The sequence below is a fragment of the Schistocerca gregaria genome, chromosome X, assembly GCF_023897955.1.
Source record: "Schistocerca gregaria isolate iqSchGreg1 chromosome X, iqSchGreg1.2, whole genome shotgun sequence".
Lineage (NCBI taxonomy): Eukaryota > Metazoa > Arthropoda > Insecta > Orthoptera > Acrididae > Schistocerca > Schistocerca gregaria.
The window spans coordinates 185,913,444-186,201,801 of record NC_064931.1 but is presented as its reverse complement, the minus strand read 5'-3'; the positions used below and the strand labels follow the sequence as shown (position 1 = coordinate 186,201,801).

General features: G+C 42.8%; 1 protein-coding gene and 1 pseudogene across 1 annotated transcript; both read left to right on the top strand.

Moving 5' to 3' along the window:
- Positions 1–49,527: 49,527 nt before the first annotated feature.
- On the top strand, positions 49,528–225,345 carry LOC126299070 (homeobox protein B-H1-like). The gene is made up of 3 exons (XM_049990739.1): positions 49,528–49,972; positions 151,826–152,042; positions 220,718–225,345. Exons 1-3 carry the CDS (start codon positions 49,606–49,608, stop codon positions 221,232–221,234), a joined length of 1,101 nt encoding a protein of 366 aa, XP_049846696.1. The 5' UTR covers positions 49,528–49,605; the 3' UTR covers positions 221,235–225,345.
- Positions 152,339–152,456, top strand: LOC126299975 (5S ribosomal RNA; annotated as a pseudogene).
- Positions 225,346–288,358: the final 63,013 nt, after the last annotated feature.

Sequence of the window (288,358 nt, the reverse complement as noted above, 5' to 3'; positions counted from 1 at the left end):
AATGAAGATACTGATTAGTAACTGGAATCCACCTCCTCAACTTCCCTGCCAGCCATGTACTAATGCAAATTCTTTTCTCCAGCGGTATTCCAGTTTGCTTTCCTCTACGCAAGCAGCGTCGCAGTTCAGCCACATCCCTCATTAAAATAGTCGTACGATATACTATAGATCACATACTCGAACAATGTAATGTTTCTGGAAGGAATTATCGTCTTGTATGATGAAGTAATACATGCGTTAAAGATTCATATTCACGCGTCACAGTACTAAATTCACTTTCGACCACACGATTCACAAAAATTAGGGTACCATGTCACTCTTCCCTCTTTTAACCAACAATACAGAATCGGCATCGATAGTAAAGTATGTGGAACATCAGAATGTTTAGCGCAACTTAACACAGGAAGGCAGCAAGTTCTGAAAACTTTTAAGGCACGCTTCCTGTATAAGCGTTTAAAGGTCTTCCGCGTTTGTAGAGGGCAGATGTAATAAGAAACCTCCATAAATCACAGTTGCTCTTACGTACTGGTAACCTGTTACTAATGGTGGCTCTTCGTATATTCTGACGCAGCCCTAGACCATGAAATACCCTCGAGTTATTAGAAACTTATTTTTCGGTTGCGACCTGTCTAGCCATTGAAGTTTTCACAAGAATATTTGACTACTGTCAATCTTTGTTGTTAAAAGAAAAGTGTTAGCTTCTGCTCGTCACCAGTAACACGGCAACATGAACACTTTTTTTTTTAAAGTTCTGGAACAATACTTCTATGTCAACATTGTTAAATATGAGATTGGAGGTCGGCAGTCAGTTATATTTTGCACCACTCGTGAAGGCGACTTGCACTATAGAACCTCCCCTGTTGAGGAAGCCACTGGCTTTCTTCTTATCTCTTCTAATCCACCGCGTCGCAACTGCTCCAATACCTTGCGCCCTTTGGCGCAGACCACAGCCTTACTTTCCCAGTGCATGAGCCTAAAGCACTGCTGCTTCTTCTGATCATTTCCTTAGGAACGTCATTCTACTCAGCAGAAGTAACAGTCGAGCACCAGAAAAAGCATATTTACAGTTGTTAGTGAATCAGAACAGTTTTATTTGTTCACCAGAGCTCCCGGAATTGAGAAGTTTAATCGCATTGTGGAGGAGTAAGTGCTATTGGGACTGTTTCCGATGCCTCCTTCAGTTGTAAACCCACTGAAATCACGCGAATGTTGTTGAAACAAACAGGTACACAATGTTCTGCCTTGCTGTACCCCGCCGGCCGCGGTGGTCTGCCGGTTCTAGGCGCGCACTCCAGAACCGCGTGACTGCTACGGTCGCAGGTTCGAATCCTGCCTCGGGCATGGATGTATGTGATGTCCTTAGGTTAGTTACGTTTAAGTAGTTCTAAGTCCTAGGGGACTGATGACCACAGATGTTAAGTGCCATAGTGCTCAGAGCCACTTGCTGTACCCCAGCACCAGATTTGGAACTCTTACAGTACTTGTATAACATTCGCATGATGTACGTGATGGTTTAGACTAAATAGAAATGCAGTTCTCCGATTCCTTTTTTCAACTCTATCAGGTCGGATCTACGCCACACTATTGGGTCAAGCTATAATATCAAATATTTTGATGTGCCCTCATTACTTTATGTCCAAACAATTCATACGATTTTGTAGTTTTTTCTATGTCTTCCTGTTATCGGAGTGAATCATAGTACTAAATGCGTTATTTGAATCGGGATGCAACTGGCACTTTTTCCAATTTTTACGTAGTATCTGCAGGCCCAACTAGAGTCCGACTTGGATTACTTCTCCCGGCAAATCGTTACTATTTTCATGTTTTCGTATATTAAAAATTGATAATTTAATTGTTCACACAATTTTCATCGAATATTTAAAACAGAGCATATACTGTATTCGAACATTATGCATCACCTTGAAGAAAATGACTTATTGATATTTAACCAACACGGATTCAGAAAATATCGTTCATATGCAACACAGCTAGATCTTTACTTCCAAGAAGTGCTGTCGAAAAGGGCTCTTAGATCGATTCCATATTCCTAGATTTCCAGAAGACTTTTGATACCGCTCCTAACAAGCGACTATTAATCAAATTGCGTGCATATCGAGTATCGTCTCAGTTGTGTGACTGGATTCGTGATTTCCTCCCTGAGAGGTGACAGTTCGTGGTGATATACGGTAAATCATAGAGTAGAACAGAAGTGATATCTGGCCCTCTACAAGGTAGTGTTAGGCCCTCTGCTGTTCCTGATGTATATAAATGATCTAGGTGATAATCTGAGCAGCCCCCTTAGATTGTTTGCAGAAGACGCTGTAATTTACCGTCTAGTAAAATCATCAGACGATCAATCCAATTACAAAATGATCTAGAGAGAATTTATATATGGTGCGAAAAGTGGCAATTAGCACTAAACAAATAAAAGTGTGACGTTATCCATATGGGTACTACAAAAATCCGATAAATTTTGGGTATACGATAAATCGCATAAATCTAAGGGCTGTCAGTTCGACTAAATACCTAGGAATTACAATTACGAGGAACTTAAATTGGAAAGACCACGTAGATAATATTGTGGCGAAGGCGAAACAAAAACTGCGCTTTTTTGGCAGAACACTTAGAAGATGCGACAAACCCACTAAATAGACAGACTACATTACACTTGTCCGTGCTCTGCTGGAATATTGCTGCTCGGTGTGGGATCCTTACCAGGTAGGATTGACGGGAGACATCGAAAAAGTGCAAAGAAAGTCAGCTTGTTTCGTGTTATCGCGCCATAAGGGTGAGTGTGTCACTGATGTGACACGCGAGTTGGGGTGGCAGTCACTGAAACAAAGGCGGTTTTCTTTGCCGCGAGATCTATTTACGAAATTCCAATCAACTTTCTCTACCTAGTGCGTAAATATATTGTTGACACCCACCTACGTAGGGAGAAATGATCATCATAATAAAATAAGAGAAATCACAGCTCGAACGGGAAGACTTAGGTGTTCCTTTTTCCCACGCACCATTCTAGAATGGAATGGTAAAGATTTAATATGAAAATGGTTCGATGAACCCTCTGCCAGGCACTTAAGTGTGAATTGCAGAGTAACTGTGTAGATTTAGGTGTAGATGTAGCTCATTTTCTGCATAAATGTGAGTGGTAAACATTGCTAAACATGAATAACTTAGGGAACCAGTTTACAACAGCAAGCATCGATTCTGAGCTCACTTGACATCTATACCACGCTAACGCGCTGCACTACAGACGCTAAACTAAGAACTAAAATATTATTATTGGGAAAAGTAAGGATCCTCCACGAAGACAGTGGCACGACCTCTGTAGTAGGTACTAAAACCCAGTTCCCACGACAGTTGTTGAGGAATGCAATTGTCTGGGAGAAGCGCAGAACAGAAAATCGCGTGACGGACTCTGGCGTACCCGCAGAGATGCTACCACCGGACGTAATTGGCATGCAGCGGCAGGGCAAAACTCCCACGCCCGAACGGGAACTCCAGTGACGGCGGTGTCACAGCGCGTTTGACGCGGTCGCCTCATGGAGCTCGTTTAGCGCTCACACGACTGCGTATCTGCGATGGAGCGTAGCGAGCACGCAACGCTCGCGGGGAACGAGCTAAAAGAATTAGCACACGCCGAGCGCCGGCACTTAATTGGCCGGAGATGATCCCCGGAGCAGCGGCTAACAAGCTCCGGGCTGCATATTGAGCAGCGCCAGCCACGCCGGCAACAGCCTGTGGCCAAGCGACCAAATCATTACGGCGGTTGATCCGGACCCATTTGCGTGCCGCCTTCCTGCAACATGAATGCATTACACCCACTTTGAGCTGCGGCGCTGAAACCGATAATTTATTCAGCCACCGTTCTCAACGGCCTCCACGCAGAAATCGCGCACGCAGGCCAACAGCGGTACGCGCAGCGGTCACGCCTCGAGCCGGCGTCCCTCCCGTGTCTGCGTTGCTATCTTCGTGCGTATCGCTTTGTCGACTCTCTGTCCTTTCTGCAGAAAAGAGTAATTTCCACAAGTGAGAACGTTGCACGTAACCAGTTCGTGGGAATTTCTGTGCCCCGAAGGAGAAGGGTAAGATGTTGCGGAAGTGAACAGGTAGAGGCTAATTTTGTTTTGTTCTTTTGTCGAAAACTGACATGACGAAACCGTCACTGTGGGACAGACACATTCTTTGGGACTGTTTTATCTTTGCAAGCCAGTATCATTGTACGTAAAGATCCGTGTGAACGAAAACATTAAGTGTGAACATGAAAATTATAATCATTTTAAATAAAACGAACTTTCCTAACATTCTACATCTTTATTTCTAATGTCTATAAAGTGTGCTCGTAAATTCCCATTAAAAACAAAAAATGGTTCAAATGGCTCTGAGCACTATGCGACTTAACTCCTGAGGTCATCAGTCGCCTAGTACTTAGAACTAATTAAACCTAACTAACCTAAGGACATCACACACATCCATGCCCGAGGCAGGATTCGAACCTGCGACCGTAGCGGTCGCTGGGTTCCAGACTGTAGCGCCTAGAACCGAACGGCCACTTCGGCCGGCCCATCAAAAACCTCTAGAACTTTCAGAGGGGAGTGAGTACATAATATTTTGAACAGGAACCAACGTCCGGTAACGTACCGTTTCCGTTCTACTACGGTATCAATTCAGATGTTTAACTCTTACACTTCTGCTTGAGGAACTGAATTAGGCGTGACGCAGTAGAATCATTCAATAACAGCTGCAGCGCGGGATTAGCCGAGCGGTCTCAGGCGCTGCAGTCATGGACTGTGCGGCTGGTCCCGGCGGAGGCTCGAGTCCTCCCTCGTGCATGGGTGTGTTCGTTTGTCCTTAGGATAATTTAGGTTAAGTAGGGCGTAAACTTAGGGCCTGATAACATTAGCAGTTAAGTCCAATAAAATTTCACACACATTTGAACATAACAGCTCTAGAGGAAACATGACGAAACATCCATTTATCACCTAAGCATATTTGTTTATAATAACACTTAAACATGACGTTCTTTACATACAGTATGCTGGCTACGATCTGCACATAAAGTATCCTGGATTCTTTTTGCCTTAGGATAAAGTAAACACGTAATGTTTAAGTGTTAATGCAAACAAATGTGCTCAAGTGATGTTTCGTTATTTTTGCTTTCGAACTGATATCTAAGAACTGTACCGTGTCACGACTAATTCAGTTCCTCAAGCAGAAGAGAATGAGTGAAACATTTGAACTGAAACCCTTGTAGAACGGAAACCTTCGAAACTATCGATCCATGCGCCTCGGCTGGGTCATAGAGAAACGAATAGATAGGCTTGCTTATATTAACAGCCGTTAGATGTCAGTTGTCTTCTGTTTTGCTTAGAAACCGTCATATGCTTAAAATAGCTACTTCGCACCAGAAATCATTTTGTGTTCTCGAGTTTGCGAAGTGCAATTCCGTAATTACAGTGCAAATACGTTTCAGGCTGAGCTAGCGAACTGATCCTCCGAATTTAGATACAGGATGCGTATGTAAAGGAAAGAGTCCTGGCCGCCCTCGTGTTCCTGAAGAAAATGTCGCACGAATTCCAAATCAACTCATCGTGTCAGTCGGGAGTTCCAACTGCCTATACCAACAATTTGGCGTGTTTTGAGACGGCAGTTGGTTATGAAGCCGTACAAGTTACAGCTGTTACAAGCTCTGCGTCCCGTTGACAAACGCAAACTTGTGGCATTTTGTAACGAGATTCTTATGCTATTGACAATGACAGTGACAATGACACTTTCGCACATCGCATCGTGTTCAGTGATGAAGCGACTTTCCATGTTAGTGGTCAGGTAAACAAACACAATGTTCGAATTTGGGGCGTACGGAACCTACATGCAGCCATTGAACATGCACTATATTCGCCCAAAGTCAATGTGTTTTGTGCGAAATCCGGATCATTTGCTTACGGCCCATTCTTCTTTGATGGAAACACGGTTAACGAGCAATAGTATTTCGCTATGTTACAAAACTGATTGTTTCCGAGGCTGCACGAATACAACTTCATTTTTTAACAAGCTGGGCACCCGCTCTCTGGAGTCGCCAAGTGAGTGAATATCTGAATGAAACAGTAGCGAACCGTTGGATTGGTCACCAAGAAGCTAGCGACTTAGCATGTCTCAGCTGGGCTCCACGGTCACCGGATTTGATACCCTCTGACTTCTTCCTGTGGGTTTTCAATAAAGACAACGTTTATGTACCACCACTCCTACAGAACCTGGATAAGTTGAAGAACCGGAGGTCACTTTGGAGTGCTGGGGAACGAAGCTGTCGATGCTGCTGCCAAGGCTGCAGGCCAACTACGTAAGCCTTTTACCTGTTCTGTCCCTTCAGATGATCTCTGTGTTACTGCACGTAGGAAAACTGTGCCCCTGCCGGCCGAAGTGGCCGAGCGGTTCTAGGCGCTTCAGTCTGGAACCGCGCGACCGCTACAGTCGAAAGTTCGAACCCTGCTTCGGGCATGGATGTGTGTGATATCCTTAGGTTAGTTAGGTTTAAGTAGTTCTAAGTTCTAGGGGACTCATGACCTCAGATGTTAAGTCGCATAGTGCTCAGAGCCATTTGAACCATTTGAACTATGTCCCTCTTACATGAACACTGGCTTTCTCTATATGGGAAAGAACTCCGTGAAATTAAACATCTCCCAAAGGCTTGGATGACTTCCTCTCGCCCTTCTCGTCGTGAGGAGATACTTTTAGTCCGGCTGCGTATTCCTCACTGTCGTTTCAGTCACCGTCATTTGTTAAGTGGAGACCCTGCACCTCTCTGTGCTTACGGCAACCAAGCATTGGCAGTGCGCCATTTTTTTGACTCAATGCCGATTGTACAACTGTTTACGTTTTAATATATGTTTGCCATCTGAATTATCGCATATTTTATCAGACACAGATCGCGGCGTTTTACTTTTTATTCGTCGTAGTAATGTGGCTAAGGAAATTTAATTTTCAACCTTTTGAGCGTCTTCCTCAAAGGGGAAGTGATCGTTTTTAGCTATCACTCTACTACAGTCGATTGTGGTCTGAGTATTCTCAGCTTCAACATCATCCGGTAATTGACCATTTAAAGTTATGACGGGGGCTCTTATGATCTCAGCGGTTTTGCACCTTAAAGCAACAGTAACAACACACACATATACACTTACACACATTATGAGTACTCATTATTCTGAGTATTAGGTAGTGGGCACTTCGATTTGTAGTTCGAGTAATGATGAACTGTTGTTTGAGTGGTTTTAGTGTGTGTTACTGTGCAGTAAATAACTCGCAAATCTAAAAAAAAAAAAAAAAAAAAAATTGTTCAAATGGCTCTGAGCACTATGGGACTTAACTTCTGAGGTCATCTGTCCCCTAGAACTTAGAACTACTTAAACCTAACTAACCTAAGGACATCACACACATCCATGCCCGAGACAGGATTCGAACCCGCGACCGTAGCGGTCGCGCAGTTCCTGACTGTAGCGCCTAGAACCACTCGGCCACTCCAGCCGTCTCGCAAATCTAAGTATTTATCGTGATCTCTTATCTACACATAAAAATTTCTTCACTTTTGTGTTTACTCTTATTGTGCTATTTGTAAGTCCGAATGGTTCAATACTTTTCTTACCAATATGTCGGATATGATGGTTTAGCCAATGGAAATAATACCAGCCCGTGACGTCTAAGGTAAAACTACCCACGTTGGCAGGGACACGGGTCCTGTAGCATCCCAAAAGCCAAATCGTAAAATACCTCGTTCAGTTTATACGCCTGAGATGGAAGAGAGTATTATAAGATCAGTGGACCTTAAAAATCGGTGCGTCGATTAACGACAGCGGAAAGTGCGAGTCACTATGCTGCCTGCGCTGTATTACACGAACATTCTCGTACCATATTCAACTTGTCCAGGCCCTAACACCACGAGACCACAGTGGCTGATTCCAGTTATGTCAGTAGCTCTTGCAAAAGTTTGGGCTAATGAAAAGCTCTAATCAGTTCAAGAAAAACGGTATCATTACCCTTTCTGAATCAATGAATGGACAGATTAAGTGGGCCATACGTGTTACCAAAGAGATTAAATGGGCCTTTTTCAGGACTTTCTCGTATAAGTAATGCCACCCTTGCTGGACAATCAGCCATGTCAACAAAAAATAAAGTCGTGGTTCACGTACACGATTGTTATCATTATACACTACTGGGCTTTAAAATTGCTACACCACTAAGATGACGTGCTACAGACGCGAAATTTAACCGACAGGAAGAAGATGCTGTGATATGCAAACGATTAGCTTTTCAGAGCATCCACTCAAGATGGGCGCCGGTGGCGACACCTACAACGTGCAGACATGAGGAAAGTTTCCAACCGATTTCTCATACACAAAGAGCAGTTAACCGGCGTTCCCTGGTGAAACGTTGTTGTGATGCCTCGTGTAAGGAGTAGAAATGCGTACCACCACGTTTTAGACTTTCATAAAGGTAGGATTGTAGCCTATCGCGATTGCGGTTTATCGTATTGCGATATTGCTGCTCGCGTTGGTCGAGATCCAATGAATGTTAGCAGAATATGGAATCGGTGGGTTCAGGAGGGTAATACGGAACCCCGTGCTGGATCCCAACGGCCTCGTATCACTAGCAGTCGAGATGACAGGCATCTTTTCCGCATGGCTGTAACGGATCGTGCAGCCACGTCTCGATCCCTGAGTCCTCAGATGGGGACGTTTGCAAGACAACAACCATCTGCACGAACAGTTCGACGACGTTTGCAGCAGCGTGGACTATCAGCTCGGAGACCATGGCTGCGTATACCCTTGACACTGCATCACAGACAGGAACGCCTGCGATGGTGTACTCAACGACGAACCTAGGTGCACGAATGGCAAAAAAATCATTTTTTTTATGAATCCAGGTTCTGTTTACAGCATCGTGATGGTCGCATCCGTGTTTGGTGACATCGCGGTGAACGGACATTGGAAGTGTGTATACGTCTTCGCCATACTGGCGTATCACCCGGCGTGTCGGTATGGGGTGCCATTGGTTACACGCAATGACGGCACTATGAATATTGGACGTTACATTTCAGATGTGTACGACCTGTGGCTCTACCCTTCATTCGATCCCTGTGAAACCCTACATTACAGTAGGATAATGCACGACCGCATGTTGCAGGTCCTGTGCGGGCCTTTCTGGATAAAGAAAATGTTCGACTGCTGCCGTGGCCAGCACATTCTCCATATCTCTCACCAATTGAAAACGTCTGGTCAATGGTGGCCGAGCAACTGGCTCGTCACAATACGCCAGTCACTACTCTTGATGGACTGTGGTATCGTGTTGAAGCTGCATGGGCAGCTGTACCTGTACACGCCATCCAAGCCTTGTTCGACTCATTGCCCGGGCGTATCAAGGCAGTTATTACGGTTAGAAGTGGTTGTTCTGGGTACTGATTTCTCAGTATCTATGCACCCAAACTGCGTGAAAATGTAATCACATGTCAGTTCTAGTATAATATATTTGTCCATGGAATACCTGTTTATCATCTGCATTTCTTCTTGGTGTAGCAATTTTAATGGCCAGAAGTGTACTTTTCCTACTTGAGCCAGTGCAGTTGAAACACTATTTAACTTACAGGTAAAAAGCTTTGTAGGAATGAAGGTCAGACTTTTCGCTGCTCGATCTGCGTTGATACTAGTGTTCGTGTCATGACTTCCCAGTAGGCTCCGGTACTGGTACGGCGACGTAGGAATGAAACACAAGCATCATTGTGCATTACAGCTGCAGACAGTCAACATGCGTCTGGACGCGGTAATCAGGGCTTTACTCGTAAAGCTGTTTTATAAAACAGCAGGAATAGTGCTGCTACTCTTCTCGAGAATCTACGCATTAATGGAACACGGAAGGTTCTCTTTTCGCACCGGGGTTGAAGGACATGATTCGTAAGTTCGAATTAAGTAACAAATCGAAAATTGCACTGGGAGAGCACGCCGGACAATTGCGCCACAAACTGTTGAAGAAGTTTCTGTTGCCCTGTCTGAGAATGCTGGACGCAACGTGCTATCTTCAAGGAGCGCACGGTTTATGTCACGATAGCTGAATATTCCATGGCCCACCATTCGAACAGTGCTGCAAAGAACTGCGAAATAGTATCTCCAATGCGGCTCCAGGCTGTCGCGGATGCAGATGCTCGTCACATGGGACAACGTTTGTAACCTGGAACGTAAACATGGTAAGCAGTTACAAATGTTATCCTCCCGTGTGGAAGCTGAAATGTGTTTCGTTCAATGGTTTATCCTCACAAATGTGTCGACAAAGTTTCGTTGTCCTACGCTGACTCGTTTTTCCTGCTGGCCCTCTCAAGTAGCGAAAGTTTAATATACCATCCAATGGCACTGCGGCACAATCTAGAAGCAATGTGCCTGATCCTCTGACGCTGACATTTCATAACCACTGGATTGATTGAGGAGGCTCCACATTTCGACCATATTGTTCTCTAGACACCGGTTTGTATTAGAAAGTTGTTACGATTTGCAATCAAAGTCGCTGATGATCAGTGATCCGTACCAGGATTGACAGCTGAGCTATAATTCCCTTAGAACAACCGTCATTCGAGCAATCTTCAGTGCTTTTCGTCGATCTGCCACTCATAGCAAATTGCATTCACCAAAGCGGGGAGAGAGAGAGGGGGAGAGAGAGAGAGAGGGAGGGAGAAGGAGAGAAAGAGACATAAAGGGAAAGAATATTTAATGAAGAGCTGTGCGATTCGTCACAGGTTTGTTTAGTCAACGAGGGAACATCTCAGGGATGCTTAACAAAGTCTAATGGGGCGTTACAAGATGGGGTTGTATATTGCGAAATGCTTTACTCTCAAAAATTAGAGAACCATTCGAGGAGGGGTGGGGGGGGGGGGGGTAGTCGGGGCTAGGAGAGCGAGGAATATCGTGGCTCACCGTAACATGCCGTACTGTGACTTACGGGTAAAATCAGTAAAAACAAAAGTACTTCGAACACGGATAAAAGAAACTCCTCTTTAGTCTGATATCATTACTAGTGTTCGAGAGAAGTTAGCGTATGGGTCTTACACTTTCATCATTTACTTATTCCGCTCTAAGCCTTCTGTACTATCAGTTTCAGTCTGATACTACCATTTCTTCATCTTATTGCCCACTTTTACCGAACAGTAAATCCCCAGAAATTCTCATGCCGTGTATCTCAAACGCAACGCTTGAGTCGCTGCAAATTCCCTTTACCGTCTATCATGCACAAGAACAGCTAACATGATGTAAGCAGAGGTTCCAGTGGCCTCAGTGTTGAGTGTATCAGCGTTAATTACTTGGGCAATGGTGAGTCTAGAGGTGGTATAACAGGCGGGCATGTGACTAGCGTGTCGCCACCGCCAGCCAGTAACCAGAGCCGGTAGGCTGTTGGCGCGAAACGGCGGGAAACCGCAGCCACATTCCTCTCGGTTCCCACAGCCCTGCCTCCTGCGGCTAACGGCCGCTCGCCTCACATACTTCCAAACTGCCGGAAACCGTCTGCCACTTCACGTTGAACTGTGCCCAAACGTAAATGACTGGAGGTGACCATATTTTTTCCCGAGAAATCCATTTCTGTAACTTCGACTGACTGCAGCTGTAGTGAGTTTATTGAAGATGGTCTGCCAAGACTTCCGGCTGAGGTAGTACTGGTATATGCCTGGTCGATGTGTGTCCTACTGAAGTGTAAACGATGAGCCGTCAATAAGTAATGCAACACATTTTTTTCTGAAAGTAGGTCTTTTTTCCAGAGTTTCAGTACACCATATTATTTCCGATTCCTTTGGCTACAATTCCGCAGCTCGTGGTCTGGCGGTAGCGGTCTCGCTTCCCGAGCAGTGGGTCCCGGATTCGATTCCCGGCGGGGTCAGGGATTTTCACCTGCCTCGAGAGGACTGGATGTTGTTGTGTGGTCTTCATGATCATTATTCATGTGCATTACGGTCGGAGGAAGGCAATAGCAAACCACCTCAGCTAGGACCTTGCCTAGTATACCGGTGCGGCTCTCCCGCATCGTCCCCTACGCTCTGTCGAGGAATATGGGACTTCATCGTCATCATCATCATTGGCTACAAAATCCAGTTTTTCAACATAATCTCCGTTCAATGCGACGCCTTAGGTCAACGTAATGGGAGGGCCTGTATGCCCACCTGATACCACTCTACTGGTCGACGTCGGAGCCAGTATCGTGTTGAATCCATAGCCTCCCCATAATCCGCATACTGCTTCTCGTGGAGTGTATCCTTCATTGGGCCAAACCGATGGAACTTGGTAGGTGTGGGATCCCGGCTGTAGGGAGAAACCCAGGGGGCACACGGCTTAGACAACTCCAACTGGTGGAAGCCAGCCGTTGTGGCCGAGCGGTTCTAGGCGCTTCAGTCCGGAACTGCTCTGCTGTTACGGTAGCAGGTTCGAATCCTGCCTCGGGCATGGATGTGTGATGTCCTTAGGTTAGTTAGGTTTAAGTAGTTCTAAGTCTAGGGGACTGATGACGTCAGATGTTAAGTCCCATCTGGCCACTAGTTGAGAGCGGCTCTAGGCGCTTCAGACTGGAACCGCGTGACCGCTACGGTCGCAAGTTCGAATCCTGCCTCGGGCATGGATGTGTGTGATGTCCTTAGGTTAGTTATGTTTAAGTAGTTCTGAGTTCTGGGGGCTGATGGCCTCAGATGATAAGTCCCATAGTGCTCAGAGCCATTTGATTTGAACCAATAACCTCGCAAGTTCTGTTCGGCTCATTTAAGTTTCCAGAGCAGTTTTCTCTAGCGCATTATACACAGATAACTTTTGTGACGGTTATCAACATGGCTCTAGGCCTGAATACTGGACTAGGGTGTTTATCTCCTCATAACACTCCAGTACCACCCTTGTTGAAAACTACCAGCCTGCTAAGAAACGTGGAGCTGTTCTGTCCAGACCATTCAGTTTATCACTGGGGGTCGCTCTGGGTTTGATGACGACCTGACAATGGGACGATCGCTTAGACAGTAGATGATTTGAGTAACTGACATGTGAATCGTCAAATAACCTCTCAGAATGGTAGAACGGTCAGATTTTTTGCTCGTCTGAATTCCAGACTCACTCGTTCATTCGTCATGCAATAGTGACTTTAGACCTCCAGCAGTCAACCGATTTTTTAACGTATTTGAAGAGAACGCTATTTAATAATACGATAAATTTATGTTCACGATCGCTGAACTTTGCCTTGCTGAACCCGAGTTCACGAATACAGCGGATTTCAGAGACGTAAGGCACTTCGATTCAATTCACTGTAGAATGGATTTCGCTTTGCAACTCGCTTTACTACCGGTATCCGGACTTCCTCGCTAGGAACTTTTACCACCCACGAAGGAGTATCGAATGTAAACAAATCTGCCGCAAGAAGAATCGCGTTTCCTGCTGTAATAACCCGCGTCGTGAGCGAATCGCAACGAACTGAGAAATTACGGAGAAACATCAGTGAAACTGTTGCACGCATTGTGAGCACGGTAAGAGATGGCCGCAGAAAAAGCGACCACCTCCGAGGTCATACGCGCAGCAAACTCTCGCTGGCAATTTCACGCTACGCGGGGCGGCCCTCGCTATTCTAGCGGGCGCGCTGCCGGCCGCTGGCGCGCCATTACTAGACCTGTCGCTAACTCGCTTCTCTCTTTTGTCTTGAGGTACACAATGAAGCTGATCATTTAAACAGGAAAAGTATGTGAATCTTCGTCGTTTTCTTTCTTTGTCTGCTCCTATTACCTAGCGAGGGTCGCAGGTACGACAGTGCCCTCTCATGCTGCCTAGTCGAAAGCAGTCTCTGGTGCAAATTTCGAAACTGTGTAAGTATTCACGTATTCGTCGAGTCTCCTCTTACGCGTCGTTCATGATCTTCCGGAGGACTTCGGATAGCAGTGTGTGTCTACTCGTCGGATATTTCGGTAGGACATTGTCGTTCGGCATCTGTATGTGCTCTGAATACATATGCTTCTCTTTGACATGGTTTCTTATCCTGTGACGTATTCATTTTTTCCCTATTGAAAAAAGAATTGCCATCAAACTCCTCTAGGGTGTTAGCTGCACTTCTCATAATTTTTATTTGCTGCCTAACATCCTGAGCTACATATCATAAACGATGTAGCCACATTTTTGTAAATGTTTTACATTACTTGTTTAGTCATTTTCCTGCCCACTACCACGGCAGACATTTTCCTGAACATTGCTGCGACTAATCAGCTGAAGTTTCATATATTTTTCATAGATACTGCATCCTCCCAGAATATCACAGAAATACTTGAACTTTTCCACCGAGGCAATTATTTTCAAACCAGTCGAAATATTATCCCCATCTTGGTTGCTACAAGCAAACTTTTGTGTTTTACGTCTCTTAACCACATGTGCTTCCGCTTCCAGGACCTCAAAAATACTCAGTTACCATATTATACGTGCCTTCTCCAGAATTCCCCACCTGCTCGGTGTACGACATAAACAAAGAACTTGATGTAATCCAGCACTTACACTGTCTGCTGGTGGTGCTATCATTTTCAGTCTCGTAAAGTCATCAGAAGATCAAAACCAATTGCCATATAATTGAGATGAAGTATATGTATGATGGAAAGAGTAGCAATTGACCCTAAATAATGAAAAGTCTTATGTCTTTCACATGAGTCGTAACAGGAATCTGTTCAATTTCGGTTACATATAAACCACAAAAATCTAAAGGCTATTAGTTCAATTACATACCAAGGGATTACAATTACGAACAACGTAAACGGGAAAGATCGCATTGATACGGTTGTAAGGAATGCTAACCAAAGACTGTGTTACATTGGTAGAACGCTTATAAGAGGCAACAGGTGTACTAAACAGACTCCCTACACCACGCTTTCCCGGCTGCGGTGGTCTAGCGGTTCAGGCGCTCAGTCCGGAACCGCGCGACTGCTGCGGTCGCAGGTTCAAATCCTGCCTCGGGCGTGGATGTGTGTGATGTCCTTAGGTTAGTTAGGTTTAAGTAGTTCTAAGTTCTAGGGGACTGATGACCTTAGATGCTAAGTCCCATAGTGCTCAGAGCCCTTTTAACCAACCACGCTTGCCCGTCGTCTTTTAAAGTACTGTGGGATCCGTACCAGATAGCATTGACGGCGGACACTGAAAAAGTTCCAAGAAGGGCAGCTCGTTTTGTATTATCGCCAAACAAATGGAGAGTATCACGGAATGTTACGCGAGTTGTCGGGGAAATCAGTAAAACAAAGGCGTTTTTCGTTGTGGCGTATCCCTGATAAGTCTCAGAAATTTCCTCAGTGGAGTACGGGTTCACCCTGTAGACACTTATCTCTATTTTAGCGTTCCATATAAGCTTTGTAAGTATTCTGTTAGATTTTTATGGTGAACGAAAACACAATGTGCTCGGTTTTGGATCTTTGCCTCTCTAGTAAAGAACGGACAACGAAACCATGTCTCTGGGGCCTTTCCTTTTGATGAACGCGTGACTTCTATAATTCTTCCTGTCTGTTAAATTTCGCGTCTGTAACACATCTTCGTGATGTAGCAATTTTAATGGCCAGTAGTGTAGTTACGTTACACACGGCTATGTTACGCGCTACCATTTGGAGCCTGTAGCGGCAAAGGACTGAAAATATATAGCCACGAAGAATAAAAATGTAGAACGTTAATAAAATTTGTTTTGTTTAAAAAGTTTCAGGAGTTTTCACAAAAAAATCGGAGTCATTATTTTTAAACACGCCCTCGTAATAGCATCCCAGGCGAAAAAATGACGATGAAGTAACAGAAGTCGTGACAGAGTTATACGCAAATAATTATAACGACGTAAAATAATCATAAATGGGTAGGGATGTATACTTTATAACAGCGGGACTTCATGTGTTGTGAAAAGTTTCAATCTTCGTTAAGGCTACACAGCAAGAACTGTCGAAGATAGAACGCAGAGTAATACACTGAAGGCAGCTTAAAATATTACACCATGAACACCTTGTTCGAACGCAGCCAAACTGGTACTACCGAATTCCCATAACTGTGGACTGTGTTGATTAAACTTTAAACCTTATGTGAACTAATTTTCAGTATCGAAAAGAATACATTTCTAAAAATGTTGTGAGAATATGATAGCCGTAATATTCATCTAACGTTACTGGAACATTTCAAATGGAGATCGCTACACAGCATGCCCACTTGCATTTTGTTCTCTATTTAGCAACCTGAGAAAGGTCGAATCATTGGCGTTAGGGACATTCGAGCACCTCACCGACAGACTGCATAGACAGTTGTTTGTTAAGTAGTGACTAACAGGAGGGAAAAGGGACAACAGTTTGGTCAGAAGAGTAGCCATGGGCCCTTCCAGAAGGACTACACCAAGAAAAGATTGTAGGATTGTCCGAAAATCTCTAAAGAATATGCGGATGACCACAGCTGCAATGCAGGCCGATGTTACAGTGTGTCACCATAGTAATAATAACTTCGCGTGGTTCAACGGCCTGGTCAAAGTCTTTTAACTGGTCACCACTTCGGTGAATTGTGTGTCCCTATCCTACACCAGCGTTCCTAACGGGGAAAGGGCACCTACAGTTTAACGTGAAATCCGACCCTGCAGTTTACAAGAAACTTGATTGAGATCTCGAGTTTTAATTCATTGTTTACTGCTAACACTATACACAGCAGGGAATTTCGTGGTGTAGAACCAAAGTCGTATGGGGCATTGAGTGACATTCTGCGGCGTTTAGCGACGAGTCTCGTTTCTATTAGTAGCGGTCCACTCGATTAGAACTTGTCCATACACGTCCTGGAGAAATACGAAATAGCGGTGCCTGTGTTATTAAGAAGTAAGTTCCTTCGAACATGCATGGATGTACTTCTTGATAACACAGGCACAGCTGTTTAGTATTCTGTCCGTCCTGGAAGGTAATATGCGTAACGTCCACGTTGTAACACATGGACGACGACATATGGAAGTGTGGGTCTGATCGCGATTCGTTCACAGATGGCCGAAGTGGCTAAGGCGACCGCTCGCGTAAAGCGGGAAATCCGGTTTCGTGCCCCAATACGGCACAAATTTGCGTTGTCGTCATTCCAATACACAGCCGATGGCGGTTCATATTCGCAATTGCGAATACATTTACTGTAGTCCTGGAGAAACGTCACAAGAAGCAGCAATTCTTGGCAACCATAGCTCTCCGACCCTTGAACCATAGGGGGGGGGGGGAGCTTTTTGATGTGACAACATGCCTGATTTGTTAATTATTGAAGGGTTGTTGAATGTTCACCAATGTGCGGCATGAATGATAAATCGCATTGTCATGCTGTTTATGATAAATGGAATATTCCAGAAGATTAATACGAGACCCCACACTGAAATTTACATCACAAACGCACAGAAGAATTTAAGGATCCATTACTAGCCTGTCCGGTTCACTGATATGTCAGTTATATAACATACGTGAGGTGTAATGGGCAGACGTACTGCATAATTTAATACCAGTCTCCAGCCAGCAATCTTCATGAACTAGTCCATCATGTTTTTTAGTCATGCAAGATATCCCTGAAGATGACAATCGAGGGACGTTTCCGCGTATGCCACAACGAATATAAGAGTGTATTCGTGCCCGCGGTTGCCACCCTGATACTGATTAGTCTGTGCAGCTCGTTCCGGCGGAGGTTCGACTCCTCCCTCGGGCATGGGTGTGTGTGTTTGTCATTAGGATAATTTAGGTTAAGTATTGTGTAAGCTTAGGGACTGATGACCTTAACAGTTAAGTTCCATAAGATTTCACACACATTTGAACTTTTTTTTTTTTTGACGTTAGTGATGAGGATGAGTTACGATTGGAATGTAAGTTTAACCATTTAATAACCATTAATTGAGGGACATCTTCATAAAGATTGGAAAAATAATGTACTGTTGGTTCATGGTGTAACAATTTACATTTGCTTCAGTATAGCTAGAGCATGGCTTGTGAAGTATTCCTCTTTTGAAGTTCGCGGATTACCTACACTCCAGGGTACACTGTGTGTCACACTACACTGAGAGTAATTGTTATCAAGTCCGCCCGGTTAGCCGAGCGATCTAACGAACGGCTTTCAGGACCGGGAAAGAGCACCTGGTCCCCGGCACGAATCCGCCCGGCAAACATGTGTCGAGGTCCGGTGAGCCGGCCAGGAGCTGGCCGCGGTGGTCTCGCGGTTCTAGGCGCGCAGTCTGGAACCGTGCGACTGCTACGGTCGCAGGTTCGAATCCTGCCTCGGGCATGGATGTGAGTGATGTCCTTAGGTTAGTTAGGTTTAAGTAGTTCTAAGTTCTAGGTGACTAATGACCACAGCAGTTGAGTCCCACAGTGCTCAGAGCCATTTAACCATTTTTTTTTTGAGCCGGCCAGTTTGTGGATGGTTTTTAGGTGATTTCCCATCTGCCTTGGCAAATGCGGCCTGATTCCCCTTATTCCACCTCAGTCACACTATTTCGGCGATTGCTGCGCAGACTTCTCCACGTACGCGTACACCACCATTACTCTACCACGCAAGCATAGGGGTTACACTCGTCTGGTGAGACGTTCCCTGGGGGGAAGGTGGGAGAGGGGGCAGGGTCCACCGGGGCCCGAACCGCACAATAACCCTGGGTTCGGTGTGGGGGGAGGGGGGGGGGGCGGAGGGATGAAGTAGTCGTCGCGGGGTTGTGGACCACTGCGGCTGCGGCTGCGGCGGGGACGGAGCCTCTCCGTCGTTTCTAGGTCCCCGGTTAACATACAACATACATACAATTGTTATCAACATGAACAACATAGCGGTTGAGCGCACATAGTTAAAATGTAATAATACTGCACCAACAGGCGTTATTTTGATATTGTTTTATTAGGTGACCAATTTCGACGTTTCAGTAACGTCACCTTCAGCCCTTTCACATTAATGACACCAAGTACCACCCGCGCACGTGTAAGACAAGGCACCAATTTTCGTGACTGGTTTCATAGATATCCGAACTTCATGAGCTTGTGTGCTCTTCACACATAAGACAGCGACTGTTGGAGTATAATGTGTAATCACACAGCACAATTACACAGGATAAAATTGGATTTTGTAAACGTAATATTGAATGGAAAATAGAAGTCACTCTTAGTGATAGGTGATGTAGAAAAGGATTTCTACTTCTGATAAGAAGATCACTGTCACGAAATTTATTAGTAAATTAATTTATCGTACTCGGAATGACGAACTTATCCAGGAAACTTTGTTTCATGGAGCTGTCTGAGAGAAGTATTCATTCAGCTGGGTGCATTCACAAATGTGCAGCCGGCCACGGTGGTCTCGCGGTTCTAGGCGCGCAGTCCGGAACCGTGCGATTGCTACGGTCGCAGGTTGGAATCCTGCCTCGGGCGTGGATGTGTGTGATGTCCTTAGGTTAGTTAGGTGTAAGTAGTTCTAAGTTCTAGGGGACTAATGACCACAGCAGTTGAGTCCCATAGTGCTCAGAGCCATTTGAACCATTTGAACAAATGTGCACAAGAACAACCACCTCTGCAGTTACATAGTTACCCTCTAACTTCGGACACGTTGACTCTGAATGATCTCCTGTATCGTAATGAGGATGTAATCCAAGTCATAAAATAACTGTCTTAGTTGGTTACACAGGGCTTGCAAAAAAGAAAGCTGACCTGCGAAACACAGGGTGTTTCAGAAAGAATTTACCCGAATGTGTGTATTTATTAAACTGTGAGACATACAACTATGAAACTTCGGACACATATTTAAGAATCTCTGAAGTTTATACTACAGATGTTCAATACGTCCTCCGCCAGTGATTTGAACAACAATACATAAATACTCGAATTCCTCCCGTACTTGGGTAAGCATGTCCATCGACACTGATACTATGGCAGTTCGGACGCGGTTTTTCAACTCTTCTATGTTCTGTTGTAGTTTGGTGCATAAACGTTGTCCTTAATGAAACCCAACAGGAAGAAGTCGCAAGCCCCACATGAAGAAGTCGCAGGGCGTCAAATCCGGTGGCTGTGGAGGTCAGCTGAGAGGTACTAACCTGCTGGCTTTCGCGACCAATCCTGTGGCTCGGTAGACTTTCACTGAGATACTTATGCACTTGGCGACTACAGTGTGGGGATGCCGCATCTTGTTGGAAAACGAGGCTCTTCTTGTTCAGGCTCAGAAACAACCAGTTTCCTAACATAGCAAGACAGCTGACTGTTAACCGTGTTTCCATCAAAGAAGATTGGGCTGTAAACAGATGAGTGGTATATCGCTCAAAACACATTGACTTTGGGTGAATTTAGTACATGTTTACTGTGTGCATAAGGTTCCTGTAGGCCCCAAAAACATTGTGTTTGTTTCCTTTCCCATTCTTGTAGCAGGAAAGTTGCTTCATCACTAAACACGATGCGTTGTACGAAAGTATTATAACTGTCAGTAGCATTCTGAACCTCGGCAGCAACAGCCACACGTTTGTGTTCGTCATGACGTAGAGCCTGCAGCAGCTGTAACTTGTACGGTTTCATAACAAACCGACCTCTCAAAAGACGACAAAATGTTGACATAGGTAATTGTAACTCCCGAATGGCACATCGAGTAGTTTTTGTAGGACTACGTTGGAAAGCGGTTTGAATTCGCGCTACATTTTCGACACAAGCACGAGGCCGGACGGGACTTTTTTCCTTACATACACACCCTGCGTCTACAAACTGTCGATACCACCTGCGAATGTTCCGTCTATTTGGAGGATTCGTTTGGTACGTCAACCTGAAACGTCTTTGCACTGTAATCACAGAATTACCATTCGCAAACAAGAGAACGCAAACTGAGGAATCATTTGCTGCTGCAGAGTACCCATTTTGCAAGATGTGACGGTAACCAAGCAAACGGAAGGCAACCGACATTTAGCGGCAATGAAAATAAAATAGACAGCGTATTCGTTCCTTCAGTAACCAAGCCGTGCTGCGTCGATCGATAGTTTTGACAACATAATACTTTGTAACACGTATATTCTTTTTGAAACACCCTGTATTTCGTACATCTTAAAATAGGCAAGCCAACTTACAGCGTGTGCCCTAGGTGTGGATGATGTAAGTAGGGTTGCCCATATTAAGGTGCATGAAATATTTTCCAGGCCAGTTATGTTTTCCGATCCTACATTTCTACTTCAGTTATTTTCCTCTTTTATTTATTTTTTATTCAAATGGTTCAAATGGCTCTAAGCACTATGGGACTTAACATCTGAGGTCATCAGTCCCCTAAGTCTAACTAACAAAAGGACATCACACACATCCATGCCCGAGGCAGGATTCGAACCTGCGACCGTAGCAGCAGTGCGTTTCCGGACTGAAGCACCTAGAACCGCTCGGTCACAGCGGCCGGCCTATTTTTTTATTCAGATACAAACATTATTAATTGAATTATCCTTGATACCCCTTTAAGTTGCTATATAAGTCCATTAGGAAAAGTATTAGTCATACTCTCAAAAAAAAGAGAAACGCTTTGGAGTGCTGTATAATGTGTATAACTGGTATCAGGCAGTCATGTAACCGTCTGTGACGTAAGTCATAATAGTGAAGTGATGAGTACGCGCCAGTCGGTATGATGGAAGCAGCACGGTGTTGTGATACCACGTAACAGAATGGCAAAAAGGAACTACTGTGACTGGATGTGCTGATGATTTCCATATGAATAAATTTGCTCGATTTGTTAGTGGTCCAGCACGAGCTGTCCAACGAGACTACAACGGGTGGTGTAGCACTTGGAGCCATCTAAAACGGTGTAAGAGTAGTATGATACTAACCTTCAAAGACCGAAAGACGGGTACCACTCTTGGTCAATGAAAATCCGTTTCAAACCCTGCATGAATTACTGCTGTCATTGACCGCAGGTTCGTCTCAACCAGTTTCCGAGCGAATATTGCGAACGGAACTGCATGTAATGGACATCTTGAGTCGGGTAAGTAACAGAAGGCCTTTATTCACAGTGGCACAAGAGGTTCCACGTCTTCGGCGGCACAAAAAACACAGAGACTGGACTGTAGTTGACTAGAGACGTGTCGCATGGTCCGACTTGTGTGCATAACGATACAAGGCTTCGAGATACCGACGAGCCAATGTGGCGTTTCACCCATAGTGTCTGGAGGACCCCTCCCGCCGGAGGTTCGAGTCTTCCTTCGGACATGGGTGTGTGTGTTGTTCTTAGCATAAATTACTTTAAGTTAGTTTAAGTAGTGTGGAAGTACAGGGACCGATGACCTCAGCAGTTTGGTCCCTTAGAAATTCATACAAAAAATGGTTCAAATGGCTCTGAGCACTATGGGACTCAACTGCTGTGGTCATTAGTCCCCTAGAACTTAGAACTACTTACACCTAACTAACCTAAGGACATCACACACATCCATGCCGGAGGCAGGATTCGAACCTGCGACCGTAGCAGTCGCACGGTTCCGGACAGCGTGCCTAGAACCGCGAGACCACCGCGGCCGGCGAAATTCACACACATTTGAATATTTTTGTCTAGAGGATGTAGAGCAGGTTCCCGTGAACATGATACGAGATGCCTATTTCAACACTCGCTGTTATAACAAATTAAATTTTGAAGTTTAACTAAGTAGAATTCTGAGAATTATGTGCATCTTTGCACTGTATTTGTTACACTTCATGGAATTATTACGTTGTTATTTTCTATAAATCAAAGGAGGCCCTCTTAGAGTTTATTACCTTGTTATTTTGTATTAATCAAAGGAGGCTCTCTTAGAGTCCTTGCATCCACTTCTCCTACTGACTCTAGAAACGTAAGAAGGCCATTTTGTACATGAAAGTTAATTGTGAATAATAATGTTAATATTGGATTAAAATGAGTTTCTAAGTTTTGAGCATGAGTGTTAATTATCGCTAATTATCTGTACAGATTTATTTTATGGATCAACACCTTAATTCTTATGGGAAGCGGACGCTTGGTGATGCAAGAATTACGCAACATCAGCGTGCTATCACATGCATATTTGCGTCCTTTCTGTTTGAAACTGAAATCTAAATTATTTTGTACAGGAAGTATGATCATTCTTGCTGTACTCTATAACGCACGTTGAAGAGGCAAAGAAACTGGTACACCTGCCTAATATCGTGTAGGGCCCTCGGGAGCCGCAACACGGCGTGGCATGGACTCGACTAATGTCTGAAGTAGTGCTGGAGGGAACTGACACCATGAATCCTGCAGGGATGTCCATAAATCCGTAAGAGTACGAGGCGTCTTCTGAACAGCACGTTGCAAGACATCCCAGATACGCTCAATAATGCAATAATGTTCCTTTCTGGGGAGTTTTGTGGCCAGCGGAAGTGTTTAAACTCAGAAGAGCCTTCCTGGAGCCACTCTGTAGCAATTCTGGGCGTGTGGGGTGTCGCATTGTCCTGCTTGAATTGCCCAAGTCCGTCGGAATACACAATGGATACGAATGGATGCAGGTGACTAGACATGATGGTTACATTACATACGTGTCACGTATCGTAGTCGTACCTAGACACATCAGAGGTCCCATATCACTCGAACTGCACACGCCCCACTCCATTACAGCGCCTCCGCCAGCTTGAACAGTCCCCTGCTAATATGCAGGGTCCATGGGTTCATGAGGTTGTCTCCATATCCGTACACGTTCATCCGCTTGATACAATTTGAAACGAGACTCGTCCGAGCAGGGGATATGTTTCCAGTCATCAACAGTCCAATGTCGGTGTTGACGGGCCTAGGCGAGGCGTAAAGCTTTGTGTCGTGCAGTCACCAAGGGTACATGAGTGAGACTACGGCTCCGACAGCCCATATCGATGATGTTTCGTTGAATGGTTCACACGTTGACACTTGCTGATGGCCCAACATTGAAATTTGCAGCAATTTGCGGAAGGGTTGCACTTCTGTCACACTGAACGATTCTATGCAGGATCTTTTTCCGGCTGCAGCGATCTCAGAGACTTGATGTTCTACCGGATTCCTGATACTCACGGTACACTCGTGAAATGATCGTATGGGAAAATTCCCACTTCATCGCTACCTCGGAGACGCTGTGCCCCATCGCTAGTGCGCCAACTATAACACCATGTTCAAACCCACTTAAATCTTGATAACGTGCCATTGTAGCAACAGTAACCGATCTAATAACTGCGCCAGATACTTATATAGGCTTTGCTGACAGCAACGCCGTACTCTACCTGTTTACATTTTTCTGTATTTGAGTTAGCGTGTCTATACCAGTTTTCTTGGCGCTTCAGTGTATTCTGTCGCATTGTAGTGCATATTAACGCCGTCCGCCATCTCCTGCAGCGAGATTTGCACCTGATTTCATCTTGACAGTAAATTTGAAAGGCAACAAAGCGCAGATTCAGGTTCAGTGCGGAGTTTTGTTGAACCCCATTCCTAACTGCAAACTAAACGTGAGAAGTTTTATTCCCGCTGTTCCCTTTGTGAATCATCCCACCTCCCAACAATTAGTGTTCTAAGATAAAAGGCAATCTAATATTCCATGTTTATTCGGATCTCTTTCACGGTATGAAATCACACTCTGACCGAGTGTTGCCCTTTCTTCACCTTCTTCTCGTTGAGTATGCTGTGGACACCCCTCCCCCCCTTTCTAAGATAACGACAACCGTGTTAACAGGGTTGTATCAAATGGTTCAAATGGCTTTGAGTACTATAGGACTTAACATCGGAGGTCATCAGTCCCCTAGAACTTAGAATCACTTAAACCTACTAACCTAAGGACATCACACACATCCATGCCCGAGGCAGGATTCGTACCTGCGACCGTAGCGGTCGCGCGGTTCCAGACTGAATAATCGCCTAGAACGGCTCGGCCACAACGGCCGGCCACTCAAGTATCCTTCCGAATTATGTTACAGGAGCTACTCTAAATTTTGTTGTTAATTTTCCGTCGCAACATAATGTGCGAAACCACAATTTTCTGTTCAAGGTATGGTTACATTAGTGTTTGGTCATTCCTGTATTAATTTGAAAGAATAATTTGGCATCAACATAACTGTAAAAGTACTAAATTACCTTCCTGTTCACAAGGAATAATATTCTACTGTTAATTTCACTTTTTCTCTCACATGTCATACGTCTCTAAATAACTTTTGCCGTCGTAATAAGACTCTGTGCAGATAAGGCAGCTGAGTAGAGCAGAACCATTCCAGAACTTACATTAGGTGAATTAAAAGCGGATTATTGTAGTACGACAAAGATTTGAAATGGGAGAAAATCTTTCATATTCATCTCTCCTACGAAAATATTTAGAAAAAACTGTATATTTAAATTCTGTGACGAAGTTCGTCTAATTTTTCTGCTTTGTGTGAGACAAAATCAGCGCATAGTGGCAAAACACTTGCAGATAGCTAATTCTGGTTCGAGGGTCTCGAATTCTTATGGAGAAGAAGATCCATGTATGGTGTTCGTTTTCACAACGCAGACGACAGACGCAGGATCTCCAACAACGATAGCTACCACTCTGGGCGAGACACTTGTAAGTAGGCTGTTTAGGTTTTTTTATTGGTAACGCCACGTAGCGCTCTGTATGAAAAATCACTGGCTGTGCTGTGTGCAGTCTGTGGCTGGTTGGCATTGTTGTAATACTCGCCATTGTAGCGTTGGGCAGATGGATGTGAACGGCGCGTAGCGTTGCGCTAAAAATATTGTGTGTCAGTTTAAGCACAGTCTTGTATAATTGTTCTAAGGGGACGTTTCACACTTACCAGTCCCTTGCACGAACAAAATCCACGAAGACTGATATTCAGCTCACTTCGAGTGCACTTTTAAAGTAAAACTTCGTCTTCTGGATGGTTCCACGCTAAGGCGGCAGCACAGCGACAGTTAGTGAGCCGTGCTCCGGCTCGCGTTTGTGTCGTTGACAAGGTGGCGTCGTGTATTCGAATTGTGACCTCTCGTTTTCTTAGTGCGTTCACTGGCGCCACTACATTTGCTCGCTTTGTCTGTCCGTGAGTGGCAGCAGCGGCGTTCATCGATAGCGAGTACTCTGGTACTATCTCTGGAGCGACCTCAAGTATTTCCGGGTAGTCGTGGGTCGGAGTTCGGTTGGGACGGAGGACGAGTGAGATCCTCACAGCCCCAGGACTCGCCGGAACAGCCGGCAATACATGCACCACCCAATGGAAGGATGTTGTCGCGATAGTGGACGACCACGCCAAGTACCTGATTCAGCTAGTTTAAGTCGAATGGATCGTTAAATACGAGTGGTGAAACTGCCACCATTGTGTGTGTGTGTCCGTCTGCCGAAATGACCTCATGGTAACATGCTGTTAGTTCGCGATTCATACTGCGATGTTTGCCTTGCCTAACTTGATCGAGAGCGACAGTCGGTCGTCTCAACGGACGACGTGTATTTGGTCTTCCGACGGCTTCTGGGTTCTCTATATTAGTGTCGACTTGTAATTCGTCCTTGTTGCTCCACAGTGACTGGTTTTAGTATTGTTTGAGTTGTTTGTGTAATTGTTTTCGCGGATACGTGTGTATCTAGTGTGGTTTTGAATGAGCAGTCATTTTAACGCTGTCTGCGTACTGGATTCGTGGACAACTTGTTGTGATTATCTGGGATTATACTTGTGGTGTCACCGCCGGACACCACACTTGCTAGGTGGTAGCCTTTAAATCGGCCGCGGTCCGTTAGTATACGTCGGACCCGCGTGTCGCCACTATCAGTGATTGCAGACCGAGCGCCGCCACACGGCAGGTCTAGAGAGACTTCCTAGCACTCGCCCCAGTTGTACAGCCGACTTTGCTAGCGATGGTTCACTGTCTACATACGCTCTCATTTGCAGAGACGACAGTTTAGCATAGCCTTCAGCTACGTCATTTGCTACGACCTAGCAAGGCGCCATATTCAGTTACTATGTCTTCTGAACAGATAACACAGTGAATCATGTACCGTCAAGAACGACGTTCATCGTTAATGGATTAAAGTTAAGTATCAAACTAACTACGTCCGCTTTCTGAATTCTCATTCCTTGTCATGTTCCAGACCTCACGTCAGTATAGTTCTTCCCTCTTCACACCAGCCTGCGTGAGCTAAAACGAGTGCATTTCGGCCTCTCTTCTGCCAACACAAAAATACTTGCGTTTCAACATGTTCTCTTGTATAATGTTTGTCGTTTTACGATGTCAAGAGTGTAGGACTACACCCCGTCTGCCTGGCATGAGTCATCCTATCGAGTATTGGGCATCGGACTTTAGGTAGATTTTGCGAGAGTGTTGGTCCAGCGTTTAACTGTGACTTGTTTGAGTTGCTATCCTGTTAAGTGAGTATAACACTGGGCTACCTGTCTCACCTTACTGGCGTTTGAGGGAATTTCCCAGGTCGATCCTTGGAGCACTGTCTGTGGATCACTCCCTTCTTTATTTCGTTTGATTGTGTCAATTATTTAAAAATAATATTTTCTGTAAATTACTCCTATTGCGGCCTTCAGCTGACAAGTGATTCGAATCTCTTCCTAATAAGGCCTTCAGACCTCAGCGTAGCTTGTGTTACAGTCAGTAATTTTATAATAGTTTTAAAATTTGTTTTAATATTTTCAACGTATAATTGTCTTCCTGATTTGTAATTCAGGCCTTCAGCCGTTAATTGTTCTGAAATATTGCTTGTGGCCTTCAGCCGATAAATAATTGGATCCTTTCTTAATAAGGCCTTCAGCCGTGAGTATAGCTTGTGTTACAGTAAAAAACATTAATGATTCTTTAAAATTTATTTTAATATTTTTAACGTGAGTTCTCTTCCTGACTTGTAATTCAGGCGCCAGCCGGAGTGGCCGAACGGTTCTAGGCGCTAGAGTCTGGAACCGCGCGACTGCTACGGCCGCAGGTTAGACTCCTGCTTCGGGTATGAATGTGTGTGATGTCCTTGGGTTCGCTAGGTTTAAGTAGTTCTAATTTCTAGGGGACTGATGACCACAGAAGTTAAGTCCCATAGTGCTCAGAGCCATTTTTGTAATTCAGGCCTTCAGCCGTTAATCGTTCTGTGGTATTGCTTGTGGCCTTCAGCCGACGAATAATTTGAACTCTTTCTTGGTTCAAATGGCTCTGAGCACTATGGGACTTAACATCTATGGTCATCAGTCCCCTAGAACGTAGAACTACTTAAACCTAACTAACCTAAGGACATCACACAACACCCAGTCATCACGAGGCAGAGAAAATCCCTGACCCCGCCGGGAATCGGACCCGGGAACCCGCGCGCGGGAGGCGAGAACGCTACCGCACGACCACGAGCTGCGGACGAACTCTTTCTTAATAAGGCTTTCAACCATCAGAGTAGTTTGTGTTACAGTCAATTCCTTTAGAATGATTGTTGAAAATTATTACCTTAAATAAAGTGTATATGTTTACTGTGCAACCAAAGGTGTCTGAGCAAGCCCCTGTCTTCACCTTTTCCTGCTTTCCCCAAGTCCGTTTCTGTTAGTTTGGCCCCGCATAACGCTGATACGTGAACGAGACCCGCAAAAAAGGCAACCTGCTGCGTGTAAGTCACAGCACGCTACACTCCAGGGCTTACGAATGCCAGAAGCCGTCTATTTCAGACGAGGTTAATAATTCTTAACTGCGAGTTTAAACGCTTGTAAGATATCGATAACACACTACAAATTTAAGATATTTTGTGTGTACCTTTTCATTGACATACTGGCTTCTCGTGGGCCCTGCTCGGAGTAGAGCGTTCGCGAATTATGGCAGAGAAGGCGACTAGTGTGACGTCATAAGTTGGTTACGGAGCCCGTGTTTCTCGTGGGCCTCATACCTGAAGGACTGACGCACCCTCACTGTCCAGACAGCGGCCGGTGCCACGTGTAACCGCAACAGAATTTACTCCGGCGAAGGGCGGAGCGCGTCCATTGAAACGCGAAGGCAGTGAAATGCGTCCAGCGGCGATACTCTAAAGCTGAAGCACGTGAGGAGGCGGTGGCGTAATTACAGAGCTGTGGGCGGACTCTGCGCCTTGCCTCCCGTGGCCTTTCCCCGAATTACGGACGCGATGCTCCAGTCGGCGCCCGACGACAATTTTCTATTGAGAATTAATGAAGGCGGCTGTTAATATAATGATGCGGAGTGCAGATCGACATTCTAAATGAAATTCTGCTGTCCTCTTGTGTCAGCATCAAATTCTGCTTCTCATCTGTCGCTTCGGAGCTTCCGTTGCCTCTGACGAAGATCCGCTCTCGGCCGCGCCATAATCCACGCACCCTTAAACCCCTTTTACAAGAGCAACATTGTTGTCGTCGTTGACCACTCGTTGTAAGTAACTCTATTGCAGCACCCCTGGCGTTTTATTCCGTACTGAGTCTCATCTGTCATGAGTGGTCGTTTACGATTACACAGCTGCGCGAAAACTGAGTTTGTTCAAATGGTTCAAATGGCTCTGAGCACTATAGGACTTAACATCTGAGGTCATCAGTCCCCTAGAACTTAGAACTATTTAAACCTAACTAACCTAAGGACAGCACACACATCCGTGCCCGAGGCAGGATTCGAACCTGCGACCGTAGCGGTCGCGCGGGTCTATACTGAAGCGCCTAGAACCGCTCGGCCACACCGGCCGGCAATTGAGTTTGTCGTCAGAGTTGTCTGCTGTACAGTTTGGCACCTGAACGGTAACAGTGAAGTTAGGAAGGGCCATCTTTTTTACAAAATCAATCGAAATGTAGTACTGGTTACAGACTGCAAGAGATAGTCTCCTAATGACAAAAGCAAAATCCATAGTGGTTGTTCTTTAGAAAGGTCGTATGGTAAATTCTCCTGAGAAATGAAAGAATAGGAAAAGTATCGCCCAAACGTTTCAAATTACCTAAATATCAAGAAGATATACCGGGCGATCAAAAAGTCAGTATAAATTTGAAAACTGAATAAATTACTGGATAATGTAGATAGAGAGGCACAAATTGACACACATGCTTGGAATGACATGGGGTTTTATTAGAACCAAAAAAATACAAAAGTTCAAAAATGTCCGACAGATGGCGCATCATCTGATCAGAATAGCAATAATTTGCATATCAAAGTAAGACCAAGCAAAGATGATATTCTTTACAGGAAATACTCAATATGTCCATCATCATTCCACAACAATAGCTGTAGTCGAGGAATAATGTTGTGAACAGCACTGTAAAGCATGTCCGTAGTTATGGTAAGGCAATGGCGTCGGATGTTGTCTTTCAGCATCCCTAGAGATGTCTGTCGATCACGATACACTTGCGACTTCAGGTAACCCCTAAGCCAATAATCGCATGGACTGAGGTCTGAGGATCTGGGAGGCCAAGCATGACGAAAGTGGCGGCTGAGCACACGATCATCACCAAACGACGCGCGCAAGAGATCTTTGACGCGTCTAGCAATATGGAGTGGAGCGCCATCCTACATAAACATCGTACGTTCCAGCAGGTGTTTATCAGCCAGACTGGGGATGATGCGATTCTGTAACATATTGGCGTACCTCTCACCCGTCACGGTAGCAGTTACTGACGTTTTGCTGTCCAGCGCCATCTGTCGGACACTTTGTGAACTTCGTTTTTTCTTTTTTTGGTTCTAATAAAACCCCATGTCATTCCAAGCATGTGTGTCAATTTTTACCTCTCTATCTACATTATTCCGTGGTTTATTAAGTTTTCAAATTTTTACTGACTTTTTGATCACCCTGTATATTTACAGACACATCAAGCAACTTCTAGATGGCGTAAAATAGCGCCTTTTTAATTTATCCTTTCTATTTTCTTGTCTTTCTAAGTGTCAAAATCTAAAATTACTTTCCCCGCTAAATAGGTTAAAAAAATGGTTCAAATGGCTCTGAGCACTATGGGACTTAACATCTGAGGTCATCAGTCCCCTAGACTTAGAACTACTTAAACCTAACTAACCTAAGGACATCACACACATCCATACCCGTGGCAGGATTCGAACCTGAGACCGTAACAGCCGCGTGGTTCCGGACTGAAGCGCCTAGAACCGCTCGGCCACAGCGCCCGGCGCTAAATAGCTCTTACTTTTTCACTGTTGAAACAATTTTCATTAAATTTTTTATCCATTTACATTTTTATTTATGCATGGTGTAGCCTTTTTGTTTATCTAGGTACTGTAAAACGTGAAAACATATTTTATTTTCAGATTTTCTCTCTCGAAAAAAGAACGTTAACAAGAGAAACATTGAGCCACCTTAGCAGTGAGCAGCGTTTGCTTCGTATCACGAAAACGAAACAGACAACAAAATAGAAATTAAGAAGAGAGAAAGATATGACACAAATGAGTTCAACGAGAAAGTTTGGCTACCTGTGCTAGCAGACGATGCCACAGTCCCTTGTTTCTGTACATGCGCAGTCTCCAGCATACGTACTCAGGGTTTTAGAACTCCATATTCGGCACATATAACAGATTATTATGTCACTGATCACTCGCGACATGTTTGGCGGCTGATTTACACGCAAGCACCTGACGCACGCCCAAACCGAGTCAACGAGTAGTGTATTTTGGCCAGACAGTCGTTCGTGTAGAAAAGGCTTTAGTGCTCTGAATTGAACAAGATAAATTACACGAAATATTGCTCTTCAGACTGCCTAGCAAACGTTTCTTGGCGGGAGCTGGTTACACAGGTCTGCAAAAAAAAATTTTTTTTGTCAGCTGCATGAGATATTTTTACTGAATTATATGTTTTAGAATGCGCTGATTTCAAAAATATTGTCCATTTTTTCTAACTTGTGAGTGTTTTTTTGCAAATTCAGACACAAAAAATTGGTAAAAGCACTTGTTTATTCAAAATTATCAAACATATTTTTTTTTACAACCAACGAAACATTATTTTGAGGCATATAGTAACAATATTATACTTTTTCATGTTTTTTATGAAACTTTTTTCTTTTCCTTCATACTTCGCCGAGTCCTATTCCGATTTCCATCTTTAGTTTCCCGCTTAAGTATACAACAGTAGTCAGCAAGCATAGTGACATCCCATCTTCCTTGGTACCGTTTCTCGATATCACGGACGTCCTGGTGAAACCGCTCCCCCTGTTCTTCACTGTAGGCTCCCAGGTTTCCAGGTTCAAATGGCTCTGAGCGCTATGGGACTTAACTTCTGAGGTCATCACTCCCCCAGAACTACTTAAACCTAACTAACCTAAGGACAGCACACACATCCATGCCCGAGGCAGGATTCGAACCTGCGACCGTAGCCTTCGCGCGGTTGCAGACTGAAGCGCCTAGAACCGCTCGGACACTCCGGCCGGCCAGGATTCCAGGAAAACTGTCTCTGTGGGAATGTAAAAAATTGACCTTCAAGCTCATCTTGCAGCCTTGAGCTTCGTATGCTGCTAGGATCCGTTGAACAATGGTTTTCTAGTCAAGATCCTTAGTATTTCCCAAAAATTTCGCACTACACCCTTAAACGATACCCAAGTTTCTTTTTCCTTCTCATTCATACTTTCTGCAAAAGGGCGCCGGTTAAGAGTTTTCTTACGTCGGTGTCAGTGAAAACTCCCTCTTTCAACTTTGCTTCTGACAGCGTCGAGAACTTTGTACATAGATATTTAAAACAGTCCCCATCCTTTTGCAGCGATTTTACAGATTTTTTCATCTGCCCAGTGTGATATGGAGAGGGGGCAACAAAACCTTTCCTGGTGGTACCATAGTATTACTGATAACATTTTTCTCTCCAGGTTTTAAAGTTTCTCGGGGTGGCCAATCATTTTTAATCCAGTGCTGTTCTCTGGCTCTGTACTATCCCACAAGCATAAGAAGCATGGGTGTTTAGTATAGCCTGCCTCCTGACCCAAAAGCATCGTAAGTATTTTTAAGTCCCCACAAACCATCGATTGATGGTCCTGATATTTGATTTTTTTCCAGGACAATGGCCAAATCGTTATAGTTTTCGCCCATATGCACAGAATGTCCCATCGGAAGCGATGCAAATTTATTTCCTTTGTGCAATACTACTACTTTAACACTAGTTTTGGATGAGTCAATGAATAGGCACCACTCAGATGAGTCCTTCCACATCATTGCAAAAACTAAATTTCCTTCTTTTGAGAAAAACTGGGTAAATTCTTTTTCTCGGTGTCTGTACCATGAAAATGAGGTACCATATGGTAAAAGGTTTTTATTTTTTAATCTGGAACCTAACAGTTCGGCTGCATCTTTTGAAAGACCTAAATCTCTTATTAGATCGTTAAGCTCACTTTGAGAAAATAGTTGAGGCCTTTCATCTTCGTCTGAAGAAAAATCTGAGCTTGATTCATCCTGAGGAGGTAATGTAACTTCGTCCTCCAGTTCACTCGGGTTTTCATCCAAACTGGAAGGTGGCTGTGGGATAGGTATTTCGTAGGTATGGGGCACTGGACGTGTAGCTGAGTCAACGTTAGGCTTACTTATGCTTCTTTTCTTTTTTGAACTGAATCCTTTTACATCAACCGAACAGAAGTAGCAATCAGTGGTATGGTTTTTCTACTCACGCCATATCGTAGGAATTCGAAATCGAAATGCATTTTTCTTATCCTTAAACCACAAACGAAGATCTTCTTCACATCTTCTACACACCTTAAGCGAGGTCCATGGTTTTTCTTGATCACGAAGTTTTAATTTAAAGTAAACAAATTAAACTTTCCTCACAAAATCACTTATGTTTCTCTGTTGACTTTTAATAGTGTATTCACCACAGATATAACAAAAACTGATTGGAGAAATAACACAACCTCTTGTAGCTATGACTAGACAGAAACAACAGCACTGTTCACTTGAATAGCAATGTGCCTACTAAGAGTTTCCCTTCATTTCATAAGAGATACAAACCTTCATTTGACTTGTCTCAACACGATAAAACTGAACAATAAGACTGTTTGCATTTGCTTCTGGCGTCCAGGAGTTCACGGTGAAACCTGCAAGTGGTAACAAAGAATAGTTAACATTGTAAATTTTTTAAAATTTAAGTTTATTTTATCAATTATAATTGATATAATTTTTAATAATTATTAAATTAAAAACACATTGGTTTATTACTAATGAACATAAATACTGAAATATACATAAAAACCTATGTGATAGAATTTTTTGAATATTTTTCCTGTTTCTGGGAAGCCAAAATGTATAAGAAAATGTTAAAAAATCCTATGTAGATTTTTAGTCGCAGACCTGCGCTACGCCGGCCGCGGTGGTCTCGCGGTTCTAGGCGCTTCAGTTTGGAACCGCGTGACCGCTACGGTCACAGGTTCGAATCCTGCCTCGGGCATGGATGTGTGTGATGTCCTTAGGTTAGTTAGGTTTAAGTAGTTCTAAGTTCTAGGGGACTAATGACCACAGCAGTTGAGTCCCATAGTGCTCATAGCCATTTGAACCATTTGAACCTGCGCTATTTATGTGCACTGCTACACACAAATACTATCCTGCTAAACAAGGGTCGTCATCATCGTTAAAAGAGTTACTTCCGTACCTCTTGTTAATGCCCTGTAACAATCCAGTTACGTTGGAAAGACTTCCAAATTCGTCTACTGGATTTCAAAACAAATATCACAGACAGTCACAACACCGTCTCCAGCCGGATTATAATATCTCCAGCGTACACAAAACAAGATAGCAATCTTAAGTTTACCGAGCGAGGTGGCGCAGTGGCTAGCACACTGGACTCGCATTCGGGAGGACGACGGTTCAATCCCACGGCCGGCCATCCTGATTTAGGTTTTCCGTGATTTCCCTAAATCGCTCTAGGCAAATGCCGGGATGGTTCCTTTGAAAGGACACGGCCGACTTCCTTCCCCGTCCTTCCCCAATCCGATGAGATCGATGACCTCACTGTCTGGTCTCTTCCCCCAAAAAACAACCAACAACAACAACAACAACAACAATCTTAAGTTAAAAGGTAGGGGGTAAACGCCAATACACAATACGTTTTCCCTCGAACAAATGGAATTCGTCTTTTACACGGTACAGACACATTAATTTCACCACTGTCTGTGTTCGATGTCAGTGTGCAATAATCTCTCAAAGACGGTAGGTGCCAGCACTAGCAGTGGAGGAAATAAAAAGCGTATCGGAGGGACACGGAAAACAGTGCGGTTGTTGTCATAATGCGGAAAAGGAGCGAGTCATCTAACTTCCAAAAGGGCGTCATCATTGGTCTTCAGACCCAGGGTGGAAGCATTTCCGCCACGGCCCAGTCTGTAAACTTTTCGCATGCAGCCCTGAATAAAGAATATTTTGCATGGAACGTTGCAGCGTATGGGCCTCTGTAGCAGATGTCTTGTTCATGCACCCATGCAGAATGCTGTTCATTGGCGACGCAGGATGAGTTTACCGTATTGGTTCAAATGGCTGTGAGCACTGTCCGACTTAACTTCTGAGGTCATCAGTCGCCTATAATTTAGAACTAATTAAACCTATCTAACCTAAGGACATCACGCACATCCATGCCCGAGGCAGGATTCGAACCTGCGACCGTAGTGGTCGCTCGGTTCAAGACTGTAGTGTCTAGAACCGCTCGGCCACTTTGGCCGGCAAACAACAAAAGATTTTATATCGGATTACTTCCTACGAAACTCTTGAGTTGCCACTCATCATAACCCCGTTTCTTCAGCGTCCGGTAGAGTTACTTTCGTTCCTGTATCCGGTCGGCTGTTTACCGTATTCCCCTGCCCACCACACTCCCCGGATTTCCACCCGATCGAGAATCTGTTGGACCATCTCTAGCGTGCTATTCGTGACTTGGATCCTCAGCCGAGAGACCCTGCGCAGATGGCCATGACACTGGTGTCTGCGTGGTTCCATATTCCAGTCGGTACCTTCCAGAACCTCACTGATTCACTTCCTGCATGGACCACAGCGTTCCGCGCTGCGGAAGATTGTTATTCAGGCTTTTGATAGATGGTCACATTACTGCGACTGCACAGTGTATAAGACGTTGCCAAGTCCGCCTCGTCGTTATCAAACACTACCTCCAGCTAGCTGCTGCCTCCAAGTTCTGATATACATGGAGAGTATAATTAAACTCAAACTTTCAAAACGCTGTACAAATAACACCACTGGTCAGAATGACGTCAAATTGCAACGGAATATTATAGGAGAAGGGGGAAAACGTGTGGCAGAAGAATAAAAATAGTGAGAAAATTGATCAATAGGTGGTGCTGTATGTGTCAGAATACGTAAATGAAAACACCTGCCGGCCGCTGTGACCGAGCGGATCTTGGCGCTTCAGTCCGGAACCGCGCTGCTGAATGCCGGCACTTCAGTTAGATATTTCCTGCTAACGCACATAGTACTTGCTTCAAGATGATGCTTCCTGAAAACCCTCTGAGAAGCTTCTTTATTAGGGAACACCGAGAATCCTATGGAAATCACTCGCAAATAATCTTGATCATCTTGTGCTCCACAGCTGATCCATATTAATATTAATAAGAACCACCACGGCTGTGTTAAGGTACATTTATTATGTCGCGATTGGTTTCGTTCAATGAACATCAGGTGAACATCAACAGTCTTCGTAAAAAATTCTCACAGAGTTGTGCAGATAGTATTACGAGACCCATTTAGACATCTTGAGTAATGATATCGGCACAATACAGTGAATTTGCTACGAATACTGTTGAAATTGTCACCCGATGATGTTCTTCGCTTTGTGGTTCTTATGAAAAATAAAAATAAATCACTTTTTCTTAAGAATAGGAGGTACTTGGTAGACTGTGACTATTTAACAGGTTTAATGAAGGGGCAGCCCATTATCTGCGGTCTGGAGTATTGTCCACATCGTACAGAAGCCAGGAAACAGTTGGCGTTCCCAATAGCGACCACCACAGATAGGGCAGAGAATCGGAACTAACATGATACGAGCAATCCATGATTGCACTAGCACCAAACAAAGCAAAGTGTGAGGTCATCCACATGGGTACTAAAAGAATGACGATAAATTTTGGGCACATGACAAATCGCACAAATCTAAGGGCTGTCAATTCGACTAAATACCTAGGAATTACAATTAAGAACAACTTCAATTGGAAAGACCACATAGATAATATTGTGGGGAAGGCGAAACAAAGACTGCGCTTAGTTGGCAGAACACTTAGAAAATGCGACAAACCCGCTAAAGAGACAGACTACATTACACTTGTCCGTCCTGTGCTGGAATATTGCTGCACGGTATGGGATCTTTACCAGGTAGGAATCACGGAGGACATCGAAAAAGTGCAAAGAAGTGCAGCTCGTTTCGTGTTATCGCGCAATAGGGGTGAGAGTGTCACTGATATGATACGCGAGTTGCGGTGGCAGTCACTGAAACAAAGGCGCTTTTCTTTGCGGCGAGATCTGTTTACGAAATTTCAACCACCAACTTTCTCTTCCAATATTTTGTTGACACCCACCTACGTAGGGAAAAATGATCATCATAATAAAATAAGAGAAATCAGAGCTCGAACGGAAAGATTTAGGTGTTCCTTTTTCCCACAAGCCATTCGAGAGTGGAATGGTAGAGAAGTGTATGAAAATGGTTCGATGAACCCTCTACCAGACACTTAAGTGTGAATTGCAGAGTAACCATGTAGATGTAGATGTAGATGATAGCATCGTTCTACTCCTGATCCTTTAACGCTGCCAATCCCCAGACAGCAACAGTAAAAATTTCCTGCCATACTGCTAAGTGTTTTGCCGATGGTGACCTACTGAAGTTTTATATTCTGCTTTATATACTTAATCTTCTTTTCGTGAATGATTTCTAATTTAAGTTACTTACGTTGTCCGACCGTGGTTGACGGCGCGTCTAACAAAACAGGAACCTGTCGCAATTATCACTTCTCGATATGTTTATTTTTGGGTAGTTTGGTTTCGAGCCTCAGGACGTTCATTACCAGGTGGAAGCATTTACTGTGGACTGTACTGCAATCGTTGCACAGATAATCATGACAGGCGTGCTAGTTGTGGGATAACAAATTCATCTTGGTAGGGTACATGATTGAAAGAAGCACGATAATTAAGATTCGGAATCGCTATCGCTGCTTAGGCGTCATAGAAACGAAAAGGTAGTGCGACATTTTTGGGTAATTGAAGACATTAATCACTTGTAGTGTCTAGAAAGGCACTAGGAAAAAATTCGTGCGCAAGAAATTCAGTGTGCGAGATACACTTGATGACTTCGTCATCTGAGAAGTTAACATTTTTTGTTTTCGAAAGTACGGCACTTAAAGCTTCGATAAAGCAATTATACAGGGTAATTAGAAACGGTTTGAACAGCTTGTAAGTTTATTGCAGGGAAGGTTGTGGTGGTAAATAACTGTTAAGACAAAAAAAATTCGAAACGTTGCGCCGTTACCGAGTTAATTATCATTGAAGTTCGCCAATCAGGACGCTGCGCGAGCAAATTCAAACGGCCTGTCAGAGACGGTGTCACCAAACGAATTATTTGTTCGGTTTCCTAAAACCGAACAAAAGTGAGATAGAAAACTTGCCGATGGGACGGTATTAAGGACCGGACCCGAGCTAAAGGCTGGGCATTCTTGTGCGCTATCATTTACGCTATGAGAACAACGGATTTTAATTGTATTTGGTCGGCCGCTTGAGTTTCCGAAAGCAACAGCATGCTTAGCTACCTTCACTGCTAATGAAGTAGAAAATGGCGCAACGTATCGAATTTTTTCCTTGACAGTTATTTCTCAGCACAATTTATCCTACTAAACCCCTACAATCTTTCCAGACTGCTTCTCACCACCCCGTCTAACATGAAATTTGCAGAATAATATGTTCTTGGGGACTTCTCGCAACAAGGCAAAGACGGATAAATGAAGAGGAACCGGAAACGTGCAGTCGTTCATCTATATCTTATCCTTCAACTTCTCAAATTTACGCTGTAGTAATAACACCGATGTTGATGGTAGTTCATTACTGCAGGTGTAATTGGTTATACGAGGGTCGGGACTTACATTGAGGCAAGTATGTATCCACCACCGCTACAAAAAAGTTACATGTTTGCACCTGTTACTGTCCGTCAAAGTAATCACCAACGTTGTGTAGAACCCGTTGCCAGCGACGTGGAAGCGTAGTATACTGTTAGCAGAGCCTGTTCTGTTGATGGTGGGAATGGAGCGGTCTATTGCCTGTCGAATCTCTGGAACAATTCTGAAGTGAATGCCACGAAGCCAAAAACTGAAACGCCAATCCAACGAATGGCGTCATTAAGGGTAGCTGCGAAAGTCGAAATTGCGTCAGAGCTACAGTAATTCTCGTGTACGACTATGACGGTGTTATCCCAACGCCTTACGTTCCTCCACGGCAGACCGTCAATGTACAGTATTACTGTTCGTTTTTGGAGCATCACCTGCGACCAGCTTTGCGAAAGAAGCGGCGACACTTTCTGCGCCACCCACCCATTATTTTGCACGACAATGCGCGGGCGCATACAGCGCAAGCTGTGGCTGCTCTGGTCGGTGGATGGGACTAGGAAGTACTGTACCATCCACCATACTTAAGTCCTTGTGACTTTGATTTTATTTCGAAAATTAAGGTACCACTTGGTGGCATTCGCTTCAGAATTGTTCCACCATTTTACCTACCGTCAGTTACTACGAACTGTGAGTTTTCTGACAGGAAACCGCGAATTCAGCTGAGGCAGTACTTCATAGGAACGTAGTTTGGTTAGACGGAACTTGTGTGGAACGGTGACAAACGCCTTTAGAAATCTAGCAATATTAATCAGCTTGAGATTTCTGTAGCTATCTCGTGATTATTGGCAGACACGAACTTCACAATTCAGAAAGAAGTGGAGAATTAATGTGGTGACGTAAGTTTCTTTTTTTGTATGAAAATGTGTGATTCCAGGAGACAGTGAAGGGAAAAAGGCATGAAAATCAGTGCCTATCATTAAAAAAATTCAGTGATATAACAATAACACAACAGAAAAGGTGACATCCTGATAAGTATAAAAACGCTTAAAAGCATGTCACTATCACTCTATACGATTCTATCTTTACAATTAATATCGTTACAGAAATAAGACGAGAGCCACTGAAGGTGAAACGTAAGTGTCGAAACAATGTATTTTGCAGAAAGCAGAGTTTAAAAACTCATAACTATTTCCCAAACTTGGAGAAAAAGAAACCTCAACAGGCGTTTCCAACCCCAACAAGCTGGTTAGAGTTTCATTCCGTTAAACGCTTTTCGGTTATCGTTATGTCATGTGTGGTATTTAAGTCATTAAATTCCCACTCCGTAATAGTACTGTAATAATACTCTTGATACACTCTTATAATATGACTTTCTGATGTGTTGCGGAGAATGGCGAAGACACAAATCAGAGGTGTGCCCCTAGTTTCGGGATACGGGTACAGAGGGTAACGGCAGTTTTGAGCAAGTAGCGGAGTTAGGGCGATGAGCAGCTAAAAGGCGCAGAGATGGTGGGAGCAGTATTGGGGTCTCTGGCTGCAGTCTTTACAGTCTCTTGTATCAACACCATCCGGCCTTAAAGACCTGGCGTATAAGTGACATCATCCCAGTAACTACGATGTCATCTTAATTAACGCCTGCAAACAACGGACGTGAACTGGTTCAAATGGTTCAAATGGCTCTGAGCACTATGGGACTCAACATCTGAGGTCATCAGTCCCCTAGAACTTAGAATTACTTAAACCTAGCTAACCTAAGGACATCACACACATCCATGCCCGAAGTAGGATTCGAACCTGCGACCGTAGCAGTCACGCGGTTCCGGACTGACGTGCCTAGAACCGCACGGCCACCGCGGCCAGGACGTGAACTGACCAGTCAGCTGTGAGCAGACTTGTAGTGAGTCACAAATCGCAATGGAGCAACGAACTGAACATATCTAAATCAAGTGTGCAAGATATTCTCCAGAATGTTTTGAAGAACAAAATAATGTATGTAAAGTTTCTTCCCGCAACCTTGACTCCCGAACAAAAATATCGACACGTGTACGCCTGCCGGGACTTGATTCGGACAGTTCTTTTCTCGAAAAAATCGTCACTGGTGACGAGACTTGTTGCTCTCAATACAAGCCTATCACAAAATGAAGTTCAGGAAGGACTGTGATATTTCGCCAAGAGCGAAGAAGGTGCAAATGTGACGCGTGGGTCGAAAATCTTAAAGTACTTTTCTGACAGTAAATTTATTCGCAGTTTCCAACTCAACTATATTCGGCTGTATATTATAATGACGGCAGTGAAAAGTTCTGCTCGAACCCTGATTTCCTGCTTTACTCGAGCGGTCGCCTTAACCGCTTCGGCTACCCCTGTAGGACTCACGGCCAGACACAAACTTCCACATGACGTCGTCCACGTGTCAAGAGTTGTACTCGTGCGATACTTATATTCTCGTCCAGGAAGGAAAAATTTACTGAGAGTCTAGGGCTTGGTATTGGCGAATAAATACGGAATAGCAGTGCCTGTGTTAACATTGTATCGTATTTCTTAATAACACAGGCACTGCTATTTCGTACAGTTTCACATGGTTGTTCGGATGTTCTGTGCGCTGTACTCAACTGGACGGAGACTATTTAGAACATATGCAGCATTAAAACCACCATCTTAACTTTGCTCTATTTTTATTAAACCAGTCTCGAAACATTTTGGACAGATAAGGTATAACTAGTGGGAGAATGTGTCTAATTTTTTAGCTTCTATCTAGAGTAAGTGTCTAGCCGTTAATGAGTGATTTACGTCACCTACAATAGTCGATCGTCTACTATCGCGTGACGGACTGCTTCTCTGCATTTCACTGTAGGTTTCCGTAGTCGCACCGACCTCTTCTCGGAGACATGTTGACTGAACGCACTCAGCACTCAACAACATGAGATTCGATGTTTTACGAAACACTGATCTTGTAACCCAGCGCCGACCGTTGTGGCCGAGCAGTTCTAGGCGCTTCAGTCTGGAACCGCGCGACCAATACGGTCGCTGGTTCGAATCCTGCCTCGGGCAAGGGTGTGTGTGATGTCCTTAGGTTAGTTAGGTTTAAAAGTTCTAAGCTCTAGGGGACTGATGACTTCAGATGTTAAGTCCCATAGCGCTAAGAGCCATTTGTAAACCAGCAAATGCCCTTCATACTGCTTACAGTTTGTATTACTGATCTAGTTGATAATGTTGTAAGCTCCGTGAGGCTATTCCGCGACATTGTTATCTAGTGGAAGACTTCAAGTAGAATGACCACATAAAACAAAGAGTAGGAAAAGCAGATGCCAGACTTACAGAAACGGCGGCTGGTAGCGGAAGGTTGCTATCGATGGGCCACCTAAGGGAAATGTGTAACTTTATTTTCAGTGTAGCTCGAACCTTATCTTTTGTCTTTTACTATAACAGACACAGACGTTATGGGACTAGTTTCCTTCACTGGGCTAGGCATTTTCCAAAAATGGGGTACAATGTAATGGCTTCTAAATACTACATTCATCTAAATAAGTGTCAGTACATCTCTTTTTTAGGAGTTTTTTTATTGGCATATGAAACTGAATAACATATATTGGAAACCAAGCAAACAAAAAGAGAAATGTTGTTTTCGAAGAAAAAGATGAAATAAGACAAAAAATAAAAAAATTGTCTCCTTATGAAAACACTTAAGAATTATTAGGCAACATATGATGGGAACAGTTAATTAAATTTTCTTCAAAGTAACCCTCTTAGGCCTAGGACTAGGCGAAATTCGAGGTGGCTCATTCAAGGCAACTCGCACTGCATCGCGGAACGGCATCTGGTCTCCGTCCACAGCATCTGACTTTCTATTGCGAATATGACAAAATGACGTGAACTGCTCATACTTTCCATTGGTGGTAGCAGCAGACATTTAACCACTATTGCCGTACCACTACGACGTTTCAGTCATTAATACTAGTTAATTACAACAAAACGGTGCAAATATTACATTTTTCTCACAGTTTATACGTGTCTTCGACGAAAAATTCACCACTAATACGGCGAATCTGTGTCAACACTGGATACGCTTAATGACTGCTAGATTGCAGTTATTGTCAATATCCATCCATGGAGCCATCCCGTCGATAGCAAACTTCCCCTACGAAACGGCCGGTGGAATGGACCACGTAGTGTTCCTCGAGTTTTCCGCAAAGCAGAAGACGCACGAAGTGCTTGGAATAATGCACAGACATCACTTCCACATTTATTAGAACTTGAGTTTGTGGCACAAGCAAATTTCATTAATTTCTCAGTGTCTGGTGAACAGCATATAAGCATTTTTTTTTTTTAATGAAGCGAGCGATTCCAAGTGTCTGAAGGCGAAATGACCAAAACGGCGGATGCCGATCGTTCTGATTTTCCTAGAATTACACTACGAAAGAAATTAACATCAGTTGCAGGCAATCACCAGACACCTATGACACCTCATACGAGACTTTTCAATCCAACATTTAAAGAAAATTACGAAGAATGCTTGTAGCACACATGAGAGATTTAGATTCCAGGTTAAGAGTAAGCTGGCTTACGATTTGGTAGAAAATTTAAAAGGAAGAAACACCCAGAAATATCTTAGGCAGGAGGCAGGATTCGAACCTGGGACCGTAGCGGTCGCGCGGTTCCAGACTGTAGCGCCTGGAACCGCATGGCCACAACGGCCGGCGAGTTTTAAGGTGATGGACCCGAAGTACCCTACGCCGCACACCGTAACGTGGCTTGCGGAGTATAGATGTAGATGTAGATACGTGCATGAGAGAGGGTAACAATTTGTTCGATAATCTTTTTGTCGATTTTCGTCAACCTTGGGTTCAGTACCATATGACAAATGCGTTCGTTCGTGTCTAAGTATGCTTACGACTCAATTGAGCGGAGGTATAATGCATAACATTACTCTGCCTGGAGAGTCATTGTCTATTAAATAGACACTGCATGTAGTTGAATACGATTGATTTGATAACTGAAATCGGTAATTCAATTTAATAAAGGTGACTTTACCAGTTAAATTAACATTTCTGAAAAATAACCAAGTCACTATAGATGTCTCCAACGTTGTAGAACGTCCTGCTTTGTAGACCCATCCAGTGACAAAAAAGTGATTTCTTGTATGCCTCGGGAAAGCGGGACTGGGCCACTACAGTTCATGTTATTTATTTCTTGGACATAACCTAGTGGGTCTGTCAGACTTTCTAGAAATGAGGTGGTTAAAAATAAGAAAATGTTGTGCAGAGAAAAGTTGTAGCAGTATCGAGTCAAATACAAAACAAAATACCAGCCTAGTGCACAGAATGGTAGCTAGTTCCGAATTTCGAGCAACTTAGCTTTGTGCTCCTCCCGAGATGTGAGAATGTAGTAGCTTTTGTGAGCACGATTAATTACTCAAAAATGGAATCAGTCAGTCCATACAAATACCTGGGAATAACCATGCATGGGGAAAGTGAAAATAATCTAGTGACAGAAATAGAAATGGTGTATCAACTCTAATTTCACCTACACTTCCTCCATGAATGAGAACATAATATATGAAAGCTCCCGCGGCGTGCACTGGTGCGATTTGTAGAGAACGCTGTGCGTTCGCAGTTATCTTGATTTTGGTACGATCCGTATCCTTTTCCGCTACTATGAACGAGGTTAGCAGTAGGCAGTGTTATAAATTTGCTAATTGGTGAGACCAGTTATAGCAGTCAAAATATTTTTGTTTTATTTCTTCGTTGCCATTCACGTGTGACCTTCCACCTAATGGTTAAGACAGGTGGTATTCTTGAAAATTAGTGTCGTCCTTTCATATGGCAAACGCAGCAGGAGGAGCGCAAAATTTAGCTTTCTCGCTTCTTCAAATCGTAAACACTATGTCTCCGGATAATATGAATTCTCATTAAAATCACTATCTATCAAATACTCTTAGAAGTTTCGTGGAAACTCCCCATCTCTCGGTACATCTTGATCTATATCTGCGAGTCACTATTAAATGTGTGGCAGAGGGTACATTTTATTACACCACACATAGAATTTCTCCACGTCCCACTCAAGCTTATACAATAGGTTGAAATGGTTCAAATAGCCCTGAGCACTATGGAACTTAACTTCTGAGGTCGTCAGTCCCCTAGAACTTAGAACTACTTAAACCTGACTAACCAAAAGGACATCACACACATCCATGCCCGAGGCAGGATTCGAACCTGAGACAGTAGCGGTCGCGCGGTTCCAGACTGTAGCGCCTAGAACCGCTCGGCCACACCGGCTGGTTCTACAATAGCAACAGTACGCATCTGTGAGAGCTACTATTAGTCTATCTTCACGATGTCTGTGGGTTCTGTTAAGTGTTGGCGGGGAGTGGGGTTACATAAAATTCTCTAATCAGATTGCCTTTTCTTTTTCCTGTCTTTGTGAGATGTGCAGGATCTTCAGTCAAGTGTCTGCCAATTTACACTTTTTGTCCTCTCTCCCGCCAAACAAGCACGCCTATAACCGTCTGCGCCAACCTTCTTTGCATACGCTCTATATATCCACCTCTTGCCCCTACTCATTCCTGAACACTACATCAGTGTTCCAGTATGAACCCAACTATTGTCTTCTAAGTGTTCAACATTGTAGAGAACTCATGTTTTCCCACTAGCGTAGTAATGCATCGCAAAATGTTACAAGGTGCGCCAGAAAAGTTATTTGAATAATTCCAGAAAATAAAGGAAACAGGAGCTACAAACAGAATACCTTTATAGACCTTCAAAGAAATCACAATTTCTTGCAACACACTTCTGACATGGTTTGTAAAACTGTTGGAAACTATCAGCAACCACTTCGTTTGAAGCACCGTGGTCACGCGTTGTTGAATATCCGCATCGTTGTAGGAGACGAGACCTGACGTAATCAGCACCACCCGGAGACGAAGCGACAGTCAATAGCGTGGCGTTCATCGTCTTCCCCGCCCCCCTCTGGTAGAAATTCATAAAATATCAAAGCCTTACTGTAGAAACAGGCGACCAACGTTGTCTTATCTTGGATTTTGCCAGTCGACATTTTTAGCGGGTCGCCGGATCTTATAGGAATCTCCGGGTCTTGTCACTTGTAATGATGCGGATATCCTACAACGCCTGGCCACGGTGGCTTCAACAGTTCCAGAAGAAACGCTTCCAACTGCTTTACAAGCGATGTCGCAGTGTGTTGTTGCTAATCGTGATTTCTCTAAAGGTCAGCAAAGGTGCTTTGTCTGTAAAGCTTATTTGCTTTCTTTATGAGCCCATTCACCGAACTTTTCAGACTCTCCTGGTATTAAATTTACCTACCAGTGAATCTATGTGATCATTCCACTTCGTAGCTATAGACTCATTAAGACAGCAATCAAAGAGCGAGAATTTGACCTACATTTGCGGAAAAATGCAACGCGTCCGTAAACGTGATCGCAAAAAAGACGCAAGTGAGACCAATTCCAGGTTAGTGTGTGCAGTTTTTGGAGTCCTTACCAAACAGTCACGAGAACAGACATCGAACTTAAGAGACGCGGTGCTAGGGTGGTAATAGGTCAGTATTTTCCTTACGGAAGTATAACAGAAATGCGGTCGAACAAGGCTGAGCGGCCATTATGCTGCCGCCGACGTATGTACCGTGAGAATAAGATACGAGAGTTGAGGGCATTTACAGAGGCTTATTGACTGTCATTCCCTCGCTGAGTACGCGAGTGGAATAGGAAAGAAAATCGATATAGTACTAGCGCAACATACCCTCCGCCATGCACTATGTTGTGGCTTCCGGACTACAGACGTATATGTAGAAAGAGAAACGCTGACCGATCTCACTGATTTCAGTTTTTCGGTTCGGTTCAGTACCATAAATTTCTGTACCTGTTATGTGGAAATTCCAACACGAATCGTACAAATTCAGTAATCATGATAAAACACGAAGATTTAAATTACGAATAGTAATATAGTATATCATAGCAACTGTTGTAAATATGTGAGGAGGATACAAAAGAGGATGTTGAAAATATAATAAAACAACATGTACTAAAAGTAACTTTCAATTTTATTCACTACAACTGTTACTGGCAGCCGGCCGGGGTGGCCGAGCGGTTCTAGTCGCTACAGTCTGGAACCGCGCGACCGCTACGGTCGCAGGTTCGAATCCTGCCTCGGGCATGGATGTGTGTGATGTCTATAGGTTAGTTAGGTTTAAGTAGTTCTAAGGGGAGTAATGACCTCAGAAGTTAAGTCCCATAGTGCTCAGAGCCATTTGAACCTTTTTTTGTTACTGGCAGTCTCATGGTTCAGCTCATGGTTCACGATTAACTAGCTATAACTAACTCCACATCTAGACCTACTATTTCTAAATTATTCTACATTGCACCCACTGGTATGTGCGTCTGTCGGCAATCCCCGATTCTAGATATACCCATGTAAGTGGCCACTGCATTTTTCACTTACATTTTAGTCGTACCTGTAATTTGCTACAATACATATAATCATTATTGCTACTATTCTATCTTAATCTTACAGTTTATTGACTTTAATTTGATACTCAAAGCGTACACTCGATCTTCAGGATTTGCTTTTTTTTAAAGTGCTATGAGCAACGAAATTAACAGTGGTCCATAGATTGTTATATTTTACAACTGTTTGCAAATCGCAATGTAAATGTCTGCATTCCCTCTCTGAAGTACCTGAAGACGACATGATCAGCTGAACCTTCTTCACAGAGTGGTGTGTTACTACATCCCACTCGATGTAATGCCTCTGATAATGACCACGAAGCGTGAATAGATGAGCCATTTCTTGTGCCTATCAATGTGTTCTGGGCCTGTTTAAATGCTTGGGAATATGCTGTCTGCTCGTCTTGCGGTGCTTCTAATGTCCTAGTCTGACTCGCATTTGTCTAATCTGCTGGTCTTCTATTACATATACAGGCTCCTGTGATTTGGTGTATACGATCAAATTGTTCACATCACACAAAATAGTAAGCTGCCTACTAACATGTAACGATATCCAACGGACATATACCGAGAATCACTGGTAAACTCTCGACAGCAGAGTTGCCAAGTATCCCAATTTGGGCGGGATTCTCCCGATTTTTTCTGTAGAAAACGCGAGTTCCAATTACAACTTTAAAAAAAACATAAAAATTCCCTTTGCACCGGAACGAATAATATTTCATACAATACCGTCTGTTTCTTATGCGAGGTAAGAGGCACTCTAAAATATGTAACTGAACAGCTTCTTCAGTCCTAAAAGACTTGCATTCAAAAGCCGTTCAGAGTCTGAACTTTAAGTTGGCCGATCAGCTCCCTAAACCTGAATGGCTGTAAACTATATGCAAGTTTATGACAAAAAAGTCCTCCATCGGAAGAAATCGACAAGTTTCGGTTGACAGACATTTGTTTTTGCTGCAGCCAACGTTACCCACATAGCGGACAATTCTGCGTGATGTAGCCACCGAGTGCTTTGTTACTATGTGCTGTTTTTCACTCTATTTCGAGTGTCTCCTCGTGTAAGTATACGTAAGTGTTGCAGTTACGGTCTTTATTAAAACTATCAATACCTATGACGGTTTCAGTTTCAATTGCGAACATCATTTAATTGATTTTCACCTCTGACTTCTGCTTGCAGAAGCAGCTGTGGCTTGTTCACCCCGCGTGGTGGCGGCATGTGAGGGCAGGGGTTGAGGTCGGAGAGCTTTCGTCAAACTCAGCAGCGAGTCAGAAATCCATCGAAACACCTGGTTATTGTTACTGCTGGCGAAACATTTTTACAACTGGATTCGCCGTCAGCAAAACTAATGAAGTACCATTTGCCTAAAAAGAAGGAAAGTTAAAGTGAAAACCGATTTTAATGACATATGATGTAAGGTTTACTCAAGGCTTCACAAAGGTAAAGATGATTAGCTATAATGTTAACTGTGTTTTATGCGTCTCATAGTTTAGTGTTTCTCACTGAGTCGAAAATGATGTTAATGGCACACTTTAAAATTTTCAATTTTGTTCACTTTAAAGGAGTGCTCGAGAGGTGTGCGAAAGGCACCGGTCACCCTCAGGAATACGCTCCACTATATTCGTCGCAGAATTGTTCTGTTCCACTCCAGTCGAAAGTGATGCGCCCAGACGCTGGTGGCGAATCGCACAATAGCGGTGAACACAGCTTCGTGATATGATCGGACAAGGTTTCCAGAAACAGAGAAGATAGATGGAGGGCGTTCATCGTAGCACCGGCGAAACGTTTGGAAAACGTTTAAGCGACCACCGGCAGTAGAATCCGCGATCCTCAGACACGGGGGCCGTGAAGTGTCCGCGTTGTCACACGCGTCGCGGAGGGAGGACAGGCGGCACGTGGCAGTCGTTTAGCGGCTAGGGGAGAGGCTTATTAGCCGTGTGTCTAGGCGGCCTGTAAATCTGTTGTAGGCTTCCTTCCCTTCCTTCCGTCCGTCGACCTCGACGGAGACGCTATCGATCCCGCGGAGGAGATCGCGGGTGAAAGTCAGTGGCGGGGTCGGGCCGGCGGGCGGGAGGCGTGGCAGAGCGCGCTCCGCGATTGGCCGGAGGGCGGCCGGCGCTGAGTGGAGGGGGGTGGGGGCGGAGCAAGATGGCCGCTGGGCCGGGCCGCGGCGCGCGCCGGGCGGCGCGGCCCGCAGTCGCGCGCGGCCGCCCCTAGCCAGCGGACGTCACCGTCGTGGACGCCGTCGTGAGGCTGGCGACGCAGCGGGGCATGACCGTGGACGAGATGACGGTGAGCGACAAGCTGGCGCCCGCAGCCATGGTGAGCCAGCAGCAGCAGCAGGCGACGCGCTCCCGCTTCATGATCACCGACATCCTGTCGAGCCCGGGGTCCGGCGCCAGCGGCGGCGGAGGCGGGGTCGCGGGTTCGGGCCCCGTGCACGGCGCGAGCTCGGCGTCACCCTGCTCGTCGCCCGGCTCGGGATCTGAGGGCCCGCGCGACCTGTCGCTGCGCTGTCGCGCCGCCCACGCCGCCCACGGCGCGCCCCCCGCGCCGCCCGACGCCGACCTCAGCGACGGCCACGAGAGCGGCACCGACTCCGGCCTCGCCGCCGACTCGCACTCCGTTTGCTCCAATGGTTAGTACACGTGTGCACCGCATGCCCGCGCTGTGTCGACCGAAACACCCTTCTGAGGACACATACTGCACCGTTACACAGTCGTCTGTAGTGGAACATTACAGTTCTAGCAGAAATGGTAGCAAAATGACCATTGCTGTAATGTCTGGACTATATGACAGCCGAAATTTCATAACCTCTACTTCGTCAGCTGTTGTACAAATTACCCTGAGAATCCATCGCATTGTTTGCCAGTTTTACAACTGATCTTCGTACTGTCACTATCTTCCAGAAACTATCGCTAATCTTAGGGTATGCCTCCATTGTTAGAGTCCTTCCACGTAAGTTAGTTTTGTACACATTTTTAACGAGTTTGACTCTTGGTAAAAATAAATTGATGGGTAACCTGTCATCGACATTTGTTGTAACGCACTTTGAATTGTGTCTCACTAATTCCATGTGAAGTGCCGCACCAAAAATATATTATCCTTTGACAGCATCATTAGGAAGGCTGAAAGTGCGTTTAATAACAGTCAGGTCTAGAATGACTGCTTAGCGCAGGTGCTAATTGCTTCGGTGCTAATTACGATGTTCATATTTGTTCTAATCTCGGTACCAAAGTGCCACAATATACGTTTGTCTACAGCAGCTGTTTTTGTTGGCTAGTTTAGACACTGCCTTTCACTATGCAGTTACGTTAGACGATAGCTGAGAGTAATTTAAGTTTTACTGGCAGTGTAGCACTAGTTTCCGTTAACCGGGAGCAAAAATATCGTGCACGGTATTGTCTCGTCCGTCGGCGATACAAGTCATGAAGCCGGTAGATAAGCTTGTACAGTATCTAATCTGCTTAGCAGTAGCGGCATTCATCTCGAATGTGTTCTCACCTATGGCATCGAACGCCGTGGAAGTTACTGGGACAGTGCCCGCAGCGATAGAAATGATATGAGATACACAGTTGGCAGCGTCCTGTTGCCGCTCCTGCCGAGTTGTCAGGAAGACTAAGTCGCGCCCTGTTGGCTGCAACTGACGTTTTTACACGCAGCGATTACCGGGGAAACCAGTCGCGACGGCTGGTTGTTTGTCGCCGAGTAATAGCTCGTTAGAGTCCTCTGGCTTCGACAGCAAACTAAGCACCGCCGTCCTTTATTTCTTTATTAGTAAAGCCGAAGCCCGCGGTCCATTAAGACTGGCGCTCCGTACTGTGTTAGAGCGCGCCTCGACTTCTCACACCTCCGTGTGCCGCCCGCGACAAGGGAGAAGCTCAGATAAAAAGCTGACGGTCGCCTATAAAAATCAGCGCCGCTACGGCTAGCCCATTCCAGGGAGCTGACTGAACGGCTTGTTTAATCTGTGCGCTACGCTATCGCACCATTTTTCTAAGTAATTGTTCCGAATAGGAACAGCGTAATGCTTTTTCCTTCTCGCGTCCTTTGATCAGCATGTGTCCTTGGCAATCATCGCCATGGGAGCATTTCAATCGTTCCCTTCCCACATGAGGACTCTTGCCTTCCCAGTTTTTGTTCGTCCTTTCGCCACTATTGTATCAGTTGGCATAACGCAACTATAGCCGCTTCATTTAAGCATTAAATCGTATTCTAATAGTATATGTTTGTTGTTTTTACGATTACCGGCGTGTTTCGGAATTAAAATTCCATTCAGTCCAGTTCTAGCATAGTATCTACTTCAGTTTTTCATCCTCTTTCAGCTATTAAATAATTTTGTTTGCGTCAGTGATGAGCCTCCTGATTCACACTTCCACTTTTGTATTTTGAACTTTTTCACAACTGTGGTAGCAATCTTTTCAATATCAGTATTTGATATCGAGGAATCCATTTCTCACTCGCTTTTAGTTTTATTTTTCAGTATTTTTTGTCGTCATGGGACATGTTTTGAATATTTTTATTTTCCTTTCAGCGAGTGTGAATTTTGTTTCGTGGTTTATTACTGTTATGAATCCGTGCGAAACCGTAGTATGGCTGATTTACTATAAAATCCTTGTGAAAAATAAGCACCAAATTATGACACAATTGTAATTGAGGACGAAAACTAAAATTTTGTTCTAAAGCATGATTGGATGTGTTGTGTGGGTGGTGCACACGGGACCTGACGTGGTATATTAATTTCTCATGGTACCACGCGGTCATGCACATGTACGAGTCTATGCTGTCTGGAATGTTTCACAAATTTGGCGCATGTCTGTACCATGCTGTATCCTGTCATTCATTGCTACGTCATTTTATTATTGTTGTTGTGAATGTAATTACAAACTGTAATTGAAGTGTGAGCAACTGCAGAATGACAGTGTTGAATGACGTCATCTTATCAAATAGAACGTTACAAAACCATGTGTACAACTGTGCTAGAAGATTTCATTTAGACGCCAGTGTTTGAGAAGATGCAGTGTGATACGTTGGTACATCTGTCTCAAAATGGGGTCGCAACACTAACAAAACTGCCATTAGTTCAAGTGTTTATAGTAATCCTTTGCCTCGGAAGTTTCTCCTCGTCGGCTACTGAAAACGTTCGTAGTGTCACACACAGCGGGGGACGCCCAAAAATAATAAAAAACTTTCTGTACTGTATGTCTCAAAATTGGTAGCAAAACTGTTGATAATACGTTGCTCTAAATAGGTTATTATTATCCGTAAAGTAGACATCAGAGTGATTATTTCTGTGAACACCTTCTTAGTCCTTCATGTATAACAAAGCTCTTTCCAGATTATAGAAAGAGTTTATTTGTGTACGTGCAGCATTTTGTATACAGGCAGTAACATTTGCATGTCTTTACAAGGCAGGCGTTAGACGTTGACTCCTGTTTTAGGTAGCTGGAAGGATGAATTTAGTTGCTTGACCAAAAGTTAAAAAGCACTATGCTCGCAGCGCACGATTCAGTCAGACAGCTATTGTCATAACGATTTTACACTGAATTTGAGATAGCGCGTACTCTCCACGTAAAACAATTCAAACAACGCTTGTTGTGTGTATTTTAGCTAGATGTTATTGTTGACGAAAGTTGGCTCGCTGAATTTTTTCCCCCAGGCAAAAATCGCTTGGTCTGCAACATTAATTGTAGAATATTCGTAAAATGACAGTTTCAAATGAGTTTTCCGATATCTGCAGGTACATATCTGTAGCGCTAGTTTCTGGCGAGCAGTAAGGGATGTAAATAATGTTGTTCTGTAGCGTGGTGACTGACGCGCACTTAGCGTGCGTATGTCGTCAGTTTGTTCTCGTACTGCATTGTTTAATTTAAATAATGCTTATGTGCTTCACGTGTGCTTTCTGCACGCTTCACTTGTGCTTTAGTACACTAGTCTGGTTTTAATTGGCCATAAAGAAAATCCCTTCTTCCCGAGTATTAAATTTTATGCTCTATATGTCAAGGCATATGTGGTGAACTCCTGTTTTTGACAAATCACGATTCTCAGAGATATATACTACCGCCAGAATGTTGACCTTGAGCGTTTAATATTTGTACCGGTGGGCTGAAAGAGGCAATAACTACACGGTGATACATGTCGAGTCTTTTGGGGCAACATTATATTTTTAAGACCGTTTATGCATTCCCGATCAGTACCGTTATTCGTAAATGCCACACGTAAAGTACTGAAACTGTTTCTATCCACAACGAAAATTAAATCTGGATATTCTATTAGATTTGATATACTGTATAGTAATATCTCGGCCGCGCTTACAAGAAAAGGTAAAACTGTGATAAATTAGACATTTGTAGTACCTAAGATGTTATGCAAGACTGAAGTTATCCATCTCGGTAGCTGAGTGATTAGAGCAACGTATTGCTAACAGAAGGAGATCGTGTAAGATCCCCGCCGGGTCGGAGATTTCTTCCGCTCCGGAAGTGGGTGTTGTGTTGTCCTTACGTTCGTATCGTCATAATTGACAATACACTATTAAGTGGACTGTGTGGGCACGTCCCGAAAGCCAATAAATTCGCCGGCCGAAGTGACCGAGAAGTTCTAGGCACTACGGTTTCGAACCGCGCTACCCCCACGGTCGCAGGTTCGAATCCTGCCTCGGGCATGGATGTGTGTGATGTCCTTAGGTTAGTTAGGTTTAAGTAGTTCTAAATTCTAGGCGACTGATGACCTCAGCAGTTAAGTCCCATAGTGCTCAGTCATTTGAACCAATAAATTCAAATTAAAAAAAAAAAAAATACACACAGTTACATAGATTCATGGCCTGATCTCTGGCTAATCCTACAGCTTTTTTGTGGCAGTGGATGTGAGTTTTTCTTCTAGAAAATCAATATGTCTGTGTGAATTTGCAGAATCGTTCGGATTTCTGGTTGAACAGCAGAGCCTCTTCTACATGAACGGATGGATCAGTTCACAAAGTACGACAAGGCTAATAGAGCCTTCCGGTGTTCAAATCAGTGTTCGTGTAGATGAGTGATTAGCTTTTTAAGTTCTAAGAATACGACGTATTCATCTTCACACGACACTGAGTTACCAGTATTATGCTGACTGCCTTCTTCAGGGTACTATATATGTATATATAACACTTCGCCTGTGTACTCCGAACACTTCTGATTTGCTATTTCTGTTAGTCCAGAGCAAGATCTCCAAGTGCGTCGCTTTCAGGATAAGTTATATTGTAGTACTGTAGCAGCAGTTCTCCGGGAAAGGTCAAGAGATCGTGACCCGAAGACTACAATTTGACGCTAATGTAATGTGCATGTTTTATGCGCTATAAAAGTGCTCAGATTGCACGGCCGTGTGTGTGTGTGTGCCCGCGACGGCGTTTATCTCTCCGATCGGCCCTGACCCATTACCCGAAACCAACACAACACTTAAAACACTTTCGGCGTCCATCCGGTTAACCTGAACAGCTTTCAGTTTAACACGCAAGTCGTTAAGAAAATTCTGTTTCGGCCGCACGCGTGTTTCCTGACTATAAAGATCGTTTATATCAAAAACAAGCCCGGGTGCGACGAGGTAATCGTCGCAGCGATGGCGAAATTCCCTATCGATGAACAAAGAAAGTACACGGTGGCCAATCTGACAAGTTACCTTTCTATTAAACAGGTGCGGCGTAGCCTAGCGTGTCGTGCGAACGACGCAGGATTATCGTCGAGTGCGTTGGGCTGGGTGTGCGACCCGTTACCTTATAAGCAGCGTAACACACCTTCGCTTACAGGCCCTCAAGCAGCAGCCGTATGTTAGCCGCTTCCATTTAATTAAGACACAGAATTTGTAATTAACGGTTCTAGGAAGTTATATCCAGATGCGAATCGGATAACTCCAGCCACGGATCTCGTCAGGCAGTTTCGGAATAATATATTAATTACCGAGCTGCGCCCCTGCCTCGCACACTAGTTGAGGAGCGAGTGGTTGTTAATAAATTTTGCTTTACAGTTGAGTTAGCCTGCAGCGTGCTGGAGGAGGAGGAGCGAATTATACAAGGGAGAAGGTCGAGTAATTACCGCGGTCAGCGGCCACTAGCGCTCCTTAGTACAAAATGTCAGATCTGATTACGCCGTCGCCTAAACGCCGCCCGGAAACCATGGCGCTCAGTTTACCCATGAGGGGCGGTCGCTGCCGTAGCTCCTTACCATCGAATATTGTTCTGTAGGTTACTGAAAATTTCACTCGCGCATAGATTTATATAGAATGTTTAAGACCTTTAATGGGGGTTAGGTTGTTTGGGGAAGGAGACCAGACAGTGAGGTCATCGGTCTCATCGGATTAGGGAAGGAAGGCCGTGCCCTTTCAGGGGAACCATCCCGGCATTCGCCTGGAGGGATTGAAGGGAATCACTGAAAACCTAAATCAGGATGGCAGGACGCGGGATTGAACCGTCGTCCTCCCGAATGCGAGTCCAGTGTCCAACCACTGCGCCACCTCGCTCGGTAAGATCTTTAATGCTAGAAGAGTCATAGCGATGTTTTCAACGATCTTGCGCGATGGACGTATAATCAGAAGTATATAGAGCACTTCTAGCGTACTTTTCGTTGTTTCTCATTTATCGCATCTGGCGAATGCTGGGATGTTTTCATTAAAAATTACCAGTTACCTATGCTATCCTTAATTAGTTCGAGGTTACGCTCCGTCCCGATGACCTTATAGTCAACCGGGTATTAAATTTTAATCTGCCTTTCCTTTTTTAACATTACCTGTTCGTGTTTTCATTTCCATATTTTGTCTCTTAACGTTTTCCGCTTACGAATCTAGACGAAACCGTGGTGTGTGCGACAAATTGTGAACCTCTCGTCAGACAAGTATTTCGTTTCCAGTCCTCAAATAGCACTGAAATGTCAAACCGCTCAATTCACCCGGCTTTCATCGATAGACCTTTTTTAATCACTTCGTCATCGGCAGGACCTCGAATGCTTATCTGTCCTACATCTTTCTCAACAGATGTCTGAAATTTCCTTTCGCACCATGATTTCTTGTAATAACTCACACTTTCAACTCTGGAGACGGCAGAGGAAGTTTTCAACGGGTTCACGCACACAAATAGATAGTAAGAAAAAAAATTAGTAAATGTGGAACGTTGAAATTCATTCCGTATTTATGCGTTTGCATTCTGGTTCCGTTGAAAAGCACGCTGCAGATTTCCTCTCCTGTCCTTGTCCAAACCGAACTTGCGCTCCGTTCCTAGCGGTCTTGTAGCTGATGGTCGTTAAATCTTACCTTTCCTCCGCCTCTTCTTCATGTGTGCTGGTCATTTTTTACTCCAATAATTGTGGATATTTTTTATGTATCTTACAAACCGATCCGAAATCCGAGTACATCTACCAAAATGGTACACATGTGTTAGAATTGACTATCAGTTTCATAATACGATAGTAATAAATATTTCTTACAAATCATCATAAAGAACTGAATTATCAAATACCGTACATTTTGCAGCACCTGCACTTGCTTGAAGAAAATTTTTTACGGCATGCTGCTTCTTCGACACCATTTTTTGAACTTCTAAACGTTAGCAAGACGTTATCGGAAGGTTCAGGCACGGAAATACAATGCTAGAAAAACAGGAATCTTCCTAGTAGACCTAGAATATTCCTCGCCGTATAGTGGTAATGCTCAAGGAGAAATAAAAGCCTCATGGTATTTTCTTACGCTCAAGATATTTGTCGTTTCCTTTTTGCTACCGTATACTGATAGCATACCATTTTCTTTATCGTCGGGAAAACTAGTAATAATAACTAAAACAAGTTTACAGAAACTTTATCCTTTACTCTACATTTCGTTTGCGGTATATAGTGTGAAATGACAAAAAATATTTAGTGGAAGTATGTTAGCACTTTTTGATGATTGCGCGGTGTTAACCTACTCCCTATTTGGATAATTCATCTTTCTGGTTCAATTGATGTTTTAACGTTGCAAATGAAGTCTGTTTTGAAACTGACTCTATCAGTGCAGGTTAGAGGTATTTGACATTTTAACTAGCGTCCGATGGTTGTAGTTTTATATTGTCAGCCCTGCAGCGCCTCCAGTAACTCATATCATTTTCCCGATGGCTGCCTGCGGTTCTTCGTTTCCTCTATTAAAGTTTTTTTATGCTCCAATCTGCAAAATTATTTTTTTCCTGTCTGTAATCTTCTAACAATACACTCTCTCTGTATTTTCTGAATGAGTACTGTCGCCTCAAAATAACCATTCGAGAGGTTTTTTCAGATAGTATGTTTGCTAATTTCTGGTTTTGTTTTTGTTCATCAGTACATGTGATGTAATGAACAGTTTGATTTTTGTTTATTATGCTGCCAGATTTTTCTAATATAAGGTAATCAGTCTCTCCATTTGCTGTAATTTACCAAACGTGGATTCCGTTATCAGTGACCTTCGATGTTGCATGGCATTGGATGGAATGACAATGCTAATCTAAATTCCTCCTTGGAAAAATGTCCTCCAACTTACCAAGAAGTTATATACGAACCTCTGTTCAGCTTGCCACCTAACACCCTCCTCTTTGAGTGTTTATCATGCACAGCATTATCAACATCTAAGTGAAGTATCCTCGTCTCTGTTTTAACCTATAGTCCGATGATCCGCTTGGTACTACGCTAGTTAACCCCAAAAGTCACGGCACTTGATTCAATATGTTATCTCTTTTTCCAGTGACATTCTTCATTCTGCCTGACGTCTCTTTATTGTCTGTTTCTTTCAACTGACATTTTTAAAATTTCCTGGGATTCTAAGTTTTTTAACGTTCGCAGGTTCCTTCCTTGTGTTATATGTCTCTAACTCTAAATGTAACACATTCATTCAGTCTCAGTTTCAGTAAATTTAAAGTTTTCTGGCATTACATTAGATCAATATTTGGTACAGATACCACTGGACAAGAAAGTGCAGAGAATGTACTCGTATTTTCGATGAGCGTCATTTAAATCCCCATCCTATTTTGATTTTCCGTCATTCCCTTAAATCACTTTAGGTGAATTTCGGGATACTTCCTAAAACAAAACGACTGTCAAAACTCCCTGTTATTCTATTACAACTAAGTTATTTCTCCTTGTTTAATGCCTTTAATGTGGAACTGATCGTTAAAAGGTACCTTTAGCGAAGATATATCCTTTGACTGAGATTGTATGTGGTTTATGGATACCTTGCTTCGGCAATATAGCGTGATTTTTTTTTTTTACTTTGCTATCTTCTATGGAGATCACATTATTAGAAACCTACCGCCGTTCAGGTAAGGGGACGGTATATTCGTACTTTGCCGTAACATTTTTATATCATATGCGGCAGCCTATCCAACGGCTTTTAGTGTTATTTACTTGGTTTAAACACTGGTTTTTTCCCTTCGTATAAAGGTAATTCGAATCGATAAGAGGCGCAATTCGAGGTATTTGCGTTCCTCCATTGCTGTGTGAGGACGTAATTGAGTCGACATGAATTACGAGTAGTTCGCCTTCCATTCTTTCCGTTATTAGAAAGCGTAATTACGCGACGCAGTACGGGAGGCGTTCTGAACGCGGTGTCGCAGTGGAAGCTTCGATCCTCGTGAGAAGCGGGCCGGCCGTAATAGTGAGTGCCATGATTGGGAATATTGACACAGGAATCATGGCCGGCCTCCAGTCAATACACGCATTTATTATTCAAAAGCCAAACAGAGCGATGTGTCGGCTCTATAAACGTATTGCGCTTATATCGTACCTCGGGCAAAACTGTGTGAATAACGTGTTTGCTAGCAACGTTACAAAGAGCAGTAATTGAATCAAACGTGCGCGATGAAATATTTAAACGGCAGGCTCGCACTATGTGACGTTTGCTAAATAGCTTCCAAAATGCTCTCGGAGCGACAAATGACGCTTAATCGAGCTGATAAATTTCATATTACATGAAACGAGCGATAAATTAAACAATATCCGTGCTAAAGGCGGCACACAAAAGGTGTCGTCGTGCGTACTACAGAAATATTGTATCAAATTTGGGCTAATTATTTTTTAAATTATTACTCGCACGAATACCGAATAATTTTTGCGGTCGGATGGACAGCTAAACGTTACCGTCCGGTTCCAAACGTTTATCACCCTTTCCGTGTCACACCTACGACCATATCACGATGTGTTAAATTTCCATTCGCTGTTAAATTGGACCAAACGATTAAAGTTGACACCGCTGCATGTGAAACGCCTGAGAGGATACAAAGCAAAATATTGTATCTCGTGGGGGTTCGGACTGAAAAACGGAGAGTTAATTCAGAATGTGTTTTATGTAACAAGAGGCCGCATGAAAGTGAGGAAGACGTTGCAGATAGTGAAATCGCTATTTGTTTAAAACATTCGCAACCAACGACTAATGTTTACAACAATTAACTCCTCACGCTTCCCTGTATCTTTATATTGTAGACAGAGTACCTAAAAACTCTGTTCAGAAAGTGAGCAGTTTGAATTTAGCTATGTCTGAAAAAAGTGAAGTACAAGCTGTTTGATTCACAGATTTTGTTATTAGTATTACGTTTTTCAATGGTGAATATTTCGGGCATTGTGCTCATTGTCAGTGTTCTAGTTTAAAAAAAAATAGTTGTCACATTTTGGTGTGTCACCTAAGGTAAATTATAATAATGCTTGAAAGGCATAGTACACACTGAGTCAATACAAGAAATTTTTTTGTTATTTTTCCGTTATCTGCCCGTGGTGATGGCGTGTGAATTCTTTTTTCATTCATTTCGTCAATGGAAATTACGGCAGTTACAGCTGAAGAATTTTTATGTTTCCGAATGCGGAAACAACATTCCTGAAACAAAACGAAAACCAATAAAGGACATGTAATCGGAAACGCTAATTTCTTTGAGCTACGCCTTATTGTTATGAAAGCTGTAAAGCGGAACGTGACTGGTTTAAAGTATTGGGACCATTCAGTACCATACATCTAAAATTTGGTGCTGACAGTTTCTCGCTTTCACCGTTGTCATGGATAAGAAATAAACGGTGGAACTGAGATAAAATATATTCTCCACACCGAGTACAGGCCACAAACAATACTAATGTCAGACCTTTAGCCTCCAATGAGCTATATTTGTCTTATACGTAATTTTCGATATGCAATCAGGAAAAAAGGTTACGCAGCCAACTGCGGGGCTGTGTGGAGGGTATGGTTTTCCATGCTGAGAATTTCTCGTACACACTGACTACAGATTTCTCATCCAGCTCGCAGTTTTACAAGACGTGTCGTGCTTTGACCCCAAAGCCGGAATATTGGCAGGTGACGTGCTGTCAAAGAGACGGATCACCGGCTCGCGAAGCGGGGCTGACAGACTTGCCTCCACCTACCATCAGCCTGTTACGTCACGGCCATCTTCTGACCGACATTTCCCCATCTTCCCTGAGAAGCGCCATTGTCTTCTGAAAAACCAGACACACGTGTTTGGCAGCAGTAGATGTCTAGTCATTTCTTTTTTGGGTACAGATTTATCTCTGATACATGTTACTATACAGATAGCACAGGACGTCTGAGCGTTTTATGCAATTAATTACCATTGATTGTCGTAGCCATTCTTAAAGAACCGAACAAAATATTTAGAAGCAAAATAGCTGTTTGATACAAAATACGCTTTCGAAAAGCCGTTACTGTGCCTTCGCAATCATGATGGCCTTAGATAAAAACTGAATGCTGTTTCAAGAAAAAATAAATTACGGTGAGCGCTTTTAAAAGGTGTTAAAATGAGCCCAAGGCAACAAAAGCACTCGAAGATTACCGCTGTATTATGTCCATCGATCATTTGTAACTTACTTATCTCAATATATTTACAAACATACACCGTGTTTACCCACGTTTTCTGTACGTCAGATTATTATTCTAACAGTTTTATGTCGTTGCGTAATGGGATATCCGTCTACTTCCTTTTCGTTTCGTTACCCACTCCATGGAATAGTAAAACTTGTTCCGCAATCGTTCTCGAATTCATTTTTCGAATTTAATACATACCCATTTTACTTCACTGCATTATACTATACACTTCTGCACTCTAGGGAACAACGGTCAGAATGGATTCTAGCTTTCATGACTCATTACCTTATTAAAGTTTTTGTTCCCCCGTTTGCGGTTTCGTGACAAGAACGATTTCATAACCTTTTTGGAACTTATTGTGTGTGAAAGGTTGAAAAGTGCCTGCTTTTATGTACACTTCCTACAGTGTACACAAAAATATAATCATATTGGCCTATTTGCTTTGAACATTGTCTTCCGGAATGACAGAGTAGAGCACGCGACGGAACACAGGAAGCGGACACGGCCGTTTATTGCGTAATTACTGCGACGTCGACCCGACTTAATCACCGTAAAGGACTTTCAACAACTGCGCCAGGTGAGCGCCACATCAGCCAAGTAATGCCCAGTAATATTTAAACTACTTTTACATTCATCCGATTTTTGGCAGCGAAATTCTGAGGTTTTTGGAAGCAAGCATTTTAACCAGTATATGGCTGATGGAGTCAATAAGGACTCGAGCAGAGTGGAGAACGAATGTCTTCTGAGGCAGCATTATGATCTGTCAGTCTCTTGCCTCTTACGTGGTCGGTGTGGATTACAAATTTGTATATCGTCTACTTTTTTTATCGTCGTCACTAACCAGTAGCCTGTGATTTTCTGGTCTTAGAAATCATATTTGTGTTGAAACGGAGAAACATTGCATCTACTTTAGCATTCGCAACTTGTACCGATTTTTCTTAACTAAACGGTTAAGGGATCGTGATTTGGAGTTCTTCTACATGAATAAAACGTTGTTGTATAAATTAGATTCAGATTTTCAACTATCTCCTCATCTTGAAAACAGTGGAAGTAGAGACAGTCTTTCACGTCGAGGAGAGGTTAACGTCAACAAACATCGATAGAATGGAGACTAATTAACTCGAGGGATTTGTCTCAGGAATTATTTAAATTTAGTTTTTCGAGTTTTAGCGCACTTTGTTCATTATAGGCAGTCCACCATGTACTGGCTCATCGTAGCACGTCCTTCTGCGTTAATCTGCAAGAGGGAATTATCTACCGATAGCTAATGGTAAAACCATTTTAGTGATTGTAAAAGTTCTCGTTATTCCGTAGGGATACGGAAAGAATCGTACCTTACGATTACATAAACATGATATCTCCCAGTTTAAAAACGTTTTAGTTACTGAGAATTGTTTCACAAAGTTTCATTCCATCAAAGAAGGGAGGTAGACGAAGTTACGCATCCACACAACCACGAGTCGTGCAAGATGCTTCAAAGAGGATGCCTACCAAAACTTCAGAAAGTCTTTTGCTGGTCACAGAATTCCTGGCACCGTCTTGAACTTACGAGTCAGATACCATACGGGGCTCAGAATTCAAGTTTTTACTGATATTCTGTAGAGAAAACCATCTTATGGTTGTCCTTAACGCAACAGTGCAAAGCCAGCTAGTTGTTACGAGCACATTTGCTTTTGGATTACCTGTAAATCTTGGCCTAAGAATGAGGAACATGTTCCTGGACTGGCCTGAGGTGTTGCCGAGTCTATAGGAAAGAAGCAGACCCTAATCTCGACTAGAAACTGAAAGTTAATTCATCAGTAATTCGATAAATGTGCAAACAGTTTTTCTCAACTGCTTGAAACTAGCTTTAAAACTAGGCATACCGCTGCAACCCTTATCGGCGCATGTACGTATGTATATAAGCACTTTACGCGCTCCTTATCGCAGCGGCTATTCGACCGCTATCGTGCCGATATCAAAACCCTCATTAGGCCACTGCGAGCGACAAATGGGGTTTTTCACCCGGCGAGCCCCCCGGCGGCAGCGACAAGCACAGAGCTCTAAGCCCTCCACTACAGCAGCGCCGGCGCTTGTTAAGCGCGTCTCGTTTGCTGAAATGAATCGGGACTCAACAGTAGTTGAGTAGGCGCAAGAAAACGGAGCGGCGCAGCGTATGTCACTCGCGTCTCTGTTTCCATATTTCTTCACCTACGTAATACAACAGGCCACTATGAATTTCTTACTAGACGGTATTTCATAGTAATACTTGGGACATTTTTAAATTTCTCGTCCTGACAAAGATACGCTGGATTTAAAAGATTAATTTGTTTTTTACTAGCAAAATAATCAGATATTAAATCAATAAATGTAGTCGAAAACTTTCCAGCCTTTTAAAAATTGCAGTAAATGAAGGTTTCCCTAAGTAAAATAAGTGTCCGAGTCTACATTTAAATCTACATGACTACTCTGCACACTTTAGTGTTTGGCAGCGGATTTGTGGAACCATTTTTAGACTTCTTCGTAATCTTTCCACTCTCGAACAGCACTTGGGGAAAAAATGACGGCGAACTCTGGTTTATATTATTTTATTACGATAGTCATTTCTCGCTAAGTAGTTAGGAGTCAACAAAATGTTTTGGCATTCATTGGATAAAGCTGATGATTGAAATTTCGTGAAAAGTTCTCCCCGCAAGGAAAAACAAGTTTGTTTTAATGATTATCGCCTCAATTCGATTATTGTTTTCGTGACAACTTTTCCTCCATCCCGCAATAATACAAAACGGGCTTCCCTTTTTTAAACTTTTGCGATTTCTTCCGGAAGTCCCATCTGGTAAGGCTCCCATGCTGCGCAGCAATACTCTACAATCAAATGGAGTATTTGGTTCGCCTTTCCCACAGAATTTTCCATGTGCTGATTCCAATTTAAGTTGTTCGTAACTTTACGCCTAGGTAAATAGTTCAATCGACAACCTCTAAATCTGTACGCTTCATCAGAAATCGAAATATAAAGGATTTTCCACTCTTTTGATTTGAACCTACGTCCACCCAGCCATTTATTCAAATCTCAGAACAGAAAGCAGCAGGAAGACGTTCGGAACGTTATACAGTTTTGCAATAACGACCAATGCGTGTGTGAAGGTGCATTATTGTGGAGGAAGGAAACATTTTTCTTTTGTGAGACGAATTTCAGAATAAATTGCATCTTTCAGTTTCTTCAGTCCAGAAGCGAAATACTCCAAATACTCCCCGCCCACGAAGGGGGAGGGGGGCTTGTTCCCCACATCACTAGAATCTCAGAAAACGATATCCATTACTTTTCATGTAGACGGAACTGTTTCTGATTTATTTGGTGATCTCCCCTCTTGTCATTCGCTCTTATCACTACATCGTGTCTTCAGTGTATAATGATGAATCCGTGTTTCATCTGTCGTTATGAAACGTTACACGAACTCAGCGCTATTGTGTTTAAACAAGTCCGAACACTCTTGAGCAAAGCGTACGTTAATATAGCAAAAAATTCTGTAAAAATGTGGTACGGCATCACACCTTTGCAATGTTGTCCAGCTCTCGTACCATGAGTCACCAGTCATTAGGTACGACTCTGTGAAATTATACGAACACAATCTTGTTAATCGCACGGAATAAGTAATTCTTACTACTTATCATCACTGGATGCACAACCCTCCTCAATTCAGAAGGATATTTTAATAATAAATGCAACTCTCCTTTTATATTCCTTGTGCTTTAACTTATTAACACAATGTACTTCATCATAGTTCATAATTCAGTTTGACTCTATCTTCATTGATGTCTTGACACTCAGTTGTTATGACTGTCACAAGCAAGTAACAAAAAATCATTGAAACATCACTGTGTGCCACTGAAAGAGTTGTATTTTGCAAAGATCCTTATATGTTAGTCACCTGCGTAGCATCTCTATTCTCGGACGAGAATTTTCACAGCATCCTTCGTATTACTAAGTTCACGTGCTGCTCCATTCACAAGTATAAAAGTGACTGAGTATCGGTGCAGTTACTTTCTTGTGGTCTCTACGCGAATTGCGAGGAGTCTCAAGAAACGTGCTCACTCCTATGTTTCATAAGATATTAAGGAACTGAAACGAAGAATTCTGCAGTTTTTGATGTATGAATGTAACATTTTTATTGACTCAGATACTGAAATAATTTTTTGAACAAATGCTTTATTGTCTTCACGTCATTCCATATTCCAAGAAATGAGGGACGAAAATCTTTTCGAAGTGAAGTCCTCAAAAAAATATAAACAGGAAATATACTAATCGTGAGAGCATGTACACTGCAGATTGATGCTCATCATGTGATGTTTTCATGGGCATGTAAATGTAACTGTGTTATTTCAGGCGATTTCTAGCTCAAATTCAACACAATTTTCAGGCATTTTGCATTGAGATTCCATGCGATTTTTACCGTGTATTACATCACTGTATGCTTTTTCACGTTCTATCGAATGCGATTTAACAAAATACATCGTCTCATTAAAAAAATCATTTCCTCGATATCTTGGTTGGTAAAAACGTTAAGAGAATTATAAACACCTTAACGTAACCTTCCAGTACTGTTAGTTCCTGGAAACGTTATTTCTATATTTTGAATCATTTACGAAGCAACTGAAGTTTGTTCTTTACATCGAACACACAGTGTAAACACGTCCTGCCGAATGTAATAATTATTCAGTTTACTATTTCTCTATTTTCCACATTCCTTTTGCGAGAACAACTTTGACATTTCTTACAATTGCTCCCATTTATGCTCACAATTCAGCTCTTTATTATTTCTATACTAACTAATTGCATTGCTTACAACCCTTTCAAAGAATACGCTGAATACTTTCCCGACTCTCCGTTCATACTACCTTTTTGAGGAAACCATAACTCAAAAATTGTTCGTACGAGAATCCTGTAGTTGTTTCCTCTTCTAGATGCAATAAACCTTCTGCAGAATTGTCTAAGTAAATCGATTTCTTCAAGTCGCTTTCATATAACAGATTGACGTGTTTCCTCCACTTGGTATTGCTTTGTGATGTTGGTTCTACATCTTTAATCAGTGTCAACGTCGAGAGGCTTACCACCTAAACTAAAATTGAGTGCTAGTTGATTATTTTCCTCCTTAAGTGAATTATTTTACGCATATCCACGTTTAGTGAGATTGGTCATTCTGTACGCCAAGTGTAAATATTACATCGATGTTATTCTGAATTATCCTACAGTAAATTAGATATGTCGCTCTCCTATAAACAATAATATAGTAAGCGAATAATCTCAAGGTTACCCCTGCGTGTTGTCAATGGTTTTTACGTACTGGGAACATTCCTATTACGCTTCCCGGCTGTGTTCTTGACGTACCCTAGCCTCCGATGCAGTCTCAATGCTTTAAGACTGTTATTTAAGAGCTTCCTAGCGCTATTAAGGGATAAAAAACAGGTGTAAATAATTGTCTACATGGTTTTAAGTACGCTTTGCTTCGTCTTATTACTTCTAATTCGAAAACGCGGCGGGATGGAAGGATGCTCTGCGATAATATCATTTTTTCGTAATATTTCTCTGTGGTATAAGGGCAAAAACTGTGAATACAAATGTGTATTATATGTGCGTTGTGTTCCAGCAAAATATTTTCTTTGCTTTCATAAGTAGCTGTGAGATGTACAGTGACTCGTGTCAGCCACAACAAATAAAAGAAAACGAAGAATTAGAAATGTGTGATCTGACATCTTCAGTAGTTACTTTTCTTTATACTTCATCTCCTAACTAGCTGCCAGCAGTTTTCAGCATGCTCAGTAGCGCTAAAATTCTCGCCTTCTAGAGATCATCCGTTTACAATAACCAAATTCTGAATCTGTGATTCGTGATGAATTTTTCGTGTAGATAACTCTGAGATCGCTGTCGTTAATCACTATATCTCCGATGACGTTGTTACTAACGGTATGTAAAATCCTGAGAAGCATATATTACTCGCTACTGAGCGTTTAATGTGATTCTCCAGTGTCGTCGCCTTTACTAATGCAGTCCGCCGAATACCTCAAAAATCTTTCTACACGGTTGAGTCGGAATTTTGTGAACCACTGGCTCTCCAGAGCATAATTACATACCTGCATTCAAAGTGACACCGCAGCGTATAGCTTCTGAGATGCTTGCATACACCGACACAATGATTTGATTTCACCGTTACTGGGCGTTAAAAATTGTTTGGTAAGGCAGGAGTGTCTTTCTTAGTTAGAACAGTCGTAGACACAAAAGATGTAATCAAATTAACAACGCATACTCTTTCCAAACACATCTTCCTGCTAAAAGCAAAAAAAAAAAAATTTGTTTCTTGGTAGATATGCAAATAACAAATACAGAAATGTATCCACATTATTTGTTACTTTTGTCAGCCCCAATAAAAGTGCTCCTTGCCTGGTGTGATGCACTAACTGTTATAAACTTCTTTGTTTCAGAAGCGCTACTACATAAGCTGGTCAGTAACGAAGGCAGAGGTTTTCGTGTAGCTTTAACGGACATCAGTAGAGTGGCATAAACCCTGACTTAAATTCTTCTGTACCTTGTCCTGTGATCTACCTTTTCAAGAGAAGTTTCCTCAATCATCTTGTCTTACACACCAATAAGAATTTTCATTACAAATGAGTCTCTGTGTTGACTCAAACGAATGACGATATCTCTTATCAGAAATAGGACATGCCGCTTCCAGTGATTAAATAACACAAAGGCAAAGAAATTCTTGATTTTTCAACTACTTACCGTTGAATAAATTTTAAAGAAAGGTAGCTAGAGGTAAAACACAAGGTAAATGTCTGAGTTTGAAAGCATCCCGTCACAGAACGCAGATTTCTGTTTCACAATAAGGTTACGAAAACGAATCGTAGTACTATTATCGGTGAAGATATAACTTACTAAACTAACCGTCACTTAGAGAGTTCACGAAATATTTTGCTCAGAACAGAGGGCTTAAAAGTTGTCTACCTCTGGTAGTCTGGCTGAAAAATTTTGTATGGCTGTTTAAGTAAAATTAATGCGTTGATCCTCATTACCTGAATAAAACGTTTACAGCCAATTAATGCTACGAGCATTCCAATAAACTGTGCTGCATAAGTGAGAAAACGCAATTTCTTTCATAGTTGCTATAAAATTAACAGTAACATAACTGCAAATTGCAGAAGCGTTTCAACTGTGTCGAAAAAATTTGATTAGGTGGACTATATTTTATTGCCTGGTTAGATTTCGTAAAAAATATTTCAGCATAGCTTTCTGTTCCGAAAACTTTAACTTGTGCAAAAATGTCATTCTTGGAGGCACATGGAAGATAAGTGTCAACATTGTTAAAATATAGCGATGAGGAGATAATGTGGCAGGCGAAAACGTGTCGGAAAAGTGGTGTGCTCTTACATTGATTTATCAACGGGAAATTCAGTTGTTAGGTTGTAATGAGAAAATGTAGACGCGCGTGGCTCTGGTAGTAGCTCGCATGGCAGTCACGCGACATAGTTTATTTCCACTTTTTTCTTTTTTTTTTATTCTCTCGACAGTCCGTAGTGTTGGGACATTAAAGACAATGCTAATAGCAGCACTCACTCTGAAATGTGATCGTACGCTTTTGAATGACGTGACGCGGTACGCGAGGGTGTCCCCGATAACTCAGACTCGTGCAATTTCTGGACAATAAAACAAAAAGCAGCTCGCCGGAAACAGCGGTGGCGATTGTCACGTAACGCCGACTGTTTAGACCGGGTGGCAGCGCGTCGCACGCTCAAATCAGGCGCCACTGTTTGCGTTGTTCGCGTCGATAGCGGTGCATTATTAACGGCTCTTCTAGATTTAGTAGCTCAAGGCTCTGCGTTACGCCGCGTATCAACGCCACGAATTACATATCACGACCGCGCCTGCGACGCCGCCGTGTCCAATGGGTGACCGCCGCGTCCCGTTTCTTCACTTCATTTCTGCTTCCCTCGGAGACAGAAATAAGAACATTATCAATCACGAGACACGTGAAGGGTAAGCAGTATGAGTCCTAAAGTCCGTTTTTTTTTAATGTTTTGGAAACGAAACATTTCTTATTTATTCGCTGTTTACATGAACTATTTTAAAAATGTTGCCACAAAGGTCAACAGGACGTTAGCGCCACTGCCGTATGCAGGGTAAAATCTTCACACAATCTGATCTGTATCAAACAAGTTCGGAGCTCGAGTTTTCGATTATTTGATTATTTTCTACACTGTCATCATTAGGAGACAAAAAATGGTTCAAATGGCTCTGAGCACTATGGGACTTAAAATCTCAGGTCATCAGTCCCCTAGAACTTAGAACTACTTAAACCTAACTAACCTAAGAACATCACACACATCCATGCCCGAGGCAGGATTCGAACCTGCGACCGTAGCGGTCGTGAGGTTCCAGACTGGGAGACCAATGTTGACTGCCATGAACGAGGTGGTCCCAACCGCCCTTGCGAACATGGTGTAGGGAATAACTCGCGTTCTGAATCCGATTTACCTCAGATTACCCACCGGGAGATTCTACGTTCTCTGGGGAAAAAATTGTATTACTATGGCAACCTGTTATCAAATACGATCGGACTTTATACTGTCTTCATGTTCCTCAGAATGTTCTTTTGATTGTCTCTTCTCCTCTAATAATCCCATCCTCGAATCTTTTGGTCAACACATTGCAGAGTATAGTACACTATGACTGATTAATATATATTTTACACTTCAGTGTAGCAGTTTTCATCTGCAGTATTGTATGAATTTTTGGAGGCAGATAAGGTCTGGATTTTCTGTGGCTGACTAATATAGCATTTCACAAGGTCACTGCTTGGTTAGTGCAATGCACGAGGCTTTGTATTTCACTTCTTGGTTTAGTCTGCTTATTTAGTAACATGTGTAACAGTATAGCTGCAGCTGTGTTATATAGTAATGGTGATATTGCAATACCATCTTCTCCTCGCTGTGTCTTCCTTTAATATTTAGGATTCAACGCAGCGCATCTAACTGACGGTCCAGCAATAAGTTAAAGATATTAAATTATTTATCTTTGTCTATTTATACCCTACGTGGAGTTTGAATTGGTGACCTATCACTTTCAGTTGCAACGTAGCAATCTCCATGTGCGATTAATCGCTTGAAAACAGACTGTAAGCAATAAAGCAGCTAGAAATTATGATTTTTCTTTTCACTTGTCGCTGAATCTAAAAGTCCGCCATATTTCTAATTTTTGGTGGTACTGGACGTGTCGTAGATGTTTCACTTTAGATCAAAGAGCCAGAACTCGCTCATATCGTTTGAGAATTATCAAATTTTCAATCTTCTCAAACAGAAGTATTTGTTTACTCTCGCTGTTGTTTCTATTTATTTTTTCTGTATCTATCCTGGTCAGAGTGTGTCCTTCAAGACATTGTGCTGGACCACACATTGTACATTTTACAACGTAAACATGTATACTTTGACACAACAATAGACGAAGTATGTTATCAATTCGTAGTACAATAACTGTAATGGAAAACTGAAACTGTCGAGAGGGAATGGTAATTTTGGAAAAAAAAGGAAATTGAGAAAAAGCTGTAGGAGGCAGTGAGTTAAAACGTGTGCATTTGGCAACAGTTATAAAATACTAAAGCTATACCGTACTGAGATAAGCCGTTAGCTTATTTCAACAGACGGGAAAATGTAGAATTTCTTCTTTGTCGCAACGCAGGCTACTCCATAGCCGAGTGTTTGCACCACAGTCTTGCCGTAAACACTAGCATGTAAGATGGAGATGAAGGTAGTTTAGAATATAACGAACAATATATTACATGCTGATGGCATTTATGAACGCATGGAATACGTAAATCGGAGTTGACGGGAATCTGGCAGGGATCCGCAAGTGTGCATCGTAAACTAGAAGCCATGTCTAGAATAAATACGCCGGGCCTCATTGACAATGTTCGAACGCTCCCAAGAGTGTGAATAGCACGAATTTCATATTGGCTGCTGAAATTTGAGCCCTGTTTAAGCTTTGAGAATTTCGTGGCTGAAAAATGGAGGGAGCTTCAGAAAATGGTTAGGGTGACGTTATTTAACATTTTTGGGCAGCAAGGAGGATATTTTGTATAGGACTTTAGGTATACGAACGGGGCCTACAAAAAGTAGAGTGCCTCAAAATGTGCTTGGAATCGGCGGCCGAGTCAAAAGAAACTGTCATGTATATTTGAATATCTGTGATAACAGAAATTACACAGTCTACTAATGTTTATGTATGATAATATGACAAGGTGGTGAACGAAGTGAATTATGAACTGTATGTTGACTAGAAAGCTTACTTCATTTCTTTCTTAAAATTTGTGCAACCTAGCTGAGCTTAGTCATGACGAGTACAAGTTTTGTTCTGCGAAATATAAAGGAGAAACATTCGTTATTGTTGTATTCAGGTTATTAGACATTTCAGTTACGATATCATTAATAAAGCTATCCCATTTCATAACAACGAGGAAATAATCTGTTCGATTTAACTTTAAGAAAGCCTCTGGATATCGATTGGAAGCAATGACTAAAATTACTTTTTGTTATGCTTATCCAGGAAGTGGAGTAGTTTTTTCATAAAGCAGAATTTAAATAAGTGAGAAAGCTTATTGAATGAGTTCCAACCTCACTGATCAATACTGTCGGACTCGCGAAACGTTGGAGCATGTCTGCCTCAAACGTCTATCAGTCACCCCCTCTTTACGGTGTTGCAGTCCCAGACTTTAGTCTGGCACGAGCGCTAATTTCTCAACTGACTTCGCTCGTGTTCCAAATGCACTTACCGGCCGTAGTATTTTACCTCCTTTCTGGCCGGCCGCGGTGGTCTCGCGGTTCTAGGCGCTCACTCCGGAACCGCGCGACTGCTACGGTCGCAGGTTCGAATCCTGCCTCGGGCATGGATGTGTGTGATGTCCTTAGGTTAGTTAGGTTTAATTAGTTCTAAGTTCTAGGCGACTGATGACCACAGATGTTAAGTCGCATAGTGCTCAGAGTCATTTGAACCATTTGAACCTCCTTTCTGTTACCCATAGTTCCAATGAAAATAGAATTGATTTTCAACAATATCAAGGCAGCTTATCGAGTATTCGGTTTTATCTGTTCTTTGACACACCGATGGCGTTGTTGCAATGGTGAGATAATGGTCTATCTCTAATGTTCACATCCCAGTTCTCCCATCCAGATTATATTTTCTATGGTTGTCCTAATCGCTTATGGCAAATGCTGTGCTGAGTCACCTGAAATGGAACACGGATAAATTCATTCCTCATCCTTCTACAATTCGAGCTTGCACTCCGTCGTTAGTAACGTAGTCACACACAAGACGTTAACCCCTAATCTTCCTTCTTTCCTTTTGTAAACTCAGAATACACGTTCTGTGTTTCTGACTTTAGGGAGCTAATGGTAAAACGATAAACGGAGAGTCTATGTTAGACGCCTTATTGAAACTAACGATACATTGTTGATGTTGAAAATTTGAGTCTCGTCCGTCCATTGGCTTGTATGTGTTTGAACATTGTTCAACACTGGACTGCCTTAAAATGAAGCAGCTTTTAAAATTATGTACACGTACCTTGAACAAACATCTACGTAATAAGTTGCTTCTTTATGATCCCATCTGATACAGAACCACAACATCCAATTTCAGTTGTGGCTAGAATTTTATTTTACAAAAGCGCTTTTATACGGAATTCCCTTTGTAAAGCTCTGAGGGTTTATGACATACTTTGTTCTAACGAACGGAACTCTTGCTTGGTGTCCACATACATCGTTGGCCACAACATTCCTTAAGCCTTTGATCCTCAGAACATTCGAACTTCTATAGTAAGCCGATGAAAACTAGACACATCGAATGCCTTATTATGGTTATTAACATTGCAGACTACATACGCTCTCGAGTAAAAGGGGAGTCCCTTTTCTCACGTATTTCACGGAAACGAGTAGCCGATTGCTTTGGCTGGAGAATTAGAGGGGATTAACTTTCTGGCAAATCATATTTTTAAATATTCACGTGACCGTTGTTAGAGTCTAAAGAAAGGAATTTACCGATATTTTGAGCTTATGTGTATCTGCTGTATGCGGAAATACTGTGCGTAATTTACATATGTAATGGTTCAAGCCTACATAGAAAATATCGCGGTTAACATGATGCAGTTATTTCTATTAGTAATAATATGACGAAATGCATGTAGCGCAACGAAACTGCATTGAGAATTTCAAACTAAAACATTAAAATTCCTACACGCGGAATCAAATGCAAAAACAGCCCTGTCTGTGGATAACGCTGATGCAATATAGCTCTTATCAATAAAGCGAGATAGTATTCGAGAAAGAATATGACGGTCGCAGTACGCAGTATAGGAGAGTATCAACCAAAATATCATTCTTCGTAATAATTATCTGCTAACAGAATAATCGCATTGTTTTCTTCCATATCAATGTTTTTTCAGGTTTTGATAGAGCACGTCTAACTTCTCAATTCTATGAAACCAGCTCTTTAACGCCCGGAAAAAGCGACCAGATTACAAACTAAATTAATCTGTGAGTTCCCCCTCGCGAATGTTAACGCCGAAAGTTGTTCGATAACTTACTGAAGGATTGTGGTGAATCATAAAATCGAGATATTATCAGTTACAAAATCTATGGTTGCTGCCGGTAGATAAATAAGGTACCATTGAACGTAAAAAGACGACATTGGCTGCCACTGATTCCTTTTCGTTAAGGTCAAGAAATATTTCATCTCACAAATTTTTAGCGCGAATCCACATGAGTGATTCTCACTCCTGAGCCAAATCTGAAACTGGCGCATGGTATCAGATAAAGCTATTAGCTATACGTTAGATTCGAACTGTGTAATAATTCAATGGTAGAAGCCGACCTTGAGGAAGTACAGTTTGAATTCTGGATAAATGTACGACCACCCTATGCAATGCAGATACAACAACTTACCTTAGAAGATCAGTTAAACAGAGGGAAACCTAAGTTTAGAGTTTTTGTTAGCTTAGAGAAAGTTTTGATAATTTTGACTGGAATATAATCTTCAAAATTCTGAAGTATCATAGTTAAATTATAGGGAGCGGAAGGTTATACAAGGTGGTCAAAAGAGTCTGAAAAGCTTGTAAGAGCGTTGCAAAGTGGGTTGCTCTAAGAAATAGCTATTAATAAAAAATTAGATAAGTTGCACCGTATCCGAGTTAATTAGCATTGACGTTAGCCAATCAGGCCGTTGCGCGGGCAGATTCAAGCTGGCCGCCAGAGACGGTGTCGCTAAACGTGTACTTCTATTGGTCTCCTAGAATCGAATAAGAGAGCGATACAAATATTGGACAAGGGACGGTAGTAAGGATCTAACCCGAGCCAAAGGCTGAACAGTCTCGTGCGCTATCTTCTACTTTATGACAACAACTTACGCTACTTGTGTCTCGAGGGCTGCCTGAATTTGCCCACTCAGCGGCCTCATTTGCTAGCTTCGATGCTAACTAAGTCGGAAAGGGCACAACGTTTCGGATTTACCTCGTACTTATTTACCATCACAACCTAACCTGCGACACCTTCACAATCTATCAAACTTTCACTGGTCACTCTATATAAAATCTTGTACAGAAACGGGATGCAGTTACAATAGTCAAAGGTCATGAAAGGGAAGCATTAATTGAAAAGGGAGTAAAACTGGATTGTAATCTATTCCCGATGTTATTCGATCTGTACATCGAGCAAGCAGTAAAGGGAACCCAAGAATAGTGTGGAGAAGGAATTACAGTTCGGAGAGAAGAGATAAAAACCTTCATGTTTGCTCATGATATTGTTATTCTGTAGACGGCAAAGGACTTGGAAGATCAGTTGAACGGAATGGAAAGTGTCTAGAAAAGATGGTAGAAGATGACCATGAGTAAAAGTAAAATAGGGGTAACAGAATGTAAGAGGAATTAAATTAGGCAGTGATGAGAGAATTCGATTCGGAAATGAGAAACTTAAAGTAGAAGACGAGTTTTGCTATTTGGGCAGCAAAATACGAGTAAGTGTTGAAAACCGACGTACAGAGAGTGTATTTAATGCAGACTAGCTGTAGAAAGGAAGAAGTTTCTGAAAAAGAGGAACTTGGTAACATCGAATATAAATTAGTGTTAGGAAGTCTTTTCTAAAAGCAGTTGTCTGGAGTGTGTCGTACGGACGTGAAACGTGACGATAAGTAGTGCAGATAATAAAGGAATACAAGATTTTGATATGCGGTGCCTCAGAAAAGTGACGAAGATTAGGTGGGTACGTCACATAACTAACAAGGAGGTACTGAATCGAATTGGGAAGAAAATAAATTTATTGGATAGGGTGACTAAATGAAGGGATCTGTTGACAGGACGTATTCTGAGACATGTACGAATTGAGAGTTTGGTGAGGGAGATAAGTGTGTGGGTAAAAATTTTAGAGTGCGACTAAGGTTTGAATACAGCAGGCAGGTTCTAATAGGTTTAAGTTCAGTAATTATGTAGAGATGAAGTAGTTTGCATAGAATAGATTGGCGTGGAGAGCAGTATTTCGAATAATGAACTTCAACTAGCTACCGGATCGGCAGTTTTTTTTTTCTTTTCAGCAACAAATATGTATCGGTATGTATTCTTCGTCTATGCTATTTCAGTATTTGTTAATGCATATATTACTTAAATCTAAGAAAAAAATTTAGAAAATACACGGATGTGTAGAAGTTTAATCTTAACACCAACCTCCCTGCTTGTCACAAGAAGCCGTACAAGCAAAAACGAGACTATTCTTTAGTCAGTTAATTTCCGTATTCTTTGCCCTTACTGGCTGACTAATTTGGTAGCATAAGCTTGTAGTTAATATATTTTTGACGAGAAAGATCTAATTTATTTTGTTATTTTTACGGAAATCCGGAATCTGCACCTTTATTCTTATTGTTTCTTCCTATACTATAGTTATGGAATGGTAGCAAAAACAGTTTCAGGATGTATTTTGATGAACTGATTTCAAAATCTTAACCATAAATTCTTTTTATGAGAGAAATATCTTCCGACTGTTGGTGTTTCCCACGTAATGCGGCAGACCATATGCGTGATGTCTACGAACTAATAAACATAGATACAGTACGGGTGTATGAATTCGATGGCTCTCTTCTTTTAGACAGTCTTGTAAAGTGCGAAATTGATGAAACAAAGTTTTATGAACTTCGAATATAATACATACTATACAAGACGTATTTTCTACATTTGCTTTAGATGATCAATACGCCCGAATTTACATGGCATTGTCATAGCTAAATACTTAGACGATATGGCCATGCTTGTAGGCGTTTCACTGATAAGGTATCCTGAAATTTTTTTTACTCTTATTTCCCTGCATTGCCATGTATAGGGTATCAAAAAGTCAGTATAAATTTGACAACTTAATAAACTACGGAATAATTTTGTGAACTTTTTTTTTTTTGTTGTTCTAATAAAACCCCATGTCATTCCAAGCATGTGTGTCAATTTGTACCTCTCTATCTACATTATTCCGTGATTTATTCAGTTTTCAAATTTATACTAACTTTTTGATCACTCTGTATTTCTAAACATAAGCAGAATTCTTTATAACCTCTCATTTAGTCTTTGCAATCATTGAACTCTTTCTATAATGAAAATTAAGAAATCAAAAAACGAAAAAAGGAACATTAGAGTGGATTTCCTGTCAAATGCGATGTCACGAGAGACAAAGCACGCAATTGGATGGGACAACGATCGAGATGAGAACCAATCAGTTCCTCCTCAAAGAAACTGTCCCGCCGTTCGCCTTATGCGATTAAGGGCAGCTACATAAATCCGAAATGTGATGGATGGACGGGGTTTCAAATTTGCATCTTCGCAATGCTGATTCACCACCTAAACCACTGAGTAACCTCTCTCGGTTCGCGAAGTCATTTTATCCCATTACATTTTGACTGAGAAATGATCTCAGCTTTCTTGTTGCCGCAATACCGAGTGGCGCGTAAGACGGATATGAAGGCGTCTGACCATTCGCAGTAGGAAGGCGATAGAAGTAATGTTCTCAAAGACTTAATTAAATCCTGTGTAGGTGTAATGGAGTAAAGTGCTGCGTGGCACTCCTACATAATTTCAGCGGTGGCGTGAATCTAACCACGCCACATGTTGCGAAAATCAAGATGACCTTACAGGATGAACTGAATTTATTGGGTGAACCAAATGTGGAATACGGAGCAGTTAATTATTTGGCGCTGATGAAAGCAAATTGAGAGGAGAAGAGCGCTGACATTTGTCTCTCATCAAAGAAAGATGGCGGCCGCAGGTGGCCACTCATAAGGAGGCTTCACTTATTAAATGCTTGGCCACGCAACCATTTCCACAGCCGGTCTCCTTCAATTATGGAAGCCACGCGGCTGCGCTGCTCACAAAATCGCCGGCCAACAGCACTTTACAAATAAAACATGGTTGCGTCACAAATACGTCGCAGTCACGTCAAGCGAAAAACTACAAGCCAGTTCGTTGCTTTCCGGAGAACCTGACGTTCCGTCTCTGAATATACCATTCTTTAGTAAGGCCATGAGTAGGGTGGCAGAGCAAGAAGAGGGGGGGGGGGGCAGGAGAAAAAGGTAGAAAGATGAGCGAAGCAAGTGGTGGAAATAATTGGAGAAGTAATTGGCATTTGCTGGGCAGCAACAGAGGCGCGGATGGAACAAGGGAAGCGGCCCATTCTGTATGAGTTACATTTCTCGTCAGGCCTCTTTAATTGCAGCTCGACGAACTTTAGATAGTATCCAGGATGTCACAGATGTTCCAAGTTCTCCTTTAATTGCACAGATACAGAAAGTTTCTAGAAAAAAAACAGGTTTCGATGGCAGAGCAAGATGTATATTCCAGTTTTGTTAATGAAGTTCATGACAAAAGGGACACCACATGCTGATAAGGGAAATGTAGGAAACGTTCACTGTGACTACCGCGAATATACTGTAAAGTGTTTGCGTTCGTTTCATTGTCTCAGTGCGTTTCATAAGGAAGAGATCTGTCACTCCTCGCTCTGTCGTAACAGATAATCTCTGAAAAGATCGACTATTTGCTCTATATGTACTTCTTAATCTCATTGAACTGGTAATCCAACTGACAGAGGTGTGTCAGTGTTTAAGACACTCAGTTCTCGTTCGGGAAGATTATGGTCCAGTTCCGTTCCGTCCTTCGAGGTATAGATTTTCCGTGGTTTTCGTGAATCTTTTAAGGCAGATACGAGGATGTTTCCGTTACAAAAGACACAGCTGGTTCTTTTTCCGTCCTTATCTACTGCGAGCTTCAGTTCCGTCTCTAATGATCTTGCTGTCAACAAGGTGCTAAATCTTCCTTTGTATGCTATCTACAGTAACATGGCGAGACATTTAACTTAACAAGAATAATGCTAATAAGCGTTAAAAAATATATAACACGCAGAAGACGATAGTAGTTTGTCAGATCCATTAGATTCCTCGAACGCACGATTAAAAGCCACACCTCCTGGTTTTCAGTGTGAGTAAATTTTGGTGTGTAAAATTTGGCAAGTAAGAGAATATATAGAGGTTGTCTCATGTTACACTGGAAGAGTTTGAAGAGGGAAAAGGCAAGTGAAGAAGAGTTGAAACCAGAACAAACCAGACTATAAGAATATGTGAGATTATTCTTGTGGAAAACAATTTCACTGTTAATTTATTTCTGGTCTAAGGTACAGGAGTTGGAGCTACCAGCCGTGTGAAGCGGTCTGGTGAAACTCATGGCAATTCACACCTGCCATATAAATGTCTCGTGAGCTCTCTGGTTTATTACATAAAGCTGTGCCCCACAATCTGAAAAAAGGTAGCGGAAGACAATGGCAAACAGGAAGTCCGAAATATACAATGCCACAAGAGCACAGCTTTGAAGAGCGCTTTCACATGCTGCTTTCCCCCCACTTAGTTTACGACCATTTTCAAGAGAATGCCTCCACATAAACGACGATGATCATTGCCGCTACTGCCAACTCAGAGGTGAAGTCGAGAGCACAATGAAATTTCTCGCGCATTATATAAACAGCAGCAGGAAAATGTTTTCGGTAGATTTGGCTATGTATCCAAAAAGCAGGAAGAGTTCTTTTGACCATCGATTAGCCCCCACAATTATGACTATATAGTTTTCAACTGTATTTATACTCTCATTTGGCGTGCATCAGAGTGGCAGCTCGAAACTACACAATTGATAAAAGTTAGCTATTAAAATAGTTAGTCCTGAGAAAACATTGCCTGTTTGTGCTTCTGTCATTTCAGAATTTGCAGTATTCCATTTATGGCTCAACTGAGTGTTGTTATTAACATTGACTGCACAGAATCAACAACAAATGGCTCAGAGCACTATGGGACTTCTGCCGCCGGCGTGGCCGAGCGTTTTGTAGGCGCTACAGTCTGGAGCCGCTCGATCGCTACGATCGCAGGTTGGAATCCTGCCTCGGGCATCGACGTGTGTGGTGTCCTTAGGTTAGTTAGGTTTAAGTAGTTCTAAGTTCTAGGGGACTGATGACCTCAGAAGTTAAGTCCCATAGTGCTCAGAGCCATTTGAACTCAACTTCTGAGGTCATCAGTCCCTAGAACTTAGAACTACTTAAAGCTAACTAACCTAAGGACATCACACACATCCATGCCCGAGGCAGGATTCGACCCTGCGACCGTAGCGGTCACGCGGTTCCGGACTGTAGCACCTAGAACCGCTCGGCCACTTCGGCTGGCAAACAACAAAAGATTTTATATCGGATTACTTCCTACGAAACTCTTGAGTTGCCAATCATCATAACCCCGTTTCTTCAGCGTCCGGTAGAGTAACTTTCGTTCGTGTATCTTAGCACAACTCCTAGTTCCGTTCCCCTCAAACCGTCTCCAGCCACCGATTTACTGTTGATTGCACACTTACTGCATTACTTCCAAATTCGTTATTTTCTGTATACTTTGACACATTTTTCTCAGTCTTGTATACTGCAAACCTGTCTTTTGCAAAGTTCCTGAACTTCACAGAAAACGAGTCACAATTTCGTTCTCAGTTTAAAATAAGATGTTCAGTGACCAAACAATGCTTCAGACGTAAAAGTAATTTATTAACAAATAACAACTTTAATGTAGGAGCAAGGAAGAATTTCATAAAGTGTACCTCCAGCTTCTATTGTGAATCATGGACTCCGGGGAGACAAAAAAGGACAACGTTAGAGGCAGCAGGTATGTGCATATGGTCGGCAGCCATGAAAACAATCTGAATTCAAAGAACATTCAGTACCAAGAACTAAGAAAGATTAACAATAGAGACGTTGATTTAAGTCACATGGAAAAGAAAAGAAAATCTGAGCTCTTAATTCGGCATAATAACTTTGTAAAAAAAAAAAAAAAAAATTCTCGAAAGCAAAATCCTTGTGAGTGAATCAAGACAGTGCCACAACTGAAAGCGGATCAGGGAATCGAAATGCGACACCTAGAATCGAATGGAAAAATAAAAGTAGCAGCGAAGGCGGGCGCTAGTATACCAAGCGATGTTGCTCTGTGGTCAACACAATGGACTCGTTTTCAAAGAAACGGGGTTCAAATCAGTTTTCCTAAACCTATTACGCAGGATGCATGGAGATTCTGACTTTGTGCACCGAGTTAATAAAGCTTATAATATTCTTCCTTTATGGAATAATAATAATAATAATAATAATAATAATAATAATAATAATATAATTGTTATTATTTAGATCTCCCATGATACATATTTCATGTAATGATCAACTTATACTCAGACATCTAGTTTATATTGCTGTTGGTGACATGCTGTAACAGAGTATTAAACAAAAATTGTCGTACCTCCATTTCAAGCCTCTTATGGTACTTCATTACTGGGCGAATGTGTTTCATCTGCATCGTGAAGAGCCGCTTTTTGTTCCACTCGAATATCACCTGGTGCACGGTTATAAGTCTCCTTCGAGCAATAATGGAACAGGTGGCTACTGTAGCGTTTGACATGCCGGCCTTACTGCCTGTCACAAGAAATAAACGTTTCTCTTGACAGAATATTCACAACTGTTATTGATCATCAGTGATAAAATCCGCTACAGTTCTAAAAATTATTTATTTCGAAAACGGAAAGCACAGCCCGGTTCCAGTACAAGTTCCATCTTCAAGGGCATATAGAAATGTGAGTCCAAAAAGGGTGCATAACTGAGGTTAAAATAGGTGAACACTTATGTTATATATATAACATATTTTAATTAATTTTAACCTCAGTTATGCATGCTTTGTGGACTCATATTTTGATATGCTCCTAAAGATGGGACATACGTCCTGAATCCGGATTACGATTTCCTTAACAGAAACAAATAAATTTTACAGTGGAGCGGATTTTCTGAGTGATTATAAAAATAAAATTTTTGGCGCGCACAAGAGCTGAATGAATGTGGTGAATCATCATGTTTAGTTCCATACTAAATATTGTTGCAGGTGTTAACCTGGTTCTCTCCTGTTTGTTGGTATTCAAATTAGCAGACGGTTGCGTTCTCAAGTTTTAAGGAGCACGTCTTAGTGTCTTTATAAAAATTACTTTAGACACGAAAGTAAACAAAACTTAAAATAGCTTTCATACGACCATAGGACAGAGCTATTGGCATTTTATCTGCAGATGTATTGGAGGTACCTACCAACATGAGAGTTACAGAGAGAATATAATTTGGATCCTTAAAAGAAGATAATTTTGTATTTGTGTATGGCTATTGGCCTCTCAACGTATACCTCTTCTGGGTCACAGTATGTAAGTAAAATGAAAGTCAATTTATCCATGTCGTGTTGGTGAAATTGTACCACAGCGTTTCTAAAATGTTAGCATACCTGCAGCAGTCCTTCATGACTATTGGATCTCGACACTCCAAACTGCACCTCAAGGATGGAAAACTGCGCTCTTCTCGTGTCGTTAGGATCAACTTGGCTTCAGCTTCACGCTCAAGTTCTAAAAAAGAAAATGGTGTAATTAGAATATCACCGGTGTATTTAAAAAACAATTAGATTCTTCCCGTTATGTAATGTGGGGATGAATTAGAAATCCTTTGACAGTAAGAGTGGAACGTGATAAGCTGCAAAAGTTACCTATTTCACGCTTCCTGATAGGTGTGTAGCACTCCACCAGATGACATTCGAAACACACAACCATTGCAGGTCGAGGTTTGAAGCATCAGTGTAATAATAAAACGGCAAGTCACGTTTCAGATGAAGCTTGTTTGCTCAGTAATGAATTAATATAAGTGGATTGAAACCGAGATACGGCAGTGTTACCAACGCTACTATACCGTGTGAGAGTACTGGTTCTTCCTGACATATCACAGACACAATCCGTAGTCTCTTGGAATATACCCAGAAAAGATCAAAGATAAATTATACTGAACAGAGAGAACGTTACTCCGTGCATTGTTCCTTTGGTGTGGTACATGAATTCGAGGCAACCTCTCACTCGAATCGAGTGTCAAGTCGAGAAATGGAAAAGCTAACATGGTTAGTGTCTTACATGACTGTTCTGTACGGCGCTACTGCTGATCTTAGTATCAGCATTGTGTTTTCATAATAGCCTGGCAAGTTTTCGTTTTAGTTTTATGTAAATAACTGCGTATATTAAGCTATCAGAGTGAGATACTTGTACATCGAGCAGGACAGATTCTGACGCTGTAAGACGAACTGGATTATAGTTTAAAACAAGCTAAATCCTACGAAACACAAATAATTTTGAAACACAGGTTTAGCTGCCAGAGTAAAACTGGAGGAAAGGTTTTAGTGATGTAACCTTCATCGGTGCTTCAGAACAGAGCCATGTTTCATTTTACATTATCGGTCTACAGATAACCACAAATTAATAATCCAACCTAATTTTTCTGGCCTGAGTAAAGTGGCTTCACGGCTCACATTGTTTATCTACATCACAACAGTCGAAAAACAAGATGATTTCAGCGACAGGATACGTTCGTACTCCAAACACTGAAGAAGAATTTCAAACCTTTCGGCTTTCGGGACACTTCCGAAACGCCTCCGGAGGCCAATGCACAAAATAATGCGGTGAAGCTTCGAACTCTGGCACTATTACGCCACTAATAACATGAAGTATATTTATTATAAAGTGAAATAAACAAATTTTCTTAAATTACACTCAGAATGGACAGCGGGAAGTTGGACTGCCTCGTTCAACAATGGAGAGACGGTAGCACGGTTAGCTAGATGCCACGACCTTGCCTTGATCTTTCTAAATGAATTAAGCGTCTAAATTCATTCCGACAGTGTGGCTAATCGATCCGTGAACTAACTTGAGTGAAACTACACCCGGGAAAAATGCTCTCCACACTCGAGACTGAACTCAGATCCAACATTCAGAAGGTGGCCACATGCTACTCTGAGATCATGCGGTTGCAGTGCTCTGTCATCTTTTGTAACAAGCCTCTCAAGTCTTCGCATTATTTACTGCCATTTACTCACCCGCTGTTAGCTGACTTTTTTTCTTCTTGCCGTTAATTTGTCCATGTCGTTGAGTGTAGCTGACCCACAGTTTCTTCGGCTGAGAAGGACGATCGTGAATAAGAAAGCGGAAAATGTTAAAACGATTCATATTTAAATATTTTCTGCCGGTAGAAACGTTTCCTCCGCTTTCTTTTGCCTCGTGGAGTTTGTTTTAATAGGACTTGTGACATTACGTGCACTGATAATGTATATGTACTTTATGGCAGCAAGAACGTAAATTTTTTCATCATTATACCTCCACATAATTTTTTTTTTCTATGGAAAGATTCCAAATGGTGCAAATGGCTCTAAGCACTATCGGACTTAACATCTGAGGTCATCAGTCCCCTAGACTTGGAACTACCTAAACCTAACTAACCTGAGGACCTCACACACATCCATGCCCGAGGCAGGATTCGAACCTGAGACCGTAGCAGCAGCACGGTTCCGGACTTAAGCGCCTAGACCCGCTCGGCCACAGCGGCCGGCTAAGGAAAGACTAAAGTAAATTTTAATCGCATGTAACTACGCGCTTTAAGTTTAAATCTGCGTAAAATTTTTGTCGATACCTTCGTACAATCTACTGCTTTAATTCTGAGAGGCAAGCAAAAGAAACAAAGTAAAAACTGTGTCAGGGAGGCGCTGAGGAGAACGTCAACCATATCGTCATCGGCTGCCCTTCGTGATCGCGAAACACAATTAATTTGCCACACTGCCTGGTGATATGTGAACAGCAGTTACCTTCTAGTGTCAAACTTTTGCTAGAAAATGACCTGGAGTTATATATTGCCTGAAACATGAAGTGAAGTACCCAGAAGGGCAGCAGGAAACAAAATGAAACTTCACGGATTGGAAGGATATGTGACAATATTTTGTGTTTAAAAACCCGAGTCTAATTTATAAAGTACTTGGCAGTATGAGTCGACTTATTAGTGGGATGTTGCACCCCTTCTGGCCTGGTTCTGCACAGATTGCGTTGTGAAGGGTGACACAAAGGCCGTTGTATCCTCCTCTGAGGCACGCTGGCCCAAGCTGTTGTAACTGGCTCTTAATATGGATACTGGCCTGGGATGGAGTTGAAGACAGAGCTGCTCCTACACTTGTTCTGTCTGAGAATCTTTCTGGCCGTGGGAGTACCTCAGCCTTTTGCAGACTGTTCATAAAAAAAACGTGCCATCTGCGGACGAACATTTATCCGTCGAAAAATGGCGTCAAGGTATTAACATGAGATGTAAAATATGAGGATGCTGAATGCGCGTGGCCGGCCGCGGTGGTCTAGCGGTTCTGGGCGCTCAGTCCGGAACCGCGCGACTGCTGCGGTCGCAGGTTCGAATCCTGCCTCGGGCATGGATGTGTGTGATGTCCTTAGGTTAGTTAGGTTTAAGTAGTTCTAAGTTCTAGGGGACTGATGACAACAGATGTTAAGTCCCATAGTGCTCAGAGCCCTTTTTTTGAATGTGCGTGACGTACCATTGTGCCGTCAGATTTCGCTCAATCAGTACCAGCCATGAAGTGACGCTATACCCGATGGTTCTCCACACCATGACGCCAGAGATAGTATCGCTGTGCCTCTCCGAACATTGCAGGAAAGAGACCTCTACCAAGGTCGCTGACGTATTCGTCGACGATGGTCATCCGGGGGTAGTGCAGAACAGCGATTCATATCTGAACACAATCCGACGGTATTCATCAGCAGTCATTCTTAATGGTCACGGCAACGCACCAAACACAACTTTGTGTTGTGATGTTAATGCCAGCCTTTGCATGTGATGTTAATTCCTGCCAAACTTGAGCCAATGGTTCGTGACAGAGAATGTCGCAGCGAGTCTGTTACATGTTCTATCACGCCAGGCGCAGATGTGAAGGAGGTAGATGTACTTAGTACACAATACGGTGATCCTCAATTGCGTAGTCAGACGTGCTCGATCAGAACCTTAACGAGTATGCAAGCCCGGCCGTTTCCATACCGTCATAAATCGGGCCACTGTCTCATACGAATGCCTCAAAAATCTGGGTATTGCACGATTGAGTCAGCCGGCCAAATGGAGATCCACAGTTAGGCCACTTTCAAGTTCTATCATGTTCTGATAACGCTGTCTCACACGAGTACGTGGCATTTCCGTGTCCCCTTACAGTGACCACTCAACACCTGATCTGTTCACGCCTGTGATATACCCTACCGGGCGTGGTAACAATGCTAAACACGAACAACAGTGATCGCCTCTGGGGGCAGTTCTATGTGTACGAAAGAAGTGAAACTCTATAATCATTTACACTGGCGTGCAGAACTTAAGGACGAAAGTAACTTTTCCGAGATATGTCACTGCCAAATAACATAGTTCAAAGATACTTGGACCATACAGAGAAAGAGTTGCTACAGTATAGTGCAGAAACTAACTGAAACCAACACGCAATGACACTAACAGATAGCACACTGTGCTCGCATTCGAGAGGACGACGGTTCAATCCCGCGTCCGGCCATCCTGATTTAGGATTTCCGTGATTTCCCTAAATCGCTCCAGGCAAATGCCGGGATGGTTACTTTGAAAGGACGCGGCCGTTTTCCTTTCCCATCCTTCCCTTATCCGATGAGACCGATGACCTCGCTGTTTGGTCTCTTCGCCCCAAACAACCCAACCCAACACTAACAGAAATGATCATTTTATCCAAAGACAATAATTACACTGAAAACACCGCGATTCATTGGACATTAAAAACGGCGGGACAAGTTTCTCAACAGGGGGCGTGATCACCATGGACGGCGATGCATGCTCTACAACGTGCTCACATGCTGACCAGAAGGTTGGTATATATATATATATATATGTGTGTGTGTGTGTGTGTGTGTGTGTGTGTGTGTGTGTGTGTGTGTGTGTGTGTGTGTGTGTGTGTGTGAAGTTTGTATAATACATTGCTTCTGATTTCCAGGTATACAGTGATAGGCTAGCTCAGCGGGTGTTATACGAATGGCATAAAAACATTATTACAACATGAAGTGTTGTCAAAAGGAGAAAAGAAACTCAGCGGGTGTTATACGAATGGCATAAAAACATTATTACAACATGAAGTGTTGTCAAAAGGAGAAAAGAAACTTTGTGTTAGAAATGACATAGTCCCTGACGCTGGGCGGATACAACAATGGGTCTTCTACACAACTTTCGCACAAACGCTTGTGGTATAGGCGACATCAGACATAATTCTTTTCTAGTACTTTACACGTCTCACTCTAGAATAAGAACTGTGAAAGAAACTTTGGGAGATGTATAAAAAACCTAGATGCTGAAAAGTCAGCCTAACGTGGAGGACTCTGGTAGTAAGGAAATCGCGGACAGTTATGGGCTCTTGAAGGGCCAGCGAAGGAATGAAGGAACAGAGTATATTATAAGCTTGACCAGTAAAACGATAATTATAAATTTAAAATGTGCTATGAACACATTACAGCGATGCCACAGAAGAGGTTGACGCGTTTGTGTTCTGAAAATAACTGGATGAGCATTAAAATAAATAAAGAGAAGAGTAAAGAAACAGCTTTGAGCTCTTTTGGTGAACTAAATAGGGTTTCCAAAACAAAGGATCCGGTGTTTCTAAAATTAGAAGTTTACGATTAGAGAATATTAGATTAGATTTATAGTGACTATAATGGGACATCGACATTTACTACGGATACTATTAAAAATCTTAAAGTTCGTCAAAGATTAATGGAGAAATTCATCCTTCATTTGTGTGACCATATTGTCCGTAGTTGCGCGGGCCCTCCCGCAGGAGGTTCGAGTCGTCCTTCGGGCATGGGGGTGTCTGTGTTGTTCTTAGTTTACGTTTGTTTAAGTAGTGTGTAAGCCTAGAGACCGATGAGCTCAGCCGGCCGGTGTGACCGAGCGGTTCTAGGCGCTTCAGTCTGGAACCGCGTGACCGTTACGGTCGCAGGTTCGAATCCTGCCTCGGGCATGGATGTGTGTGATGTCCTTAGGTTATTTAGGTTTAAGTACTTCTAAGTTCTAGGGTACTGATGACCACAGATGTTAAGTCCCATAGTGCTCAGAGCCATTTGAACCTTTTTTTTTCTTTCGATGAACTCAGCAGTTTGGTCCCTTAGGAATTCACACAAATTTTAATTTTGTCCGTAGTTGCTTTACAGTTCTTGAGGATGTTTCCGTTATATCTTTGCAGCGACAGAACGAAAATACCCTCAAGGAGAGATTTATGTTTGGAATTACTAGGCGAGACTGAAAAAAGAATTATGTCTGTAATTAAAATAAAATGCAAAGGAGCGGGGCATGGAATCTGACGAATGGACGGTCGCTCGGTGGACCAATAATATTCTTTGGTAGATTCAGAGACGTAGGAAAGGTGCGAGAAGATGACGTAAGGGAAGTCGAGTGGATGGCATTATAAAACATTGAGGAGCAACATTAATGCACACACACTTGAAAACCGTATGGGGTGCATATATCTAGAGGAGGACTTTATCAATCAGTGCTGATGATATATTCTTGGTAGACAACCCGTGTTGCTTTCTGATACTGTTCGCAGGCAGTGCAGTTGCACACAAAGCAGACGAGTGCAGAGAAATACAGGACGACTTGCAACCAGTCACAATGGTGACGTGTCAAGGAGCATCTGTCTTTGTTGTGTTCACCACGTAAGCTTGGCATCCAACATAAAGGTGGGGGGAATGGAACCTCCTACCACAAAAAGTAATTGCTTTTATTGGGGCGGCTTGATGAGAACGTAGCAACTAATGAGCTCCGTCACAGGGCAAACTAGGTATGAACAGAAATACAAGGCAACACGAATTAGGATATAATAAACAATAATTATTACGAGAACTTTGCAAATTCTTAATTTCGGTATGATGATGAGGATGATGCACTGAATTTTTTTAAACAGTTCTATCACATACATAACTGCGAACATTGGTCTAGCTTTTGATTCCAGTGTTCGACGACTTAACGCAACTAATATGTCCAGTCTGCCATTGCTGGCACTGACAGCATGCAGGGTGATCACAAACATTCTGAGAAGCTTGAAATGGTGTTGTAGGGTAGGTTGTGCTGAGAAATAAGTGCTAACAAAAAATGTAGATACGTTGGAGTTAGCCGTTGCGCGGACAAATTCAAGCGGCCCGCCATACAAGGTGTCGCAAAACGTATTCTTCGTTTGGTTTCCTAAAACCGAACAAGATAGCAATACAAAAATTTGACATTGGACGATAGTAGGGATCGAATACGAACCAAAGGATGAGCAGTTTCATGCGCTGTCTTCTACGCTACGAGAAAAACTGACATTAGTTGTACCTGTCGGGTCGCTTGAATAGCCCTGACTGGCTAACTTCAACAACTCGGAAGCGGTACAACGCATCGAATTTTTTCTTAAAAATTATTATTTCTCAGCACAAGCGATCCTGCAACACCTTTACAAGCTTTTCGGACTGTTTCGGACAACCACGTACAAGTCATAGGACTGCCTGTTGATGCACGGACACTGCGACATTCAGCGGGTCTGGAGTCACTGAGCTAAGCTGTGCGTCGATTTTAAACCGCGACTGGCGGACGATCGTTCATTTGCGAACTATTTGCTTGACTTCAGGTGGAAGTATGATACAGCCCGTGTTTTAGCACCCTCTGTGGCCACGTTGTAGACTAGCCTCGCTGTGGGGTGCCTTCTGTGTGTATGACTCTGCACCGCATCTACCGGCGGACGTGGCAGTTCACAGCTATTCAAGGATGGCCAAAGGCAAGGCAGATGTCTGGTACGGATTTATCGCAATGATCCTAAGGAAGCAAAGTTCGCTCATGACAGAGACCGCTTGCGCACTTCTTGTTGAACTAGTTCTTGAGCATTGTTCCTGTATTATGTACATCTACCAAGTTGGATGAACAGGAAAGAGAGAATGCATTTGTAGAAGAGCTACGTGATTCAATACTAGTAGATTTAAACAGCACGAGGGTGTCATAAAATCGACGAACAAACACCGGTGAGGAATACTGAAAAAGGTTAGGCATCGCCGGGATCTTCAACCATAAGTGTCCAGTAACGATCAAAAAACATGTTATCTCTCCTACACACATTGTACTTAATAGCCCATCGATTGAATTTGCATAAATTCGGGATTATTAAGTCAGATGCTCAAAAATCAGTCTTCTTTCTTACTGGCGAAAATGGAAAAAGGAAGGGGGCAAAATGAATCTGGCACATTATGTATCTCATCCAAAGTTAACTTGTAGAGTACAAGTTGCTCACTCTTCAAAATCAACGTTTATTATAATTGTTACTGTGCTAATTAGTACGGCAGTCCATGTAGGAAGCACACTAATATCCTGATCGTTAATGACAGCAAACGAATCTGTCGCCGATACTAATCCATCAAGTTTCGTTTGAGCTACTCTCGCCAATATCCGCCGTTTCAGCCACTGAGATGTTGGAAAACACATCGGATTCTCCTTGTGGCTTCAAAGCCGATCAGCTGTCTGTAGTGGAAGGGAAAGTTAAACATTAATATCATTTGCTTATTCTACTGAGCAACTAAGGCCCGTATACGCTCACTAAAAATTTTCGGCACAGTGAGTGCTGAGGACAACTTCACCACCTCCGCTTTTGTTCCACTCTCTGACAGAGCCTGGGAAGCATTGTTTCCGTGCATTTCAATTTCTCTTTCTGCTCGCTGTCAAGATGAGAACAATACTGCGTGGCAGTCCGTTTCTGACGTCACTTGATTCAAAATGTGGGTAAAATTTCTGGAAAATAACTGATATTGTTATAATATTGACCTTTATCACAGTGAACGTATTAGTTCCGTGTTCTAGTTTTTGGGATCACCACCAGACCGGATTAAAGGAAGCCACCTAAGCAATTCAGCGGCGTCCTGCTAGACTTATTACTGATGGATTCGATCATCACAGAAGTATTACGGAAATGCTTCGTGAAGTAAACTGGGCATCCCTGGAGGGAAGACGATGCTCTTTTCGCGAGGCACTATAAGGAAATTTAGAGAACCGCCATCTGAGGCCGAATGCTGATCGATTCTACTGCCGCTGATGTACAAGCACTACGAAGACAAGATGAAAGAAATTGGGGCTCGTTTTTCAAATGGTTCAGATGGCTCTGAGCACTATGGGACTTAATATCGGAGGTCATCAGTCCACTAGAACTTAGAACTACTTAAACCTAACTAACCTAAGGACATCACACAAATCCATGCCCGAGGCAGGATTCGAGCCTGCGACCGTAGCAGTCACGCGGTTCCGGACTGAAGCGCCTAGAACCGCTCGGCCACCGTGGCCAGCAGTCGTTTTTCTCTCGCTCTTTTTGCGAGCGGAACTGGAAACGAAATGACTAGTAGTCGTCCGTGGTACCCTCCGCCATGCACCGTACGGTGGCTTGCGGAGTATGTATGTAGATGATGATTGTTACTGGTCAGCTGAAAAAACTAGTTACAAAGCATGCCATGTTCCCTCTGAACTTTCGAGGACGATATAGTGCCCTTTCTTCCAGTTTGTGCTTCATACAAGAAGTCACATTTATGTTTAATATCATGTTCGGTGATCCTGTCTGCGCTTCAGTCTAGACTGGAGGCTGCAGTCCTAACCTGGAATGTCCATCGTGATGGCGCTGGGGATAAAGAACTGGACTCGTCTTTAGGAGAAGCAGGGTTCGATTCCTGTCCACATATTTCGTCTTTCCTAAACTGAATTTCTGGATGCTTCCTTTGAACAGTTCACGCCTATGACCTCAATGACATCTTCGTCGACAGGAACTTAACTCCCTATTTTTCTTTCTCTCAATGGGACACCCTGCTAGCCACTCTGTGATTAGGATCAGCCTATACCACCATTTTGAACTGCATGCGTCTCCTCCCAAGAACAAGTTGTAGTAAGACAAATGAAGGCACCAGTCAGTTCTCGAAAACTGCACTAAAAGCACTCTGAAAAACTCATTAGTGAAAGCTGTTTCTTTCGTGAAGTCATAGTATCTTCTTACGACTTTATACGATAAGCTGTTGACTGCTGCATCATACATCAAACTGATTTCTACGTGCGCAGATGTATCATAATCTGAGGCGACGATGATAAGCAAGTGATGCAGCATTTTTCATTAACATCGCGAAAAACTCCAGGTTAACCTGACATCCTTCAAACTTCTTCATAGGAAGAAACTAAACAATTAACGTCTCGGAAACGAAAGCGTTGGAAAAGTTTCCGATTTCTTTCCAGTGGTTCTGCTGTTCGGAAAATTCCATCGTTCTTTGCAGTGTGCATGCCTTAGCTACAATGCTGACACTAGTTGTTCTTCACACATTCAGAGGGTCTTGGGTGAAAGATCTGTGGCAATGCTCTCAATTGGCGGGCTGCCTTAAGTTCTTTACTTGTGGATCCCTTCTTCTGCAGAACTGCTAGCCCTATCTCCCGTGGCCTACTCCACCAACCAAATCCATAACCACATTACTTATATTTGTGGAATTTGTATTTCTTGTATAACATTAAAGAAAATTTTCCAACCCTCCTTCCCTTCTACTACTCCAACGTGAGAATTAGGAAAGGATGGCTCCAGAGATACTAGAAGGAAAACTCGTTGAAGTGTAGTATAAACTTCATTTCGAATGAAAAATAGATTGATTCTTAACGGCTTAACTCTTCATCTGTGTGTCACTACCTCATATTCGGCAAGAATCTGTCAAGGATAAAAGGACGCAATTTCATTCCGAATTGAAAATTTCGTGGACGGTGTCGTCGTTAGAGACGAGAAAGGGTTCACTTTTTTTTTAAGTGGTGGTGAAGGGGTATCTAAATTTACGCCATACACGTTAAGGGGTTTAGTTGAGGGCGAGTAAGTATAATTATAAATAGCAATTCAGGTTCTGAGGTGTAGCAATTTCATACTACAGGAACAAACATGTAAGAAAACTATTCCTTTTTTACTGTGGTGCTGAATGAACGATCGACAGTTGTTTACCGTCCAATAACGGTGGTTACAATGCCCGGTACTGAGTAGAACTGGTTAAAAATGCAACCGTTGCCACAATCGAAGTGAACTAGGATTGCTCAAAAGCGGTGTAGTGGAATACGTTCTGTTACATGTTTGTTTTTGTAGCACAGAAACAGTACATAGCCCGGTATGAGTTGTTGTTTAAATTGGTACTTAATGGTCTGTCTCTACAATACCTCGAAGACTGTGCTGGAGGTTTAGTAATACTCCATACGTCATTACTATAGAACAAGGCATCATATCTTAGATCCTGAAATTCTTAGTACTGAAGCTTAGGCCACGCTGTCATTGAAATATGTACTTTGCTTATGTACAATGGTGCGTTGTGGATACTTCTATTGTCTTTTCAATCGCTTCAAATAATCTTATATAATTAGGGATCTTTTTTTCATTTGCTTCACGTATCGACGACATATAAGTAATAATAATGAACTTCGTAGTTCATCAATTTCGCATTTATCAGCAGAACATATTTAAACAAATTAGCTTTCACCAGCAATACAACATTGTACATAATTTATTTATTTTTTACCGACAGTTAGTATCACCGTTTGACGGTCAGCCTGTTGATGATTGAGATCTTTTACTGGAAAAAAACAAACTGTAATTTTCTTCGTAATGGAAGTTAACTTGTTTGCGTGACTAGTTATAGTCACGTCTAGTTTAAACTAGTGCAAATTGTTAGATCGGAGTGTTGGAGAGGAAATTTCTCTGTGGACATGTGCGACAGCTTACTACTAACATCGCTATATTTACTGACGTTGATAAAGAGAAAGCACTCCAGTGGCAACGAAGACAGCCACAGAGAATGTTTATAAAATACTAGAGTTTATTCGACGATTATCAGAGGACTGGTACGATGCCCAGGAGAGTGAAGGAGCCAGATACTTGATGATATGCGTAAATGTGAAACTGGACAGTGTTTTTGCGATACTACGCAGACGAAAGGAGACACGAATACTGAAAAGCTTCACAGCTTTTATTGCACAGATCTAGACTTCTGGATCAGCAAGAAAGCTCCAAAAAATTGTCCTGTCTATACGATTCTGTCTCAACAGCTACCACACAAGAAAAGTGAAGGAGAAAAGATAGCTGCAGAGAGGCTTAGTATATCAGATTATACGAGTAGGTGAGGCACAGTAATTCAAACGACGAGCGGTTTATTTAGACGAGACATTGATTCGCACACATAGCTCGGCGAATTTACAGGGTGAAAAGTATTTAAACCGACAAACTCTGGGAGGCTGTAGGGGACATCAAAACAAATATTTTTCCCTAATGTCATTTTTTCCTACGAGGATTATTTCAACCGTTGGAGGCCGTATTACGCTCCTCAGTTGACAGAGGCTGTACTACGATCTTCAGTAGTTAGAGGGCGTATTACGCCGTTCAGTTGTAGGCAACTGCTGTCCACCAGTGTATTAGTACCTTATCTCTGTTTACTAATGGAGCGATACACCTGGAGTGAGAACACTGATATGGTTGGTGCGTACTACATAGCGCACCACAACGGACGAGCTTCACAGCGGGTTTAACAACAACAATATCCTAATCGCCGTATCCCGACCTTTGATGCTGTGTACCAAAGTCTGCGTGAGACAAGGCCATTTAGCAGACAACCTGGACAGGGGTGCCGTCGCACGGTAAGAACGTTGCAATTTGAGGAAGCTCTCTTGCAGCATCCTTCAATCAGCACTCGTGCAATTGCACCTCACATGGGGGCGAATCAGACGAATGTAAGAACAGCCCTTCGAGAGCAATTGTTACGTCCATTTCACTTACAGCGTGTCCACAACCTAGAACCAGTTCATTATCCACCCAGAGCACAGTTTTCCTAGTGGTACCTGGAACAGTGTGAAATGCATCCCACATTTCCATCATCTGTGTTGTTTACCGATGAAGCAACGTTCGGGCGTGATGGAGAATTCAACAGGCACAATTGGCATGTTTGGAGTGAGGATAACCCACATGCCACAGTTACTAGCGCTCATCAAGTGCGGTTCTTCGTTAATGTGTGGGTCGGTGTTGCTGGAGACTGTTTAATTGGGCCGTATCTGCTACCTAGTTGGAAAAGTGTTTGTTGGTTCAAATGGCTCTGAGCACTATGGGACTCAACTTCTGAGGTCATTACTCCCCTAGAACTTAGAACTAATTGAACCTAACTAACCTAAGGACAGCACACACATCCATGCCCGAGGCAGGATTCGAACCTGCGATCGCAGCGGTCTCGCGCTTCTAGACTGCAGCGCCTAGAACCGCACGGCCACATCGGCCGGCAGTGTTTGTTGGTTTAATTAATTTGCCGCCAGAGAAATCTTCCTCTACCGATTTAAGTACTCCTCATAGGAAAAAATGACATTAGGGAAAAATATTTGTTTTGATGTACCCTACAACCTCCTAGAGGCTGTCGGTTTAAATTCTTTTCACCCTGTATGGCGTGTCAGTTTCAGTGTATCGACGAAGAAAAGTGACAATCAACCTTCAGTTGCAGATCTACGGTACAGATCAGTCTACGGGAATACCTGAGTACACTATTCTGGGCTTTGGCGCTCTCTTCCTCGGACGTAAACGACGGTACAGGGATTCTTGCTCGACAAGGTACTTTGTCGGGTAAAACCTAATGGACAAACAAGTATACCTAGCTTTTCTGCTAGAACTACGGTAGTTGTTACGTGTGAACGCAGGACTAAACAGAACATTTTGAATCGATCGGCGATGTAAGCAGTTTCATTCTCTTGACTGTTAGAAACTTGAAGATTTAGATTGACGCGTGCTGCTTAGGGCAGCGTGTAAGCGAAAGTTGGGCTGTGGTCTGTGGGCTGCCACGTGGCGCTTGCAAGCGGCGGCAGCCCCATTCAACCCTAAGTGGCAGCACTCAGCACTGATCGCCGCGGGGCGCCGGGTTACCTCGGCTGTTTCCGGATCGACTCGCGGCCCGAGGGTTGAGCACTGAGGGCTGTCCGCTTATTCCGTTAAATGATTACCGCCACACGGCGCGCCGCGCTTTGAGCGAATCCCCCGGCTGTCCTGATGGCCAGCACCCGCTGTTAACACTGCTCGCAATTACAGACACGGCGACGCGCCTCTGATGCTGTTGGTCATGAATTCACTCTCTTACGGGCCGTGAACTCGCAGACCCTCTAGAGACTAGCCGTTTCTGTCGGTCGCTGCCCGTCTCCGTGATAATGGTGACTGCTGTTGCTCGTGAGGGAACTGTCATTATTGAAACGCCATGTCTCTTTCTGAGTTAGGTATTTATATTCACAAAAGGAATAGCAATAGTTTTATAACTCCATGTAGGATGAAACCACGGCCTTCGTGTATTTATTAAATACTTCCCACTAACAGACATCAAAAAATATTATTTTTATATAATGGAATAATGGAATGTAGACGAATTAAAGCAGGTGATGCTGAGGGAATTAGATTAGGAAATGAGACAAAGTAGTAAAGGAGTTTTGCTATTTGGGGAGCAAAGTAACTGATGATGACCGAAGTAGAGAGGATATAAAATGTAGACTGGCAGTGGTAAGGAAAGCGTTTCTGATGAAGATATATTTGTTAACATCGAGTATTGATTTAAGTGTCAGGAAGTCGTTTCTGAAAGTATTTGTATGGAGTGTAGCCATGTATGGAAGTGAAACATGGACGATAAATAGTTTAGACAAGAAGAGGATAGAAGCTTTCGAAATGTGGTGCTATAGAAGAATGCTGAAAATTAGATGGATAGATCACATAACTAATGAGGTATTGAATAGAATTGGGGAGAAGAGGAGTTTGTGGCACAACTTGACTAGAAGAAGGGATCGGTTTGTAGGACATGTTCTGAGGCATCAAGGGATCACCAGTTTAGTATTGGAGGGCAGCGTGGAGGGTAAAAATCGTAGAGGCAGACCAAGAGAGGAACACACTAAACAGTTTCAGAACTATCTAAAGTTGAGTAATACTCGAAAATATTAGGTAGGTGCATAATTTCGTAGCATTTTTCCATAAATTTAATAAACACGACAGATACGCAGAACAGAGAATTTTGTCATCAATATATTCTCCTTCACTTTTTACAACAGTCTGCCAAACTTGGGGTAACTTTTCGATTCCGCGGCTGCAGAAATCACGTGGTTTTGAGGCGAAGAACTCGCCGAGCCGTGTTCGGAGGGCATTTTTATCCTAAAAGGAAGGTCCTTGAAGACTGTCCGGTAGACAGCGGAAAAGGGAAAAATCTGGGGGCACAAGATCAGGTGAATAAGGTGTTTGCGAAATGACTTCCCCAACCAAACTCCTCCATAGTACTTTTTGTCAGTCTAGCAGACGGGCGGGCGTTATCGTGAAGTAGCACCAGCTTCCTGGTTGGTGCGTCTGCAAGACGTTTCAGTTGTTGACAACAAGTGTCAGCAGTGATGGTTAAACATCGGTGAAGCAATTCGTAGTGCACCACACCGTCGCCGTTCCACCAGATGCATAACATTATCTATTGTGGATTCGAGCAGGTCTTTTTACAGGGAGTTGCTGCTTGGTTTGGGCTCAACCATTCCTTTCGTTTCCTTACGTTAGTATAAAGAAACCATTTACCGTCACCAGTATCGATACATGACAGGAATTGTCCGTGCTGTGCACGAGCCAATTGATAACGAGCAAGCACAGACACACAATCGCCCACCCTTTGAGTTTTGTGATTTTGGCTTAGAGCATGCTGTACCCACATAAAAGATTTCTGAATCTTCCCCATTGCATGCAAGCGTCGCACAATGGTAGAATGATCACAGTTCATTACGTTACCAGTTCTCTAGTACAATGACATCGATCATTGTGGATTAATGAGTTTAAACGAAATTTATCGAACCCCGAAGGTCTTCCTGAGCGTGAAGATTCACTTGCGGCAAAATGAGCCTCCTTAAAAGAAGAAAACCATTTTCTTGCCATGTTCTGCCCTGTACCATTATCCCGATACATGGCGCAAATATGTCTGGCTGCCTCAGGTGCTGTCACGCCTCTATTCAGCTCAAACAGAAGAATATGTCGGAAATGTTCCGATTTCTCCACTTGGCATTAAAGTTTCTAGCGTCCACAGCTCCAATCAGTATTTCTAAATGACAAAATGGCAATACGAAAATTGAAATAACAACAGTGAACTACAAATAAAGAACTACAGTCAATAAATAAATCCATAGCAACCGGAATACCAACATGCAAAACAAACATGCTACGAACTTATGCCCCAATCTACACACAAAAAAACTGTTAGTAGAAATGATAATGTTAAGTTAGGAAACGTGCAAGGCCCCAGACTCGATGTAGAACGCTATCGATATATCTAACACTGTGCTCGGTAAGTCGTTATAAATTGTATGGCAAACGATAATCGTTACTCTACACTACGTTATTGTTTCTTTCTGCGATATTTGCAGTTGGATCGTTGGAAGAATGGGTTCTTATGTGTCGCTGTGCTAGGTATTATTAATCTAATTTTATCATTTCCCTTTCTGGACAGATTATATGTAAGGGGCTGAAGAAAATTCTTACGGATCAGCCAGAAAACCTGGTTTCATATCCCTGCTAGTAATATAACTTCGGAGACTTCAGTTATGAGACATTACTCTAGTTATCAAAGGTTAGGTTAGTGTTTTTAACGTGCCGTCGACAACGAGGTTATTAGAGACGGAGTGCAAGCTCGGGTTAGGGAAGGGTAGGGAAGGAAATCGGATGTGCCCTTTTGAAAGGAACCATCCCGGCATTTGCCTGAAACGATTTAGGAAAATCGCGGAAAACCTAAATCAGGATTGCTGGAGACGGGATTGAACTCCCAAATGCGAGTACAGTCTAGTTATCGAAGTAATATACCTCTACATTTCGTGAGTGACGCATCTCCAAAGTTGCTTACATGAAATGCTAACAGCGAATATTTGCGCCTGGCTAATATTGTTTCGTGAAGATCAAATCCCCATATTTTTTTAGCTAACACATTTTCACTTACAAGCACATCATTCTTCGAAAAGCCTTAACTTATAAGTATCACTGTTCAATTAGTCCGTGCCAGACAACACAAATATTGCTTCACCACGGTTCCCTGTGACCGACCGAAAGTTACATTTGCGTCGTTGAATAATCTTAACGTGCTGTTTTCTGCGTTTTAAGAACTCTTGAGTACATTTGTACGCGTGGCTAGCTATATCCTATTAACGCACTTATTGTAACAGACGTTGATTCGGTATTTAATCGTAACTCTATAAGCAACTCTATAAGCATCGAATCCGCCCTTTTACCTCTGTTGTTGTGAACAATAAGTGTAGATCACAATGGGCAAAATGTGCATAAGTCTCTTTGCAGCAATTAACATTTACATTCTATAAGTCTGCAGTCAGACCCACATACATACCAGCAAGCAGTGGACCAAGTACTTAATAACGGTGATTCAGAATATGAGGAGGGACAAAGTTAAATTAAACGACGAGATACACCATCATTTTCAAGAGGAACAATCCCTTAGTGAGACCTGTGTTGTAACTAGACTGAACGAGTTTCCTTACGTCAAGAGTCTAGAACCACAAATAACAGCTGGCCTTAGATTTGAGAAAGAATTTGAACATATGAAACCAAGATGGCGTTCAAAGAGAGATCAGTCAGTTTACGAATTATCTAACAAGCAAGATCTGTATTTATAGCACAGAATAAAAAGAAGACATAATTGGAGCCAGCCTATGTTTGAGAAATAATCTGTTATAATCCAACTTCAGTGTGATGCTAAACAGAAACAAAAATTGCAAAAGAAAAGACTTACATCAACTTGATGGCCGAAGGATATCCTACAAGAAACTCGTTTGCTTTCTAATACAGCAAAAGCTGACTGCACTGTTGTATTTCTCGCACTCCCTTGTGTTCAATTACTCACTCAGTGATGGACTTAAACACTTTCACATTATACTTCGTCTGAAAATATCAACATTTTACATTTTTTATGATTTTATTCCTAGCCTTTGCTGTGACCTACTAACGGCACTCGACAAGATGACAAATTATGATGAAGCAGTTGGTAATGTGTGGTAGTGTTAATCGACATGATGACATTTACATGCAGCGGTAGCCATTACCCACAGATGAAATCGTACAAGATTATAACGGGTATGACATTTCTCATTCAACCAATTGTCCCCTTAAGAGATCTTTCGCGCCAGAAGAGAAAGGTAAGCAATCAAAGCTCCCCACGTCATGTTTCGTGCCTCACATAAGAGATTTTCTTCTGCTATGCCACATTTGGCACTGCATAGAGCCATCGTTTCCATAAATAATTCGATGTTAAACCAGATTCACGGCCGATTCCCTACGTCATCATTGCCTGTCAGAGTCATAGCCCCCCCCCCCCCCCCTCGCCCCCCTTTAACTTTCCTTCCTTCAAACAAAGAACTCTCCTTCAAACAGATTACTCTTTAGTTAACAGCTGGTCGGTCACCTCAGTGTGAGCTCAGTTTGCCATGGTAACTAATGTCCAAATGGGAAAAATTGTTCGCTCGTTCGCCCCCATAAACAATTCGTCGCGCGCGCGCACACACACACACACACACACACACACACACACACACACACACACACACACATATATATATATATATATATATATATATATATATATATATATATATATATATATATATATATTGACATTCATGCTTGGAATGACATGGGGTTTTATTAGAACCAAAAAAATACAAACATTCAAAAAATGTCCGACAGATGGCGCTTCATCTGATCAGAGTAGCAGTAATTAGCAGAACAAAGTAAGACAAAGCAAAGATGATGTTCTTTACAGGAAATGCTCAATATGTCCACCATCATTCCTCAACAACAGCTGTAGTCGAGGAATAATGTTGTGAACAGCACAGTAAAGCATGTCTGGAGTTTTTGTGAGGCATTGGCGTCGGATGTTGTCTTTCAGCATCCTTAGAGATGTCGGTCGATCACGATGCACTTGCGACTTCAGGTAACCCCAAAGCGAATTATGGCACGGACTGAGGTCTGGAGACCTGAGAGGCCAAGAAAGACGGAAGTGGCGGCTGAGCACACGATCATCACCAAACGACGCGCGCAAGAGATCTTTCACGCACCCTCTGTCGGACATTTTGCGAACTTTTTCCTTTTTTCTTTTTTTTTTTTTTGGTTCTAATAAAACTCCATGTCATTCCAAGCATGTGTGTAAATTTTAACCTCTCTATCTACATTATTCCGTGGTTTATTAAGTTTTCCAATTTATACTGACTTTTTGATCACCCTATATATATATATATATATATATATATATATATATATAGCTCGAACTTGTGACCTTCAATTTAAGAATAAATGACACTTTCTCAAGAACACGGATGTCGGCGTCGTAAATATATTTATCTGTTTCATTCATTTCCTTTTTGGAAACGGTTTCTTGCTTTCAAAGAGTGCTTGTGGAACAATTTGAGGTGATCTGAGATCTGGAATTCATTTTCGTCAGTATACATTGGCCTTGAGGAAACTGTCTGCAAGTACAAAGCAAGTCAACATCGACAGCTAGAGGGGATTCTGCGGACAATGCATGAAATCTGTGTATTTGTAACAATCAGTCAAGGCGCCAAAGGGAACAAATAGCAGGGGTATCAGTGACGGCATCTCGAAGCTCGGATACATTTTCGTGCTACTGTTGTGTGTGTGGCAGAGCTGAAGAGGCGGAGGAAGTGGAGTTGGGGAGGGGAAGTCTGGAGGTGTCTGCTGACCTTGCAACGGCGAAGCCCGCCTGCCACAGCGCCTCTCCATAATCCCGTCAAATGTCAACAGTAATGTTGACAACAATGCCGAGCCGCACGCTTAATCCCTTCACAATCAAACTAATCTCTGCCTACAATGAGACATTTAAGTGTCCGTTAAAACCGTGTGACGCGGGGTCCGACGGACTTTTGTGCTCAATAAACCTCTCAACAAAGTCACCCTCCGGTCATTTTAAATGCGCCGGTTTGATCTCGGCTTAGTCTCTGTCACTGTTATATCATCCGGCTCCTGAGCGGAAGAGCTGTTGTGATCCAGTTTCCGAAACCAGATTTCCATCTCGCTGTTTTATTTACAAACGTTTGCCGTCCCGCTCGTGGCGGATGCGTACTTCTCTTCCGATGCTTTTCTGCCAGATCTCGTATGCGGGAGATATTTTTCGACCGTTAAACCCATCTGTTATTACCGAGCAAGTATGGCGCTTGTCTGTAAGCTATCTTCGTTTCTTGCTAGTTGTCACACATAATGTAGCCATTCATAATAGTTTCAAAATGGTTAAAATATCATAATTAGATTTTCGAAAGCTACTGGAAAACAAAGGGACAAACCTTATTTTTTCGCCGGCCGCGGTGGTCTCGCGGTTCTAGGCGCGCAGTCCGGAACCGTGCGACTGCTACGGTCGCAGGTTCGAATCCTGTCTGGGGCTTGGATGTGTGTGATGTCCTTAGGTTAGTTAGGTTTAAGTAGTTCTAAGTTCTAGGGGACTGATGACCACAGACGTTAAGTCCCATAGTGCTCAGAGCCATTTGAACCGTCTTTTTTCAGTGTTCGTATCTTCCCTTCCTCCGAGATACTGTGACGTACACAATACTATAGAATGAGCTTACTTTGGCACTATAGACTTGTTTTGTTCCAAAATGGAAGAAGTGCCATGTTCTGTATTGTAAAGGAAATGAATCAAATTCTATTGCTTCTTATTCTTCTTAGTAGGTAGATACATCTGCCAAATGAAGACTTTCTCGAACTAGTTCAATCTTTATCTACACACGTGTAGTGATATCAGTTTTTGTTCCTGTCACATTTTTCACACTTCTCAAATGTATAAAACTAAAACTGCTATTATAAACTTGTTACATTTGGTTGTCACAATTTTGGAAGCGCGCATTATGCAAAAATACGTAGTGTGTATATCGTATCAATAAGTGTATACATTTTATCGCGTCGAATAATTTGACGAAGTACTGTTGAAGATCAAACCTTGTAGGTTGTAAATCGTGCCGTATTTCTTTTCAACTTCTACACGATCGACGTTTAAACACCTCTCCTAGGATCTTCTCCAGAATCTTCTGGTGTAGGCTTACACAGCTGATCACTGTCAGAGATCAATGTAAGTAACTAACTTATAAAACGACAGTTTCCCACTCTTATGATGAAGTGGGTTTCGTGCTTAAAATTCATCCAGCTAGTATTGACAGGCTATCGAGACTGGATAGAAAGCGAAACAGGCAGAGGAATAGAGACGCAATCTTTTTCAAACTATTATTGTCGCGCAGCAAAGGTAACTTCGCAATCGTCGTTTGCATTCCTCGCGCGCCGTGGCTGGATATTTGCTTCCTTGACGGGAAGAAGCCACCACGCACCCTATAGCCGCCTCTCTATTAAAGTTACACTTCTTCTTGGAAATCTCAATTGCTTCTCAGACTTCCCTTCTATAAATATTGGTTTCCATGATCAGCACGTGTACGTTGTTGAAATCAGTGCCTTAGGTGCAGCTCCCCTGCAGTTTCACTACTGTGGATTTCACGCTTTAATTTAGCCGGTGTGACGTTCGTCCTTGTTAATATACTCTTGTACAGTCGTCCCCGTTTCGCATATATACACTCTGACACACCCGCGCGTCACTTCGTGGACTCCAGGAGAACGGAGGTAATCGGTGTCGTCCGTTGCGTGTCGCAAATTTTTTTTTTTTTTACTCTGACTCAAAAATGTGAACTGCATACCATTCCTTCGTAGAATTCTACTGATGTGGTCAATACCCCTGCAAACGAACAGTAATCTAACAGCCATAAGGTGACCCATCGCCCTATTTAAAACACAGTTAACAAAATTTCCTTCGGAAAAACCCTGTTGATGAACAAATCGTCGTAACCGTTGGCTTTGATTGACTTGTTGCAGGACTCCAGCTCTGATTACAAGTTTTTATTGTCACTAATATTGAAGAGAAGTGAAGACAGTGTTAAGCGTTGCTTGCTTCTGGGCTGGACGGTGGTGCAGAGTGGAATCTAAAAACCTATTTATGTTTGTAGGCTTTCTGCACGTCGCTGTCCCTAGAGTGCTGTCAGATATTCTGAAGACTAACACATCTAGGATCGGTTTAAATGAAGTGTGAAACATGCGGTAGCGGAACATCAGAAAGACTACAACCAAGACATTTTCAACAACGAGTGTGTTCTGGCCAAGGAAACCAATATTTGTAGAGGGGAAGTTCGAGAAGCCATTGAAATTTCCAAGAAGGAATGTAAGTTAAAGAGAAAAGACGGCGATAGGCCTCCAATAAGTGCCTTCTCGCCATCAAAGAAGTAAATACGCAGCCGCAGTGCGCGAGGAATACAAACAACGATAGGGAACCATCTCTAAGCCAGGACAACAAGATTTTAATAAACACCCTCCCTCTCTTGCTCTGCCTGTTTCGTTTTCTATCGAATGATGATGGCTTACCAGTAGAAGCCGGAAGAATTGTACCCAGTAGCAGCACTTCTTCAGCGTAAGAGCGGGAAAACTGCCTTTTATAAGAATATTCGCCATTGGTCTCCTATAGTGATCAGCTAATGGCACACACAAAAAAAATTCTGGAGAAGCTCCCAGTAGGTGGGTCGAAATGTCGATCGTCTAGAAGAAATTGAAGAGGAACGTGACGCGGCATAATGACCTAGAAGTTATACCTTCAATGACAGCAGTCGCGAAATCATGCAGACTCCTATAAAATAGTGTTGATTTATTTGGCCTCCTTGCGGTATGAGTCAAAGTAGCTCCTGTTGTCAAATAGATTGATTTACATAACAAAATTATTGTGTGTCCGTTTAAGTCAGCTTCAAAATAGTTGTCAGTTTGCTGCTTCATCCATGGGCTGGTAAATCAGCCGAAAATTGGTAGAAATAGCTCGGGCGCGGGTTTAAGATTAATTAAAAATTGGCTGAACTGCATTTGACTGAAGTACTGGATACCTAAGCGTGCTCGGTGCAGCAGAAGAGCTCTCATTGTAATCTGCCAGAATATGAATTTCTCTCTGATGCCCATGCTTGACATACAGTATAAAATCATATCTTTATGTAACCTGACAAGGAAAGCAGCTACATCATTTCAAAACCACTTTCCAGAGCCTGAACTGTAAAGTCATTTTCGAGCGATAGGACAATGAGTATGGAGATCATACCGCATTTTATTGACAGTTTAGAACAAACGGTAAAAGATGTCATCTAAAACATATACTACTACTAAGAAACAGATGTCATATGATCAAGATCGAACGATCATATGCACAAGAATATACAAATTTCAACGATAAGCAGCTCACCAAAAAACAAATTAGCTTAATCGGGATGTGTGATGGTAATAATATCTTAAGGAAAAAGATTGTACACTACGTTACACATTAGATAGAGCACTCGCTGTCTACATGGACTGAAAATATCTTTTCAGAATTCCGAGAAAATCTATCAGGAATGTGTAATATTTATTAATTAAAATTCAAGTGCTGTTATCTCCCAAACATAATTCCTTATGTTTCCTTTACAATATTATCCGTTTTGGTCAAAGTTCAATTCAAGTAAATAATTGCGCGAAGTTCTGTTTTCCCTGAATCCTAGAAATTCAAGCAGTCAGGTGGCTTGCGGAGTATGAATGTAGACGTAGATGTAGATATATTAACGGCTGCCAGCCTTTCGATTCCCATTTAATAATTTTACAGAGCATGGAAGTTACTTAAAATATTTTAAAACCAAATACAAGTATCGGTGTTTTCCGGTACTCCACACAGGTACTAACCATTAACCCATACATCCCGTTTGTCTAGTATTAATTGTGGAAAACCTCGCGCTGTCTATGGAATGTTAAGAGTGGGGCGAAATATACTGCTGCTGTTGCTATTTCACTAGACCCGATCATATTTTATGCTATTTATGATAACTGATCCAAGCAAACTGCAGGTGCAGTAGGTAATTTTGCGGTTGCGGGTTTCCCTGACCTTTGCAACACATGTTACACCTATTAACCTTAAAACAGAGTGAATATTAATCAGCGATATCACAGTATTTAGCCGCTGACGATACTAGTTGAATAAAGATGAGAACAGGCATTTCGGCGTGAAACGTTGTGGATCACTGGTAAAATGCGGAACGAAGCCCAAATCGTGCTCTACGTACCCTCATACAGGCAACTTTGTGTCACGTTTAATTTTTAAAATTTTTTTGGTATTGTGTACGCGCTATGAAACAACGAATAATGATGTCCATGCGTGACAAAGTCAGTAAAATTTGTACAATATCTGAGACAGACTTTGTGTTTCACATTTATAGATATTATTGCGGTATGTAACTTTTACAAGACGGGGAAGGTGCCGAAGGCCGCTATCAGTGAAACTTCTTGTTTTCAGGCCCACATACTGGCTTCAGTTCACAAAGCACTGCTTACTGGCAATATGTTGGAGGAAGAATGCACTATTTCCAGTAGATGATGTGGATAACAAGTACACCGACGAGCGACTGCCTGGATCATTTAGGTGTGCCCTGATGCTCTTTTCAGTGGTAGGATGAACTGGACCAAAGTGGAAATGCGGTTATAGTACAGAAGACTGGTTTTCCCTCTCAAGAGTATAAATGGGATTCTTTAGCCCAAAGCAGACACACTATCTTCTTGCCTAGCAGTCAAAAATGTGAAGATATTAAAATACGATACATACCGGGTGATCAAAAAGTCAGTATAAATTTGATAACTAAATAAATCATGGAATAATGTAGATAGAGAGGTACAAGTTGACACACATGCTTGGAATGACATGGGGTTTTATTAGAATCAAAAAGATATACACGTTCAAGAAATGTCCAACAGATGGCGATTCATCTGATCAGAATAGCAATAATTAGCATAACAAAGTAAGACAAAGTAAAAATGATGTTCTTTACAGAAAATGCTTAATATGTCTTAATTTTAGTTTAGATATTAATGATTCATTTGGTCATGGAAACGGATGGTTTACTGTAGCCATTGTACGTGGAGGTACAGGAGTACCAAATGTTCCTGGACTTGAAAGTTTCGTTGACAGGGACATTATTGCATTTCGTTCTTACCATATGGCTGAACTAGCTAATAAAGACTTTGGTAAATCAGCATATTTGTCGACTTCTGCTTTGACTGTGTATACTCGTAATAGGAGGAAAATATCTTTAAATGAGTCTGTATTCATATGGGTGAAAGGTAAAGGTGTATGTGAATATGTAAAGTTTGTTGGTGACTGTACTCTATATTTTCATAAATAAAATATTTATATACAAACTAATCTGTAGTGTAGCTGAGAACCGGACAATGGTACATCTAGAACCGGGGGCTCAATATGTCCGCCATCATTCCTCAACAATAGCTGTAGTCGAGGAATAATGTTGTGAACAGCACTGTAAAGCATGTCTGGAGTTATGGTGAGGCATTGGCGTCGGATGTTGTCTTTCAGCATCCCTAGAGATGTCGGTCGACCACGATTCACTTGCGACTTCAGGTAACCCAAAAAGCCAATAATCGCACGGGCTGAGGTCTGGGGACCTGGGAGGCGAAGCGTGACCAAAGTGGCGGCTGAGCACACAATCACCACCAAACGACTCGCGCTAGAGACCTTTCATACTCCAGGAAGTAATTCATCTGCTTCTTTCACTACGATTTTCATCCCTTATCACATTTCTGTGTTCAATTTACTCTGCAAAATAACTCCAATTTGCAGTCCCTTCCTTACTTACAATTAATGAATATGTTTGTATTTACGTTGCTTCCCGCTCATTTTTACCTCAAACTTTCCTTTTTTATCTTTTCTATTTTGCTTGAGGCTTACACTAACGATTGTTATCTTACTGTCTACGGTTTCTATGGTCGCTGCTTGCACCAGTATTTTCAACTTTTCTAGTGTACCATGGACGTTTGTAAATCTGAGATGGAGTATATCCATGAGCCTCAGAACGATCGAGTTTAAGTATCCCACTGTTTAATAACGTCTCCGTACATAGAACATAATACTTCAGTAATGGAACTATGCTGTAGTTATTACGCGAGAACAAAAACATACAATTTTCGTAATTCTAGTGAAACTTTTTCCTTTATAAATGTCACTTGCTTCCAGATAGACACGAGTAAGGCAATTGAGTCGAGCCCTGGTAAAAATGTGCCACGTATTTTGTTTACGTTCGCGTTCCTTGGTTGTATCTAAGAATTGCTGTTAGGTTTCTGTGGCCGGAATGAGGTCTTCATACACATAATTTACTCGAGACATTTAAGCTGAGCGTTATTATTGATTATTTCAATGAAGCTAAAAGCAGTCTGTCGACATGCGATTCAAGATTCTGGCAAAGTAATTGTAGTTTCACGCTGTTTGTTTAACCTGTTTTAGATGAACAGAGAAAAAAAGCAAAACAGCAAACAAGTAAAGAAAGAGCGTGCAGGAACTTCAAGGAAGTAAGAGCTCCTATAAGGAATTTTTTGTCATAAGAAATGCATTAGTAGAAGTCTGAAAATTCAGCAATCAGACTTGTTAGCTCCCAGTCATTTTTCTTTCTTCCATTAGCAGTTGTCGTTCAACACACTTCGTATCTGCCATTATGAAGGCATCTAAGGAAAACGGAAGTTTCTGTTCACAATGGAAGCTTTAATAAATAGTGTAGTGTCACGGTAGTATGAGTTATGTTTCAGGCCACTTAGAGCGGGTCATTCCCGAATATTGCGAGAGTAATCACACTGTTCCGAAAAGAAAATGACGCTCTTCAGTTGACATCTGGCTAGGAAATTGGCTGTAATCGCTTTTACAATGCTGAATATCTAGAGAAGTATCAGCTGCCGTTTTTAACTGGTAAGAGGCAACAAAAACACTGAACGTACTACTGCCATGAGTTTTGCTACATAAGTATCTGCGGGAACAAAGTTGGGAAACACTCAAATTTTCCTAATGTAAGGAATGAATCTTTGATAATTCTGTTGCAGATATCTCTTCCTTCTAGCATTCAAAGATCTGCAGCACAAAAAAAGAATGTAATTTAGACGAGTACACCTATTTTAAAGCGGTGTTGAGCGTACAGGAGAATATGACACGCCCTAAACATATTTGTGTTACCTGCTCATCGCCAGTAAGCGTAGTCACCTGTGGTTAAAATTGGCAACGATGCGAACCAATGCGTTTAAAGTATGCCCAACCACGTGAATACAGCTATTAAACAGTTCTGCCAAATCATGCTTCTCTTTTGTGGTCTGTTTACTGGGGTGATGCTATTAATTAGGGCGAGGAACGATCAGACGTTTGTGGGTGTGTTCCGATAGTGCCTAATTCTATCGGACATGCTTCGTTTAATCTCGCTGCCCTCCAGGATAACAAAGAAAGTAATTCTCCGTCCTTCGAAAGCTGTTTGGCAGTAAATGGGGGGGGGGGGGGGGGAGGGGGAGAACGAAACGTATATTTGGATTAACTTCGTCATTATGGAACGCGATTTCATGAATATTTGTCGGGCAGCCAATTACATGTGTCCGTCGCCAACTTCAAAACGGGCATGTCTGTCGATTTCGTTTAGACCAACGTGCCTGAGAACTTCAAACGCACACAAAACGTAAACATTTTCAAGAAAAGCTTTTAGTAAAGAAGTACTGTGTTCAATGTAGTAGTCAGGGGAGGGTCTTCAGTCCTCCTGACGGAGCACATGAATTGGAACTATCCACCGTTTGCTTCCACAAGTTTTTAATATCGTTTAGTGATTACGGTGTAACGGCGCCGAATTTCGACTTTACTTACTATTTTATTCATGTGGTGGTGTAGTTTGTTACCTGGATACTTGTAATAGGCCGTGTATTCCAGTTATTTAATTTTTTTCTTTATTAGGAAACCACCTCTAGGTTACATCTGTACTTTCTAATTAAAAACAACTGCTACAAGCGAATTACTGTAGTTTTGAATTATATATCATCTGCTCCTCGCATAAATGCTCGTCGGAAAATATTTAAAGTATCAAGATGATGATCAGTCGTCTTTTAGACGAATGTGAGAAACCGCATAAGTCCGCCTCGGTAGCTGTGCTGGCCGCGCGGCGGACTGCCGAGCGAAGGGGCCGGGGTTCAATTTCCGGACGGGTCAGAGATTTTCTCCTCTCGGGCCTGGGTATTTTGTTGTCCTTATCTTCGTATCACCGTAAGTGACATTCCGCTGCTGAGCTGGATGAATTGGCACCTCCAGAAAACCAGTAAAAAGAAATGACTTAATAATGTTCACATTTGTGGATGTATCAGTAGTCGTTAAAGTGACTCATATGGTAGAATGATCGCTTAGTGCATACAGAGAGGAAGAAGAAAAAAAAATTGTCCGCATATGTCGCAAAAATCAAGAGGCGCATTAGATTGCCAGTACCCCTTATAAAGATAAGATACGTGTCACCAATAGCTTGCTAGTCCAAGACACTGGGAACTCATTTCTTCTGCAATCAATTTCCTTCAGGAATTCTAGCTGACGTCACGTCGCACTTTCCTTAGCGCTACATTTATAATACACTTATTATTACGAAACGTTGATCGAAGGTTGTATCGAGAACCTATCGACCGGCCAGAAATGCACAATGCAAACCGTCCACCGTTTCCAGCTGCCAGTAAAGAAGTGCCACCACCGATCGTTAGTGAAATGATAGCTTACCAGGTACCTAAACGCTTGGAAAGCGTTAATCAGATAATACTCTCCTCGCCAAAATCGTTGCTGCATTTTCGTTTGTCACTGCTTCTGCGAATGTCACTGGAGTACAAGAACAAAAGGAATAATGGTAACGACGGAACAGGCGGAGAAATCTGTACGGAAAGCGCAGTCATCATCATTAAGCTGTGGTATCGGGGTGGCGATCGACTCGCCTCGGCTTCTGGGAAGGCAAGGGTCGCGTGTGGGATTGGCACGGGCGACTTTACGTGCGGCCTCTCTGACGGTGAAAGGATAATGATTGCCATTACTGCGCCAGCGGGCAAATAGTGTGCCGACACGGCTCGCCGCTTTGCCGCGTTCCCTGCCTCTTAATTGTGCCAAATGGTTCATGAAATAAAGCGAGCGGTTTGACTGAGTCAGTGGGACTGTACTTGCGCTCATAAACTTTACTTCTCCCTACAGGCTGTCGCTTGTGAAAGCAGGTAGGCACTGCTTCCTACTGAATACAAAATAATGTCGTGTAGGTTACAGCCTACTACAGGCCTTTCGTCCTGTCGTCACTACGGTAGTTTTTATATCAGGAGTCTTCATTGTACTACAGGTCAAAAGTTTACGATCACCTATCACAAGTATGGATTTTTAGTTAAAAAAGGGATATCGGTTTGAATAATCGATCATTTCAGTGGTTGTTCGGCTAGAGGGGAGCTGATGAGTGTCCACAGCAACTGACGTGCCTTTGCCTAAGACGGTTTCATTCGTGTAGGCCTCATTCCTTCTGCTGTCTGTGTACCAAAACTCTCGTGTTTGTTTACAGTACATAGTGCGCATCTGGCAGTGTTTTTTTTATACCTGATCAGGTTCATGCCATATTACCTCCTAATGAAACGTAAAGCAGGAGATTGGAAATGAAAAACGTGATGAAATTGTAACTGCATCAGAAAGGTCATTCGAATAAGATAATAGCAAACAACAGTTGGCGTAACCCTCTCTACACTGCAGAGATTTAAGCAAACAAGTACCATGTTTCGCTATATGGAAGACTCCGAGTAGCATCATACGGTGAAGATCATTTCAGATGTGTACAGAGTAAAGGTCAGAGGGCAAATCTACTGTATGATCATCGCCTGTCAGAAACCTATTTCCACCCGGACTATACGGAGGAAAATACACCGCATAGGTCAACTCCCGACATAACACCAAGTACTTTCTCATGACTTTTCGTCACTTATTGTAAGTAACGGCCTCTGATCTGTTGCTAAGCCATATCTGTAACCGAGTGGTCACCAGTACGGTAGTTCAGCGGGTTCGCTCTACGGACTGGCCACAATCTGTAATAAAAAATAAAGAAAAATAATAGAAAAGCTGAGTGAAGTTCTCATCGATTGAATTTAAAAAATGCCATGCGACATTCGCGTAGAACTACTAACAAAACGATGACGAAGAAACAGATCGAAAGGAAGAAAGAAAAAAAAAGTTTAGATGGTTGCCATGTGGACGGCTCAAATGGTTCAAATGGCTCTGAGCACTATGGGACTTAACCTCTGACGTCATCTGTCCCTTAGAACTACTTAAACCTATCTAACCTAAAGACATCACACACATCCATGCCCGAGGCAGGATTCGAACCTGCGACCGTAGCGGTCCCGCGGTTCCTGACTGTAGCACCTGTAACCGCTCGTCCACCCTGGCCGGCTACTAATGCGACAACGGCCGGGAGAGTGGTATGCTGAAAACAGGCCCCTCCATATTACTAGGTAGCACTGAGAAGTGATGCCTCCGAAATTTTTATTCTGTTATCAATATCGACTGAGATCTTACCTGTCATCCATAGTATTCAATAGACTTTCTCCCTTCGCTGATGCAAGTTCCAACTCTCTGCCTCTAGACGACTCCGAATTGTAGCGTGTAACATGGCGGTGTGTAACGTAACTACGCCGGTGCGTCAGAGACCATCATAAAACTGAAAGCGCGATTTTGAAGAGTTCGTCCATACAAGGAGCACCTCTCCTTTAGCATGACAGTGCCGCACCACACAAGAGCGCTGTCGCATCTGCAACAATCCAACGCCATGGGTCCACTGTTATCGATCATCTTCCATACAGTCGCGACTTTGTCCACCTTATTTTCGTCGGTTTCCATATCTCAAAGAACACATTCGAAGACTTCACTTTGATAGTAATGAAGCGGTCCAAGGAGAGATCAGGTTGTGGCTTCGTCGCCAAAGTCAAACATTCTACAGTGACAGTATCAAAATACTGGTCTCTCGTTGGGAGAAATGTGGTCGTCTCCTGGATGACTATGTTGAGATATAACTATGTAAACACGAAGAATGTAGAATGTTAATAAAGTTTGTTTCGTTCAAAAAGATTTACTGGTTTCACTTACAAATGTCGGAAGTGTTACTTTTCAGCACACCGCTGTACATCCAAATCGCGCCACTGGCTGATTGATGACACGGCGGTAACATGGCAAAGCTTGCTTTTATACCTTCTTCCAGAATATCAAGGAGCCGGATAAAGTTCTGTGAGAGTAACAGAGTACAAATACAATTATCACTATTCAAGATTTACATCCATTGCAACCCAGGATTATCCACACTGTTTTGGATTCGATATGGCCGTGTGATCTCCTTATTTTGTCTATCTCCTGTAGCAACTGCTTGTGAACAGTTCTACGTGTGTGTGGAGCGACAGTGAGCAGTCTAGGTAGAGAGTATCTTTAAGTCGGCGGCGGCTGTGTAGTGTGACGGTGTGGCCGTCCTCTTAAAAGCGGCGTTAGGCGCTAGGTGGAGGCGTGCGTGCGCCGGCCAGCTATCGCCGACACCGCACAACAAAACGCCGGCTTATCTGAGCCGGCGCACGCTAACGCGACAACTTCTAAATACTTCATTACGCCGCTGTGCGCCGAGCACGCCTCTTGGACGCCAACGGCCGGGTTCGATTACCGGCTCGCCTTTACTTGTCTGCCTACTCACTGGCCTTCCGCGCAACTTCATGCAAATGCAGTCTTAACGCAGACTGTTTTTCCTGTAAGGTAACTGTTTGTACGTCAACGAGCAACTGATTTAGAGATCTCTCCTTGACGACGCGTACTACGGTAAATGAAAAACAAATTATCGCTTTGGCACAGTGGTTTCGATGAATTCAGTGACATTTTGTTGTATTACGTTCCTATAACGCAAATTAAGTTTCACGTGTATCTGCGTAGTAGACGATAAGATGAAGTGTTTTCACTTCGATACTGAGATTTCACTTTGTTTCATTGTTTTGATACATGTTGCGCGATAACGTAAGTTAAGTCTCGGCTTGTCCTGCGTAATGGCTTCTTTTGTACGGATTTTTAAACTAATCGTTTTGTGTGTGTTTCGCGTGCATAGATATACTGGAATACAGTAAGAGTTTGGCGGTTTATCACCTATTTAAATTCATCCGAAACTAGTGTAGGTTTATGAGGCTGCTCTTTCGTCTCCAGCAATTAAGAAATGTGTGCATAAGTTCATACGTAGTCACATACTACCAGTATTTGAATATATTCAGCGTGGAGGACGTCCCTTTCACACAAAGAACTAGCAAACGAATAAGATTTTTTCCGTATGGCTACATCATTTGTTACTTGTTGACCAATAGCAAATGGGAACATTAATTTATAAGCAATACTGGGGTACTATTAAAATAATCGTACAGATTTTTTTGAGCCGATTAAGTACCGTGTACGTACATATTCGAACATTTCCTGCTAGAAACTAACCATCTGTCAAAACAGTCTTCAAAATTTGACAAACCCTGTAAGTGATATGGTGAAATTTTTAATTGTCGTTGTAATTGTGATACAAAACATGGTTCAAATGGCTCTGAGCACTATGGGACGAAACATGAGGCCATCAGTCGCCTAGAACTTAGAACTACTTAAACCTAACTAATCTAAGGACATCACACATACCCATGCCCGAGGCAGGATTCGAACCTGCGACAGTAGCAGTCCCGCGGTTCCGGACTTTTCTTAATGTTCATCTTATATCCTCCTTTCAAGACACTGTCCATTCAGTTTAACTTCTCTTTCAAGTCCTTTGTTGCCTCTGACAGAATTACTATATCATCTGCAACTCTATAAGTTTTTATTTGTTCTCCCTAAACTTTAATCCCTGCTATAAATTTTTCTTTGGTTTCTTTTACTGCATGCTCAGTTTACAGATTAAATAACATCGGGGCATGCTACGATGCTGTGGCGCGGGGATTTCAGTGAGTAGCTTGACTGCACACACACACACACACACACACACACACACACACACACACACACACACACACACACACACACACCTGCAAAAAAAAGTAACGTTATTGTTTTCGAACTGATAATTAAATTTTTCAGATTATCTTTCGTAGGCTGTACCGCTGTTGTCTGCAGTGCGAAAGGGATTACCTTGCAAAGAATAAATCACTAAATGGTGATGACTAGATTAGTCTTTTGGAACAGCTGGTTTAAATATACGTTCGAAGGGCATAGACTGCAAAAGAAAAAATACTTTTGAATCAGGCCTATGGATCTACTCATAATGGAGCTTGTAAACACACAAAATAAAGAATCAGAAAAAGCAGTTGTTGGTAATATATCGATTTCTCCAGCTTTGGTAGTCTGACTTTCATTCAGATATAAAGAAAATTGTGCCTGGAATACATTCTGAATCAATAAAGAGGACGTAGGTGATTGTTTTATAGAAAGATAGGAATTGGTCTATTAATTGGAAAAGCACTCGACCAATTGTTTAGATATTAAACGCGACTACACCAAATAACAAGCTCAATTTTGACTTTAAGAAATGGTTCCTTTCACTGGAAGCGAGAGAAATTTTCACCTTGCCCTCGTAGGAAGTCGGCGATAACTTGCGAGCAGCAGAGCAAGAAGCACGCAGCACAAGTGAACATGAGTGTCTGAGCTGTGAGGCGTGGAAGCCTTTTGCGTAACGAGCGCAGCAGTTACCAGGCGGCAAACCGTCCGCTCTCCTCTCCAGCCAGCGCAACACCTGTAGCTATACTTCAGCCTCCCTCCTAGCCTACTGTCCACACCTCATACGTGTCTACGTGTTGCCCATCTCTACATTCGAAAGACATTACGAGGCGTAAGTTGCGCCATATGAAAGAGCTGAGTGAATGAAGGGAGCTGATGCTTGGAGTTTAATGCACTGTTGACTTGAAGGTGCATAGAAACAGCAAGGAACAGATGGCCGGCCACTGCTTCGTCTGAGGAACCGTTCCAGTATCCGCGTGGAAAGAATTGAGTGAAATCCTGGAAAAGCTAAATCTGGAGGGTGAAAATTTGAGTCCCACTGCAGACGGGTATGAGATGGTATTTCAGTATCTCGCAAAAGTGTACCTAAAAAATTAGAATTACCGGTTGTGATGGTACTTTCGACACATGTTTTAGGAACTCTACTTAGAGCTTCCTCAGGAACCGCGATAATAAAATGAGGCTAATAACGAAACAGCTGTCAGGTTACGTGATATGTACACAACAGGTATCTGCGTGTTTGATTAGAAGACAGAGTAGGGAGCCTGACGGTGAAAAAACATCGCCGATAAGCCAACTAGCTGTAATGATGTCGAGGCATCGATGGAGAACCTTTGAAAGACTAGAGGCTGTCATACTTAGAGTGAAGTGACTAGGTGATCGTATGTACCTTCTGGTGTTCATACATTATGACAACAGCTTACAACCTAGATTCTACATCCGAAAGATTCAACCCACGACAGCAGCTAAAGGGTGCGATGCGTGATGGTGACCAAATGTTTCTGTTACGAGCTCCAAACAATATCATCGTGCCAGCTCTACAGTCTGCCCTTGTTGCAGTAACTGATGGGGCGGTGTCATCGGGTACTATACGCAAAAGGATTCAGAAAGGTGATATATACGTGTGTACTGAAGTGGACCAAAGCTAATCAGAGTGAAGAAAACTTTTTACAGAACAAATAAAATTTTAAAACACAGTTTCGTAAAAAGAATTTAATTTCGGACTTAAGAATATGTCATATTTATGAAACGGATGTGTATTTCGTCATAACACAAAATAAACCTAAAGTCTCCCGCTAGATATTTCACGCTTAAATATTTTCCGGGAAATTTCCACGTCAAATTTTGATAAACTTCCATTTTTTAATAATTTACTATCTCATTCGATACTTGCAGGCAACTGACTGTAATATATGAAACGAATCCACAAATGTGGATGCTATAGCGGTGCCTCCTGTCACCAAACAATACACCGGTAACAATGACGACACGTGGCTTGCTTCTTCATTCTCCTCATCGCAACGTCAAATGTGGTCCACAATCGTCCGTAGCCTCTTGTTATCCAACTCCGAATTCAAAGCGTTACTGAGTGCTTGGCCCGTGTCTCTATTCAAGTTGTTAACTAGTGCTAATATTCACAGATTACTTGGAATAGCATCTGAATATAGAATGTTGTTACTGAATTAAATACAGCCATGAAGAATATAGGAGCTTCTGTCCTGCAGTTGAAAGACATTTGGTCCTGGGGAAATCAGAAGTCAGACTCAGATTTATCGGAAGAATCCACGAAGATGGCTGCTTACAATGTCCTCGATCGGACAACTCCTGATGTTCGTATCTCTAGGACCATACCAAGTGTGGTTAACATGTGACATATTTAAGACTCGAAGAAATTGTGGTCTTCTTGTCAAGCATTTGTTTTCTCAGGGCGGGAGCCTCATAGAAACGCTCAACAACCTCCAGTGAGAGAGGGTACAAGAAAAGCGACGTACATCGCAGAAAGCCTTTCTTACAAAATTACGCCAATTCACATTCCATTACAGGACAACAGGCATATTGCTTACTCCAGTAATTCATACACGACATATTGCAAACATCTGGATTCCGTCTTCCTAGATTTTCTGAAGACATAATAGCAGTCTTCGACGTTTTGCAAGGGTTCAAGGAAAATGCAAAAACAATCGTATACAAGAGACTAGTGCGGCCAATTTTTTAGTATTGTTCTGGTGTTTGTAGTCCTTAAGAAGTAGACTTCAGAACAGACTCGAAAGAACTCAGGGACGCTTTGCTGGCATCGTAGCATGTCGCTATAGTGTAATAGAAATGCTCGGCGAAATGAGCTGGGATCACTTGGAAAAAGAGACAACGTAGTTCTATCGAAACTTAGTAGTGTAAATTTAGAGAGAGTGCATTCGAGTAAGACTTTTAAACCATTATGCTGCAGCTAACGGATAAGGGGCGATCAAAAACTTTCCGTTAGAAGGCCGTACTATCCAGAATCGGTATACCAATCAGGGAAAATCGCCGTGAGCATTGAGGCAACCATACCATCGACGCACCAAGTTGAAGATACCCGTTTGGTAAAGCACCGTGTCCTGCTCCTTGCAGAAATCTGTGACTGCTTCCTCGTCCGACAGGAAACGTCGAAACTTGAAGGCATTTTTTTTAAGGAACCGAAGGAGAGATAACCGCCTGGGTAAATATCAGGACTATAGGACGGGTGTTAGTGTCTGCCACTTGTGTTGGCGTAACTTCTGCGTTGCGACATTTGCTATGTTCGGATGTGCGTTATCATCAAGCTACAGTCGCCACTGTCGCACCATTCCACAATGGTGGTTTTCGACAGGCTTGCTGCCCCATCCACATTCTTAATTTTCCGATGGATGTCTACCGGTGTACTTTGGCAGCCAAAAAAAAGTAACAGCTAGTTCACCCTATTTGGACCCATAAGGTAATAACGTCACTATAGTTCACGTTTTCGCAAGCACGTCGGAAAGACACGACTGCCGCATTTATCCATTGTCTACGCGTCGGTGCTTAAGTACCCGTATCGGATTCGCGCTATGTTGCATATACGCTGCAGCAACACCCTCGAATTGAAACTGTTTGATCGTCCTTTATATATCTTGCATAGAGATAATAAGAACAAAATAAGAGAGATTAGGTTGCATGCAGGGCCATATACACAGTCATTTTTCCCTCGTCCAGTACGTTAGTGAAGTAGGAAAGAAAATCGATAATATTGGTACAATTTACCCTCCGCCATGCACTGTACAATGGTTTAAGGAGCGTAGATGTAAGTAATGATGAGTGAAATGTAAGCAAAATACGGATATAAACAGAAAGATGTCGACAAACGTTCTACATGCGTACCAGCCGCCAACGGAAAAGGAAGATGATCGCGGTACTTACGTGTGCCCGCCAGACGCCGTTCGGTGTGCACATGTGTAAATTTATGTGTGGATCTTTATGTTTAGCTGTCACTTACGATGTTTATTGGAAAGTGATTACCCAGAATCCGAGCAAGGGAAAGGGTATAGTTTTGAGATTCCACGACGGATGTCATTTGATACTACTTAGAATCCATAACACACTGAAGGGAAAATCATTCAGACACCAAGAGGAAGTTGTGCAAGATAAACGAAAGTCGGTAGGCATGTTTCTACATCAGAAAGATGATGTCTGTTCTAATTTTTCGCCAGTCGCATAAAAGTGACGCTGGTTACGCCGCCATAAGGATATAAATGAGGTTTCCTTTAAATTGTACTGTAACGGTCGCGAGAGTTAGTTATCTTTGAGATTGGACGTAGTGAGTTGATGTTAGTCCAGAATACGTTTAAGACGACGAAGGCGCCATTATCAGGCCGGCCGGTGTGGCCGAGCGGTCCTAGGGGCTTCAGTCTGGAATCGCGCGACCGCTACGAGAAGCTGTGCGTTCCTTGCACTATACTGTAGAAAGGTTTGGAAGGAATGTAACCACTGTACATGATTGCTAGCAGTGGTGGTCACGAGAATGTACTGTCCCAAGATTACTGGTCTCCGGACGGCCACGTGGCACTACCGAGAGTGAAACCATCGTGCTCGGCTTATGGTTCTGGCGCATCGTACTGGGTCTGCAGCAGCAGTTCGAGCAGCAGTTGCCACCACAGTGACACAACGAACAGTTTTAAAATGATTACTTCAAGGACAGCTCCGAGCTAGACGCTCTATAGCGTGCATTTCTGTGAAGCCAAGCCGGCGACCGCCGTTTGCGCCTTCAATGATGCCAAGCGAGAGCTCACTGGAGGGCGGAGTGGACATGTGTTGTGTTTTCAGATGAAAGGCGGCTCCGCCTCGGTGCCAGTGCTGGCCGTGTGCTGGTTAGAACACCATGTGAGGGCTTACAACCAACCAGTCTGCGTCCTAGACACACTGGACTACACGTGGAATTGTAGTCGGGCGTGCGACTTCGCACAAAAGCAAAAGCGCTCTCGTGGTTATTAAACTCAGCCGGACTGCAAATCTGAACGTCTGTCGAGTGACTCCTCATTCATGAACAGCATTCCAGTGGGTGTTTTAGAACAGGATAACGCTCACTCACATACCGCTGTTATAACCCAGTATGCTCTACAGAGCGTCAACAAGTTGTCTTGATTTTCTCGATCACCTGATCTGTCCTCAGTTGAGCACGTATGGAACATCATCGGACAAATCAAGCGTCATCCACAACCAGCATTAACCGCCCCGGTATTCAAAGATCAAGTGCAACAGGCACGGGGCTCCATCCTACAAACTGACATACGGCACCTGTACAACACAATACTTGCACGTCGCTTGCATGCAAGATTCTGCACCGGTTATTAATGTAGCAGGGTTTCACATTTGCAATGGCTTATCTCGCACTTTCATTAACCTATGATGTTCCAGCGTTAATCACTTAAATACACTACTGGCCATTGAAATTGCTACACCAAGAAGAAATGCAGATGATAAACGGGTATTCATTGAACAAATATATTATACTAGAACTGACGTAATTACATTTTCACGCAATTTGGGTGCATAGATCCTGAGAAATCAGTACCCAGAACAACCACCTCTGGCGGTAATAACGGCCTTGATACGTCTGGACATTGAGTCAAACAGAGCTTGGATGGCGTGTACAGGTACATGCAGCTTCAACACGATATCACAGTTCATCAAGAGTAGTGACTGGCGTATTGTGACGAGCCAGTTCCCCGGCTACCATTGACCAGACGTTTCCAATTGGTGAGAGATCTTGAGATTGTGCTGGCCAGGACAGCAGTCGAACATTTTCTGCATCCAGAAAGGCCCGTACAGGGCCTGCAACATGCAGTCGTGCATTATCCTGCTGAAATGTAGGGTTTCGCAGGGATCGATTGAAGGGTAGAGCCACGGGTCGTAACACATCTGAAATGTAACGTCCACTGTTCAAAGTGCTGTCAATGCGTACAAGAGGTGACCGTGACGTGTAACCAATGGCACCCCATACCATCACGCCGAGTGATACGCCAGTATGGCGATGACGAATATACGCTTCCAATGTGCGTTCACCGCCATGTCGCCAAACACCGATGCGACCATCATTATGGTGTAAACAGAACCTGGATATATCCGAAAAAATGACGTTTTGCCATTCGTGAACCCAGGTTCGTCGTTGAGTACACCATCGCAGGAGCTCCTGTCTGTGATGCAGCGTCAAGGGTAACCGGAGCCATGGTCTCCGAGCTGATAGTCCATGCTGCTGCAAACGTCGTCGAACTGTTCGTGCAGATGGTTGTTGTCTTGCAAACGTCCTCATCTGTTGACGCAGGGATCGAGACGTGGCTGCAGGATCCGTTACAGCCATGCGGATAAGATGAATGTCATTTCGACTGCGTTGGGATCCAGCACGGCGTTCCGTATTACCCTCCTGAACCCACCGATTCCATATTCTGCTAACAGTCATTGGATCTCGACCAACGAGAGGAGCAATGTTGCAATACGGTAAACCGCAAATGCGTTAGGTTACAATCCGACCTTCATCAAAGTCGGAAACGTGATGGTACGCATTTCACCTCCTTACACGAGGCATCGCAACAACGTTTCACCAGGCAACTCTGGTCAGTTGCTATTTGTGCATGAGAAATCGGTTGGAAACGTTCCTCATGTCAGCACGTTGTAGGTGTCGCCACCGGCACCAACATTGTGTGGATGCTCTGAAAAGCTAATCATTTTCATATCACAGTATCTTCTTCCTCTCGGTTAAATTTCGCGTCTGTAGCGCATCATCTTCATGGTGTAGCAATTTTAATGGTCAGTAGGGTATGTTGCCTAGACAAAAGTATTTGTGGAATTTCAATACTCAACGTTGTTTCTTGGTGTTGGGATTTTTTTTTTCCTTCAGTGGATGTTCAGCATTTCTTAAAAGTGATACTTTTTTCTGAGTGGTGACTTTTTCTAGTTACGTGGGCAGCTGCCCATGTTTCCACCTCCGTCGACCCCTCTCTGTCAATTCCAGCTGGTCATATGAGGTCGCAGAGCGAAGCTAAGGACGCAAACAGAAGGCGGTAGCGCCTGCGGCTGCGGACTCGGCAGCCTAGAAAGCGCGCGAGGTGTCAAGGGGAACGGCTGAGGTCGAAGACTCTGGAGCTGGGCTAACGACGTCACGGCTTACCGCCGGCCGGCATCTGGCGGCTGCGGCAGCGGCTGTGGCAGCGGCTGTGGCTGTGGCGGGCGCAACTGCTCTCCCGGCTTCCGTTAGTCGGCGCCAGGAAACGAGTTACGGAAGATGTGAAAATAATGACCGGCCGCTGGAAAAAACGGCCCTTGAGGACACCAGCTTCTGCGAATCCGTCCGGTATAAACCTCTTACTCGCTGTTAGGCAGTTAGCCTGATGAGTCTCGCGTTAAATGCCGCGCTGTCTTAAGCAGAACGAAAACGTTCTTGCCCGGTAACTTTAGCTGTGAGTGTTGAGTGCACGATTTTCTGAAGTGCTGGAGACTTCATCAGATGCCAACTCGTCGAATCCGTTGCGGTTATGATTCAGGTAGGTTTATTATTATATCTCATTTGCGACACGTTTTGCACCTAATATATACGTATTTACTTGAAATGGCGACATTTAAATGGACGTCTGTATTCTACTAACCTCCCTGCACCGTACGTCGGAGGGCATACAACGTGTAAGAAAGACGTTGCTGCCAAATTCTGAGGCCGACTCGTCACACACAGAGGAAGATAATATATAACACAAACATGGCTCGGAAAACGTTTGATTTCCATGTTAGAACTATTACTCTACAAGTATTTATACGAGGGTGAGTCAAATGAAAACCTTGAATTTGTAATAAAAAATCGAAATTTCGCGCCGTTATCCTGTTTAAGTTGATAAGCGCGCTACAAACAGCGTGCAGAATGGCCTGTAGGTGGCAGCATAGTGCAGATGCACACACATCGTCGCAGTGTCAGTATAAAGATGGCCGCCCCACTGGCGACTTGCACAAGGGAAGAACAGCATTCTGTTGTTCGGTTTTTGCAAAAATGGTTTAAATGGCTCTGAGCACTATGGGACTAAACATCTGAGGTCATCAGTCCCCTAGAACTTAGAACTACTGAAACCTAACTAACCTAACGACATCACACACATCCATGCCCGAGGCAGGAATCGAACCTGCTACCGTAGTAGTCGCGCGGTTCCGGACTGAAGTGCCTAGAACCGTTCGGCCACCGCGGCCGGCTGACTTCAGTGGAAGATGCTCCTCGTCCAGGTCAGGCACAACGAGTTGTGACTCCACAGAACATCGCAGCAGTTAAAGCCATAGTGAGGAAAACCGACGAGTGACACTGAATGACACTGCAGCATGTTTACAGATTAGTCATGGGTCAGCACACTTCATTGTGCATGATGTGCTCCAGTTTCACAAAGTGTCTGCAACATGGTTGCCACGGCAGCTGACTGCTGAAATGAGAGAACGGCGTGTTGATGCTTTTGAAGTACTTCTTCGGCCCTTTGAACGAGAAGGTGATGGCTTCCTTGCAAGAATCGTTACTGTGGACGAAACCTGGGTTCACTTCCACCAACCGGAAACGAAGAGGGCGAGCAAGGAATGGCGCCATTCCTCATCACCAAAAACCCAAGAAGTTTCGAACAGAACCATCAGTCAGCAGGGAAGGTTATGCTGACACTCTTTTGGGACGAAAAAGGCGTCATTTTGGAGCATTACATGCCTAGAGGGACCACTGTTACCAGTGCATCATACACAGACCTAAAAAATCATCTGCGGCCTACAATCAAATCAAAGCGACGTGGATGACTGTCAGCAGGTGTCCTTTTGCAACATGACAATGCAAGGCACCACACTGCCCGTTCAACAGTTGCAACAATCACAGAGCTGCATTTTAAGTGTTTTCCTCATCCACCATATTCACCACACGTTGCTCCAAGTGATTTCCATATGTTTGGACCACTCAAAGACGCAATGGGAGGAAAGAAGTTCCGTTCTGATGAAGAGGCACGCCACGCGGTGTATGAGTGGTTGCGCGGACTACTAAAAGAATTTGTTTCTAAAGGAATTTATGCATTTTGCAAGCGATGGAGCACTTGCATTGAGCGTGGGGGAGGTTATGTTGAAAAGTGATGCAGCTTTGTACCACTTCTGCACATTAAATAATATTTTTAAAAATTTAAGGTTTTCATTTGACTCACCCTCGTAGTATCACGGCTAGCGCACAGGAACACAAAGTTTCCACACAATTCATTAAGTTACTTAAGGCATTAACTGTTTAAAATGCCCTCCGTTTGCATCGCCTAGCGTTGCATTGAATCCCGAAAGCGCTGGTGTACCCCTGGGGTATTGCGTGTAGTCTCGAAGCCTTACGCGATACGAGCACGAAGACTCTGCATCCTGTGCCACTGTTCGATAGACAGATGCCTCCACAAATATGTCTAATGGATTTGGACGCCAGAAAGGTGGTCTACCTGTTCCTATTCGTCTCGTGCGAAATGTGTTATTTAGAAAGAGAAAATCAAGATTAGCCATACTAATTTCGTTTTCCGTCGTTTCCCTAAATGATTTCAGGCAAATGCCGAAATGACTCCTTTGAATAGAACACGTCACATTGCCTTCCTCATCTTTAACCGAATCAAATAAGAGCATTGCTTAAGAAAGCACTTTAAGCTCTTCCGTTGGCTTTTGTGTAATAAACATGAGGCCATAACAGTCAGTAGCAATGGCGGATCACACGAAAATGAGGGATAATTTAGAACATCACCTGTAACTTGTTCGCTCTGAGAAGCAACATTTAAGAATTAGTCGGATTGTAGTTTTGGAAGTGACACCCTTCAGCGTGAATTTCATTACCTGACTGCTCCTTCAATGAATTTCAACCTGTCTTCCGCATAACCAGATTGATGGTGTAGTCCCACCATAAATCGCCCCAAACAAGATCCTTGATTTCAACTGGCTCCAGAATATTTCAGTTGCTTTTTGTAGCTTTGTCTCTTCCTTCAAGAAAAACGCGCTAATTTACGTTCCCAGAGGCCATTACGATATAATTATAGTTCTCCAATTTTTCGTGTGAATACTGTGACGACTTATCGAACAAGGACACGGGCAATGTTGATCTCTATTCCAATTTTCTGTACAGGTTCCGGAACTCTCGAAACCGAGGTGATGCAAACCTCGGTTCCGAGAGTTCCGGAACCTGTACAGAAAGCTGGAATAGCGATCAACATAAACATCATTTTCCCTCTTTTTATTGCTTGTGAAAATTACACAATGCATTTTGTACCACCATACAGCGAGACCTTCAGAGGAGGTGATCCAGATTGCTGGACACACCGGTACCTCTAATACCCAGTAGCACGTCCTCTTGCATTGGTGCATGCCTGTATTCGTCGTGGTGTACTATCCACAAGTTCATCAAGGCACTTTTGGTCCAGATTGTCCCACCCCTCATCCTTCATCTGTGGATGAGTATGACTATTTTGAAAAGTTGTCCATGCATAACTATTCTGCAAATTAAATACAGAGTGAAAAGTATTTAAACCGACAAACTCTGAGAGGCCGCAGGGGACATCAAAACAAATATTTTCCCCTAATGTCATTTTTCCTATGAGGAGTATTTAAACCGGAAGAGGAAGGTTTCAATGGCGGCAAATTAATTAAACCAACAAACACTTTTCCATTTTCTTATGACCAAGAGACAACACATTAAGACAACCCAATTTCAATTACAGTAGATTTTGAAAAATGCCTCCATGGACACGTAAACAGAGGTTACACCGTCGGATCATGTTCTGTCTGACATGGACAAAAACCCCTGGAGTATCCTGAATTGTTCCTGCTGCTGCTGCCACTATCCGGGCAACCAGATCCTCTTCTGATGCAACAGGAGTTGCGTAAACAATGTTGCACATCTCTCCTCATTCCAAAAAGTCCAGAGGGGACATATCTGGGGATCGACCAGGCCATGGTACAGGACCAACTCTGCCAATCCACGTTTCTGGGAACCGTCGGTCCAGGAATCGACGAAAACGACGACTGAAATGTGCCGGCGCCTTGTCATGTTGGATCCACATGCGTTGTCTTGTAGGGAGCGGGACGTCTTCCAGCAATTCTGTCAATGCTCTGGCGAGAAATTTGTAACAGTGCCTGCCATTTAATAGCCTAGGTAGCAGATACGGCCCAATTAAACAGTCCCCAACAACACCGACCCACACGTTAATGAAGAACCGCATTGGATGAGCGCTAGTAACTGTGGCATTTGGGTTATCCTCACTCCAAACATGCCAATTGTACATGTTGAAGATTCCATCACAGCCGAACATTGCTTCATCGATATACAACACAGAGGATGGAAATGTAGGATGCATTTCACAGTGTTTCAGGTACCACTGCGAATACTGTGCTCTGGGTGGATAATCAACTGGTTCCAGGTTGTGGACACGCTGCAAGTGAAATGGACGCAACAATTGTTCTCGAAGGACTGTTCTTACATTCATCTGATTGGTCCCCGTGTTACGTGCAACTGCACGAGTGCTGATTGAAGGATCCCGCTTCACATCGTGCAAGACAGCTTCCTCAAATTGCAGCGTTCTTACCGTGCGACGGTGTCCCTGTCCAGGTAATCTGCTAAATGACCCGGTCTCACGCAGACGTTGGTACACAGCAGCAAAGGTCGTATGCTCCGGGATACGGCGATTAGGATACTGTTGTTCATAAACCCGCTGTGCAGCTCGTCCGTTGTGGTGCGCTACATCGTACGCACCAACCATACCAGTGTACTCACTCTAGGTGTATTGCTCCATTAGTAAACAGAGACAATGCACTACTACACTGGTGGACAGCAGTTGCCTACAACTGAAGATCGTAATACGGCCTCTAACAACTAAAGAGCATAATACGACCTTCACCGGTTTAAATAATCCACATAGGAAAAAATGATAATAAGGAAAAATATTTGTTTTGATGTCCCCTACAACATCTGAGTTTGTCGGTTTAAATACTTTTCACCCTGTATAATTTGACATATATTATTACATATCGTGTACCTATAGAGCAAAAAGAAAAAAAAAACCGTTATTGATGAGAAACGCCGTCTCTGTGTGAAATCGAGATACTTCCCCCGCGCCCTCGTAAAGCAAAAAGATAGAGAAATAAATCGGCGCAGTTGGGCGGCAGCACAGCACGGTGAGTGTGGAATGGGCCACGCTTTAGCATCTGGTGTCCCGTCTGGAGCCGTGCGGGCATTGGGCAGGACGGCTGTCAGCGGCGAGCACTCTCATAAATAAAGAAACGGCAGGAGACGCGCAGGCAGCGAGGTGTTGGCGATATCTGCGGCGGCTGCTCCGGGCCTTGGCCACCCTACGCCCCCACCGCAACTCCGGCCCTAACTTCGGCAGCGCAGCCGGGCTACGAGAAAGCCTTTAAATTTCGTTTTCCACCACTCGCTGCCCTTCTTTTCACTCGCTCTCTTGGCTCCGCTTCTCATCCTCCTCTAAACCTCTCCCTCGCCTCTCTCTCGCTCTCTTCTCCTTTGGCCGCCTCACTCCCCGTCCCTCCATTTGGCTATTTTCTTTTTATTTTGCTTCTGGGTGAGGGGAAAAAACTCTTTGCCGGGATCGATAAAACAGTTTCCCTTTTTCTGCTTCAAACTACCGATTCCTCCGGATGATGAAAAAGTTCGGTCGACCCGAAACGTAGACAAATGAATACAAATGCCGGGCGCCGCGCGAGGTCTGGGTTGCGGAGTGAGGGCCCGTCCGGTTCGGAGCATTTCCTTCTCGAAATCTGTCCACAGCTCGTGTCCCGCACCTTGAAACAGACAAGACTATCTCCTGCTTATAATTGCCTTCGCTATTTGTGGTGTGCGTACTGTAAGACCTTCGGTACACACACCATCAGATTATTTGACTTGTCGCTCTAACGAAGTAGGCGAGTGTCAGCAATATGTCTCGTGGTCTTACCGTGGCGTTTTTATCTTCTGCCGTTAGGTCAGACGATAGAAATGCCACTTGCACGCTTAGAGTAGCAGACTGACGGTGACCAACTTTAAACAGAACATGATTAATTTTCACACACATTTATTAAAATAATAAAAAGCATAGAAATTACTTGATTCTGGATGCTATTTACAACTGACAATCTGAAGTTCCTTTGGTCTTGGTACGTTAATCTTATTCTCACATATCTCTGATACTTGACGAAGTGTCTATACATTTCTCTTCATGGCTATGTACAGGAATATGATAATCTTATTAGGCGCAGACTAATGCAGACTGACTAATCGGGGGTCTGTACACTCGTTATAATACCTCGCGCGTTCAGGTATCACTGCGCGAGTGTGATCCGCGAGGTCAAAAGGTTCTACGTTAGCAGCAATCTCATTGGCTGCGTTACATATTAATACGCGGATCGGCGGAAGCAGAATTTGGTCCGTCTCTATGACAGCGCCATCTCGTAGTGCGGAGACGGACGACCGCTGCGCCTGCGCTGTTGTGCTTAGTGAGGCGCGCTCTAGTGTGAAAGTTGTGTACGGGCTCACTACGCGGAACTATGTACACAACACTATTGTATGTGTTTTAAATCGAAAATATCTTCGTTTCTATCTGTTGGTTCTAATTTTATAAAGTGATGAACTGTAGAAAAGACAAATTATGAAAATGTTTTTCTTTTTCTTCGGCTATCATCCATCCATTGATGAATGAAAGCCTCTTCCATTTTCTTCCATTCCACTACGTTGTGTGCCGTCAAATACCACCACATTTCAGTAGTCTTCTTGTTGTCACTACAGCATACATTTTGTGGTCTTCCAGTGTCCACTTCGAGCCCTTAAGGCGAACCATCTTATACCTCTATCTGTTTGAGTCTTGCCTCGCTATGTAGCCTGGCCACTGCCATTGCCACCTGGGCATCTCCAGCCTGATCTTTTCCCTGAGGCTGGTGCTCGACTCTGTCGGATCCAGTGTTTCTAAATCATAACTTAATACTAATAGCCAGCAAGGATGGTTCAAATGACTCTGTGCACTATGCGACTTAACTTCTGAGGTCATCAGTCGCCTAGAACTTAGAACTAATTAAACCTAACTAACCTAAGGAGATCACACACATCCATGCCCGAGGCAGGATTCGTACCTGCGACCGTAGCGGTCGCTCGGCTCCAGAGTGTAGCGCCTAGAACCGCACGGCCACTCCGGATTTATGGAAACCATGGAAAACGAAAATTAGTTTGGCTACTCTTGCTTTTCTCTTTATAAATAACATATTTCGCACGAGACGAATAGGAACAGGTAGACCACCTCTCTGGCGTCCGAATCCATTAGACTTATATTTGTGGAGGCATCTGTCTATCGAACATTGGCATAAGTGCAGAGCCTTCGTGCTCGCATCGTGTAAGGCTTCGAGACTGCACGCAATATCCCAGGGATACACCAGCGCTTTGCCTGCCGGTGTGGCCGAGCGGTTCTAGGCGCTTCAGTCCGGAACTGCGCGACTGTTACGTTCGTAGGTTCGAATCCTGCCTCGGGCATGGATGTGTGTGATGTCCCTAGGTTAGTTAGGTTTAAGTAGTTCTAAGTTCTAGGGGACTGATGACCTCAGAAGTTAAGTCCCATAGTGCTCAGAGCCATTTCAACCATTTTTATTACTAATAGAAAACAAGGATTGCACACAGGATGAACTCAGTTTTAGATAATACTTTCTCACTCAGCCCAGTTCTTTGTCCAATATCTGTCGTTGTCTTGCTTTTCATAGCTGTAATTTGTATCCAATGCATTAATATTCTGAGAAGGCTTGAACAGTTTCATGATTCTGTTCGATTGGATCTTTAAAACCAGAACATCATTTTAACTCAATTTCATCGTCAAACCAGCTGGCGCAAAGTCAACCCTCAGATGTAGCGAAGACGTATAAAACGATCTCGAAAAATTCACTGCACTGGGGTAAAACATATAAGTATTCGAATTACGTTCTGTGAAGACACGCTGGGTAGCGATACATAGATTGTGCAGCGACATCAAAGCTTGGAGGAAACCCAATCGTATGTATTCTGCAGTGTGCTTTGTCTCCAGGTAGATGGGAATTCCTGGCGCGCTTTATGGATGCGACTCTTTCTTCCGCAGGTCGCTTCGACGTGAGACCTGCAATCGCTGAACGCTGGCAGTGCTTCCATGAGACGACGTGTGTTCGAGAAAAATTGGGGACGCAGATAAAGGAGCTCATACTTAGTTTGGGTAGTCTTCACCCAATGCAAGTAATTACAGCGATAAATGTCTTTAACGAAATCCAGCTTCAGATGTTGAAACGTCCCCTTTGAAAAATTATACATGACTGTGCTTAAACTGACACACAATAGTTTTTAGCGCAACGCAATCTGACTTTCAATAATCCCTACAAGAGAATGGCCCTGACTAACATTAACCTATATGTTTCACAAATCACTTACCTCACAAAAATCTTCGTTACTCGAACTACTGAAATACAGCAAGCGCCACTACTGCCAGCTAACTAAAAGATTCAAACTACGGAAGTCACTAACTACTGATAGGCACAGTTAGCAAATGAAAGATTTTAATAGGGAACAAACAATGTATTTATATTTATAGTCATATATATATATATCAGTTCATGACACCAATTCTTACAAATTTCAAAACTCCGCCATCTCTTTCCCCACGTCCACCACTGCTGGCGGCTCACCTCCAACTGCGCAACGCTACGCGCTGTTAGCATCCAGATGCTGCTGCCCGACACTACAATGGCAGACAACAATGCAAACTAGCCACAGACTGCGCACAGCACAGCCAGTGATTTTTCATACAGAGCGCTATGTGGCGTTACCAATAAGAAAACCTAAACAGCCTACTTACAATGGGAAGAACAGGAAAGCGGCATTGACGCTGTAACGGCAGGACCACCGTAGGCGTGTGTGTGGTTTCTCCTAAGCGCCAAAAATAGGTTTTGATGGTGCCTGGATGATTCTGTCGAAGGAATTGTACACTTAAACATGGTCCTTAGATCCACTTACACCGATAAGAGCTCTCTGCGACTGCCGAGAAATAGGGAAGCCTGAATAAATGGCGCTTCAATGTAATTTATATGAAATATAAGCAGCAGTCAAATGAAAACAAGACAGATGGAAGAATGTAAGTAAACTGTTTCTTACTTCAAACACATTCATCCCAGTGAGAGACAATGTTGTATGTGCCTCCATGGAAAAATGTTTGCGGTTGTTCACGAAACTAGGATTGTACCCAGGGTTGCGCCTCTACATCCAAAGCAAATCGACAGTTATGAGAATCTTTCTTCTGGGTTCCAAAAATCCCATGAGGAGAGATCGAGACTATGGAAGATGTGTAAGGGCTTCTCAGCGAGATGTGTACAGCAAAGCTGAAACAGTCGCTGCAGCATGTGAACGGACATATCCGCGTTCAAGTGAAGTAACTTATAAAAACGGAGGAATACGTAAAGTAGGGTTGTTGGGCGGATATTCGAACCAGTCTCTTTCCAGACACAATTCCAGTTTCTTAATCTCTGCACCACCTCGATTGGCAAAGAAACATATGCATTGACCAGATAAATGAAGGTAGGTTTTTACATTTACTAGAAATTGTCGTATACAAATTATGTTGACAAGACGAATCGAAAAGTCTGCTTCATGCTACAAAGAGAGCATCGATACAGACTTAACATACATTTATGTTTCAAACACATGTTTTAAAACTTTGTTCCCATACGGTAACACTTTTTATTTGCATGACATGCGTTAACTCGCAAAAAAGCAATTTAACTGTTCGCTATTAATTAAGGATTTCAGCAAATTGCCGACGGGACAAGAAGTGTAATTGCGTTGTTTTAGAGACTATTGCCAGTTTCACTCAAGGCCAGTCCAATTATTTCCCCATTAGGATTTTTTCAGCATTATGAAGCATAAGGTATTACGCAAGCATCGCTTCCGCTGGATGAACTTTTACGTAATAGCAACATTTAGCACTTAATGGTAGTCACTTATGCTTTCGCAATGACGTCATTAGTGAGCGCAAGAACACGTGTCTTGCCCCCTGTTTGGCCAGCCAGAACGTGTCCATTATTTGCTACTAATGAACGGGCTATGAAGAGGATGAAGACATGACGCAGGAGTAGGGAAACACGTAAGGGATGAAGTGTAGATTTAATCCTTCCATTGACATCAACAGAATAAGAGTACTGACTCAGTAGGCGGGGGAAAGAACCGGATGTAGCGTAGGTTAGAGAATCTTACTGACATTCATAGAAAGCGATTTGCCTTGACCACGAAAGCTCATATCAGACAGACCCGATTGGGATGCGGATGCCATTCGTCAGAATACGAGTCCTGTTGTAAGCCCTGGAGCATGACTGCTGAGATTAACCCTAACACATGACTGACACTTCACTATTAATATTGATAACTGTAGCACCGCTCGTGAGAAGCATGTGCCGTCCGATATAAGTTATCGCTTTTCGTACAAAATGCCCATCCAAACATTTACTATACTTCATTTATTTACTGATTCAATTTTGTTCCTGATTCTGCTTTCACATTTAAGGCCACGCACATCAAGACCCTGGTGATAACTATCCTGTTACCTTAAGCTACAATAAAAATTACTTCTACAACCACTGTGGCAAATTAATCCACATTATTATTTCTTGCCTTTTTAGTTTTATTAATTAGCTGGCATTCAATATAGCGAAATTTGCTTTTAGATGTAGGGCACATTCTGTGACAGAACCTTGATTTTATATTACGAATGGTAGAAATGCAAGAGCTAAAGAATCGTATTAGCCATTCAAGAAACATTACTGTTACCTGTGGTTATTCGGCACATTATGCTCGATTTTATTACCATACAACGCTCCAACATTAGAGTCAGATTATTTTTTATTTCATTCTGCAGGTTTGTAGAATCTGTGTCAGACTATCTTCCATGGCCCTAGATGGATGCTCTATACAACTGATTGAGATGCATACAACTGTGAAATCATATGAGGGGCGTTCAGTAAGTAATGCAACCCACTTTTTTTTCTGAAAACAGATTAGTTTTATTCAAGATTCTATTACACCAAATTAGTCCTCCTTCATTTGGCTACAAAACAATGTTTGTCAACATAATCTCCGTTCATTGCGATGGCCTTACGCCACCTTACTGGGAGGGCATGTACGCCCGCGTGGTGTCACTTTACTGGTCAATGTCGTTAAGTGCATCCTTCATTGGGTCAAACAGATGGAAGTCGGAAGGTGCAAGAGCCTAGCTATAGAGTGGATGAGGAGGAACAGTCCAATGACATTTTGTGAGGCCTTGCGTTTTCATTGAGAAGGTGAAGTGTTCCGGAGATGCTTCGGGAACTCAAGTAGGAATCCCAGGAGAAAAGGCGACGTTCTCTTCGAGAAATACTATTGAGAAAATTTAGAGAACCGGCATTGGAAGCTGACTGCCAAACGATTCTACTGCCGCCAACATACGTAAGGACCACGAAGATAAGATAGTAGAAATTAGGGCTCATACGTAGGCATATAGAGAGTCATTTTTCCCTCGCTCTATTTGAGAGCGGAACAGGAAAGGAAAAGACTAGTAGTGGTACAGGGTACCCTCCGCCAATCACCGTATTGTGGCTTGCGGAGTATCTATGTACCGGGTGATCAAAAAGTCAGTATAAATTTGAAAACTGAATAAATCACGGAATAATGTAGATAGAGAGGTACAAATTGACACACATGTTTGGAATGACATGGGGTTTTATTAGAACCAAAAAAATATAAAAGTTCAAAATATGTTCGACAGATGGCGCTTCATCTGATCAGAATAGCAATAATTAGCATAACAAAGTAAGACAAAACAAAGATGATGTTCTTTACAGGAAATGCTCAATATGTACACCGTCATTCCTCAACAATAGCTGTAGTCGAGGAATAATGTTGTGAACAGCACTGTAAAGCATGTCCAGAGTTATGGTGAGGCACTGGCGTCGGATGTTGTCTTTCAGCATCCCTAGAGATGTCGGTCGATCACTATACACTTGCGACTTCAGGTAACCCCAAAGAGATCTTCCACGCGTCTAGCAATATCGAGTGGTTCTAATGAAACCCCATGTCATTCTAAGCTAGTGTGTCAATTTTTACCTGTCTATCTACATTATTCCGTGGCTTATTAAGTTTTCAAATTCATACTGACTTCTTGATCACCCGGTAGATGTAGATGAAGTGCGTTTGCATTTTTGTAGCGCCGAACACTCTCAAGTCGTTTCTGTTAGGTCGCGAGGAACTTGAGTAGCCGGTCGGGGTTCTAGGCGAGACAATCTGGAATCGCGCGACCGCTAATGTCGCAGGTTCTAATCCTGCCTCAGGCATGGGTGTGTGTGATGTGCTTAGGTTAGTTGGGTTTAAGTAGTTCTAAGTTCTAGGGGATTGATGACCTCAGAAGTTAAGTCCCGTAGTGCTCAGAGCTATTTTAACCATTTGAACTTCAGTATCCTAATTGATGTGCGAGTGTCTCAGCACTACCAACAGACATGTCCAATTGTGCAGCGAGATGTTTGATTGTGATTCGTCGATCACCTCGAATGAGAGTGTCCGCACGTTCCAACGTCGCAGATGTCACAGCTGTGTGCGGTCGGCCAACCTGCGGTTCGCGCGAACTTGTTGCGATGACAGACACTTCGTACAACGTCTCTCTCTCCTTTTGTTGCCTTCCAGGTCTCCGTAGACATTCTGTAAGCGCTTATGAATATTTGCTATGCTCTGGTGTTTCACTAAAAGAAACTCAATTACAGCTCTCTGCTTGGAGCGGACTTAAGTCATAGATACCATTTTGAAGGCTACGTGTAGTGCCACCACCCATCTGAACTTCATGAAACTACGGGACCTGAAGCCGCAATGTCCAACGATGTCCTACAATGAATTCAGCATTTTCTCTAGTGAAGCTGGCAGAAAGAAAAAAAAAAATTTGCTTTACCTATTGAACAACCCTCGTATTTTGGTGGAGTGTGGATCCCCAGTCAGCCGTCCTGATTTCAGTTCTTCCATGGTTCCCCTATATTTCTTCACGTGAATTTCTGGCTGTTTTCTCTAACGAGGCCACGGCCAAATTCCCTCGCCACGGGTGCCCAACTGAGCTAGTGCCCCAACTCTAATGACCTCAATGTCGACGGGACGTTAAACTCTAGCTTTTCTTTCTTCGTAACAAAAGCGACGGAAGTGGCAGCGTTTATGAGTAATGTGGCAGACGACAGAAGCTGTAGTGCAGTACGGTCTGCCGGCCAGCTGTCGCGGCCATCCTCATTACGAGGCTCAGCTGCTGCGCCGCCGGCGCTTGCTCTGTCGCTACTTTCCGCGCGAAACAAACTCCCCGTAATCGCTCTTGGCACAACCAAGTAAAAAGGAAACTTTGGTAATGTCTTACAATTACGAAGGCAAGAAGAAAATATCTCGCCCTGTCTTTGGAATACTGTTTCCAGGTTAAAATTCATTTTCCAATGAAATCTCTGTTAAGATCTGTGCACGTTGTCGTGTGTTTTACCACTGAACATATTCTATCCATGAAATGTGATTCTTTAAAATCCGTAAAATATCTCTCTAGAGAATAGAAGCTTTCGAAATGTGGTGCTACAGAAGAATGCTTAAGATTAAATGGGTAGATCACATAACTAATGAGGAGGTATTGAACAGAATTGGGGAGAAGAGGAGTTTGTGGCTGAACTTAACAAGAAGAAGGGACCGGTTGGTAGGACATGTTCTGAGACATCAAGGGATCACAAATTTAGCATTGTAGGGCAGAGTGGAGGGTAAAAATCGTAGAGGGAGACCAAGAGATGAATACACTAAGCAGATTGAGAAGGATGTGGGTTGCAGTAATTACTGGGAGATGAAGAAGTTTGCACAGGATAGAGTAGCATGGAGAGCTGCATCAAGTCAGTCTCAGGACTGAAGACCACAACAACAACACCTCTCTATGGCTGCCATAAGCCCCTTCATGAGTCTCAAAACTATTCCAGAAGCAAATTTCTTTAGATGTGGGAATATACGAAAGCCAGAAAATGGTAAATTTACTGGATGTTCCAACTAATCATATTTCAATTCCCGTAGCTCCCCTATGCCAAAGCACCTTTGTCGCCAAGCGAACTGACCTGACATTTCTACTTTGCAACCTTCGCATCTTGTGCCGTAGCCGGCCGGAGTGGCAAAGCGGTTCTAGGCGCGTCAGTCTGGAACCGCGCGACCGCTACGGTCGCAGGTTCGAATCCTGCCTCGGGCGTGGATGTGTGTGATGTCTTTAGGTTAGTTAGATTTAAGTAGTTCTGAGTTCTAGCGGACTGATGACCTCAGCTGTTAAGCCCCATAGTGCTCAGAGCCATTTGAGAAATGCCATTTTGCTGATATACCTCAACAGGACTCGAAGGGTCGTGAACGAATTGGCTTCTGCACCGTAAATAAGGTTCAGTTCAAAAACTGTCGTCGCATTAGATGCATTCCACACTTCAAGAAACGAAGTTGCACCTGCTATTCTTACTTCTACTAGGTTATACAAACGAAATGAAGACATTAGCTGCCACTGGGCACTGAGATGAATCATTGCAGAAAGTTGAATATTTGTGCTGGACCAGGACTCGAACACGGAATATTCCATTTTTCGGGAACGGTCGCCTTGACCGTTTCGGCCATCCGGACTCTGTCCCTGAACGATTGAAATTTCCAACTTATCCGCGCACTGCTGACGTAGTGCTCCACCCCCCTCCCCCATATCAATCTCATCACTCGCAGCATATCGCTGACTTGTGTAAGAGGTCGAGGGATCACTGAGCCGCCTCGTCCGAGCTGTACACATGTGGTGTCTGTTCTTTTGGACAACTTCTGCTAGAGACATACTTGTCTATGCTGGTAAATGAAGCCTTTGCATGACATAAATCGTAAAGTGGTCACCTACTAATCCAAGGATGTATTTTAAGTTATCTGAATATGTTACACAATCGTCTGGGTTGTGTGTTCTTTTCCAGCACTCACTTTCATCTAAGAAAGTAAGAAGGAACTTAATTCCCTGGTATTGCCAAACGAAAACCAAGCGAAAAGATCATTTCTTAGTGTGTTAGGATCACAGACAACCGACGGAGAGTCAGAAGTGACTATAACGTCTGAATGCAGACGAATGCATCTTTCGCATTAAGTGTTGCCTCAAGAGTACAGTCGTCGTCGTTCTTTTGTTTCTCCCTCCAGCAGTTGGATTCAGTGACTGTGTTCATTCCATGTTGTGAATAGTTTGGTGCTCACCACTAATGACCTTCAGCGAGGCACATGATAAATAGCAGTTGACTTTCCGACGTCCATTGTTACTTATACTCTCTCGGAAAACAATTTTTTTTTCATTTTCAAGATAGTACATGTTAGTCACGTGAAAGTATTGCTCTTTCCTTCCTCGGAATGTGCATGTACTACGGGCTTTCCTTATTGATTTACACTCTGCTTTTCCAAATCACCCATGGTGCACCACTTGTCTGATCGTTGCAGCTGCAGGTATACAGTACTTTGGTCTAACCGTACGTGTCAGAATAACATTCGACACAACTGTAACCCTGCACAATACAGCTCGATTTCCCAACCGCTGTCATCACGTGCGCGGACAATATGGAGTGTGAGCAACAAGGAGAGCTCTGGGCGACGCGCTTTCTGTGGAAGGAGGGTGTAAACACTGTCAATATTCACAGGCAATTGGTTGCCGTGTGTTGAGAGTGTGCACCACCAGGACAAAGTATTCTTGCAACAGGACAACGCTCGTAACCGTACGAGTCGGAAAATCATGGCTTCCATCGTCGAAGTAGGGTTCTAGGCATTGCCAAACCGATTATATTCGCCTGACTTGGCCCCTTTAACTTCTGTAGGCCCACCTCGAGCCTCGCAGTTCCTGGAAATCTGCAAAATGATGTATCAGAAGTCTCTTCATAGCCCTAATCGTAACTAGTAACCAGAAGCGGCCAAGTCAGATAAGCACGGTGCGTGTGGCAGTACCTGGAAACTACACTTCAGCGAAGGCGGCAGCTGTTTTCAGAATAGTATGGGAACGAGCGTTGTCGCGTTGCACAGGCTCGTTTCAAGACTCCGGACTCTCTGCACACATTGGAACCAATCGTCTCTGAATATTCCCAGTGTTCATTCCCTCCTTCCATAGAAACCGCGTCGTCTAACGCTGTCCTTGATGCTGACACTCTATGTTGTCACACCACGTAATGCCAGCGGTTGAGAAACTGGGCTGTACTGTGCAGGGATTACAGTTATAGTGATTATCCTGCCACCTACGGTTTAACCGAAGTACTAAATACTTGTTTCTGTAACTTTGGGTCAAACGGCGCCCCATGAATGATGGGAAAAAAGTAAAGTGTAAATCTTTATGGAAGCCTCTCGTATTTCATTTTGAACTCGCTGCGCCCGATACACACAGAGGGCGCCACAGATCAGGGCCAGTCTCCAACGTGGGGCTACGTACTAATGAGGAGTCGCCATATAAATGGCGCACAAAACAGGTACCATATTGTGCTTCTGCCATAAGTCAGATCCAGCAGCCAAAATTATGCTTTGGCGCCATAGACGGCGTTCAGGACAGGCACTACATGCTGCTACCACCTGACGCCAGACAAATAATTCGCAAACGAATATTCGTCTCCCAGTCGAGAATAAAAGCTCCACTCAGCCAGTTGTCGCAGTCGCCATTTACTAGGTGCCATCGATTACCGGCAGCTGCCATCGGTTATCCGGCAGTCATCGAACAGCTGTTACATCGCCGCGGTGGTCGCACAGTGTCACGATAACTACCGAGTGTCGTAGTTTGCTTATTAACAGAGACAGAACTTAGATACTGTCACCAATAGCAGAGCCACACTGGAATTCCTATTAGATTAATCGTCGTCCACTGAGTTAGGTATGCATCGAGTGCCACGCCTACTCATTGTCAAACTAAAGCTGAGTATTTGCATTAAGTTTTTAATGAATGATTTTTAATTGTTACTCATTGTGTTGTCACCAGTATTTTTGCAGTAGTACTAATTGCCCCTGTGACAAGAGAGCTGCTGCGCGCAAGCACTCCAACTCAATACAGCAACTACTTTCTGTCGTACGGGGTTCGCTTCGGCTTACTCTGTTGGGCACCAAACTTATCTAGTGAATACAACAGAACTGTTTATTAAATCGAAGATAATTATTGCTAAACCTGTAATAAAATCTTCTCGAGTTTATTGCTCCATCAATTCCCAGTGCATCCGCGTCATTTTCAGAAGATGGAAGAAGAAAGGCTGTCTTACGAAACGTCGCAGACACTGAATTGTCGCGACACCCTAGAAGATTTTATTCCATAGAGGTAACCATCATTTCATACATCTGGATCTGTTGAGTTGTAAAACTGTTCATTTAGTGGGACGATTCTGACATTGAGTGAATCGGGGGAAGAATCGGTGTGTGATGCCAATTTGCTAGCGTTACCTCAATGTGTCTAGAGAGCGCAGCACCCTACGTTCAGCAGTTCCTTGAGTCCAAGTCGTCACAGGCAAGCGGCAGGTGCAATTATAATGGATATTTTTCATGTTTGGGAGCAAAATCTATGGAATGTATTAAAATTTACACTGTCAAATGTCAAGTCTATTTAAAAACAGCAGTAGTGATTTTTATTTTTCTCTATTCTGTGTCTTGAACTATATTTGCGTCCAGCTATTTCGCATTAGCTGCTATATGGGAACGCATATTGCAACCTGCATATCACCCCGATACCTGGGAAAGACGCCATATTTTATCTGTGGTAAGATGGACACTCATAATACCTGTCTTTGTTCATTTATTTATTTGCAGACAATGCGTAGAAATTACGAAGAAGCATCCCAATGGAACCAACACAACTGTTGGTTCCAACACTCATAATGAATCTGTAAGCGCAGAAATTCCATCTAAGCAAGTGTTGCAGCTAAAGCAGAGACCTGTAACCTCGTTTGAAAAGACTGAACCGATACCAGTTTTAGAAACACCAGAGGAGAGGAGGAAAAAAACTACATCGGTGTTGACAGACCAGGAAATCCTGCAAAGTTTGAAAGAGCGCAGTAAGAAAGACTGACGCCAAAAACAATCATCCAACTCCAAACGAGGGAGAAAAGTAAAGTCGACTGCTGAATACAATGACTGTGTTGTGTGTAAAAGACACTGCTACGAAAAAACCGACTGTAAGTGGACTGGATTCAGTGCACTCACTGTAAGAAGTAGCTTCTTAAAACATGCGCCGATTAAGCACATACTTGTAACGACTGCTGTAAAACTGTAAAATCAACTGTAGAATAGTCGGTAACTGCAAAACAAAATTTTATTTTATATTGCTTCACAAAATATATAATAAAAATGGTAATGGTACCACATTTATTTTGCCATCTTACCCAGATTTTATCGTATACATCGGTTTTCTGGTTTGAAGAGACCTTACCAAACATGAGTGATTAACGGAGTTTTGAAAATCTCAAACTTCCCGTCATAATTTCATGGCGAAGCAAAGAGTATGGCATCTTCCCCAACGTACGATATACGTTTGTGGATTTTCTTGTTCTGCGTGTTCAGCATGAAGAGAAAGGTAATCCATCAAATGTAGAAGATGATTTGAGCAGTTTGCAGCAAAGCGCTGATTATAATAGCATTTCGCCATTGTTTCGTAGTATTCAAGACAACGAGACAAGGACGAATTTTGAGGGTATATTTGTTGCGGTAACTGAAATACTGCATATCTCGGTTTATAAAAACAAAGACAGACAGACACTAATCATAGCCTGGTGAGAAATGTAGGCAGTTTCATAGGAACACGACCTTACTGAATATGTCTGAAAGTGCAAAAAATTCAGTAGTAACTATATGTCTTCATCTTACCAAAACTGTAAACACGAGACTCAAATATCTCGAGGAAAATTTAATTATAAGATATAAAGCTATACCTGTTTGTCCTGGTCAACATGAAAACGATGAATACAGGTTTAACGCCCGGTCAACGTCCAGATTATTAGAGATGCAGCAGTAGCTCCTATCGGACAGTGGGTGCAGGAGATACTCGTTCATAAATGTTTAAGAAACCACACAGGCATCCGTCTGGGGTTGATCAGGAAAATCGTGGAAAGCCTAAATGAGGCTGGTCTTTCTTCTAAACACGAGTACAATAATTTCACTTACGTGCAATTGTGCTTGGTATACAACACATGCGAAGTGCATCTGATAAACTGAAGAATTTGAGGTAAATCTCTGCTCGTTGTGTTATTGAACGTTAGACGATATTTAGGTCGTATGCATGATTTAAATTCGCAACAGCCGGATAGGCAGAAGACAACGTGACTCGATTCGGATCCAACCGAGAGTGAAAAGGGTGAGATGCAGCCCGCAGCCTAACCAGATTGTGATATTTAGACAATTAACTCCGCTGTACGAGACTCCACATTAGAAACTGTTTGCACATCAGGAATAAAGTCTCGTACTAGCCATTCGTTGAGTCCGTCCTTCAGAACCAGTACAAAAAACTATTTTTGTAGCTCATAAAAGTGACAGAGTCGAGTTTTGTGAACGACAAGTTACCACTCCAATTGTAATGCATTGTGGCCTCTCTCCTGCCTAAGTTCAGCTTTTGATGACAATTTTGCTCTTTTACGTCGTCATCATGTGTTACGAAGCCACGTGTGGTGTTACAAGAGCACCGCTTTGTACTTGAAAGCGGAAGCGTTCGTCATACACACGCAGATTGAAATCTGTGCAGCCAGTGGAAAGCTGCCGCAGGTTGCGGTGTGAACGTTTCCTCAGTGACACCACTACTTCTCTCTCTGTCGCTCGCACACACACACACACACACACACACACACACACACACACACACACAGAGAGAGAGAGAGAGAGAGAGAGAGAGAGAGAGAGAGAGAGAGAGAGAGATGAGAGATAAGCAAACCTGGCTAAACTAAATAGTCTGTAGCGCAACAGTTGTTTTCAGCATTGCAAGATCCGCAAAGTCATCACTGGTACAGTTTGCATTTACCTCCAAAAATAATAACCAGTTCATTCAGTCACCTCGGATGCTAGTCTACAAGTTAGCACTTCTCAACTATGTAAGACTTTGCCTGGAGTTGAATGATGCAAACGATAATTAAAAATCTCGCTTTCGCAGATGTGAAACGGATGCAGAGAAACAGGACTAAACAGCACTGTTTCGAAGGACAAACTTTGTGTCTCATCTGACAATGGAGAAACGGGTCTTACCCGCAATTTCATCTCTTGTCGAGACTATTGAACACTTTTAACCATACTCGTCATATAAAATTTTAGAGCGAAGACCGTTTTCATGCAGGGGTGACAGCAGGGTTTGTCTTCTGCAACGAGTTTGGCAGAGCATTCAGCTCTAAAGATGTTACGCCAAACTCATGACAAATATTTGTCCGGATGATATGTGACGGATAGTTCGTTTATACTGTAAAAAATGGTTCAAATGACTCTGAGAACTATGGGACTTAACATCTGTGGTCATCAGTCCCCTAGAACTTAGAACTACTTAAACCTAACTAACCGAAGGACATCACACACATACATGCCCGAGGCAGGATTCGAACCTGCGACCGTAGCGGTCACGCGGTTCCAAACTGAAGCGCCTAGAACCGCACTGCCACATCGGCCGGCGTTTATACTGTACAATTCCTGGATGACGTCGATGAGTATTCCTACTGTGTCGTCCTTTAGTTTTTTTATTTTTATTTATTTATTTTTTCTTGTCGTTGCGAGTGCCTGTCTCTTGTCTAATTGCGATAATATTATTAGATAAGCTTCTTACAAATAGGGCACGAAGGCAATAAGCGAACTTTTTCTCCTAAAACAAGGGCGAAACTGCAATCTTTGTGCCGCTCTGTGACTTCTTTTACGTCATGCTGTTGTTTGATGGTAGTTTTTTTCTGATAGGACAATACAGTGTTGAATTTCAATAAAAAAGGATGCATTGCATTTTTATTGTATTGCTCCATTCAGACACGTACATGTGTACTTCATTTTCAGAAACACACTCAAATATGATAGCTATTTTTTTTGCATTATTTTAGACTTTCACTTGGATTTTGGATCGTTGCTTTTATGAAAAAGCTGTACGTATTACTCGAGATTTTACGTTACACAAATTTCATTACGCTTTTGATGGCGAATCCTGTTTAATTGCGGAAAATGGATGCTGTAATTTCGGGATAATTGTAGTGTTCACTTGCCTGAAAAATAAGAAACTTTAAAAAACTTCCTGTATCTTATTTCCAGCTAGTTACTTGTGGTAATTGTAATTAATTACACGTCTGGAACCTCGCTTTGTGTTTAACGTCATACCACTCCGACTGCATTCAAGATTAACTTAAACTAATATAATGGTGGGAGAGAGTTTCGCTGCCTGTTCTCGGATGTGCACACCTTGTGTGGTGAAATCTTCCCAGTTAATCAGCCACGTAAACTTACAATGAGGCACAACACTACCGAAGGTAGGTGAGGGTGGTTCACACTTTTATATGGCAGCTTTTATGTAGGTTTTTCCAACCATTACTTGGTGATTATTCGTAGAGTATACTGTCTGAGGACAGTTCACAGATAAAAAAAGTCATACATTATAAGTAAAAGACCAAGTTAAGGGCCTCAAGCACGTTGACGTGACGTAAGGACGGCAATATTTATGTGGGAAGCTTTCAAAGCTCGGAAACTGATGTGCAGTGATATATAAGTACTTGAAAATAATCATACTAGAATGATATTTTGTAAAAAACGTGACTCCTGCAGCACTGTTTTATGTTAATGAATTACGGGTTACGAACAAAAACAACTGTACTCAAGTATCATAACTGAGATTTATTTGTACAATAGCGAACTGTAGTAAATTACCTAGTGATAAGAAGGGATGTTAGAAAATCACAGAGCGCAAATAAAACAAAATAATGTAGTAAAAGTAACTAATTAACATATTAAAACAATGGATAATTAAGGGCAACCTTCCGTAGTTAAGAGCTGTAAAATGAGACAGATTGGGCTAATTAAGAACTCGATGTACAACTTAATTGACAAATGGCTTTTGCCTCGCGCTAAGATGTAGACAACACTTCAAATTTTCTACCTAACATACTTAATGTCCCCTATTACACGAAAACATTTAAGCTGCACAGCACAGATGTCATCCCTATCTAAGTGTTTATTAAGACAGCTAATGTATAATGTTTACCTCCTGTTTCCTCGTAGATGCAAAGTCATCTGCTTTCCAACCTTTTCCGCACTTCTGGGAACGAGTGAGGCTAGTGACACAGAATAGTGTTTAAAATAATTTAAATTTCGTAGCAGGAGTATTCCTCACGTTCTACGTTGAAGAGTAACTGCAGAGACTGAAAGGAAGAATACTGAAACAAACCAATAAAACTGATTACGTTATTTTCAACCAGAAAGGTACCTGGTGAAATCTTATTATCCCTTAGCTAGTTATCTGTTCTGAGCGTGACACAGCAAACTCGTGTACTGCAAATTGCAACTATCTTGAGGCATGGTTACAGCCACAGGTACGCTTGCACGCAGTAGGAAATCGGCATTGATCCATTCAGGGGTAGAAAACAGGTGATGGAAGAAACGGGGTAATCTCGCGAAACGGACGTCTTCTGAAGAGCCAACACAATGCTACCGCCGGGGAGAACAGAAGGCGCAACATGTGTGTGACGGTCACAAATCACGCAGTGCGGAGATGCCAAAGGCAAAAAAAAAGGAAAAAAAGAGAAAAAAATTAACTTTAGACGTACGTGCTCTGAAGCTTTGCCTGTCCAGTTCCATCTCATTAACTACTTCATTAAGTTACGCTAACTACACCTGTCAACATTTGTTGCTTTCGTAAAGTTCTGCGTTAATTTCACTGAATTTCTCTTTTGCTTCTTCTGAAATGGTCATCTGCTAACAAAGTGTGTCGTCACTTTCTTCCTCTTGCGCATGAGACAACTGCGTTACACTAGGGGCGTTCAGTAAGTAATGCAAACGCATTTATTTTCTCTGCCAGTTAGGTTCAAAAATGTTGAATTTGTTGTAGGACATCTTAGAATATTCCCGCTTCAGCCCCTATAGTTTCATGAAGTTCCGACATGTGGTGGCGCTATACGTGGCCTTCAAAATGGCGTCTGTAACGGAGGTGCGTTCCCAGTAGAGAGCTGTCGTTAAGTTTCTTTTGACCGAAAACCAGAGTACCGCAGATATTCAGAGGTGTTTGCGGAGCGTCTACGGAGACCTGACAGTGAACAAAAGTACGGTGAGTCGTTGGGCGAGGCGTCTGTCAGCATTGCAACATGGTCGCGCAAACATGTCCGATCTCCCGCGTGCCGGCCTTCCGCACACAGCCGTGACCCCTGCACTATTGGAACGTTCGAGGTGATCGACGAATCACAATCAAACACTTCACTTCTCTATGACAACCCACAGGTCTACCCTAGAGAAGCTTACAAAATTTCATCAGACTGTTCTTCCTCAACCACCCTACAGCCCGGTTCTCTCTCTTCCGACTTGTATTTGTTTGGCTAAATGAAGGATACATTTCGCGGGAAGAAGGTACGTTGGTGATGGAGAGTTTATTTATGCAGCGAGACGTTGTCTCCTATGTCGGTCAGCAAAGTGGTACCATGCCAGCGTAGAGACAACTCTTCCCCCCCCCCCCCCCCCCCGCCAACCCCCCCTCCTAGTAAGGCGGGGTAAGGCCGTCGCATTGAACGGAGATTATTCCGTAGCCAAAAGAGTGGGGAATAATATGGTGTACTGGATTCCTGCATAAAACCAACCTGCTTATTGGACGGCCTTCGTACAATGAAAATTTGACACATCATGGTCCAAGTTTTCGTTGGGATAACAAAATTGGGTTACATATATGTTAGGTAAGGGAACACTAAAGTCTCGTACAACTCTGCTACCCCGCAGTCGCTCATCCTGATGTATTAATTTATATTTGTAACTTAACAGCTGTAACACATTTAAAGAAAAGTATTTTGTCGCCATAAACTGTACATATTTAACTTTCTTCTTGACCAGTTTCGGTTATTTGAGCCATGATCATTGGAATAAAAAGGTGATCCAACTGACGTACTCCAATTTCTTCCAGTGATCATGGTTTAAATAACTGAAACCGCTCAAGAATAAAGTTAAATATGGACAGCTTATGACGAAAAAATGCTTTTATTTAAAAATTCTGATTGAGGTTTATCGTGGTTTCCATAAATTACTTAAGGAAAATGGCAGGATGGTTACTATTATGAGGCCTGTTCCATCCATGTCAGAACAGCCCTGCAGGTATGGACGTGCCTATATATATGAATTATGTTATTTTTGTTGTTCTTAAATTATAATTTAATGGTATTTCCAGTATCCGCGTAAACGTGACAAACAGATAAATAGAACTAATGCTACTACTTCCAGATATGCAGAGATATTTCCAATTACATCTCCTTTTTCGCTTCTAGTACATTGTAGTGTACAAGATGGTCGGACTAATTTCTGGTTACAGTCTTCATTTATTTTTCTGTTTTTCTCTTTGACTGAATGAGGTCAAAATGTACTTCTGTGCATGTTTAGTCCTATTCATACTCGAAATAAAATCTGCAGAGTACAGATCTCTGGCTAATCAGAATCGTACCGGATCGTGACAAGGATCTTTACACTCGCAGTCAGTTGCCCTGTTTGAGTATGCAAATCAAATCCATATGTAGCTTAGTCCAGTATAATGTTCGCCGAGGTAAAAAAGTCTGTCACATTCGTAGAATGTCGGAGTATGAATCTACATTATGATGGTCAGTTAATGACCACGCAGTTTCAAAACTTCACTTTAATTACAAAACTGTCAATTGCTCTCGTGGTCATGTAATCTCAAAGAGTGCTAATTAAGATTCCTCAGACCATGAAACCACTCTTACTGCCGATTCATAGATCGAACCTGTTTATATGGACTAGCACACTGCGTACCGTAGGTTCAGCGCTCTACAAAACTTCCCCTTCAAGGGCCAGTTTACTCTTTACGGTACTGCTTCGCTATTTTCTATGTTAAAACGCTGCCTGCCACTGTCTTCCGGTGGTTTTTATAATGTATCGTAATCTGACATCTGATCATAAAAATATAATAAAACGTTTACAATGTTTGTAGGAGCGTTAAAAGCTACACTTTTGAAACAACTTTAGTTTGTGTGCTATCACATGTAAGACATGGCTGCAAGTGATAAAAGGCAACATTATAGCTGAATAACAGTCACTCAATGTCATGACCTCTAACACCATCTTCAAAACGCATACCTAGGAAATACCGTCCACGACTTTGATGAGTTTGATAAACCACTAGCTGCAGCACTTCGAGAACTTCAGCGATACAGAGCAAAACAGCTCACACAGTCTCTTGAGAAACGGAATAAGAAATAAGAGGACAACCTCAGGAAAGGGGGATTTTTCGAGACACAATCGGAAGCTGGTGTACTCGCTGGGAAACTGCTAACTATCTGGCATAGGATCAGTCTAATCTCTACCCTACCCAGAATACATTCAGTTCTCGCAATGGGATTAAGGAAGAGTAAGTTTTCATGACTCGCTGTCGAGGAGGTCAAAACAATGGAGCGCGAAATCAGACTGGAGTAGAATGCAGCAGGAAACTCGCCATTTCCTTTTCAGCGTAATCATAGAGGCATTCGCCTTTGATTTCAAACGCGACTCAAGCCGCTGAAGACGGAATTTCTGCTTGCAATTTTAGAGTTCCGTATCTCAGTGAGTAAAAACGAAACTATTGTAGGATGTATGTGTATCTGTATGGCTGTCTGTCTGTGCGACTGATCAAAATTCTTTCTCTCAGTATCGGGTAGACGTATCAAGTTAAAATTAACGTTACATATTAATGTCTACGTTTCCTTGTCGCTGTAAAAAAGTGAAGTTTCTACGCCAATGCAATCAAAAGATACGGCCATTTTTCATATTTTGATACATAAAAACTCTCTCATCTATACCTAACCTACAGGGTACTTTCCGTTGACCTAGAATCATGAAATTTGCCAAAAAAAGAAAACTTTTATACTATAACCAAAGGAAAAACCCGAAAATCGTTGATATGTGATTGTCTGTCTGTCCGCGCGTATGTTATGCCTCCTATTCCTCTGAAACGGGTAAAGGTTTCAAGTTGAAATTTGTCACATAAGGTCTATGATCGGTAGGCGAATAGCAAACGTAAGCTTCTATGCCATTGCAATCGAAAGATATGACCATTTATGTCACATATCTTGATACTCGCGAGCTCATTCGTCAAAACCTTTGCGGTACTTCCCACGGGTCTATAATCAGTAAATTTGGCAAGATGCAAGGTTTCACTGTAAAAGTAAAGGAAAAAATCCGTAAATTGTCAATTTGTAATTCTATCACACACAAAAAATGTATCATTCATTACTTGACTGCCTGTCCGTATGCCCGTCCATCAGTTAAGCCCCTTGTTTCTCAAAGACGTGTTGACGTATCAAGTGGAAATTTGTCACGTGCTAAGGTCTATAGTCCATTGGCGGTATTACGAAATTTGGCTTCTAAGTCAATGCAGTCAAAAAATAAGGCCATTCGCAAATTCACTCATCAAAATACACTCCTGGAAATGGAAAAAAGAACACATTGACACCGGTGTGTCAGACCCACCATACTTGCTCCGGACACTGCGAGAGGGCTGTACAAGCAATGATCACACGCACGGCACAGCGGACACACCAGGAACCGCGGTGTTGGCCGTCGAATGGCGCTAGCTAGGTAGCATTTGTGCACCGCCGCCGTCAGTGTCAGCCAGTTTGCCGTGGTATACGGAGCTCCATCGCAGTCTTTAACACTGGTAGCATGCCGCGACAGCGTGAACGTGAACCGTATGTGCAGTTGACGGACTTTGAGCGAGGGCGTATAGTGGGCATGCGGGAGGCCGGGTGGACGTACCGCCGAATTGCTCAACACGTGGGGCGTGAGGTCTCCACAGTACATCGATGTTGTCGCCAGTGGTCGGCGGAAGGTGCACGTGCCCGTCGACCTGGGACCGGACCGCAGCGACGCACGGATGCACGCCAAGACCGTAGCATCCTACGCAGTGCCGTAGGGGACCGCACCGCCACTTCCCAGCAAATTAGGGACACTGTTGCTCCTGGGGTATCGGCGAGGACCATTCGCAACCGTCTCCATGAAGCTGGGCTACGGTCCCGCACACCGTTAGGCCGTCTTCCGCTCACGCCCCAACATCGTGCAGCCCGCCTCCAGTGGTGTCGCGACAGGCGTGAATGGAGGGACGAATGGAGACGCGTCGTCTTCAGCGATGAGAGTCGCTTCTGCCTTGGTGCCAATGACGGTCGTATGCGTGTTTGGCGCCTTGCAGGTGAGCGCCACAATCAGGACTGCATACAACCGAGGCACACAGGGTCAACACCCGGCATCATGGTGTGGGGAGCGATCTCCTACACTGGCCGTACACCTCTGGTGATGGTCGAGGGGACACTGAATAGTGCACGGTACATCCAAACCGTCATCGAACCCATCGTTCTACCATTCCTAGACCGGCAAGGGAACTTGCTGTTCAAACAGGACAATGCATGTACGCATGTATCCCATGCCACCCAACGTGCTCTAGAAGGTGTAAGTCAACTACCCTGGCCAGCAAGATCTCCGGATCTGTCCCCCATTGAGCATGTTTGGGACTGGATGAAGCGTCGTCTCACACGGTCTGCACGTCCAGCACGAACGCTGGTCCAACTGAGGCGCCAGGTGGAAATGGCATGGCAAGCCGTTCCACAGGACTACATCCAGCATCTCTACGATCGTCTCCATGGGAGAATAGCAGCCTGCATTGCTGTGAAAGGTGGATATACACTGTACTAGTGCCGACATTGTGCATGCTCTGTTGCCTGTGTCTATGTGCCTGTGGTTCTGTCAGTGTGATCATGTGATGTATCTGACCCCAGGAATGTGTCAATAAAGTTTCCCCTTCCTGGGACAATGAATTCACGGTGTTCTTATTTCAATTTCCAGGAGTGTATATAGGGTACTTCCCGTTGGTCTAGAATCATGAAATTTGGCAGGAAGAAAGGTTTCACAGTATAAGTAAAGGGAAAAATCGGAATGTGTTATCCAACTCTGTTGTTGTTGTTGTTGTTGTTGTGGTCTTCAGTCCTGAGACTGGTTTGATGCAGCTCTCCATGCTACTCTATCCTGTGAAAGCTTCTTCATCTCCCAGTACCTACTGCAACCTACATCCTTCTGAATCTGCTTAGTGTATTCATCACTTGGTCTCCCTCTACGACTTTTGCCCTCCACGCTGCCCTCCAATACTAAATTGGTGATCCCTTGATGCCTCAGAACATGTCCTACAAACCGTTCCCTTCTTCTAGTCAAGTTGTGCCACAAACTCCTCTTCTCCCCAATCCTATTCAGTACCTCCCCATTAGTTATGTGATCTACCCATATAATCCTCAGCATTCTTCTGTAGCACCACATTTCGAAAGCTTCTATCCTCTTCTTGTCCAAACTATCTATCGTCCATGTTTCACATCCATACATGGCTACACTCCACACAAATACGTTCAGAAACGACTTCCCGACACTTAAATCTATACTCGATGTTAAAAATTTCTCTTCGTCAGAAACGCTTTCCTTGCCATTGCCAGTCTACATTTTATATCCTCTCTTCTTCGACCATCATCAGTTATTTTGCTCCCCAAATAGCAAAACTCCTCTACTACTTTAAGTGTCTCATTTCCCAATCTAATTCCCTCAGCATCACCCGAATTAATTCGACTACATTCCATTATCCTCGTTTTGCTTTTGTTGATGTTCATCTTATATCCTCCTTTCAAGACACTGTCCATTCCGTTCAACTGCTCTTCCAAGTCCTTTGCTGTCTCTGACAGAATTACAATGTCATCGGAGAACCTCAAAGTTTTTATTTCTTCTCCATGGATTTTAATACGTACTTCGAATTTTTCATTTGTTTCCTTTACTGCTTGCTCTATACAGGGTGTTACAAAAAGGTACGGCCAAACTTTCAGGAAACATTCCTCACACACAAATAAAGAAAAGATGTTATGTGGAGATGTGTCCGGAAACGCTCAATTTCTATGTTAGAGCACATTTTAGTTTCGTCCACCTACGCTCAATGGAGCACGTTATCATGATTTCATACGGGATACTCTACCTGTGCTGCTAGAACATGTGCCTTTACAAGTACGACACAACATGTGGTTCATGCACGATGGAGATTCTGCACATTTCAGTCGAAGTGTTCGTGCGCTTCTCAACAACAGATTCGGTGACCGATGGATTGGTAGAGGCGGACCAATTCCATGGCATCCACGCTCTCCTGACCTCAACCCTCTTGACTTTCATTTATGGGGGCATTTGAAAGCTCTTGTCTACGCAACCCCGGTACCAAATGTAGAGACTCTTCGTGCTCGTATTGTGGACGGCTGTGATACAATACGCCATTCTCCAGGGCAGCATCAGCGCATCAGGGATTCCATGCGACGGAGGGTGGATGCATGTATCCTCGCTAACGGAGGACATTTTGAACATTTCCTGTAACGAATTTTTGAAGTAACGCTGGTACGTTCTGTCGCTGTGTGTTCCCATTCCATGATTAATGTGATTTGAAGAGAAGTAATAAGATAAGCTCTAAGATGGAAAGTAAGCGTTTCCGGACACATGTCCACATAACATATTTTCTTTCTTTGTGTGTGAGGAATGTTTCCTGAAAGTTTGGCCGTACCTTTTTGTAACACCCTGTATACAGGTTGAAAAACATCGGGGAGAGGCTACAACCCTGTCTCACTCCCTTCCCAACCACTGCTTCCCTTTCATCCCCCTCGACTCTTATAACTGCCATCTGGTTTCTGTACAAATTGTAAATAGCCTTTCGCTCCCTGTATTTTACCCCTGCCACCTTCAGAATTTGAATTATCCAACTACAGGCTTGAAATTAAAACATTATCGAAATTCTCGGAATCTTACCGGTATCAGCGTCGATAACAGGCAAACATCGTCAATAGCCTCGACTCCCGGAATGGACGAACTGTCTATATACATAACTTAGTTTATGCGAAACCCTCATATCGTGAGTTCTCCTCGCAGCCGGCCAATTTTAGTACAGGTTCTCTGTGGGCTACATTATTTTATCTGTTTAATCGTTTAAATACTATAGCTCGTCCATTAAAAAATTATACCGGTAAATGATATTGATAGCAATACGAACTTATTGTTGCAGGACACAAAGAGGACGAGAGCAAAGGCGGTCACGGTTCGAGCAGCGCCCTGGCCAAGAAGCAGCGCAAGGCGCGGACGGCCTTCACCGACCACCAGCTGCAGACGCTGGAGAAGAGCTTCGAGCGGCAGAAGTACCTCAGTGTCCAGGACCGCATGGAGCTGGCCGCCAAGCTCAGCCTCACCGACACACAAGTCAAGACGTGGTACCAGAACCGCAGGTAAACACACCTCATTTCAACGCCACCTCTCATATTTCTGTCTTAAGTTTCAGTGTACACAACTTCGTACGTCGTTGCCCGATCGTAAGCTGCCAAACTACCCGTTTGTCTTGAATCTGATTTCATAAACTAATAAGGCTCCGGTACTATTGCCCTGAAACATATTCTTTCTTTGCAAAACGTTGACCAATAAACTAACAGCAACGTGATATGACTTCTACTGATGAAAGATTAGGTAGCAAGTAGACTTTCATAGCGCAACGGAATATATGACGGGACCTCTAACATGTGTTTTGGGCAACGGCCTTGCCGCAGTGGATACACCGGTTCCCGTGAGATCACCGAAGTTAAGCGCTGTCGGGCGTGGCCGGCACTTGGATGGATGACCATCCAGGCGGCCATGAGCTGTTGCCCTTTCTCGGGGTGCACTCAGCCTCGTGATGCCAATTGAGGAGCTACTCGACCGAATAGTAGCGGCTTCGGTCAAGAATACCATCATAACGACCGGGAGAGCAGTGTGCTGACCCCACGCCCCTCCTATCCGCCAATATTAGGAAGCATGAATGACATAGTAACCAAATCCCGATGTCTTCAGAACTGAAGCTTTTAGCAGTAGAAACTTATATTTACAGAAAATTGGATGTAAACAAGGAAGATATTCCATTTGCCAGTATCAGTTTCTCACTGTATAAGGAGCAGTCAATTGAAAACCGAATACCCGGCACAACGGGACCATGGAATGTTCAGATTCAGAGGTAATCACCGCACACGTTAAGACATTCATCCCACTGAGAGACGAGACGATCAATTCCTGTTTTGTAGAAAGCTATCGGCCAATGACCGATCCACGACCGCACCCCTCTTGTAATTCCTTGTCCGACTGAAATAGACATCCACACACGTCTTTCTTCAGGTCGCCAAAGACGTGAATATTACACGGTAAAAGATTGGTGCTATGTGGAGGGTGCTGCAGTGTTTGCCAACCAAATCGCTGCAACCTAGCCTTGCCCTACTTGCACTGTGGGGGAAGGCGTTATCGTGCAACTTATCGAAGCTTGTGTGAACAGCTTCGGATTTCTTTGATGTGGAAGATGTGGGATTTTTCCACTGTTGGCTTTGGCGTTTGCCCTCAGGCTCTAAATGGTGGCACCACGTTATTTCATGATGACCTCTCCCTCGAGAGTGGAACTATAATCATTGCGCATCGCTATGAAGTTACTTTGCAGAAACTGCGACTTGTTATGAAGTCAAAACGTCCAGGAATGCAGTCGGACGGAATGACCTGTTACACGATAACGCCCGCACTCCTACTGCTCATCGGAAGTAGGTTACGCTTCAGCGATATGGTTGGGAAACACTAAATATCTTCCGTACAGCTGTATCTTTCGCCGTGTGATTTTAATGTCTTTTGCGACCTGAGAAAGACATGCATGGACATCGGTTTCAGTCGGCGAGGAAGTTCAAAAGTGGGTGCTGTTGTGGATCCTTCAGCAACCGACCGTGTTCTACGAAACAGGAATTGCTCATATCATCTCCCTGCTGTTCCCCGTTAGCGGCTAACAGCAGTTATTACTTGTCATGCCTTGTACTCGATCCGATACAATAATTTTTAATATATCCTGACGTGGACGGAACTCTCAGTTAACATGGTATGAACTCCATGCCTACATGCTACACGAACCATACCTTATAATATTTATTACTTCATTCAGGAAGCATTGTAGTCAGACGTAGGGTTTCACTTCTGTGTCATAGGTAATTGTGTTTCTTCCAGGAAATTTTAAATAGCCTGTTCATAGTTTACAGAGTTATACAGTCCAGTCAGGAATTTTTCACCATCGTGTGTTCTCGTGTTTTCTCCAGTAGGACACCGTTGCGTTGAAAGAAGTTGCATCAATATCCCGGTAAAAATGTGCAGCAAAAGACTCTCTGTTGCTTTGTATCACCTGCTGAAAATCCTCTTTCGTCATCTTTAACCGTTTTGTTACATTTGTGGTATCCATGTAGGTAAGCTTTGATGTAAATTTATGCTTATAACGAAAGTACAACTGTCGCTTAAAAAGTACACTTCACATCGATGATAAATCTTAAATTAAGAATCCGAACAAGAATTGGAGCAGTTAACATCACTTACGCCTTACGGATGGGTCTAGTGGAGACCGTGAGTTGGTTTCATTGCCTATACTTTTGAGACTTCCTTAGCTCCATTGGGTGGTGTTACTGTTCCTTATTCAGCTTTTATTATTATTATTATTATTATTATTATTATTATTATTATTATTATTATTATTATTATTATTATGGTGTGCGTCCGGTTCAAAGTGAGGTCGTTTCACTCCCATACCGGCAGAGATTTATGGAAAGATGGTCCGTTGGTTTGCTGAGTTCACATTCCTGTGTTTGACTGAAGTGTTAGGAAATTAATGCAGACTTTAAATGACGATGGCCATATGGGGGGATTTGCACCTAGGTTTATCCGAACACAAACAAATGAGCTGTGGCACAGTACCCCTTAAAATACTGTTTAGCAAAAATGCAAAGAAATAAACATCCTCCAACTAAAAAAAATAAAATATTGTTAGCTGAGCTATATTGGGGAGCGGCGAAGGACTGTTTAACATTTTTATAAAATTCTTGCGTCCCTTAGATAAGATTCGTCAGAAGTGTTGCTGATATTAAGGTATCGTATCTGGTAAAGGATTAATGGTACGATGGATTGATATCGAAAAAGGGACAGATTTAGTCGTACTTCTAGACGCTATAAATGTGCGGAGTGGAATTTATTTACATGCTACAAAGGCCACTAACGTCAGTAGCTGTGGTTACAGGTGTGCGTGTTTGTCGAGCTTAACATGTTAGTGGCGTCTCTCACAACCTGGAAAACGATTGACGCAAGCGGTTACCCAAGTTTCTTTTGTACATAAAAGTGATTGTACGCTCGCAAACAACTATTTCGGGCGAAAGGGGCAAACACACACCTACACACTCGTGATGTGGTGACGATCAATTCTGTGAATGAGTATGTTCTAATCGCAGATCGCTAAAATGGAGGAATAGTAACCTGCCTAACACTGATTTCTGTTTCGGTTCAGAAGATTTAATTCCAGATTATATGTGATCCTTTAAATTGTCCTGTAACAAACCCAGAAGATCTATTTTTTCATCGTTCTTAAAGCCTAGTCATGGACATCTCATAAACTGGTTATCGTTAGTCACGAACATAGAAGCGCCGACCACTGTCCTGGTTACCGACATGTCAATACTCAGTAAAGGAAAGCACAAATAGAACCAAAAGAAAATTTACGATCCAATAACAACTATAATTTGTAGTCGAAAAAAACCACTTCGAAGATTTTTTCTGGGTGTGCATCACAGCCTGGATAACTTTATTTTTTTGAGTTAAAAATGCGTAATAGGTGTGGATCAGTCATCGTAAACAGTAAAAAACAGAAATAACATGCCATATATAGTTGCTGATATTGTGGTCTCCAATGTACACTACCTCGGAATAACTACTGATTAACCTGATCTATTTCGCAGCGTGTTGGTCCGCCTTTGGAATGCAATGCAGCAGCAACTCTACGTGGCATGTATTCGACAAGTCATTAGTAAAATCTCTATCTGGAAACATCCCTTAGGCTGTGGCTAAGCCATGTCTCCACAATATCCTTTCTTTCAGGAGTGCTAGTTCTGCAGGGTTCGCAGGAGAGCTTCTGTAAAGTTTGGAAGGTAGGAGACGAGGTACTGGCGGAAGTAAAGCTGTGATGACGGGGCGTGAGTCGTGCTTGGGTAGCTCAGTTGGTAGAGCACTTGCCCGGGCCCGCATCTCGTGGTCGTGCGGTAGCGTTCCCGCTTCCCACGCCCGGGTTCTCGGGTTCGATTCCCGGCGGGGTCAAGGATTTTCTCTGCCTCGTGATGGCTGGGTGTTATGTGCTGTCCTTATGTCAGTTAGGTTTAAGTAGTTCTAAGTTATAGAGTACTGATGACCATAGATGTTAAGTCCCATAGCGCTCAGAGCTATTTTTGAACTTGCCCGCGATAGGCAAAGATGCCGAGTTCGAGCCTCGGTCCGGGACACAGTTTTAATCTGCCAGGAAGTTTCATATCAGCGCACACTCCACTGCAGAACGAAAATCTCATTCTAAGTCCTTAGTAGGTTTCCAGAGGTTGGGGCTAAGTGGAACCATATGTCTACGCACAGGTCATGCAATGCTTGTAAATTATTACGATCTGGTGTTTCGTTGGCGGGGTGAAGACTACAGATAGCGGACCACAAGTGTTCCACCGTCTTAAGAATTTGGTGTCCAAGACTTGGATGAGAGTTCATAATCATGCTCCTCAAACCGTTTTAGTACGATTCTGGCACTGTGACACGGACAGTTATCCTGCTGGAAGAAGCCACCTCCGTCGCGGAAGACACTAAACACGAAGGGATGCAGATGGTCCACAATAATGTTCACGTAGTTCACAGGTGTCATAGCGCCGTCGATTACTACCACAGTCCTACAGAAGCACAAATGAACATCCCCACAGAGTAACATTGCTCCAACGTCCTGCGTCTGTCGAGTGGTGAACGTTTCGATCAGCCGTTCACTTAGATAACGGCGTCTCCGGGCACGACCGTCGAAATGTGGATCACCCGATCAGATGACATGTATCCATTGATCTACGGTGCTCTGGAACACTTGTGGCTGCACTAGAATTGTACGCTGACGTCAGATCTGCCACAAATTGCCGCCTATGATGCTTCACAGAGGAGGAAGACCTCTGACCTTTAAATCACGTGATGAGCCGTGGACGTCGAGCACCTTGTATCCTATTCGAGGTGTCACTGTCCTTCAGACACTTTCCACAGATGCTCACGAGTGTGCGAACAGCCGATCAGCTTCACTTTGTCAGAGTCGCTTGTATCAGTGCATTTCCTGTTTTGCAGCCCGTATCGTCGCTCGAACGAATCCCCGTGTATGAATGTGCGAAGAAACATTGCATCGAACTTCTGAACAACACAAGAACAGCAGTGTCGTACGAATCCCCATTCGTCTCTGTTGTGCTAATATACCAGGGCGTGGTGAAAAGTAATGCCCCCGAATTTTTTAGATGAAAACCCCTAAGGTTTTTGAAATAAAACGAACGTTATTAACATTCTTCCAACGGCCTTGCCACAGTGGTAACACTGGTTCCCGTCAGATTACCGAAGTTAAGCGCTGTCGGGGTGGGCTAGCACTTGGATGGGTGACCATCCGATCTGCCGAGCGCTGTTAGCAAGCGGGGTGCACTCGGCCCTTGTGAGGCTAGCTGAGGAACTACTTGATTGAGAAGTAGCGGCTCCGATCTCGGAAACTGTCATACGGCCGGGAGAGCGGTGTGCTGAACACATGCCCCTCCATATCCGCATCCAGTGACGACTGTGGGCTGAGGTTGACACGGCGGCCGGCCGGTACCTTTGGACCTTCATGGCCGGTTCGGGAGGAAAGTTTATTAACCTTCTGCATCTTTATTCTTCACGTCTGCATGTTTCTTTCTCATCATAGTCATCCTGGCGACGAACACATTTTGCCAACAAGAGACCAGTTTGTTGACACCGTTGCTGTAAAATATCAGACTTCGTTGACGGAGGAACAACCTCACCTCTGCTTGCACCACTTCATTACTATCAAAGTGAACTCCTTTAAGGTGTTCTTTAGCGACCCACTGTTTCGAAAACAGATGAAAATCGTGTGACGTCACGTCAGGACTGTATGATCGATGGCAGTGAACCCAAGGCGTCGGATTGTTGCAGATGTCGCAGCTCTCGCGTGTGGTCTGGCATTGTCGTACTGAAGGAGAAGGTGCTCCCTGTGTGGACGAACTCGAAATTAGAGTTTAGTACGCTGTTTCTCACGCACCGACATATTTACGTTACACACTGCCATTTTACACGCTACGATTCGGAGCCCTCTAGTGGCAGAAGGTTGGAACTTGCTTCGACCGAGTAATATGCATGACACGTAGTATCTCAACCGATATTCCGAACAGGATAAAAAATTCGGAGGCATTAGTTTTCAGCACGCCCTCGTACTTTCCTTGCAGCGTCATGTGTTCGCAAAGCCACCAGAAGAGTTTCAGTGGTCATAATGTTTTGGTTCATGAGTTCATATCAGCAAACTACACGTACGTGCCTCACATAACTACAGTGTAACTAACGCAAATCTTGATCTTCGGTTCAATGATGTATTACTGCGAAAATGCGATTTATCATGGAAGGGAGAGATTGTGAGAAACAAGATATACTATTGGGACACTGCTTAAGTGTGTAGGGTCCTCATCAGATTGCAATAACAGGACATATCGAGGACATTGAAAGAATGGTATAACGGATAGTCACATGGCTCTACTTAATCACGGAAGGGAGTTGTAGAAATTCTGGAAAATATTAATAGGTCGAATCCTTTAAAAGATATCTAGTAACTCGCAGTGAGTTATTTGCTAATAACAATAACCAAAAATCAGGTACTAATCTTCAGTGGAGGTACTGAGCGTAATATTAGATTAACAGTAACTCGCACATGGGCATATATGTACCCATTCCTTCCACGCTACGTACGCCAATTGGACAATCGAGCGAGGTGACGCAGTGGTTAAAACAGTGGAGTCGTATTCGGGAGGACGGCGACTCCAATTCCTGTCCGGCCACATAGATTTAGGTTTTCCGTGCTTTTCCTAAATCGCTTCAGGCAAACGTCGATATGATTCCTGTGAAAAGGACACTGCCGATTTCCTTCCCGATCTCTCCTCAATCCGAGCTCGCGATCCGTGTGTAATGATCACATCGTCGACGGGACGTTGAACGCTAATATCTTCCCTCCTCGGTTTTATTTGCGCATACTTGGCACAGCTCAACATTTATATGGCTGCCATCTTATGTTTATGACGTGATGTTATTGCGAGCTTCCGAAGCCTTAAAGATCTGTCTAGATTACGCGAAATGGTGAGATGTGAAACTCTGTGTGAAAACAGTGTGCAAAAGTACAACGTAGCACGCAGCGAAGTGAGAACTCGATGATCTACCACTACAGCGGCATGAGGACAAACACGCAGGAGGCATCCTGGTTAAGACTCCGACGAAGTTCTTAGGAAAAGAGAAGCATCCTCGGTGTTATTGATAACAGGTTTTGTTAAGAAAATAGTAACTTAGATGCTTGATGATTTTAATTCCTGATAATAAGCACCAGTGGTTTGAAACGTATTATTTATTTATGTATTTATTTCACCCAGAAATATTAGGGCCTTCAGGTCATTTCTCACATCTAACGACACATCCTTAGTTACTCCATATCGGCCGAGCGGTTCTAGGCGCTTCACCCTGGAACCGCGCGACCGCTACGGTCGCAGGTTCGAATCCTGCCTCTGGCATGGATGTGTGTGATGCCCTTAGGTTAGTAAGGTTTAAGTAGTTATAAGTTACAGGGGACTGATACCTCCGCTGTTAAGTCCCATAGTGTTAGAGCCATTTGAACCATTTTTTTACTCCATATCATAATGTGCACTGTACATGACCATTTCATAATTATAATAATAACAATAAGTAACAGTAATAGGTACAGTAATGAATAAATGGAGTTTCTGAAATATCAGTATTATTTACACTGTGTTACATAATTTTATCATTACATACTTGTTGAATGAGATATATAAATGTATGGTAGCAGCACAAAAGAAATCAAAGGTGGAGAAGAAGTTGTAAATAATTGACAGGTAAATAACTGGATAAGGTTAGCAGAATAGATAGAGGATGAAACCAGAAACAGATATGGATAATAAAAGCGCGTATAGTGTGGACACTTTGACAGACATGCAGGTTCAGTGTTCCTTAGAAGGAAAATAGTTGAGATATGCCGAACTGGTGCTACGCCGATAACAACGGGAAAAGCTGGAACGTCATCTTGAATTCTGAGTGGTTTCGGATAAGACGCAAATTGCGGGGTACTTGGTTCCAGAGTCGTATGGCTGGAAAGGAGATGGAGAGGTATTTATTATTATGCAAAGGAACAGCTGAGTGCTGGCGTATACTATCTAGTAGTGTAAGTACGGCTCAATGTTTAGTATTCGATATAATAAGACATTAAAGGAGCCTGACGTCACACAAAGCGCGTTCACTGAGGCTTCTGGAGACTTTTGACCGCACGTTATATGGCTCGAAGAAAAACTGAGACTCGGTAGCATATGCAGTGTAGGCTTTCGAGGGGTAGCCATCGTCCTCGCCGCGAGCATGTTTTCCATCGATAACATCACAGATGTAAAGCACTTCGGAGCGCAGATACGACGACCTCGTACACAGACGTGGGTCCATTCGAAGCGTTGGAACTGAAACCGTAAAATTTCGTTTATCAGAGTGAATGCGCTCAAAGCAGAGGCCAAGTGCGCGGGAGGCGGCAGTTTACGCCACAAAGAAGTGGCTTAGCGCTGCGCCGTCCCGTTGCCCTCTCCCTGGGGAGAGTCCTGCAGTCCCTGCGGCCCGGGCCGGTGGGGGCTCCTTTGTGCCGGCCAGCCCGCCAATCTTCACGGCTTGTTAGCGCTGTCATCGCGGGGCCGTTTTGATTTGTTGTCCGCCAGTTTCGTCCACGAGGTGAGTGCCCTTCGGCCCGCGTTTTAGAGCTATAAACAAAGTAACCGTTCGGGCTGAGCCAAGAGACACGCAAAGCACGACCGCGAAGCTTTTCACATTTCACCAAAGAGACGATCTCACGTGGTTCAAAGTGGCTGCATACAAGCCAGTTTCTCGTGTATTTCTTTCCTCCTTTATTTCAGTTAAGAATTTACGTCTTCTGCTACGAAGCGGCGTCGGCCTCGGTAGTTGCGCGGTTGGCTAACCATAGTGTCTCGGCTTTTATTCACTGCTGGGTCGGAGATTTTCTACGTTTGAGAACTGGGGGTCGTGTTGCCCTCGCTTTTAGTATCGTCACCATTGACATTACACTACCGAGATGATCGTATTTACACGTTCCGAAAGCCAATAATATATAAAAAAGAAAAACTCCAAAGCTTCTCTTAGAAGTATGGATTCGCTAACGGTGAAGTTCAAATGACTCTGAGCACTATGGTACTTAACATCTTAGGTCTTCAGTCCCCTAGAACGTAGAACTACTTACACCTAACTAACCTAAGGACATCACACACATCCATGCCCGAGGCAGGATTCGAACCTGCGATCGTAGCAGTCCCGCGGTTCCGGACTGCAGCGTCTAGAACCGCACGGCCACCGCGGCCGGCAACGGTGAAGTACAAGGTACGTCTATAAACACGTTTCAGAATCAACAGAAACCGCTACGCCATGTCTGGCGAAACAAGAAGAGCAAATAACGTTAGTATTTAAAGTATCACCATGGGAAGAAGCATCCTCCACCATCATCTTCTCGGAAAGACAAGATTGGGAAGGTGCGACTTCAAAAGCTTCACCATCCCGAGTCCGCTGGCGTTTACGTTGTGCTACCAGAGCCGGCGCCTTTACGACAGCATGGACGGCATCCGAACGTGCTGGTAACGGCGGAAAATGGCCCGGAGACGAGGACAACTGGATCTGAGATGGTCACTTTCATTACAGAGTAGGCAGGTTCCTTCTTACCCTTCATATGTAGCATGAATCCGATAACCACAAACATTCGGGTGCGAAGGAATAATCTTCTGAACACACAATGCGGATAGCACTAGAACATTGCAAGTGGTATTGCGTAGTCCAGCGTTCCTGGCGGATGTCAAGAACGACCCCAAAAGGAAGCAACGCCGCTTTAGGAAATAAAACTTCCACTTCGGGTGGAAGATGGAAAACTGTAAATAGAACGTACTCGATTGCGGTATTTGCACATTGCATCGTTCTTCTTAACAACACAGGCACCGCAACATCGTATTTATCCGCCAATTCCAGACACCTACTTTCAATTAAAATGTCTCCCTTCCCTGTACGAGAATTACATCGTGTGTACGAGTGAAGGTTGTGACGAATGAACAACAACTTACGCAAGTTTGGTTCTGGCAGTGAGTCGTGCACGGGTAGCCAAAGCGGCTACGACTGATGGTTGTCCATATTCGCAAGTGCGAATGCATTTCATACGTATATAAATGTGAGCACTTAGTGTCATAAAAAAGTAGACCGCTGACGAACAAGATCCTTGAATCTTGATAAGACGGACACGAACTCCGCAGTTCAGGAAAGATGGCCGAAGAGTCCACTAATTCCCCCGTACGAATTCCCAAACTTAGCCTTCAGGTGTGCGTATGCATATCTGCGCGGACAAGTCCTCTGCACTTTGGAGAATAACAGATGCGTGCGAGAGTTATTATTCTGGTTTTAACTCCTTGTGTGTATCTGCACACCCTAATATTTACATTTGCATGAGCAACTTTGAGAAGATTACAAACAGGCTCTTATAGTCGACTAAATAAAGTCTGGTTTCGTACGAAAAGGTGACAAGAAAATCAAAGAAACAGAATTAAAAAACAAAATTCTGCAATTGGGAAAAAGGTAAAAATGGAGAGATTGCTCTAATTGAAGCGTGTTTCTAACTATCTTAAAAATTAACGTTAGCTTAAAACTATAATTTGAATAAAAGTACCATCATTTCAATCTCGTTATCACATACTTTTTTCTTTAAATACTTCTTCTTCATCCACCTTCAGGTAGGTTCCGATATTTGAGATAATAATTTACCATTTTTAATTCTTTTAAATAAAAATTTAATAGTAAATTGTAACTTAACATTGCTAAACTTGTATAATTTAGCTCACTGCCATGTTGAGTCGAGTCGAGTTTACAAGAGAAAATCACAGGTTTCCTGATAGTTATGGACTTCTGGTTGTAAGTGCAGATCTGGGCAAGTTACGTACTCTGGAATATGAGCAGGTAAATGGTGCAGAGTTCGTGAAAGCCTCTTGATTAACACCGTGGTTGTTCTTCCGTTAAAGATTGTTGAGTAAGCCAGTTTCTTTTTGCAAATTCTTTTACTTCATTGTCAGTGTCATTGTCGATCAGCAGTAACCATCTCCAGACATTTATTGATGGAATCTTCTCGGGTCGTCAGCACTTATCGACTTACCGTCAGGAGTGCCCCAGGGATATGCGATAGGGCTGCTCTTTTTCTCTATATACATAATTGATATGACGGACAGGATGAGCAGCAATTTTCGGTTGTTTCCTGGTGACGCTGTGGTGTACGGGAAAAGTGTTGCATTGAGTGACTGTAGGATACAACATGACTGAGACAGAATTTCTAGTTCTTGTGATGAATGGCAGCTTGACGTAACTGTAGGAAAATGTAAGTTAATGCCGAAGAGTACGAAAAAGAATTTTGTGACTTTCGAATATAGCATTAGTAGAATGCTGCTTGATGCAATCATGTCGGTTAAATATTTTGGCGTTATATTGCAAAGCGATAAGGTGTGGAATGAGAACTTCAGGTTGGTAGTAATGAAGGCGAATGCTCGACCTCGTATTATTGGGTAAATTTTGGGAAAGTGTAGCTCATCTATAAAGGAGACGGCATATCGAAAGCTAGTGTGACACATTCTGGAGTACTGTTCGAGTGTTTGTCATCCCCACCAGCACGGATTAAAGGAAGCCGTCGAAGCAAATCCGAGGTGTGCAGCTAGATTTGTTACCGGTAGGTTCAGTCTGCAGGCAAGTATTACAGAGATGCTACGGGAACTCAAATGGGAATTCCTGGAGAGAAGGCGACGTTTTTTCAAGGAACGTTATTGAGAAAATTTAGAGAAAAAGCATCTGAAGCGGACCGCAGGAGGATTCTACCGGCACCAACCTACATTTAAGGTAATGACCACAAATATAAGAGAAAGTATTAATCGTATTGAGGCATATACAGGGTGAATATTAATAAAACCGACAACGGCAGGGACGGAAGTCTGACTGGAAACGGAGGAAAAAAGGTCCTATAAACTTGTGTCCGGAAGTGTATCGTTACCCACTGTGGACGGCGTTGACGAATGAAAGTTCCTCTGATCACGTGCTGTGTGTGCCTCGTGTGTTGAAAGTTTGCGATTGGCGCAGCCTGATACAAGTAGCAAAATGGTCCGGTACTCATTTCAGGAACAAGCCGAGATGGTGTTTGTGTACTGCCAAGCTGACAGAAACGGTCGAGAGGCAGCACGGCTATGCCAAAACAAGTACCCTCACAGACATCAACCACATCGTACAACATTTCAAGCAGTTTTGTGTGATCTTGGATCCTTTCAGACAGATGAAAGTGCAGGGAGGCGACAGATTGTGCGTACACCAGATTTGGAGGACTGCTTCTCGACCGTTTCCATCTGCTTGGCCATACACATCAACTACTCAGCTTGTCCCCGACATGAATGCCGGACAGTCCTGCTGCTTGCAGTGCACTGTGTCAGTCATACAGCCTGCAATGCACATGGAACACACGGTACGTGGTCCGGTGAACTTTCATTGGTCAGTGCCGTTTTCCGTGGCAACGATGCATTTACGGACATATGTTCATAGGACCTTTTTTTCTGCAATTTCCCGTCAGGAATCCATCCCTGTTGTTTGTCGATTATATTAACGTTCGACCTGTAGACAGTCGTTTTCCCTCACTCAATTTGCGAGTGATACAGAACAGGAAATGGCTATTAGTGGTACAAGGTAAAGGCCGCCATGCACCGTACGGTGGCTTACGGAGTATGTATGTAGATGTGAATCTAGATGCTGCGTGGGACATGCGGGGGATAGTGACAGAGTTTTAATGATCACCTCAAAAAATAAAGGTAAGTAAGTAATTGTTTGCAGGTATATGTGCGCAGTTCTGTTACAACTGGAAACGCCCGTGGCACAGTATCGTAGCAAAAAGTGGCGCAGTCCATTGAAGAAGTGGAGATGGGATGATTTATTTAGCTTTCGCTGCTGTAGCAGCCTGTTACGATACTGCGGAACAGACATTTCAGATATGTACCTGTAAACAAACTAAAATTCAGATATCTAACTTTTCTTTGGAGGCAATAACTAATACTTATTGATTACCGATCGGATTTATGATAGGGCATGAACCGATTTTAAAACAGGTGTAATGTATTCTGGTATTAATTACCTGAAATTTTAATGAGATGTGTGCTCCAATGTTCAATGTTTGATCCTTAGCCAAGTGGAGAGAGCCACATTTTGAAATCGGCTTCGCCGTGTTCTTTCTTCCGCCATCAGCGTTAATAGCGGTAACACACCTAATGATACGGACTACAGACCTACACTGTGCAGTTAAAACGGAAGATGGGACGCACGGGAGTGATATAAATGTGCCAGAGATGGGATTATTTTACCAATTATTGTACTGAAACACGGCGCCGCTTTTTTCAAGCCGCATAACGCCGTCTCAGCTGCATTAGAGAAGAGCGAAGGATTTGGCAAATTTTCAGCGTTCGGCAGTAACGGGCGAAGCCGCAAGCAGGCAGCATCTCTGCTGACAGCGGAGTAATGCGCCCATCGTGTCGGCAGGCGGTCCAGGAATGTGCCTCACGACGGCGACAAATCTTCGGTGTTAGCGGAACAACGTTTGCTGCTTGGAAATTCAGTTAGCCAACGCAGTCGTGAGGAAACCTCTGCTCTTGAATTAAGACGTTTCCATAGCAGCTCCGGCTAACAGGACCTGGTCTCCAACCTGACTTATTAGAGCAATTAACGTCTTAATGACCAGAAGTGTTTCAGTTACGCTTCCATTACCTGCTGCTAGTTTCTGAATTTAGAAAGGAAGAAGTAAGCCCGTTTAGCGGGGAGTGTTGATACGTTGCGGAAATAATTCATTCGGCTGCTGTAATCTACATAATTTTAAAAACATCCTTGGCGTACATTTTGGGGCCGTTCCTTTTTAAAATTATTTACGCATAAATGAGGCGGATTAAGCAGATCGTGCAGCCTCTGTCGTGACGGATGTAATTTGAAAGTGAAAGGACGGCAGAGAGTCGAAATAACATTTGCAGTTCAGAGAGACGGTCGAAAGGAATCTGATAGCGGGCAGAGGAAGCCGACAATTCGGCGAAACATTATACAATACGAGATTCGCGTGTGTGGGCCAGATATTGGGTAATATTCCTCAGGGCAAAGCGGGAGGGCTCCCAGGAGCCGTTGCACCACCTCGAATCTGTTATCGGACGGCGGGTCATTAAAGACTTCCGACTGTGGAAGCTTTTCAATTGCACGGTTGGCTGTGTATATTCTTCGCTCGACAGACACATAACGTGGAAATTGCATGTAAGCACGCGAACCAATTGTTAATATTAGTAAAAATTTGGTTACGACTTCCAGCGCGGACGACTCGGCAATAACGACGCCAAGCGAAGTTTCCGACGCTGCCGCATTTACATTCCAGTCTGACGTGGTGAAGCAGCGAGAGCCCCTGCAATATCTCCGGCATTTTGCTACATTCTCACAAAGGCGCTGCGAAATACAACACAGTACGTCGCTCCCACCGTTTTCTGCTCATCACCAAGTAGGGCATTCCTTCAGGCACCGTACAGACGGTTATCAAAGATTATTCATGCGCAGCGGTTGTCATTCGCCTGATGTCGTGAAGGAGTACTCTGCATTATGGTTCAAATGGCTCTGAGCACTATGGGACTTAACATCTGAGGTCATCAGTCTCTTAGAACTACTTAAACCTAACTAACCTAAGGACATCACACACATCCATGCCCGAGGCGGGATTCGAACCTGCGACCGTAGCACTCTCGCGGTTCCGGACTGAAGCGCCTAGAACCGCTCGGCCACCACCACCGGCTACTCTGCAGTATGTTACACGGTATATTAAGTCAGTACAACATTATGAACGAATAGCTGAACTATTGCGCCTATAAAGTAACCAATAGGTACTGAGAATCTTGCTTGCCTGTTAGCTGTATTACACAAAATGTGTGATTTCCTAAGGGACCAAACTGCTGAGGTCATCGGTCGCTAGACCTACACACTACTTAAACTAACTTATGCTAAGAACAACACACACACACACACACACACACACACACACACACACACACACACACACACACACACATATATATATATATATATATATATATATATATATATATATATATATATAAGAAACTAAGAGAGGAATCAAACCTCCGGCGGGAGGAGCCGCGCAATCCGTAACATGGCGCCTCAAACCGCGCGGCCATTCCGCGCTGCTGTATCACACGCTACATTTGTTATTTAGGGTGATTTTTATTAACGTTTAAAAACTTCAGAAGCGATGTACATGATGCTGAGACAAGTAATTTAATGTAAGAAACATGAGGTCCGAAATGTCGGGAAATACCCCAAAAGTAGATGACAGATGCTGAACATGTGACGTTGCCAGAGGACGCACGTCGCCGCTCGCGCAGCGCCCAGCCTATCGGTCTGTCGCACCTCAACATCCCAACCCAAGTCGAGCATTCACGTCGGTGTGGCTCCGGTCTACGTTCGCGACTTTAGCGCGTGGGGCTCAAGATTCCAGTCTTGCGTCAGGCGGATAATATAATTTTTGCGTTAGACAGTTACGTGTATACAACGACATAAGATTTATTAGCGGCCTCTGCTTGCTCATTGCAAAGGGTACTACAACTGAAAGCTACCGTATTCCGTCGCAGGTAAATGAGTACGAGCTTCCGATCTACGTTGTTACCAGTAAATTATCAACGCTTTCTTTACTAAATTACGTCTATGAACGAAAGAAGAAGGGAGAAAAGGAAAGAAACAAAATATAACAACAGATTTTGCTTGCTTACAGTGATGAAAGTAATTTTGTAACTTACACGTTCGCTATTTGCCCCGTTGCGCAGCAAAGTGTGGTTGGTTGGTTGATTCGGGGGAGGGGACGAGACAGCAAGGTCATCGGTCCCATCGGATTAGGGAAGCATGGGGAAGGAAATCGACCGTTCCCTTTCAAAGGAACCATCCCGGCATTTGCCTGAAGCGATTTAGGGAAATCAATGAAAACCTAAATCAGGATGGCCGGACGCGGGTTTGAACCGTCGTCCTCCCAAAAGCGAGTCCAGTGTGCTAACCACTGCGCCCCCTCGCACGGTGGCGAACTGTAGCACTGCCTCCTGCCAATGAGTGCAGAAGCGACTAGCACAGCCGCTGCGCGTGCGGTGGAGTACGCCGTATGCTGACGTAATATGCCGAACATCTGTCATTCACTTTTGGTGTATATCCCGACAATTGCGGCCCCGTGTGCCGTGTATTAAATTACTTGTCGCAGCGGCGTCTACGTCACTTCGAGTGCTTTGTATTAAGAAGAATCACACCGTACAGCTGCTGACTAGACGATTTTGGGTCTCGTATAATACTGATTTAACACCTTCGTGCGTGCAACTACGCGGACAACGGTGAGACCAAATGAGAGGCCTGGCAACGCGACTTTAAGCTCAGTAAGTTGGAGCAAGTGTTTTGAAAAATTCACAATTATAAGCCCGTGTTACACGACGAACAATCAAGACAATTATCTACACTGCAGCTGCGTGTTGTAGGTGGTGCTAAGGCTGGCTAGTAGGCACAGAGGGTTTTCTTAGAATCTCGGTGCCTGTTGACCACTTAACATGCCAAACATGGTACTCAGCTGCAATCTACGAGACTGTTCACTTATTCCTTTGCCGCGTGACACAGGCTTCACGTTATCAGAGCGACAGCATCTGAGGTAAAGGATGTAAGAGTAGTGACTCGTGGCACCAGTGAGTCATAATAATAATAATAGCAGCTGATAGCCAAGCGTTACGAATCGCCTCAAACTGAAAAGGGTTATCTTAAGGAACTGTGAGGGTAATGCGACCCAAGTTGTGTCAGAGCATATTATCTCGAACGACTTCTTGTTGTCACAGTTCGATGTTATTTGCACGAAATGAATAACCGCTGCTACGCCGTATGTAAGAATCTTTCTGTCAGCACCGACAACTCTGCGCAGTGCCTCTACAACATGGACCCACGATGGCTGGAAATGGGTAGTATGGACTGCATACTTTTCAACGGCTTATCTTAAGGAGGCAATTTAGTACATGAGAAGTTCCCGTAAAGATAATGAAGATGCCAGTTGTGTAGATTTTTTTTTTTATTTTGTTGATTTGAGTGTAATGTTCCTTTGCTGGCCGCATTCATAAACTGACTGCATGATTATTAACACACTGTGTTTTACACAGGACGCCAAAAAAATAAATTAGCGTATCAACTCTGTGGCGAGTGTTGACTCGCTTAAGTCAATACATTTAATGTATATGAGTACTGCTATCATCCTTTTTTATGAGAAAAGGAATGCGGATTATTAATTCCACGACACGTTATTAATGGGAAAAGGAATGACGTACTGAAACAGGCCAATGAACAGAAAAGAAGTAGATAATACAAGGTCGTACGTAACCATCTATTTTCCGTGAATGATTTTCTCATTCAACATGCTCGTCTTATGTCCGTACTTCACCGTCGAGAAGTTATTTTCTCATCCTAGCCACAATAGGTTTGTGCCAACTAATCCTAATTTACATTCATTGCCCTTATAGAAAAGTGTTTCCGACGGCTGCTAGATTATTACTTCGACACTCTGTAATCTTAGCTTATGTTGCTGTAAGGTAATGGTTATCCTTTTCCGATAATTTCAGCGACACGTAAGCAATTCGCATCTTATCTATACCAAACAAAATTACGAGCTCTGACCCGTTCGAAATCACGACCTTCCGTGAGAATAGAGTGCGTTTATAGCAGCGTATCCGATTGCCTTTGATACCTGTTCTGAAACAGAGATCGTGGAAACCGCCTGCATGCGTTCTCGTTTAAAGCTTAAACCGAAACATTGATCTGCGAGACGCCTATGATATTTCACTCGCTTGGTGTGGTAACAGTTTTTGTAACAGTATCCGGCCCCGTCTTCTCGGTTTTCACACCTGTTTTTGCTTGGTTCGATGAGAAAGCCCAGCGACCTATTACAACAGCAGCCTCTGGAAAGTACCGCTAGCGTCTGCATTACTTACCAGTGATACGAGGAAAACTGAATCTTTTTTTTAAATGTAATTTCGTACTTGATGTTTGTGAGAAGTTCATTGAGGAATAAAGTTGCGGTAGAGTAGTGGTTATGTCGTTCTTACTCTTGACGGAATGGTTTCACACTATGAGTAACACCTCGAGCAGTCTAATGCTGGTCGAAATTTTCGAGACAGATGTGTGGAGACAAACTGCAGACTAACAATGAAAATATTCATTGTCCGAAAATGAATAGTAAAGTAAAGTTTATTGGCCTCCAGGGAGACAAGGAAACATGTGTGTTTTTTCCAATAAAGTGCGGATTAAGGTTTAACGTCCTATCGATGACGAGATTATTAAATATGGAGTACAAGATTGGATTATGGAAGGAAATTGACTGTGTCCTTTTCATTAAACCGTACCAGCATTTGTCTTAAGCAGTTTCTGGAACTCATGCTAAGCATAAATCTAGGGATTAGGACGGGAATTTGAACTGCTGTTCTCCCGGGGGCAACTCATGTGTCTTACTTACTGCACCACCTCACTCGGTGGAGGCATAAATAACAATCTAAATTGTAGCCCCAATTTCCCAGGCAGCAACGCTACAAGACTGACATGAGCGACCATGCGCCTCAAGTGTCTTATGGGCGACATTTCAGTTTATTCAGATGAGAAGATCCAAAAAAAATTGCAAAACGATTTAGAAAATGTTTCTGCATGGTGCAAAAATTGGAAATTGACCCTAAATACTGAAATGTGCGAGGTCATCCATGTGATCTCTAAAAGGAGTCCGTTAAACTTCGGTTACACGAGAAATCATCGAATCTAAAGGCCGTAAATTCAACCAAACACCTAAGAATTGCAATTACCAACAACTTAAATTAGAAATTACACATAGAAAATGTTGTTGGGAAGGCGAACCAAAGACTGCGCTTTGACAGAACACTTAGAAGAAGCAACAGATCTTTAAGTGTAGGCACTCTCTTTAGAGAGACTGCCTACACTACGCTTGTCCGTCCTCTTTTCGAGTACTGCTGCGCGGTCTGTTATCTTTGCCAGATAGAATTAACGGAGTACGTCAAGAAAGTTCAAAGAAGAGCAGCGTGTTTTTTTTATTATAGATGAATAGTGGAGAGAGTGTCACGGATATGGTACAGGATTTGGGGTGGACATAGTTAAGACAAAGGTGTTTCTCGATGAGGCGGGATCTTCTCACGATATTTCAATCATCGATTTTCTCTTCCGAACTGGATCATTTTTATTGGTGCTGACCTACACAGGGAGAAACGATCTTCATAATAAAATGAGGGACATTAGAGTTCGCACGTAGGTGTTACTTTTTTCTGCGCTCTGTTCGATAGTAGAATCATAGCGAATTATTGTCGAGGTGTTTTGATGAACAGACTGCCAGGCACTTAAGTGTGATTTGCAGAGTATCCATGTAGATGTAGATTTAGATGAGTGTGTTACTGAGTCGCTAGTTAATGACGTCAGAGTGATCAGGCGAAGACAAAGGTTTACATAAATGTTCTACTGGATGTCGTCGGTTATAGGTGTAGTAATCGACGCCGAAACCGCAGGAAGTTACATCTAATTTTAAGAGTAGAGTTTGGTAGCTGGGTGGAAAGTCGTGTCAACAATGATGTGGATATTATGGGTAAGTTGCAGACCTCGGGAATCATCTAAACTTTTTGGAAAAGAAGGGCCATTGTGTAACTTACGACAACGAACAATTGTACATTTAGTTACCTTTCGTATGATGAAGTCACTGTCACTGTCACTTTCATACAAAAAACAAAATATGGACAAAAAATTGGCTTTTGAATGGCCCTTCCTTAAACGTTATATATATATATATATATATATATATATATATATATATATATATATATATATATATATATATATATATATATATATATTAGTATGCACAATTTTGTAGGTTTTGTTTTCAGTAGGTACCCAGCAAAAACGTATAGACACATTTCCAGTTCTATTACCTTAAGTTTAAAGTTTTCTTGCTGGCACGCACTACTGTACACGAACTGTTGGCCGTAGTTGAAAGCCAATTTTCTGTTCTGTAGCATTCAAGTGTATACACTGGTATATGTTTCTTGACTTCTTTATTATTTCTAGTGGACATTCTACGCACTGTGTAGAAAGTTAGTCGTCGGAGAATTAGTCCCTCCTTGGTGTCCATTGGCGTGGTACATGGGTATGCTGTCATGCTCTCCAGTCCCAAGCCTAGTTTGATGGTGCTGCCCATAATAGTATGTCTTGTACAAACCTGTTCATACCTGCATAGCTACTGCAATCTACAGTGATTCGGAACCTGATTACTGTACTCAAACCTTAGTCTGCCTCTGTAAATAATCCCACCCCGTCCCCCTCACACACACAATTCTCTCCACTACCAGCTGGACTATTTGTTGATGATTCGGGATATGTCATATCAACCGATCCCTCATTTTTTAGTCAAGTTGTACTCTAAATTTCTTTTTTCTCATTGATTAGACATAATATCTTTTCATTAGTTACCGGGTGTACCCATCCAGTCTTACGTATTCTTCTGTAGCACTGCATTTCAAATGCTTCTATTCTCTTCTTGTCTGAACTGTTAATCATCCACCTTTAACTTTCATAAAGGGCCACACGCCAGACAGATACTTTCAGAGACACCTCCTAACACTGAAATTTATATTTGATGTTAACAGATTTATCTTCTTGAGAAATGCTTTTCATGTCGCTACCTGTTTGCGTTTTATATCCTGTCTTTCTATCCCATCGCCGGTTATTTTGCTGCTCAAATAGCAAAACTCAGCTAGTACTTTTACTGTCTCATTTCCTTATCAAACAGTCTAATCATCTACTGATTTGATCTGATTACATCCCATTACACTTGTCTTTTCATTTGTTCGTATTCATCTTATTATGTCTTTTCAAGGTGTTATCCATTCGTTCAACTGACCTTCTGAGCCCTTTACCATTTCTGACAGAATTCCTGTTTCATTTGCAGACTTTGATGTCTTTATTTCTTCTACCTGGACTTGATTCCTTATCTCTGACAGAATTAGTGTTGTATGCAAACATTCATGTTTTTATTTTTTCTCTCTGAACTTCAATTCCTTTTCCAAATTTCCCCTTGATCTGTTTTATGCTTGCTCAACGTAAAGAAATATACGTGGCATTTCGAAAACTATCGGGAATTGACATTTTTTTAAAATAATTTTATTTATTCGTCTGCATTAATGTTATCTCCTTCAAAGTAGTCCCTATGAGATGTTATACACTTATGCCAGCGCTTCTTCCAGTCCCCGACTCATTTCTGGAACTCGATCTTTGGAACAGCACTTAGCTCTTGCAGCTATTCACTTTTAACCTCATCTAAACGTGTAAAGCAACTGTCCTTTGAGGTTATGTATATTTTTGGAAATAGAGAAATTCACACGGGGTCATAGTTTGTGAATATGGAGGTTGGAGCATGATTGCAATGTTGTTTCGCATCAAAAAATCACTAAAAACCAAAGAAGTGTGAGCAGATGCAATATCGTGGCGCAAAATCCATCAATTATTTCGTCACAAATCTTGACACTTATTCGCATTGCTACCCGAAAAGAGCATTGATTTGTATGTAGTACTCCTTGTTGACTGTTCGACCATTTGGAAAAAAAAACTTATGTTCCACTATGCCTTTAAAATCGAAGAAAAGAGTGAGCAGAGCCTCAACATTCGACCAAACTTGCCAAGTATTCTTCGATCTTGACGATGTGGAATGCCTCCACTGGGAAGATTGAGCCTTAGTTTCATCGTTATACCCGTACACCTGTCACCTGTTAAGAGACGTTTAGACCGAGCGTGGTGGCGCAGTGGGTAGCACACTGGACTCGCATTCGGGAGGACGACGGTTCAATCCCGTCTCCGGCCATCCTGATATAGGTTTTCCGTGATTTCCCTAAATCGTTTTAGGAAAATGCCGGGGTGGTTCCTTCGAAAGGGCACTGCTGATTTCCTTCCCAATCCTTCCCTAGCCCGAGCTTGCGCTCCGTCTCTAATGACCTCGTTGTCGACGGGAAATTAAACACTAACCACCACCACCACACGTTTCAGTAGTTCTGCATCGTTGCTGACTTCATTTGGTGACTCTTGCGCAACTTCCATTTTGCTCGAAATTCAACACCTTTGGCACAAATTCTGCTGTCACATACCCAAAATATCCGAAAAAATCCCAGGGCATGAGCAAATCGATATGTCAACATCATCAGCAACTTCTATTGTGATTCTGTGACCGTTCATAATCTTTTTCTTTTTTCTTCGCTTTTTACGTGTCTTCATCGGTTGTTAATGTGCTCAGGCATCCAGAACCTTCGTGATATTCAACTTCTTCACGGCCATCTTGGAAACACTTATACTGTTGGCAAACCCTATTTTAGGCACAGCGGACTCACCAAAAACAACATTCAATATTTCTAAAACTTTGTAACATTTTGTTCCACTTTTATAGCAAAATTTAATGCAAATGCTCTGGCTCATTTATAAAATAAATCAGTAATCGCAAATTGGAAGCAAACACATGTAACCTCCTTCAATATTGACTACAGACTATACATCTCATACAGCTACCAACGAACACGTACGTTTGAAACATGTTTACCAATATAACTACGAAAACTCGCACGAATCAGACGAATACAACCAGCTAAACTACAAAATTCCCGATAGTTTTTTGATCACATGTCGTATAGGTCCTGAAACGATTAAAAGCGCACTGGTTACACAGGGTGTCCAGAAAAAGACTCCCTGATTTCAAAATTAAATATCTCCAAAACAAAGATCGATAGAGGAATGCAGTAAACGGTATGTTTATTGTGAAAGCTGTAAGGAGTTTATACAGCAGTTTGAAATAATAGTTACAAAAGCTGCTAACAGATGGCGCTGTACGCTGTAAAGCTCATATCAGCATACATACGTGAAATAATCGTATGAAAACAATCTTTGCAAACTATCACATCACAATGTTTTCAAAATGTTCACCATTGGCACTACAGAGATGGTGCAAACGAAGAATGAAATTCGCCATCACATTTCGTAGTGTCTCAACCGATATGGATTCACATGCCACAGAAATTACCGATTCAAGCTCGTCCAGCGTGGCGGGATGATTTGGGTAGACCGTCTTTCACTGTGCCCCACAAAAAAAAAGTCACAGGGAGTCAAATCCGGCGAATATGGAGGCCAGTCCATGCCTGCACCAGTAAATTTGGGATATTCCAAAGCAATGACTCGATTCCCGAAGTATTCCTCAAGAAAGCGAAACACTTGTTCGGACCGATGTGGTCAGGCTCCATCTTGCATAAACCATTCAGTACCTGGTCGATCCTCCAACGCTTGCCGTGTGGCGACAAATTGTTCCAAAATTGCAACGTAACGTGCACCAGTGATCATTTCTCGAATGAAAAAAGGGCCAATAATGCCTCTGCTGTCTACTGCAGCCCACACAGTAACTTTAGGAGAATACAGGGGTTTCGCTTCACACCAATATGGCTTTTCGGAACCCCAAAATCGCCAGTTCTGCTTATACACGTATCCATTTAGGTGGAAGTGTGCTTCATCTGTAAACCAGATGCAGCCAACATCAAATGCTTCACAATCAATCATTGTGAGCATCTGATTAGCAAAGGCAACCCTTTGTTGCACAGCTCGTACGTGTATGGCCTGGTGCGTTTGAATTTTGAATGGAAACATGTGTAGGCTCTTTCTCAGTATTTTCTGCGTGCTGGAACGCTTCAAACCAGTCTCAGATGCAATGCTACGGACGGATGACATTGGATTTCGCTGAATAATTCCAGAAACTGTGACGATATAAAAGGCGTAAGTGCGGTTTGCTTGCGGCCAACATGCCCCTCTAGATCATCAGTTACGCTGCCTGTTCGTTGAAATTTTGCGAAGAGCGTACGAATGGTTTTCGCATCGGATCCTTTTGGAACATTAAATCGTGCTTGAAAACTTCGCCTTGTTGCCGTAGGACTCTCTTCTAACCTGTGGTACTCTAGCACCAGAAAAACGCGTTGTTCAATGGAGTACATGGTTTTAATCTCTTCCTTCGGTACGCTAACCTCCTTTCACGTTTCAGTAGTGGAACTGATCGCTCTGGGCTCCGGATCACTATTTATACTAGGCATTACGTATGGCGATTACAGCGCCATCTGTTAGCAGCTTTTGTAACTATTATTTCAAACTGCTGTATAAACTTCTTACAGCTTTCACAATAAACATACCGTTTACTGCATTCCTCTATCGATCATTGTTTTCGAGGTATTTAATTTTGAAATCAGGGCGTCCTTTGCTGGACACCCTGTATCTCTGAAAGATACCATTTAAAGAGGGGCACATAATTTGAAAACGATCCACTGGAAGACAGGATGCTTGACAACAAGCAGTCCTCACTGTAAGAGTCCGAGAAGGTTCTCATTCACACGGCAATCACGTGAAGCGAATTTTGAAACGTGTGAGGAGTTGCGTACTGGCAGAGACGACACGACACTGGCTCCAGTGGACGCAGTGCAGGTTTCGAGGCGGCGATTGCAGCCATATGGCGCAGGAAGCGAGTGAGACCTGCGAGGGCGATGAGCGAGATAAGCGGCGCACACACCCACTTTGAGGAACAACCTTCCTGAATTGCCCCTAATTGCTTTTAGCCTGTTTAAATAATGCATGAAGGCCGGGCACCGGCACTTAGGCGGCGCTGCAGCGCGGCCTAACTTATTACTAAAATACATCGCACACAATGACACTGCCGGCCGCGCGCAGATAAGCTACCGAGTGCTTTACTCTCTTTCCCAGCCACTTGCCATCGATTGAAGTTAGGCTTATCTACCGCTGTCTGATGCAAGCAAGCACCCGCTAATTCGTCTAAATAAACGTCAACGGCAACTATTTACGGCAAAGAGTTACACGACGTGGAAAATCGAGTGCCACACTTGTGATGAAGGAAACGGTAGGCTATCTGCAGGTAAAACTCAGTAAACTGCTTTAGAGACTTGAATGTCAAAGTCTCTTCCTGATGCTACTAACTAACTGATTTGTTTACTCGTGTCAATTCTAAACTTGAGACAGATTCTTATGTTCCAATCCGCTAGATTGACGGTTGAGGGTGGGGGGGGGGGGGGGGGGGGGTGAGGGTGGCGTCAGGGGGAGGGGACGGAGCCGATGTTTCACTCTAGGCTACAAGTATTTACCAATCGTTCTCGCATATGTTACAGTGTAAATATACGACGAATGTACAAACAAGTAATGATAACTGCCTAGGCACTGTCGTTTAATCCTTTGCCTGCAAGATGTGACACAAACCAACATACATCAGTTGCAGTAATGTAGTTTTAGAGAAGTGTGTTCAAGCTATGTTGATTTCAGTTCCTGTCAGATGGGAAATTTGTGCTGTGATTAGAATTTTAAAAGCACCGTAGGCTACCACAGAATATCACAAGTAAGCGTAGACTACGACAATTTTCCTAGAAGCTTCGGTCAATTAAGATCGTAACTGTGTTACCTAACCGAGTTACCGCTACGTAGGTGTGTTGCATACCTATCGGGCATTACTTCATATCGATAGCTTTGTTCGCGTACGCGATCAGTGACTTACCACATACCCCTAGGAACCGGAAGCGGTGAACAGTCTACAAACTGAGTGACGATGGGCCGCGTAACCTACGCAACATTTTTGCTCTGCATTCTGATCCTCCTGTTTCTTACTTAAAAATAAAGAGTATTTATAGCTAAACTGAAATTTTCAATATTTAATTCAGGTTTTATTCAAAAATAGTTGATTTGTAACGTGAAACAGAGGGATGTAGAAAAAACTGCAGATTTTTGATATAGTACAAGAAAACGCAATTTCCTCAGAAAGAGGTAAAATTAGGAAAAACTGCAAAACAAAAACATATCAAACATCGCATCAGTACTTTTTCGAGCTTACATAAAACATGTTTCTGTCACTCATAAACAGCTTTAACCCTTATCAATAATAAAAAGAAACTCTTGTCTTTGATCATGATGAGAATGCTCTATTGCACACAAAAAACAACATTAATAATATATGTTACTTTTATTTTTGTGTATATAAACTGCATTTGCATCAGAGGTAATTTCTTTCGTTGCATAAAAGCGCAGAAGTTACTTGATCAAATAATTTTTATTACTTATAAAATACAATTTGTATTTTATAGGGATACAGAATACACAATGCACTAACACTGAACTACGTGCTGTTCTAATGATGTGGAAATTACACAGACAAAGTGAAGTCGTCGGCTTCCAGTTTCTTTAAATCGTTCAAATGGCTCTGAGCACTATGGGACTTAACATCTGAGGTCATCAGTTCCCTCAAACTTAGAACTACTTAAACCTAACTAACCTAAGGCCATCGCACACTTCCATGCCCGAGGCAGGATTCGAACCTGCGACCGTAGCGGTGCGCGGTTCCAGACTGAAGCGCCTAGAATCGCTCGGCCACAGCAGCCGGCCCAGTTCCTCTCTCGTACATTAATTTTTATGTCTCTTTCCTACTAATACTACCAGTACTAAGGGTATTCGTACCATTTACTACGTCCTTTATGTAGTGCACCAAAACGACCGAACTGTAGTTTTGGTAGAGAGCAGCTCTAACTTTGATACAACAGGAAATTACTTTCGCGACGACATTCCGAGAAGCGATGTCACTTGTATGGTTCGCTAAACACATGATAATAAGCAACGACGACTGGAATGGAAGCAACACACAACTTGACGATGAAAACTTAGATTACTCACGAAGCGAATCAGAAAATGTAACAATTAATGGAATGGCGTAATGCACACTCACATCATCTTCATGATGACACTCGAGTGACTAGCTAGATGCCCGAGAATACGCGACAGTAGATAGAGTGGCCCTGCGCATACGCCCGTGAACTTTACAATGAACCTACACGAATGACAATATGTGACAATGAAGCGATGGCGCCACACGCGCTGGCATCAACTTCACGATGAATGGTCAGGCCGTTGTTTCTTTACATTTGTTTTTGAGAAAAAAAGAAAAGGACTGATTTTCGTCTAACTTTTACTCAGTTAACTCAAAATTAATGCAGTGTCTACGCCGAGGCATTAAGGAGCTCCGTCCAGCTGTCAAAAACAAGGCAAGATATACTGTCGTGGAAAGACTGTTTCATTGTCGACATCTCCCGCCTACACATACAATATTTAGCACATATTTAGCATTGATCCTAAAATACTAATTTTACGCCATATTATTTTCTCCTCTGTCCATTATTGATAGAATATCTGATTGGAAAGTCTTCTGGAAACGGCAGTCAATTTCTATAAGCAGATGTACTATAGTATGAAATAATACGTGGAAGAGTAAATAAGCATACGTTTTAAACATATTTAAAGTAAGCACGAAGACAAGTGCTTCAGAAGTATTATTTGTGCACTGAGTTCTTACTTTCCAGGTAACGCTCGCACACTGATGTAAGAACTCAAACCTATTCCTGCCATTTAAAAATTAGGAGAGAATAAATAGATGTTTCTTTCCCATGCATTATAATCTCGCCATCGACAGGATTCTAAACTAAAAATAACGTCTAAATACATTTTTTGATGTCCCACTTTTCACTTGTAATATGTGAATGCATCCAAATTTTTTAAAAAATTTATATACAGCTGAAACTAATTTTTGTGTTCGTTAAATCTGGTCCTATTGCTGGTGACATAAAACAACAAATATGCATGTCGAGTTAATGACTTTTGCGGAGCTTCATTATCTGCGTTTCCTTACATTTATGTTCTTGTAGGGGGAACAAAGTGGTCTACCACCTCTGCTGATCTCCAGAAAACACTGAAATTGCAGACTGTATGAAGACCAGTAACTGGTACAGGATAGATTTGCATTAAATATTTCAATTTTCAAGCAGTCTGTTTCCAACTCACCGTATATCAAATTTCTCTTCGTTTCCTAGCTCTTTTGATTTCGTGCTGTCACTTGTATTAAACTGGACTCGCATTTGGGAGGACGACGGTTCAAGATCACGTTCGGCAATCCTCATTTAGGTTTTCCGTGATTTCCTTAAATCTCTTCAGGTGAAAGCCGGGATAGTTGCCTTGAAAAGCATGGCCGACTTCCTTCCCCATCCTTCCCTAACCCCTTTGGACCGATGATCTCACTATTGGATTCCCTTCCCCAAACCAACCAACCATCACTCTTATTAAGAGCTTTCATCTTTGTTGAAATATTATGTGAAATTATTTCTGAGATATGCCAAATTACACATACCAAGTCTACCGACATAGTGAAGCAGCCTTTTTTTAAAAATTGAACTACAACTTTTTTAAGGTTAACTCGTGAAAAATAGATTGTTGTGATATAACAAATGTCAGGACTTACAGTGAACCTTTTCGAATAAATACCTGGGAAACGTGAGGCCTAAGTTTGGGACACCGACACAGGGTGGTTTTATCGCCGCTAATTGGTTTACGTAGCAATGGAATTCCATAGAATTTGGCTAGACAGTTGTCATATATTCAGGCTATCTTTTGCTATAAGTTTCGCTATGGGTGATGAAAAGTTTTATAGCAACGCACTACACTTTTCCTGATCTTCGGAAACAGTTGATGAACGTTGATATTAATTGTAGCTCTATTTTTCTATTACAGTTTTCAGACCCCCAGAGTGTAAATGCGCAGGTTATTAAATCGAATGAACTCACTAAAAATTGCAACGTGTGCAAACTCAAATCTACCCTACAATTTATTCCACACGAGGAAACGGTGATTAACTAATACTTTATTTATGTAAATAACAGTTTCAACTTTGGTATCCATTTCGAATTGTTGAACCATTTTCCAGACAAGACTTTCAGAAATCTTGCGCAGCGGACATTCTTTGCGAACACTTCGCATAATGACCTACTATATTGTCGAGACGCGAAGCGTGGAAGAAGCCTAAAGAAACAGTGTCACGAACTGTTCCCTTCCCTCGACACTGAATTTGCCACATTTTGTGGCTGCAGGATGCGAGTTGGTGCTCGTTCACCGTACGACCCTCTGCGTCATTCGGGTCTTTGCTTGCGAGGGTCGTAAAACTCCGATCCGTGCCATTAAGTGGCCTTTTTGCATGTATCACTGCTTTACTGCTACCCTGCTCCGCCTCTTGCCGTTTCGTCATCCTGCACCCTTTCTCAGTGCCCCGTCTAACTATTTTCTTTTAGGAACGTTTCTCTAAAAACACCATGTGGCAGCTATTTGTTTAACGGCTAGTTTCTGTCTGTCGTTATATTCCAATACACCTGTCTTATTAACCTACTTCGGAGATACGCTGATTCTGATGAAAGGAAGGGAGGAAGAAATGACAGGCATAGCGTCCAGTCAATTTGGAGGACATTAAAAACGGAACATTAGCCCTGATTAGATGCGAATTGGAAGAGGATTTGTTGAAGGATGCCTCCCTTCATTCGCAGGAAGCGATTTAGAGCAACTACAGAGATCCGTCATCGGAATGATCAGATGGAATTTTTAATTCCGTTGCAGCCTTTACTTAAAGTAAATGCCGGAGTGGCTCCCTTCAAAACGCTGTGGCCTGTTTCCAACAACATCCTTGTCCAGTCTGAGTTTGTATTCAGCGGATTATTAAACACTGTCCTCCCTTCCTTATGCTACTCCCGAGTTCAGTTCTGACAAACGAGTCACACTTTTCAATATATAATCTTAGTGCTCAAATAGTATCCGGCAACTTCTCGTACATTGCTTGACTGTTCCAGTAACTTGCTCAGATAGCTTTATTGCATTTTGAATTGGTCATAACTCCACCTACAAAGTTCTAGAACATGATCAATGTTATCCGCTGAGTGTTTTATAGTGATCTCCGGTGTATCTTTACAAGATGATCCTTTCAGTTTGTTACCACAGTTTAGTTCGTGACTACACTGCACTGAGTGCAGCTATACATCTGCGGAAATGCGTGTATTACGAAATCCGTGTCGTGTTTACGAACAAAACATTTATAATGAAGAATAGAAATGATGGGTAGATTGAGACAGATGGAAGTGGGGACTGAAGGAGATTTTGAAGAGCATAGCGTATGCAACCAAAAAGGCTCAATGAAAATAAAAGAAGTTAATAATACCCAAACTTTTAAACTGGCTTTAATCATACTTTATGGTGATGGGTGTTATTTATTATATCACTATGCATGAAAGAATCATAAATGAAGGCACATGTATTCGAAGTAAGGATATAGTACTAGCCAGTACTTTAACGAAGAACAGTGTTGCACACGTCGTATGTAATACCATATTTTGCACTAATCCGAATCAAGTTATGCAGTAGGAAATATACGTGCCATATTGTAGTTTCGTTATATCATGACAAAACTTTTGTGTACTTGTATGGTGATTTTGCTTCTTCTTCTTACTTACACGGTCAAATTACATCAGCAAAATTGAGATCTAAACCTCGGTAGAAAGGAAAGAATGACGAATAACGTGTGGATCCCCGTCGACAACCAGATCAATAGACACAACTGTATGTTCAGATAGGGCTTTATCATTTAACGAAATAGGACGCAACCTTTTCACAAAGAGCATCTCTACAGTTTCCTTGAGTGATTTAGCGGAACCATGAGAATCTAAATATTTATACCTTCACGGCAACCTGAGTCCTGCTCCTCTCAAATGGTAGCTGGGAAACTAAAGAAGCAGCCAAGACACTATATGAGTAAGCGAAAAGTTTTGCGGAAATTTACAGTGGCTTCCAAGTCTTAGTTCTTAAATTATCATTTCAAAGAGTCATACACGCAGTAAGACTGCCACAGAAAAGGCTTATACACTTCAGTGATGATGTTGATGATGACTGAAGTGTGTGTGTCTTCTGTAACTCAGTGGTGGTCCCACTGATGATGATATATTTCTGGCACACGATAAATAGAAACTGTGGCTCCATCATAAAAAATATTGATCTAATAGAATATTGTTCACACACGTAAGAATTAGCTGAAATGCTAAGGCAAATTGACTGGTTACGACTTAAAACATCCAAGCCGTACGACAAGAGTCATACAAAAGAAGTATGGGGCCCTTGTTTCTGAAGTTTAACAATAGACAGTAGAGGAAAACCCAGGAAATCAAATTATGCATTAGGACTGCAAATAATTTGCAGGTGGCTTCGAGAAACGTCTACGATCTCCCAGGAAGGAGGAGGATTAAGAGTACAGCTGCAGCCATGGTACAGATGATAAGTAAGGTAATTAACATCGATAAACAGAATAACATCTCGGATGTGCTGCTTCCCCGACCTCTGGAACAGTAGTCCAGAGTTTCAAGACAGATTCGTTTTGTTTGGTATCGAAAACTGAATGAACATAGATACCTCAAAGGGATGTTAAAGGCAGTTGTGTGCCTAGCCTTCCTACCATTTGGTAGCCACATTTTTATCGTTAGTTTTCAACTGTTAAACAACAAAACAACAGTGACATGCAGTTTAGTTTGTTGACAGGCGCACTTCGAAAGAAAACCATCCTGGTAGAGATTGGTGAGATTGGGTTTAACGTCCCGTCTACATCGAGGTCATCAGAGACGGAGCAAAAGGATGGGGAAGGAAATCGATCGTGCCCTTTCAAAGGAACGATCCCGGCATTTGCCCGGAGCGATTTACGGAAATCTCGGAAAACATAAATGTGGATGGCCGGACATGGGTTTGAAACGTCATCCTTCCAAATGGGAGTCTAGCGTGCCGACCACTGCCCCACTTCGCTCGGTGCCAATGTGGTGTGTCATTTCGGACGTAATGGGACACTTTCACCTCTTTCATCAATTTTACATCATAATATTAAATAGTTTGCGCGTATTTGCGATGGTGAAGGATGTGCCCGCCGCCGAGAGCTGTATGTTCCTCTGCTACATTTCCGTTATCAACCTGTTTCCTACACTGCGCCGAAATAAGTCACATTCCAGTTAAAATCTTGTTTGAAGCTTATCATACGAATAAACAGCAAAAACGACTATGTCCTATAAACAAATGGCTCATTCACTGCAACATCTTAGATCAGTCCACACTGGCTTTTGAAATGTTCTTATTTTGGTAGAGAGTATAGCAGTTTTAGCGTCTAGGATTCGATAAGTGGGACTAGCTTGTTAAATGCAGTGCGTAGGTGCTTCCTTTAGGCAAGGAGAGATGAGGCGGAGCTGAGTAGAAAACACTCCGAAATGAAGGCTGTTTGAGGCTTGCCTCCCCGTCGACGCCGAGCTCGTTACAGAAGGAGTACTATTTCGGATTAGGAACCGAAAGGGAAGGCAATCTACAAAACTGTATTCAAAGAAACCATTTCAGAGCTTTGTATGTAAAGTGAATGTGAAGAGGGGAAGGAAGGAAAGGAAAGGGAGGGAATCACTGCTGTTAGCTACATAGAGACATTACATGGAATCAGCGGTGACAAATGAAAATGCGTACCGGAGCGGGATTCGAACCCGGGATCTCTTCCTTATTAGGCAGGTTTGTTAACCACTGCGCCATCCGGGACACAGTATTAGCGTAACTGTCCGGCGTAAATCGGCATGCCTCATGGCCGATCCACATTCCCATCGAGCGACAGCTATCCGCAGTCCCTGTCAATTTCCTCCATGTTTGCTCTCTGAGATTCCCACAGGAGGTCGGACGTGTGCCAAATAACAGACACCACGCGTCCATATCATTTCAGAACTACAAGAAATCGAAGAAATCCACGGAAACACTACGTCAGCTGCCAGACGGAGAATTCGATCCTGCTCATTTCGAATACAAAATTAGTGTCTGTACCACTGAGCCACCTTGCTCAAACTGGAGTAACCAAACTAGATCTCACACAACAGTCACCCAAAATGTGCTGTTTAGGTGTTTCCCCATTCCATGTAGCTCAGTTTTCTACTGGTCCATCTTTACGTGAAAAACATAAGACAGAAATAGTTAAATACGAAAACATCATCCACGGACCGATTTTCGTTTACGGTATTAATTCTTTAGAGTGAGATGACCCTGTGTGGTGAGGAAGAGCATTCACTTACAGAAACACGTGCCACATGCGTGATTACCAAACACACATCAGGCGTGAACGTTGAAAAGCGTGATGAAATTCGTAAATTCGGGAGGAATATTTCAACTCCCTTATGTGCGTTTTCTCAAACCTCAGAAATGAATGACGATATTTTTCATTCTGTCAGTCTGTGATTCTTATTCCTCTGCACCCTTATCCGTGCAATCGTAAGTGATTGATATCTTTCATAAATGTAATGTCGGCGAAAAGTTGGATCGTACCTTCTTCCGTTTTTATGCAGCCGCTGCTTTCTAACTTCGTCATCAACTTCACAGCAAACGAGAAGATAAGTAGAATCACAGATCCTCTTGGAGAATTAAGGAATGATTTCCTTGTAACAGAGGGATTGATGTTTCCGATGCTGGCGGGATCTTAGTCACTAACGATTTCGTTTCTAAAAAGCTAAACTCCCTTCAGCTTCATTGCTCTCACGTTTAAGTGCTGTACACTCCAAGCGTTTTCTGGCATGATCTGTATTATACCTACGTTCATACCGACTTCAAAGTAGAGGAGGAGCCAGCTCTGTTGGTCGCAGGTAGCGGCGTGGTGTGAGAGTCGGCAATAGCCGGCGGCTTTGCGGCCAACCCTTCCCTCGAGCGCCTATTGCAGTTCGCTCGCCTGTGAGTGATCGCGACATTAAAAACAGCTTCATCACGGAACGGAACCTCGACTCAGTACTTACACAGACAAAAAACGCTTTGCCGCAATTTGTCAGTCGTCGTAATAAAATATTGCTCGGCTCGCACTTCTGTGACCGCGCTGGTGATATATTATTTGGAGTGGTAGCTTTGTAAATGACGTCTGTGTTGTGAATAATTATTGAGGGGATTTACATTTTATAGCGGGGTAGTCAGGGGTGCGTGAAATGGGTGCTAATCCGAACGCTGTTTATTGTGGTCGGTCGCCGAGTGCTAAGGACACTCGCCGCTTCAAATTTAATGTTATTCCAAACGTAAAATTATTATTAACGCTCGCCACTCAGAGGTGGAGCAACTTAGCGCTTGCAGCTTCAGTCCTTACTGTAACAATTGGCGCCCCCTTGATCACAGAAACGTCTGCAGCTGCTGCAACGGAAGCTGTTACCCGCTGCTACCCGCACGTGTCGTTCTCAAATAGATGATCTCAACACGCTTACCATACTATCGGTCGCCATACATTTGTTCTGTGTATGCGTCCTTGGCCTCAGATGTCCACTCCACGATGACAGTCATATAATTTGTGTAACCAAAATAATATTATCACATGATATCTTTTTATGTGATGCAAGAGGATTAGAGTGTACTAGTAGAATTTTATTCCCTTCTTATTCCATTCGCAGACATTGCGTTTAAGAAAAACTGTCAGTTCACCTGCGATTTAACCTGAATGTATTTAATTTTAATGTCATCATTATCAGTCGAGGTGTATGTGAGAAGGAATTTTCGTGACTCCCTTAGAACATGGGCTCGCGGGATTTTACGCGCAAGCTTATAAATAGAGCACGAAGTCATTGCTGTAGCGTTTATCATTGGATGTCTATCGGTTATTCTGGATAAAGTCGTGACGAATTTCGCAGATCTTGTTTAAATTTCCTCTAAATATAAATCCAACGTTGAGAGAGACCTAAAGTGTCGACATTATTTAAGAGTGGGACAACAGAGAATCTCGTAAGCAATCTCCCATGGTGACACGTCACACGTAATTAGTTTGGTTCCGATGAACCGTTGCTTTGCATTTGCCTTCAGAACATCTGAATTTCTGTGGTCGTTCCACCTTGAATTACTCCCGATTGATTGCCTTAGACATTTGCCGGTTTGGAATGACGCCAGTGATTTTACAGCGATCATATTATGAAGCAATATTGTAATCTTTCTTACCTTTCTGCGCATTACATCATGCTTGTATCATTTTGCACCTCTTTATCCGTATTATGCGTCCTCTTACGGTTCCTCATGATCGATGGAAGCGGAATTCGTGTCTATTCTTATAGAAGAGTTAATTGGTCTCCAAAAAAGTCAGAATTTAACTTCATGCACAGGATACAGAGTTACAGAACTGTACATCTTTCCTCCTTCCCTTCTTATTGCACATCTAAATTCTTACTAATTTAGCAACCTTACCGTGTGTATGAGTATATCGTATACCAACATCATTTCTCTTCCATGTTTCATTCACGGTTGACGCCATTTACGGTTGGCTCGAGGGAAGAACGGCTATTGGAAAACCTCCATTTGACGTCTAATTTCCCTGATTTTGGGCGGCATAGACATTTTGCGAATTGTGTTTGGAAGGAAGCAATTTTTGCTTGACTCTTAGTTAAACGTACGTTCAAGGAATTTTGACTGTGAACCTCTCCAGAGTTCACAACGCCTCTCTTCTACCATTTTAATTGGATAAGCAACTCCCTGATGTTTTCACTCTTATTAAACAAACCCTGTGAGGAAATGTGCAGCTCTTTCTTGTATCTTCAATATCTCCTTTGTTAATCCTACCTGAAAAGTGTTTCAGATTGACTAACAGTATCCAAGAATTAGGGCTTGTAAAGTATTCGAAGCATTCTCTGACGTGGTCTGTGATGATAGCATCGTGTGCACCATCTGTCTACAAAACTGAAAACTATAACGCTTGATTATTCTTTTACTTTTTTGCCTATAACGCCCCAGGATAATACATCAATATATCAGTCTAAACTTGCTTATGTTCTAAAACTTTAATTCATTACTGGAATAGGTGCCAACGGATTCCTCACTCCTTTCGGGAAAGTGTAGAACAGCAATTTTCTGTACAGTGTAATTGCCAGTAATGACAGACACATTATGATGTCGAAGGCGTACTGGTCACTATGTACACTGCAGATTCAATCAGTATTGCAGAACGACGTTTTACAGGCGAATGGGGTGCGAGGAGGAGTTTCCCTCATCAGAATTCGGTCGAACGAGTGTTTCGTAAGCCACTTCTCTCTTGGGTGAATTACACTTCCTTAAGGACCTTCCAGTGTTTCTCAGCCTAGCATGTGATTTTCCTACTACTTATTATATCTGGTAATACCACTTCAGGTCGCTCCTAGCTGTCTAGCTGTTTTACGGTTGTTGCTATTTCCAGCGACTTGTCGCCAGTAGTGTAATCTAACAGTAGTAGATCTCTTCATTTGTTTATGGTTGCAATTCTTTTGAAACTCGCCCCCATTAAAAAGGTACTGAAACTATGAAGACAGCTGTAAGTTCAGAGAAAGTGCAAAATATAGTGTTGGACAAGCGGCAATGAGAGGTGTAGGAAATACGTGACACTACAGGCTTGCCAGAAGTAGTATGTGAACACCTCATGTAATGCGGAATGGACCACAAAATGCCAAGAGAGGCGGAGAGTGCAGTGTTGTTAGTAGAGAAGCAGTAAAAGCGCAATGGATAGGTCAGGACCATCGAGGACATTTCTCCTGTATAAAGCTGCCAAAGCCGACTGTTGATGACGTGATCGTGAGGTGGAAACATGAAGGAATAACCACCACTAAGCCAAGACCAGGCAGAGCTCTCGTACTGTCCGACTGGCTCTGAGCACTATGCGACTTAACTTCTGAGGTCATCAGTCGCCTAGAACTAATTAAACCTAACTAACCTAAGGACATCACACACATCCATGCCCGAGACAGGATTCGAACCTGCGACCGGAGCTGACGCTCGGCTCCAGACTTTGGCGCCTAGAACCGCACGGCCATTCCGGCCGGCTACTGTCCGACAGGGTCCGTCAGGTATTGCGGAAGGAGGTTGTAAAAGTTCTCATGAAATCAACGGAAGGGACCACTCGTTAATTCCAAAGTGCTAACAGTGATCACATTTGCTGTGCGCAATGTGGTATCATACATTATCGATATCGCCCCAAGCAGAACGCATCCCGAGGTTGGCAGTAAACCGTGCGACGGCCTCACCAATCCGCGGCCGGTATTGAAGCCACACCTCTTGCTGTACCAGGGAACAGCGCTACCACCGAGACGGCTTATGGAACGCGGAGCAAAGATGTCACCCAATTTCATTGCGGAGTTCGTACAGTATATTAGCGGCCTTAATCGTAGTTTTTCTCAGGGCTGCTGATGATTTATCGATGCTCTTTCTTAAATGCATCGATAATGTCACCCATATCTCATTCCACGATATATCGATATCGAAATGGCAAGATCGAATACCGTTATTTTTATTTCATATTATATTTTTTCGCAATTTTCAGTAAATATTCGAAATAGTAGTAGAACATGATTATTTCACTGTGTGAAGGAGTCTTACTACATTTTTGAGCTTTCATTACGTACAGTCTTTCTCTTTGACTGTGAAGCAAGTATAGGTGGCACAGAGAGGTTCGATTGCACTGGTAGGTGGTGGTGTGAATGGAATTACAAGTTTTCCGATGTGAAGGAATAGCATACCAGTTGCGTTAAAAACCAATTTTTAATGCCACTAGTGTGCTCTTTCTTCACAGCGGCATTTAAAAAAAAAAAACAGCTACTGAAAATGACGAAGAAAAATCTAAATGGCAAGAGTGGTCCTTGCAGTGGGCGGAGACGTGTGAAGGGAAATACTGCGGTAATCGGCGCTCGGTGTTAACAACAGAAACCGCAACGTTTAACTTCACACGCAATTTTGACACTGCCACTGCTATGTCGCTCGCGTTTGCGGAGAAGAAAAAAACGGGGAAGTCGACATGAAGTACTCCGGACTAATCCGACGTCTTTTATTGTGCAACTTACATGCAGTTACGTGCGTCGTTTTCCTTTCAGTTAGTATGCACGGGGGGAAAAGCAGGCTGGTAGCTTGTTGATGTACAAAATATCTAATAACAAATCAATACGTAAATATGCAATTCTAAAACCGACAGTATATTTACAATGTGCAGCTGTTATTTTAATAGGCCGGAATGTCGATATACATTCCGTCAAAATATCGACAGATCGTTACATTTCTCGATACATCGACTGCTGAGAATGACGCTTTTTTAAATATCGATATATCGACGTCGCGACATTTTTGAAAATCTCAACATTCCTAGTTTCTCTGTAGTGTGATCGTTTATGACGACTAGGTTCCGACTGACAAATTTCTGGAATAGAGTTGGAGTTGCTGCATTAAAATAAACGCCAGTGTCAATCAGATTACGTGGACTTATCATTATTTTTGCTTACTGTCAAAGCACCCACTTATTTCTCGGCTCCCATCTTTGCCGAATCCAACACATAGGAAATTAGAAAGACTGGGGTATAGTGGTCGAACAGCTACTTACAAACCAAACATTTGTGCAGTTAGTGCTAAGCGACACTTCAGGTGATGTAAAGACCGACGTGGATGACTGAAAATGAGTGATTTTGTGTGATGAATCACGCTATGCCCTGTGGCAAACCGATGGAAGGTTTCGGGTCTGGTGAATGCCTGGGGAACGTTACCTCTCATCATCTGTAATGTCAACAGTGAGGCACCGAGGTAGTAGTGTTACGGTATGGGGGTGTTTTTATGGTTAAGGTGCGGTCCCAATTATTGTGCTTAAGGAAAGCTGGACACGGGTGAATTTGAACGTATTTTACATCATTGTGCACTGAATATGGTTGAGGTACAGTCCGGAGACGATGGTTGTGAGCGTAAGCGTCACAATGTACCATTTCATAAAGCAGCATTTGTCCGGCAATAGTTTGTGGACAGAAACATTCCTCAAATGGACTGGCCTGCGAGTCCCGACCTGAATCCAGTGGAATACATTTGACGTGAGTTCGAATATCTACTTGGCTCCAGACCTCAGTGTGAAATATCACTACCCTCTCTCGTTTCGGCTATCGAGGAAGAACGGACTGCCGTTCCTCCACAGACACTGAGACACTTCACTGAAAGTGAGCCCAGCAAAGACCAAGCTGTCAAAGAGACAAAGTGTGGAAATGCTCCATATTCGTATCCACTAATAGCCGTCCGGATGTTTTTGATCAAATGGTCGTACATGAGAAAAGCATTGTTGGTGTCGAATAAGTTAAATTCTGACCAAAGGCAAAGGCGGAACTAACTTCTCGTCAGTGTTTGGATGGCTTCGAAAAGAATCAGGCGAATTCTGCGGGTCAGTGTGCTATTGTAGATGGGACGAATGTCCATCACTTCACTCCGGAACTGACACAGCAATAAAAAAAAAAGTTAAATTAGAAAACAGCGAACTGGACTTTTTTACTAGGAAGATTATATCAAGTGTTTACTGGAATGCAAAAGGGATACTCTTTGTTAATTATCTTGCAGCGAGTAAACGAATAACTGGAAAATATGATGCAAGTCGCCTGAACCACCTAGAGCATCCGACAATTTCGCATTGCCTGTTTGCACAGCTAAACAGATCTGTGTCTTGGATATGGCCGCGCGGGATTAGCCGAGCGATTTCAAGCGCTGCAGTCATCGACTGTGCGGCTGGTCCCGGCGGAGGTTAGAGTCCTCCTTCGGGCATGGGTGCGTGTGTTTGTCCTTAGGATAATTTATGTTAAGTAGTTTGTAAGCTTAGGGACTGATGACCTGAGCAATTAAGTCCCATAAGATTTCACACACATTTGAACATTTTCTTAGATATGTATTCATTCTAACGAAATGGGTACGGCAATGGAAGGCGGATATATTGCAGACGTTATAGAATCAAACTTTTTGGGAATGAATCGTCTCACAGGATAAAAGTTGGACAAAGTACATCGGCTTAAAAGGGCATTACGTCGAAAATATGTGCAATTTTATTCATGAATTAGTTCCTCATTGCTAGGTAATGAAAGTTTTGCTGTGTCCTAGTATGCCGAATGGAATCATTAATATTTTTGTTTCGGGGCCAAACAATGGACTTTCAAGGGCAGGAGCGGAGTTACGGTCGCGTCAGGTGACATTTTTCGTCGTTTCTCCTAAATCACTGCAGGGGAAAGCCGATATTCTTCCCCCGCCCATATTCAACTGATGCAGTACTCAGTCTCTAATGTTCTCGATCTCTTCGAGACGTTAAACTCTAACTTCCCTTTTTCTCATTTCATGGTGCATGTGTCTACCGCACAGTTGAACGTTCGGAACTTCGCTTTGCGGTTTCCAGCAATCATAGACGAGGCAGAACGGAACTACTTTCTGCAACAACTTGTGATGTTTTACTGCAGTAATTCGCTTGTAAACAGGATGTCATAGGTAAAATTAGCGATCAAGACAGTGGTTTTCTTGCGACTGCATGAATTACCTGCGAGTCGAAACAAGAGCTGGGCGTGAAGTTTTTGCTGGCCGTGCCGGCACGTACTCACAAGTGTTCCGCGACAAAGGACGCACTTTCTTCTGCAGTGGGACGCCATCAGCTCACCACGGAACTGCGGGCTGTCTCTTGAGAGGCTCATCCGATTATATGCTCTGCAGCTCCATCATCGAGTGTTAGTTGATCCCAATGTAAAATACAATATTTCGTAAACGATACTACTGAAAGAAAAAAAGTGTTCCATCTCTATGACACGCGCATTTCACCAAAACTGTAAAGCATTTTTATTCTCCCGAACTAATACCAAAATCTAATATCTATGTTGATTATGTTCGTAAGATGTACCCCCTCGAGGTCGATAGCTTACTAAACGGGAAGTAATTTGTTAAAAGTAACACGTGGCTCATTTATAATTTGTAGAGGCTGTTCAGTAACACATGTGGGTAAGTTTTCTCCGTTAATCCTTCACGTAATATAAGGGGCGATCAGAAAGTTTCCGTTTGACGGTTTGGTGCAGCGTATATGCATCGTAGCTCTACTTCGATGAGTGTATATAAGCACCGACATGTAAGTAATGGATTAGTGTGACAGTCGTGTCTTTCCGACTTGCATACGGTAAATGCGGACACGTGTACCACGACGGCGTTATTATCAACATTATTTCCATTCGAACATGCCGCGCAGGATAGCCGCGCGGTCTTGGGGGCCTTGCCACGGTTCGCGCGGCTCACCCCGTCGGAGGTTCGAGTCCTCCCTCGGGCATGGGTGTGTGTGTGTTGCCCTTAGTGTAAGTCAGTTTAAGTTGGATTCAGTAGTGTCTAAGCCTAGGCACCGATGGCCTCAGCAGTTTGGTTCCCCAGGAACTTACCACAAATCTCCAACAATTTTCTACTCAAACATGACCAACGTGCTGTTATTCTTTTCTTAGCTGCCGAAGGACAAACACAGGTACACACGCATCAGTGAATGAAGAATGTGTATCTCCAATTAACGCAAAACGCCCGTGATAACGTGTTAACGGACGTCCCCATATAGGAAATGTCCTAACCCAAAAGTTACGCCAACTCAATTGGGAGACGCTCGACACACGTCCTGTAATCCTGATCTCTCCCCAAGCGATTATCATCAAAAAAACTTTCAATGGTCGAAGATTCCTGTCGGACGAGTGTGTACAGCAGGCAGTTACGATCTTCTTCACGCAGCAGGACTGTGTTTTACCTAACGGGTATCGTCAACCTGGTACGTAGGTCGGATGATTGCCTCAATGTTCACAGAGATGTTGTCTGACGGCATACCTATTCTGGACTGTACGGCCTTCCAACGGAAACTTTTTCATCGTACCTTTCATTTCTACGTTAACTTAGACAATAAATTGATTAGGTGGCCAACTCACACTGAAGAATATACACGCCAACACTGCGTATACAAGTAGCATGAACGTCATCTTCTATATACATTTCGTGATGGGATACGTTTTCCCAAGACCTAGATTGAATCCGTTTAGCGATTTATGTAGATTTACGAGTATGTCAACTTAATTTTTTTGCTTGCCGCTGTATCTGTATGGTACACAGTAGAGGCTATTATGCACCGGCATTTCTTCCTCCCTTGCCTATTTCACTCTCAAGCTGAGTTCGAGAGAAATGATCTGCTCACTTCTCAATCTCTTGTCTTTTTCTTATGACTCTTCCACGGGATGTACGATTCAAGGAGAAGAATTTTTCTTGCTCTCTGTCTCAGATACTGTTCCATTAAATTTGTCGAATAGCTCTTCGAAAATCGTTGTCGACTTTCTCAGAAATGTACGATCCCAGTAACACTCTGGTACTGAATGAAAGTTTCCAGTGCAGAACGCTTCTGAATTTGAGTTGTGTCTTTGATCTGACATGGCGAGAATGCTAAACACCAGAGCGATATTCGAAAAAAAAATGGTTCAACTGGCTCTGAGAACTATAGGACTTAACATCTGAGGTCATCAGTCCCCTAGAACTTATAACTACTTAAACCTAACTAACCTAAGCACATGCCGGCCGCGCTGGTCTAGCGGTTCTAGGCGCTCAGTCCGGAACCGTGCGACTACTACGGTCGAAGGTTCGAATCCTGCCTCTGGCATGCATGTGTGTGATGTCCTTACGTTAGTTAGGTTTAAGTAGTTCTAAGTTCTAGGGGACTGATGACCACAGATGTTAAGTCCAATAGTGTTCAGAGCCATTTGAACCATTTGAACCTAAGGACATCACACACATCCATGCCCGAGGCAGGATTCAAACCTGCAACCGTAGCGGTCGCACGGTTCCGGACTGAAGCGCCTAGAACCGCTCGACCACAACGGCCGGCCCGCGATATTTGCAAGTACAAAGCATTTGCTTTGAAATTTGAAATACATATTGAGATTCTGCAATTAATCTGCTTCTGCCAAAAGAAAACGAGGAGCAGCACGTCTCTGGTTCATTTAAACTGCCTTCCGGAAATTTATCACACTGCTGGATGAAAATGGCTGTATCTTAGTCTCCAGAATGTCGAAATCGCCGATGATTTCGTGTAAATATCTGGAAAACAACGTCGTCTTACTTATTAAATTCGGGCAACACATTTTCCCAGTCATGCCTTCTACAATACAGTATGCTGTCAGCCACCTGCGACGATTACGCATCTCTTTTTTTTTATACTGTCTCGTATTATTAATACAACTTTGAAATGCCCTCTTTATTAAAAGTGAAAACGTATGAGGCATACTAGCGTCCATTGTGGCAGAGGCGTGTAGAACAGGCACATTCGCAAGCGTGTTGCGAATGGCGTCGTGCAGTACGAATGATACGTGAGACATCAGGCATACTAAAATAACGACATAAAATCAACGTTAATTGGTACCAACACGTTGATATTTACACTCCTCGGAGAAACTGTTCCCAGTCATGCCGCGGTGATCGTCCGCGATTTAGAGAAATCCGTCTTGTTAACTAAACCACCTGTCAGTCATCTTCCCGAGCAACTGAAACTGAACTAACGTGTACGAGTTAGTGAGAACAGATATATTGTGACGCTGAACGCGATAAACTGCTCGCAAGCGAACCAGAACTGAACGTAACAATGGAAACTCGAGCACTTTGTCGGGGAGGGAAGCGCCTGCAGTGCGCGGCAAGTGCGCATGCGCGGGAAGAAGCCACGTAATTGCCTGCGCTGCGGTCCGAAGCAATGGCGGGCAGCTTGTCTCACCTCCTCACATCCTGCTGCGGTCGCCGGGCCGCCGCGCTATCTAATGTAACGCGCCAGCCTATCGAGGAAACGTCTGAATTTCGGGATTATTCCACACGGTATAGCAGGCATCTATACAGGGTAGAATAAACCGATTCGTGCTAAAGGCTGCCCGCGAGAGGTATTGGTGAACGGCGTTTCCGTACTTTTCATATCTTAAAGAAATAAATAAACATTTAAGTAGCGAACTTTTTAATTAGCCGGGAATTAATTTGAGTAGGTCTAAATTATTTTTAACGGAAAATAAAAAATATCGAGTACTCTACTGCCATTTACGTATATTACAAGACGGATTTTTATATACGAAACCTTTTTCAAGTATCAACTAGTAGCTGACTTTCGGAAACGATAGTTTATTATATTTTTTTACCATTGAGTGCAATGCGGAAGCGGTAGTCACCGTCTGTGGCTGCCAAGCTTGTGACGCAGGGTCGATCCCAAGCACAATCAAGGAATTACGTTTGTTAGAGGATGGAACGGCATCCGCTCAGCCATCTGGAGGGAGTGTTTGAAGTGAAAGCTGGGGCTAATGTTTCGAAAAACGGCACAGAAGTCCGAGAGAATGAGGTGCCGTTGCAGCAACGCCAGTCAATGACAGTTGAGACGGGGAATTAAAAAAGTATAAAACTCGACCAGCATGACCATTATGCTGGATGGCACTATCGTATTGTTTTAGTGTCTACTTTAGTTTTTTACCGTAGTGTCGTAAGAGTTCGCCAAAATCACTGCAAGTAGATAGTTAAGAAGCTGATAATTTTTCAAATGCAGTAGCTGCCGTCTGAAGCATTCCTACCTCAGCAAAGTAAATTATTCATGCAACCGGCCCCGACTTGACTTCTTTGGATTGATAGCTGCTTGAGGAAGTGAAGATACAGTTACGGAATTAAAGATATCTCTATCGTTTAAAACCCGTTACGTACAAGGAAAAATGTTTCAATCTATTCAGTGACAATGTAAATAATTGAAAGAATGGTTGGTGCCGAAGAATAGCAAGGTTCTTTGTCTTGTCATGCATTTAACCGTTTAGCTCGAAACAAAATTATAAAACACTATAGATTTATTTTCGTAAATATATAACTACGAGACGCTTATCCTGTACAAGGCGTTTAAAGCGAAGTGCAAAAAACTTTGATTCGCTTATCTTAGTCGGGAAACTACTGTGGGACAAAGCACCAATACCTCGCCCAGTTACGCCACATCTCTGTCTGTAACGACTTCATTGGCAGCTGATGCTACACAACAACATTGCTTTCGCATGAGTATAGTTCTTCAAGAATTGAACCCTAATATCTCCAAAGATTCTGAATAAATTGTAACGCGTAGCAGTGTTTTAACGAGGAGGAGACATTTACTCACATGGCCGCGCTTACCATCTCGTAATTCCTTGCACTTCACTGTACATTATTTGGATACGTTCTTTACTTTTGATTTTACACATTACAAACTTGGCTAATCGGATCAGTTGTAACTGAGGAAAACACTATCCAAATAAATTGCTTGAACACTAGAGAAAATTATCACAAGAAATGAGTGAATATCATCAAAATATGACGAAAACTACATAATATCAGACAAATGAAAGAGAGCACCACATTTATCCCTGAACCTGCGTAGTATTCTCAATAGTGTACTAACACGCAGAATTTCAGTTATAGGAATCGAATGTGGTGCTGGGATATGGTTCTTTACAACTTTTGCTAAGCAGCAATAGTAGTTTTAATAAAAGGTGGAACCAATGTTTTGTAATCTATAAGCTAACATCTGTGTAATTAAAATGCAGTTATTGATTCAAACAGTGGAGAGGACTGGAACCCGTGGAGATTACAAAGGTGCTAGGCGCAGAATGAAATTGCCCATGAAAAGTGGCCCTTTGTGATGGCCAGTCTTTCCATTTTGCTGCCAATAAGTCGTCTTGGGCCATTAACTTTCTTTGCACCGTGCGCCTGCTTTGCTGTGCGGCGATCTATCTATCGTTATTGGAACTGTTCCGCCTGGAGTGCACCCTCTTGGCTGTAGAAGCGGCACCGGAACCCTAAGCCCGACAACTGGTCCCCTTCTACAGAAACAGATACATAATTACCGGCCGAGTGTGAAGCAGACTTTTCTAATTCTGATTTCCTTCCAAAGAATGTGGTACTACTTCTGCCCTTATTTCTTTTACTTCATTACATCTCGCTTTTGACTTAAACCTCTACTTCTCCTTCATTATTTCCCGTCCATTATTCTTGCAGGACTCAAAAGTAAATTTTTGCCCATACCTTTGTTTGCGCATCTTGCACGGACGCTTCTCCTTTACGCCTGGATAGTCCAGCCAGTAGAGCGTTTTCCCGCGAAAGTGAAAGCTTGCGGGTTTTGAGCCCCGGTCTGTCACATAGAAAATTTCAATCAGCTCAGGTCACACTCCGCTCATTCTATAAGGCAGTCAAATTTTCGGTGTTTTACTATCTCTTTATATTTCACATTGCACCAGAGAAATTTTTGTCCAGTAGCATATTCATGTACGTTGTGAATGAAAAACCTATCGATAGCCCGTTGATACTTCTTCATAGGGGTATTCGAAAACCATTCCTTTGTGCAGTCCAAAATGTTCAAATGTGTGTGAAATCTTATGGGACTTAACTGCTAAGGTCATCAGTCCCTAAGCTTACACACTACTTAACCTAAATTATCCTAAGGGCAAACACACACACCCATGCCCGAGGGAGGACTCGAACCTCCGTTGGGATTAGTACAAGTGACAGCACGAAATCTAAAGAGCTAGGAAAGGAAGAGAAATTTGATATACGGTGACTTGGACGAACTTTGAAACAGGCTGCTTGAAGATTGAAATATTTAATGCAAATCTATCCTGTACCAGCTACTGGTCTCCATACAGCCTGGAACTTCAATGTTTTCTGGAGATCAGCAGAGGTGGTAGACCACTTTGTTCCCCCTACAAGAACATAAATGTAAGGAAACGCAGAGAACGAAGCTCCGCATAAGTCATATCAACTCTACATGCGTATTTCTTGTTTTATGTCACCATCAATAGGACTACATTTAACGAACACGAATATTTGTTTCAGCTATGGAGAAAATTTTTTAAAAGTTTGGATGCATTCACATATTACAAATGACAATTCCATCTAACATGATATGTGAGACATCAAAAAATGTAATTAGACGTTATTTTTAGTTTAGAATCCTGTCGATGGCGAGATGATAATGCACAGGAAAGAAACATCTATTTACTCTCTCCTGATTTTTAATGGTAAAAAGAGGTTTGAGCTCTTACTTCAGTGTGCGAGCGTTACCTGGAAAGTAAGAACACAGTGCACAAATAATACTTCTGAAGCACTTGTCTTCGTGCTCACTTTAAATATGTTTAAAACGTATGCTTATTTACTCTTCCCCGTATTATTTCATACTATAGCACATCACTGCCTATAGAAAGTGACTGCCGTTTCCAAAAGACTTTCCAATCAGATATTCTATCAATAATGGACAGAGGAGAAAATAATATGGCGCAAAATTAGTATTTTAGGATCAATGCTAAATATGTGCTAAATGTAATGTATGTGTAGGCGGGAGATGTCGACAATGAAACAGTCTTTCGACGACAGTATATCTCGCCTTGTTTTTGACAGCTGGACGGAGCTCCCGTAATGCCTCGGCGTAGATACTGCATTAATTTTGAGTTAACTGAGTAAAAGTTCGACGAAAATTAGTCCTTTTCTTTTTTCTCAAAAATAAATGTAAAGAAACAACTGGAACCTCCGCCGGGACCAGCCGCACAGTCCATTACTGCAGGGCTAATCCCACTCAGCTTTGTGCAGTCCCGATTCAGCATTTTACGGAACAGCGACTTACTCAACTTTTTCAAGCATCTCCTGTCACCTTCTCCTACCACCTATCGCTCTTTCGTCCTTCATATTTAATGGCGTTAACAAACAAGCCGTTGTGCTGTTCCGTGATCTGCGTGATCAGGTTCCTCTTGATGCTGTGTAGTCACAACGTACGCTATTTTGAACTGGAACGTGATTACAGCAGTCACGTGTCCGATTTGAAACCGCTACTGCCGGGACCACAGTTTGTATTGAAGAGAAACACATAATCATGCTTATGGTCGTCTCTTCACGCATTTCCGAAAAGCACATTGTGCGTTTCTTGAATTTTCAGTTGCCACATCGAAGTAAGTGTTATTTGTTTGATACTCAGCGACAGCGCGCGAGTCCATTGCGCAGCGCCCCCTGGCGACCAGGCGGCCAGCGCGTAATCACAGCACGTCTGCTGTACAAAGCTGGCATCTGAACCTAGAGCAGGGACCGCTGCTACTTCGTATTCATAGAACTCGTCCATGCCAGAAGCGAAAAAGGCTGCAATAACTTGCTTCTCGATAGTGACCTCTACAAACAGCAGGAGAAACTCTGCGGTGATCGGTCATCGTGAATTCGAAGAAATACTAGCGTGTAGCTTACGTTGCTCTACGTGCTAGTACTTTACATTTTAGTTTCTCGGACTGACCTTCTCTTTTTCAGTCGTAAGAGAAATACACTCGTCTCACATCTAGAGGTGGCTAACGCACGGTTGTATCATGGTATATGACTCGGAAGTAGTCGTTATGAATCCTTTTGGTGTTAATAGTTTCGACAGCCAGTGTTCGACCAACAAGGAAAAGTCAGATGGTGGTGTAAAGTTCTATATCGCTGGAATTTATGCCGTAGTCCTAGATTAAGTTCCAAATGTTTCCACCGAGACTGTAGGATTGAGGACATATGACATTATTGGTGGCGATTATTGCATCAGATGGGGACGTTAAGCACGACGGTCCCCTTGAAGTTCTACGCGATCAGCAGGCTGGGCACCGAGTTTCACCCTCCACTACAGTCATTGATGATGATCCAGATACATCGTAACAGATCCTCGCAGGGCAGCGACTAACCATCTCCACTCCAACCTCACTCAGGACGCCAATGTGGGATTTCTATTTTATCTGACATCCACTCCCCCTTTCCCACCCTATCCTTCCAAAGCTAATTCCCTAGAATATTTTGATCGTGTCTTTCTGACTTTTATATTACGACAATTTTGCCGTAATAACAGATTTCATAAATATGAAAAATTCAGGTACGTGTTATATTCGAAATTAATATAAAAATATCCAGTCTTAATTATGGCCGTATATTCAGTGTCGTGGGATACCTATCTCTATCTGACAGCATTGCATTCAACTGGAAGCAGCAGTGCATCGATGTGGTGAACATGAGGTGCAGGGAATCACAACCTTGCTAGTGCTGTCTGCCTCCCTCCCCACCATAGCAAATACAGAAAACTGTCTAGTCTATGATGCGTCATTCCAGTCTACGGTATCAATGAACTTGAATTTAAAGTGATTTGTGTTATCGGTAGCAGTACAATAGTTTTATTAGTAGTTGGTTTTGTAATGGGAAAAAAATGCGGGCTATAAATGAAGAAATGGAAACAGAGCAGCTGAACGGCGTTTCGGCCCACCACCAACAGGCTAACAAAGAAGAACTGAAGAAAATGAGGTAGATTAACCGTGCAAATAGAAGACTAAACGAAAAATGGCCAAAACTAGAAGATGACGATTTTCAGAATTTTTAAAGGTCAGTTCTGTTTTATAAACTAAGACTTTTTTTAGTCGGGCTTTGTAATCTAACAATAAAATGGTGAAAATGTTACTTTTAAAAGATGCTTAAAAATTAAGATGCGTCTAGTAGTTCGTGGCGTCTTCCAGTCCATAAAATACGATAAAAGTCCGCTAACTATTACTGTTAGCGGAAAATCTTTCTCTGAAGAAATATGGCATTCGGTAAATTAGCCATACAGTCAGCTCGTTAGTTTTTTTTACAATTTCGGTCAATTGTTGTAAGCACGCGAAATATTTAGAGGATATACAGAACATTAAGCTTAGGTAACAGACAGATTAGAATGAGAGGACAAATTGACCCATATCACATCAGCCATTTTTTTTCGTACAGAGTGTATCACTATAGGAACTTTTCTTCTAGTTTTGACTAATACTACCTCCTGTAAGAGCATCTGACACATTTTTTAAACAACCTTTATGGCTGTGTTCTACATACTGTCTCTACCACGTCTCCTAAAGAGACTGCTTACACCACGCTTTGTCCGCCCTGTTCTGGAGTATTTCTGTGCGTTTTGGGATCCGTATTAGATGGGACTGACGGATGACATAGAAAAAGTACAAAGAAGGGCTGCTCGTTTTGTATTATCGCGAAGTAGGGGAGATAGTGCCACAGACATGATACGTGAATTGGAGTGACAATCATTAAAACAAAGGCGCTTTTCGTTGCGACGGGATCTTCTCATGAAATTTCTATCACCAGTTTTCTCATTCGATTGCGAAAACGTTCTGTTGGCACCCACCTACATAGGGATAAATTATGTTCACGATAAAATAAGAGAAATCAGGGCTCGCACAGAAAAATTTAAGTGCTCGTTTTTCCCGCGCGCCGTTCGAGAGTGGAACGGTAGACACAAATGCTTGAAGGTGGTTCATTGAACCCTCTGCCAGGCACTTTATTGTGAATAGCAGAGTAATCTGGTAGATGTAGACGAGGTCAATAGAGACGAAGCAAAAGCTCCGGTTGCAGATGGACGCTATGGAAATCGGCTGTGCCCTTTCAAAGGAATCTTCTACTTCTCCATCTATATACATACTCCGCAAGCCACCGTACGGTTCGTGGTAGCTGTTAACTTGTGCCACTACTAGTCATTTCGTTTCCTGTTTCATTCGTAAATAGAGCGAGGGAAAAACGTCTTTCTATATGCCTCCATACGATACATAATTTCTCTTATCTTATGATCGTGCTCCTTATTCGAAATGTCGGTTGGCGGCAGTAGAATCGTTCTGCAAATCCGCGTCAGATTCAGATTCTCTAAATTTTGTTAATGATATTCCTTGAGAAGAACGTAGTCTTCCCACCATGAATTTCCATTTGAGTCCCCGAAGCATCTCTGTAATACTTGCGTGTTGGTCGAACCCACCGGTAACGCCTCCTACTTGCTTCGATGCTTTCCTTTGATCCGACCTGGTGCGTATCCCAAACACTCGAGCATTACTCAAGAATGGGTTGCACTAATGTTCAATACGCGCATGATGACCCACATTTTCCTAAAATTGTCGCAATAAAACGATGTCTGTCATTCACCACCCCTGCTAAAATCCTTACAAGCTCGTTTCATTTCATATCGCTTCGCTGCGTTACGCCAAATATTTAATTGCTGTAAACGAGACAAGCGGCTTCCTGCAAACGCTCTATTGGAACACTACAGGATTTGTTTTTACTGCTCATCTGCATTAACTTACACTTTTCTACATTGAGAGCTAGTTGCTACTCGTCACACCAACTAGAAATTTTGTCTAAGTTATCTTGTATCCTCCTACAGTCACTCAATGGCGTCATCTTCCCATACACTAAGCATCAACGAGAACAATCGCATACTGCTGCTCACCCTGTACATCAGACCATTTACGTACCGGTATATAGAGAATATGAGCACCCGCCAGGATAGGCGAGAGCGCTAACGCTCTGCTTCCTGGAATCGGGTAGGAGGCTTAACGACGACGGCCGGTGTGCCGGTCAGCCTGGATGTGGTTTTTAGGTGGTTTTCCACATCCTCCTATGTGAATACCGGACTGGTCCCCACGTCCCTCCTCAGTTACACGAATCGCAAACATTTGGAACAATTTCACACTATTTCACGATTTACACTAGACGCACACAGCTGGGGTACACTAATTCCGTCCTGGGGGAACAGGGGGGGGGGGGGGGGGGTATGGGATGGCGCCCGGAAGGGCATCCGGCCACCCCTTAAATAAAATTAACCGTGCCAAATTCGTCCTTGACCCTGCGCACAATGCGGAATAAAGGCACTAGCAAAAGTAAGTATATATAGAATAAGAGTGGTCCTATCATACTTCCCTGGTGCACCCCTGACCATACCATTATCTTTGATGAACACTCGCTGTCGAAGAAAACGTACTAGGTTCTTTTACTTAAGAAGTCTACGAGCCACTGAAATATCCGCGAACCTATTCAGAATGCTCGTACGTTCGTTACCAGTCTGCAGTGGGATACTTTTCGGAAATATATGAATATGGAATCCGCCTGTGTCTTTCATCCATTGTTCGCGGCGGAACAGTCCGGTGGGAGAAGAATGGCGGAAATTATTACTTAAATAATTTGTGGAATTTATATAGTGAGTAGTGGATATGGACACTGCTCCTCCTTGGCGTGAGTCCAGTGGCTTAATTATTACGCCACCTGGTTCAGTTGACAGGCCTAAGACACAAACTAAAGCAGGAGGCACCGCGTCTCTCTCTGCAGCAGGAAATTCCGAAAGCGCACGTTTCTGTGATCCAGTCTAAAATCAGATAATCTCGGCGTGTTGTTCCTACACAGTGTAACTGGCCACGACGTTGCGTGGCACGTAGGAGACAGACGATAGCGCTCCAGCGACCCGCGGGGCAAGATCGATCAGTAGCAGCACCGTCATCCACGCGTTGAGAAGCTAACGTTTTTGCGACGCCGGCGGCTCCTGTGAGCGGCGGCCTATTAAACGATGAGTGGCTGTTTGTTTGTCGCATAAAAGGAGACCCTCTTAACGCAGCACGCAGCGTGTACGACAGGCCCAAAAAATCTGTGCCCGCCACAATTCGGGACGGATTACGTCAGAAAAAGATTAGAAAATTTCAAAATAGGAAGTTAATACTCTCGTGCTTATCCCAATTTAAATTACGGATCAAACGCGGTCCCGGTAAAAAGAAGATACGAGCATTTCAGGTATTTAATCGTAAAAGCTTCTGGAAATGGTCGTCCTCTTAAAAGAAAGGATAATCAAATTTTACGGAGACTGGATGTCAGAGCTGCGTTCAGCAGTCAATCAGTTCTGAGGAGGTTGGTTTTGTGCAGCAACGTTAACAGAAGACGACATCTCTTGCAACTACATACAATGGCTCGACATTCAGATCTGCGCCGTCTGACTCGCGATAACACGCGAGAAATAAAAAAAATAATTGTTTGTGAGTCTATTACACTCTGCCTAAAGCTGTGGATATCTTAAGGACACTTTTTGCCGTTAGAAAAGATAATGTAAAGTAATTTCATTACAGTATTACAGTTTATCCGAACTGAAATTAAAAATTAGTCATTTTGCTGTTATATCATCACACTCATATATATATATATATATATATATATATATTCTTTTAATTTTACAGCTAATTAGATTACGTGTTACCCGAGTAACTTCGTGTGACGGCAGATTTCCTACAAGGAAGACAGAAAGCCGCGCGGGATTAGCCGAGCTGTCATAGGCGCTGCAGTCATGCACTGTGCGGTGGTCCCGGCAGAGGTTCGAGTCCTCCCTCGGGCGTGGGTGTGTGTGTTTGTCCGTACGATAATTTAGGTTAAGTGGTGTGTAAGCTTAGGGACTGATGACTATAGCAGTTAAGTCCCATCAGATTTTACACATAGTTGAATTTTTTAGACAAAAACGGAATATTAAGAGCTTAGCGTCCTGTAGACTCGAGGTGATTAGAAATGGAGTATTAACTCAGCTGGATAAGGATTGGAGAAGTCTCTACCGTGGCACTTTTGAAGTGACCATTTCGTCATTCGAAGGTAGGATTTATAAAAACCACGGAAGAACGTATGTAGAATGTTCAGAGGGAGATAGTAAACTCGCTTCTTCAGAAATATGCAGTACCTTAAGAAGTACAATACTTCACTCAGTGATCTCACAAATGTAAAATCTTACAATCTTGCTAACATTTTCTAGTACTTATCTAGGAAGTTCGATTTTACAACGGAGAGGTGCTTTGATTCGCCAGAATACCAGATGATAATCACCCATGGTGAAGTGAAATATTTGTTTCTAAGAAGAAGAAATTTCACTCCCGTCCACTCTTCAACAGACAGCAAAATTATTGAGTCGTTGCTGGTGTAGCGAACAGATGAACTAAAATATGTTGGTTTAATATCCTTGAACCGCATAAAATAGACGACACTTTATGCAATAGCTTCTCAAAAAGTTCGTTAACTCTTGTGCGGTAATTATCACCAAAATAACCATGAAATATGGTCGATGTAGTGATGTGTTAGATTAACAGGGTCTCATATTTTCGTCTTGAAGCAACTGCTATACAAACAAACTAAGTAGTAAATGCGTTGTTAAAACATGCTGACTATCTAGTGTTACATATGATTCCGTAATAGTGTTGCTTAAGTCGATTTAATCTGTAAGTAATTTAGATATATGTTTATCATTTTCCTCGATGGGCTCAAAATATCACAGTACTTTTACATTAGTGCAGAATTATGTTTCGAGCTTACGCCTGTGTCCTCTAGTATTTGTACATACTTGAAGCCTAACTTGGTGGGGAAATAGTAGGCGTAAGCCAAACAATAGTATTAACGCGTAGAAATGAGACATCTGTCTGGTGAAAGTGTCAGCATTTGTTTGCATTTGAGCTCCCGAACACAATTAACGTAAATTTTTGTAGAAGTGGAAATGTGCGTGGTTGAGAAGCTCAGATTGATGGCTATGTGACACACACAGAGTGGAAAATTTCTTTACCCGTCATTCATTATGCGTGAATGTCTCGTGAGAAATGCTTGTGTTACATGCCCTTTGATTTCTTTCATTTCTTCTAAAGCAGTGCAGTCTGGTTTCGTAAGCACGAACATCCTTAACTATATAAAATAGTACCTTACTCATATGTAAAGTTGTTGCTTTTTGCATAACCTGTAGTTTTTCTATGACGACATTTCTTAGGTAATTCCAGAATTCCATTGATAGCTCACGTCCCTTAATTTGTTCTAGTGATCCACATACGTTTTGTAGAGCAGTCTGTGAATTTCTTTGACGGTATGCTCCCGTTAGCTACCTTATTACATTCACTCACTTAGAGCATTAGTTAGTCTTTATCTAGCGGCCAGTTTGGAAATTTAGAAACCTTATGAAGCTAACTGTTGAGTAACAGCTCAGAACACACTGGAAGCCTTTAAACTGATTCCTTTCCTTGGAATGTGTCGAAACACTTTTGACTAGTTCACTTTACGTACACAAACGAGTGAAATCATATAGTTTCTGGTAAGATGACTTTAAGTACCTCCTGAATCCATTAACAGTAAGATAACACGACAATACATAGTTAGAGGGGGCAATACGGACAGAAGAGACCAAATATATAGGTAATGGATGTGACAAACGCTTCTTCTTGCAAGTATTTGCAGCCATTGCAATTCTGAATACTATCATGGACTTACTTTAGCTCTTCGTAACATAATTTGGAATCAAGAGGGTAGGAGAAATCAATTTACGACAAATTAAGGACCATACGATCGCATTCTCGAAATAAGTTCAACACAGAATAGTAAGAACAGTGTTTTATGTCACTGATTTCATGTGATACAAAGTAAGCTACGAATTCCAGTTTCATTTCTACGTACTAGTACGTGCTGCTTGTCTTTCTGTGAAGCTTTCATAGATTTATCCATCAACGTGGTCCTTCTCATTATCTTAAAGTTGTTAAAAATGCTATTAGAAGATTGAGTTCTCCCAGACGTGCAGTTACATTCCAAAAGAACACCTAAAGCTTTTTGGTTTGTTACCAGCACGCCTCTTTTTGATACTGGGTTATAAATATGTTGGTAGAATATATGCTATCACCATCTGATAGTGCTAACACGAAAAGAGAATGAAATGGAAGTACAGAACCGGATCTCACATATCATAAGCAGTAGCATGGGGCTGATGGTTGTGTTACTGTGAGATTTAAAAGTATAAACAGCTTGTTTTGTGGAAGTTATGCTCAGTACATAGTTTCATCATAAAGAATTGTTATCTTCATCATATCAAAGTAAAAAGAAAGTCGATTTCACACGAAAATGATGCCCGCGAATAATTCAAATTGTTGTGACCTAAATAAAAAGGAATGGAAATCCACCATCCTTTAAAAGAGATGTATGAAAAACATACGAGGGCTGTTCGGGAAGTAAATTCCGATCGGTCGTGAAATGGAAACCACTGTGAAAATCAGAACAGTTTTATTTCCAATAGTTAGCTTCACCTTGGAGCTACTTCTCTACATAGCCACCGCTCCAATTTAAACATTTGTCGTTGCGTTGTACCAACTTTCTAATACCCTCGTCATAAAGCCAGCTGCCAGTGCTTTCCGCCAATTCTCTACGATCGTCTACAACTTATTGTCTGTGCCAAAATGTTGTCTTCGTAGCTAGCGGTTCATGAGAGCAGCGATGAAACTCCAGCGGGAGCCAATTATTGGTTGTGTTGGGGGTGATCAATTCCCATCTGAAACGCTGGAGGAGAATCTTTATTGCCCCTGCAGAGTGCGGCCAATAATTGTCATGAAGAATGAAAAACATGACGTTTATTTTACTTGGGCTGCACGACACGGTTTCCTAGACATTTTTACGCCCTCACTGTGCGCTCAAAATTGAATGCATGCCGAGCCGCGATCGACGGGCATACTAAAGGCACCTTTCTGCAAAACGTCATAGGATTTTCACAATAGTTTACATTTCGCAACCGATCGGAACTTACTTTCCGAATAGTCTTCCTATATTCCCAAAGCCCTATAGAGCAGAGATGACAACCACAATATTGCTAAGCGTTTTGGGAAAACCTTGATGAAGGACGAGAACATTGGATAAATGGGGCGGTGGGAAAACCTTGATGAAGGACGAGAACATTGGATAAATGGGGCGGTGGGAAATCATCTTACAACCATCCAGATTAACTTTTTTCTGTGGCTTCGCTAAATCTCTCCAGATAAATGCCGAAATTATTGCTTGGAAAGGTCATGGCAATTGCTTCTCTCCAGCTCTTGGTGAGTTTTGTGTTAAGTGTCTAATAACTACGACGTCGATAAAACTATGACATTCCTTTGTCTTTATTCCGAGGACAAATTAAACTACGTACGCCAGCTGCAAGGAAAAGAGACACAAAAATGTCTTCTAATCATTATATCGGAGAAACTTTGGTTTCGACGCTACACGAGTTTTCTTTACGTATACGAAATTATTAATTTTTTTTCTTTATAGTTGAGTGGTTGCTAAGGAAGATCTTGTTAACAAAATCCCTCCACAAATAATATATTTCAGTCAGCTACATTAAATTTCTTTAAAGAAGTCATTCTTATGAAAGACGCTGTTAAAAAAAAGAAACCTTATTCTATTTGCGATACCCCTCTGGGTATGCGCAAGCAGAATCACACACACATTACATTACATGATTCCATTCGTCTGCGTACCACGATCCACACTACAATATGGAAAGATCAGCATGTAACGGCTCCCCATTTTCCCCCGTGTGACGGAATATCGTGGAATCACATATGTCAGCTTCTTTATTCGCTGTTTGTGCTCATACTGTGGCTAAACTGGCAAATAGCCGGCCTGCGGCTTTTTAGATTTGGAAAGTCGCATCTCTGATTGTACGATATTGTGCTATTCGATGGGAATATAAGACACCATTAAAAGGTCTTACTTCCACACTGCTGTATGGCACCTGATATGATATCAAATGAAGGATATTTTTATGTTATTTTGCTTGATGTTTTCAAACAGAGAGAACTTAGTTAATCTCCATTGAAACAGTGGGTTAGTTTAAAATAAAAAAACAATATCTCACAGGAAATATTTTTCTTCAAGGAATAGTATGATTTACGTATCAGTTTTAATGATAGCTTATCGTTTGAACTTTTGTCTTTCTACAATTTCATTCATTTTAGAATCGTGACTGACACAACAGACCTCTTTTTTGCATCACTATCTTCACAAAAGCATATTTGCACACCCAAGCTAAGTGTAACAGACTTCTTCCTTGCCTTTCTATGTTAAGCGAATATATTAGACTAAAGGAACAAAGAAGATCTTTATTGTTGTCTTTAGAATTCCTTCTCACTGAAATAATTTCTGAGCATGCAATTTATTTCCTTAAGTTTGAATCTAGAGAAATCTGTACGATCCCTCTGTTTCACAACTTCATTCTTATTCATAATACTTGGCTTGTTTACATAATGAACTCAGCCGGCTGCAGGGAAACAGTCCTATTCGTCGGGCTAAGAGCTTGTCAATTTGGCGAAGACCGACAACTCGGCACGCTGGTGGTAAAAAAACACCTTAAGATTCCGAGGAAGCCTTACTGCAGGGGCTACGCGACCTGACGAAACGTGACAATCTCCACGCCAAGTCCTTCAATCGATGCCTGTTGCCTTCTTTCTTTCCTCATACAAAGCGCTCTCTGATTATTTAACCTACACCGTTGACACAGATACATTATTTGAAAAATGAGAATTTGATTTGTTTTTTTCCAGTTATTTGGATAAGTATAGATCTCTATTTTGACTGAATAACTACTGCATTCAACAGAAAAGTACAAAAATTTGCTTATGTAAATATGGAATACAATACCCGAAAAAAGTACTCTTCTAGTGGTTTACCAACACTGCGCATTTTGATAGCACTTTTGGCAAAGCAGCGCTGATCAAGCGTGACTTTGGGTGCCAACAAAGAAATTCTCGCCATGTGTGGCAATTGTCGAACTTTATATGGAATTTAGATCTTCTGGATTTGTGTTCATTTAATAAGTTAATAAAGTACTACGAAATTGATTATTTCAGAAAATTTTCTCCAGTTTGTCATCCTTAAAGGTAAAGTTAGCTAACTGACAGGAACAACGGTGAGAATATTGCCCTATTATAATGGAGAAAATACTTTTTCATATTTGCTTTCGGAAGTGTTTTATGTATGTTGCATGTAACGCTGTGGAAACTCATTAACTATCTACAGTATTCCAAACCAGATAATTACTTCTTTCTGCCACGAGGTGTATACAAGATTTTCTTGAGATCGTTTATCTACAAACTCCATTTGAGTTCCGAAAATGTCCTAATTAGTTTAAGCACAGTCTTACAACGTGAAGACTCAGATCTATCGTACAAAGGATGTGAGTGGTCCTCAAGTTCCTCTCGTGTCTCCTGCACCTAGTGTGTGCCGTACGCTCTGCTGAACATGGGAGAGCGCAGTGCACACATCCTTTCTCTTTCCAACACTTTTCCCCAGAGTTAAGCCGCTTTGACTCCGTTGCGCAGATCTTTAATTTGACGTACTTGAGACCGTTTGCTTTCTTATTGTCTGCTGAGGAATGTAAGACCTTTTGTTAATGTCTGGTGTATAAGAATGCAGTTTTAGTATCACAACTGGTTGTCGTTACCCTAGCTAACTACTTGGAATAATTAAGAAATTAAGAGCGTAATAAAATCAACAGCGACTGATACAAATTGCAGCAGTGACAGGATGAAGTAAGAGACCCAGTTAACGTCAGGATCTGCTATCATGTATTTTGTAGTTTTCCGCTATAACTATCATAGTCTCATCTTCTAATTCGCAGAAGAATTAAATTTTAAGCTCCGTGACGAATGTAGCTTCTATGTCATTCCGGCTGATGATGTGGATAGCTACCTGTGCTGTCTTCGTAACCAAGGAAAGAAATGGAAAGAAGCTAAGTGATTAAATACTTGTCGAAGCTGAAGTTGCTGGAGACGGAATATAAGCTCTAAAGGGACAAACTGGAGAAGAGATGGCCACGATATTATTTGGAAGCGTTCCGCCATTGACTTGGACGAAAAGATAAGTCAGGATGCCTGAATCAGGATAAATCCGACATCTCCCTAGAACAATATATATTAGACGCTACTCCAACTCTGTTATAGTCAAAGAATATCTTCGCTTTTGGTGGTTTGGTTGCGAGTACATGGGACTGGATAGAAAGGAAATGAAACAGAACACTGTACAGAGATACTTCGGAGCAATTAAACATTTGATGCGAGATGTTTTGCAGGCTTATTTGTTGAAATACGTCCGTGTCCAGTCATACAATACGTCATGGAAACTGCTTGGGGTCTTTGTCAACCGCAAAGCGAATCGATTTCCAGGAGCGGACTGCTCTTATTTATTGCTGGAATAAGATGCTCGAATTATGCAACTAGGTTACAAACGTGGCGAGCAAAACGATGTTCTCGTTTCACCACAGGTACCCTCTTTCACTTGCGCAGGGGGTGTACACACTAACCTTTTCAAAACTACCCTGGATCAAGATAAATCCTACGGTCTATGTAGAACGATGGAAATCCGCTGTTTTTCATCAAAAGACGATGTATAATTTTTGAGTTTTTTTTCGCAGTTACCTCCGAGCTCGTCCCTTACTGGATGAAGGACTGTTATTAGCAGAATTTTATGCCTTCACTGCAGGAACCATAGCGGAGAAGTCGAAAACGTAGTCTGTCACCTTGTAGAACTATATTGTAACCGAGAGCTATACAGAACCATGTATCCTCCCATTTGAGCAAAAATCTGGAGATGAAAATGTCTTCCACTACCAAGTACGGGATCTAGTACATACAGACACAGTGCTACTGCTTTAAGGAAATTTACACAGATCGGTGACGGATGTGCTACAGTTTAATGTTTGTATTATAAAATTATTACATTATCAAATAAATTATTGTGAACATTGCACCACAGAAATGTGTTTTATGTACGTAGACAACAAGGATAAAAATCCGTTAGAGCGTCTTATTGAGCACGCAGAAGAACGGCTCGCTGGCTTGCAGTGTAACCCGACAACATTTCCGCTGGAGCCTTGATTTTATCTGCTTTCTTGTTTCACCTTGTCTCTCAGAGAAATGTCTAAGGAGAACCTTGGAGCATCACCTCTGCAAATAACGTATACCATCTTTGCACTAGGGCACCCATTACGCAGTTCACCATAATTGAATTGTGTACTGTAATGATTATTTCCCACGGATGTAACACTTCGATGACGCTGTCATGTAATAAGCCATAGTGCCAATACGGTGTTAACTAACATAAAAATTCCATTTAATGACATTTTGGTTGTCAGCTAGGGACTTTTCAATTTAGAGATTTCGCAAAAAATGGATTACAAAATCAAAAAGAACTCTAAGGAATTTATGTTATTAGGTGCTTTGCAGCCTGTGCAATCGAAAAACATTACGTGCTTCAAATAACATTACCATGACGAAATTAAAAATATTCTGGGACACCTTCTACCAAATTTAGTGAAAGATGTGACTTGTTTCTATTTTAAACACATCTTTATTTAATGTCTCAGACATTTAGAGTAGACGATGTCATTTTCTGAAAGACACGCATTTTTAAAGACGAAAGTACTAGAATATGGCTGGATTCCTTTGCTTTGAACCCCTAGAGTTGCTGGTCGTGAGAGCAATTTCAGACGCATGTTGCCGTTCATCTGTTTCGAAATTCAGTCTGCAACAATTAACGTCAGATCGTATGTTCTGTTAGATTAGAAATAACGTTTGTCATTAACCTTCCCATATTTTCTCTGTCTGACAAAAAGTCATGAGAAAACTGGTGTCTGGTGTTGTATTAAATTCAGAAAGTGAACATAGTACATTGTAGCTTTCAACTTCCGTGAATCTCATATACGCTTTATTTTTCACAAATTCTGTAGGTTTTGCTGTCGCAGTACTGTCAAGTGTTCTCAGACTAAATATCGACTGAAATATTTACTTAAAACCCCAGCTTAGAAACACTGGTAACCGAACTTGTTAGGTGAACGTAATTAACCCTTTTGCTAATTTCCAACACATTAGGATCAGTTTCATTGAAACCTGAACTTCATAATTTTAACATGTAACACCTTATTACTTTTTTGAATTTCCGTCGCACACGTTACGCACCATGAGGGAGTCATTGATAAGAAGTGGATTCCATGTTTTCAGTTTTGGGTATCAATCCGTAATACATCCATAAAGTTTCGGGTTCATTACAGACAGATTTTCGTCGAAATCTAAAGACTATGAGGTACTTTGCGATTCATACATTGCTTCTTTTCTTCACGTGTGATTACATATACAAAACCGTTTTATTGTAAATTCGAAAAAGAAAATTCCAATATAAATCACCTCTACACCTACATTTTTACTTATGTCTGTGTTCAGGAACACGATAAAGTAAGAATTCATTTGTATCCAGGAGTGTTTTCTCTTTACATGGAAAATATCATTTTCGAGTAAATTCGAAAAATAAAATTACGGTATAAGCAAACTATATACATCCATTTTTAATTTTGTCTCTATTCAGGAACAAGATAAAATAAGAATTCACTTATATCCAGGAGTGTCCTTTTCTTTTCACGTTTCTGTTTCTGTCATAAAGTTATGTAAGAACAGATGCTTTCAGTCCCATGTAGCTTGGATGTATTGCTGTATGAATATCTTATAAATACGGCTTTGTGACACGAGGTTAAGTTATGATTTTGAATAATGTATATCCCATTCTTCGGAAACAAGTTAATCTACATTTCACGGAATATGTACACCACATCTGTGGCTTACTTTCCTACAGGTCGAGAGACCAAACGTGAGATTTCGTCTTGTTTAGAGCAACTGACGACATGTCATGAATTACTTGTTTCCTCTGTGTTGAGGTGGACTCAACATGTTGCATCACGGCGTAGGACAAGTGCCAGATCAATACGCTTACAGAGCCAATACACGCTTAGCGTAGCGGTGAAAGCTAGCAATCAGCCATGAGGAAACGCTCTTGCTAATTCATAGCCGCAGCGATTTAAAATAGATGCTAAATCGACTTTCAGTTATGGAAGTACACTACGGAGTTTACCCTGGCTATTGCTTAATGTTCCTGGACAGCTCGTTATCGGCCGTAAATGAGAACGTGGGAAAGGCCACAGTGAGTTCCTATTGACACGACTCCACAACAAGAGTGCCTGAGCCAGAGAAACAACGCTCTGAGACTTATCCACTAGCACTGTGCAGTGTATCTCTTAGAAATACATCCAGATTTCTCGAGTGCTGTTCGGGATTCTAGCGGAATAACGTGGAATGCTAATATTTATGATGTACTGGTATGTCAGATATTAGTCCTTGATATCTTCACTGTTGTCTATCATACCTCTGAACATACTTCTTTGCATTCATTAGTGCTGCTAGGGGAGATAGACTCGCAACTCGAATTCCGCGATGTGTAACACCAAAAGTTTGTGCATCAGCACAAATCTTAATTAAGAAGGGTAGGCCACGGTATTAAACACACTTTGACCTGCTATTCAGCTGTAAGTCGAAATCCCATTACTTATTCATTATACCAACACCTTCTGCACAGCGTTCGTCATTGACTTTATCTCTAACGTAAGCGTGCAAGATGACGCAGCGATTAAGGAATTGTACTTGTCCTTATTACCGGGAGAGGTGGCGCAGTGGTCAGCAGATTGGATACCCATCCGAGAGGACGACGGTTCAACTCCGCACCCTGCCATACAAATTTAGGTTTTTCGCGATTTTCCTAAATCAAACCATTGAAATGCCGGTATGATTCCTTCGAAACGGCACTGTCAATTACCTTCCCCATCCTTGAAATATTCCGACCTTATGTTCTGTCTCTAATGATCTAGTTGTAGACCAGAAGTTAAACCCTAACATTCCTTCCTTTATTTTGTATTTAGTAGGAGGGGAGTTCGAATTCCTTCCTGGAATTTACATTATGTTTAAATTTTCTTTAATTTCTGACTGATGCAGTGTTGGTTCATCCAGCCAGTTGCACACCGACTCCTCCCATAACACTTTTCCACCAGAAAAAGTGTTACGACTCAAATGACTTCCAAATACAGAGGCTATTAAAGTTATATTATTCCTTGTCAGTCGCTAACCAATTACACAAAGTCACCACTGCAAGCATCTTTTATCAACAATATATACCTCATAATCTCCAGATAGAATAACGAATTATCTGGGGCAGGTCCTTGTACACTGACGAATACTGATCGGTCTCTCCACGGTCAAGTACGATCTGTGTGTTTGGCTAGTACTCGGAAGCCCCCAGTTCCATTTTCGCTATCGCCAGCAATTTTCCTCTTATGGAAAAAATAGAAGGGGCTCTACCCAGTTTCCTGAGGACAACCGAGGAGCTACTTGAAAGAGATGTAGCACCTCTGTTTTCGAAAGCCGACATCAATGTGTGGGAGAGCTGTGTGGTGACTGCACGTCCCCCAATACTGCTGTATAATTGAACATGTCCGAAAGAACAGATACCATCTTAGTAAATATAAGAAAGAAGGTGCTTGAAACATCAATGTAGCCATGTTCTGTGACAGTGCCACAGAAAACAACAAGGGGTGCAAGGCCCCTCCATGAAAACCACGACCACACAATAACACAACCGCCTCCCAATTTTACTGTTAGCACTACACACGCTGGCAGATGACGTTCACCGTGCATACGCCATACCCACGCACTGGCATCGGATCGCTACAATGTGTACCGTGATTTGTCACTCCACACAACGTTTTTACACTGATCAATCGTCCAATGTTTACGCTCCTTACACCAAGCGAGGCGTCGTTTGGCACCTACCGGCGTGATCTGTGGCTTATAAGCAGCCACTCGACCATGAAATCCAAGTTCTCTCGCCTCCCGCCTAAATATCATAGTACTTGCAGTGGATCCTGATGCAGGTTGGAATTCCTGTGTGATGCTCTGGATAGATGTCTGCCAATTACATATTACGACTCTCTTCAACTGTCGGCGGCCTCTGTCAGTCAACAGAGTAGGACGGCCTGTACGCTTTTGTGTTGTACCTGTCCCTTCACGTTTCCACTTAACTATCACATCGGAAACAGTGGACCTAGGGATGTTTAGGAGTGTGGAAATCTCGCGTACGGACGTATGACACAAGTGACCCAATCACCTGACCAGATTCGAAGTCCGTGAGTTCCGCGGAGCGCCCCGTTCTGCTCTCTCACGATGTCTAAGTACTATTGAGGTCGCTGATACGTAGTACCTGGCAGTAGGTGACAGCACAATGCACCTACTATGAAAAACGTATGGTTTTCGGGGTGTCCAGATACTTTTGACCAGACAGTGTAATAAATTCTATCACTTACTTTTCATCTTTCTTCTTGGAAGTTCTAGTTCTTTCACAGTTTCTATTATTCCTAGTCTGATTTCATTCCAATTTTCCATACCTCTATGTGAAACTTTTTAGCGAATTCGTTTCTGTTGTCTGACAGAAATTTTGTGTCAATTCTATTGAAGTTTTTAATTTTGGGGTTTGGTCCATACTTCGAAATTTGGCTTTGATTTCTGTTAAAAAGTGGGTCGAATCTATCCCTAGTCCTTTTCTGACCCGTATGTTCGTGATTTATCTATGGTTTTGTTTGGTTAGTGCCAAATGATCCAGTTTATATGAACCTAAACGCGTATTAAGAGAAACCGGATCTTCTTTCTCCTTAACAATTTTCTGGGAAAGGTTGACATTGTCTGCAGAAGTTGATGAACCTTTCTCCATTCTTATTGGTGCGTTTGTGTTCATGAAAATTTCCTGCTATTGTCTTGAATTTCTCTTCTGTGCCGCTCTGGCCAATGAAGTCTCTTACAAGTAGTTCTATGTGGTGCTTTGATACTTTTCTAGTGTTTTCCAAAATTGTTTGGCTTTTCTGGATTTTTTTCTGTTGTCATTGTTGTTAGGGGCATGTGCAATTTATGGTGGTATATTTCTTGTTTGCTGATTTAAACGGGACAAGTGTTATTTGCTCCAACGGGGACGCAAAATTTCTTAGATTCTGTTAGATTCCGTGTGACCATAAAAGCTGTTCCAAACATAGTGAATTTGTTTGTTCTTTATGTCTGGTTTTCCTTTATAAATCCTGCAGTCTTCTGATCCAGATGCTTTCTCATTACCGTATCTTGTTTCTTCAAGTCTAGTATCAGTATGTTATTGTTTCAGTTTCCCAGTCTTTAGTGGAATGTTGATGTTCAATGCTCCTAGCAGATGTTTTTTTCTCAGGTCGTATGCGAAAATTTGTAGGAAGCTACGGCTCTTCCGTACGTGATTTTTTTACGCTCTTCAGAATCCGATGGCGTAGTTGAATCACTGTTTCCAGTGATGGATTGTTACCTCCTGGACTACTTTTCCGTTCAGTGTTTACCATCATGTCTTGGTTGAAAGTAAATTAGGAAGGGGTGTTAACCTCTTCGTGGGATGCTACATCTCTGACCGACTCCCCAGCTGGATCTTAACAGGCCGCCCTATATGGGAACAGACGCCTTTCGCAGCCGACCACTTTGGTAACAGTCGCAACTGATTTTTGCTGCTTCGATCAACATGCAGAGAGACGGTGATGACGTAGCCGCTTCTTGTAAGTCAGACGTGACGTGGGTTATTGTTCTACTTAGTGAGTTGTCTCTTCCGCTAGATCCGCCATACTGAGGTCCATCCACTCCACTCCGACTCTGCTGCCGTTGAGGTATCACTGTGATGGGAAAATGACTCATCCGCCTCCTTTGCCGTTGAGATTAATATCTTCATCCGCCTCAGAAGCCGTTGAACCTCTTCACCTCATCTCCCACGTTGCTGGCTAATTGGCTTCCTCTCTCCTCTTACCAAGCGACCAGCTATTAGAAACAGACTGTCCCGCTTTGTTGGTCTGGATCATCGAGTAATGAACACCCCGCCACATCAAGGCTCAGTCCTTGGGCTGATTCTTTAAGTATAACATAAAATTCAAGCAAAATTCCAAGCACTTTACCCCATAGCTTACGTTCAAAATTTATTCTTGAAACGAATTTTGTAGGGTTTATAGAAATAAGTGTATAAAATATGATAATTATAGCCTTCATAGATTCTGAGAAGAAGGTACATAAACTTTAAAAAAATATTTTCAGAAAATGGAGTTTAAAGTCCAACCTAATGTTTTTTCTTTATATCATCTCTTCAGAAGTTCCCAGATTTGTATTGATGGTCCCCTTTCCCTTAAAGACTTTTCAGTAGCAGAGAGGCGCTGTAAATCTATTTTTCTCAAGATGTCTGTAGTAAAATTTCCTATCCTAAAGCCCATTCTCTCTAATACCTTGATCCTCTCTACTTTCCCATTATTAAACACAAGAAGTGCATCGTAAGTTGCAATTCCATCAATTGTAGGAGATGAAAATGTGGCTTTAGAGGCTCTTTTCTACGCAGATGGTTTGTTGTTGTTTGTAAGATACGAAACAGTCACAGATGACCTGTAACACCAAAGAGTATATATCACAGCCTTCTAGATGAATACCTTCAAGTTCGTTTAAAAATAATCCACGGAATCGTTGTTCATTGAGGTCATATTGACGTGTTGCTTCAAAGAGTGGGAGTGGCAGGAAGGTGGCGTCAAAAATTTATTTTTCAAGCACTTCGGATGCGATTTTATCATTGAAACTCTGGGAAATAATTTTCGACGGGGTCTACTAAGGAATAAACGATAAATTGAAAATTGTAATTTTTTGTCAATTTCATGAACGTACCCGCTTAACACACAAACACTGATGAGCCAAAACATTATGACCTCCTGCTTAACAGGTCGTTTGTCCGTTTTTGGAACGAAATATATCACTCATTCTGCGTATCGGGGATCCGGCAGTTTGTTGGTAGGTTTGTGGAGGTATGTGGCATTAGATTTCTTGTTCAAATGTGTGTGAAATCTTACGGGACTTAACTGCTTATGTCATCAGTCCTTAAGCTTACACACTACTTAACGTAAATTATCCTAAGGACAAACACACACACCCATGCGCGAGGGAGGACTCGAACCTCCGCCGAGACCAGCCGCACAGTCCAGGACTGCAGTGGCCAAGACCGCTCGGCTAATCCCTTGCGGCCATTAGATGTCAACTCACAGGTCATATAATCCGCGTAAGTAATTTGCCGCTGATTTGCGTACTTGGTGATGGCGCCCGGTAGAGAACCAGATGGGTTCCTTAGGAATTACATCGGACGAATTTGGTCACTGAGACATCTACGTAAGTTCACTATAGTGCTCCTCAAACCGCTGTAGCACGGTTATGGCTTGGGGACAAGGACCATTATACCGCTGAAGGATGAAATCGCCGTCGGGAAAGGCATCCAGCATGAAAGAATGGAGGTGTTTCGCAGTTGTCAGAATGTCTTCGGTTAGTACCACAGGTCCCATGCAACCGCAGGGGAATGTCTTCGATAGCATCATACTGCTCTCCCGAGCCTGCATCTGTGGAGCACTGAACGTTTCAAGACGCCGTTCACATCGATGACGGCATTTATGGACCAGCGACCCAGTGTAGCAAAATTGTGATTCATTGTGATTCACCCGAAGAGCCGACACGTCTCCATTGATCGACAGCCGTATCCCAATGGTGCCCACTGCTGTCGTAACTGACGATGTTGCTGGGTCAACATGTGAACAAATGGCTCTGAGCACTATGGGACTCAACTGCTGAGGTCATCAGTCCCCTAGAGCTTAGAAGTACTTAAACCTAAGGACATCACACACATCCATGCCGGAGGCAGGATTCGAACCTGCGACCGTAGTGGTCGTGCGGTTCCGGACTGTAGCGGCTAGAACCGCTCGGCCACCCCGGCCGTCGAACATGTGAACACGTAGGGGTGGTCCGCTGCGGAGCTCCTTGTTCAACAATGTACGTTGAACGGTGTGCGTGCACCAAGCCTTGTGTTCTTCCGGCAGAGGTGCCGCGGATCACTATCTATCCAGCTTTGCAGAGAAGACAAGCCACCGAATACCACGTTCTGTGAAGAGTCGTGAGCGTCCAACCATTTAGCGCCTAGTGCTGGTTTCATTGTTCTTCTAGCTCTTTCCGGAGATGCTCACGACAGTAGCTCGTGAACATTCGACCTGCTTCGTCGTTTTCGAGGTACTCGTTCACGGACTCTGTATAATAATAATCTGCTCTTTGTCAGAGTCACTTATATGAATGGATTTCCCCATTTGCAGCCCCTGTTTTAACTAGGGTGATGGCCCATCCTTGTCTGCGCCGCTTACATACTTTTGTTACCGCGTCACGTGCCTTCCAACGTCACTAGGCGGCATCCAACGTCGCTGTGGCCAGTGATCATAATGTTTTGGCTCGTCACGTAAATCCACCTCGCGATGATGTTTTAAACCTCTGAAATGCGCTGTGGACATAAATAGAGATTGGTAAGAGTAAAAGTTTCCAAATTGATCGATTCGTGATTCGTCGCAAGTGTATGACGACCGATGGTAGCGAGTGTTACCCGGAGGCTTTGTGTCGTGTTGCAGGACCAAGTGGAAGAGGCAGACGGCGGTGGGCCTGGAGCTGCTGGCGGAAGCGGGCAACTACGCTGCGTTCCAGCGGCTGTACGGCGCGCCGGCCGCTTACGGCTGCTGGCCGTACGGCACTGCGGGGGCAGGGCCGGCCGCTCCGGTGCCGGCCGTGGTGTCGCCCGACCTGTACTACCGGCAGGCCGCCGCCGCCGCCGCCGCCGTCTCCACGCTGCAGAAGCCGCTGCCCTACCGCCTGTACCCCGCCGCCGGGCTCGGCCTCACTCTGCCCGGCCCCGGACCCTCGCACCTCGGCTCGGCGTCTGCCTCGCTGTCGTCGCTGTCCAGCTACTACCAGCAGCAGCAGCAGCAGCAGCCGCAGGCGGCGCGCTCGCCGTCGCCGCCGCCCCCGCCGCCCCCGCAGGCCGTGGTGTCGGCGGAGGAGGCGTCGGCGCTGAGCCCGCACGCGCTGCCGCCGCGCAGCCCCGCCGTCTCGGACCCCGACGTGGGCGCCGCTTCGGACCTGCACGCCTGAGCGGCCGCCGCCGTCCTACCGACACCGCCCGCGCAGCGGCCGTCCACACACCAGCCTAGTGCTATATTTTTTGAGACGACGCGATCAAACTGAAAATGCGACACTACTTAGTAAGGTGGACTGAGTTCGATATTCGTTATCCCGTTAAGTGGAAGCACACGGCGTTATTCAGATTCACAGGAACGTACTCGGACTTACGTTTCGGTATTTAAACAGAACAGGTTGCTATGAAATAGACTACTAAAACACTACCTCGTCTTTGTGACACGATACGTTTATTTGGTGGTTAAAGAAACTTTCTCTTACTATCGAAGATAGACGAACTCGACAATTTATTATTTCATTCCCGCCTATTTCTTGTCTTTCCTTTTCGTAAGTTCCCGCGACAACTTCGTTGGTATTCTGCTCGCGTAGTTTTCACCCTGCATTAGATAACGTCCTCCGACACAAAACAATTTCTGTGTAATTCAACGACAGACACTCGTAACCCCACATATTGTAGCCTATACATTTCGAAATTGTACCCTCTTTCTTAGAAAACCACTCAAAAAGTTTAGTAATAGTCTTTACCTTTCTTTGGTTTTTTAAACGATTTAATGTCTCACCGAGCGATATCATTTTTCGTGATGAATAAGTCCGCTCCGGTTGTCCTCGATAAATAATTTTTCTGAATAAAATCGTTCACACGACCCGGGTTTCAGGATGTAAATCCAATCTTCAGGCGCTAAAAAAAAAAAAAAAAAAAAAAAAAAAAAAAAAAAAAAAAAAAAAACTGAGATTAGTCATAAATTTAATTAACCTTAAATGGCCCGAACAGACGTGAACATAGGTCATACCTTGATTGCGTACGAGAAAGTCGTACCAGTCATATAAAAAATTCAGCAAATTTATCAAGTAGCGTGCGAGTTCTATTGCGGGTGAGGCATGAAAAGGTTCTCTGAGGCAACCAGTACCACGCAGGGTAAACGGGGCCTAACCAAAAGAACGACGAATGTAACAGCAAATAAGCGCACGTGGCCAGCCTAATGTAATCTATGAACCAACTGCGAACGACAGGGCTTAAGAAATCAAAAAGGTGGCATAAAAGCCGTAAAACGCCCCAATTTGTGAACCTCATAAGCAGCTCACCGCACGAATGCTCAGAAAGTCGCATGTCGTGCAATCTCAGCAAGATTGGTCATTAAAATTCCGTGCGAACCGGAATGAGGCACCCGAGTAGACATATTCGTCAAGGGCACGAGGTACCACCGAAAAAATCTTCGCTAACAACACGGCCGCACTCTCATGTTTCCTCCCAAACTCCAAATGTCTGCTCGTTTGCAATTGGTTCGTGGGCTGTATTAGATTAGCAACGTGTACTTATTTGCTGTTACATTCATGGTATTATTAGTTAGGCCTCGTCTATCCCATGTGGATGACTCAGAGAATCTTTTCATGCCCCACCCGCACTGGTTCCCGCATGCTCCTTCACAAATTTGCTGGATTTTTTACACGACTGGTACGACTTTCTCGTATACAATCGAGGTGCGACCTGATGGTCACGTTTGTGTGGCCCTTTTTACTGTTAATTAATTTTGTGATAATTTTTCTTTTTTCTTTTGATGAAGTGACTGAAGATGGGATTTATATACTGAAGCCCGGGCCATATCTAAGGTTTTATTCAAGTAAAGGATTTATCAAGTACAACTTGAGTGGGTTTATTCAGCATGAAAAACTTCAGCGATAGTTGTAGATGTCCCACAAAAGAGTCTATTACGAAAGCAGTATCATTTGATCACATTTCTTACGATTTCCAAAATTCTATTTTTCCGTGCAATATTTATAAGAAAATCGTCTAATCCAACTACTGCAAACAACTGACAACTCTATCGTCTGCAATACCTGTAGTAGTTGACTCAGATCAGTTATGCAAATATTGTGGGCAGTAATGGAATTCTCAGCTCAACTATTAACACGAAACAGGCCTCAAACAATAGCACCATCAGTTCCCCCTGAGTCCTAGCGAGATCATTTTCTCTGGATGTATCCAACTGTCCAATCACATTTGCATCGTAAAGGATCAACCCCCCCTGGAGAATTATTTTGTCAAATCGACAGACTTTGCCTCAAATTTCGCCTCTTCCCTGAGGTTTTACTCAAAGCTTAAGGCAACTGGTCGAAGTTTTATATTGCCGTTACCGACTTTTCATTAAATAATAACGTCCGAAAATGTGGTTTATGTCATTTAACTTATCGTGGCCCAACATGATAGCAAACCTTATGGGCGTAACGTCTGTTCTCGGGGATGATAGAGTAACTTGACCACGCCGCATCAAGTGTGCGTTCCGTCAGTCCTGTGTACTTTGTTTAATTCAAAAATTAAATTGGTATCTTGCTGTGAAGAAAACTCTGGGTTCCCCACAAAGAATTTTTAACATTTTACTGATGAATATGTCAGTAAACCAGGGATAGCGGTTAGTTTTTAAAATAAACGAGCTGAATGATACTTCATCGTGGTTAAACGTTTTTACATTCTGAATATTACAAAAAAGTTTACTCTCCTCAGCAGAACTACCCTCTTTAATGCTTCTTGTTATTATTGGCTTTCCTACAGCAGACATTCTACAATTCACTTTTTAAATTTGCCTTAATGTGTCACAGAGTGAAGGGTGTGTCAGGGCAGTTCCTCGACATTTGAACTTTTCATTTCTTCGAGAGTAAGTATTATTTTTGGTGTTCCAAACACGTCGCTGAACTTAAAATATTTACTTCATACGAAGAGCACCGTTAACAAAGAAGAGGTATCTATGTACAAGTTGAAAGCTGTGATCCTGGGTTAGGAATCACTGTTATCATTAAACACGAATATAACACATTTTACAATAAAAATCACACCGATATACTTCCGTGAATCTATAAGATGCAAGGGAAATACATGGAAGCGTATAAACGAAATGCGTGTTGCTCTATGAATCAAAATGTACTTAATCTTAATATATTAGTGTTTCCGTACGTTCTACGAAATGTTCAAACGTGGACAAAATTGTGAAGAAGGACTGAACATTATTTTCTGTAAAATAATGTAGATCTAATTGAAATTTATTTATAAATCCTTAGTTTGTAAATCTAGAATGATATAAAATTAAGAGGCGGATAGTGCAATTTTGGTATATGATATTACCTTAACCATATGCATCAAAATAACGTTGTACTAAACTGAAGTTTTTTTAATTTATTTATGTGTCGTTTAAAAAACTAATTTCAGCTACTTAGTTACTCACACGAGTCGAGAGATGTATACGCTGCTGTGCCACTATTAAGTAGGACGACGATGAACAAGTGTAGTGACTAAGCGTGATATAATCTGCCAGTGCAATTTTAAAATACTGTGGAGGATCCACACTTCTGCAGGCACAGAGGACAAGCCATACAGGAATCATACTCACAATCAATATTAACGATACTTGATGCTCCACTGCTTCCAGCACGAGGATTCCGTGTTTTGCAGTTGGGTTTTCGCAGTAACAAACCATCTCTACGATAAGAATGACGGATCTGCTATAAGTTCAGACATAGCACTAGTTTTGTACACCGGATGCCGACATAAATCAGCGAGATCGAAATTTTTTTCGTTCTTCCGCGTACAACTTCAACAGGTGTTTCGGAAGATTCCTCATTGATTCCTGTATGACATGCCTCGATACAGTAAATGTCTTAAATCGCCAAAGCTGAATGAAGCACTCTGTAACTTCCTACAGATATTATCATACTACTTTCCTGCTGTTTTTGTACGCATTGCTGTGAGAATATAAAATGAATAACATCAAAGGTAGACTAAGATGTGTAAATACTGTATATACCACGTACTGTTTATATTATCAAAATTGTCGCTGTGTGTTACGTAAGCGTGCGGCATCCACTGAAGGACTCTATGAGTAATCCGCTAAACCTGGCACGTATTCGACGTAGCTTTGTTTTCGGCTGTATATGTTCTTAGAACAATGTGTTTTTAGTAACTGTGTGTTTTTATATGAGAATTTGTTTCAAGTGTAGCATATTCTGACGTTTCATGCATTTCCTTGTAATCTCGATATATCTATGTTCACCTCCAATAAAAGCTGTTGGAAACGTATTACACTGTCATTTCAGTAATCACTTCAGTAACGTAAGTTCTTTGCTTTGCAAACACATACAAGATTCCCATTTTTACAGTATTTTTAAAGTGATCGTACACTTCATACAATTTTTTGGAACTGCAGTGAACACTCAGTGTTTTGCACTAAAGAAGTACAACAACAAAAATTGACTTCCTAACGAACAGGTACGTATTAACAAGTTTAAGGACTTCCTGAGATATCTCTTTGGATACTAACGTACAGTACAAGACGTACATCTTTCATTTGAGGATATGATGTGGTGTTGCGACCGTTGCTCTGATACGTTGTCCAGCGTGTGAGACATTTTTAGGTGGTGCCTTCACATTCTTAGGCAAATGACAGTCTAGTTGCACATTCCCGCCACAGATAACATACACGAGTACAGTCAGATACGGAATTACATGGAACAGAGATCACACAATTTGTGGCAGAGAGTACACACAATTTCCCCTCCACAGCCAGGAGGGTAATGTGAGGTCATCCGGTTACAGAAACAAATGTGTCAAGCCACCACGCAAAATTGGGAACTATATCAAAGAAGGAGAAGAAGAGATACGATACCAGGAAATCATAGGGGAAAATTTTCAGCCAAGCTGCTTACGTGTATTGACTATTGATCAGAATAAGACACTTACTAAAACTGACACTTAAAATCTATTTGGACTGTACAACTAAGACAAAAAAAGTAGAAATTTCGTAACAATTATTTTCTATGCTCAGCAAACATAATTTAACCTATAGACGAGAAGTAATTCTAGTCAAATACGAGTTAAATGGTGAGGAAAAACAATTATCTGAGCCGATGAACATCTACTTGCATGTATAATTGCTTCTGCTCACCATCACGACATTAAGCATTCTACACATATGCTACAAACCCGTGAATTATCACCAAAAAACCCATTAAGATATACTGATTATTGAAAGCTAAGTTCAGATATTTACCCATACTCTGACAAAACATAACACGCGCTTTCTGACTGAAAACTCTTAAAGCTCTTTTGCCGAGGACCTTTATTCTTTCTGTAGATTCCTGAGACCATCTAGTTCTTTAGACACACAGCACTATTGCCCTGATTTGGCAACGAACAAAAGTAAAAGCCAGTTTCTTAGATAAGTAATCATCCTACGGTCTTCGAAGAATCAAACAATTTACCACGAATTCATGTCGAATTTCCATGCTAGGAACAAGACATTGGTGTGTATGAATCCGTAAGTATTAACCCGACTTGGGCTAAAATCCATAGTTGTACGAAAACAAGAATAATTCTGCTTCGGCAGCCGTTGTGTATGTAAAGAATGACAGACTTTCCAAACTTCGTGTTTCACACAATGCTCGTAATACTCCTAAAAGTTTGGAACAGTCAAGTGATAAAATAGGAAGGAAACAATGGCAGTCGATTCTCTGGTGGCCAAACTGTTACTGGTATTATTGACAGAATTTGGGAGATAATAGACTAATATGATACTCCATATGTACACAATGTTCTTGTCCTGAGTGTATAAGAAGCACGTTTAGAAATAATAACTGCGGAGTAGACACGTAAACACATTATATCGTAGTACATAATTGATGAAACGGCTAGGTCAGTTGTATGGAATTTGTTGTTTTTCTCTCAGAAACTCTGATGTAAGAGAGAAACAGTGTCCACCAGTTACTGTAAGTACTTAAATATTCATTGATGAGCTGTACTGTAAATATGCAAATAACAGTAGTATATGCATCATGTCTTTTGAATGATATGCTTCAAATAATATCCATAACATATGAATCTGCGCAGATGGATGTCAAGAACATATATCTTACAAAAATTTGTGTTACCCAAAAGCAACTCTCCTTAGATGATGTCAAAGTTTTTGTTTTTCTTTCTTAATAGAGCACAACAACAGAACAAAGTAATAAGGAACACACGCCAAAAGAGTCGAAAGCACATAATAAGCAACTTTCATTTCGGACACGTACATACCTGGATATGACAATTGTTAGATGTGCAATACTCTACTCTACACATTGGACACATTAGCACACCGGCTCACAAGACTGTGCCAAGCCGATAGTTTGGTAAGGCGTGGGCATAGGTAGTTAGTCAGTAATATGAGAAAACCAAGAGAAACGATTGCTTACGCCTTAAGCAACAGCACCAGAGCTTGATACATCTTGAAAGAGGCACTATAGAGAGTCTGAATTATGCCAGGTGGTCTAATCCTCCAATGTTTTCGTACACTAAGTGTTCCGATACCGCACTGACAAAACAACGGGCCAAAATACATTACCACATGTCGCGAGCGATACAAAACATCAAATGTGACTGCTTAGCGGGAGCATCAGTGTACTTCTCCCTGCTATGAGCTCAGTGTCATTACTTCTGATCGTGCCATCTGGACTTCAGTAGCTCGAACTGTTTAGCTTCTCTTGTTGATAGACAGATCCGAGGACAGGGAAAAACTTCCCCTCCTGGCAATGAAAGACTATGTTGTTAGGTAAAAAAAAAAAATGCATTTAGTTTGCGACCATGTTCTATTTTGGATCAATATAATTTGTACAAGGTTTTTTAATTTAATAGATTCCACGAAGAGAGATTCTTAAGTCTGCCAAATACCTACATATCATAGTAGTAATCTCAATATTGGTCAGAAAATATCATCCAGGAAGAAAGTAATTGTATTGTATTGAACTGGGGACCTAGAAATGACGGAGAGGCTTCGTCCCCGCCGTAGCCCTCAGTGGTTCACAATCCCACAACAGGCTACAGCAGTCGACTCATCCCACCGCCACCCCACACTGAGCCGAGAGTTAGAAAGTGATTACTTACTTACTTACTAGATTGGCCGCACAGACCGCAGACGGTCTTTGGCGTTGCCAATCAGCCATCTCCATATCCTTCTGCCCATGTTTATTTAGATGTGGAAGTCATAGGGTGACAAATATAATGAACATAGCAGACGTTCCAACAATTCGTACTACAAATCCTTTAGTTCCCCCATTGCAACATCGCCTTTATGGGCAGATAAATCATATGCAACCAGCCACTTTTTTTTTTTTTTTTTTGGAAATTCAGATCTTCTCACTTGTTTGAAATAGTGAGCCAAGAACGCATGCGTAGCATTCACCAGTTCACCAGTAACTTATTTCCCCTCCGGAAGATTCTCAGTATAAAGAATTCCATTTGAAACACAGGTATCATTGACCATAATCAGTCCGGCAACTTACGACGTCGGCTTTGAGGGTTGTGTCCTACTGAACATCACCAAGCTGTTTTTTTTTTTTTAATTTATTTTCTGGTGTGAAGAGATATGTTCGTGTTGCATTTATAGGAATAAATCAATCCACCAGATGAGTTGTATAATTTCTAACGTGACTGAAACCTTGCTGATAATTTAGTTTTTGCTTTTGGTCAGCAATCTGCCAATGGGACATTAAACTTACTTGAAACTTTCTCATTGTTAATTTTTCATGCAAAACTCGCGGTAGATTTCTTCAGATAGGTCTATAACGTAAATTATTTCATACACCTTTCATACCTGGTCACCCAATACCATGTAAGCACTAAATAAAACCGAGCGAGGTGGCGCAGTGGTTAGCAGACTGTACTCGCATTCGGGAGGACGACGGTTCAAACCCGCGGCCGGCTATCCTGATTTATGTTTCCCGTGATTTCCCTAAATCGCTTCAGGCAAATGCTGGGATGGTTCCTTTGAAAGGGCACGGCTGACTTCCTTCCCCATCCTTCCCAAATCCGATGAGACCGACGACCTCGCTGTTTGGCCGTCTTCCCCAAATCAACCAACCAACCACCGTATAAAGTATTTCCATCCAAGATTACAGGTATGTAATATATCTATGTGGCTTAGGAAATGTTTCAATTCAAACGCCTACTTCTCAACCGTTGATAATAAAGGAACAGACTGCTCATCGAGCTACATCAACTTTGGATGAATTTGCGACGGTGATAAACCGTTCAAAACAACGATATTTATTAATGTAGTTTAGTCATTTGAACGAAAAATACACACACACACACGACTATTTTTAAAAAGTCGCATAAACAAAACTATTTTGCAGCCTAGCTGATCTGACTTCTTACACTGCAGATGAAGCAACAGGCTAAGAAATGCATTTTGCTGCGAAAGTAAAACTTGAAGGTTGATTTCTTAGCCTGAAACTTTCAAAGAAGCTCAGAGATAGCGATGAAGCTAGACATGTATCACTGCCTGGGTTGGATTGATTCAAACGAACTCCTCAGAAATTTTTACCTCCTCAACAGCTGAACACCACAACCGGTCCAAGATTTCCCTTGAAGAAGATAAATTATTATTTTAGTACTCTAGCAGATAAAAAGGTCACGACAGAATGTTTAAAGAAACCATGTGATAACTAACTTCAATCGCAAGCATTTTTATTCAGACTATTTTTTTGTACAGAATAAATTTCAGTCAATGAAACCTGACCATTTCATCGTTTAATCATTGAAAACTTTTGATCTGATAGATATTGTCAAGAATGAAGTCTTTCGCATGTCTTCGTAATTTTCTAAAATGCAGAGGACTCGTCTGCTCGGATATACTTACGTGGTGTTTTACATGAAGAACAAGTTGAGGAACTCAGTCCTGTGATTAGCGTACCCTTCGTTGACCTCCTCTGAATCGCAGACTTCATGTCCGCCTGGTTGTGTAAGAACGGGTAAGGAAGTCGCCATTTGCTGAAGTAACTTTGGAACAGCAAGCAACTGAAATTGAGACGAAAATACAGCGGTTTAAATTCCTCACCCGTCGAATGTGAGCGAGTGGCTTAACCACTGTCTCTCTGTCTCTCTCTCGCTCTTTCTTTCTCTTTCTTTCTTTCTCTCTCTCTCTCTCTCTCTCTCTTTCTTTCTCTTTCTCTCTCTCTCTCTCTCTTTCTTTCTCTCTCTCTCTCTCTCTCTCTCTCTTTCTTTCTCTTTCTCTCTCTCTCTCTCTCTCTCTCTCTCTCTCTCTCTCTCTCTTTCTTTCTCTTTCTCTCTCTCTCTCTTTCTCTCTCTCTCACTCAATATAACGGAGCACGATCAGCACGGATGTCCACTCCGACCCTCTGTTGGTTCCCAGTACGCTGAGGACTGATTGCAACACTGTGGCTACTTTTTAGAGAGGATACAGTGGCTCGACTGATCATCAGCTGTATGTCTGTAATGGCTACTCCACTGTCAGCCTGACGACAATTGAAAATTTCAAAACTGAGGACCGTTTTAACAAAACTCAACAAACGCTATTTACAAAGTGTTTGCAGGTGAGGTATTTCTTAGTGTACTCTATATCGTTGATTCAAAAAATGCAACACTGATCATCCATGTAAATTGGGACTAATGAAGGACATATATTGACGGAGGACATCGAGAGGGTGCAAAGAAGGGCAGCTCGTTTTGTATTATCGCGTTATAGGGGAGAGAGTGTGGCAGATATGATACACGAATTGGGATGGAAGTCATTACAGCATAGACGTTTTTCGTCGCGGCGAGACCTTTTTACGAAATTTCAGTCACCAACTTTCTCTTCCGAATGCGAAAATATTTTGTTGAGCCCAACCTACATAGGTAGGAATGATCATCAAAATAAAATAAGAGAAATCAGAGCTCGAACAGAAAGGTTTAGGTGTTCATTTTTCCCGCTCGCTGTTCGGGAGTGGAATAGTAGAGAGATAGTATGATTGTGGTTCGATGAACCCTCTGCCAAGCACTTAAATGTGAATTGCAGAGTAGTCATGTAGATTAGGTAACTGAAGTTCTCCATTAGTCTCCTTTACTGACAAAAAAGTTATAAATTACAAATTTTTGCAAAACTCAAAGTGTTCGGGTTTCCACACGTATTTCTCCTTTAGCACAAAGAATAATTTCACACTTTCATTTGTATCCTTGCAAAGGAATTTTAAAATTTAAAAGTTCTTTTTACTCAGATATTGATGATCTACAACTTTCATGCATAGCACTTTTTATTTGAAGTAGCCCTTTTTGAGTTACAGGCCTTGGAACATGAGTATAGCTCACTTTTCCGCCAAATTAGTAAAAACTGCCTATATTTGACGGTCGATCGTGGCTAAAGGGCTGAACCTATTTTAACTCTGTAAGTAGATCATTATACGCGAAATTTTATTCTCTTTCATTCTAGTGGAAATTTTCTGTAGGATGTGTCGTTTACGAATTATAAGGGAAAAACTGAAAAAAATGTCGAAAATGTTTGTGGTTTTCTTGCCATCAGAAGCTAAGCGCAAACCGTAAACTGTCGCAAACTCATTCAATTCTTATTCGGGATGCCTAACTTCGATTAAAATTATTTCCAGCTTGTGCATATTTATCGGTCAGCCAAAGTCTAACGTGTCTACACTAATCGTAGTAAGAAATCATACTGTTCAGCTTTTGTTTTATTCATGTACAAGCTATCTGTAAAATGAATAAGAGAATTGAAACACAAATTTCCTCCTTTGCATGTTGTTTCTTCTGTTGTTTCAATTGGTTACAATCTGCATCAGATCTTCATTTGAGGGTGCAGTCGTGCACTTCTCAATCTTTAGACATTCATGACTCTTGTTTTATCCTGAACTATTCCCCTCCTGAACTGTTTCAAAATATTCCAGATCTTGTAATACCTTATAATGATGCGCCAACAAGAGCCTACTAACACAGCTACTAATCTGTTAGTAAAACACTGACTGAAAATGAAAGAAAATTAAGCGGGGCAATATGCACTGTTGTCCAGCAAACCGTTACCAAACAGCTGGTTTATCTTGTAGGAGGTTGTGCGATTGCCTGAAACTTAACACAAGTGAGTGTAAAGGCTATTAAATTTAGCTTCTAAACCATGTGGTACAAAAGAAGGATTAGTCGAGTTTTGTGGAATCTTGAAAGGTGGAGATGTCGAGTTCTGTGAAAATTTCCTGTATTCAGGCGCATTTTACAACGGCAAATATTCAGTTTTGTCGTATTTTATTTTAGCCATTGTTTGAGGCTCGTATTAAATTACCAGAACCCGTTAATAACGTATTTTTAAAATTTGGCTTTTGTTGACTTTTGTTGAAATGGTCCTCAATTATTGTTACATAATCTAACTGAAACCTTCCTGTTCCTCCCCGTCTCATACACCTATGCAACCGTGGAAAAGGTTGAACACATCGAAAAGACCTGCAGACACCTGAAGGTTTCAGATAGATTACATATTGGTAAGATAGAGATTTCGAAACCGGATTTTAAAATGCAAAACATTTCCATGGGCAAATGTGGACTCTGATCATAATTTTTTAGTTATGAACTGCAGATTAAAACTGAAGAAACTGCAGAAACATATGGAGTTAATGAGTTGGGACCTAGATAAATTTAAAGAACCAAGGGTTATTGAGAGTTTCGTAGCGAACATTCCGCAGAGATTGACTGAGAAAGGGGAAATAAATACAACAGAAGGCGAATGGGGGGTTCTGGGGGACGAATTAGTGAAGGCATCAGAGGATCGAATAGGTAAAAACACAAAAACCAATAAGTGATCCTTGGGTAACACGCGAGGTATATAAATTCATTAACGAATGATAAACACAAAAATGCAGCAAATAAAGCACGCAGAAGGTAATGCAGGGGTCTATAAATAAGACTGGTAGAACGTGAGAAATGGCTAAGCAGAAAAGCTAGAGGATAAAAATGACGGTGTGGAAGCATGAATGACGAGGGAAATGGTAGATGCTGCCTTTAGGAAAATTAAGAAGACCTTTGGAGAACAGAGAAGTAGCTGTATGGATATCAACAGCTTGCAACCCAAGCCAGTAATGAGCAAAGAAGGGAACACTGAAAGTTGGAAAGAATATATATAGGATATCTCTGCTAAGAGTCTCCACAAGCACTTTTACTGGTGTTTCGGCAGATATCTATAATTTAGTTTTTGGGTCGAGTAGCTGGGCTCAGCCCAAACAAGCCACCCTCATCATGTCGATCACGAGACCCCCAGTACCAACGGAACGCGTCAGTTTGTTTTCCATTACAAACAAAATTATTTTTAAATCGGAAATTTATGTGTCCATTCGGTATAACGGTCTAAAATTAGTCTAGTCCGATATCCGGCTTATCGATATATATTAATAGGGACAGTAAAAAGAGGATGAATAAACAGTAGTTCAGCAGCAGCTCACAAGGGGAACTCCCCAGCGTACCCCTTCAGATTTAGTGGTAAGATGGCCCAGTGGATAGTCCATCAGAAACTGTACACAGGCCCAGCATGGAAACAGTAACAAAGTACACTGAACTGAGAAAAAAAAAGAAAACTCGAAACAGTGAACAGTACAAGATCAAGATGTGCGACAACGAGGGATGCGGGTAGCTGCGGCGTCGGCGTTTAATGTTCACGGGGGTGGAGTTGGAAACGGGAAGTCCGTGTTCCGTGTTCAAATCTCCGTCGTGTCCTTTTTTTTTTCAGAAAAGTCATTGACGCGTCTCCTCGCTGTAGTCAGATTCATGTCTAAGTCGTGGTGTAACGTCCGTTTGCAGCAGTGAGGCGTGAGGAAGGGACTTTCAGACGTACGTAACTCCTGTCTGTTCTACACAAGTACCACATGTTATAAATCTTGCGTTCCATTTTCGAAGTTTTGTCCCTTGAACTGCTTTGTTGTAACATAGTTCACATTTGATTATTTGCTATTTTCATTTCCGTAAGAGGTCTATGGGACATCTCGCCAGCTCTCACTATTCATCACATTTACTTGCGACGCTACTATATTCTTACCACATGACTCACATTCTATAATCAATTTACAGTATGACAATTTCCACGGCTACAAAAGCAGAACAGGCACCCAAGTGACCAGACGGAAAGTTCATAATTTTGTGAAAAAGAGGTGTTCTAGAGAGTTTTGAACCCTCATCTCCCGCTTTGTAGTCTAACACAGTGCCCACACAACCGCGGCGTCGTCGTTGATGCAGTGCGCTCGATGTTGTACATCTTAAGCTTGGACCGTTCACTATCTCTATTTTGCATCTTTTTTTTCACAGTTCAGTACACCCTGTTTTCATACTCGATCTGTGTTCAATTTTTTTTGTCGAGCTATCCAAGCTATCCACTGGCCATTTTACCACTTAATCTGTGGCAGAAGGGGGGAGGGGGGGGGGGAATACGATGCATAGTGTCCCTTGTTAGTAGCGCAGCATGGTTGGCGGTGGCAGTCAGTGAGTTCCAGGGCAGTGCTATTGCTGCTCGAGTACTGGTTACTCTTCGAGTCTTACTGTGCCTGTTAATACATATCGATAAAAAATGTACCGCACTGAACTAATCTGGGGCCACTCTATCGAAGCGAGAAATAAATAAATGGTTTCCGTCAACAATGGGTGTCGCATGAAAGACGTGATGAATACTATTTGTCTGGCCTGACTCTAGTTACATAATGCAAAAACAAAAGGGTAAAGATTTGCTGAAATAACAGAGAAAAGCCCGCATCTCGTGGTCGTGCGGTAGCGTTCTCTCTTCCCGCACCCGGGTTCCCGGGTTCTATTCCTGGCGGGGTCAGGGATTTTCTCTACCTCGTGATGGCTGGGTGTTGTGTGTTGTCCTTAGGTTAGTTAGGTTTAAGTAGTTCTAAGTTCTAGGGGACTGATGACTATATATGTTAAGTCCCATAGTGCTCAGAGTCTGCAGACTCTTAGGTGAGGCATCCTATAGAAAGCCTGTGCAAAGGAATTAACCTCGGAGACACTATTATAGAAAGTTAAGAGGAAGCACATAAATATGAGATAGATATATTCTGCAAGACCAGTCTGACGGAGCACTGAAAGACTTAGATGGAAACATGGCCCTTGAGGTAGACAATTAATGAGAACAATGGGAGAGCCAGCCGCGAAACAACTATCCCACCTGGTGTGCAAGGCATACGAGACAGGAAAAATAGCCCCAAACTTCGAGAATCACGTACACACAAAGGGACTTCTCAAGGTAAGTTACACATTATTACCGCAGGCCAAGTAACTTTTATTGAATGCTGAGCTACACTTCATAGTAACAGAGATACAGGGCACTGTTTTTTAACATAGTCACCAAGTCACTTTAAGCAGCGGTCGGAACATTCTTTTAATCGTTGAATGCCTTGACGATAGAAATCCGTCCCTTGGTCACGGAGCCGTTCGAGAATCGCAGTGTGAATGTCCTCATTGCTGCAAAGTCTCTTTTCATTCGGACATTCTTTCGGCATGCCAGAAAGATAGAAACATAATTATTCAAGACCTTCCTTCCTCACGATTAGCATCACCCATGACAATGCAGCCCTGGTCGAATGCTTGGCGCCATTTCACTACAGCTGGTCGCGACATTGTTAGTAGTCGATGTACCGCCATTATTTCACGGTGAATCTACGGGTAATTAGGCATATTGTCAACAAGGATCGTATTATCCAGCGAGCTTAAAATTTGCAGTGTTTTGCCAGCTGCGGCGCCATTTCGCTTGCACACTGTGATGCACATGTTATCCGTACAGCTGTGGAAATGTGTCTGTCGGAACACGTACTCTCTTCCGAGAATGCGGCACTCATGTTGCGCAATGGTCTTAGCGCGGGACAGCACGTGTAACTTCTTTCTGAAGTCGCTGAGTAATAATTTCAATTAGAAAGAATGCAGGTGCTGACAGATGTTGAATATTACTGAACTAGCAGTGTAGTAAGTCATGGTTGCAAAATTATAAGGAGAATTATTTACAAAAATAATGAAAAACTGTTAAGGAGTCGATATCGAGGAAAATCAGTTTGAATTCCGTAGAAATGGAGAAACACGCGAGGCCATACTGACCCTATGACTCATTTTAGAAGATAGAATAAAGGAAGGCAACCCTACATTTCTAGCGTTTGTAGATTTAGAGGAAACGTCTGAAAATGTTAAGTGTACTACACTCTTTGGGATTCTGAGGGTAGCAGTATTAAAATACAGGGAGCGAAAGGTTATTCACAACTTGTACAGAAAGCAGACTTACATCGTAAGAGTCGAAGAACATGAAGGATAGTATGCAGGTGAGAGAGTAGTGACACAAGATTGCCCCATATAACTCTGTCTATACTTTGAGCAACCAATAAATTAAGCTAAGGAAAAGTTTAGAAACGTAATTAAAGTTCAGGGCAAAGAAATAAAATTTCCGAGGGATGTCGATGACACTGTAATACCGTCAGAGACTGTAAAGCATATGACTCAGTACCATATTTAAGCTTGTTATGAAAAGTAAGTTGGTTTGAGATTTCAAGCGAACTTGTGACAGGACTGAGGTTTTTTGGTAGTGAGGTCACAGAAAATTATTTTGGATGGAGAGTCATCGACAGATGTAGAATTAGCTTCAGGTGTTCCCCGGGTAAGTGTATTCAGATTCCAGCTGTTCAGGTTGTATATTAACGACGTTTGGGACAAAGGTACAGTAACCTGAGGTTTTTGCAGATGATGTATTTATCTATAATGAAGTACTGTGTGAAGGAAGCTGTACAAATATTCAGTCAGATCTTGCTAAAGTTTCAATGTAGTACAAAGATCAGCAACTTTCTTTAAATCTTCAGAAATGTTAACTGTGCACTTCACAGAACTAAAAAACATAGTAGTATCCTGTGACTATAACATCAATGTGTCACAGTTGGAATCGGTCAACTCATGCAAATAACTGGGTTTAATACCTTACAGGGATATGAAATGGAACTATCACATAAACTCAGTCGTAGGTAAACCAAGTGTCTGACTACGTGTTGCTGGTGGAGTACTACCAAAATACAATCAGTTTACAAAGGAGATCCCTCACAAATCACTCGTGCGACCTATCCTCAGATATTGCTAAAGTGTGTGGGAACCATACCAGATACGACTAATAGTAGATATTGAACGTATATACAGAAGGGCAACGCAAATAGTCACAGGCTTTTGACCCGTGGTAGAGTGTCACAGCGATTCTGAAGAAACCCAACTGGCAGACTCTTGAAGATAGACATAAATTATCCCACGAAGACATAGACTGTCCCGCGGAAGATTAATCAGAAAGTTTCGGTAAACGGCCTTATTTAAATGATGACCCTAGGATACTGCAGCCCCTGCATATCGCTCCCGTGTGCATCGTCAGGACAAGATTAGATTAATTACACCAAGCAAGGAGGCATTTAAACAGCCATTCTTCCACCGCAGCATATGTGAATGATGTCTAAGAACTGGTACAGCGAGACGTACCCTGTTCCATGCACTTCGCAGTGGTTTGCAGAGCATAGATGTAGATAGAATTTGTAAGATCAGGTGAACGAAACGGACTGAAAAGAAAAGAAGTTGTCAGATGTACAGTAAAAAAATTAGAACAAGGGTGATGCAAAGTAGAAGTAATCAGGTGACGCTACAGGAATTAGAATAGAAAATGGAACACTAAAAGTAATTGATGAATGCTGTTTGGACAGCAGAATAACTGATGATGGACGACGGAGAGATTACATGAAATGCTGACTGGTAATGCGAAGAAAAAGCATTTCTGAAAAATAGAAATTAGCTAACATCGAATATCAATTTGAATCTTAGAAAGTTTTCCGAAGGTATTTGTCTGGATTACATCCTTGCTCGGCGAGGCTTGAAACAGCAAGGTGGCGACACATGCGACAAAAGAGAAACAGCTGAGAAGTTGATGTGAACTACTGTGAGATGGGTTAATGATGTCCCATTGGCACCAAATCTCACCGCACTTCTCCCCAGCGCCATGGCGGACGTGTCACACTATCGTAAGGGTGTCACTTTTCTTACCCACATTTCGCCCCTTCTTTCGACATCTCTGCGATGGCGATCAGAGCCGCGAGACCCAGCGTTGAAATCATTCGATAATCCTACGGGTGGCCGAGAAAAACTTTTCAGACACACCGCCGCTCAGAACTACACATCAAGAGGTGGCATTAAGGGTGGCAATGAACCCACCTCTTTTCCTCGGGCGTTGATTCCTCCATGCACTACTGGCCATTAAAATTGCTACACAAAAAAGAAATGCAGATAATAAACGGGTATTCACTGGACAAATATATTATACTAGAACTGACATGTGATTACATTTTCACGCAATTGGGGTACATACATCCTGAGAAATCAGTACCCAGAGCAACCACCTCTGACCGTAATAACGTCCTCGATACGCCTGGGCATTGAGTCAAACAGAGCTTGGATGGCGTGTACACGTGCAGCTACCCGTGCAGCTTCAACACGATACCACAGTTCATCAAGAGTAGTGACTGCCGTATTGTGACGAGCCAGTTGCTCGGCCACCATTGACCAGACGTTTTCAGTTGGTGAGAGATCTGGAGTTTGTGCTGTCCAACATTTTCTGTATCCAGAAAGGCCCGTACAGGACCTGCAACACGCGGCCGTGCATTATCCTGCTGAAATGTAGGGTTTCGGAAGGGATCGAATGAAGGGTAGAGCCAGGGGTCGCAACATATCTGAAACGTAACGTCCACTGTTCAAAGTGCTGTCAATGCGAACAAGAGGTGACCGAGACGTGTAACCAATGGCACCCCATACCATCACGCCGGGTGATACGCCAGTATGGCGATGACGAATACACGCTCCCAATATGCGTTCACCGCGATGTCGCCAAACACGGATGCGAACATCATGATGTTGTAAACAGAACCTGGATTCATCCGAAAAAATGACGTTTTCCCATTCGTGCACCCAGGTTCGTCGTTGAGTATACCATCGCAGGCGCTCCTGTCTGTGATGCAGCGTCAAGGGTAACCGCAGCCATGGTCTCCGAGCTGATAGTCCATGCTGCTGCAAACGTCGTCGAACTGTTCGTGCAGATGGTTGTTGTCTTGCAAACGTCTCCCTCTGTTGACTCAGGGATCGAGATGTGGCTGCACGATCCGTTACAGCCTTGCGGATAAGATGCCTGTCATCTCGACTGCTAGTGATACGAGGCCGTTGGATCCATCATGGCGTTCCGTATTACCCTCCTGAAACCACCGATTTCATATTCTGCTAATAGTCATTGGATCTCGACCAGCAGTGTCGCGATACGATAAACCGCAATCGCGATAGTCTACAATCCGACCTTTATTAAAGTCGGAAACGTGATGCTGCGCATTTCTCCTCCTTACACGAGGCATCTCAACAACGTTTCACCAGGCATCGCCGGTCAACTGCTGTTGGTGTATGAGAAATCGGTTGGACACTTTCCTCATGTCAGCACGTTGTAGGTGTCGCCACCGGCGCCAACCGTGTGTGAATGCTATGAAAAGCTAATCATTTTCATATTACAGCATCTTCTTCCTGTCGGTTAAATTTCGCGTCTGTAGCACGTCATCTTCGTTATGTAGCAATTTTAACGGCCAGTAGTGTATTTAGCGGTAGAAAACGACAGTTCACAGTGCAATGAACAACAGGAAGACGTTCTTGATAACCTTTGACACTGCTGGCACCCTCGGGCGTTTCAACCCCTGTCTAAGGACATCGTGGGGCTGCATTCACACTGAACGTCATAACATCCCTTTGGAGTGTAGAGCGACAGCAACTTTGCTCTCGTGTACAGCTTGGAACCACAAGAGACAGCTCAGAATCATTCTTGGAACCGCAAGAGACAGCTCAGAATCATTCGAAAAAATTTGGATTTCATCCAAAACAACAAAAGGTACTTAGGTTTTTTGCCGCCCTTCTGTTTTCCGTCTTCTTGTGGCGTGATCATAGATGACTGCAACATTAACATTTGCGTGAATAGAACGACAAGCAATCTCTCTAGGACTCCCAGGTCGGCAATATCCTCGCTGCCATCCACTCACCATTGTTGAGCGCTTTACAAATGTACCTCTCATAAATGTCGACACCAATTCAGCACGGCGGCTTCTCTAACGCCTGAGGTTTAGGCAACCCCTTCGACAATCCTTGAGTCAGATTTGCCTGCCGTCAGGCGCTTGAGCGACTATCTCACAAGGAGTCCCTCGCGTGTGAGGTCGTAATAGACCAATGATATTTACAACATTCGACGCCCCACATACAGGGAGCGGGACTGGAAGTATCCAATGGTGAGCACAGCATGATGCTACGAAGCGTAATTAAACTGCTTAATCAACGAGTAGCTCACAACAATGCTAGTAATGTCCATAGAAAGCAGAGTTATGGCAACGATACACAAAGCAAACATTACATCACAGCTACAACAAGAGTTGCCGCAGTTGACATTTCATCAAATTAATGGTAACGATAAACAAAGCAAACATTGCATGATAGCTACAACAATAGTTGCCAAAGTTGACATTTCGTCAGAAAGGAACCCTAGGAAATACGCAGAGTGAGAAAGAAGTAGCAGATGAAATATTAGCGTTTCTGCAAGATAAGTCTGTGGAATGTGTGGTGTAGTACATGCTCGATTGAGCAGACAATTTACATGAGGAGTACAATGATGAGGATACGTGCTTAACAAAAGAAAGTGATACTGAAACAGGTGTTGAGCCATGTAGCTCATCAAACTTTTAGCCCAGGAAGCCACAAATCCCGTCTCTAGTGAAACATAATAAAGGTCAATCGTTGTCCAAGGAACAGGTACTAACATAATTATGTATGTGGAAGATCACCTCTGCATAGTAAAAGCAATTATGAACAGATGTCGAATAAGTCCGCAGCAATATGATCGTTAAATGCATAATAAAAACTGAGGATTTTCTAGGCAGGACAAGGCGCACTTGTTACAGAAACTGGTGTTTGCACATTTCAAGGATTCTCGATACAATTTACAGGATGTGCCTGATTGTGACCAACTACGTTTTGCAGATCAAACTGCGTGCGAAATAGCTTGCAGTAATTTCAAGGGAAGCAGTATCTACTTGACGATGCACAATAAACTGCGGGATCAGCCCGACAATGTGTAGATGAGATAAACAAATTTATTTCTCCGTTCAGTAAGAAACTTTTTTCAACTCCGGGATTTAAAGAGGAGATGTGTATGAAAGGAACCCTGGAAATTAGAGGTACCAAGAGAGTTGTGTCAAGATCAACTAACATGAATGGCGAACACATTCGTATACAATTATGCCGACTGTTAATATGGATGATAAATTTGCTGGAAAGTTGTTTTTGTGGTGCGACAAGTTGGACGTGCTCCACCCTCCCCTACGATTCTTTCTCGTGTGCGTGATCTTGCAAGGGCAGTAGGGAATATTTACGTCAAATCAAGCAAAAGTGCGAAAATCGGCGTAAGAGAACTACGACTATGGTATGAGTAAGACTTTTGGCGAATAGCTGGTCTGCGAATAAAAATCATACTCATTTAGAGCAAACTATGGCTCCTGAAATGTGTGTAACATTCCAATTCACACCGCCCGTAACCACTGGACCATTTTAGTCTCTGCATACTTGTATTTTTCCGTGCCTATAAAGCACATTATCGCACTAGCTGCAGCTACGCCTCAAAGGATGGTCAGTTTCACGATAAGCTCCACGACAGACTGTTTCGCATTCATTTGAATGCCAGCACGTTGCATCAGTTCTCGTCACCCTGTTACACCAATATGTTCTTAAAGAGTGGATACCTGGCTGAATGTCCTGCAAGGTTTGTAATTCCCAAGGAAACCGCCTTCCACCTTGATAACTGTGACGCGCCATTTTTCAGTCGGTGTTCGTGGTGCAAGTTAATGGCTTGCTTTGAACATCTTGAATGTTGACGATGTCCATTTTGTGAAATGTAGTACATACATCGCATAGAAGGGTGATCTCTGCATCTCTCAGACAGTTATTATCTGTCGCTCTTCTGATGCACATGGTGAGTCATTAGCAGCTAATATTTTTCCTGTCATAATTATTAACACAACACTTTCAAATGAACGTCACGAAAGACTGAACTTGCAACATCGCACTCAAGTGGTTCCTTGTCAGCATCGCCAGAAAACACAATCAGTGGTCTATGTTCTCCTAGCAGAGACAATTTATCTCACCACATTAGCCTTTTTACAATATTCACTATATAGGAAAGTATCCCTGGGTCACACCAAATGAACTGATCGCCAAGAAATTCATCCGTGAAGAAGACCTTGCCTCACTGTTCCTGTGTGGATCACGAGCAAACAGAGCACAAGTTCGGTGCCGACTGGGCACAGTGCAGGTATAATAGAAGACTTACGACCCAGATGTTGCCGAAGGGGTTCTAGACACGGCAGCTGACGTGCTTGCTCGGTGTCTTCGAACATTTGCTGCAGGATAGCGATTCTAGCTATCTCTAGGTTGTGGCACTGATCGGCCTTGGCCATATTATCGTTGGAACGTTTCTTTCTTCCTGGAAATTTTTATATGGTCGTGAAATGACGATGACTGTGGACTGCTTCCAATTTGCCAATGATTCAGCCACACATCATGTTATTCAGACGCCCAACGGACAATTAAATGTTGTGAGAACCACTATAAAAGATCTGTCCATGCAGATGAACTCAGTGGCCTCGTACAAGATAGATGTGTATGTTTATTACATTACGTGTTTCCATGTTGTAGCCCCCCCACACCCTTTCATATGCAAATGAGTGGACAAAAGAGTGGCCCCATTGTAAATAGGTCGATCTGTTTGTTTGCACGTAGAAGCAGTGGCGAGGGGGCGGTTATTAATTTTTAAAACAGATAGAAAAGGGAACCATAAAGCTGGGGCAATGTAAATATAAACCTTGCGCAGTGTCTTTTCTTCATCGGAATAAAGTGGAATACAATGTCGTCATAAACTTGTTTGTTATAACTTCATCAGAAGTCGGTGTTGGCTTGTGAGCAGTCTCCTGAAAATATGGACGACTGAAACTGTATGAAACAACTAAGGCAACAGACACATCAGAATAATGAGTACAATACATTTGATATCGAGAATTAATGAATACTGCCAAAAAATAATGTAGAAACAAGTTACTGATCAATATTTTTACATTTTTTAAAACGAATTCTGCTAATTTAGTTCGGCAATTCGGTATTGTGGAAGAGGCATGTGTCAACTGCGAAGGTGGACAATAATAGCGCGTATAAAAACATTTCATTCAAAACAGCTTCCAGTAGTCTCGGAACTCGTAAATACAGGTCCTGAATGGTTCTCAAGAGAATCATACACCACAGTTCCTGCAAAATAGTGTCAAGTCCAGGCGGATAGCGATCACGCACACTTCTTTCCAAAGTGAAGCACAAAGGCTCAATAAGATTGAGGTCTGGAGGTTGTGGCGGCCAGAGGAGATGCGAAAATTTATCCTTGTGCTCACAAAGCCAGTCCTGGACGATGCGAGTTGTGTGAAGAGCATTGTACCATGGGATGGACCTGATCAGCCAAAATGGTCATATAATCCTTGGCTGTAATGCTCCCTTGCAGATTAACCGTAGGGTCCATGGAATACCGCCGCATGGTTGGCCAAATCCTCACTGAACCCCCTCCAGGTTTCACTCTTGGGATGTACATGCGGCCAGAGATCAGTAATTGTGTGAAACGAGACTCAACCGACCAAATGACTTCCTTCCATTGGTCCATACGGTTTAAATCTTCGACACGGTGCCACTTGAAGCACCACACGTTGGTTATGGAAGCACCCACCACACGAGCGCCAAAAATTTACCCACACACGAGTTTACTTAGCTCCAGCATAATGCACTAGAGACTACACAGAATTCTGTTATGACCACGCTTGACACAGTATATTGAGAGCACTGCACAGATGCCGCTTGTAGTCAAATACAGCACAACAGTGGAACCTGGAGGCTTGGCTGCCATATGCATTTATGTTTAAGCATATATTTCTCGCGGTTTTTCCGTATTTTGGTCCCCCTCCTACAGTTCATGCCAGAAACGAAAGAGCAATCAAACCGCTAGGGAAAAATGTTGGTCCTGAACAAACCTAGTAAATTCATTTCAAAAAAATGGTTCAAATGGCAAAGTTTTATTTGTTATATTTGCTCAAAAATGGTTCAAATGGCTCTAAGCACTATGGGACTTAACATCTGAGGTCATCAGTCCCCTAGAACTCAGAACTACTCAAACCTAACTAACCTAAGGACATCACACATATCCGTGCCCGAGGCAGGATTCGAAGCTGCAACCGTAGCGGTCGTGCGGTTTTAGACTGAAGCGCCTAGAGCCGCTCGGCCACACCGGCCGGCGTAAATTCATTTCAGATTGTGACTTTCGACTGGGGTTTTTCGTATTGATTTCCTTGAAATGAGTTCAACAATAAGCGGAGAATACTAAACAAGTTATCTGGAATAGCTGGATGAAAATATTACTTGAGAAAAGACCTGGATAGGAAAAGATAAACAATCTTTTTTCTACAGAACAATCCACTGTTTCACAGAGCTAATTTCACAAAGGAAAATAAAACACATCAGTGCAGAGGGGAAACAAAATAATAAAAAATAAATAGCAACCAATATAGTGAGTGTCTTACAATATAACATGTAATGAACATATGTAAAAGATAGGGAACTTGATAATAACGCTTAAACCATAATTATGTACGATTGTTACACAATTATTTAGTGCAAATCAACATATTATTTTCAAAATATGTTGTATTATGATAACACACGTCGATAAAATGGAAAGGAAAAAACAATTCTTCTCGTATAAAATATGTAACTGGCTACATTTCACTTGATATACCCTTATGTCATAAGATTAATAACACTTTTCAACTCAATCAAAGATATGCAGTAATCGTGCAGATACTTAAGCAAATAGGTTATTATCTTGTCATCACTGATAGCACTTGTGGGAAAAGATCGTTGTATCTCATTGTCCTTCAGCCTTACTTTGTCTCGTTGGACTGTTGTGTCGGCATTTTCATATGGGTTGAAGTGATTTTAGTGACAGTGGGTGACCGGATGCCTTTACTGACGCCACCCTTTTCCTGGGTCGTAATTCGTGCATCCCATCTGTCTCCGTCTAGAGGAAAGCACATTTGCTGATGTGAGAGCGTTTTCTAAACTTTTGTGCATTGTTTATCTCAGGCGAGACGTGGGAACCGTCCCGGTATTCACTTTGCTGGATGAGGGAAACCGTCCAAGAGCCGTATCCAGGTTGACCCGCACACCGACCCTCGTCGTTAATGTGCCGGGCAGATTCCATCCGGTGCCTGCGCGCCTCCCCGAATCCCGGAATCGGCTCATTCAAGTGCTCGGCTATGTGGGCGGGATGGGAAGAGATCGTTGTGTCTTATAGTTTTAATTTAAAGCAAAGCCACTGAACTGAATGACCACGCACTATTCTGTTAGTACACGTCGTTAATAAACGGACGATCCATCAAAAAATAAAAATTAAAAAAAAAAGAAAGAAAGATTTCATACTTGAAACTTCCTGGTGGACTGAAACTTTGTGCCAGACTCGGACTCGAAACTAGGACCTTTTTTCGCGGGGAAGTGCTTAAATTTTTTCTGTTATCTTCATTTAAGACTCACAACTCGCTCTCATAGCTTCATTTCCGTCTCTACCTCTCCTCTACCTTCAAAGTTTACATGAGTTTTCCTACATACCTTACGAAACTTGAACTGCTGGAAGACAGAATCCTGCGGAGGGCTGTGAGGCGGCTTTAATCTGTCGTAAAGTGTCAAATCGACGCACACTTCGTTTGAGAGTCAAAACTCATTCTGGATTCTTTTTTCTTGTTTCATTTTCTTGTTGTCGATTGGAAGAATAAACTGGGTGATGTTTCCTGTTCCTCGTTTCGATTGTTCATTTTAACGAGACCAGGACACTCAGGACAAATTCATTTCAGCTGTAGTTGTTAAAGAAAGTCTTTTTCTCCTTCAAGAAAGTACCAGTTAAGCATTTCTCTGTTCGGCCGCCAGGAAATGGGATTGTGGGCTAAAGTAATCGATTTGGGTCCTGATAATTTCGATTGTTGTTTCAATTTAGAACTGAGTCTGCTACAATATTTGCTCGAAATACTGGACTGACTGATGTGGTGTAGTTGTTAGCACAGTAGACTCGAAGGATGACGGTTCAAATCTCTGTCCGACCATCCAGATTTGGGTTTTCCGTGATTTCCCCATATCACTTAAGGAAAATGCGAATGAAAGGGCACTGCTAGTTTCCTTCCTCATGCTTCCCTAAGCCCTGCTCGTGCTCCATCTGTAATGACCTCGGCGTCGACGGTACATTAAAACCTAATCTACCTACCTACCTTCCTTCCTTCCTTCTTTCCTTCAAAATAATGGTGCATATTTCGCTGGGGAGTTTTATCATATGCAGAAACGTTTTCATTTAACCTTTAAAGAGGCATAATGAATCACAGTGGTTACCAACCTGACCTACGGGGAATGTAATGTGCGAACATAATTGATCGATGTCACAAAGTAAGCAAGTAGCTACTGAATATACATTATGAAACCGTGGCATTATGACACGCCATCTTGTATCTAACATATCATTAAAACTCTGCTTTTAAGACTTTCACAAAGTCGTAAAACAGAGATCCAGTTTCCGGTAAATCTTGGGGAAAAAATTTAAATAAAAGAGGAAAAAAGTTGTTTTAGACTAGTGAAATTTTGAAAGACTACGGTTCTTACTTTATTGATTTAGAGCACCGACAGTGCGGTGATCTATTGCTAGTTGCATTATAACATTCTCCACTGATTGACCCTCGAATATACATAGTCACCACCCCCTCTCCTCCCCCGGATATTCTTTTCGCTTTTTGGGGGTCCTTAACAAACGAATTAGTGACACAGATGAGAGTATGAATGACTGATGATAAAAATCTCTCTAAGACTAGAAAAATAACCTTATATGAATTATATACGCTAATACCTTTACATAAAGTAAAGGAATTATTTGCGAAATTTCGTCTGCCAGGTAATATTAGTCTTGGAATTTTCCCCGATAGTACTTGAATGAGCACACTAACCCTCGGTTTTCATTTTAACATTATTTTGTTACGATATAACAATCTGGCTGATTTCAGTAGCAACCCCTGAGCTACGTATCTGTTTACACCTGTATATGACGATAACTAGAGAAGAAGGAACGCAACCATGAAGGTCAATCGGCGCTGTCCAAAATTCTTCAAAAAAGCGAGCGTGCGCGCGTGACCTGTCACGCTGTTCCTGCCGCTATTTTGGGTTAATTTTCGCATTATGTAAAACATCTGTGTTCAATTTACATGCATCGATAATGTCACTTCCCATTTGCATCTGCGTTTCGAAAGCTGTGAAACATTGTAACAGTAGCGAAAAATTGAATTGGACTGAAACTTCACACTGATTGTCTAATTAACGCAAATTATGAAGCTGAGTGGTTGCACAGCGTGAAGGGTTTTATTAAAGCCACACCAACAATCACTGGTATTGTTTTTCAGCGTAAATTTTTGTGTCGCTCGTTCATCTCTCTCTGAGTATCAAAGCGAAATTTAGTAAATCTGCAGTATACAATACATAAACCCTAATCGAATTCGTCTCGATTTATTTATTCCGACAATGCGAAATTAAAATCAACGCATTCAAATACGAACACTCAGTTAAAAAAATGATAATGTACGTATAAAGGAGCAGTATAAGTTTAACTAAATATTTTTTAACTAAAGCTTGGCCACGTCAATCGCCTACGATGTTGCCGCTAGGGAAGTACATGTAGCTTGTAAGGGTTCCACATTACAGGAAGTGGCAGTTTTATTTGTTATATTTGCTCAAAAATGGTTCAAATGGCTCTAAGCACCATGGGACTTAACATCTGAGGTTATCAGTCCCCTAGACTTAGAACTACGTAAACCTAACTAACCTAAGGACATCACACACATCCATACCAGAGGCAAGATTCGAACCTGCGACCGTAGCAGCAGTGGGGTTCCTGACTGAAGCGGCTAGAACCGTCCGGTCGTAGCGGACGGCCTGTTACATTTGCCACAGAGAGCGTGTTTGCATATCTGAACACAGAGGTGATATGTAACAAGCTGGTTACCAGAGGTTGTGTTAAGAGCAGATCGTGTGTATGTCGTCCTGCCTCGGGCAGAAGTCTGTTGTCTGTGGTCGGCGAGTGAGTAGCCCGGATGGCGGACATGGTGGATAGAAGATAATTCTTTGAATGCTCTCTAGTGCGATTGTTCGATTGGAGTTAGGTAATATGGACAAAGATCTTATTTGCTGCGAGCGTTATATATAACTACCGCACTAGCAGCTTAAATATCAGGATTCATTCTGCAAACTATTTTAATAATGTAAAGACGAACCTCTAATCAACAATGTAACTTTAGTAACCATTAATCAAGTGTTCAGTGTACTGGTGACTATTTCTCATCTCCCGCAGCTCAAAGCATTTGAAAAAGAAAGTCAAGGGGAAATTTAATGTACTGTCTGTTCTTTAGTTTTTATGTGAATTACTTTCATTATTTGTGACAATACCCCAAGAGAAATACTTTAGTTCTCATACACTCACAGACAAACAAAAACAACTGGGCACACAAAAGAACCAAAAGCACCAACAGTAATAAGTCAACCCAAAATTCAGAAACAACATATTACATGGATGCATCACCATACTATGTGGCAAAACACATGAACAAAACAATAATGCAACACTATGAAATGAAGAACCACAGAACACTAGGAAACACAAATGAACTTGTAACAAAAATAAAAGACTTAAATATTCCACAAACAGCAACATTCATTTTTTTATATAAAGAACATATTCATCTTGATACCCACCACAGACACAGTAAAGCTAGTTGAAGAAAGCCTACTGACATACAAGAAACTACCTGCAGATAATATCAGATATATAACCAAAACCCTTAAAGAGATCACATCCCAAAATTAATTCCTATTAGAAAAGGAATTTTACTTACAAAAAGATGGCCTTTCAATGGGATCCCAAATATGAGGAGCATTGGCAAACATTCATCAACCACATAGCAAATACAATCTTCGATTTAATCAACACAAAGAAAGGATGCAAAACTGGTTACTGGTACAGATACGTGGATGATATAATCTGGATAGTAGATGAATCAACAGATAAAATATATAAGCTTCATAGAGATATAATCAGTATACATAAAAACGTTCAGTTCGCCATGGAAAAAGGAACCCCAAAGCGAATACATTTCTTGGATATAACAATGAAGAGAGACAGCGATAAGCACATATTTGATATCTTCTGAAAGCCAACAAAAAAAGCACTACATAATATCCCACTCAGAAAAAAACCATGTAAAGGAATTACAAGGAACACAACTCATAGCTAAAGTCAATTGTTATAACACCGATCTAGTACAAAGACACATCCACAAAATCAAAAGAATAATGAAAACAAGCAGAAAACACAAAGACCACAGAACCCCACAAACAATACAGACGCTACAGTACATACAGAAAGACAAAACAGTAACACGCATGACGTGACTAACGGAAGGAAATGGTACACATTAACATATAAACACAAAACTGTACACAGAATAGCAACTATACTAAAAAAAATATTATACATTGCTTACAGAACAAGAAACACACTCCAGTTGTTGTTGTTGTTGTCTTCAGTCCTGAGACTGGTTTGATGAAGCTCTCCATGCTACTCTATCCTGTGCAAGTTTCTTCATCTCCCAGTACCTATTGCAGCCTACATCCTTCTGAATCTGCTTAGTGTATTCATCTCTTGGTCTCCCTCTACAATTTTTACCCTCCACGCTGCCCTCCAATACTAAATTGGCGATTCCTTGATGTCTCAGAACATGTCCTACCAACCGGTCCCTTCTTCTAGTCAAGTTGTGCCACAAGCTCCTTTTCTCCCCAATTCTATTCAATGCCTCCTCATTAATTATGTGATATACCCATCTAATCTTCAGCATTCTTCTGTAGCGCCACGTTTCGAAAGCTTCTATTTTCTTCTTGTCTAAACTATTTATCGTCCACGTTTCACTTCCATACATGGCTACAAATACTTTCAGAAACGACTTCCTGACACTTAAATTTATATTCGATGTTAACAATTTCTTCTTCTTCAGAAACGCTTTCCTTGCCATTGCCAGTCTACATTTTATATCCTCTCTCCTTCGACTCTCATCAGTTATTTTGCTCCCCAAATAGGAAAACTCCTTCACTGCTTTAAGTGTCTCATTTCCTAATCTAATTCCCTCAGCATCACCCGACTTAATTCGACTACATTCCATTATCCTCGTTTTGCTTTTGTTGATGTTCATCTTATATCCTCCTTTCAAGACACTGTCCATTCCGTTCAACTGCTCTTCCAAGTCCTTTGCTGTCTCTGACAGAATTACAATGTCATCGGCGAACCTCAACGTTTTTATTTCTTCTCCATGGATTTTAATACCTACTCCGAATTTTTCTTTTGTTTCCTTTACTGCTTGCTCAATATACAGATTGAATAACATCGGGTACAGGTTAGAACCCTGTCTCACTCCCTTCTCAACCACTGCTTCCCTTTCATGTCCCTCGACTCTTATAACTGCCATTTGGTTTCTGTACAAATTGTAGATAGCCATTCGCTCCTTGTATTTTACCCTTGCCACCTTTAGAATTTGAAAGAGAGTATTCCAGTCAACATTGTCGAAAGCTTTCTCTAAGTCTACAAATGCTAGAAACGTAGGTTTGCCTTTCCTTAATCTTTCTTCTAAGATAAGTCGTAGGGTCAGTATTGCCTCAAGGGTTCCAACATTTCTGCGGAATCCAAACTGATATTCCCCGAGGTCGGCTGCTACCAGTTTTTCCATTCGTCTGTAAAGAATTCACGTTAGTATTTTGCAGCTGTGACTTATTAAACTGATAGTTCGGTAGTTTTCACACCTGTCAACACCTGCTTTCTTTGGGATTTAATTTACAAATTGCAATAGACGAACCAGATTCATAGCAAGCAACAGGTATATATATGTTACAACGTCAAGAATGCATATACCGAACACCTTATAAAACATGGACATGAATTATTCAGCAGGGAAAAGGCCTCCTAAATTATTAAAGTGAACAATTACAACAAAAATCTTCTAACACTACAGGAAAACTTCCATTCACAAAGATCCCTTGGAATGTAAAAAAAAGTAATTAATGACCAAATCAGCATAAGGAATAACTAACTGATCATATTAGCCACAAAACAGTAACAAACAGAAATGAAAAACCCAACCAAACTAAACTCTCTCTCTCTCTCTCTCTCTCTCCCTGTCACACACACACACACACACACACACACACACACACACACACACACACAACAAATGAACAAATAGCAAACCAAACATACACACCACAACACAAACAAAAGACGAAGGGTAGACATACAGCAACAGCTGACAACACTACACACTGTAATTAAACATATTCAGTACACAGTGAAAAGTTGAAGTGGAGTGTTGAAGTAAATGTGGTCGAATAAACGCCGAGAATTGGCCATCAGAAGTATGCAGACCGAGTACTTACTTCTCCAGGACGACATGCACGGATTAACAACATTGGCCGGCCGCGGTGGTCTGGTGGTTCTAGGCGCGCAGTCCGGAACCGTGCGACTGCTACGGTCGCAGGTTCGAATCCTGCCTCGGGCATGGATGTGTGTGATGTCCTTAGGTTAGTTAGGTTTAAATAGTTCTAAGTTCTAGGGGACTTATGGCCACATCAGTTGAGTCCCATAGTGCTCAGAGCCATTTTTGAACAACATTGGAAATCGTAAGTAACACCAAACGATAATATAATGCATGTGTGTGTGAAATCCTATGGGACTTAACTGCTAAGGTCATCAGTCCCTAAGCTTACACACTACTTAACCTAAATTATCCTAAGGACAAACACACACACCCATGCCCGAGGGAGGACTCGAACCTCCGCCGGGACCAGCCGCACAGTCCGTGACTGCAGCGCGATAATTTAATGTCTCAAATCTTGTGCTGCAAAAGTCATTTCTAAGCTGAAAAACAAGACAATAACGAGAGAAAATGTAAAGTAGTAACATACTTGTAGCTACTATGTAATGCATTTATTGTACACGTAAGACATGTATTACAGGCCGTTGAAGATGTTTTACAAATAAACTAGCGAAACGAGTACGGGAAAAAACAAACTGCCTTTATTTAGTTGAGAAGACGAATGCATTTCAATGAATTTTGCTTGTTTGTTTAGATGTATAATCAAACTTATACACTTACAACGTAATTAAAGTATCAGGTTTTCGAAACGTCGTAACTGTCTTCCATTCCAACGCAGAACTTTGAAATTTGGCTCAAACGTGGCTACAACCGTCTACTGTAGTGGTGCAAAAGCGTGGCTCCCTGTGACGTCACCCTTGGGCTCGACGAAGGTTAAAACAGCAACGTGTTGACACAAAAACAGGGCAGAGCTCAGAAGTTCATGTGACGTGTAAAGTGGGTTATTGATAGCACACTGTCACCAAATTCCACCATAATTCTGCCCAACGCCACCTTGGACGTTTCACACGGTGGGATGACCGTTACAAGCCCTCTTGCCTATGTTTCGGCACTTCTTTCGACGCCTCTGTGACGGAGGTCCGAACCGCAACACCCATGCGTTGAAATCATGCGGTTTTCTTTATCAAATTTCCTTGGAACGTTGATTAGGGCCATTGCAGCACACTTTGCGGTCGGAAAAGACAGTTCGCAGTGGGATGAGCAACATTTGACACTGCTGACATCCTCGGACGTTTCAACCCTTCTCCATGGACATTGTGGGGCTGCATCCGCAATGAATATCATCGCACCCCTTTGGAGTGCAATGTGACCGAAATTCTTGCGTTGAAAACCATTTGGTGAATTTTGAATGTGATCCGAAGCAGCAGATATAGTTTTGATTTAATTAAATTAGCAATAAAAGAAGTGAACGGAAAGAGAAGTATAAATGTAGAACAGTTTATGGGGATGGAACAGAAAGTCTTTTATCTTAAGCAAAAGTCTTCAGTGCTTAATGCTCTGATTGCCTTACATGAGATGCTAATTATTATACGAATGTTTTCAACTCTTTTTTGATCTAAAAACTTGTACGATTATTAAAATGCATCTTTGTGTATCTCAATTATGTTTAGAGTATCTCCATAAATTTAAGTCTATTAGTCTCAATTTAATAAAGAAAATACAAGAAAATATGGCAATAACTTCCATAAAAACACATTAATACTGGTTTTGTTACAACAGATAATCAATTACTGCTGCTACCGATAGTTCAGTTACGTGTAAACACAAATTTTGTCTCGTAAGAATGGTTAAATATTTAATAACTGTAGGTAAGAAAATAAAAAATTGACAATATGGCAACTTCTACAACATTAATTAACAGGTAGGAGAAAGAATTAAGAAAATGATATACCAATTACTAATAATATTAGTTCTCGGTTTGTTTGTCATGAAATAACTTTTGCTGCTGCCAGTAAAAATGTTCTGTTATTTATTTCGTCCACTGCACGTTTTGGGAAATAATTTCCAATCTCAAGTGCGTTCTTCAAGTATGGTGTCATTTATGTGAGATTTTTCGATGTGTGAGCTGTTGTATTAATTTGGGGAATGTAGAGGGTATTTCACAGTTTCTGTTACAGGCTTCTAGGGGCTGTAGAGGGGACTTTGTACATATAGCTTTGATAAGGAACCCATGTCCGGTAATGTACCGTTTGGGTGTAAAATAAGTTTGAAGACTGAATCACTTTCAAATCCCCTCGTTACGCTACGCGCACGGTGGACACAATGAGCTCAAACCTGTGTGATCTAAATAAGCCCACACCATCGGTAACATATGGTATCGGTAACATTGCGAGTGCTCGTCGTCGGATTCTCTTCTACGTGACGAAGGTTGTTCTCACCAGAATCAAGAGTGTTACACACCTATGGAACACCACAGTCAGCCCTTACAGGTAATTTTAAAACTGGGGCAACCACAGCTAAAATACTTATACGTGATTGCTTAACACTTCATATAGTGAACACTTTCACAAAATCCAAGTGTTAAACGATTAAATGAAACGGAATGAAATGTCGAATTTTTCGCTATAGCTGTATTTGTTCAGGTCAATTATGAAACCGCACAACCGGTTTCGCCACTTTTGAATTCGTGCAAATGTAAATGCCATGTCATAGGTTACAGAAAGCCGCGGTCTAACAACTGGAGTGGCTAGGTAAAGATTTAAGCACTCCTTTTTCGATAAAAAAAACTTCCGTCAAATGATAAAATGACCATCGTCAATGGTGAAAGTCATGTCGGTTTTAAGTACACATTCCGATTAAACTATGATCTTGTAGGCCTACATCAAGCAACAAAATACCCCTCACAGATGTTATTCAGGGAAGTCATGGGCCCTGTAGTAAATGTCGATATGCTCATGTGTATTTGCCACCAATATACTATATGAAGTGTCAAGCAATCATGTGTAACTCTTATAGCTACGAACGTTGTTGTAGTTGGACGAAGATGGTGTGTGACGTGATCATGACTGGCGACGACGCCCTCTTCCTACCTTGTGTACTACCGTGAATCGGGAGACTTGATTCTACCTTCAGACTCATTTTATACCCAAACGGTATATTTCGGGACCTGGGTTCCCTGTGAGTACATTAAGTAGTAAGTCCTCCCTGCAACCCCTTCAAACCTAGTATAGGAACTGTTGAATACCTAGTACAAACATGCGCAATTTTGCAATTAATGATGAATCTTTCCAAATAATTAATGGCGAATTTAGAGGAAACTTCTTCTTACTGTTTTTCTTCATTTTGCTTATAGTCTTCTTATGCAGACACTCACACATATGAAACAGCACTTAACGCAATTCACAGTTCGCAGCACATATTAAAAACAGAAACATTCATCTATAATGTTCCTATTTCCTTCCGCCTACACACCTGTAAGAACATATTGTAACATGAACTGCCGCGAGTCTGTTGAAATGTAATGCAAATGCACTGACGATAGCTGGTTATAGCCGAAATCTATATTTTCAAGAATTATAAAGACTAATTGGAGTGCGACTGACAACTGTATGCTTCTCTTTCCTTATAGAATACAGTCGCTGTGCACAACGGTTCCTGATGGAATCAAAGCTGGTTATGCTTCTATTTCTATTGATCACCAATTTTCACTATTACTGCTGACAGATTACATTTCCTACGACAGTCTGTTGGAGAAGTCTGTCGCAAAAACATCGTCATACCTTTACTAATAGCTTTCACTATTTTTTTCATTTGTGGAATTGGGGGGGGGGATACTGTATATTCCCCTGTTCTTACACATCAGACGACCAACGATGTCTCGCTTGTCTTAGTTGGCTGTTTCTTGTAGCTATGACGCCTAAACACTATCTTCTAGGGACCTTTACTGCCAACAGAACCTCTCTATTAAATATGAGTTGGTTAGATACGAGATATGTCCATTGAGTTAATGAATGAGGCGTCGTGATTGAATCGGAAGACATTCTCCTGTGCTCTTCAGCGCTGGATAGAGTCACAGAGTCCCATCTCACTTCTCAGCCTGTCCTACTGACTTTTCTTGACATTCAAAAATTCTTTGATTTGCTTTGTGTTGGCCTCAGTGCCCAGTATAAGTCTAAATTATTCTTGAGTTCTTCTTTTCCCAACACCTTTCCTCTCCTTTGCTGCACTTCAGATCTAGTGATTGTTACTCAGGCTAACAAACAAATCATCAGATGATAAAACACATGCAGACCTGAACAATGTTTTAGGAAGATGCTGCGGACGGTAACTAATGCGTTCAGTGGGGAATGGAGGACCTTTCAGTATATTTTCTTTTCCTGTGTGCTTATGCTTGAGGAGTTTTCGCTTAGTTTCTTTCAATATTTTCTCAGAACAAACTGAAAATTAGGAGTCCCAGTTGAGAAAAAACGCCGAAGGAAATCGAAGTCTTCGAATTACATTATGTATGTGGTTTCCGGAACGTGAACTCAGCATTTTACGCAGCGTTCCAACGTCAAGCCCATGAGATAGAAGAAGTTGTACGATATACAGGGTGTTTCAAAAATGACCGGTATATTTGAAACGGCAATACAAACTAAACGAGCAGCGATAGAAATACACCGTTTGTTGCGATATGCTTGGGACAACAGTACATTTTCAGGCAGACAAACTTTCGAAATTACAGTAGTTACAATTGTCAACAACAGATGGCGCTGCGGTCTGGGGAACTCTATCTACATCTACATCTACATCTACATCTACATGACTACTCTGCAATTCACATTTAAGTGCTTGGCAGAGGGTTCATCGAACCACAATCATACTATCTCTCTACTATTCCACTCCCGAACAGCGAGCGGGAAAAACGAACACCTAAACCTTTCTGTTCGAGCTCTGATTTCTCTTATTTTATTTTGATGATCATTCCTACCTATGTAGGTTGGGCTCAACAAAATATTTTCGCATTCGGAAGAGAAAGTTGGAGACTGAAATCTCGTAAAAAGGTCTCGCCGTGACGAAAAACGTCTATGCTGTAATGACTTCCATCCCAACTCGTGTATCATATCTGCCACACTCTCTCCCCTATAACGCGATAATACAAAACGAGCTGCCCTTCTTTGCACCCTCTCGATGTCCTCCGTCAATCCCACCTGGTAAGGATCCCACACCGCGCAGCAATATTCTAACAGAGGACGAACGAGTATAGTGTAAGCTGTCTCTTTAGTGGACTTGTTGCATCTTCTAAGTGTCCTGCCAATGAAACGCAACCTTTGGCTCGCCTTCCCGACAATATTATCTATGTGGTCCTTCCAACTGAAGTTGTTCGTAATTTTAACACCCAGGTACTTAGTTGAATTGACAGCCTTGAGAATTGTACAATTTATCGAGTAATCGAATTCCAACGGATTTCTTTTGGAACTCATGTGGATCATCTCACACTTTTCGTTATTTAGCGTCAACTGCCACCTGACACACCATACAGCAATCTTTTCTATATCACTTTGCAGCTGATACTGGTCTTCGGATGACCTTACTAGACGGTAAATTACAGCATCATCTGCGAACAATCTAAGAGAACTGCTCAGATTGTCACCCAGGTCATTTATATAGATCAGGAACAGTAGCGGTCCCAGGACGCTTCCCTGGGGAACACCTGATATCACTTCAGTTTTACTCGATGATTTGCCGTCTATTACTACGAACTGCGACCTTCCTGACAGCAAATCACGAATCCAGTCGCACAACTGAGACGATACCCCATAGCTCCGCAGCTTGATTAGAAGTCGCTTGTGAGGAACTGTGTCAAAAGCTTTTCGGGAATCTAGAAATACGGAATCAACTTGAGATCCCCTGTCGATAGCGGCCATTACTTCGTGCGAATAAAGAGCTAGCTGCGTTGCACAAGAGCGATGTTTTCTGAAGCCATGCTGATTACGTGTCAATAGATCGTTCCCTTCGAGGTGATTCATAATGTTTGAATACAGTATATGCTCCAAAACCCTACTGCAAACCGACGTCAATGATATAGGTCTGTAGTTAAATGGATTACTCCTACTACCCTTCTTGAACACTGGTGCGACCTGCGCAATTTTCTAATCTGTAGGTACAGATCTATCGGTGAGCGAGCGGTTGTATATGAGTGCTAAGTAGGGAGCTATAGTGTCAGCGTAATCTGAAAGGAACCTAATCGGTATACAATCTGGACCTGAAGACTTGCCCGTATCAAGCGATTTGAGTTGCTTCGCAACCCCTAAGGTATCTACTTCTAAGAAACTCATGCTAGCAGATGTTCGTGTTTCAAATTCTGGAATATTCCATTCGTCTTCCCTGGTGAAGGAATTTCGGAAAACTGCGTTCAATAACTCCGCTTTAGCGGCACAGTCGTCGATAACAGTACCATCGGCACTGCGCAGCGAAGGTATTGACTGCGTCTTGCCGCTTGTGTACTTTACATACGACCAGAATTTCTTCGGATTTTCTACCAAATTTCGAGACAATGTTTCGTTGTGGAACCTATTAAAGGCATCTCGCATCGAAGTACGTGCCAAATTTCGTGCGTCTGTAAATTTTAGCCCATCTTCGGGATTTCGCGTTCTTCTGAACTTCGCATGCTTTTTCCGTTGCCTCTGCAACAGCGTTCGGACCTTTTTTGTGTACCACGGGGGATCCGTTCCATCTCTTACCAATTTATGAGGTATGAATATCTTAATTGCTATTGCTACTATATCTTTGAATTTGAGCCACATCTCGTCTACATTCGCATAGTCAGTTCGGAAGGAATGGAAATTGTCTTTTAGGAAGGCTTCTAGTGGCACTTTATCCGCTTTTTTAAATAAAATTATTTTGCGTTTGTTTCTGAAGGATTTGGAAGAAATGGTATTGAGCCTAGCTACAATGACCTTGTGATCACTAATCCCTGTATCAGTCATGATGCTCTCTATCAGCTCTGGATTGTTTGTGGCCAAGAGGTCAAGTGTGTTTTCGCAACCATTTACAATTCGCGTGGGTTCGTGGACTAACTGCTCGAAATAATTTTCGGAGAATGCATTTAGGACAATCTCGGAAGACGTTTTCTGCCTACCACCGGTTTTGAACAAGTATTTTTGCCAACATACCGAGGGTAGGTTGAAGTCCCCACCAACTATAACCGTATGAGTGGGGTATTTATTTGTTACGAAACTCAAACTTTCTCTGAACTGTTCCGCAACTGTATCATCGGAGTCTGGGGGTCGGTAGAAGGAGCCAATTATTAACTTAATTCGGCTGTTAAGTATAACCTCCACCCACACTAATTCGCACGGAGTATCTACTTCGACTTCACTACAAGATAAACCACTACTGACAGACACAAACACTCCACCACCAATTCTGCCTAATCTATCTTTCCTGAACACCGTCTGAGACTTCGTAAAAATTTCTGCAGAACTTATTTCAGGCTTTAGGCAGCTTTCTGTACCTATAACGATATTAGCTTCTGTGCTTTCTATTAGCGCTTGAAGCTCAGGGACTTTTCCAGCGCAACTACAACAATTTACAACTAAAATTCCGACTGTTCCTTGATCCAAGCACGTCCTGTAATTGCCAAGCACCCTTTGACATTGCAGCCCATCCCGCACTTTCCCGAGGCCTTCTAACCTAAAAAACCGCCCAGTCCACGCCACACAGCCTCCGCTACCCGTGTAGCCGCCAGCTGAGTGTAGTGAACTCCTGACCTATTCAGCGGAACCCGAAACCCCACCACCCTATGGCGCAAGTCTAGGAATCTGCAGCCAATACGGTCGCAAAACCGTCTGAGCCTCTGATTCAGACTCTCCACCCGGCTCTGCACCAAAGGTCCGCAGTCGGTTCTGTCAACGATGCTGCAGATGGTGAGCTCTGCCTTCATCTCGTAAGCAAGACCGGCAGCCTTCACCAAATCAGATAGCCGCTGGAATCCAGCTAGAATTTCCTCAGATCCAAAGCGACACACGTCATTAGTGCCGACATGTGCCACCACCTGCAGCTGGCTGCACCCTGTGCTCTTCATGGCATCCGGAAGGACCCTTTCCACATCAGGAATGACTCCTCCCGGAATGCACACGGAGTGCACACTGGATTTCTTCCCCTCCTTAGCCGCCGTATCCCTAAGGGGCCCCATTACGCGCCTAACATTGGAGCTCCCAACTACCAGTAAGCCCACCCTCTGCGATTACCCCGGACCTTGAAGGCTGAGAATGATCTTCTGAAACAGGGCAGGCAGCTGCATCTGGCTCAGCCAGAGACAGTGCCTGAAACCGGTTTGTCAGACGCACCGGGGAGGCTTTCTTATCAGCCTCCGGGGACGCGTTTCGCTGCCTGCCACGCCTTGGAACGACCTCCCAATCAACCACAGGCGAGGGCTCAGCCCCACTGCGGGCAGCAACCGGGGCAACCACAGCGGCAGACCGATCTGGGGACAGACGGGACGAGGTTGACATCCCCGTGATACCCGAGTCCGGCTCCCCACAGTGGTGCCCATTGGCAACAGCCTCAAGCTGCGCGACCGAAGTCAGCGCCGATTGCAGCTGTGAGCGAAGGGATGCCAAGTCAGCCCTCATCCGAACACAGCAATATAGTACGATATTTTCCACATATCCACCATGCGTAGCAATAATATGGCGTAGTCTCTGAATGAAATTACCCGAAACCTTTGACAACGTGTCTGGCGGAATGGCTTCACATGCAGATGAGATGTACTGCTTCAGCTGTTCAATTGTTTCTGGATTCTGGCGGTACACCTGGTCTTTCAAGTGTCCCCACAGAAAGAAGTCACAGGGGTTCATGTCTGGCAAATAGGGAGGCCAATCCACGCCGCCTCCTGTATGTTTCGGATAGCTCAAAGCAATCACACGATCATCGAAATATTCATTCAGGAAATTAAAGACGTCGGCCGTGCGATGTGGCCGGGCACCATCTTGCATAAACCACGAGGCGTTCGCAGTGTCGTCTAAGGCAGTTTGTACCGCCACAAATTCACGAAGAATGTCCAGATAGCGTGATGAAGTAATCGTTTCGGATCTGAAAAATGGGCCAATGATTCCTTTGGAAGAAATGGCGGCCCAGACCAGTACCTTTTGAGGATGCAGGGACGATGGGACTGCAACATGGGGCTTTTCGGTTCCCCATATGCGCCAGTTCTGTTTATTGACAAAGCCGTCCAGGTAAAAATAAGCTTCGTCAGTAAACCAAATGCTGCCCACATGCATATCGCCATCATCAATCCTGTGCACTATATCGTTAGCGAATGTCTCTCGTGCAGCAATGATAGCGGCGCTGAGGGGTTGCCGCGTTTGAATTTTGTATGGATAGAGGTGTAAACTCTGGCGCATGAGACGATACGTGGACGTTGGCGTCATTTGGAGCGCACCTGCAACACGGCAACCCGAGGCCGCTGTTGGATCACCTGCTGCACTAGCTGCACGTTGCCCTCTGTGGTTGCCGTACGCGGTCGCCCTACCTTTCCAGCACGTTCATCCGTCACGTTCCCAGTCCGTTGAAATTTTTCAGAGAGATCCTTTATTGTATCGCTTTTCGGTCCTTTGGTTACATTAAACCTCCGTCGAAAACTTCGTCTTGTTGCAACAACACTGTGTTCTAGGCGGTGGAATTCAAACACCAGAAAAATCCTCTGTTGTAAGGAATAAACCATGTTGTCCACAGCACACTTGCACGTTGTGAACAGCACACGCTTACAGCAGAAAGACGACGTACAGAATGGCGCACCCACAGACTGCGTTGTCTTCTATATCTTTCACATCACTTGCAGCGCCATCTGTTGTTGAAAATTGTAACTACTGTAATTTCGAAAGTTTGTCTGCCTGAAAATGTACTGTTGTCCCAAGCATATTGCAACAAACGGTGTATTTCTATCGCTGCTCGTTTAGTTTTTATTGCCGTTTCAAATATACCGGTCATTTTTGAAACACCCTGTATCTTGGCCAGGAGGACATTATGGTAGACTCCCAATACTACTATGACATTGTGTCGCAGCGTGCAAACAACTCACTGTCTACGACTGTCTCTATCCATTGATCCTCATAGAATCCAGGCGTGGATCTGGGATTCGGTTCTGGAGAGGGTCAGAGTTCGTCGCTGTCTCTCTCCACCTTGGTGCTCCCCACCCCCTTCACCTCCGCCACTTTCTAAATATACCTAGCCGTCATACCCTCTTTCACGTACACATAAGCCTCAGATTTTAATAAGGAAAAAAATATAACAATTTTAAAATAATATAAGCGGCGATCAAACAGTTTCTGTTTGAGGGCGTTGCTGCAGCGTACATGAAAAGTAGCGAGACTACGTGAACTATTGCGACATTATTACCAAATGTGTCCAACTAGGATCAAAGTGCTCTTAGTCTTTTCTTGGCTGTTGGCTGCCGAAGGGAAAACACTGGTAGACGTCCATCGAAGAGTGAAGAATGTGTGTGGGGCAACACGTCAGTCGAAAATCACCGTTGTGGAATGGTACAACAAGTTTCGTACTGGTTCCGGTCCGACACAAGACGACGGGAGGTGGAAGGCAGCCTCATCCTTTATGGACAAGCGGGAGAGACTCGAGCACATGTCCTATAACCCCAATCTCTTCCCATGTGATTATCAGACCACCGTTCCCTTAAAAAAAAGGTCCTGAAGTATCAACGATTCCAGTCGGACGAGGATGTACAGCAGGTAGCTACGGAATTCCTCACGCAGCAGCGCATGGTGTTTCACAAAACGGCTATCTTCAACCAGGTGCGTCGGTGGGACGATAGCCTCAATGCTCACGGCAATTTTGCCTGACTGGCATACCGATTCTGGACTGTACGGCCTTCGAACGGAAATTTATACATCTCCCATTACAATTACAATAATTTCTGTACAACAAAGCTTAGTACATCACTTTGCATTGCGTCCAAGATGTCGACGACGTCAGATGGCTGCGTGCCCATAAATTGTTTGAACAGTTTTTGTGAATTGTTCCCTAGCGGAGAGTCTTACTCTTTCTGTCTTGACTTGCTCAGCTTGTTGTGATCTGCCTGTTATACCTCTACACTCGTGATCGTGTTGGTTATTTGTTGATATCAGGTGCAATTAGCACGAAAATATTGGTCATTTACTTGTCTGATACGATACCAGTGAGGCTGCTATTATATCCAGGTGGACAGGCCCTCAAGCAAAGAACTGAATAGTATCCTGCATTAAATGTAACTTTTCAATTATAGAGTTCCTACCCATTTTCTGTCATTTCTGAGACTCTTAGTTGTCTTGCTTCTTTTATTTCCGACCGTTAGTTGTGAAGTTAGGAGAATAATATATGCAAAAATATAAACGCTCCCACTAAAATCCGAGAGAGGTGGCGCCGTGGTTAGCACACTGGACTCGCATTCGGGAGGACGACGGTTCAATCCCGCGTCCTTCCATCCTCATTTAGGTTTTCCGTGATTTCCCTAAATCGCTTCAGGCAAATACCGGGACGGTTCCTTTGAAAGGCCACGGCCGACTTCCTTCTCCATCCTTCCCTAATCCGATGAGACCGATGACCTCGCTGTTTGGTCTCCTCCCCCAACCCAATCCAAATCCCACTCAAAGGTTTTTTGGCGGATCATGACATTCCCACCCCCCTCGCCTTGGATTCACTATTGTTACTGTCGTAGTGGTATGCGAGGAGCATTCCATCAGCAAAGAAATGTATTTTTTTCTGAAAGCAGGTTGGTGTTGTTCAGCATCCAACACACCATATTAACAACCACTCTCGTTTGGCTACAAAACCCTGTTTTTAGAACATAATGTCAGTTCAATGCGACGGCCTTACGTCACCTTACTGGGAGGGCCTTTGTACCCGCATGGTACCACTTCACTTTTCGACGTCGGAGCCAACGTCTTGCAGCATGAATAACCTCCTTATAATCCCTCTTAGGGCCAAACAGATGTAAGTCGGAAGGTGTGAGATCCGAGCTGTACGGCTAATGAGGAAGAACAGTATAATGAAGTTTTGTAAGCTCCTCCCGGAAGCGTATACTCATATGAGGCATTGCGTTGTCATTTTTGTGGTGACGAAAACGTTGAAGTATTTCTTGAATTACCTGAGGGTAGCACAATATACTGAAGAATTCATCGTTGCATCATCAGTGAGGACATCGAACAGAAAAACCCTTCCAGAATTTCGGAAGCCCGTCGCCATGACTTTAACGGCTCAGGATGGAACTTTGAATTTTTTCTTCGGAAAAGAGGTGACGTGGCGCCACTCCATAGATTGCCGTTTTGTTTCCGGTTCGAAGATATGTCCGCATGTTTCATCACCTGTGACGATGTTCGACAAAAACTCGTCACGATCAGCTTCGTAACGCGCAAGTAAATCCGCACAGATCGGCCTTCGTTGCTCCTTATGGTTTTCTGTTAGGCGGTGAGGAATCCAGCGGGCACACACCTTTGAGTACCCCAACTTGTGGACAAGTATTCCAGCACTACTAACAGAGATGTCCAGTTGAGCGGCGAGGTGTTTGTGATCGAATGAGAGTGTCCGCACGTTCCAACATTACAGGAGATTGTACAGGTTTGTGCGACCTTGTTGCGATGATGACAGACGCCTCACCCAAGCCGGCCAATGTGGCCGAGCGGTTCTAGGCGCTTCAGTTTGGAACCGCGCGACCGCTACGGTCGCAGGTTGGAATCCTGTCTCGGGCATAGATGTGTGTGATGTCCTTAGGTTAGTTAGGTTTAAGGAGTTCTAAGTTCTACGGGACTGATGACCTAAGATGTTAAGTCCCATAGTGCTCAGAGCCATTTTTTGCCTCACCCAACGACTCACCGTGCTTTTGTTCACTGTTGGGGTCTCAGTAGAAATTCTGTAAGTGCCTATGAATGTCTGCGATGCTATGTTGTTTTTTTTCCAAAAGAAACTCAATTACATATCTCTGCTTTGAACTCACCTCCGTTACAGACGCCATTTTGAAGGCCACATACAGCACTCACACCTATCGGAACTTCGAGAAACTATGGGGCTAAAGGGAGAATATTCCACGATGTCCCACAACAAATTCCGCAATTTTTCAACCGGAATTGGCCGAGATGTGTAAGCCTATTGACCCACAGACAGCCCATGGTGCTGCCTCTAAACATACATGCAGAAGATGCGCTATCTGACGCCGATATGGCATACTAGCCCCTGATTTCACGCTTCTACTTTTCTTGTTACCGTTATTTAGAGCGTGGGCAGTGCTGAACCTTCGTGTGCTACATCTGTCTCCAGTCATTATAACTTATTTGTTGAACACTAGTCTTAACATCCTGCGAATTTCCATGTATTCAAACCTTACTTTCCGTAATCTTCGTTGATCCATCATGGATCGTGGGACGACTGCTGGCATGAACTTCTTGATGGAATAATTTACCAACAGCTGTATGACTTATAAAAGTTTATTTTATTTTATGAACTTCTATGTGCTACCAGTTTCGGCATCTTGATGCCATCTTCAGGCCCCACTCGTCATAATCGTAAAATCGCTATGCACGGAAGGAGCCATGTAACTGGATCCGTAAATCAATCATCCTGCAACAGCTCTTGGTGGCCACGACGATTGATTCACGGATCCAGTTATACAGGGTGTTACGAAAAGGTACGGCCAAACTTTCAGGAAACATTCCTCATACACAAATAAAGAAGAGATGTTATGTGGTCATGTGTCTGGAAAGTGTTAATTTCCATGTTAAGGCTCATTTTAGTTTCGTCAGTATGTACTGTACATCCTCGATTCACCACCAGTTGGCCAAATGGAACAAAGGTAATGTTGACTTCGGTGCTTGTGTTGACATGCGACTCATTGCTCTGCAGTACTAGCATCAAGCACATCAGTACGTAGCATCAACAAGTTAGTGTTCAACACGAACGTGGTTTTGCAGTCAGTGAAATGTTTACAAATGCGGAGTTGGCAGATGCCCATTTGATGTATGGATTAGCACGGGGCAATAGCCGTGGCGCGGTAAGTTTGTATCGAGACAGATTTCCAGAACGAAGGTGCCCCGACAGGAAGACGTTCGAAGCAATTGATCAGCGTCTTAAGGAGCACGGAACATTCCAGCCTATGACTCGCAACTGGGAAAGAACCTATAACGACGAGGACACCTGCAATGGTCGAGGCAATTCTTCGTGCAGTTGACGATAACCCTAATCTCAGCGTCAGAGAAGTTGCTGCTGTACAAGGTAACGTTGACCACGTCACTGTATGGAGAGTGCTGCGGGAGAACCAGTTGTTTCCGTACAATGTACAGCGTGTGCAGGCACTATCAGCAGCTGATTGGCCTCCACGGCTACACTTCTGCGAATGGTTCATCCAACAATGTGTCAATCCTCATTTTAGTGCAAATGTTCTCTTTACCGATGAGGCTTCATTCCAACGGGACCAAATTGTAAATTTTCACAATCAACATGTGTGGGCTGACGAGAATCCGCACGCAATTGTGCAATCACGTCATCAACACCGATTTTCTGTGAACGTTTGGGCAGGCATTGTTGGTGATGTCTTGATTGGGTCCCATGTTCTTGCACCTACGCTCATTAGAGCACGTTATCAGGATTTCATACGGGATACTCTACCTGTGCTGCTGGAACATGTGCCTTTACAACATGTGGTTCATGCACAATGGAGCTCCTGCACATTTCAGTCGAAGTGTTCGTACGCTTCTCAACAACAGATTCGGTGACCGACGGATTGGTAGAGGCGGACCAGTTGCATGACCTCCACGCTCTCCTGACCTCGACCCTCTTGACTTTCCTTCATGGGGGCATTTGAAAGCTCATGTCTACGCAACCCCGGTACCAAATTTTGAGACGCTTCGTGCTCGTGTTGTGGACGGCTGTGATACAATACGCCATTCTCCAGGGCTGCATTAGCGCATCAGGGATTCCAAGCGACAGAGGGTGGATGCATGTATCCTCGCTAACGGAGGACATTCTGGACATTTTCTGTAAAAAAAAAGTGTTTGAAGTGACCCTGGTAGGTTCTGTTGCTGTGTGTTTCCATTTCATGATTAATTTGATTTGAAGAGAAGTAATAAAATGAGCTGTAACATGGAAAGTAAGTGTTTCCGGACACATGTCCACATAACATTTTCTTTCTTTGTGTGTGAGAATGTTTCCTGAAAGTTTGGCCGTACCTTGTTGTGACACCCTGTATGGCTCCTTCCGTGATAGCGATTTTACGACTGTGACGAGTGGGGCCTGAAGATGGCATCAATGTAATGCCAAAACTGGTAGCACATAGAAGTTCATAAAATAAAACTTCTACAGCCGGCCGGGGTGGCCGAGTTCAAAATTGTTCAAATGGCTCTGAGCACTATGGGACTTAACATCTGTGGTCATCAGTCCCCTAGAACTTAAAACTACTTAAACCTAACCAACCTAAGGACATCACACACATCCATGCCCGAGGCAGGATTCGAACCTGCGACAGTAGCAGTCGCGCGGTTCCGGACTGAGCTCCTAGAACCGCTAGACCACCGCGGCCGGCGGTGGCCGAGTGGTTCTAGGGGTTACAGTCTGGAACCGCGGGACCGCTACGTTCGCAGGTTCGAATCCTGCCTCGGGCATGGATGTGTGTGATGTCCTTAGGTTAGTTAGGTTGAAGTAGTTCTAAGTTCTAGGGGACCGATGACTTCAGAAGTTGAGTCTCATAGTGCTCAGAGCCATTTGAACCAAACTTCTACAAATCATACGGCTGTTGGTAAATTGTTGTATCCTGAAGTTACTTTCCGTATGTTGTGAAGTTCACTAACGTCAGTGTAGAAATCCCCGGAGCACAGCGTCGAGTGAGAACTGTCGCAGTACTGTGCCGGCGGCAGATTTACGACCTGGGAGCGACAAAGCGGTTTTGCCGTGTGAGCCGGCGTACACGCAGATGAACATAACGGGCGCAGATAGGGATGACACTAAACGGCGAGCGCGGCGCGGCAGCAGAGGCTGCGTGTGACGGGCGCGCTTCCGCCGGAAGCAGGCCGCCGGTCGCCGGAAGCGGTCATTAGGACGGCCGCCGCAGCCGCTGCCCGCTGCCCGCGCCGCGTTACTCGCAGCGGCCGCACCTCCGCTCGGAAATTAGAGCAAGGTGTCGCGTCGGGCTCTGCGACACCACCGCCGGACAGCGTTCGATGCTCCCGACTCCTGCTCCTTCTTCAGTTTATCTCAATCGATGAGATATAACTTTTTTTTCTCGTGATGTTCTCCTTCGGCCTAATTTCAGAACTAGCTTGTATCTAAGTCTTTTAAATTCTCTTATAACTTTATCTTGAAACTGTTCCATCCGCGCTTGCACACAAAAACGACAATATGGCACTGTGCGTCCGCCATGATACAAAACACTTTTGTTATTTATTTACTCCCAAACTAGTTTCAGTGAAAAACAATTACCATCATCAGTGGGCTCTTAAATTCTAAATGCAAAGGGAGCATACTTATAAAACATTATTACATGTAAATAAATAATACACAACTGCAACCAGTCACATGTTTTGAATAATAATGCTTTATTACATGAACCGGTTTTCGAACCTTTTCAGGTTCTTCTTCAGATGGTTTCGGGAGGATTACTGGTAGTATTATAATGCTGGGTGCTGGTTTGCGACAGTATAGACAGCTTTTTTCGGATCTGTCTGCCTCCGTTTTGATGTCCAGAACACTTTCACACGAACTATATTAGTTTACACTTTGACAGTGACACTTTACCAGCATCCAGCATGCGCTTTACAACTGTTGCTTGTAACAAAGATTCGATATACAGTCACGGTTCTAAAATATCCGTAATGGATAAGCATAATTATTACATGTATACTATTTGTTACTAAATATTGTTTTCTGTGAATAAACTCAAACTATCTTATTTACTGTACCTCACAGTATGGTTTTACGATTGTTGCCACTGTTTCCAGTATATTTCCGGCGTTTTTTGTTGCCGTTTTTCTCGGCACATACCATGCCATCTGCAACTACACTACTGGCCATTAAAATTGCTACACCACGTAGGTGACGTGCTACAGACGCGAAATTTAACCGACAGGAAGAAGATGCTGTGATATGCAAATGATTAGCTTTTCAGAGCATTCATACAAGGTTGGCGCCGGTGGCGACACCTACAACATGAGGAAAGTTTCCAGCCGATTTCTCATACACAAAAAGCAGTAGACCGGCGTTGCCTAGTGAAACGTAGTTGTGATGCCTCGTGTAAGGAGAATAAATGCGTACCGTCACGTTTCCGACTTTGGTAAAGGTAAGTTTGTAGCCTATCGCGATTGTGGTTTGTCGTATCGCGACATTGCTGCTCGCGTTGGTCGAGATCCAATGACTGTTAGCAGACTATGGAATCGGTGGGTTCAGGAGGGTAATACGGAACGCCATGCTGGATCCCAACGGCCTCGTATCACTAGCAGTCGAGATGACAGGCATCTTATCCGCGTGGCTGTAACGGATCGTGCAGATACGTCTCGATCCCTGAGTCAACAGATGGGGACGTTTGCAAGACATCAACCATCTGCACGAACAGTTCGACGACATTTGCAAAAGCATGGACTATTATCTGCTTGGAGACCATGGCTGCGGTTATCCTTGACCCTGCATCACAAACATGAGCGCCTGTGATGATGTACAAGACGACGAACCTGGGTGCACGAATGGAAAAACGTCATTTTTTCGGATGAATCCAGGTTCTGTTTACAGCATCGTAATGGTCGTATCCGTGTTTGGCGACATCGCGCGACCGAGCGCAGTGGTTAGACACTGGACTCCCATTCGGGAGGACGACGGTTCAATCCCGCGTCCGGCCATCCTGATTTAGGTTTTCCGTGATTTCCCTAAATCGCTCCAGGGTAATGCCGGGATGGTTCCTTTGAAAGGACACGGTCGACTTCCTTCCCCGTCCTTCGCTAAACCGATGAGACCGATGACCTCGCTGTCAGGTCTCCTTCCCCAAAGAACCCAACCCAACCCGACATCGCTGTGAACGCACATTGGAAGTGTGTATTCGTCATCGGCATACTGGCGTATCACCCGGCGTGATGGTATGGGGTGCCATTGGTTAGACGTCTCAGTGACCTCTTGTTCGCATTGACGGCACTTTGAACAGTGGACGTTACATTTGAGATGTGTTACGACCCGTGGCTCTGTCCTTCATTCGATCCCTGCGAAACCCTACATTTCAGCAGAATAATGCAAGACCGTATGTTGCAGTCCTGTACGGGCCTTTCTGGGTACAGAAAATGTTCGACTGCTACCCTGGCCTGCACATTCTCCAGATCTCTCACCAACTGAAAACGTCTGGTCAATGGTGGCCGAGCAACTGGCTCGTCACAATACGCGAGTCACTACTCTAGATGAACTGTGGTATCGTGTTGAAGCTGAAAGGGCAGCAGTACCTGTACACGCCCTCCAAGCTCTTCTCTTTTTGACTAAATGCCCAGGCGTATCAAGGCCGTTATTACGGCCAGAGGTGGTTGTTCTGGGTACTGATTTCTCATGATCTATGCACCCAAATTGCGTGAAAATGTAATCACATGTCAGTTCTAGTATAATATATGTGTCCAATGAATACCCGTTTATCATCTGCATTTCTTCTTGGTGTAGCAGTTTTAATGGCCAGTAGTGTATATGAGTGACTGTTAGTAAACAAATACAAAAACGTGAACTTACGTCAGCGTTGTACACCAGAAAGCCAGAGAAGCTGGTACACCTCCCTAATATCGTGTAGCGCGCCCGCGAGCACTCACAAGTGCTACAACACGACGTGGAATCTATTTCACTAATGTCCGAAGAAGTGCTGGAGGGAATAGACACCATGAATCCTGTAGGGCTGTCAACAAATCCATGAAAGTAGGAGTGGATGATGATCTCTTCTGAACAGTAAGTTGCAAGGCATCCCAGACATGCTCAGTAATGTTCACGTCTGGGGAGTCTCGTGGACAACGGAAGTGTTTAAATGTAAAAGAGAGTCCCTGTAGTCACTCGATAGCTATTCTGACAGTGTGGGGTGTAGAATTGTCCTGTTGGAATTGCGCAAGTCCGTCGGAATGCACAATGGACATGAATGAATACAGGTGATCAGACAGGATGCTTACGTACGTTTCACCTGTCAGAGTCGTATCTAGACGTATCAGGGATTCTATATCACCCCAAGTGCACACGCCCCACATCATTGCAGAGCCTCCACCAACTTCAAAAGACCACTGCTTACATACAGGGTCCATGGTTTCACGAGGTAGTCTCCATACCCGTACACGTCCATCCGCTCGATACAATTTCAAACGAGACTCGTTCAACCAGGCAACATGTTTCGAGTCACCAACAGTACAGTATCAGTGTTGATGGGCCCAAGCGAGGCGTAAAACTTTGTGTCGTGCAGTCATCACGATACACGAGTGGGCCTTCGACCACGAAAGACGGTTTGTACTTCCGTGACTTTGACCGATTCTCTTCAGTCGTCATTGTTCCCGTACTTGCAGGATCTTTTTTCGGACCCAGGGATGTCGGAGATATGATGTTTTACCGGATTCCTGATATTGACGGTACACGCGTGCAATGGTCGTACGGGAAGATTCCCACTTCATCGCTACCTCGGATTTGCTGTGTCCCATTGTTCGTGCGCTGACTATAACATCACGTTCAAACTCAATTAAAGCTTGATAGCCTTCCATTGTAGTAGCAGTAACCGAGCTAACAACTGCGTCAGAAACTTGTTGTCATATGTAGGCGTTGCAGCCATATTCTGCCTGTTCGCATATTTCTGTATTTGAATACACATGCCTATATCTGTCTCTTTGGCGCTTCAGTGTACAATTGGGATTGCGGTAGTGTTGTGGATACAGTTTTGGTGTGTACTAGGTTTTTACGCACTTTGTCATGTACTCACGTTCGTTGGACGGCCTGCAGCTACTTTTAGACGCAGAAACACATAACTTTCCCACCTTGTCCGTAATCCAAAACATTATGGCACCTTGCAGTTCACGTGTGTCTCGAGAAATGCATAGCCTATTGCGAGAAGATTATGAAAAGTGTTCCGGGAGCTCTGACTACTTTTGTTCCTTATTTATGTCTCTGTGTGTGATGGGGGAGTGGTTTGTGTGTGTGTGTGTGTGTGTGTTTTTCTGTTGTGTGTCCTGTGTCAGTTCTCTTTGAGCGGTAAACAGTGTAAAGCTGCAAAGCGTTGTGTTTTTCCCTTCCACTATAACCTTTTGTAAGTCATAATTTTCTTCTGTTGTTAGTTTTCGGCATAAACTTTTGCTATGTTTCAGGATGTGTATATCACTTTCGATACTAGTGTGATTGTGGTTTTTGTTCATTAGGTGTTCTCCGAAAGTGGAATGTGTGCTGTCACTCTTTAGAGCTCTCATGTGTTCTGTATACATTGTTGAGGAATTCCTGCTTATTTGTCTTACATATTGGGCCTAACAGGAGTTACATGTGAGTTGGTGTATTCCAGCATTGCTGAATTTGACTGAACCGTGTTGTTTGTTCTGAATATTATTTGGATCCCTTGCTTTTTCAATATGTTTCCAATTCAATTTGATATTTTATTATTATATGTTAGTACGCACCATCTGTTTCTTTTCCCTGATGTATGGCCTGCTGTGTTATCTGTGTGTTCTGCCTCTTGATTTGGAATCCTTTCGTTGTGCTCTTGAGTGGGTGGTCACTATTGTTATGTTTCATTTTTACCTTGCTGTTGAGCTTATTTGTGTTTTCATTGCTGTCATTTTCAGCAGCAATTAATTATATTTAATTCCTGTGTATAGTTTTGTAGTTTAAGAAGTGTTCTGTTTATCCTGTGCAGCATGTATGTGAAACTAGCATATTTATGCACTGTCGGGGGTAGGATGACCTATGGGTAACAGTGCTTGCGGATGTGTGTTTTCTGTAGATGGAAAATTTATGTTCGTTGTTTTTTCTTGTAATTGTAAGATCCAGGGAATTTAGTTGTTTCTTTCTGTCTCTTTTTCGAAGTGGATTTGTGGGTGCACTGTGTTGATGTTACTGTTTAGTTTTTCTGTCCTGTTAAGTTTCATCTGTGAGACAGATTAGTTCATCCACGTATCTAAACCAGTAAATTCTTTTATTTTTGTGGCTACAGCAACATCAACCAGAAAAAAATCCCCTCCAGTTCGCTTTCACCAAACCTGAAACGCACGAACATGTAAACATTAAAGACAGAAGCCTCTGATCGACTGACGCAAATTAAATCTGAGCAGTCGTCAATGATGTTTTACACCATTATTGCTAATGTTTTTATTTTATGAGAATTAGGGTCTGTCCAAGGCATAATTTTCGGTCTAATATTTCTTCTTCCATTGCTGTAGACATCATCACAGATCTTACCGACTCGGAAAGCAATTGCAGTCACAAACAAAGTTCCGTTTGATGAGCTTGTTGAGCCTCTAACAGCTTTCTGAGTCGTTCAAGCCACCGATGGTGTATGCAGCGTTGTAAAACGAAACGTTAAGCAGATAATTATGCGTTGTACCAAAGGCCATTGCCCATGAAACAAGTATCAGCAATACCACAAATACCGCCGCGGAAGTCTTTATTCTCACTATGTGATCAAAACTATCCGGAAAGCTTACAGGTACTCCATATCAGCGACCTCAGTAGTCGTTGGACATCGTGAGAGAGCAGAATGGGGTCCTCCGTGGGACTCACGGACTTCGAACGTGGTCAGGTGATTGAGTGTCGCTTGCGTCATACGTCCGTACGCGAGATTTCCACATTTCCACATTCCTAAACATCCCTAGGTCCCCTGTTTACGATGCGATAGTGCAGTGAAAATGAGAAGGGACACGTACGTAAAGGCCGACCTCTTCTGTTAACTGACAGAGACCGCCAACAGTTGAAGAGGGTCGTAATAAGTAATATGCAGAAATGTATCGAGACCATCACACAGGAATTCCAAACTGCATCAGGATCCACTTCAAGTATTATGAGAGTTAGGCGAGAAATGAGAAAACTTGGATTTAATCGTCGAGTGGCTGCTCATAAGCCACACATCACGCTGGTTAATGTCAAACGACGCCTCGCTTGCTGTAAAGAGAGTAAACATTGGGTGATTGAACAGTGGAAAAACGTTGTATGGAGTGATGAATCAAAGTACACAATGTGGCGATCCGATGGCAGGGTGTGAGTATGGCGAATGCCCGGTGAGCGTCATCTGCCAGCGTGTGTAGTGCCTAAAGTAAAAAATGGCCCTGAGCACTATGCGACTTAACTTCTGAGGTCATCAGTCGCCTAGAACTTAGAACTAATTAAACCTAACTAACCTAAGGACATCATACACGTCCATGCCCGAGGCAGGATTCGAACTTGCGACTGTAGCGGTCTCTCGGTTCCAGACTGCAGCACCTAGAACCGCACGGCCACTTCGGCCGACTGCCAACAGTAAAATTTGGAGGCGGTGGTGTTGGTGTGGTCGTGTTTTTCATGGAGGAGGCCTGCACCCCTTGTTGTTTTGCTTGGCACTATCACAGCACGGGCCTACATTGATGTTTTAAGCAGCTTCTTGCTTCCCACTGTTAAAGATCAATTGGGGAGTGGCGACTGCATCTTTCAACACGATCGAGCACCTGTTTATAAAGCATGGCCTGTGGCTGAATGGTTACACGACAAAAACATCCCTGTAATGGACTGGCCTGCACAATCCTGTCCTGAATCCTATAGAACACCTTAGGGATGTTTTGGAATGCCGACTTCGTGCCAGGCCTCCCCGACCGGCATCGATACCACTCCTCAGAGCAGAACTCCATGAGGAATGAGCTGCCACTCCCCAAGAAACCTTCCAGCACTTGACTGAATGTATGCCTGCGAGAGTGGAAGCTGTCATCAAGGCTAAGGGTGGGCGAACACCGTATTGAATTCTAGCATTACGGATGGAGGGCGCCACTAACTTGTAAGTCGTTTTCAGCCGGGTGTCCGGATACTTTTGAACACGTAGTCTATGATTTTACACCATTTCTCTCAGAAAACTCTTGCATCTCGCTCGAAGTAATGAAATAATGAAAGCTTTCGTAAGCACCTCCTGTCATATTCTCTTCACTAGCATGATCCTTTTTTTTTTTTTTGGTGGGCTGGGGGGGGGGGGGGCAAGTCGGATTGAACCTACAAATATCGAACGTCCTTTCTGATTCGTGACATAATGGTGTTGTGGTGCGTGACGTCAAATTGTCGCAAACTCAGATATACACAGTCCAGTCACGTTAGTGTGACCACCTGTCAAAAGCTTGAATAATCACCTTTCGCTGCTCGGGCGTGCAGGAAGGGAGTCCGTGAGGTTCTAGAACGTACCAACAGGGATGTGGAATCATGCTTCCTCCGGTGACGTGGCCAGCCAGACAGCTGCACTAGGTTTCACGGTTGAGGATCCATGACGCGAACAGTCAGGCTGGCGTGGTCCCACAGATTCGCGATTGGGTTTAAATCCGGGTAGTTTGGTGCCCAGGTGATGTACGGCAAACTCATCCTGGTGTTCTTCAAACCACACACAAACACTGTGATCTGTGTAACAGGTTGCGGACGCACCTACGTAGCAACGTTCGCTGAACGGTCGTAGCGGAGGCAGTGTTGGAAGCCCCTTGTTTCATTTGGGAGATCAGCTACTCAACAATCGTACGTCTTTATGTCTGTACCCATCTCCACAGCCATCGTTCACTTCTGTTATGTAGGACCCTTGGTACACCGCAGCTATCCCGGCGTCGATTTTAGGTAGCGCCATTTTTCCATGCACAGTACAATTTAATAACAGAGCAACACGCGAACAGTGTAAAATCTTAGCCGTTTCGGAAATGCTTCCATCCTTGGCCCGAAAGTCAATGATCATGCCAGTTTGTACATCAGATAAATCGCTCCGTTTCCGCATGCACTGTTTTCTGCGACCCCCCGACACGCCTTATATCCCTGCACTGCTAGTGCTGGCACCTGTTGTCTGTGAGTGGTTATTTCAGGTTGAGGTTGAACATAGGCGGTTAGCCGGCCGTGGTGGCCGAGCGGTTCTAGGCGCTCCAGTCTATAAACGCGCGACCGCTACGGTCGCAGGTTCGAATCCTGCCTCGAGCATGGATGAGTGTGCTGTCATTAGGTTAGTTAGGTTTAAGTAGTTCTAGGGGACTGATGACCTTAGATGTTAAGTCCCATAGCCAGAGCCATTTGAACCACATAGGCGGTTAACACATTAATCTGACTCAGTTTGCTTCTATATAATTTTTGGTAATGTTGGTCAGATGAAGCTATACCGCGGACAAAATTAGGATGAATGGTCACGGTTAATTTATGATTTGACGACGTTAACGAATGTGATGTCATGAGAACATCTGTAATTCTTGTTACAGCACGTATTTTACCCTTACAAAATTTCGAGGAGTGGTTTATGTCCGTCATTTTGATCACGACAAGGATCAAACCAGACGGATGATATTGGTAATTTAGTTGGGCAAACTTCTCAGTTATTTCTTATTAGTAGTAATAATGCTCTTTAAGCCCTTCTGTGTCTGAGCTAGTGCGATTTTCTTGCTCTATGCTGTATCTGATTGTTTTTCCGTGTATTCGGTATGCTATCGAGATACCAGATACAGAAGCTCTAGGTAATCCTAATAGACATGCCATTGCTATGAATGCATCTAATAAGCCGACAGCGAAATTTCGTCTTCAAAAGTTTTAAGGTCTGACATGCAGATACGTCAAAGCAGCAAGTCAACGACAACAGACACACATATAGCTGGAGCACAACAGAAAATCGGAAGGGAACACTAAACACGTTCCGAAAAAAGATACAGTAATGTGGTGTTTATAGAGAGAGCCAGAAACACACAGCAAGTCAACGACAACAGACAGAAACATAGCTGGAGCACAACAGAAAATCGGAAGGGAACACTAAACACGTTCAGAAAAAAAGATATGATAACGTGGTATTTATAGAGGGAGCCAGAAACACAGTAGGATATGGAGGAAAAGTATAGAAACAGTTACGATAAATTTTTGTACAATATTTGTTCACTGATGGTACATAGCAAATACCGAAAATATGAGCAACATTTAGTCCTTTCGAAATAGAATCCAATTGGTTTTCTGCTCGTATTCACTACTCTGCAAAGGGAAGTGTGTCCACCACTTAACTTTAGAGGCGAAACCGCAATCGGAGCTATGTTTGTAGACCGCTGACCTCATACCGAGGAATGAAAAGTCGATTTCATTCGCAGAAACGTTAGAACCACCGTTGTCTGTAATGCGAAATGTGTTATTCTTATTGTTGAAGAGCATAAAAATACGTGCGAAGAGACTACACAGAACTCTTCTGGATCCAATTCAATAGAATTTATGTGAGACGAGAGAGGACAGGATAGTAGACACCAGAATTGGAACAGAAGACTGTCATGGAAAAACGGAGGCGTTAGATGTACAGCTTGTTGGAAAACCCACGCTATTCTGCAAATTTGTGCGCCCTATGACTCTCGGTAGGTCCCTCATCCACAAAAAAATAATAAATAAATAAAAAATAAAAAAAATCTGTGACTGAAAAATGCTTTGAGCCATATTAAGAGATTACAGCAGCCACAGATGAGCAGTTTACAGACTTGACGGATGGAATCCTCTCACTAGAAAACATTGGACGAAGTACATCAACTTAAAATAGTATGTCAGAAAATAATAACTTTCTTGACATAAAAAGTACAGTGTTTCAAAGTAACACGATAAATTTTCTCCTCGCTGTCGCAACTGTCAATGCAAACATAATTATAGACACATCATGTAACTGAGGAGCGGCCCAGCTTGTGTACGCGGCTGAGCTGGGGGGCCGGGAAGTGAAGGGCCTTCTGTGAATGAGACAGCGTGCCCGCCTTGTAAACCAGGCCGCTGTCCTTGGTTCGCCGCCTGTGGGCCGAGGATTAGGAAGACGCGCCGTCCTAAGCTGGAGACACCTGGACAGCTTCCGAGTTTACGGCTGCCGAGTACGATGATCGCGTACTTGTCTCCGTACACACACACACACACACAGAGGTACACAACGAGAGCACACTGGCCGTGGGTACGTTGGAAATTAACACGTAGTGCATGCCGTGAAATAATGAGAATGATAACACCACCAAGTATTTCAGCTCTCTTTTGTGCTCAGCGGTGAGATACTTATCTCACAAATTGTAAACAGCTATATTTCTTATTCTTTTGTATGTACGGTTCTACAGTGAAGCCACTATCAATTTCTTGGAGGAAGTCATTTTCTTGCATAGGTTGTTGTTTTACTTTGAAAGAAACACTGTATTTCAAAATTTAGTAGTTATCTAATTTCGCCATATTTAGCATTATCAAGCTACATCGCAGTAAAAATTGTTATGTATATAAACAAATAAAAAAAAAGTTTTATATCACCTTTTTTCCCAGGACTCCTGAAGATAGACTTTGACTGTGGATATTGTATCACAGACTGTTCAGAGATGTCACTAAATGCACCCAAAGATGTAAACAACCTACACGAGCAGCGCCTATTAGACGGACGGGATCCGACAGCCGATCAAATGGTTCAAATGGCTCTGAGCACTATGGGACTTAACTTCTAGGGTCATCAGCCCCTATAACTTAAAACTGCTTAAACCTAACTAACCTAAGGACATCACACACATTCATGCCCGAGGCAGGATTCTAACCTGCGACCGTAGCGTGACAGCCGATCAGTTTCAGCTATTCCACCAGAAAGGAGGTACACGGCTCGTTGTTGTCTGTTGTTCAACCATGCCTAGACGGTCAATACCGCGGTACGATCGCGTCCGCATTGTTACTTTGTTCCGGGAAGGGCTTTCAACAAGGGAAGTGTTCAGGCGTCTCGGAGTGAACCCAAACGATGTTGTTCGGACATGGAGAAGATACAGAGAGTGACAGGAACTGTCGATGACATGCCTCGCTCAGGCCGCCCAAGGGCTACTACTGCAGTGGATGACGACAACCTACGGATTCTGGCTCGGAGGAATCCTGACAGCAACGCCACCATGTTGAATAATGCTTTTCGTGCAGCCACAGGACGTCGTGTTGCAACTCAAACTGTGCGCAATAGGCTTCATGATGCGCAACTTCACACTCGACGTCCTTGGTGAGGTCCATCTTTGCAACCACGACACCGCACAGGGCGGTACAGATGGGCCCAACAACATACCGAATGGACCGCTCAGGTTTGGCATCACCTTCTCTTCACCGATGAGTATCGCTTATGCCTTCAACCAGATAATCGTCGGAGACGTGTTTGAGGCAACCCAGACAGGATGAACGCCTGAGACACACTGTCCAGCGAGTGCAGCAAGGTGGAGGTTCCCTGCTGTTTTGGATTGGCATTATGTGGGTCCGACGTACGCCACTGGTGGCGCCGTATTGGCTGCACGATACGTGAATGCCATCCTTCGACAGACAGTGCAACCATATCGGCAGCATATTGGCGAGGCATTCGTCTCCATGGACAACAATTCGCGCCCCCATCGTGCACATCTTGTGAATAACTTCGTCCATCACTCGACTAAAGTGGCCATCATGTTCTCCAGACACGAATCCTATCGAACATGCCTGCGAGAGATTGAAAGGGGCTGTTTATGGACGACGTGACCCACCAACCACTCTGAGGTATCTACGCCGAATCGCCATAGAGGAGTGGGACAATCTGGACCAACAGTCTCTTGATGAACTTGCGGATAGTGTGCCACGACGAATACAGGACTGCATCAATGCAAGAGGACGTGCTACTGGATATTAAAGGTACCAGTGTGTACAGCAATCTGGACCACAACCTCTGAAGGTCTCGCTGTATGGTGGTACAACATGCAATGTGTGGTTTTCATGAGAAATAACAAGGGCGGAAATTATGTTTATGTTGATCTCTATTCCAATTTTCTGTACAGGTTCCGGAACTCTCGGAACCGCGGTGATGAAAACTTTTTTTTTGGTGTGTGCAGAATGGTACATCCCACACTTCTGTATGGGGGACGCAACGTGTGACGGTGTCTCTAATTAGCAATTTGCACAACCTTAGTAGGTACGGGCTCAACTATACCAGATGTGAAGTCCATCTGTAAACTGACGAAAGCGTCGCTTGTGTTTTCATTTAAATATGGAGGGATAGTAAGATGAAAACAAGATAGATGGGAAAAGTAAGTAAACTGTTTATTGTATCAAATTGTATCAAAAGCGATCGTCGTAACTGTCAATGCATTTAATCCACTGTGAGACAAGATGGTCAATGTCTCATGCCCCCTTCTAACAGCCGTGTACCGCAAGTCTCTAGAGGAGCGGAAGGTTCCAAATGATTGGAAAAGAGCACAGGTAGTCCCAGTCTTCAAGAAGGGTCGTCGAGCAGATACGCAAAACTATAGACCTACATCTCTGACATCGATCTGTTGTAGTGTATTTTTGTTATTCTCACAGCAGCATTCTCGTATATTCGAATTCCGATAGACCGGTGTTGTGTTTTGGGAAGAGGTGCCTATACGGTTTTTCAGGCATCGATTTTCCACGTTATGCGCTTACAGAACAATTTTTGCTGTTGGATTCACGCTTCCAGATCTTTCTATTGTGCAAACATGGTAGCCTGTAGTCATGAAGGAGGGATAGGTCATTCATTTTCACCCATAGCTCTAGTATACGCACGTTCACATCTTTCTCCCTGTAGCCCCATGGTCTGCTGTGGCAGTTAAGGTCCCCTAAAATGAACTGTTTTTTCTGGTCGTTGAAGTTTGGTTGCAAAATCAAGCTGAGCTTCTGTCCAAGCGGCGTGTAAACTGATGTTACAATAAAGGTACGACATTCAACAATCAATAGTTCTATTTCTATGTTGTTGTTGGTAGTTCTGTTATGGCTTTCTCAGATTTTGTGAAGATAGAGCCGTCATATTTACGATATGGATATGCAATAGCTAGTTTCATTACCTCAATTTTTCGTCTTATTTCCCATTCTTTTCCGTATATTGTATTTATGCGTGCAATGAAGTTCAGACCGGATTCGTTGTTTATGATTTATGATACCCTCTACGTTTAGGCTTGCAATCGGCAGAGTCGGCTGTGAGAAATGCATTTTCCTCACGCTGCTAAGGCGTTGGAAGAATTGGCCGTTACCTTTTATTGCAAGGTTTCCAGAGGGCTCCAGCATTATCTGATAGATGTTTGTTGGTCTCTTAGCCCAGGTAGTGCACGAATTGAGGCTTCTTCCTTGTCCCCAAAAATTCTACAACAGATCGACGTCAGAGATATAGATCTATAGTTCTGTGCTTCTGTTCGACCATTCTTCTTGACAATGAGAATGATCTTTGCTTTTTTTCCAATCCTTAGGAACGCTTCGAACCTCCAGAGACCTACGGTATACTGCTGCCAGAAGGGACAAGTTCTTTCGCATACTCTATGTAGAATCGTGTTCGTACCCCGTCAGATCAAGTGGCCTTTCCTCTGTTGAGCGATTTCAACTGCTTTTCTATCGTTTCGCCAATTATTACAATATCTGTCATTTTGTCGTATGTGCGACGGTTTAAAGGAGGCGTTCAGACAGTCGTTTTTCCCTCGTGCGGTCCGCGAGTGGAACAGAGGGGGAAATATGACTTTGGCGCGAATTGTGCCTTCCGCCACATACCACTTGGTGGCTAGTATATATGAAGGGCTTAATTCAATTGTGGTACAAGCCCATTACCTCCACTATTCTGCCTATAATGCTTCTTAAATTAAAACAAACAGAAAGGAAGTTTCATCTCTAGCAAGAAACCATATGCTTGAATATTTCTGGTATCTCAACTGCATATTTTTCAGCACTCATTTAACTTTAGGACTCTGTATCTCAATATGAACAAAAATGGACTTGTACCACTATTGAAATAAGCCCTTTATATGTGGATGTAGATGTAGATGTAGATAGTCAGTGCTAAGCGACGCTTGAGGTGGTGTTTAGAGCGACACCACTGGGCCGTTGATGACTGAAAAAGAGTGATTTGGAGTGATTAATCATGCTACACCCAGCAGCATTACAGTCAATTGTTTGAGTTTTGACAACATGCATTTTTATCACTAATTCTGCTCAACGGGGAGGTATATATTTACTGTCGGATCTGTACAGTACCTTTACAAGTTTCGCTGAGATCGCTATCGCAGGGATAAGTAACTGTGATTTACAAATACATAAGTCTCGCGCATGAGATATTGTTCCGCGTTGCAGAGATATTCCTATTAGCCTCTAAAGGTATAATGCAGCTCGTAAGTGTTTGGTAATTATATAACGGAGGATGAAGGAAATAAGCTAGAGACAGTAACTCTAACCGAATCTAAATGTACGTACTGACGACTGAAGCCGAAAATTTGTCTGAGAGACGGATTGTAAAAGAACAGCGCATGTCAATCGTAAAAGTTTTCATATAAGAATGATTTACTGATGCAGCAAAACTATTCGACTTTGGTGGTACATTTTTGTCCACCCTGTAACTTTTCAGCAAATATAATAAAATCTAGTGCTCCCTTTCCTCCGCTTGTTACAGAATCACTTCGGTAGCTGAACATTTGGCAGTACGGATATTATTTCATCACTGAAAAAATTTCTTACTCTAAACCAGAACGTGTCATTAATGTGATGTTTGCTCATTTCCATAAGGATGGGACAAAGGATCGACCATGAATTTACTGAAGGAATATTTTTGGAATTCAGATTAAGAGATTTAAGGAAACACTGGAAAGTTTAAGCCAGTATAACTGCACAGGTATTTGGACCTCGCTCCTTCAGAATGTACAGAAGCTTAGCAGTTGTGCAAATTTGTACTCGAAGTCATCGGGAGCTTAATCTTTGCTTTGTCACAGCTACTAATTCGCTTCCAGTAAAGGGAAATATTTATGTGTCCATTCAATAAGTAGACAGACCGCCAGCTTTCGCTTGTCCAAATAGGAACACTTGATGTAGGGTCAATAACTGGAAAACTTTGACAGCGAGAAATGTGTTGTGGAATGGTTTATAGATATAGAAAGGTAGATCCTTGCTTGGGAGATTAATTTTCCTCACAAGTATGTACTTTTTCGAAAAGGAAGTAAGCGTTCAATGAAAAGACAAGATTTCATCTTTATACTCGTGAATCGTGTATTTTGTGCGGTTAATCTCTGGTGACTGGTTCACCAGTACCAATGGATCCTCTGTTCCAGGGCGAAAATCGGGCTGTCATACGTGTTGTTATGTTTCCACTGATTATCATACTAGATGGGCAGGTGAAGTGCCAAGGACGACTGGGAGAAGAATCGTTTCATACTTCAGACTACTTCCTCTATTGTCGCTACGCAGCTAATAATAATTATTAATATTGTCTCTATATCCTTTGAAAAACAAACAAAACTGATTTAATATTTAACTCGTCTTCTTCCATCACAACAAGGAAACAAATCTGAACCAACGCTTCCCTAAGATTCTTTTAAGTAATAGAGCAAATAAATGGTAGTGTCGCTCTTTCTGTTTTTCTGGTTGCTTCAATAGGATATTTATTCCAGACTGATTACACTGACGAAGTTCGACCGCTTCAGATATCGTCAAGTGTGAACCGCAACACGCTGCCACTAATGAAGATGAACCTGTACAACTCTTGGATGTCCAGTTAAAGACGAGCTTACGTAAGAAACCTGTTTGTCTCTTCCTGCGTGTAAGCGACATCTCTTGCTAGCCATTATCCAACGCAAAGCTCTGCGGTGCCGCCTGGACGTTTAACAAGCTGGATGCCGTATTCGACAAGATCTTTGCATTCTGCAGATAATTCCCGCGTTCATTATTCTTTACCATGAAATACGGCAGTTCACTCAAACAAAAGCGAAAGAAACAGTGTGAGACACTTTGTGGAGATAATTTTATATTAATTTGCCTGATGATAAAATATGATTTAACAGGGGCATGGGACTGCCGACAGCTAGCAAGATTTTAGTCTGGATTGCGAAAATAAATTTTCTCAAGGATGTTCTGGAGTTTTTCGGTGTTTGATTATATAATTACAATTTTTCTGTATTTATCTCTTTGTGAACATTAACGACTTTTAAGCGAAATTACATTTTAACAACGGAAGTGGCATTTACTGTTGCACTCTGTTAGTCACAGACTGGTTTTAAAAGAACTGAAAACTGCACAGGACATACTTTTGATTTCTTGTCACACATATCATTGAGTATGCATGTATATCAATCAAGGTAAGGCTAGTATACTTCACATTTACCTGAAGATGGTCGTTCCCTTTGCTGAAACTTATAATGCAAAAACTGAAACGTGATTTTGTCAGGCTACAAAAATGATTTTAACGAAACAGTTTAAGTACAAAAATAGGAAAATATGTGAATTATTACGGTTTATTTTGGAAAACGGATGCAAACCACATATTCAACGGCTGCGTGTTATCTCCTGCCGTCACACATGATGTCTCCCTGACCTCACTTCACTTCTTAATTAGCCCAAAGCAAAAATTTAATCAACTTCAAGTTGTTCACAATTTAAGTACATCTCCAGCTTCCTCGAAGGTTATTTTATAGGTCTTCTGTCAACGCAAAACTGCTCAGACGCAAAATATCTCAATCAGCTTGTTGTCGATTAGTAGGGCAGAGTGTTGTACTTTTTCTGAAATCACAAAAATTACCACAAAAAATTAAGGTTTTTTCAAATATCATAACATGTGGCAAGGTACAAGATGGCTGCTATATTCGACAAAATCTTTGCATTCTGCAGATAATATCCGCATTGATTATTTTCTACCCTAAAATACGGTAGCTTTCTGATAAAATAAGAGAAAGAACCAGTGTGAGACACTTTTTGAAGATAATTTTATAGTAATTTACCATATGATAAAACTGGTACAAACTTGTAACTAGCAACAAATATCCTATCGAAATTTAAAAGTGTTGCAAACGAGAATATCTCGTCAGTACTGTAATTAGACGTCTGTTTGTTGCATTATTGTTCTACTACATATCAATAATCAGCAATTGAAATCAAATTAAGCAGAATTATTATAAAAAACCAATTACAAGTTGAACACATTTTTAAACTGAAGTTATTGGAAAGAAGCATTTCCATTTTAAAGACAGCTAAAACTGTTAAGATATTAAAGAAACTCAGATAATTTGCATCACATGTTCCATGGTAAAAGGTCTTCTGTTTCAAAACACAAGATGGTGTCCAGCCGATGAGGTATGGCTTCACCCTCCTCACGTTGTATAGCTAGTTTTAAAAATATTTAGGTTTTTACGTACCATAAAATTCTTTTGCTGAAGAATTAACAATACCTTCCTAACAGCTTTAATATATTATATTACTCTTAAATGTGTATAACTCGAAATATTTAAAAAATGGCGCACAAAATGCAGTTTACATGTGTAGAAACTGCAAAAACTGTGGAAAACGAAGGAAACTGCTAATGGTGGTCTCTGGTGCGCATTGTTTCATGTGATCCTCAGCTCAGTCTCTAGCCTGAAGGATCAACCAGAAGAAACTACTTCAGTTTCAGTATTTCATCTTTACTCGGATTTTGTAGCACTAAATGGCTCAGAGTTTGTAGGTCACTAGTCACTAAAAACTGAAAAAAATTAAAAGTCTGTTAATAACACGAAAACTTGCTACTTTTACTCTGATAAACAAGTAACACGTTAGAAATGAAGGCTCAAAATTGCTACCAGTTACTTCTCTGCAGGATAAACGTAATAAGACACAAGAAACACTCTCCAGGTCATTGGAACAAACTGAGAAAGAGAAAGTTGATCACTATCTGCCTCCGTTTATCCACTGTTCCTCCCATTTTAATGTTAACACAAAATAATTTCAAGTGATACAGGATATATACTGCCTTTGGCGACTGTAATAAAATTGTTATTTAGACCAGACGTGTTGCAATTTACTTCTAAAGCATCTTATGTTATCAGTTTCTGGTTCGTACTTCACTGCTAATATAGGGAAAAAAATTGATCACTCAAGAAACATGTCCGGTCTAAGTATGACTGTTAAGTTGGAAAAGACGGTATATACCCTCTGTTGCTTGTAAAACTGCGACTGCAGCAGAGCTGCCTAAAAGCTAAAAATTACGACTTGATGATTGCATTACAATTTAATAGGAAATGTGACACAAGAATATCAAATATCAATCATCTGTGGATATTCGTGAATAGAATTTACAAAATCGTCGCGATCCTTACCAACTATTGAGCAAGCGTATTTCTTGAAACACTGAATTGGCGTACGAGAGGAACTGGGCTCAAAAGTTCGTTCAAATCCTGTCATATATACATTGAGATGAGGAAAGTCACGGGATTCCTTCCAATATCGTGTCGGACCTTCCTTTTCCCGGCGTAGTGCAGCAACTCGATCTAACATGGGCTCCAGTAGTCGTTGGAAGTCCTTTTCATAAATATTGAGCCACGCTGCTTCTATAAGCGTCCATAACTGTTGCCGGTGTAGGATGTCGGGCTCGAACTGACCTGCCGATTACATCCCATAAATGTCCGATGATACTCATATCGAGTTATGTGGCAGACCAAATCATTCGTTGGAACTGTCAAGAATGTTCTTCAAACCTATCGCGAACAATTGTGGCCCAGTGACATGATACCGTTGCTTGGGAACGTGAAGTCCAGGAATAGCTGCAAATGGTCTCCAAGTAGCCGAACATAACCGTTTCCCGGCAATGCTTCACTTGGACCAGTGGACCCAGTCCATTCCATGTAAACAATGCCCACACAATCGTGGAGGCACCACCAGGTTGCACAGCGCCTTGCTGACAATTAGGGTCCATTACAGTCAAACCCTGTCATCAGTATTTACCAACTGAAATGGAACTTATCTGATTAGGCCACGGTGTTCTAGTCGTCTATGGCCAACCCGATATGGCCACGAGTCCAAGACTGGTTCTGCAGGTGATGTGCTGTTAGCAAAGGCACTCGTGTTGGTAACCTGGTGCCATAGCCCACTAATGCCAAATTTCACCGGACTGTCCTAACTGATACGTTCGTCGTAAGTTTCTAATTGATTCCTGCGGTTATTTCACGCAGTATTGCTTGCCTGTTAGGACTGCCAACTCCACGCAAACGCCGCTGCTCTCGGTCGTTAAATGGAGGTCATCGGCCACTGCGTTGTCCGTGTCGGCAAACTCTTGTCATTTTGGATCTCGAAATATTGAATTTCCTTACGATTTCCGAAATTGAATGCAGCATGCGTTGAGCTCCAACCACCATTCCGCCTTCGAAGTCTGTTAATCCCATCGTGAGGCCATAATTACGTCGGAAATCTTTTCATACGTATCATCTGAGTACAAATGACAGCTCCTCCAATGCGCTGCCCTTCACGCACATTGTGTACTCGATACTACTGCCATCCCATAACTTCAGTCATCTGAGAGCACGGGGATACCAAAAAGTTTCTTTTAGAAAGCTGTACAATCGAGAATAGGTATGCTAGTCACGTAAAATCGCCGTGAGCATTGAGACAATCATCCCTCCGACGTACCAGATTGAAGAGACCTGTTTGGTAGAACACTGTGTCCTGCTGCGTGAAGAAGTTCTTAAATGCGTGCTGCAGATACTCATCCGACAAGCATCGTGGACCCTTCAACACCGTTTTTAAGAGACCGAAGGCGTGATAATCCAATGGGGAGGGATCAGGACTTGAGTTAGCGTCACTTCTGCGTTACGACAGTTGTGATATAGAGACGTGCGTCATTTATGAAGCAACAGCAGCCATTGTAGTTTTCCGGGACAAATCGCTTAATTGCAGCCCCATACATATTGTCCATTCTCCCATGGTTGTCTACCGATGTCCGTCCTTTCGCACCGAACAAATGAGTAACAGCACGTTGGTCCGGTTACGACGCATTTGGTAATGGAAATGAGCGTCTGGCGTCATTGGCCGGAGGCCCCTTACGGGGCAGGTCCGGCCGCCTTGGTGCACGTCTTATTACAGTCGACGCCACATTGGGCGAACTGTGCGCCGGATGGGGATGAAATGATGATGAAGGCAACACAACACCCCGTCCGTGAGCGGAGAAAATCCCCGACCCAGCCGGAAATCGAACCGGGCCCGAAGGATGGTAATTCGTCACGCTGACCACTAAGGTATCGAGGCGGAGGGCGCATTTGGTAATAATGACGAAACAGTTCACGTTTCCGCATTTACCGCACGCACGTCGCAAAGACACGACTGACACACTGATCCCTTGCCTACACGTCATTGCTTGTATAATCGCAACGGAGTGTCTCTACGTTGCATATACGATGCAGCATCGTCCTCGGACGGAAACTTTTCGATGGCCCCTTACAGTTTTCTGTAGTTTCACAAAATCACTGAGGAGGAAAAAATTCGAAGAAGGAATACCGCCATTCATGACCAAGTCTGTAAAGATGACGACGACTTTTCTTTATTTTATGTAAGTGTACCAGAAACTTGGAAGTCAGGGACTATGTTCACGTTCTCGTTTTGTAATTTACGGTAATAATCTTACGCATGCACTTATATCCTCACCTACATCTACAACCATCTACAAACTGTGCTGTCTTACTATATATTTATTCTCCGCGCGGGATTAGCCGAGTGGTCTTGGGCGGTGCAGTCACGGACTGTGCGGCTGGTCCCGGCGGAGGTTCGAGTCCTCCCTCGGGCATGGGTTGGTGTGTTTGTCCTTAGGATAATTTAGGTTAAGTAGTGTGTAA

Coding starts and splice junctions, on each gene's coding strand:
- LOC126299070 (XM_049990739.1), top strand. CDS start 49,606: ATGACCGTGGACGAGATGACGGTGAGCGACAAGCTGGCGCCCGCAGCC. Junction 49,973..151,825: donor GCACTCCGTTTGCTCCAATG/GTTAGTACACGT, acceptor TTATTGTTGCAG/GACACAAAGAGGACGAGAGC. Junction 152,043..220,717: donor ACGTGGTACCAGAACCGCAG/GTAAACACACCT, acceptor GTCGTGTTGCAG/GACCAAGTGGAAGAGGCAGA.